General features: G+C 40.8%; 3 protein-coding genes and 2 long non-coding RNA genes across 8 annotated transcripts in view; 2 read left to right on the forward strand and 3 right to left on the reverse strand.

Annotated features, from left to right (window-relative positions):
* Positions 1-71,143: 71,143 nt before the first annotated feature.
* Gm34790 lies at positions 71,144-105,134 on the reverse strand. The gene is made up of 3 exons (XR_382937.4): positions 104,844-105,134; positions 75,040-75,149; positions 71,144-71,502 (listed from the first exon to the last, which is right to left on the reverse strand). It is a non-coding gene; the product is annotated as a predicted gene, 34790 (long non-coding RNA).
* Mocs2 (molybdenum cofactor synthesis 2) lies at positions 105,070-116,330 on the forward strand. Of its 4 annotated transcripts, none has more exons than XM_030247178.1 (7): positions 105,070-105,233; positions 106,246-106,367; positions 107,712-107,856; positions 111,477-111,604; positions 112,121-112,271; positions 113,068-113,191; positions 115,199-115,918. In XM_030247178.1, exons 3-7 carry the CDS (start codon positions 107,759-107,761, stop codon positions 115,265-115,267), a joined length of 570 nt encoding a protein of 189 aa, XP_030103038.1. In that variant the 5' UTR covers positions 105,070-105,233; positions 106,246-106,367; positions 107,712-107,758; the 3' UTR covers positions 115,268-115,918. The 4 variants fall into 4 exon arrangements, with proteins under 4 accessions (XP_030103038.1, NP_038854.2, NP_001106845.1 ...); NM_013826.3 differs by having other exon boundaries at positions 105,147-105,233; positions 115,199-116,330; NM_001113374.1 differs by lacking the exon at positions 106,246-106,367 and having other exon boundaries at positions 105,147-105,233; positions 115,199-116,330.
* A 3,660-nt stretch (positions 116,331-119,990) lies between these two features.
* Itga2 (integrin alpha 2) lies at positions 119,991-219,010 on the reverse strand. The gene is made up of 30 exons (NM_008396.3): positions 218,786-219,010; positions 187,325-187,442; positions 173,490-173,599; positions 171,346-171,437; positions 167,841-167,955; positions 167,459-167,586; positions 164,531-164,679; positions 162,369-162,519; positions 161,968-162,133; positions 160,164-160,240; positions 157,398-157,536; positions 156,104-156,249; positions 155,112-155,255; positions 153,066-153,269; positions 152,221-152,357; positions 149,184-149,323; positions 146,438-146,589; positions 144,189-144,299; positions 143,568-143,650; positions 143,041-143,182; positions 141,330-141,422; positions 140,782-140,858; positions 140,612-140,695; positions 136,229-136,331; positions 134,854-134,964; positions 132,743-132,847; positions 130,325-130,438; positions 126,406-126,495; positions 124,003-124,119; positions 119,991-123,475 (listed from the first exon to the last, which is right to left on the reverse strand). Exons 1-30 carry the CDS (start codon positions 218,841-218,843, stop codon positions 123,395-123,397), a joined length of 3,537 nt encoding a protein of 1,178 aa, NP_032422.2. The 5' UTR covers positions 218,844-219,010; the 3' UTR covers positions 119,991-123,394.
* Gm34845 lies at positions 210,666-214,668 on the forward strand. The gene is made up of 2 exons (XR_382938.3): positions 210,666-212,965; positions 213,344-214,668. It is a non-coding gene; the product is annotated as a predicted gene, 34845 (long non-coding RNA).
* A 25,978-nt stretch (positions 219,011-244,988) lies between the features above and the next one.
* Itga1 (integrin alpha 1) overlaps positions 244,989-288,358 on the reverse strand; it is a 143,886-nt gene continuing 100,516 nt past the window's right edge. Inside the window, exons 12-29 of the mRNA NM_001033228.3 lie at positions 283,831-283,973; positions 280,704-280,847; positions 279,177-279,434; positions 276,970-277,100; positions 274,513-274,679; positions 273,040-273,176; positions 271,982-272,092; positions 269,642-269,851; positions 267,683-267,763; positions 264,510-264,586; positions 262,508-262,597; positions 261,003-261,105; positions 257,389-257,502; positions 255,367-255,471; positions 255,114-255,218; positions 253,426-253,518; positions 252,508-252,624; positions 244,989-247,044 (exon numbers count right to left, since the gene is read on the reverse strand). Of these exons, the coding sequence (NP_001028400.2) occupies positions 247,000-247,044; positions 252,508-252,624; positions 253,426-253,518; positions 255,114-255,218; positions 255,367-255,471; positions 257,389-257,502; positions 261,003-261,105; positions 262,508-262,597; positions 264,510-264,586; positions 267,683-267,763; positions 269,642-269,851; positions 271,982-272,092; positions 273,040-273,176; positions 274,513-274,679; positions 276,970-277,100; positions 279,177-279,434; positions 280,704-280,847; positions 283,831-283,973 (2,231 nt within the window). The 3' untranslated portion in view covers positions 244,989-246,999. The remainder of the gene's footprint in view (positions 247,045-252,507; positions 252,625-253,425; positions 253,519-255,113; positions 255,219-255,366; positions 255,472-257,388; positions 257,503-261,002; positions 261,106-262,507; positions 262,598-264,509; positions 264,587-267,682; positions 267,764-269,641; positions 269,852-271,981; positions 272,093-273,039; positions 273,177-274,512; positions 274,680-276,969; positions 277,101-279,176; positions 279,435-280,703; positions 280,848-283,830; positions 283,974-288,358) is intronic.

Consider the following 288,358-nt stretch of genomic DNA (forward strand, 5'->3'; position numbering starts at 1 on the left):
CTCCAAACTCACAGAACTGCTACATTCTTCTAGGAATTTGAAATGGAAAGTGAGTAATTGCCATTAAGCTGGGCTAGTTGTTTAATCGGAGGAGAAATAAATTGGGGGGACTTTGATGGCCAAGTTGGGTGTAAAGGAAGATGCTCAGAAAGCAAAAAGCAAAGTGAGAGATAGAAAGTGCTACTCTGAACTACATGGGTCCCCAGGACCTGGCTGTGGGAGGCTGGCTTTGATGGAATGGTGCTGATGATGATCAGATGATGAGGTTAAAATGTGTTTTTTCTCAGACTTTGATACAGACTTCTGTCATTTGTAACTAAGACACTTAACCAAGGCACTATAGATATGCTGTGAGGATCAAATTATATATTGCTTGGGAAACTTTGAAACTCGCAGAACAATGTAAATACTTCCTGTGATTACTATCACAAAGTGGTCTAGTCTAAGAAGGATAATGCCAGTTATTATAGTATGATAGGTCCTGGGGGCAGGAGGCACTTGCATTCTTGGTTAGAATATCTTCAGTGTATACTCTGCTTACAATAGTCCATTTGATTTAGTCTAGTGATTGGATGAGAAATAAAAATGAGTTTGTCCTTACATGGACAAATAAAATTTTGGGGAATGTTAAGATGTTAAAACCTAGCTCAACGTTTTTAAGCCAAGTATTTCATGTTATCTAAATATCTTTCAAAAAATTTATAGAAATTCCAAAGCAAAAGATGAAAGACTTAGCAAAGCACCCAGTTCATTGTATGTTAAAGCAAACTGACTAATAGAAATGAAATCAGTGATTAACATATAGGAACAGCATTGTAACTGACAAAGAGGCTTTAAATTACTTTGCTTATCCCCAATATCTGTGCTTTATGTCAGTGGCCTCATGTTAAGAATGATTTTCCTAAATTCCTGGAAGGGTGGAGTGGATTTAAAGGAAAAAAAGTCCTTAAATGCATACTTACATCAGGCATTATTCATTGATTCAATAAATATTTTATATAAAACAGAAGATATCTTACTCATTTTCACATGATCTCCAATTTGAATTTCACAACTAGGCTATAGATGAATGCATGTTATGAATAATTATCTGAATTAGTAACATGTGCAACTTCACATAGCTGATTACTTGCACGTCTGACTTGTACTCATAGAATGTGAACCCCGAACATGATTACTGTGAAGGGACAAGATGACCATAGTGACTCAGAAACATTTAATTGGGGTTGGCTTACAGTTCAGGGGCTTACAGTTCAGGGGCTTACAGTTCAGGGTCTTAGTTATCCATTGTTATCATGGTGAGAAGCATGGCAGCATGCAGGCAGGCAACAAAAGAAGACTGTGTGCCACACTGGGCAGAGCTTGAGCATAAGAGATTTCAATGCTTGCCCGCACAGTGACACACTTCCTTCTACAAAGTCACATCTTCTCCTACAAGGCCACACTTCCTTATAGTGCCACTCCCTATAGGCAAAACATTCAAACACTTGAGTGTATGGGGACCATACCTATTAAACCCCCCAAATTTATTACTTCCACCACAGATTTTTTGTTGATAATCCTCAAAGATTACTGATATTGTGATTCGTTTTCGTATTTGTAGGTATTAACTTTTTATAAAGAATAATAAAATTCAATTATTTACCAGCATGTTATTTTGTTATGATGAGTAAATGTACAATACAGTGACTGTCTTATGAGGGCCTGTCCTAGTTTAGGTTCCCTAAGCATTAGATCTTGTCACAAAGATTAAAGAGTTTAGGCTTTGTTTTAATGTAGAGATCCATGACAGCAAGAGCAAGAAGGAGAAACAATGCAGGTTTGGGAAGCTGGCCCTCTGTCTGGGCAGGTAATTCATCTATTGATCTATCTCACTATGGAGCTAATGGAAAACATTTAGAAAAAGAACTGCCTGAGCTAAATATGCAAAAATACTTTTTCTCATTATTCCCTAAACAATACAGTACATCATTCATGTAGTATTTATAATACATTAGCTATTATACATAATCTAGGGATAATTTAAGATAATGAGAGGATTGTGTAGGTTATGTACATACACAATATCACATGATGTAAGGAACTTGAGCTCATCTTCAGACTTTCACATCTCCTGGGTTTGGAGCTAACCCTCTGAGATAGGATACTGGACTGAACATTTCTAAGCTGGTCATAGCTTAAAATATACACAGGTTTACACACGCACACACACAGACACACACACAGACACACACACACACACACACACACACACACACACACACACTTCTGAAGGAGCTTCTTTTAGCCCTTCTCTGGTAAAATGAAGTCTCTTCACTTCATTCTAGAAGACATATGGAAAACCAGATTCTCAGAAGGTCAGGTTTGACCAATTCACATCTGATGTGTGTTGAAAATAGCAAGGTATGGGAGAGACACAATTTTCCGTTTTCACCCACCTCTTTGTGTCAATCCTCACCAATACCCAGAGTCACTCTCTACCTGGAAACCTGCTGGCCATGCTGGCCCAAGAATCAAGTAGGTGATTTACTTCCTGTTCTCCATTTAAAATCTTGTCTTATCCTCAGCTCTGTGGCAGACCACTTTCAGGGACTCATTTTTCCTATCTGCCTTTACTCCCTACCGACTTGGTCAAACCTTGTGGTAGACCCAGCTTTCCTCCTTCTTATGGACCCTTGTAGAACTTCTCTTCTAGCCCATTCCCATTCCTTTGTATCAGATTCCAATACCCTTAAAACAAGTTTATTCAATACTCCAGTGGACGCAAGTAGCAGGAACTTAGACACACTCCCTACCAGGTAACCTACAGCCAATACACATTTCTAAAATCCAGAGAAGGCAACACAAACCAAACCAAAGAACAGAATACTTTTACAACAAAGACAAGACCAGATATCAACACAAGAATCACAATCATCCCAAACCCAGAAAAAAAATGCAAGCATTAACATCTAAGACAATATGCTGCCACCCGTACCCAGCAACTCTACTACAGTAACCCCTGAGAAGTACAATATAGCTGAAGTATAAGACAAGGACTTCAAAATACGGATTATGAATATGCTCAAGGAACTAAAAAAAATTAGTAAATCCATTAATGGAGTCTGTGAAAATGCAAACAAATAGAAGAATGAAGTAATGAAAACTGTTTAAGAAAGTAGATTATAGGATCACTAAATAAAACCCAAACAGGAAGTGAAAATTTTAGGAATTCAATTTAAAAAAAATCTCTGACATAGCCTCATGGAAGATGCAATAAAGGAAATAGATACCATAGTCAAAAAAAAATGTTAAATCTAAATAAAATAAAGTAAAAATAAAAATATCCTGGCACAAAACATCAAAATATCCAGGAGGAAATCTGGGACACTATAAAAAGACCAAAACTACAAATAGTAGGAATAGAAGGAGAAGAAACCCAGGCCAAAGACAGAGCAAATATTTTCAACAAAATCATAAGTAAATTACCCTAACCTAAAGAAAGTATCTGCTTATCAAAATTCAAGAAGCACACAGAATTCCAAATAAACTAGAGCAGAAAAGAAAATTCCCTAAGTATATAATAATCAAAATACTGAGTGTAAAGAAGAAAAGAAAGCATATTAAAAGCTCCAAGGGAACAAGATCAAATGACATACAAAGACAAACCTATTAGAATAATACTTGACTTCTCCATGGAGACTCTAAAACCATGAAGGCCTGGACAGATGCTCTATAAACTCCAAGAGATCACAGATACAAGCCTAGACTACTAGATACAGCAAAACTTTCAATCACAATATTTGGAAATAGTTGGAAAAGCAAAGACATCCCAAGATAAAATTAAATTCAAGTAGTATTTTTCTGTAAATCCGGCCCTACAGAAGACACTAGAAGGAAAACTTCAACATTAAGTGATTAACCACACCCAAGAGAACACAAGAAATAAATAACAGTAGATCATCAAATCAAAATATGGGGGGAAAAGTCCCACACCACAATAAAATAACAGGAATTAGCAAACACTGCCCATTGATAACTTTCAACAATGTAACTTTCAATATCTTAATTCCCCAATAAAAAGACACAGAATAACAGAACTCCATCTTTCTGGTGTATCCAAGAAACACATTTCACCATCAAGGATAGACACTACCTCAGGGTAAGTGGTTGGAAAGTATATTTCAAGAAAATGGACAAGATGACCAAGCCTGTATAGCCATTTTAATATCTGACAGAATTGACTTCAAACTAAAACTAACCAGAAAAGACAGAGAAGGACACTACATAGTAGTCAAGAGGAAAATCCACCAAGAGGAAATTGCAAGTATTAACATCTATGAAGCAGATGTAAGGGTACCCAAGTTCATAAAAGAAACACTGTTATAGCTAGAATCACATATTGATACTCACAGGGTGATTGTGGATGACTCCCGTGTGTACACAGTTCACCCAGACAGAAATTCAACAGAGAAATACTGGATCTGAGTGATGACATAAATCAAATAGCCCTAACATTAGATATTTACAGAATGTTTCATCCAAACACAAAAGCACATACCTTCTCAGCAGCTCCTGTACTTTCTCCACAATTGGCCACAGGGCTAAGGCAGATAGGATCCTAGCAATGAGAGTGGAAATGGACACAACTCCCATCCCTAACCCAAGCTCACAAAAGAAAAGTTAGTTTTCTTCAAAAAAGTCTTACTGGACACACATCTACTATTAACAGCAGATGCCATGCCCAGCAATCGATGGCCAACACAAACTCAATAGTATTTGGGGAGATGCTTTTTGTTTTTTGTTTGTTTGTAGTTTTTTTTTCCTCACAATACTTTGTCTAGGTATATTCCCCCTAGCTTATTGGTCTTTTTTCTTATTTAGTGATTTCTTAATGCAATTTCTGGGTTTTTAAATGTGTGTCTCTGTATATATATGTGTTTCTTGTATTTTTTTTCCTTTGGATCTTTTTTTCTGGTTGGTTTTTCTAATATGATTTGCTTGTTTCCATATTATATTAAATATATTATTTAGATGCCTGTTTATTTTCTAATGAGAGAAAGAAAGGGTGTGTAGGTGGAGAGGGAGGAAGAGCTGAGAGGACTTGGGGAGGGAACCATAACCAGAATATATTGTATGAAAAATGTCTATTTTCATAAATAAATAAATAATAAAGCAAGTAGGTTGGCTACATGTGATACTGGAATCCAGTTATCATCTCCCTAGGATTCTGAGACAAGCCACAGCATTAATATGTGAGACACAAGTATCAGCTACCTAGGGTGCTCCATTGAGCAAATAGTAGAAGCCTACAAGGCAAAGCAAACTGAAGAACTTAGGTCCAACCATCAGCTTGCTATGGGATGGAGAATCTCAGTTTTGTTTGGAGCTGTGAAGAATTGACTCCAATGAAAGCATTAGAACTTCACAGAAACAGTTGCCTCATTCACTGGTAAATAGCTAATATCTGCTGTTTGTGCAGGTGAGATGGCTCAGCAAATGAAGGTTCTTGCTACCAAGGTAAAAGACTTGAGTTCTATTTCTGGCCCTACGTGGTTGAAGGAGAGAACTGACTCCAATAGGTTGTCTTCTGACCACCTCATGCAGCTGTGGCATGCATGTGTGCATTTGCATGTACTCTCATGCACACATGTGAATGTACAAGTATAGTATAGGAACATTTTTAAAATGCTTTTTTAAAAAAAAATATTATTACTTTAATTCTTTTTTACAGTCCAGTAGTTACTCTCCTCTTGGTTCTCCCTCCCACAGTTCTTCATCCCATTCCTCCTTCCCACTGTCTCCAATAGGATGTCCCCCTCCTGATAGGCTTCTCTAATTCCTGGGGCCTCAAGTCTCTTGAGGGCTAGGTGTGTCTTTTCCCACTGAGGCCAAACTAGACAGTCCTCTGCTGTCGGAGGCCTCCAATCATCTCGTGTATGCTGCATGGTCGGTGGTTCAGTGTCTGAGAGATCTCAGGGGTCCAGGTTGAGAATGCTGGTCTTCCTATGGGCTCTCCTCCTCAGCTTCTTCCAACCTTTCCCTAATGCAACTACAGGGGTCCCTGTCTGCAGTCCAATGGTTGGGTGTAAGTATCTATGTCTGTCTCAGTCAGCTGATTGTTGGGCCTCTTGGAGGGCAGCCATGCTATACTTCTGTCTATAAGCACACCATAGCATCAGTAATAATGTCAGGCCTTAGAGCCTCCTCTTGAGATGGATCCCAAGTTGGGCCTGTTACTGGACATCCTTTCCCTCAGGCTCTCCTCCAGTTTTGTCCCTACAGTTCTTTTAGACAGGAACAATTCTGGGTCAGAGTTTGTGACTGTAGGATGGCAACCTGATCCCTCCACTTGATGCCCTGTCTTTCTACTGGAGATGGACTCTATGAGTTCCCTCTCCCTACTGTCAGGCATTTCATCTAAGGTCCCTCCCTTTGAGTCCTGAGAGTCTTTCATCTCCCAGGTCTCTGGTACTTTCTCGAGCATCCCCCTCAAACCCACCACCGAGGTTGCATATTTCCATTCATTAAAATGCCTTGTGAATGGGATTAACTTCATTTCATTTTACATGAGACCTCCAAGCACCAATCTTAAACTTTTACAGATAATATGAGTCAGAACCCCTTAAAATAATAGAAGTGGATTAGAAATATTATGTGGCACAAAAGTGAACTTGCATCATTCATAAATGTCTAGGGCTTGTCTCCATTTAGGAATGATGTTTGCTATTTTTAAATCCTTCCAGAGATGGACTTTGCCTTTCTCTCTCTCTGGAGGCAGTGCCTTTCATGACACAGTGCCCCAAACACTGCTGGATGAAATAAACACAGAGAAGAACTCAGTTCCCCGGACCGCATCTGACCATTCTTCAGTTGTTGTTGGATGAGGCCTGTGGCTGGACTGACCTTTCAAGTCGATGCATTCTTAACAGCTCATGGCTCGAGGTGCTGGGATGTCAGCCAACTTGAAGGAAACATAATCCTAGAACACAGTGTATTGTTAATTTTTTTCTCCCTTTCAATAGATTTTCAAAAAGAGATTAGCAATGAGAAAGTGGACTAGAGAAGGAGCCAAGAGGAGGAGAAAAGAGAGTAGAAGACATTGTTCACAATCTCATGTTGTGGGGTTGCTACTGCGGGGATCAACAGGGACTACAGCTGCTTAATGCCCAGCCTTAAATTTGCATAGCACAGTAAACTCAGGTAGAGAACCAATGGCAATTCAATGTGTTTTATCTGCCCAAGGGGGCAAATGTAACAGAGATCCCACATTTATAAGAATCTAGCTTGCTCTTTCCACCCCCCCTAAACCGAGATCTTGTTCCTACTTAAAACCTGCTACAGAACAGTATTGATGGAAGTATTTTTCACATTAAGTGCCCCTCAAAACTTCACCAAAGTTTGTAATTGGAAGACTATCTGTTAACTGTAATTGTAATTTGCTATGGAGTTGGCCACGACTCACTGGCTAAAAAGACGAAACTTTAAAAACTAAAGGTCAAAATAGAATTATATAAGGGTGGGCAAGTAGTCTTGAATTTGGCTCAAGCTTTCATGTTAGTCTTTTATGGCCCCAGATTTGAGAAATTTTTGGAAGTGAGTAGTAGAATAGTTTTTGAAAATCTTCAAGGAGAAAAATAAAATTAATTCCAAAGATTCTGTGTGACATGCCAAATCACAGAAAATTTTACTCTATTACTAAGCTACTTCCCCAGCCTTTTCTGTTTGAGTTTTGAAACCAGATATCACTAAGTTGCCTAGACTTGTCTCTACCTTATGATCTCCTTCATTACGCTACTAACAACTGAGATTTCAGGATCGCACCTCAATGCCTGGCCACAGAATTATTTTGGTGAAAGCCTTTAATAGAAACGAGGGTAATGTGTTACATCCTCCTGAAGGTTTCTAGTCTGAGTTATACTCTTTTTTTTTTTTAAGATTTTACTTCCTATGTATTCATTAATAATTGAGATGCCAAAGAACACAGAAATGGTCAGAATGAACATGGGTAGAGAAAATGACTAAAATCCAATTACTGATTGGTTTCTGACAAAAACTAAGGTGTAGAAATAGCACAGGCTAAGGTTTTAGAATTTTATGTAAATTTCGAAACTCTTCCTTTCACTCACTGAACCTCCTGGTTCTTTTTCTTCTCCCTCTCCCTTCCCCCCTTTCCCTCCATTTCCCTCACCTTTTCTTTTCTCCTCACTCCTCACCCTACCCCTTTCTTTCTCCTCCTTTTTCTCTCTTCCCCATCCTTCTTTCCTTCCACTCTTTTTAAAAAAATTTTAATGTAATTTACTTTTCTAACTCACTTTACATCCTGCTCACTGCCCCTCTCCCGGTCACCCTCTCCCACAATCCTTCTCCCTCCCCCTCTCCTTCTCCTGTGAGTGGGTGGCATCCTTTCCTCCCCTACCCCCAGAGGTATGTTTCCACCCTGGTGGCACTTCAAGTCTCTGTGAAGGAGTTACTTCTCCCACTGAGGCTGACAAGGCAACCCAACTAGAAGAACATTTCCCACAGACAGGCAACAGCTTTTGGAATAGCCCCATTCCAGTTGTCTGGGACCATGGTGCACACCAAGACCAAGCTGCTACATATGTGTCGGGAGTCCTAGGTCCAGCCATCTATGCTTTTTGTTGGTGGTTCAGACTCTGAGAGCGTCTAAGGATCCAGGTTAGTTAACTCTGTTGGTCTTCCTGTGGAGTGCCCATCCCTTTCAGGTCCACAATCCTTCCTCCTATTCTTCCAGAAGAGTCTCCAAGCTCCATCCACTGTTTGGCTGTGGGTGTCTGCATCTGTCTGGGTCAGCTGCTGGGTGGAGCCTCTCAGAGGACAAATTGCTTCTGTCTATATAGTTCAGAGTCTGATCGAGGTGGAGAGGTAGCAGGAGAATGAAGGTCTCCCTGGGAGAACACGATGCTCAGGGCCACTTTCTCTTAAAGTGATGCCTAGCCAGTAACAGGAAAAGAGACATACAACTATACTATTGTCCTCAAGTCAAGACACACACACACACACACACACACACACACACACACACACACTCATCCCTATGGAGACTCGTCAGATTTATTGATTGACACTATATAGCACTGACTCACTTGGTATTCACTGTGTAGTCCAGGCTGGCCTTCACCTAACAGCAATCTGCCCACCCCCCTGCTTCAATCCTCTATGTGCTTGATACTATAGGAATGCACCCAATACCTAGTTCTAACTTTATTATAATGGACACTAAAGCAGGAAACGTATAAGTGAGTCTGGGATATACTAGTCACAGCACACTGAGGACACTACCTGGAAACATTGAATTTCTAAGCACTACTGTTTTCAACTCTAGATAGTGATGTGAAGTACTCATCTCTTTTATGGTATCCAGGTAATAGGCACATATGCGAATCAACAGGAGCCTTAAGGAGAGAAGGACGAAAGCTTTAGGCCAAAGAGATGATCCGTCACTTTCAAGAATAAAAGACCACAAAAATGAGATTTTCATAATCCCTCTATCAGGAACTGTACAGGTATGGGCCTCAAAGCCTTAAGAATTCTTTGGTGGGCTGGAGAGATGGCTCAGACATTAAAGGCTAGGCTCACAACCAAAAATATAAGAATTCTTTGTTTTGCCCTCAAAAATATCTTATCATAGTGGGCAAAGAATCAACTGTCTTCCTTGTAAGAGGAGTGTTCAAATCTGAAACAAACAAACAAACAAACAAACAAAAAACAAACCTTGCTCATAGAGAGCAAATATGTAACTCACTGAGACCACATGAACAGCTCACAATGTTGGCACCAACACACACACTGAACCTGACTTTGTGGTTTGTGTTACAGCGTTGGCACTAACAACCCACTGCACAATATTTTATGGTCCATGTTACAACATTGGCACCAGCACACACACCACAGGGTATTTTATGGTTCCTGTACAATGTTGGCACCAACAAACACCCTCAACAGTATTTTTTGTCCATGTTACTTTAGAGTTTAGATGCAAAAAATAAAACTCAGGGGGGCTGAGTCCACTGACCATCAAGCCATGGTTTATATCACATCAGCCAAATATACAAGGTTAGACAGACCTATTTTTGCCTTTGTGTATGTGTGCATGTGTGTATATACATGCCTAAAAATTTATGTGTTCACATTGTGTGAACACAGTCACATACATGCCACATATGTGGAGATCAGAAAACAACTTCTGGCGTCACTTCTTGCCTTTCACCTTCTTTGACGCAGGGTCTCTCATTGCTCACCGCTGTATTCTCATTGTTTATCCATCGTATTCTGGGTCCTCTGGGCTCCAATGCCCATCTTGCAGTGGGTGGGAGAGCTGCAGTTACAGACACACACTATGTCTAGCTTTATATGAATTCTAGAAGTCAATTATAACTTGGGTCCTTACAATTACATGGAAAGTGCTTAGCCTCACTGATCCATGTCCGCAGCAGCAACAAAGGCATTTCTCATTATCTACCTTCCTCTCCTTCTCCCCACTAAGAGGCAGTAGAGGGGCCTACCAGAAGATCCAGCAATACCTCTTCTGGGCATATATCCAGAAGATGCCCCAACCGGTAAGAAGGACACATGCTCCACTATGTTCATAGCAGCCTTATTTATAATAGCCAGGAGCTGGAAAGAACCCAGATGCCCCTCAACAGAGGAATGGATACAGAAAATGTGGTACATTTACACAATGGAGTACTACTCAGCTATTAAAAAGAATGAATTTATGAAATTCCTAGCCAAATGGATGGGCCTGGAGGGCATCATCCTGAGTGAGGTAACCCAATCACAAAGGAACTTTCACAATATGTACTCACTGATAAGTGGATATTAGCCCAGAAACTTAGGATGCCCAAGATATAAGATACAATTTGCTAAACACATTAAACTCAAGAGAACGAAGACCAAAGTGTGGACACTTTACCCCTTCTTAGAATAGGAAACAAAACACCCATGGAAGGAGTTACAGAGACAAAATTTGAAAGTGTGACGAAAGGATGGACCATCTAGTGATTGCCATATCCAGAGATCCATCCCATGATCAGCTTCCAAACGCTGACACCATTGCATACACTAGCAAGATTTTGCTGAAAGGACCCAGATATAGCTGTCTCTTGTGAGACTATGCCAGGGTCTAGCAAACACAGAAGTGGATGCTCACAGTCAGCTATTGAATGGACCACAGGGCCCCCAATGGAGGAACTAGAGAAAGAACCCAAGGAGCTAAAGGGAACTGCAACCCTATAGGTGGAACAACAATATGAACTAACCAGTACCCCGGAGCTCTTGACTCTAGCTGCATATGTATCAAAAGATGGCCTAGTTCGGCCATCACTGCAAAGAGAGGCCCATTGGACTTGCAAACTTTATATGCCCCAGTACAGGGGAACGCCAGGGCCAAAAAGGGGGAGTGGGTGGGTAGGGGAGTGGGGGGTGAGTATGGGGGACTTTTGGTATAGCATTGGAAATGTAAATGAGCTAAATACCTAATAAAAAATGGAAAAAAAAAGAATTAGAGAAGAGCTGTGTGAAGCTAGGTGCTATCTCCTAAGCCTAAATGACCGTGAGACCAGATCCTAAAATATGGAGATAGATCAGATAGCTGGAAGTGTAGGCAGGACAGGCTCTGCTTCCAACAGAGGGGTATTCTCTACAGATCTCAAAATCAAAATTATACAAACATGCTCTTCCTGCAGACAGCTGTTTGCCTCACAAGTAACCTTCTGACTGGAAGATCTCAGCAGTATTTCTGGTGTAGATGAAGAGTTCGCGGATCCCTGAGGAGAACCGCGCTCACTGGAGAACCCTAACTGAGCCTAACTGACAGCCCCGGTTTTGCTTGCATTGAGGCAACCTCCAGGAATGGAATTCCTCAACGGATAGTTGAGGATAAGCTGCAAGGTTTGACTGGATTTGCTGGAATACCAAATATAAAAAAAAAAAAATTGGAAAAAATATATGTTACTTGGCTTCTGTTTCTGTGACAAATAGCTGAGATAAATCAAGTTACAGTATGAAAAGTTTTGGAGCTTTTGATCTGTGGCCCTTTGGCCCTTTTGTTTGTGCAGCTTAGAGCAGAGCATCATAGAGAGAGAGCATGGTTGAGGAAGCTTCTTGATTACCTGTGAAGAAAAGGAGCAAGAGTTCCCTTAATCCCTTCCAAGAATACATCCTGACTACCTAAACCCTTTGATTAGGTTCTTCACCACCCATTTAACACACAGGCTAGAAGCAAGCATTTGAGTCAGGACCTTTGTACTTATCCAAGCAACAGCACCAGAAAGCAGCAACACACAGGCTGTTGGCATATATTAAGAATAAAGCTGTGTAATCAAAGCTTTGGATAAAGTAATTACTATTAAGAAAGTATCGAGAACCCTTAATTCACCAAATCTTCATGAGTTACTTCCTTGGCTTAGAGCATTAAACATGTCCAGGACCATCTTCTTGGACCATGCAACCTAGAACCCATTGGTGTTGGACTCGAACAGGTCTTCAAACCAGGAAGGATGCTACAAAGCAACTGGAGCCTCAGTTACCGAAGAGCAGGCAGCTCTAAGTGACTTCTGAATATAACTATCCCAAAGCTGATATGAATACCTTAATATCTTTAGAGAGTACCCTGCTGGGAAAGTATTGATTAGCATGGGCCATTGTGCTGGCAATATTTCATCTTGCTTTCTATTTCCTTTACTTATTTACTAGCGAAAGGTAAAAGGGTGTAGAGAAAGCCTGTCATTGTTAGCATGCTAGTGGGATGATTGTGATCGCTGAGCCATTCTTAGTAAAACCGTAACAACTGGTGATTGACTACTTTAAAACTTACCAATAATTGAGATTAAAATTACACAGTAGAAGAATATAGGCAGGTATGAGCATAACTGTTCCTTCTCTGGGTGGAGAGCTAATGAATACACACAGTCATTCATTTATGTGCTATTACTAAAATAGGAAGTCAGAATGGTTGGGAGTAAATCTCTCTCTCTTTATTAGATATTTTCTTTATTTACATTTCAAATGTTATCCCCTATCCTAGTTCCCCCTCCGAAAATCCCCTATCCTCTCCCCTTCCCCCTGCTCCCCAACCCAACCTCTCCCAGTTCACAGCCCAGGCATTACCCTATACTGGGGCATAGAACCTTCACAGGACCAAGAGTCTCTCCTCCCATTGATGACTGACTAGGCAATCCTCAGCTACATATGCAGCTAGAGCCATGTGTTTTCTTTGATTGGTGGTTTAGTCCCAGGGAGCTTTGAGGGTACTGGTTAGTTCATATTGTTGTTCCTCCTAGGGAGCTGCAGACCCCTTCAGCTCCTTGGGTACTTTCTCTAGCTCCTCCATTGGGGACCCTGTGCTCTGTCTAATGGATGACTGTGAGCATCCACTTCTGTATTAGTCAGGCACTGGCAGAGTCTCTTAGGAGACAGCTATGTCAGTGGGAGTAAATATCACTAGGTAAATTGTGTTGCATGAGTGAAATTAGTTTAAATTGAAAGTAGTGATCCCCCAAATTAGGGATATTGAATTATATGTTTAAATTTCTCAAATCTCTTAGCAAATATAAATGAATAATAATTATACTATATGATGTAGTATCTCACATATTAGGGTTACAAATGCAAGGTTTCACATAAGTGTTGTGACTTGAGACAGAAAATATATCCTTTGAGATTATGTATCAATAATAAATACTGTCTTTATCCCCACAAGGAAATGCAAACATTTCCTATTTGTAGATACTCTATTGCATAAAATGGGTATAAATTCTAGATCTACAAGCTTTTGTTAAAATATACATTTTCCCCTATGTATTTGTAAAGGGCAAGAAGCGGTCTAACAGTTGAGGTGCAGAGTTGGACAAAGGCATTTCTCCTTTGAGCAGTCATCCCAGGCGCTCCTGTTTCCAAATGCCAGCAGAATGACTAACCTTTTGGTCACTACCTGCCCTCCCTTCCACATTCTTTCTTTCTTAAAATACCGTTTTTCTCACGGACTACAGGAAGCTTGAATTCTTATAGCCATGTAACATACTTCCAGGCATGGAGGCATGCTAGCAATGGTTTCACTGCCAAGTTTTTGGTTTTTCTCTATCCTGTCCAGGTGAATTATGTATGTCAGCATATTTCTGTTTAAAGGCAACATAATTTGGGAACAGAAACTGTCCAGTCACCTTAGTTTTAAAGCATGGACTTAATTTACACCAGAGCAGTTTTCCTCCAAATTATTCTCACATAAGCAGAGTTCCTATTTCCAGAGTCCTCACTGTACCAGCCACATTCAAGCACATAATTACATTTACCTGTTCGTTCTCAGACACATGGAGGACAGGTTTGAAAGGTCAGCCTACAGAGGCTCATATGTTCCAACCCTTGGTCCCCAGTTGGTAGACTTGCCTGGAGAGAATTAGGTGTGGCCTTGTTGGAGAAGGTTTGTTCCTAGGGGTGGGCGTTGAGATTTCAAAAGAAGCACTCCATTCCCATGCACTCTCCGAGTCCTGCTTTGCCCCTCAAGATGCGAGCTCTCAGCCTCGGCTCCAGGCACCTGCGTGCGACCACCACTCAGACATCAAGTACTCTATCTGAAACCATTAATTAAATTCTTTCGTCTATAACTTTCCTTGGTTATGCTAATAACAGCAATCGAGAAGTAACCAAGACAAGCTGTTTGGTTAAAGTCATACTCATAGACTCTTCCTTCATCGTTATGGTGTTATTTCATGGTATTATTACATTGAGAATAAAAATATGAGAAACATGTCACACAGTAAACTGTGGTTGGTTTGGATGGTTGACTGCTTCCACAAACTACTCATATATAGCATTCTCTCTCTGTGTCTCTGTGTCTCTGCTCTGTCTCTGTCTCTCCCTCCTCCTCCCCTCCTCCTTCTCCTCCTTTACCTCCTCTTTTCCTCCTCTCCCTCCTCTTCCCCCTCTTCCCCCTCCTTTCCCTCCTCCTCCTTGTCCTTCTCCTCCCCCTCTCCCTCCTCCTCCCCTCCTCCTTCACCTTCTGGTTTTCCAAGTCAGGGTTTCTCTGGACAACAGAGTCCTGGCTGTCCTGGACTCCTTTTTTCCCATTAACTTATTTATTCACTTTACATCTCAGATCACAGACTCCTCCTTCCTCTCTTCCCAGTCCCGCCCTTATAGATCCATCTGCCATTACTCCCTTCCCTTCTCCTGAGAAAAGAGAAAGACAGCCCCCCCCCCCCCCCGTACCACCCCACCCTAGAACATCAAGTTGCTTTTAAGACCAGGCTGACCTCAAACTCATGGAGATCTGTCTGTGCCACCATGCCTGGTCTCATTACTACTTTTAATCTTACAAATTCTTGTAATTGAGTCCAATCCTCATGGTACCTCAGTAACCAAGTGTGGAGGCTTCTGGACTCAGTGCGGAATGGATTCACTTTCTTCTAGATAATTCACTCCTTATTATTTATTTTTTTTACAGTATCTGTGTCATAGGATGTAATTGTCCTAATGGAGTCCCATGGAACTTCTCAGAGTACACTCCTTTAAAAACAATATATTGCTTAACAATTAAAAGACAACTCAATTAAAAAATTGGCAATGCATTTGGATAAACATTTCTCCAAAGACGATGTGTAAATTACTAGTAGGCACATGAGAAAATTTTCTGTATTAGTAGTCATTAGGAAATTCAAATCAAAACCACAATATGGCAACACTCACACCCATCAGGACACTACAATAAAATAGACAGGAACATGTGCCAGGGAGGATGTGAACAAATTGGAACTCTCCTATACTGCTGGTGCCACAAAATGCTGTAAATGTTGCAATCCATTTAGAAAAGAGATCCACAGTTTCTCAAAACGCTAAACATGGTGTCACCATGTGACCTAGCAATTGTATGTAACTAGTTATATGTGAGAGGGGAGCAAGTACCATGTCTACTCAAAAGTGTGTACACAACCAGTCACAGGCTCAAAGTGAAAATAATCCAATGCATAGCAGTGGATGCGTCCGTGAACACTGTGGCACAGTGCTGTCCGTACAGCAGAATGCTCTTCAGACAAAAGAACAAAACAATGTACAATCCATTCCTAACATACAGGTCAATCTTTAAATAGTCTAATCAAAAGTTCTGAAAGGACAAATGAGGCACAATTTAATTTGTATAAAATACCCATATATCCAGAACAAACAAGTTTATAGACAAGAAGTAGATTACTTGTTTTCAGGACCTAAGAAAGGGAGAAATGAGGGGTAACTGCTTAAACACATGGGTTGGTATGGGATAATAAAAGCACTGTGGAATGAGATAGTTAGCTGTATTACTCCAGATATACTAAAAATATGATTTAAAAAGTAGATTCTATAGTTATGTGAACTATATGACAATTTTAAATGACTTTATGCTACTGAAAAGACATTGGACAATTAATTTAACTTAATATTGATAAATTGATGTTAATGAATTTTGGGGGTTAGTGTAACATCCAGAATAAGGTAAGAGACATGTCGCACATAAGGGAGACTTTGGTTAATTGAGTGCTTGCCTTTGCTGTTCCTACTAGTAACCACACATACACACACATACATGCACTACATATTACATCCAATACTAGCTGCCACTCCATCCCACCACACACACATACACACATCATACACACTCAAACACAACCCATCTAAACCAAACATACATGTACACACCCATACCACATATCACACATGCTACACATATATACCAATACCTCCATATACATGTATACACTGTGAACCAACACACAGGTATGGACACACCACAATACCACCACCACCACCACACACAGAGACACACATACATGTGCACATGCACACACACACATACACACACACACACACACACATAATTATGCACATAACAAACATATCTTATGTCATACTTAACCACATTACAATGTGATCGCTTCTTTTCAGATTAGTGCCCAAATTTCCTTTTTTTTTTTTTAATCTTATAAAGCAGGGCATTCTTTAACGGTTTCCATTAACATTTTTAAAAAGTTCTTTTTTTCTTAAAATACTATGATAATCAAAACCCCTGATTTGGGTGATAACTTAAGAAACATTTGACAAAATGTTTATTATTACATCAGGGCTCTGGAAGGCATTTGGCCTATTTAGCAGAATATTTTGTGAAAGAAAGGAAGAAAGAAAGAAAGAAAGAAAGAAAGAAAGAAAGAAAGAAAGAAAGAAAGGGAGAGAGAGAGAAAGATAAAGAAAGAAAAAAGAAAGACAAACATTCGGAATTTATAGCTTCTCTTGGAAATTGCAGCATATCACCAGGACAGGCGTTTCACCATGCTCATAGCAGCCTTATTCATAGCAGCCAGAAGCTGGAAACAACCCAGATGTCCCTCAGTCAAAGAATGGATACAGAAAATGTGGTACATTTACACACTGGAATACAATTCAGCTTTTTATTTTGGTGTTTCGAGACAGGGTTTCTCTGTGTAGCCCTGGCTGCCCTGGAACTCTCTGTAGCCCAGGCTGGCCTTGAACTCAGAAATCTGCCTGCCTCTGCCTCCCAAGTGTTGGGATTAAAGACCTATTCAGCTTTTAGAAACAAAGACATCATGAATTTGGCAGGCATATGGACAGAACTAGAAAATATCATCCTGAGTGAGGTAACCCAGACCCAAAAGAACATGCATGGTATGTACTCACTGATAAGTGGATATTAGCCATAAAATACAGGATACCCATGCTACATTCAACAGACCCAAAGAAGTTAAAGTAGAAGGAAGGCTCAAATGAGGATGCTTGGATCTTAATTAGAAGGGGGAATAAAATAGTCATAGGAGGCAGAGGGAGGGAAGGACCAGAGTTGGAGAAGGGAGGGAAGGAGAAATGAGGGGCAGGATCAGGTGTGGGGGAGACAGGAGAGAAGCCCAGCCGGTCAGGAGAATGAATGGAAATATGCAGCTGCAGGGGTTGGGGATGGGGAAAACCTGTAGAAAGTCCCAGACAGCATGGATGTGAGAGGATCCCAGGATTCAATGGAGAAATGCCCAACAGTGGGGAGATGGAACCTGAAGAGACCACCTCTAGCAGATAGACAGGATTCCCAGTGGAGGGGTGGAGTCACCAACCTACCTTCAAAATTTTTGACCCAGAATTGTTCCTGTCTAAAAGAAATGCTGGGACAAAAAAATGGAGCAGAGACTGAAAGAAAGGCCATCCAGTGTCTGGCCCAACTTGAGATCCATCCTATGGGTGGGCACCAAACCCTTACATTATTCCAGATGCTATGTTGTGCTTGCAGACAGGAGCCTAGCATGGCTGACTGAGACAGATGCAGATACTCACAGTCAAGCATTGGACTGAGGTCAAGGACCTCCATGGCAATGTTAGGGGAGGACTGAAGGAGCTGAAGGGGATGGTGACCCCATAGGAGGCCCAAAAGTGTCAACTAACCCGGACCCCTTAGAGCTCCCAGAGACTAAGCCACCAACAGAAGAGTATAGTGGGCTGATCTATGGCCCCCAGCACTTATGTAACAGAGGACTGCCTTGTCTGGCCTCAGTGGGAGAGGATGTACCTAATCTTGTAGAGACTTCATGCCCCAGGAAAGGGGGATGCAGGATGGGCGGGTGGATGAGAGTGGGGATGGGGCAGGGAGGAGAGCACCCTCTCAGAGGCAAAGGGGGAGGGGAATGAGGTGAAGAACTCTGGGAAGGGGATGAGGACAGAAAAGTGGGGGGCAACGTTTGGAATGTAAATAAATAAAACAATTTAAAAAAATAAAATGGACTTCGTAGGAAGTTTTTTTTGTTTTTTTTTTTTTGTTTGTTTGTTTGTTTTTCAAGACAGGGTTTCTCTGTGTAGCCCTGTCTGTCCTGGAACTCACTCTGTAAACCAGGCTGGCCCGGAACTCAGAAATCCACCTGCCTCTGCCTCCCAAGCCAGCGCCACCAAGCCCGGCCGGAAGTTTTATAAAAACAAAAAAATTGCAATCAGAACCTGACAAAGCAAATTTTATTTAATTCCCAGAAAACAGGTAGATAAGGGTGAGATGTGTCTGTTATATTTGGCTCGGAGAAGGACAGTCTTTGCCTACTTTCTCCTTCTTTCTCTCCTCCCGGTACACAAAGTTTTGCTATTTAATTAGCTTAATCCGAGAACAGTTGATTTAAGCGCATTGATGCCTTTCTTTTTCCTGTCAGTGTAGTCTATTTGGATAAGCTGTGTATATAGAAAGCGTCCAGCAGGTTCTCCACGGTGATTGGGACGATCCTCCCTTCCTTTGTAGTATAGTATCAACTCTCTATAAGCTGCATTATAATGGTACTATAAAAGCACTTCCATTTCCTCTCCCACTTGAACTGTATCAATCATTGTAATGGCTCTCCGTCACATTCTCCCAGCAGAAGCTCGGGGTAGAGATTCTAAGAGCCGGGAGTGACCAATGACTCTAAGCACTCTAGATCGTTTTCATAATTAGATGGTTGGCCCTGTACTTATGACCTATGGGTTTCACATTGTATACTGTATTAACACAAAGGGCACCAATACTTGAATCTAAGAGGATCGTGTACTCAGTTTTATGGAAGGAGACTGGGACTGAATTCAGTGTGCGGGATGCTGGCTGAGGAAAGCGAGGGAACCAACTCCCCCTTCTATGGGTGGCACACAGGTGGCTGTGGCTGTCCCCACTGGGGCTCTGGAGCCCCAGATGTCTTTTCAGAGTTGTTTGTAAGATGGTCAAGGTGGCCAGCGGACTTCATATTCCTGAAGTAGTAAGCCATTCATTAGCTCACAGCTGCCTCAATAAAAGGTGTGACTCCACCGGGTGTGGTGGCACACGCCTTTAATCCCAGCACTCGGGAGGCAGAGGCAGGTGGATTTCTGAGTTTGAGGCCAGCTTGGTCTACAAAGTAAGTTCCAGGACAGCCAGGGCTACACAGAGAAACCCTGTCTCGAAAAAAAAAAAAAAAAAAAAAAAAAAAAAAAAGTGTGACTCCGCGGGAGGAGACCTTCTGCAGGTGATACAGAGCCTGAAGAAAATGGCAGCTGTTGTTATCCATGATCCTTCCTTAAAGAAGCAAGTGTGTGGTCCAGAAGAGTCACCACCACAATCCTGCCATGAAAGCTAGCTCGCTCTCTCTCTCTCTCTCTCTCTCGCTCTCGCTCTCGCTCTCTCGCTCTCTCGCTCTTGCTTTTGCTCTTACCTCACTGTCTCTCTTTCTCTATCTCTGTCTCTCTGTCTCTGTCTCTCTGTCTCTCTCCGTGTGTGTGTGTGTGTGTGTGTGTGTGTTTCTGTCTCAGTCAGTCAACCTCCGACATCCTCCTGCCTCTCTTTGGCTTTGTCTCTTTTAAGCTGGGGATGGAAAGTAAAACCAAGTCAGTTTGGAATGCCAACCAACAACATGTACGTCAACTTTTAGGAAATCGTAATTAGCCAGTCCAGGAATCCTCTCACTCAAATACCAACACCCTTATTAAGTCTGGGCAGGAAAACAAAAGGAAGCCAATAAAAGCTGCGCAGGGACTATCCCTGATCTGGATACGCACGCGCATTTCAGCCTTTGTCTTAGTCCTGAGACACCTGCTTTAGGGCTCCAGGAATTGGGCCTGTGCGACTCTGGGTGATGTTGAGCATAGCAATGGCTTTCCTCAGCCCGCTCTGGGCTCCTGAAGCACACCACCGCCTCCATGACTTGGTTGAATGATGACCAATGATTTCTTTGTTCCTTTTAACATTGTTTCTCCCTATTTCCATTCACCATGATTTTTCTCCATTAATACATTCTACTATTTATTCTTGTTGAACTTGAAAATTCAATTAACTTAAAACTTTTTTATTTGTATAATCTTGTGTGTGTGTTCTTTTATTTTCCTTAGAAAATAACAAACTAAACAGTTCTCCTTCTTCCCTCCTTTTTCCTTCACTTGAAATCTATGATACAGAGTTTTCTTAAGTAATAAATATGTTATTTTATTTCAAAATTGTTTCTCAGTGCATGGACTGTCTCTGCAAATGTCTTTTACATGGAGATGCTTCCTGTTGTATAAACTCTAAATGTGTACTCATGAATCAAAATTATGTTACAATGTGAAGTATTATTATGCTTTCTAAAAGTTTATTTTAAACATAACCTGGATATTAATAAGTTCAAAATGTATATAGTCATTTAAAGTAGCCCCCAACATAGATTTAAAATCAAGTTTAAAACTCAAAAGCAGAGTAAAACCTTAGACTATGAATTTAAGCCATATAGTATATACCTTACGTCCTGATCTTGAGCCCTCAGGTCCTTGCACATCACTAAATATGGATTTCATGAGTTTCCTTTTCTAATTCCAGTGCCTCTAATAGTTTTGAAAAGAATCTCTTAACAAGTTCTATTACTCTCCAATAGAAGTCCTTCCCCACACATTCCTTTAAACATGTTACCTTAGCGGTCCAAAGTTCTTATGGATTTCCATTGCTCTACAGTCTGTTCTTTGTTAAAAGATCTCAAAATTTTAAAATAGTGAGTCAGTTTAGACTACGCCTTCACCTTTGTTCTCGAAACATTTTAAATATTGACAGAGTATAATGGGAAACACTTTTGTTCACTATAAACATCCTTTCGTTCATATGGCTAGAATTCATAGTGTGTGTCATTTATGAATGAGCAGGAGAAAAGAAAAGGCAGTATTAATTAAGTACAGATAAAAATGCCAATGGAAGCTAGCATGCTATAGGGTATTTGGAGGCAGCTCGTATTTAAATTTTGCCTGAGGTTGATGAGTGGGCTGATCTGTTATGGGGACACGTTGTGTAAGGGAAGTTGAAAGGATGTTAGAAAATAGTTTAGGAATAGGGGAGCCAAATGACAAATAGAAATTGTTCCTCTATTAAGCTTTGTCATGCTCAAAGGGCAACATTTTAAAACATGTTCGTTTTATTACATCCGCTAAACTAGAATAGCTTACTTTGCCGCTCACTCCACCACTGCAGTACCGTAGTTGAGTCTTTCCTCATCTTATGTTCAGGGAAATTCCAGTCAAATTAGGAGAACTGAGATCCTATCTTCTATAATCACTGTTCTTGGAGGGAATAAAAAGAGAAGAAGATTTATTGATGACCATAATTTCCTCTACGTAATCGCTGAGAAAATGTCTCATTTCCAGGAACACTGACACAAAGAGAGAGAGCTCATACATTGCGGATGAGTCAGGGTTGGGCGAGGAAGCCTACAAAGACCTTTTCCTGTAGTGAGTCATGTGGCCATGGCATGTTCGGTGGCAGGTCTTCTAATTGCTTTTCGTAATCAGCAGTTCCAGTGGGCAGCTCACACTTTGCAGACATGAGACACAGAAAAATGTTTGTGCTGTTACATAACAGTTAGAATTTGCTTCCCCTCTTCTCAAACCTCAGGGCCTTCCTGTCGTCTCTGTATTAGAAATGAACTTTTAAAACAACCACTACTTCTGTTGCATTTTGTTCTCTGCTTCTAATTATAAACCTGTGTAACTGTTTCGTTGTAGTTTATCTCAAACAATAAGTTTAGAATGCTCTGAAGTTCTTAAGTACTTTGTAAATAGGACCCACCTACTTCCATGTACTAGGAATGGTTCTCTAGAGGAATAAAATCAATAGCATGGACATTCACTATAAAAGGACCCATATTGGACTGGCCTACACAGTAGGGCTAGGGATTTCAGCAATGACCATCTGCATCTTGGAGAGGCAGAGAATTCAGTAGCTGCTTCGTCCATGAGACTGGATTTTTAAAAAACTCTCCTTTCCCTCAAAAGTCCCTCAAAGTCCAAGGAACCTCACCAGGTGCTTGTTCACTTCAGGGAACTCATCTTTCCTCGTCTGCATCACCCTGACCTAATTTCTCAGCAGTTTTTATTGAATACGGATCTTAAAGAGGGAAAGGGCCAATCCTGGGCCATGTCTAGAAAGCAAGCCTTCAACTCCCCACAGGTAAAATGTTTCCAATGGAGCAGAGAGCTAGATTGCTGACTTTAGAAGGAGGAGGTGCAGAGCCACCCGTACCTGTTTCAGAATTTTTTGTTTTTCACAACCTCAATGAGAACTGATAGCTCTCTGGGCCAGCTGGCGTATGGTACAGAGACATACTCACATGAGAAGTGTGCTTCTTCCAAAATCCAAGTAGTCCCATTGAATGTGGCAGTGGTTGGTGGTTCTGACAAGGGGCCAAGTTCAATGAGTCATTTCGCATACGCCACACCAATGGAACTCTTGTACATTTTATTATGAGTTATCATTCTCCACTCCTAGAATTTTTACTGATGTGTAGAGCTGTTGAATTTTTGGGTTAGATTTATTTCCCATGCTCTGATGTGCAAATGCTTAACCAGCAAGGCCAGAGTGAAAGCTTCCTACTGTTCAGTGGGTCCATTCATTGGAATGTCATCTATGTAGTGGATGCCTTGTAGACGAGATAGACAATCACAATCCCTGAAAATGAAGTTATGGCACAGGGGTGTATAATTCATCAGCCCTGAGGTAGAATAATAAAAGGTATATTGCTGGCCTTAATAGCTTAAAGAAATTATTTCTGGTAGGCCTTGTGGACAGGTATGAAGAAAAGATTGTTTGCTGAATGGAAAGCTGAATATCAGAAGTACCTGGTGGGTTAATGTGCCAGGGTAAGAAACTACATCTGGTACAATAGCTGCAGTTGGGGTCATCACTTGATTAAGTTTATGGTAATCACCTCCATGTACCTTCTGCAAAGGCCAAATAAGAAAGTTCAAAGCTATGCATTGGGAACTACCACCATTGGTTTCTTCTAGCCTTTAAAGGTGCATTATTTATGCAAGTCCTTCATGGGTGCAATGTTAGTTTGATTCACTGTTTTTTCAGGTAGATGCAGTGCTAATGGTTTCTATTTGGCCTTTAAACCATACTAGCCCTAATAAAAAGATCTGTCAATCAAATTCTTGCCAGGCATCGTCTTTTTGGAAGGTTACTGCAGTTGCCACAGATATTAATTGCTTCAGTCAAGGGTGGAAATTCCAATACTGTGGGGATTGAAGGTGAAGGTAGGGACCCATCTGCTACTGTAGATGGAGATGCTACTTCCTAAGGCCAAAATAAACTCATCAAAATCTGGGAGTTCAATGCTGTAGACCTCACCAGGGTCCTCCCACATATCTTCATCTCTGGTTACACTATCCAACTCTTTTCTAGTCAATACCCCCAATTTAATGACAACGTACTTCAGCCAAACAAACAAAGAGACTTGTACTGTAAGCCAATTGATTATATAAGGAGTGCTTGAATTTGATCACATAAAGAGAGCTTGAGTTTGATTTTTGACAGCTTTAGGCCTATGATCCCTGGAGAAAAGATACTCTACCAAGACACTTAGACCACTGGGCCATTCCAGAAATCACCAGATTAATTATACAAAATTAATTATACAAAATTATCTTTATAATTTTGTTTCCCTAGAGCCATTCTTGGTGCCAAAGGCTGCATTAATTAGGCTACTCTAGAGAAACATAATGAATAGCATATATATGAATCACACACACACACACACACACACACACACACGCGCGCGCGCACACACGTGCGCGCATCCCTATGCAATGGAAAGGGATAATTCAACAGTGTCTGCTGCATATTGTAGTGACAGAGAATCACATAGCTCAGCCTATGCCTCTGAGACCCCTTCTAAAGTGTCATAGCTCCTGTGACTTGTATTGTGTGTAAGCAATGAGCAGACTTTTCAAATGCACATTAATGGGTTATCTACCATGTCTTGAAAGTATAGGTTCCGAGCTTCTGTGCTAATATAAACTTATCAGTGAGTGCATATCATGTGTGTTCTTTTGTGATTGGGTTACCTCACTTAGGATGATATCCTCCAGATCCATCCATTTGCCTAAGAATTTTATAAATTCATTATTTTTAATAGCTGAGTAGTACTTCCGTGTGTAAATGTACCACATTTCCTGTATCCATGCCTCTGTTGAGGAACATCTGGGTTCTTTCCAGCTTCTGGCTATTATAAATAGGGCTGCTATGAACATAGTGGAGCATGTGTCCTTATTACATGTTGAAGCATCTTCTGGGTATATGTCCAGGAGTGGTATTGCTGGATCTTCTGTTAGTACTATGTCCAATTTTCTGAGGAACCACCAAACTGATTTCCAGAGTCCTTGTACCAGCTTGCAATCCAACTAGCAATAGAGTAGTGTTTCTCTTTCTCCACATCTTCGCCAGCATCTGCTGTCACCTGAGTTTTTTATCTTAGCCATTCTTACTCAGAATATCCAAGATCAAATTCACAAACCACATGAGACTCAAGAAGAAGGAAGAACAAAGTGTGGTTATTTTGATTCTTCTTACAAGGGAGAACAAAATACCCATGGAAGGAGTTACAGAGACAAAGTTTGGAGCAGAGATTGAAGGAATGATCATCCAGAGACTGCCCCACATGGGGATCCATCCCATAAACAACCACCAAACTCAGATACTATTGTGGATGACAACAAGATCTTGCTGACAGGAACCTGATAAAGTTGACTCCTGAAAGACTGCCAGTGCCTGACAAATACAGAAGTGGATGCTCACAGTCATCCATTGGACGGAACACAGGGTCCCCAATGAAGGAGCTAGAGAAAGTACCGAAGGAGCTGAAGGGGTTTGCAGCCCCCTAGGAGGAACAACAATATGAACTAACCAGTACCCCAGAGCTCCCTGGGACTAAACCAACAATCAAAGAAAACACATAGTGGGACTCATGGTTTTAGCTGCATGTGTAGCAGAGGATGACCTAGTCAGTCATCAATGGGAGGAGAGGCCCTTGGTCCTGTGAAGGTTCTATGCTCCAGTATAGGGGAATTCCAGGGTCAGGAACTTGGAGAGGATGGGTTGGGGAACGGGGGAGGGGGAGAGGATAGGGGATTTTGGGAGGGGAAACTAGGAAAGGGAATAACATTTGAAATGTAAGTAAAGAAAATATCTAATAAAAAAGAGAGAAAAAAGGAAATGAAGTGGGAAAAAAAACCAAGACAGAAAGAAAGTGTAGGTTCAGTATTGATGCAATTAAATCCAAAAAATCAAGAACTATTTTGGACATAGTGCTAAATATTTGAGATCATCTACTCAAATTATCTCCAAGAAACTACTTTTCACATCATCTTCGTTTTACATCTAGGGAAACTGGACTTTAGAAGAGTTCAATACGTTCCTAAAGATTACTAGTTAGTAAATGGCAGCATCTACATTCAAAGTGATGCAGGGACCATAGCCATTGGCTACTGTCTTCCAGATCTGCTCCTTCAAATCTTACCCTTTCCAGGGTGCTGATTAGATCATAGGCTAAACAGTTCCAGAAGAAAAATGGAAGGATCATGTTAGGATTTAGGTTAAAATGTTACTATTAGCAATAAGGCAAAAATACAAACATTAACCAGCCATGCATTTATTTCTGCTATAAAAACTAAACTAGATGATGTTGTGCCTTGTTATATAAGATAGAACTACATACTATGTCCTTGGAAGTGATATTTTTCAAACCAAGCAAAAAGTGACATTCATAAGAGCAACTCATGCTTGTGAAAGCTCTTTGAACCTTCGTGATTCTCTTTGAGCACTGATGTTTTTTTACATTAGTATCTATCTTATGTCGTTTTTTATACCTATTGTCCACCAGTGCCCCATTACTAAGGCATAGATGAGGGTTAGGCAGAAATGAAGTATCAATTCTATTATCTGGGAAACATACAAGATTGAGTGAGACGTGATACTCAGGCTAGACAGGAGTTTCTTCGGCCTCAGGTTGAGGCTTTCAGAGAATTTAGTCTATAGTCTCCTGGCCTTGCTTGGTTGGAGCTATGGTGGTACAGTATGTAACCATGGGGACACATGGTGGAGGAGACATGTTCATTTTTTCATTTAAGAGACAGGGAGAGACAGAGGCAAACAGAGAAAAGGGGTAGAAAGGCAGGGAGAAGAGCAGAGAGAGGCATGTCCAGGATTCCAGTATTTATTTCAAATGTTTCCTCCAGTAACCCAATTTCCCTCTGCTTCACGTCTCAGGGTTCTACTACTATCCCTGGGAATCCCAACTGATACAGGTTGCATTGTTGGGGCATGGAATCATCTAGAATACCTTCTTGATTGTTAAGTATTTGGAGAGGGCTAAGGAGGTCAAGGAGCCCATTATAGACTTTCATCATCCTTCCACAGTTATTGGCAGGATGAGCCATGTGGCCTTGCCTAGCTCTAGAGTGGACTGAAAGATCCAGGAGAACAGATAGAATTGGGAGGGGCCCTGTTACCTTTGTCTAGGCAAGACATTTCTGAGATATTTTTATGCATTTATATCAGCAAAGGGCATATTGCCCAATACATGGAAAATTCCCAGTTAACTCACGTCCATTCCATTGACTTTGTTGAGCAGTTGGATTCAATCATTTTGCTTGTGTTGTGCATACTGTTCGACAGCTTCAAGGGGCAAACCTGTCTTTTCGGGTGCCGGGTTTTTTCTGAACAACTGAGCCTTTATGAACTAGGAACAAATGTTTTGAAACTGAAAACAAAGTTGAGGGAAGGGTGGTAACTGACTCTCAACGTGAAATTCCGCCACTCGTCAACATATGGGGGCTCCCCCTTCTGCCAGAACAGCTGTTTGCTCTTGTGTCGACATGACATCTCCATTGTGATCTCCACTCAAAAGGGTGTCATTACATATTGATCCATACTGAAGGGTACATGTGGAATCTTGTGAGACTTACTGATGGCTCTCACTGGGAGGTAACGCGTCTGAAAAATCCTCATTTCTGGAAGAAGGCTCGTGAGTGGAAACACAGATTTACTCTAGGCGCAAAGACAGCTTTCTCACCAGACCGGTACAGGAGGAACCTAGTTCTTCAGATTGATAGGAGCTCATCTTTGACTGCCTCTGAGTAGTATTGGAAAGGAATTGAGAAAGAAAGGATTGTCGACACTGTTCACAGCCCCTCTGCTTGGAATGTCAGTTCTGTTCTCTCACATTCTTCTGTGATCCCGTTTCTATTCTGACTTCTCTAACCATTTAAATTGCATTTTATTCCCTGGCTCTCCATCCTCAAGCTGTGAACTTAATGAACAAAGTCTCCACATCTGACCTATCTCAATGACTTCATGTGTTACCTCTCCATACATACTGTCTGTAAACAACAAATGAAATATCCCCCTTGTGCACTATCTAGAATGCACTAGTATAAATCTCAAAGGGTACAAGTCTGGTTCTGGTTCGGGTGTTATCTCCTGATGTGGTCATGGGATAATTTAACCTCTCTGATCTTCGTTTTCCTTTCATTTAAGTGGAAATAATGGAATTTGCCCTGGTTGATCTTACAGAGCTGTTGTGAGGTTAAATGGTGATAATGGTAAGAAAACAATTTACTGTACAACACCATAAAACTTACTCTGAATAGAGCAAGAAACAAGTATAAAGTCACCACTCTGGCTGGACTCCTCAGCTATCAGTCCTAAATGTCCCCCTGTTTGCAGGGCATCTAGCCTTCACGCACATACAAGTCAATTCAATATTCTCAACAGGAAAGTCTACGTCTCTTTCCCCATGTTGTTAACCTCCCCATCCTCTTTCTTCTGCACATCCTCTGTTCATGTACGGCATGATTATCCATGTGCTTTCCTCACTGGGGACCTCAGAGGTATCTGCAGTTTATCTCTCTACTGCATCATCCCTATGCAGTAAGTTTTCACATCTTACTTTTTCTGCAAATTGCTTCTTCATTACACTAATCATTGTGTTCAGACTGGTGCTGTTCTGTCCTCTCCAGATCCATGTCTGTTTTCTTCTTTGGGTCCATTATGAGCTCCTTAGCTCTAAAGCAATTGTGGCTCATGAGAGAATATCCGTGGACATCCCGGGGTCTGTGTCTTCAGGACCATCTCAGGAGAGAGTCTGTGTAAATAAGACAGACCAGGTAGTTCATTCCCTTCTGACAAGACTGCATGCTTCATTATTTTGAGTAACAACAACCCTTTCTGGATAAAGTACAGACCTATTTTTAGGCTCTTGGTACAAGGTTTCAGAGCATGTTAGACAGGAAGAATATTCCTGTCACTGCAATCAACATTTTATCTGTAACTAAGAGAGCAACCATTACAAAGCTGCAAAACCTTACCGACAAACTTGCTTCCGAGTCACTAAGGACCATGAGCTGCAAATGGCAGTTTTGTCCACTTAAGATCAAGCAATGGGCATTAGGTCTTAAGCTGTCCATCTGTTTTTCCCAAAGCATTCAGCATTGAAAAACAATCTTACATTTGCTCTCTGAGAACAGAAACAGAGAATGGTGAGACACACGAGGTAGCTGCAGAGCTCAAGTGTGTTATTCTTTCCTCTGAGCATCTTCCACAAAGCCTTTGTTTCCACTTATTATGTAAAAACTTGTGAAGCAATTAAAAACATTAGGTCTCGGGCAGGCAAACGAAGGAGGACTTTCTTCTCCACGTGTTTTAAATTAATCCAATTTGCTCATCAGTGGAAAACAAAGCAGTAGACTGAATTCCTGGCAGGGTGTAATCTAGAAAATATCAAAGTATTGAAAGATTAATACAGTGTTAAGACAGAGGCCATAAGCTTGCCTTTATTTGCCAAATGTTAAACTATATCACCATGGAAAGACTCAAGTGGAATTCCAACTAGTGCCCGTCAGCGTTCCTGACATGGTAAGATTTCCTGCTTGGGGTCTGAATGTACGAATGTGCAGGCACTGACCTTTCCAGTTTTGAAATGGTTGTGGTTATGTAACCATGGTGAAGGTTAAATCCATCTGCCTGAGAATGGTTCTGTTTTCTATGGGATGACAAGATTATAACAATTCATTATGGCTTTAGAAGCTCTTCCATCCTTTACCTATGTGTGTACTTTATTTTTTCTTTTCTTTTCTTTTCTTTCTTTTTTTAAAAAAAGTTTTATGTATACTCATTTTTTTTTAGTTTTATATATACTATTTTTTCTTTTTTATTAGATATTTTCTTTACTTACATGTCAAATGTTATCCTCTTACCTGGTTTCCCCTCTGAAAACCTCCCTGTCCCCTGCTCACCTGCCCACCCAGTCCCACTTCCTGGCTCTGGCACTCCCCTAAACCTGGGAATAGAACCTTCACAGGACCAAGGGCCTCTCCTCCCATTGATGACCGACTAGGCCATCCTCTGCTACATATGCAGCTAGAACCAGGAGTCCCACCATGAGTTTTCTTTGATTGGCAGTTTAGTCCCAGGGAGATCTGGGGGGGGGGGTCCTTTCTTTTTTACAATTTATTTATTTATTATATGTAAGTACGCTTTAGCTGTCTTCAGACACTCCAGAAGAAGGAGTCAGATCTCATTACAGATGGTTGTGAGCCACCATGTGGTTCCTGTGATTTGGACTCAGGACCTTCGGAAGAGCAGTCAGTGCTCTTAAGTCCTGAGACATCTCTCCAGCCCACCTGTGTACTTTCAAATCTCCCCTTTACAAGTTAAAGTTACAGTAACTCTGTAAGTGGACTCTGTTATACTCATGTATATGAAGCAAAGGCAATGAGACCATGGAGAAACCCTTCTGTGCACACACTGTGTTCAAACATAAAACTTCAAAGATGCTTAACCTCTTCATTCTTATATCTTACCATTTGTTCATATAACTTAATTTATTCATTCGACAAATATTTAGGTGAGGATGGTTAGGCAAATGGCTCGGTACCTGAGTTTGGGTTCCCAGCACACATACTAAAGTTGGATACAGTGTGCTTTTCTAACCTCATTGCTGTGTGGAGGGTAATGGGTGAAGAAGGAGACAGAACTTGACAGTCAGCCAGACAATGAGGGTAAGACCATCTTAGGAGATAAAAGATTGGAAGATACCTAAAATTTTCCCTGACTACACATGCAAGTAGTACATGCCCATCCAGTCACACAACGCCACCCCCCCATACAGACATACATGCCCACCCACAGTCACATATGCATGCCCACTCATAGTTACACAAGCACACACAGACACCCCATACACAGAGAGATTATATAACAAACCAGGTAGGTCTAGAGAGCAGAGGAAGGCCCATCTTGGTTGCAGAAGAGCCCATGCTCCAGTAAGGAGAGCGATGGACCAGAGCAAAGTGAGAGGGGGAAGGAGTCAAGGAAGAAGGTAGAACAGGGAATGTGGCAGAGCAGGGGAGTGGAGAGACAGGGGAAGGAACAGAAACGAGCCTCTCTGGCAGTAGCACAGGCCGTGATAAAGCTCTGGGTGTTGGGAAGTCAGCTGAGAAAATGGTTTTTGTATCGATTCCTTATTTGCCAGATATTTTGTGTGAGCCTTAATTTCCTTACCTATAAAATAGAGGTGATAGCTACATCAGAGGGTTCTCACAAAAACTGAGGGAGACAGAGTATGTGTACTGGGTTCCTGTGGCTGCTGTACGAACAGATCATAATTGTGTCTTGCCATAGCAGAAATTATTATTTCTTTTAAATAGCAATGGAATAAAAGTCTGAAATTAGTATCGCTGACTTAAAAGCAAGGTGTCTTCAAGAACTGCCAATCCTTTCAGGAGGCTTTGGGAGAGAAGCTATTCTGCTCCTGTTGTCTTCCATCTCTTGGAGCTTGCTAACATTCTTTGGTTTGGGAACTCGGTGCTTGAATCTCTGTCTGCACAACCCCCCTTTCTTTGGCTGCTCTCATGCAAACTCACCTGTGACTGTTGACACAAGCCACCTGGACAATGAATGATCATTTCCCTTTCTCAAGACTCATCAGCTAGCATCCCTTCCCATATACGGTAATGCCGAGTGCAGGGAGTAGGATCTAATATTTTGGGTGGTAGAGGGATAGAGGTGGTATTCTTCAGCCTACTGCAATGCATAAAGGATCTTGTTACATCAGAGGTCTTTAGTACATGCTAATTGTCACCATTTCTGCATTGTGCTTTTGTTGGGCCATCAGAAGGGCTTTTATCTCAATCGTCAGGATGTTGTATCCATTCCCTTTTCTTTCCGTTTCTAAGCAAGAGGTAGACGTCTTTAGTCTTCCAGACAAGTCTGTCCCTATAAAAACTTTTTACAAAAAGGATCCACAAAGATAAATAGCGCTGTGTTAATGCAGGAAATAATTTTTGTTTTGCTAAGGCAGCCTAACCCATTAAGATGATTGTGTTGAGGGCCCTTTCAAGGAGGACTTCTTTCTCACGAGTCATCTGGCAGACAGAGCAATGGGCTTTGTGCACAGTTTAGAGTAGTTATGTATTGATCTCTTCTCTTTCCCTCTAAGTGTTGCTGGTTCTCCTTTGCCCATCAGCACTTGGGAAGAGTCATAACTGCAGAGGTCAAGTAGCACTTAGGAGCCATTTGAGAATCAAAGCACCAGGCTGCAAGTCATTACTGCTTAACCCTACACAGACTCACCAACCTTCACATTTATTTTGACAGAGATAAATACTTTCATAACCTGCTGATCCTAAGTCAATAGGGCAAGTCCCAGGGTGGGACACAAAATGTTTATTGCTCAGAATAAGTGAAGACTGGGATTCACCTAGAAAGTTTTTGTTAATTGGACTAATGAGCAATCATATTTCCAAAATAACTAATGACTAAGGGAAAATAAAAGGTTAAGAGTGTGACAAACTGGAGCTTCCGATGTTTGGTTGACTTGAGTGTCTTTGGTCATTTGATACTCATAATCACTTGTCTCCTCCAAGAACTGTATCTAGTACTCATGTCTATCAAATATAAGATATTTGTTTGGCATTTTTACTACACCCATTTCTTTTTAATAAAATTATATCCATAAATATATCCTTTGTACCCTTGCTGTTCAAGAATCGGTAAACTTACTAACAACAAACTCTTAACCCATCTGAATGGAATCTCTCCCAGAATGGAGAAGCTGAGGTAAAAGGCTTGAGATCAGTAGTGTGTTTGGGCAACTGATTGCAAAGAGCCAGGGTGGGAAGTTGAGAAATTAAAACAGGAACTGAAGAACAGCCAATCCAAGGGTGGGGACCACACTATAGGCAACTTGAATACCATTTCTGTGAAGACCCACTGAGAACTTGTAAAGAAGACAAGGGCCTGGGACTCTCCGGCTCAGGAGACAGTGCAGGGGACTGTTTATCCATTGGCTTTTGTTCTCCACTGGACAGGGACCTCTCATACTTTCAGGATTACCCATGCTTCTGAATGCCTAGTACTGCAAGCTATGTTGACAGAGAGGCTCCAGAGCAGAAAAAAAGGTACACACAGGGTAGGCCATCTGATCTTAGGCGTAACTGATTGCCCACTGGAATCTGAACTGAGAAGATGGTCCGCAAGGTGAGGCTGCATGGGAAACCTTTTTGGTTCCTTTATGTTACTGTGACAAAATGGCAAACCAGAAGTGGCTTATGGACCAAAGAATTTATTTTGGCTTATGACTGCAGTGGTTAAAGCTGAAAAGGGCAAGGATCCATGGCAGCAGGTCTGGAGCAGGGAGTGGAGAGATCGTATCTCCAACAGCAAACACCAGGACCAGAGATCAAACTGGAAATGGGGCAAAGCTATGAACTCTCAAAGAGTAGATATGCAATACATGTCTTTCTTTTCTCATCACCTTTTTTCTCCCTCCCTTTAGAATCCTTCCTTCTTTTGATCTCTTTCCCATTATCATATCTTTCATATAAATATAGACATACTCCATATGTAAGAGGAAGCATGCACTACTAGTCTTTCATCATCTGGCTTTATTTTGCTTAACATGCTCTCTAATTTTATCAGTTTTCGTCCCGATGCTAAGGTTCCCTTCCTCTTTATGGCTGAGCAAAATGTCATTGTGGATATATGGCACATTTTCTTTCTTTCTTTGTTGGCAGCTGCTTAGGATGCGAATAGTGCAGCAATACACACGGATGTGCATATATCTCTGTGGTATGCTGACATAGATTCTGTGACTATTAACATTAATTGTCAACTTGACATAATTAGAATCACCTGGAAAGAGGGAATCGGCAAGGGATTGTCCAGAGCAGGTTGGCCTATGGGCATCTTAGTGTGAACTATCTATCTCGAGTTAATTGGCATGGGAAGACTGAGCTCGATGTGGGCAGGACCATTCCTTAGACAGAGTGTTCTGGGCTATATAGGGGTGGAACTTTTGAGCTGAGTCCAAGCAAGCAGCATTCAGGAATTCATTCTCTCTGCTCCCGACTGTGGTTGTGGTGTAGCATCAATCAAGCTCCGGCTGTTGACTTCCTTGCAGAGATGAACTGATTCCTATAAGTGTGAGCTAAAACGAGCCCTTTCTTCCTAACTTGCTTTCTGACAGGTATTTTTAACATAGCCACAGAAATTAAACTAGTATATAGAGTTAATCAATTATATGTTGAGGACTAGTCTAACTGGCTCATACCATGTCACCTATGTCTTGGTTTCAAGGAGCCTTCGTATTGGTTTCTATAGTGGTTATATAAGTTTATACACTTACCATCAGTAAATAAGGATTTATCTTTCTCCATGCTGTCACCAGTGCTTGTCATTCTTTTTCTTGATGACAATCATTCAGCTGAGGGAGGTATTAAATTCTAATGTAATTTTGATTTGCATTTCCTGGGTGACTAAGAATGTTGAACATTTTTCATATCTTTATGAGAATTCGTATTTCTTTGGTGGGGGGAATATCTAAACAGTAACTTGTTCCACAGGATGCACCTATGTTGTACTGGTGAATTTATTGCCAAAAGACTCAAAGAAAGAGTGCAGATATTTGAGGATGGAGTGGGGAGTGCATCAGAAGTAGATGTTCAGAAGAAAGAGTGAGGCAGGAAAGGTGGGTTCGATCTAGACTTGGGGCAGAAGCAATGTAGTAGACATGAATCCTGTTTGTTACTTGATATCTCTCTGCATTTTGGGTAAGATCAGAATTCTCTCTAGACAATGACTCTTGTCCTCTCGGCCTATGTGCTGTGGCTTTCCAAAGCTTGTGTCATTCGCCTAGAGAAGCTGAAGCTTGGTGCTCACGGCCACTAGCACTGACGCATGACTTATGAAGAATTGCCGTAATGAAGTGGACCTTTGGCTGAAATGCCTAGAAAAGAGTGTCTCCCTTAAGTCTGAATTTACAGCAAAGTGGTGGGAAAATAGAACGCTGTAGAAGTCACACTGATCCTTCTAAGTCTGATGTTGCCCAGGGAGATGAAGTTGAAAATGGAAACAAAGGAACTAAAACTCAGAGAATTCCGAATCTCTACATTGCTTAGTGTTAGGAGTCAGCATTCACTGGTCTCCTCCAATATACAAGCCAGTAATTTCTTTTCTATGTTTATGCCAGTTTGGGTGGGTTCTCAGTGTCCTCCATGATCAAAACAGCAACACATTTTGTAACTTAGCTAACTTTCGGGTAGCTTTCCCCCACCCCTTTTGGTTCTCTCTCTAATTCATTCTGTTTTCCTTAGTCTATTTTTAATGATCTCAGCATTTGATTTCTTAGTTCTTTTTCCACTGAAGAATAAATAGAGAAGAATGACTATAAGATAACACAAAGACTCAAAATAGAACAGGGCAAGAACTTACCCCCATGTGCTACACTGAGTGGGGTGTAAAGGGAAAAAGAGAGGATATGAAGTTGGGAGAGGGATTGGGGGGCAAATATGATCAAAATTAAACAGTAGATAAGCAAAATAAAAATTTAAAAGACAGGACAATAAAGTTCACCCTGACACTTGTCTGTTGAATTGTAGCAGGTAGATTTGTGTGGATGTCATTCTTATGTTTTCTGCCAGCATTATCATGTAGTTGAGTGGTTCACAGGCTGTGTAATTCTTCCTTGTCGTTGCTAGAGTTATTCTTATAGATAATTGATCTTATATGCAAACTGTGAAGGTTAAAACACTGACCTAATGCAGGCCATCTTTGACAGATCTACCATTCCAAGTAGAATACAAAGAAAGTGAATCTGAGTTTGCAGAAGAAGAAAAAAAAAAAACATTTAGCTTGCATTCCAGAAAACCACCAAGTCAATCATAGGTCAAGGGTATATCTATCAGTTACACCTTCTAGACATAGTTGTGTATAAATATCTAGCTGTGTCTTACATTATTATATAATGGGGTATGGTCTATATTAGTTACTTTCTTCACTGATATGACAAAATACTGCGCCAAGGCAATTTAATCAAGGAAGGATTTGTTTTTCTCTCACTATTTGAAGGGAAGTCATATGGAAAGGATATCTATCATGATGAGAAGGCTTGACAACAAGAGTGTGAATCCTGGTCAGGCACACGCAGAGGTTTGTCTCCCAGGTGATTCTAGAGCCTGTCAAATTGACAATCCTGTCAAGTTAGCCACCACATCACCTATGATAAAGATAACAAGAACACCAGGGAAGCAAAGAGCTTTTCAAATAAAGCCAAGCAGAGCCAAAGGCCCCAGAGAGAAAACTGCAGAGAGCAAGGCTGACGGAAGGTGCTGAGGGCAAGAGGCCACCTCACTAACCTCAACTCAATCCCACTTTGGATTCTGAGGATGAACTCAGCATTGTGCTGCTTTGCATTCCGCCACTGTTTTTATGCTCAGTTGTCAAAGCTCCACAGAAGTTCTGGGATGCTCTATACAGTCTTGGCATTTCCCTGCAGTAGTGGGTTTCACTCTGGACCTATTATGGGTGTTTGAAACCCTATAAACAGCCACGTGTGCTGATCACATCTTATCAAAATATACTTACAGGGTGGGCATTACCTTGGCCTGAGATGGCATGAAAATGCAAGCATTATATTAGTTTAAATACAGAGTTTGAGTTAAACTGGAAGGATGGGCTGGAATCTTTGGTTCACAACCTTGGGACACCTGGTCTAGAAAGAGTTGTCTAAATCCCTTCCTGTTCACCATCTTCCTCCCTGCCTCAGGTCTTCACCAATACTAAGAGATCGCTACATGCTTTTCAGGTAGCTAAATGGAGTGCTGTGAGCTTGCTTTCTGTAGTCGAGGTTGACATCATGTCCTAACATTTTCAATACTTTATTCCTATTTTATTTTAAAATTAGATGGAAGAGATATTTTAGAAAAAATATATGTATTTTTTTTACTCTTTGTCCCAACATACACATACTTAATATAACTCAGTTATTCCAAAATAAGAAAGAGTTTTGACAATAACTTGCAAAACCTTCAAAAAGAGAATGTGGTGGAACACTTAGGCTGGAACTATAAGGTCAGGACATCAAATAGAAAATCTCCCTCTAGCTGTTGTTCTAAACTATCCAGGAGGTGGCCTGGTTAAACATAATGAATTAGATTTATTTAGGTCCTCAAACATACTATGTTGACATAGGGAATCATTTTGAAAATTATTTGGGCATTCAAAATTGCTCAGTGAATTACTTTAATCCCTTCTGATGGGAGATTTCACGACATCTGAGAGAAGCTTGATTTTTGTTGAACTCTTGGTCTGTGCTTGGCCACATCAACCTGAGTGTGTGATTAGCGTGGAGAGAGCGCCTCTGTAGACAATGTCACTTTCCTACTGAACCATAGCTGCAGTTCCTCATTTGTTTCTGGATCACATCTGTTTACTGACAGTGGTCCACCCAATGTCCTCATTCCCTCACATGCAACCCCAATGTGGGCTGTGCGTATGTTCTCACAGTACATCTTGGCCCCAAAATACAAGTGGAGCTCCTAGAATACTGCTAGGCAATTGGCCTGGATTTTATCCTCTCTGTCATAAAAGCAACTCTCATCTCAGTTATTATGCCGAGGGCTTTACCTCCTGTGGGGCAGAAGAAACAAATAAACGGTCACAATTTGATCTCCAGATCTCAAGTAGGTCTATTTTAGGTTAGCCGGGATGATGAAGTTTATCTTTCTAGTGAAGTAAGCTAATTTTGTGGGGAAGTTGTGATCTACAGGGTAGAGTGAAATATTTCCCCCAAAATGTATGACAATACAGATTTATGTTCCACTCTCAGCACCCATGTAGGTTTGTTTTTTAAATAGAAGGTTTGTTTTTTACAGTTTCCAGAAACAAAAGTGTGATATGTTGAACAGTTTTACTTTTTTATATACTAATTTCTCAGAAAGTTATGAAGTTAAGGCTGAGTACCATATTGGCACGTCCTTATAGTGGGAAGCCACTCAGGGGTGGTTACTTAGTACTTATTTTGTCCCATGCGTTGTGTTAAGAGATGAGCCTAGAGTAGTTGTATTGGTGACTTTTATACTTGCTGTGACTGAAATTTTTGACAAGAAATGGCTTAAGAGGGCAATGGTTTATTGCTTACAGCTCAAGAGTACAGTTCATTATTGGAAGAAGTCATCGTCATAAGTGCTTGGTGCTCTTGGTTCCATTACATCCACAGTGGGGAAGCAGAGAATGCTGGGTGCTGATACTCATCTACCTTTCTCCTTTTAATCCCTTAGTCATGTCAGCCTAAGGAATGGTGGTCATCCTATCTCAATTTACCTAGTCATGATAATCTCACTGGGGTCCTAGAGGTGTCCTCATACATGGCCCTAGATCCTGTTAAGTTGACCATCAATACTAAGCACTAGAAGAACGAATGAAGGAATTTAGGAAGATGGGGTTCCTACCACAGGCAATAAGAATGGACTATAATTCATGAATTTGAAAGGAGTAAAGCATGGTCAATTAATTCTCTTCTATTTGGAGTCTGACTATTGGAAACAGATGTTTTGTGGTTTGTCTTTAACAATGAGATCTTAGGGACTGTTTATTTCCTTGTTGGTCTGTTTAAATACCTTGACCAAAGCAACTTAAAAGGAAATGGTTTACTTGGGCTCACAGTTCAAGGTACAGTCTATCCTGGTAGAGAAGCCGCAGGAGCAGGAGCTCGAAGGAGCTGGTGATGCTGCATCTACTGTCAGGGAGAAATGAATGAGTTGATGCTACTGTTCACCTCCCCTTCCACAATTACACAGTTCAGGCCAGGGAGCTGGATGCCCATAGTTAATGTGGGCCTTCCAACACTGAGTAAAACAATCAAGATAATCCAGCATAGAATGACTAGAGGTCTGTCTCACAGGTAATTTTCTAGATTCTGTCAAGTTGATAACCAAGACTAACATCTTAGGGGCTCTCATCTGAAAGACAAGATGGATGCTGCTTGCCTAATATTTGAATCAAGAAGATTACTAAATCAAGAACAGAGCATTAGTATCCCCACACCAAAGCTTTCTTTCTTCATACATTTTCCTTGTTTTTTAGATTTTATTTTAATTAGGTATTTTCTTCATTTACATTTCCAATGCTATCCCAAAAGTTCCCCATACCCCCCCCACTCCCCTACCCACCCACTCCCACTTCTTGGCCCTGGCGTTCCCCTATACTGAGGCATATAAAGTTTGCACGACCAAGGGGCCTCTCTTCCCAATGATGGCCGACTAGGCCATCTTCTGATACATATGCAGCTAGAGACATGAGCTCCGGGGGTACTGGTTAGTTCATACTGTTGTTCCCTATAGGGTTGCAGTTTCCTTTAGCTCCTTGGGTACTTTCTCTAGCTCCTCCATTGGGGGACCTGTGATCCATCCAATAGCTAACTGTGAGCATCCACTTCTGTGTTTGCTAGGCCTCGGCATAGCCTCACAAGAGACAGCTATATCAGGGTCCTTTCAGCAAAATCTTGCTAGTGTATGCAATGGTGTCAGCGTTTGGAGGCTGATTATGGGATGGATCCCTGGGTATGGCAGTCTCTAGATGGTCCATCCTTTTATCTCAGCTCCAAACTTTGTCTCTGTAACTCCTTCCATGGGTGTTTTGTTCCCAATTCTAAGAAGGGGCAAAGTATCCACACTTTGGTCTTTGTTCTTCTTGAGTTTCATCGCTAACAATAAAAGCAATACTTTGAACGTCTGCATTCCTAAACCTATTCCATACCTGTTTCTACTTTTAGGAGACTCTATGATTAGTGGATATTTGATGCAGTCAAATGCTTTCTGCACCTATGGAGATAAATGTGTAGTTCTTCTTATTAGAATATGAACATAGGGACAGGAGAAATGATTCAGCAGTTAAGGAACTTGGTTCTCTTTCAGAAAATCAGAGTTCAGGACTTATATAGGGTGGCTCATAACTTCCTGTAACTCCAGTGCCAGGATTCAGGCACTCTCTTCTGGCTTCCACTGGTACTCACATTCATTTATACATGCACACAAACATACACACTCATTTAAAAACAAATATTTTTAAAAGAACACAGATATTGTGAATAATATTGATTTTTATAAAACTTAAGCAATCTTATGTTCCTGAAATAAACTTTGTTTTAATCATACTATATATAGTAAGACTTGGTTTGCTAATATTTTGCAGAATTTTTGTTTATATGTACATGGAGGATGTTAAGCTTTTGTTATCAGAGTAACATTGGCCTCACAAAACATAGGAAGGTTTCCCTTTTTATGTTATGAAATACTTTTTCTAAAATAAGTATTATTTCCTTCTTAAATGTTTAGCAAAATTTACCAAAAAGGGAGGACATTTTACATTATTAACTTGACTTATACATTTTGCATAACATTATTTAGATTATATTTCTGTTAAGATAATTTGAAGATTTTTGCCCTTTTGTGAACTCACCCACTTCCCCCACACCACAGACTTATAATATAGCAAATTCTACAATAATATAGTAAACATACAGATTTAGTGGAAATGTAGAAGTGGAAGGTAGTTGCTTATTATTCTTGAGATGTCTTAAGAATCTACCGTGATGAATTCTTCATCCCTTATAGTTATAACTCATCATTCCTGTCTTCTTTCCCTGCAGTATTTTAAGGATAACACTCTCATATCCTCTGGCTTGTATAGTTGTTGAAAAGTAGTCAGCTGTGGTTCTTGTCTCATTTCTTTGACATAGTGAATATGCTTTTTATTCTGAATGCCCTTAAGGTGGCCCCTTCATCTGTGGTTGGCAGCAGTTTGTCTAAGGTGTACCATTTGTATTGGACTTCCCTTTGTACACTTCCTTCAAAGGCTTCTCTGAAATACTTGGGGTCCCTAACTTGATGGGTTCCACGAATTTGGAGGAAATGCTGCCTGTTACTAATAACTTATTATGGTCAGGACACAATTTTGAAAGAGAAGGACAAAAACTGAAGAAATCATGCTGTGTGATTTTAATATGTATTACATATCTAGAGTAACCAAATAATGTAATACTTATTTGGGCGAAGAACAAACTACAGATCTTAAATCAGAACCCAAATTTGTAAAAGATTCCCAGATAGTTCCTGTGCATACTTTTAAATTTTGAGAAGCAATGAGCTAGAATAGGAAGCATCCATACTAGACATCTTCTAACATAGAATGGGTTCCATTATACTTCACAGCTCTTAAAGTGCCCTCACCATTTATTTTCTGGTTCCTTTTTGGTACAAACTTAAGCGTTATCCTTGGTTCTTCATTCCATCTCCATCTCCTTCAAGATAACATCTACTAGCACATCTTGTTGGTTCATATTTCCCAGTTAGATATCAATTCAAGATGGCACTTTTCTCTTACCTAATCTACTCTAAGATGCTATTTTAGTTTAGTTCCTATAAGCTATTTTTGCTATGGAGTCCTGGTTCCTTGGCATTTCTCTGTTCCCCACAGACAATTCATAAAACATCTATAGTGATCTTAGAACTTTTTATCTTGATGGTGAGGACAAAGTAAATGCATTGCAATAACCATTACCAATTGTGATAAATGTGGTAAAGGAAATCAACACAGTGATGTGAAAACTGGGAAGGAGGCCACACACATCCTGTCAATGAGGAGCATCTGATGAGGGCGCCTCAGCAAAGGCACAAAACTCATGGCTTAAGCAACATTCACTTTCTCGTAGCCATGGAGGGTACCAGGCCAAAATCCACAAGTCATAGGAGTTGGTTCCTGGTTCTTCTTGCTGTGTTTTCCCATGACTTTACTTACATCTTTCATCAAAAGAAGAGGAGAGGGGAAAGGAGAGGAGAGGAGAGGGGGAGAGAAAGAGAGAAGAGGTGTTAAGAGACAATTTGAGTTACTTCCTGTAAGGATACCTTCTAAATTAGGGCCCTACCAATTATGTCTTCCCTTAATGGTAAATAATTCCTTAAAGATCTTATCTCTTAACACAGTTGCATTTGGGGTTAGGACCTTGGATTTTAGGGAGAATATGAGTCCTCCTGTAATAGGGAGGTTGGGGAGGCTTTTAAAATAGACACCACACATAAGATCTGGGACCTGAGTGAAGTAGCTTATTGAAGAATGAGAAGATGCAAGGCTCTTTCACATCATGGGTTTTGGTTGTCATTAGAAAAGCAAATAAATAAACCTAGCTCTTTCTTTATTAATGGTAAGAGTTTTGTTTGTAATCAGTTCTATCATCTTCAGATATTTAGCCAAACTAGCATTTAGGTAACGTTGGAAACTTTACAAGGAAATTGATCAGAATTGAAGTTTTGCTTCCAATCCAAAGCTAACAGTCCTCTTAGAAACTGGTTCATTTGTACTGTGAAGGATACGTTCTTGGGAAGTCTTAAGAAGTGGCCATATGCCTGCTCCAGTAGTGGCGATTTAAGAACATTTCCTAAAGCTACTATGAAAGAAAAAAATTCCCAGAATGTCCTAACAGTCTCCTTCACTGATAGGCATGGAGATTCTTAATCTCAGCGTCAGTGAACTGAAAAGGAGAACTGAGATCACATGTAGGTAGAATCTCTGTATGGGCTGCCAATAGAGGCTTTCCGAGGTAGCTTTCCGCTGTTTACCCAAGGAACAACACCAGACAGATATGGTTGAGACGTGCTCTGAGGCAGGAATGAGCAGTGTAAAACACTGAAATCCTTCCACAAGCACCAACCACACCCCATTTTCATTATCTTCAAGCAGGGAGGTGAACAGGGAGGACGTCTAAGTACAATAGGCATGGTTTCTGCTTGATTCACTCTTTCCTACCTCAGACAGTCATTATCACATGCAGCAGAGAACATCGTGCCCAGCTCAAATCCAACAATCGTTTCCCTTTACCCAGAGGGTTTAGGGATTGATAACTGTCTCCTTTTCTCTGTGCCATCACACAGTGTCTATGGGAACATTCATTCTAGCCCTCACCTGATCAAGAAATCTATTTTGAAAATTTTATCAAAGTCCATAGCTGTCTGTTAAAAAGGTACACAGGGAAAATAATACATGCTGTATATGCTGCCTCCCAGGAACATGTGTTCTTGTAGGATGGATTGTCTCTGACACACATCCCTGGCATACAACACTACTGGGTGGTTTTCTCAAGTAATGGCCAAGGGAAACTGATATTTAACTTCATTTACATTGCATTCTGCACTGACTGCAATTCTGCAAACATAGAACTAATTAAACATGAGGCATATCTGCTTTTCTATGGATTAACTTGTACACATAGCTTAATTTCCCTCAATGGATAAAATAGTAAAAGCTTTAAAAAATTTCTATGAAAATCTATGTGATTGTAATTATTGCAGTAATAGGGGAAAAAGAATTAATTATACATTTCCCTTTGTATGCCATGTAAAAATGTCTGTAGATACACAAAATATTTTTTACAATTTAAGTATGTATGTTTAAAGCACATATACTGTCCTTCCCACCCAGTTGTGTGTGTGTGTGTGTGTAAGCTATAATTTCTGACGATTAAAATCATTAAGAATTGTTAAAGCAATATTTAGTGGTCTCTCAATGCCAATGACTTAGGTAAACTATCTGCGTCTTGTAAACGTTTCCAAGAAACCCTGTGAACCCTCCGTCATTTGCTCCAAGGACTCACTTTAGGAACATTTGGTTTTCAGTTGGTGCTAATAATCTTTTCCCCCTTACAAATAATTCCACGTTTACTTAAGTACAGATGGTATCTGTCTGTGGCCAGAAAAACACTTTCTAAGATGCACCCTAGCTCAAGTAACTAAAAAGCATCTTCAGCATAAACACACAGTCACAAGAGAGAGGCACCAAACACGAATCCCCCAAGAGCATCGTCACTGGCTTTCTCCAACTTACAGGTCTGAGTAGGTTAATGTTTAAATGTCAAATCTAGAAGACAAGTGTGTCAGAGATTGAAAACTGACCAAATGGTTCTACACATAACTCAGTGGGAACGGTAACTTAGCAGCTCCCCCAACTCCCAATTCCATGTTGAAAACAAGATCATGTCTATATCCCAAAACCCTGCCAGATAGAAAGGATCACAGCTTTTAAATGAGCTTAGAGACCAAGTATGGTAATATGAGTCCCAGACACTTGATGGAAAAGACTGGTGAATTCATTTCTCATAATTTAAATATTCCCCTTAAATCCCTATTGGCATAGAATTAGCTTTTAAAACTTGAATGCCAGAGAATGAGGAGATATTGGTAATACAATAGTGATGATAGCTATATCTGTACCTATGGGCTCTGCAGTAATTGACTAAAATACATAAACATCTGGAAGCTAGTTTAGTTCTTGTTCATCTCTCATCAATTACATGGCCAATGAGCTGTTGTTGTTGTTTTTTTTTCTAAAAGAGACTATTATTAGAATTTATGAAAAGAACTTCAAGTTCCTTTTTGGAACTATTGTTAGCTGGTACTGGGAGGGTTGTTCTGAACATGTACTGCCACCCAATGGAGAGCTGTCCAAATGACACTAGCAATAAGGTGCCAACAGCCTATGTCTTCCTCAGGAGTTCTCTCAAAGTGCCTTTCAGTGTGGTGACTAGGGTCTAGTTTGGCTGGTGTGCTCTGGGTCATGGCACAGAGAAGGGATCTTCACCTAAAACATATTTCTATAAGTCCTAACCAATCAGCTTCATCCAAAATGTGATCAAAGGTGACTGTAGTAAGATTAAATGTGAGCAACTGAAGCAACGCCAAGTAGGAAGAACCTCTTCAGGGCAAGGTAAAGCTGACCTACCCAGGTCATGGAGAAATTGTGTCACAAGGAGGTGAATCTGGGAAAAACAAACAACACTGGAACAAAGCACAGATTCCCTTGTCAGCAGTGTGCAATTTTTGGCCCTAGTTTCATTTCCCCAGGTTGATATATCGAGGTCAAGGTTGCTTGAAAGGATAATTAACTAGAATTCTCCATAAGATCCCTTTTGGGTCCTCACTTATTATAGTATCCATAGCACTATTTGAGTTTACAATGACAACAGAAGTATTTTAAAATGAAGGAAAGATGATTAAACTTATTTTTTTTTGAATTTCTCATAAGAGAGGTCTATTCTGCAAGGTTTGGGAGGGCCCTGATACTTCTTGCATCTTCATTCAGAGCTTGAGAGCATTAAAATTTTGTTCTATAATAAATTTGAGGGAGGGAGAGAGAGGGGGAGGGAAGGGGGGGAGAAGAGGAGAGGAGAGGAGAGGAGAGGAGAGGAGAGGAGAGGAGAGGAGAGGAGAGGAGAGGAGAGGAGAGGGAGAGGAGAGAGAGGAGATAGGTGAAGGAGAGGAAAGAGGAAGGGAGGAAGAGAGAGGGGGAGAGGAGAAGAGAAGGGAGGAGAGGAGAGGAGAGGAGAGGAGAGGAGAGGAGAGGAGAGGAGAGGAGAGGAGAGGAGAGGAGAGGAGAGGAGAGGAGAGGGAGAAGAAAAAGAGAGGAGAAAAGGGAGGGAAGAGGAGAGAGAAAAGAGAGAGAGAGAGAGAGAGGAGAGAGAGAGGAGAGGAGAGGGAGGAGAGGAGAGGAGAAAGAGGAGAGGGAGGAGAAGAGAGGAGAAAGAGGAGAGGGAGGAGAGGAGAGGAGAAAGAGGAGAGGGAGAGGAGAGAGAAGAGATAGGTGAAGGAGAGGAAAGAGGGAGGGAGGGAGAGAGAGAGGGGGAGAGGAGAAGAGAGGAGAGGAGAGGAGAGGAGAGGGAGAGGAGAGGAGAAAGAGAGGAGAAAGAGGAGAGGGAGAGGGAGAGGGAGAGGGAGGGAGGGAGAGAGAGAGAGAGAGAGAGAGAGAGAGAGAGAGAGAGAGAGAGAGAGAGAGAGAGAGAGAGACCTGTTGACAGAGGCTTCCTTTATGTAGAAAGTCATCATCAAGAAATACAAAAGGTGAATTGCTAATTCACTGAAATCCTGGTATACAACACTTCTTTCATTTGAAGCATCACTTCATGTTCTAGAAGTAACAGAGGGAATCCAAGGCCTGGGTGGGACTCATACCCACAGGAACCAGAGGTCTTAAAAAAACAAAAACAAAACAACAACAACAACAAAAACAGTGAGAGTTGTCAAGAAGACCTAAGTTTAGCAAGATTGAGAATGCTTTAAAAAAGAAATCTTCCAAATAGCAACTATCTTTCTGAATTTAGCATTTTTATCATCTTAACACACAATTCCAAAGGGAATAATTACCTAATAATATGTCATGTGACAAACTCCAGTTATAAAGTATGACAAGCAAGATTAAATTGATGTAATAAAAACGTGGTAATAATTTGTTTAACAAGCATCTCTGGTGCTCTGTGCTGATAACGTGTTGTGGAGTGTGTATTTTTAAAAAAGATGAATAAAAAGTCAGAAAGTCCACCAGCTCAAGGAGAAATACTACTTTGGCTCCACCAGCACGGGCTGAGTTAAAGTCTAAGATAGAAGTTACTTTAAGTTATGAATTCCATCTTCTTAGATGCAAGAGTAGTGTGCTGTTACACTATCAGATCACCACATGACTTTGCACATTGTCACTACAGAAAGACATCAGTGTCCTGCACTGAAAAAGCACTCTTAAAATGTTAACAAAAATGGTGACAAGGACAGCATCCCTTTTGACAAAAAAAGTTCACTTGGCCAGACTAGACCAGCAGTAATAAAGCACTCTGCTAAAAAGTCATAAAAATTGTACACATGTAAGATACACGGTGAACTCTGCTAACAAATTAAACACATGGGAACACAATTTCTCTGCTGGATCCTCATTAATAAATTTGTCTCTAAGAAAGTTGCTAGAGCATTTCAGGAGGGGGGTGGGGGGTGGGGTGGAACTCAAGATGCTGATCAGGACAAAACTCTTCCAAGCTTCACTTGGAATTCACAGGCACTGTGAGTAAGTGGGGAAGGGTGTGGACAGTCCGATCTTGCCCAAATCACAGAAAGATCTCTCCTGTCCCCTGTTTGTCTCACACTTGACCAGATTCTCCAAGTGACTCCCTTTGAGTCATTCTCTTCTTAATTTTTACAAACTCCACAGGGTATCAGTTATCAATTCCACTCTCACATTAAAAGCTTTCAAACAACTTGGGAGTTGAAAAACCTCCAAAAAGGCCCAGCCATCTTCCAGGGAATAATTTGCAGCTAGAAAGTCATGATTTTAATCTGCGTAGGACTCACTTTATAGACCATAAGGTGAGTTGATTAATAAACATCTTCACAAACTATTTATATTTTGTATATTTATCTACAGGGATAGGGTCAAGTTCAATTTGCCTAATTTCATTCTGTTATCTATCACTTTGTTATCTGTCATTAATAACCACAGCTACACATTATTTGTAGAGACCTCTGTCATCTTTCTAGTTTTCTAAACCCTTTTAAGGGAGATATTTTATTTTATTTTGTCAAAATTTATTTCTGCTTTTCTCGTCTCCAGTGGAGTGAGAAAACAAAGTGTTCTGTGGAAGAGAGGTATTTACTGTGCAGAGTCTGTCCTGTGACCTCAGCTGGACCCTTTAATTTGAATAGTATACAATAAAAGATTTGATTGTTTGGGCTGATAAAAACAACAGTGCTTAAAATAATGATTTTTTTTTGATAAATCAGTGCTTTATGAATGGGGAAAACAAATCCCAGAAGTACTTAAGAAAGGTGGCAGTTGTTCAAAAACATGTGGTACTTCACCCATACTTTAAGAACACAAAGAAAGCAAACATTTTAAGCATCTAAGATTCCTCCAAAACTCGCATCTTCCACATCACTCTTAAAAATCCCCTTTCTTTTTTTTCTGACTTTGAAACCTTTCCTGTATCTTTAAGACCATGCAATATTTCTTGTTTGTCTGTTCTTTCCCATGGTCATTGCCCAATGACACCAGGGCCAGCCAACTTCCATCCGCAAGGGTCTGAGTTTGCCCACAGCTATGTCTCCAACTGTCCTTGATTTCTGTTCTCTTCTGTTCTGTGTCCTCAGCTGCAGCTTGTCCCTGGAACTATTCCCAGTTTTAGGAAATAGTTGGGATAAGTTGACCCACAATACAGGAGGACTAGGAGAAAGATTTCTCCAGCCTTTTCTGACTCTTTGGACACGTGTGGAGTGGCGGGAGGAGTCAAGACCCAACCATGCCTTTCTGCTTGCTCCTTGAATCTTCTTCACTATAATCCCAAGCAGCAGATAATCCCTTTTACAGAGAAGGGAAATGAAATGCCAGTAAGTTAAATCACATACCCACAAGAATACAACCAGTGAGACTCAAAGCCAAGATTGGAATCCAGGCATGCCTGGCCCCTAGAACCCTGCTCTTTGATCTTGGCAGGGCATTGCATTGTAGACATCAAATGCTTACACATTAGAAGACAAATTAAGTGAAAGCCAAATAACTAATCAGTTGTATTTTACCTAACATAAGTAAACAAATTGCCTTGTAAATCCATTGTAGCTACTATCTTTTAAATAGCTGTATGCCAGGTATTGGTCTATGTACTTGATCTCAAAAATATGATGTATAAAAAGCTAGACATATTATTATTATTATTATTATTATTATCATCATCATCATCATCATCATCATCATCAAAAACTAGAGACAGGAGTACAGAATTATTAAGTATTTTACTCAGGTTCAGAGATCTGAGAGAAGGCATGGAAGTGAAGTTCCTCACACCCATTGCACTTTGGTTTTAGCTGGCTCTACTGTTGGTACATTCTAAAGTTTGCATTGTGGAAAGAATTGTTTGTGCACTATTCACTAAGCTTTCCTATCAGCTTTGAGAGGAAGACTGTTCCCTATTTTTTTATAGCTGAAGAATTTTTTTAAAATGCCCCCAAATAACTATTCAGGATGACTGGATAGGGTATTAATAACACCCCCGAAACAAACAAACAAAACCAAAAAAACCCTAAAACCCAAAAACAAAACCCTTCTCTTCCTTCTGGCAAGAACATTCATCTCTGGTTCCTCCTGAGCCTCCACATCCCTTCTGCAGTATTTAATCATTGGAGGAAAGGTATTTATTGCACTGAGTTCTGACTCTTGGTCACAGTTAAGTATTTGTGGTATTCACATTTATTTCTAGCTTCTCTTTGAAGGATTAAGAAAACCATTTTAATGCTTTGCATTTTAATTGCACACAAGTTGACTGTCATAGACAGACCATTAAAATGTCTGTCAGCAGCCACCTACTCCATCTTCCTGGAGTACGAAAATGTTTCTAATGTGACTGGTTTCCAGTAACCTAAGGCTATCTGGTCAACCTGAATAGTGCGCCTCTGCTGGCTCCCCTGGAAGTGCTACAGGCTCCGTCTGTGGTAGAATTGGAGGCACTCGCATGACTTTGAACCTGCTGTACTCTGTTGTCTGTTTAGTCCTCACTCCATACCCTGGCTCAAATGCTCTTTGTCCACAGGTTGTCTGATCTCTTCTCTTAGAAATGCCATATCCTGTTTGGGAATGAGCAGTCTCGAGATTTTTTGTTCTTTTCTCTTTCCCCACCCCCTCTCCATTTCAGGCCAGATTTTTGGACAATTTCCCTGTTTCATATTATAATTCCCAATTGTAACGGCATTCATATTTCCAAGTTGAACCTCGCTTTGTGTTTTTATGCCATATTTCTAGCCTCTCTTTTCCATGGTGCAGTACATTTTTCTATTGTTGTAGTTTTTAAACAGCTGCCAACTTGATACATTTATCATACTAGCAGGGGATACTGATACTATCCATCCCTCACCCTTTACCAGAACAGAGATGAAGATATTAAATTAACCTGGTTCCACTCCAATACCATTGAGACCTTACTGGACACCTTCCCTGCTCCAGGGATAGCCATTTATCACTGCTTTTGGTTGTCATATCTTGGCTTGGTTTGGGCCTGTGTGACAGGGCTCCATAAGAATTAATCTACTTCAAGGGAGATTGTTTTTTTGTGTTGCAATGTATTAGCTGTGATATTAAAGGTTGGCCTTTTTTAGGTCTACTGAATTCTTTCCTTCACACTAATTTTGGTAATTCATTCAAAAGAGGGATTAAGTGTGCCTGGCATTATGCACACACTGTATTTTGTTTAGAGTTCCATTATCCCAGATGTTCAGAATAAGCAGCTGTGGGCATTTTCATGAGGAAAATAAAATATTCCCAGGCACCCCATTAGGTTAATAAATTTTAGAACTGGCGGATGACTATAAAACACATATTTTTGCATGTGCACATACACATAGTGATATGTCACTTAAGTACAAGAATATATTCTAAGAAATGTGTCATTAGGAAATTTAACCTTGGTGTGAACATTGTAGAATATAGCTATAGTAGCAAAGATGACTCCAATGTCTCTAGCCAATATCTTATTGGATCAGCATGCGTGTCATCTGTTATTGAGAAAACTGCCATATGCAATGTGTGCTTATGTTTATGCTGTGTCAGGAACATAGTGATGCATCAAGCTGAACTAACTATAGGCCAGGAGACCCTAAATACCATGCCCAGGGATGGGCTTCTAACCTAAGGTAAGACTACCAATCAATATAGCTGTCAACCCAATTTAACACAACCAATCCCATAGAGCCTTGTATATGAAGTACCTAGATGAGTAAAATTATTTCTAAAATGTATCATCTAGCATCTGGTTTAAATATTCTTCTTTTAATAATTTTCTTTCTTTCTTTCTCTCTTTTTTTCTTTCTCTCTTTCTCTCTTTCTTTCTTTCTTTCTTCCTTTCTTTCTTTCCTTTTTTTAAAATGTGTGAATAATGTTTTGAGATTGACTCAATAAATTCATGTGCTGTATCTGATTCTGTGTCTCCCTTGAAGCCACAGAATGGGGAACTCAGGCTTCCTTTGACCAGAGGATATTTTATTCCAGAATCAAACCACACATTGTTTGAGGATGAGGAGCTGTGATACTAAGCCTGGACTGAGAAGTTCACCCACCCTTCAGGTTGAACCTTAGGATCTAAGGGTCCTTAGAGTAGAACGAAGCTTGCTTGCCTTTTCAAATTATCTGCCTTATAGATTCAAATAATTTTAGATATAAGAAGAGACATGAAGGTCTATGCACTATGCCCCTTGATTTAGAAGACCCCACCCATTTAACTTGAAGGGCAGAGCTATCCTTCATAAGGGAGGGAGGAAGGGACAGGAAGGCACAGCAGGAAAGTGGTTCTTATCTTCCAGTGTTGGCCACAGTGGGAGCTGAGAACCTTCCCTACAGACTGAAGCAAGCACAAGGTACAGATGCATGTTTGGAGACCCTCCACCCCTCAAGGGAGTAGGGAAACATGGCAAGGCCAAGCCAAGTCTCTCTCCCCTACTTCTCCCTCCAAACTACAGAAAGGGAATTTGTCTCTCATCTTGGTCTTTTGTCCTAGGGTTTTCACCAGGTCATAATCTATAATTCAGCAGTAAGACAAATGTTCATGGCCTCCACTCTTGGTGTTTTTCTTTGAGTTTAGAGTGCAGTGAAAGCAAAGAGGAGGGCAGCATGGAGAACTAAGGGATCATGCCTGCCTCCAAAGCACCAAAGAGTTGCACCAAAGAAAAGGGTGCACGGTATCAACCAAAAGGCATGCCATTTGAAAATTGTTTCCCAGGACAAATTACATCCATTTCTATTACCAATAAATTTCTCTGTCCTTTAATTAAGACATCTGCAATTCACAAAGTAATGAGACATCGAATATTGTGAAAATTATGTAAACTCCCTGCAATCCTAGGTTCTAAAAAGTAATCAAGTGCTTGTGCGTTTTAATAAAATAATAATTTTATGTAATTTTATGTAATTTAATAATCCTGATTTTCAGAAATGTTACAACTGTGTAAACTGAGGCTAAAAAGGAGCTTGAATGTTATTTAGTAGGAAAGCCCGGTTGTTTAAAGGAAACAAATACAGAATATCATCTATAAGATGACTATGAAGTTCTTCTTCTTCTTTTGTTTTGTTTTGTTTGTTTGTTTGGCTTGGTTTGGTTTTTCGAGACAGGGTTTCTCTTTGTAGCCCTGGCTGTCCTGGAACTCACTTTGTAGACCAGGCTGGCCTCCGACTCAGAAATCCGCCTGTCTCTGCCTCCCAAGTGCTGGGATTAAAGGTGTGTGCCACCACTGCCCGGCCTATGTAGTTCTTATTGTACCTATATTTTAATTTTAAAAAACATTTTGTGTAATATTGTATGCATGGACACACACTTTGGCAGTATGTGGAAGTCAGAGAACAACTTGTGTGAAGGCAACGTGGGTCTGTCCTACCGTGAGGTTCTTAGAGAACCGTAGGTTGCTCATCTTGGCGGCAAACTCCTTTACCCTTTGCCATCTGAATGGCGATGATTCCCTTTTTAATTGTGGCAAAATATACATAGTATAAAACAAACCATCTTAACCAGTTTGAAATTCAGTGGTATTAAACAGTTGTTAAGTTGGAGAAGCCATCATACACAGTTATTCTGAAACTATTTTCATCTTGTAACAGTGAGAAGTTATACCCACTGAAAACTACTGTTGTAGATTTTGTTTAATGCTTATATTGTGTTGTGTTCCCCAAATTGCACTAGAATCCCACTTATAATACACTGAGGGTCCCTGCCCCCAGTTGGTTTTGATTGGTAAAAAAAGTTCTCAGAAGCCAGTGGCTGGGCAGGGAGACAGAGGCAGGACTTTAGGATTCACAGACAAGGGGACTAAAAGAGGAAGGAGGATTTAGAACCACCATGCCCAGAAGGCAGAAAGATGAGGCCTAAGAAGTACAGGGGATTGGGGTTGTAAGAGCCAGGAAAGTGTGGCCCCAGTCCCTGTCCTCCAACCCCCGCTGGGTTCAGGGTGGCCAGGATGGAATATAGGTTTTAGTAAGTAATAATTCAGGAATATTGGAGGGGAGAGTGTATTAGCCACATGGATGTTTGGAGTGGCTCAGCCATTGTGCTGATTAAGACATTAAATATAAGGCTGCACATGTGTATGTTTCATTCAGAAATCCAGAACATTGGGGCAGGTAGTGAGAAACTCACAGTTGTCTACTACTGCAAACTACAACCCCCCTTGTCCCACTATTTTATCTGCTACCTTTATGATTCTCACTGTATATTTCATATATGCACTATCACATAGTGTTTCTCAGTGTTCACCCGTGCTGTGGCAGATTCCAGAAATTCCTCCTTTTATTACAATTGAATAATATATTCTTTATGAATTCCATATTTGTTTTTTCCATTTACTTGTGGATGAACATTTGGGTCGGCACCATGTGGGCCAGTAATGCTATCATCATAGCTGTAATGATTAGTGTTGTTAGCTTGGCAAGAATTTAGAATCACTTGGGAGACAAACCATCAGGAAGAATTGTGAGGGGACATTTAACCTCTGGGCAAGTCTGTGAGGGAGTGTGTCGATTGGAATAATTATTACATAATATTTATTAAATAATTGGAGACCCACCCTGAAGGTTTTTTTGGGTTTGGGTCCCGGATGTGTAATAAAGAGGAAGCTACCGGAACACAGGCATTCGTTGCACACCCTGTTTTCTGATTGTGATATAATACGGTCAGATGCTTCAAGCTCCTGCTGCTTTGCATTCCCAACCATGATGGACTCTACCCTTCTATCCTTGACCTGTGGGCTAGAGTGAAGCCTCTCTCTTAAGCTGCTCTTGTTAGGAAAAGAGACTGAGACAGTGGACAAGCTCCCTTTTCAGACTCTGCTTTTTATTCTTTTGAGTTAAGGGAAAGAATTGCTGGATTACATAGTAATTCTACTTTTTCTTTGGGTTCATTGACTAGTTTTGTTTGTTTGTTTGTTTGTTGTTTCTTTTTGGAAGAACCGCTATACCATTCTCTAGAGTGACTATACCTTTTTACAATCTCACAAACAATGCAAGGGTTCCAATATATACACACTCTTAATGTGTTTATTAATAGTATCCCTCCTAATGAATGTAACACAGTATTATGTGGCTTTGATTCATATTTCTGCAGGGGTGATGTATTTATCTTATACATTTGTGGATTTCTTGATCATTTGCATTTATTTGAAAAAATAAACCATATAAGTCTGCCCATTTTAAATCGAGTTTACGTGGTTGAATTTCAGGATTTAATATATGAATGTAGTAAATTATATCTTGTACGTTATCAAGTACATGCTTTGCAAATATTCGATGTTCTACTGAGTTGACTTTATGTCTGCTGATAGTGACTGTCTTCTGGTATGTATAAAATTTTACTTTTCATTTAGCACAATTGATATTTTTTATTTTGTGATCTGTGTCTTTTGGTCATATCCCAATATCACTTTAAATCAAATTCTATGAAGCCTCCCTTGTTTTCCTCAAGAACTTTTATAGTTTCAGAGGTTTTGATCAAATTCAGTTTTGTTTATAATGTTAAGTACCCAACTTTGGCATTTTAGTTCATTTTAGTTTTTGTTTGTCTGTTGTTTGTTTGTTGTTTGGTTTTGGTGTTTTGGTTTTTTTGGTTTGTTTTTTGTTTGTTTGGCTGGTTGGTTGGATTTTTTGTACACAGCATTAGGAACATAGCTTTGATCTTTTATACATGGGTATTCAGCTTTTTCGGCAGCATTGTTGAAAATGCCATTTTTTTCCTATTGAATGGTCTTAAACTCCCCTTTTTTGAGGATTTTTTGATTGAATATTTTCTTTATTTACATTTCAAATGTTATCCCCCTTTCCCATTTCCCCTCTTCCAGGAAATCCCCTATCCCATGCCACCTCCCGCTGCTTCTATGAGAGTTTTTACCCATCCACTCACTCCCACCTCCCCCACGTCAATTCCCTACACTGGGGCATCTATAGAGACTTCATAGGATCAAGGACCTCTCCTCCCATTGATGCCTTGCAAAACCATCCTCTGCTACATATGCAGCTGGAGCCATGTGTACTCCTTGGTTGGTGGCTTAGTGCCTGGGAGCTATGGGGGATCTGGTTGGTTGATATTGTTGTTCTTCCTATGGGATTGTAAATCCCTTCAGCTCCTTCAGCCCTTTCTCTAATTTCTCCATTGGGGACCCCATGCTCAGTCCAATGCTTGGCTGCAAGCATCTGCCTCTGTATTTGTAAGGTTCTGGCAAGGCCTCTCAGGAGACAGCTATATCAGGCTCCTTTCAGCAAGAATTTCTTGGCATCCACAATAATGTTGGGTTTTGGTGACTGAATATGGGATGAACCCCCAGGTGGGACAATTTCTGGATCGCCTTTCCTTCAGTCTCTGCTCTACACTTTGTCTCCATATTTGCTCCCATGAGTATTTTGTTCCCCTTTCTAGGAAGGACCAAAGCACCCACACTTTGGTCTTCCTTCTTCTTGAGCTTCATGTGGTCTGTGAATTAAGAACCATTTGTACATGTGAGTTTATGTCTAGCCTTTCTATTCTATTCATTGGTTGATATACTTGTCTTTATGCTAGTTACACACAATTTTTGTTCTCCTTGTATTTGGTTTTGAAGTTAGGTAGTATGAGTTCTCCAGTTTTGCTCTTTTCAAAGACTGTTCTGGCTATTGGGAGTCCCCTGGGACTTTCCTATTACCAGCACTCTGTAAAAAAAAAAAAAGTCACTGACTCTATCATTGCTTTGAGTAGTACCAACATCTAAGCAAAATTAAGCTTTCTTATCCATGAATATATGTTGATTATTCTTCTTCCTCTTTATATTTCTTAGTAATGTTTTATAGTTTTCATTATGTAATGCTTTTGCCTCATTGTCTATGATGACTTCTGAGTATTTTGTTCTTTTGATGCTAATTTAAATAGAGGTTTCATTTCTCTTTAAAGATTGGTCACTGTTAACTTATAGAAATGCAACTGAGTTTTCCTATGTTGATTTTGATTCCTGGTAACTTTGCTAATTCTAGGTTGTTTTTTTTTTTGTGGAATCTTGAGACTTTTCAACATAGATAATTATACCATCTGTGAAAAAGTAATTTTTGATGTCTAAACATTATTCACAATTTCAGAAAATCATGCTGCCACAAAACCATTCTTGATGTTTTTGTTCTCAGAGTGTTTGCCTGTGTCAGTCAGCATATGTAACTGTCACATGTATGATTCAACATACATCTATGAGCATCTGGCTACTTTATTATGCCTTCTATTGTTTCAGGCATTTACTAATGGTACCTACAGTATTTTATTATAAACTATTTTCTTTTCATTTTTCTTTCATCACATACTAGAAAAAAATTCTCCTTTTGTCTTTTACTTATATAAAGATCATACCTACCTATGAATTTTATTAATACAAACATTGCAAAATATTTTTTAATTTTTGAAATTTAAACATTTATTTTTTTATAAAAAATAGAGTTGACAGCTACTACTAGCCAAACGATAATGTTACTGAAGTGATTTCTTTGTATTACTCAACACTTATAATTCTTTCTTTCCCTGTGAGTTCAGATATCAGCAAGCCCCCCTTTCTATCCACTTGCAACTCATTAGTACAACTGAAATTTATTGAGTAAGTGGGGCAACGGCACTAGATGTCTCAATGACTTTACTACTGAGTAAATTATAAATAATAAAAATGTACTTGACTAGCAGGTATGATCGTGAGGAAGCATGCATGAGACCTAGATGAAGTGAAGGGGCCACACAAAGTTGAGCAGCTCTGATATCATACTTATCTACTCCCGAAAGCTCAGGCTGTGACCTTAAAGGCACATCTTTTAATATGGTTGCAATGGCAATCGAATTTTAACAAGAATTTGGGAAAAGACCTCCAAACTATAGAAATTTTGGTGATGAACTGTTCATCATGCCATTTATAGTCTCAGTAAATTATATGATTAACTGTTTATCAAAAAAAAAATCTTTTGATTGCATTGCTGTTGCTATTCTTTCATTTTGTTTCCAAACAGGGTTTGTGTGTATAACCCTAGCTGTCCTAGAATGATATTTCTCTCTCTCTCTCTCTCTCTCTCCTCTCTCTCTCTCTCTCTCTCTCTCTCTCTCTCTCTCTCTCTCTCTCTTTACCAGGCTACTCTCAAATTTAGAAATCTACCTGCCTCTGCCTCCAGAGTGCTGAGATTAAAGGCACATGCCAGTATACCTGGACAATTTGTAATTCATATAAAGCCCACAAAGAATTCCCTTTTAAAAGATTTTTAAAATTCTATTTGCTTATTTATCTGTGTGGGTATGAGCATGGATATGTGAGGGCATGCATATACCACAGGCACTATGTGGAGGTCAGAGGATAACTTATATGGAAATTCATGCTCTACTTCCACGGTGTGAGTCTTGATCATCAAGCTAGGCAGCAATCTGCTTTACTCAGTTAACCATCTCTCCAGCCTGCTGGTCATATTCATTGAACCGATAGAAATTTCCCTAAGTTCTTAAATCATATGGACTGCAATTCAAAAAACAAAACAAAAACAAAAACAAAACAAAACAAAACAAAAAAGACTGCATTTGATTTTGAAAAGGTAATGATAAATGGGTAGCTCTGAAGACCTGCCTAGTTTAGTGTCAGTATGCTTTTACACAATGTGGTAGAGGCTGCAATGTACAGTTGAGATTCCATTTCAAGACATAGAACTTATTACACAGGCACCTGAGCATGCTATTGGAGATAGCCTTCAGGTGTCAGTCTTCCTACCTTCCTCATGTGGCAGCCAACACTCAATTCAGGGGAATATAAACACGTCACTCCTTACCAATTTTAGATGTCTAGAAAGGAATAGTCCCTCTTCAGAATCACTCATGAGGTTGGCTGAGGCTTCCGTTAAGGCTATAGTGAAGTTCAACTACTTCTTCTGGCTGAGTCTGCTTCTTCCCTTTCCTTTCCTTTCCAAAGACCTTGATCTCAGGAATCGTAATTTTAGTCTCAAAGCTTGTTCCCCAAAGAACAAAGCCTTGATAGTTGGTGTCAGGTGTGTGCTGAGAAGGTGGATATTGTGATATGATGTTGAGATATGATTCTGGACCACTCACCACCATCCTGGTGACAATGGGACTTTGCCCTCCGAGAACTGCAAGATTAGGAAGCTTCCCATCCATATGGTGTGGGGAGGGTATGTGCCAGTCTGGATTCCGACACTATACTTTAAGAAAGGAGAGGCCACCTATTTGAGCTCATGCTGTAGAGCTCATGCTGTAGACACAGAATTTCACCCGCCGGATGTGGTACATATTAGTTATAGGAGTGATGCCTAAGAACATAGGAAAAGTGATGGTCCACACTAAGAGAGACAGAAGTAACAAAGTTATCATGTTTGATACTGAAAAAAAAAGATATTGAGAGATGTAATAGTTGCAGTTTTAGACTGTAAATTTTATATCATTATAGCTTGGCTCAAACATATCTTTATTGATTTTTTTAAAACCATACAAACTCATTTTGCCAATGGAAAATAAGTTTGTTTATTCATTTTCACTGAAACCTACACTTGGATTCAGCGACTCTTCAAGCTATTGAATGTATATTGCTCCACCCTAAGATATTGTTCCTCTTAATATAGTAAGTGACATCAAAGACTGATAGATTTGAAAGAGATCCAGAATAAGATGTCTTTGTATCAGTTCTAAGTCTCAGTGCTAACAGATCTATTTATTTCATGATATGATCTTAAGATATTCTATCATTAGATGTACAGTTGGTAGGAAAAGCCACTTGCAGTGTGAAGCTATATGGTTTTCAAATGTCAATTTAAGAGGGTTCTGTGGAATCCAGTGGAACATCTGATCATGAGATTTCAAATATTATCCTACCAGATCTACCATGAATCCTGTCAAATCAACCAGACTCTAAAGAGAAGTAGGTTTAACATGAATCAATGCTAACATTATGATGCTGTCTTAGGGGTTTGCTGCTGTGAACAGACTCCATGATCAAGGCAACTTTTATAAGGACAACATCTCATTGGGTCTGGATCCTGGGTTCAAAGGTTCTATTCATTATCATCAAGGTGGGAGCAGGTCAGCATTTAGGCAGGCATGGTACAGGAGGGAGCTGAGAGTTCTACATCTTTATCTGAAGGCTGCTAGGAGAAGACTGTCACCCACTTGTCTAGAAGGAAGGTCTTAATGCCCACACCCACAGTAACCTACTTCCTCCATTAAGGCCACACTTCCTAATAGTTCCACTCCCTGGATCAAGCATGTACAAACCATCACAGATGCTTTCATGATATTAATATAAGTGGTGCCTCTAGGACAAAGCACAGATAGGATCTTCATGAGGAATGCAAGTGCCCAGACCTGGTAGTCTAGACTATCTACTACTTATTGTACTACTAGTATGAGGGCATCTTAATAATGAACAGAGATTTAGATTATAGACCCAGTTCTCCACCTTGTGTAGGAAGAGAAATATCCTGAATATAAGCATTCACAATATACTTGTACTTACTCTCAGTACTTATTTGCTTTGGCCTTTGGAAACCCAGAGGTGATAATGTTTTAAGTTGGAGGTGAGTGGATTCATGAGGCAAGAGGTAAAGTGTGAGACTATGCCAATGCCTGTCATAGGGCATCTTTTGTGAGAGATGCTAAATGATCAGGTAATCAAAATGCCCTGGCAAGCAATATCAGTCAGATTACAACACTGACTTCTTCTTGGTGGTTACAGTGAACCCAGGAATAATGATTCCAATTTGGAAAAAGCACGATATAAATCTCAAGCATAGGTTCTCCTTGAAAGTAAACCTCTGCTAGAAAGAATGAATATATATGGAACCTGGGAACAAAGGATAGCCTGATGATAAAGAATTGGTACTTATGGATATATAGATAACACGGTATACCTGGTGAATATGAGAACAATGAATGGTGAATCCAGTGAATAGCAAAGAAAGGCAAGAGAGAGGATGCTGACAGTGAAGAAGAAGACATTTAGTCAACAGAGGAAAACTTCATAGAGGTCTATGAAAAAGCAGTAATTCGGGAATTAGAAATTTTTTATTCAATAGAAAGGATCCTGTAGTCTTATCTAGAGCAGTGTCAATGGCCCATAAAGCACAAGAGAGTTGAAATGTGACTGAGAATTGAAGAAAGGAATCCATTGAGCATAGACTGAGAGAGAATACATCATGCATTGTAGGTGAAGAATAGATGCTTTGTAAAGCAGAAAGTAGCTATGGAGCTAGTTTAAGTGGAAAAGGCAGCCAGCCATGGGCATAAACACAGCTCATCGAACAGTGCTAAAGGAAGCCAAGGGTGAATTCCACACATTTGCATTGGCAGCAATCAGTGAGAGTTATATGGTTTTTTGGCTTTGTGGGGAGTGGGGCAAGGGTTCTTGGGTTGGTTAAGAACCAACCCAAGGTTTCCTGGCAGTCGTGTGTGCATGTCATGTCAATTAGCACGGTTCTTATCATCAGGAGCCTCACTTCTGCTTTCTTCTTCCAAGCTTCACAGCTGGTAAGAAGAAAGCACCGTCCCAAGAGTGATTGCCAACTCCCCAGGTAGCTTTTGCTGCCCCAGCTCCGTCTAACTCTGAGCTCTCACTTGTCACCTTATCCTGCATTATAGTGACTCTGGAGTGAAACTTGGCTCTTTAATGTTTTCACCGAGAGATCACCTGTAAAACAGAGCAAGTTAATCCCTGTTTTTATAGAGTCAAAACTCACAGATGATTCATGGAAAATCAGAACAGTTTATAGAATGTGTTTGCGGGAGAAGGAAGCCATGGTCTCAGTACAGGTGTACTTGACAGACTCTAAGATGTCTACCTAGACATAATGAGATCCAAGTTGGTTAATATTTTTCACAGGTACCTAACAATGCAAATACAATTATTCTCTACCCTTAGGAACCCTCTACCAATTCAACTTGTGAATTGAATTATAAGAATGTGGGTAAGGAACCAAGAGTAATAAGTAGGTTTTTGTTGACAAACCAACAGATACAAAATTTCCTACTCATGTTTACGTGAGATTATTTTTATGGAGAGGATATTTTTCTGTACAGTCCTCCACTATTCTCTTATCTAGCCTGAAGAAACTGAAAAAGGCTAGACTGTCAGTACCATGTACGGCACTCTACAACACTGTTATAGGAACAAAAGAACTTCGAAAAGTTTACAACCTTTATCCCATGAAGAACTGGGAGAGAGAAAAAGGAAAAGATGTGACATCTGATTCTTCTAGTTCTATTACAGGGGATGATTACAGGGACTACATTTTGCAGGCACAATTGAGAGTTTGCCTAGTGAAATAAAGTGTTCTGTCATTTATCAGGATGGAGAAGCACACAAGGGAGTCTGTACTGAGAAAATCTATCTATTAAGCAAGTGCGCATTACTTTCAACTTCTACCCCAATAATCAGATTCCTCATAAACGAATCAGTGGTGCCTTTATTAGTTTACGTAGATGAATACTATTTTGGCGAATTATGAAACAGTTTGTTACACTTTTCAAAAAGCTAATAATACAACATCTGATTCTTCTTAACAAGACGTTTCTTCCTTTGACTACTTTCATTATTTTTTTTGTCTGCGGATTATAACCAGTTTGTTATTTCCACTGAATAACCCAACTTTCCCAGTTTCTGGCTCCACCTAGCTGGGACCCAATAACCTTAATTACATTTAAAAAAGATTGGAGTTAAGTGGTTGAGCTCTGCCTTTGCTTGAGACTGAATGTAACTGTGTCTTGATACGCATTAGCTGCCCCGTCACTTCACTGGCTGCATACTGTAGGAGACCTCATCTGGGTGTTCTCGTGAAAAGTAACTGGGTAGGGTCCAGAAGAATACCCAACAGATTTCCAAAGCATTAATCTTTGGATTAGGCCTTTACTTTGGCAACATGTGTACAAATAAACAGACATGGCTGAAAGTAATTGATTGCATTCAAGAGACATCTGTAATTCTGCAGTTACTCTGGACGAAAGAATTAAACAATTTCATCTTTGACCATTTCTCTTATTTTTCAGCTAAACAAACCCACCTTCCAATATTACTCACATTGTCTCTTCCAGCTGATAGGAAAACAAAGGGCCTTATAATGGGCGTTTGCATTTAAGGACATATAAAACCAAGATGACCAAAACAAAAACAAAACAAAACAAAAAAAAACATATAAGCCCATTATAGAGAGGAATTCAAAACTTATGCTTTCATCCTGAAGTGGATCTTTCTTGTTATGCCAACATTGCCAGCACAAGCCAGGAGTCAGATCCACAAGCCAGGGGACAGAAGTTTGACCTCTGGTCTATGGAGACTGATGGCATCTCATCCCTGTAGCAGCTCATGAGCCTGTGCAGTTAAATTCAACACAGCTTCATTTCAAATTTCCTTAATCTTTTAAATTTTAAGAAGAGTGAAACCATGACAGGAGAAACGTGAGACAGTATGGCGGCACCGTCAGTCTTTTTGAGACTCAGCAAAGCTCCAGAGCTGGCTGGTGCCAGTACCAGCTTCTTTAGGTCCATGAAGAATAACCAAAGGCCATAGGGTATCTAAAAGAAATGATGAGTCACATTCTTAATTGTATAACTACCCAGCCTAATGTTTAGGGGTATTATGGTGGACTCAGAAAGACTGAGACTTCTTTCAAGTCAGTCTGGTGACCGGAATGAAAAAGGTCCCCACAGGCTTATATATTTGAATGTTTGGTCCCTATTTGATGTTTGAGAAAGAATAGGAAGTGTGACCTTTTTAAAAGAGGTGTGTCACTGAGGGTGAGCTTCAAAGAACAACAACAACAAAACCACTTAGCTGTCTCACTGCCTCCTGCTTGTGGGTGAAGACACAAGCTCTGAGCTACTGATGTGGCACCAACCCTGCCTGCATGCTGCCATGCTCCCCATCTGGTAGTCATGGATTCATGCTCTGAAACTGTAAGTCCCCAATCAAGTCTTTCCTCAGTCATGGTTTCTTCATAGCCATAGAAACCTAAGTAAACAAGTCGGCAAAAATATTTAATTCCAAATGACTATGGGGAAAATGTTTATGGTTCTCACATATGGTTACTAGAAGGCCTTTAGGAAGAAGGGGAAAGAAGTGAAAGGAAGAATGTTCACCCAAATAGTAGAAGAATAGAAGAAGAGAGGAAGCCATTCTATCATGAGAACTGTATCGGCAAAGGGAATGAAGACCAGTAGCCTCAGAAACTCAGACTGTTCAAGAGGTTTGCATGGCCAAATATTATCATTGATTTTCTTATTCTGGCTGGAATGGACATTCACAGATGGAAAGATATTTTAAAGGATTTTTTTCTGTTTCTACACAAGAATCATTTCGTGCTATTTGGTACTTTCTTCAGAGTATGGGAAGAATAAAATAACTAGGACAGTATTCAATCCTGAATACCTATGATATACTTGTCCTTTCAACAACCAGATGTCTTAATATCTGGATTTTATAGACAAGAAACTAAATATTCGATAAGTGAATGTCAAGAAATTTCCTCAAGTTTGGTAAGAAAATAAAAGACCCACACTTGGTCTTGAGTTTGGCTCAAAATCCTTATTAGTGTACTGTGTTTCTTCCTCCAGTCACAAAAATCGTCCCCAGACATGAAGCAAATGTGTCTCATTGCTCAAAGTAATTAGCATTTTTGAGAAAAAATATTTAATTATATGCACTTTGCCATATTCCTGAAGATCAAAACATGTCTGACCCAAAGAATTTCATTGTCTAGATTCATTGAGGAAAACCCAGTGGTGTAGAGAATGAACAGAGCAGAAAACTAATAGTGTGGAATCATTTGGATAGTTGCATGACTCTATTTGCATTTTAATTTATTTTGTCTTCTATTAAGCTTATACCACTAAAGAAAATGTGAGTTTATATTGACTTACAGAGTTAAAAAAACAATTTGTAAACCATTCTAGAGAAGACATCAAGAATCATAGCTAGCTAAGTGTTTCCATGCTCACAAATCTCTCTTTACCAGACTCTCCGATCCTTTGGACCAAAAGCTGTTCCCCATCATTACCCAGCGGTGCTTGGTATGGTAGACAGCCAAGATCCATTGAATTCATTCCTGCTGACATTTTTTGGTGGAATATATAAATGAGAAAAGCTTCTCCAGAAAAGAACCCGATGGAAGGTCTCACAAAAGAAATAGAATGTTTTAGCATTGTTTTAAATGCCATGATTCAAATGTAATTCTTTTAATGAATTAGAAAACAGCCCTGTTGAATCTTCGTGTATTAATAAGTCTCCTCGGAGAGAAAACACTGCTACATTGTAAATGGCTTTTATCTTATTTTCCTGGATCAGCAATAGTTTTTGTGTTACTGTTCTAACAGTTATGAGTCTGCACTTTTCGAAGATGCACTGAGAGCGAACACAGAGGGCTATCTGTAAGGTGTGTGTTCTTTGATCCATCAGAAATGATGTGGGGGTGACTCTTGATCTCTATGTGTTTTGGCCAGTTGTCCGTTGAATGCTCTTATTAATTCTTTAAGAACAGAAGATTAAGTCACAGGTTGGGTTTATTCTCAATGTAGATCCTATGGTGTGAGCACTATAACATTCAAGGGACAATTACAATTCCACACCAGCTACATTAGCTGTGTCCGCACAAGGTAGATTGAAGATTAGCAATGACGGCTTAAGGGATAATCTTTATAAACACGTCTTGTAGTCTCAGTTCTGTAAGTCACTTGCTAGCTGTTCATTTTACTTTACATTAACCTTAAAGTGTGCGTAAAATGTGCTTAAAGTGTGCAGTTGTACTGTGTTGTGGACTTCAAAAATAATTTAGAATCTATTTAATTCTAGAAAGGATTACAAGGATGTGGCTTGAGTCACAGTTAGCTTTTTACTTATTAACTACATAGTTATAATTTTAAAATTCTATTGACCTATAGATGAATTGCAATTGTACTGCTTTTCCATGCATCAGCTTTAGCATCTGAAAAATGAGGTGCTTTCATGAAACTGTGTGGTATGAGTTAATTCATCCCTCTGTCCATCTGCCAGAGTGACAAGTTACCTGCATTTGTGGAAGGTAGAGGAACTTGGAATACAGCTTCCTCTATCCTGTTTTTCTTAACCAGAGGCTAAACTCAGGGTAAATTAGATTAAGAACTTGTGTGCACTTTTATAAATATTCTTCATCCTACAGCTGTCTAGGCTGAGTTGGGAGGGAATGGAGAGTGAGTTCTTTTTGGTGCATCATTTCTCTAAAGAGAGAAAGAGTTTCCGAAAAATCTCTGCTCATCCACAGTATTAAAGTAACTCTTTAAAGGCTCTGTAAAGCTATCAACAAGGGGAGGAGGTAACCAGCACCCAGTAAAGTCCATCTGAACGCATGCGCTAGGCCACAGAGAAGCAAACTTTGGAGAAACTTGAATCTTTGTTGGGTTCCCTTCCAAATGACCTTCTCAGCAAGTTCTTCAACAAAACATAGCTGTCATTTTTCGGAATGGTACAGGATAGTAGGTCATATGACTGCCAATTGTAATATACGAGCTGTGAGTCTGAAAATCACTTCTAAAAGATTGTTGGTAACAACCTGTCATTATAAAGAACAAACTTACCCTGAGACAATGATTGGAATGGATATCTAGCATCATGATTCTGTATGTCTATGTGTGGAGTAGATGGGGGGGGCATAGAAAAATTACCTTATAAGCATTCCATATAATACAATACAATACTTGTCACACACCACCTTCCTTTTCAGATGAACAATGTAAGATTTCTTTTTCTTTCTTCTAAGTCTTCACTCTCCTTACAATAGTGATGCTTGATCAGTGAGACATTTGTTCAAGAAATAAAAGTGTATTATAAAAGCCAGGCAGGACTTAGCAGCTCACACTACCCAGGGTACCAGAAAATATATTTCAGGTTTTCTATGACTCTCGAGCACACTGTGGTTGTCCTTCTGGCGACAGCTAGCTAGCATTTTTCATACACCACGCCAATATACGCAGATACCTTTATCGACTTACAGAAAAGTTTCTGGGTAGCCACTGAGTTAGCCAATTGAACAGAAAAGTTTTCTGTTTCTTCTGTCAGCTGACAGTAAAATGTTTGTTGATTAGTGTGGTCCCTGATGCTAATTAACTCTAGAAAATATATTCCAAATATATCTGTGTCTTTTATAGAAATCAGTATTGCAAAGAGTCGGTGTGTTTAGAGTCGGTGTGTTCTCCCATTCACAATGTGAGAGTGGAAATTTGGAATTAAAACTTAAGTATTTAAGAGAAAAATACAGATAGTTTTGATAAATGTCCCATGGACAACTGAATATGTGGTTGTTTCTATCATGTAAATATAATTCTGTTGTAGTCTTTCTAATAACCTGATCCGGCACTTCTTGGTGTTGCCAAAAGAGGACTAAGCATGCTATACTGGCCAGTTTTGTGTCAACTTGACACAGGCTGGAGTTATCACAGAGGAAGGAGCTTCAGTTGAGGAAATGCCTCCATGAGATCCAGCTGTGGGGCATTTTTTTTCAATTAGTGATCAAGGGGGTAAGGCCCCTTGTGGGTGGTGCCATCCCTGGGCTGGTGGTCTTGGGTTCTATAAGAGAGCAGGCTGAGCAAGCCAGGAGAAGCAAGTCAGTAAGAAACATCCCTCCATGGCTTCTGCGTCAGCTCCTGCTTCTTGACCTGCTTGAGTTGCAGTTCTGACTTCCTTTGATGATGAACATCAATGTGGAAGTGTAAGCTGAATAAACCCTTTCCTTCTCAACTTGCTTCTTGGTCATGATGTTTTGTCCAAGAATAGAAACCCTGACTAAGACACGTATCTACAGAGGGGACTTCCTATACTGGAAGCCTGATTTTTGGAAGATTTTGTTCTCAAAGGTTATATACAATTCTGGCAGTCTGTCTCATGATGAGGGTAAGACCTTTGCAGTCTCTCAAAGACAAACAAACCAAGGAGCACTATCCAAAATTTGGTCACCAAGAAATTTGCAACCTCAAGGGGCTGAAGTGCAATTAGGACTGATGAGTTATTGGTATTAAGCCCAGCAAGAAGTCTGATCTTGGCCCAGGAGCAGGGTGGTCAGCATACACGTATATCAGAACATGGATGAAAACAGTGATGTATGATAGAGCAAATAAGCAGGTGGAGAAATGTGGCTAGGTTGTACTTAGCAGAAATTGTTTATGATATCGATTAAGTGAACCATAATGAGAAATAGTTATTTTTATAAACATTCTTCCCAACTAAGCTTTACTTTCTCTATCTCTACAAGAAGAATAGGTATTCAGGACACTCTCAGGGCCTCATCAGGGGCAGATGCTGGAAATATTTTACGGCTCAGTGAAACTGGCAACAACTCTTGCCCTAGGGACTCTGCTTGTCTCTGCAGAAAAGTGTCCAGGCTTGGTTGGTACCCACAGCCATCAGATTAAACTTAGCTTGTAACTGCTGGTTCAAGCCAAGAATGGCTCCTTCTGTTCACAGTGATATTATTGTAGGTAGAGTAAAAGTATGGTTCAAGGTTAAGTTGTATGCATCTGCTTTGTATAAATGCTTTGTTTCACTAGAAAAACATTCAAATGTTCAAGAGAGTTTTTTTTTCTTTTCTTTTTTAAACTGTTATAGTCAGACAAAGGATGCTTTGGGTCTTTGATAGATAATAAGGAAGTGTTTAGGTTTTTCAGGGATAATTTTAAAATGTCCCTTTTATTTATAGAAGATGTGGTTATTGTAGAGGGCACATTTTGTTTGCTTTCTTCCTACTTGGAGCCAATATACATATCACTCTGATTTCCTGAAGTTTCTTCCTCCTCCTTTTGCCAAATTTCATCCTAGTAGCCTTGTAGAACTATATTTGAAGTCCACGTGCTTCAGGGAGCTCTCTGGACTGACCCTACCATCCTCTACATACTCAATATTCCTGTTGGATTTTCCTTTTATTTTTAAGACTTGTTGGCTCATTTAACATGTGGGTCAATCATAGGCGTGGCACTTTATATACATACACACACACACACACACACACACACACACATATATATATATATATGTATATAAAGCTACACCCATCCAATTAATTTAAAAAGTATGAGGAAAAGGCTAATGTTATGCCAGGAGTTGATGTTAAAATTTTAATCCCAGCAACTGCGAAGTAGCAACAGGTGGATCTCTATAAATTCAAGGCCAGCTTAGCTTTTATAATGAATTCCAGACCAGCCACAGTAATCAAATGAGGTTACTTTTATAGACTGGGATCCTTGAGTTGTAGGGATTTTGACTTCCAATTGCCTTTAGACCTGAGCAGTAATATCAGCCCTGCCCTGCATCCTCAGATTCCCCATGTCTCTAGTGAGCCTTGAAGAACTTGAACTCTGTAGCCCTCACAATATTGTGAGGCAAGCTACAGAACAAACAATCAATCAACAAACATATTACTTGATGCATCTAGACACAAAGATGCATCTAAACACTCAGATATGCATCCTATTGTTAATTGGCTTTGATTCTCCGAGGAACCCTGACTACACAGAGAACCATACCTTGTAATAGTGATGGGGGTGAGGAGGTGGGGAGCATCTCCAGGAGGAGATAGAGACCTGGGATAAGGGAGGCACCCAAGAATCAATGGAGGTGACACTAGCTGTAACTCACCACATTGGGGATCTGAACTTGAAGAAGCCACCTCCTGTATCCAAGCAGGAACCCCAGTGAATCGATAGAGACACCAACCCACCCACAAAACTTTCTACCCAAAATTTATCTGTTTACAAGAATTGTAGTCGGGTGTGGTTGCGCACGCCTTTAATCCCAGCACTCAGGAGGCAGAGGCAGAGGCAGAGGCAGAGGCAGAGGCAGAGGCAGAGGCAGAGGCAGAGGCAGAGGCAGAGGCAGAGGCAGAGGCAGAGGCAGAGGCAGAGGCAGAGGCAGAGGCAGAGGCAGAGGCAGAGGCAGAGGCAGAGGCAGAGGCAGAGGCAGAGGCAGAGGCAGAGGCAGAGGCAGAGGCAGAGGCAGAGGCAGAGGCAGAGGCAGAGGCAGAGGCAGAGGCAGAGGCAGAGGAGGCAGAGGCAGAGGCAGAGGCAGAGGCAGAGGCAGAGGCAGAGGCAGAGGCAGAGGCAGAGGCAGAGGCAGAGGCAGAGGCAGAGGCAGAGGCAGAGGCAGGGGAATTTCTGAGTTTGAGGTCAGCATGGTCTACAAAGTGAGTTCCAGCACAGCCAGCCAGGGCTATACAGAGAAACCCTGTCCCGGAAAACCAAAAAAATAAAAATAAAAAAATAAAAAAATAAAAAACCAAAAAAACCAAAACAAAAACAAAACAACAACAACAAAAAAAAAACTGTAGACATGTGGGATAGAGCATTGACTGAGGGAATGGCCAATCAATACCGGCCCAACTTGAGACCCATTCCATGGGCAAGCACCAATCCTTAACACTATTAATGATACTCTGTTATGCTTGCAGACAAGAGCAAGTTGTCCTCTGAGAGCAGCTGACTAACAAAGATAGAGAGAGCCACAGCCAAACAGTGAATGGAACTTATGGGCTGCACTGGCTAATTTTGTGTGTCAACCAACTTGACACAGGCTGGAGTTATCATAGAGAAAGGAGCTTCAGTTGGGGAAGTGCCTCTATGAGATCCATCTGTGGGGCATTTTCTCAATTAGTGATCAAGGGGGAGGGCCCCTTGTAGGTGCGGTCATCCCTGGACTGGTCGTCTTGGGTTCTATAAGAGAGCAAGCTGAGAAAGCCAGGGGAAGCAAGCCAGTATGAAACATCCCTCCATGGCCTCTGCATCAGCTCCTGATTCCTGACCTGCTTGAGTTCCAGTCCTGAGTTCCTTTAGTGATAAACATCAATGTGGAAGTGTAAGCTGAATAAACCCTTTCCTCCCCAACTTGCTTCTTGGTTCATAATGTCTGTGCAGGAATAGAAACCCTGCCTAAGACATGGGCTCTTATGGAAAAATAGGAGGAAGGATTGTGGGTCCTGAAGGGGATAGGAGCTCCATGGGAAGACAGAGTCAGCTAACCTGGACTCTTGAGGCTTTCAGAGTCTGAACTGCCAAACCAAAGAACATCCATGGGCTGAACCTATGCCTCCCTGCTCACATGTAGCAGAAGTGCAGCTTGACCATGATGTGGGTCCTGAACAACTAGAGTGGGTGCTATCCCAAAGGCTGTTGCCTGTCTGTGGTATATGTTCTTTTTGCTAGGCTGCTTTGTCTTGCCTTAGTGGGAGAGGAGGCATCTAGCCTTGCAGAGACTTGATGTACCAGTGTTTTTGTTTGTGTTTTTTTTTTATGGGGGGAGGTTACCCAGGGAGTTCCCCACCCACTCAGAGGTTAAGGGGATGGGGGAATGGGGAAGGATTGTCAGAGGGGGTTACTGGGAGGGGGCAGTGAGCAGGGTGTAAAGAGAATGTTACAAAAATGAATTCAAATTTAAAAATCGTGAACATAATAACTAGGTACAAATGAGGGGATGTGAGGAGGTGATAGGTGTGAAACAGCACATAACTGAGCAGGCAAACAGGAGACTGGAATTGTTGATGGGAAACCGGTGGTTCTGCACACGAAGGAAAAGTTTCGAGAGACAGTGTGGTCTGATGAATGATCAGAAGACACTGGGAGCAGCAATGAGCATTTCAGGCAGTGCCACTAACAGAGGCAGTGGTCCTGAGGCAAGACCGTGCTCCATGTGTCCCAGAAACAGCAAGAGAGCTGGAGCGGCTGGGGTGGCAAGCACAGAGCACTGAGTCGATGGGATTACGGGAAGAACAGAGATGTGAAGTCACCCCTTTAGAGATGTCCGAGAGTTTACACTGTTGGGGGATTGATGATGTGATTGTTACTGTGTTTTCGGAAAGTGGCCTCTGTCTTCTGCACTGAGGATAGATGAGTCTACCCAGGTAATCCAGAGAGATGTGTCAGGAGGTTGTGTCCACTAGCTTTGCTGAGTTACAAAGCATCTCAAATTTTAGCTGCTGAAAGCAAGAAGCCCTATTTAGCTCACAATTGTATGGACTGGAAAATTCATCTGGATTCCAACAGGCAGCTCTTCTGGTCTTTGACAGTGAGTAGTTTTATCAGGAATTCAAACCTGACATGTCTAGAACCTGGTTTCTTTCTTCCTTCCTCCCCTCCTCTCCCCTCCTCTCCTCTCCCCTCCCCTTCCCTCCCCTCCCCTCCCCTCCCTCCCTCCCTCCCTCCCTCCTTCCCTCCCTCCCTTCCTTCCTTCCCCCATTTTCTCAGTTCCCCAGATCGATTCTGTATACCACTTATTACTCATATTAAAGCCTTACTTCTGTACCATTTCTCCATTGTAAACATCCAGTAAACGCTGCTTTCCAGCAACATCCATTTGATCCCCAGTCAGTGTGGGCAGGTTGGCTAGCACGGGCAACAGCATTTCCAGTTTTCCCCGTTGACATCCTCACTGCAAAGGCTGGAAAGGATGCAGCTTTCTTTCCCTCTACTTCAGTCCATTGACTCAGCTTTGGACACTGTGATGTAAGACTACTGGAGGACTGCAAGGAAGCCTTTGTTCTTCTCTTCAAGGAATACAAGTCATTGCCTCTCTCCCATCCTAAATGTAGGCATGCTGCCTGGAGCTCCTATCCTACAACCAAAAGGAGACACAAGAGAACATCCTTGAAAATGGCACAGGACAAGTAGAAAGCTTCAGTCCATTAGGATTCTGTTGACTTGCTGACACAATTCTGAGGTTGCCTAATTCTGGATATTTCTTTTTTACAATTAAAACAAACAAACAAAAATACCCCCAAAATCATTTTTTTGTGCTTTAATCAGGTTTCTGTTTCTTGAAGATGATATTACTCCTAATTAATTCAGCCTGCTAATCAAATACCTACACTACCTTTTTCAATACTTCCTTTCCACACACATCTACCTTTACCCTGATCCATGTTCAGACTCTTCCGTGGTTTCCATTCCTGCTCGCTTTCTCATTGAACCTCAGGCTACTGCTTCTCCAGGAATTCTTCTATCTTCCACCAATATCATCTACCTTCTGTGTCTATAGTTTGCTTTCAAGCCCTCAATGTCCAATGAACATCAACCTCACCTCCTCCTGAAAACTTTCCAGATCTTTCCAGAGGTGATACCTTAAACAAATGACAAAGGTGGAATTCTTAGAAGCATTTGGCCTTATGTGATAGAGACAAAAAGAAAGCAAAGAACAATTTGTCAGGCTGGAGAGATGGCTCAGTGGATAAGAGCACTGACTGCTCTACCAGAGGTCCTGAGTTCAATTCCCAGGAACCACATGGTGGCTCACAACCATCTGTAATGGGATTGGATGCCCTCTTCTGGTGTGTCTGATGACAGTAACAGTGTACTCACATAATACATACATACATGCATACATACTACATAATTTTTTTAAAAAAGAACAATATATCTGAGCAACCTCATTTAACAAATTTTAATTCTTGATTGAAATTTGATATTTCTGCTTTTCCCTTGGGAAGGGATGGAAATGCTACATCCACCTCTGCTTTTCTCCTAAATGAGCCAATGAATGAATAAGGATAAAGACAATATGTGTCTTAAATGTAAAGTTAGGCTAGAAGCAACAGAATCAAGAAATGGTAAAATCCACAGGATTCTATAGACAGAGTCAAAGAACAGAGTATTCAGTTACTATCAAGAGGTCAGGGAAAGTTCCACAGAGGTAAAGGACAGCCTAATTGACATTAAGGTCAATGGCACAGAGTGAAATAGCTCTTTGGTCTCAAGTCACATTTTGCTGTATGTGGTGAGCTTTTGTGCATTGTTCCCATTAGTATTAATGGGAATTGGGTACATAATTCTATATATTGTACAAGGAAAACCAGACCATAAAATATTCTAATTAAAAATGGTATCCTTTGCTGTTTCATTCACATGTTTTCTTTGTATTATAACCTAATACGCTTGCTTAAGAAAACACATTTCATTGTTTTTGAGTCATTTCCCCATCTTGAGTTTATTAAACTTGAATTAAAATAAATTATCCTAAAAAACAAAGCTTTTTTTTTTTTTTTTTGCACTGGCACTTGAAAAACCTTTGAAACTAAATAAAGTTAAATTTTAAAATATAATTTAAGTTTTAAAAATGGTAAGTTCTTGCACATCACAAATATAGACATTCATTGTGGTCACATAAGAGTCACCTTTCTCTCCCAGTCTTTTTTAGTTAAGGCTGTTTGATTAACATGATGTTAAATAGCTAATATTAGATGATAAGTTACTTCATCCTATGTCTAGCCTCTTCCACCCATTCCTAGCCTCATCGGGTAGATAAGAAGAAAGGAAGAAAGGAAGAAAGGAAGAAAGAAAGAAAGAAAGAAAGAAAGGAAGGAAGGAAGGAAGGAAGGAAGAAAGAAAGAAAGAAAGAAAGAAAGAAAGAAAGAAAGAAAGAAAGAAAGAAATAATAGATGTGTGCTTCAACATGTTGTTTATCTTAAAGAGAAAGAGAAAAAAATAGCTTTGGGAGAAATACCTCAAATGTTTCTCTCTCTCTCTCTCTCTCTCTCTCTCTCTCTCTCTCTCTCTCTCTCTCTCTCTCATGTTTTATAAATATGTATTACAGAAGAAAAGAATTCTCAGCAAATTAGGCAAGCCCACTAGGAATCCCCAAAGACTGTTGTCAATACTAGATTCCGATGACAGGCAGCATTCTGAAGAAATATATCTAAATTGTGGGATTTTTTTTTCTGCTGAAAGTTAAGAAATACAGAAAAGTCATAGGTTCTGATTGCAGATTCTGGCACAATCTCAGCAGGCTTGTAGACATCATGTCCTCTCTGTTGTAAACCCACATATGGGCCCCTCTCTAGCCAAGTTTTCATGCAAGCCTGGAATCCTACCTACTCCTTTCTGATCTTTCAACAGTTTCAAGGAGTCAGCCTTCCTCCTTTCCAGAAAGCAGCCACCCACCCTTTCAACCTTGTGTCACTAATATTACTCATCACCAGAGGGGAATAGACTACACGATTATGTTTTTAAGCATTGGGAACACACCAATGTTTTAAATCTCTCTGAATATTTGCCTAAGTACTTCCCCGGTCTCTGTTAATTTACTCAGATGTCACTCAATGTTTCCTTAATTTGCTCTTCCATTCACTTCTTCACTCAACACATATTTATCAAGCACCTACTATAGGCCAGGCTGTAGGATTAGGGGACAGAGCAGTAGATAAAACCCTAAATGAGGTATGCGGTCTCTTGGGGGGATAAATGGTTATATGAATAGATAAATACAAAGAAAATCTGCCAGGTCCTGGTAAATGATTTGGGAGCCACAATCATACTGATATGGAGCAAGGCAGGATGCTGAGCTGCTGATAGGCACTGAGAGGTTCAGAAGAGGCTAATCTGAGCAAGATTGAAAAAAAATAAACTGAAGAAATCCAGTGGGTGGATGTTGGGGAGGTGGAGAAGACAGAAAGGGGATGTTGGACACGTTCAGGAATGGCTGAGAGGGCAGCATGTCTGGCTCTAGCAGATGAGTAAGATGGTTAGGGATGAAGCAGATGACACCAAATAAGGAAATCGAGAACAGATAGGGGACCTTGACCTTTTAAAGGCTCTGGGATTGGTTTTTAGATGAAAAGTGATCCCTGGAAGTTTATAGCAGAGACAGTGATATAATCAGACTTAAGTCTCTAAAGTATGGCTTTGGTCTTGTGTTCAGAACTAAACTGTAGAGGTCAAGTTCAAATTCATGGAGAATAATTAGGAGGCAACTGAGCAATGCCAACGCCAGATGAGTGTTCTCTTGGAAATACACAGATCCCTAGATGGAAAGCTACAGGGAACTATTGGCTGCTGAGAGAGGGAAACTCAGTCTTCCTCGGGAACCAGCCCCATAGTTGGTTATTCAGTACTCAGAACTCGGTTCTAAAATAAAATAAAGTAAGCAACAGTATACAGACTTATTAGCTTACACTTGTGTATTAATATCTATGTGCATGGCAAAATACTTTGATAGGGAGGTCACAAAGTGGAGCAGAGAAGACTTGGAAGGAGTTGGAAAGAGGTGAAGGAAGAGAAGAAAGACTGTAAATACAGTACTCATTAAAATTCCCCCAAAATATTAAAACTAAGAAATGCACAGATCCAACTCAGTTTGATGTCCAAACATGATGCTCACCTCCTGGTCGGTTTCTCCGAGTAGCATTTTCTTAGAACCACACGTAGTCGACTCTGATCTCATTTCTGTAAGTGGGCCAGCTCTTGTCCAGTCCACCTCCACCCAAAACACTGTCCAAGGAGAGGAAGACATTTGGCCTTTTGGCTCTAAACGATTTTTCTCTGTGCTTAAGAAAAGTTGCATTTGTAATGTTTTCCTCGCCCAAGGTAACCCTGACACTGGAGGCTTTCATGAAATTCTGTCTTCTGCCTGGATTTATCTTTTCACTTTGCATCCTCTTGGTCTTCACTGAGGTAGACCCGGATTGGTAACATGCACCTCACCAAAGCAGATGCTTCAGCTGGCGCTTGGTCTCCCTGCCCATCCCAGGGATGGATGCCTGAAAGAGTTATTCTTGCAGCTTACATGTGGTGAGTTACATCATCCTGGGAGTACCAGTACCCCATTCCTCAGCATTAGTAAAATTTGACTGGCTTCTCCTAGTTTTCAGACCTCCTACAACGTTCTCATTTCCAGCCCGGGAGTCATCCAGAGCCCATTTAGCAGCAATAATGATCAACAATCCTGGAGCCTTCATCCCATATTTCAGTTCTGACCACCTTCTCCCATTACCTATGCCAGAGGTTGCTGGCAACCCACCAGCCATATCAGCCCACAGATGTGCTTTGTTTGGCTGTGATAGTACTTGAAATGTTTTGAGTAGTTGCCAATGCTTAAAAATAATAAAATTTATATGAAAAAGTAAAATTTTCATTTATCTTGAGAAATTGGAAGACTTGGCTAAACCAGGTGTGGTGTTCACATGGCAACAGTCAGCAGGAACGGAGTAGCAGCTGCATCTTTTGACAGGCACTCTGGAGTTCTCTGCAGCCCACCCACATCTTCTACATTCTGTCAGGATCCCAACTAGCTAAAAACTCCCTACATATTTCAATGAAACACCTATGGCTTCTTCTCTTATTGGGCCTTATCACATCACCCTTTCCAGAATTATCCCATAGTTCAGTGATCCTAAGAAAAATCACGAGGGATAAAGAGCATAACATTTTTAGAATTAGACTTTAAATTTTAAAAAATAATGTCTCCTAACATGCAGAAAAGAACAAGAGACATAAATTACATGCAGGAAAAGTAGATTGTTTTCTCACGTCTTCTCAAAATGAAGGTCTGTATTGATTCTTGGTTAATGCATCCTAAGCAAGCATTAGACATACACTGTAATCTCTCTGTGGCCCTCTCTCAACCAGATGTCTCAGAAGACAACCAAGGCAGTGCGGCTATGGATGGGAAGGTACCGGTGCCACACTCACTATGGCTGCTTCTAATCTGCTAAAGTTTTTGATCATTGGACCATTTTCTGCTGCCGGAATGAAGAAGGAGATGTTCTCCAGTATCCCCACAGAGCTGATGAACAGTTCGCTCAGTGTGGTATAAATACATAAAGGATTTATTTCTTCCAGTCACTGCCTTCAACCATGCCTAATCCATTCTTCATTTCTTGTCACTTAATACCATCTGGGATAGATCCCATAAATTTCCAGTCACTTTGAGCCACTAAAACTCATTACACTTACTTTAAAGCATCAATCTCAATTTTTATTTTAATCCCTTCCCTCCCTTGGGAATCTTTCTTGTGTGGTCTTCATACAAGTCAAGTCTCTGGGTGGGTTCAGGAGGACCCTTCTACTCTGTGGTTGTCTGTCCAGGAGATCCAGCTCTTAACTATATGTCTTCTACTTTCACCCCTCATTGCCTAGTGCCACAAACCTATAGCTTCTTATTACCAGAATTTTGTTTGGAACAGTTACCGCCATGAACAAGGGCAAGAGATTTGAAAGCTGGCCACTTTTTGTAATACCTACTTGGACTACAGTCAGCTCAGTTGTCTTTGCCACAAGTGATGGTAGAGACGAACTACCTCTTTGTTTGTCCCCCGTCCCTCTTCCTCTCCTTGCCCACCCCATTTCTCTTCGGTGGTACTGGGAATTGAACACAGTACATGTAACTTACCTATAGGTAGGTGCTCTACCATTGAAGTATATTCTCAGCCTTCTTTTTACATTTTATTTTGAGATAGCTCTCCCTAAACTACCTAGACTAGTTTTAAACTCACTTTGTATCCCAGGGCAGACTTTGAACTTGTGACCTTCCTGCCTCAGCCTCTTGAGAAGCTTGGATTACAGGCCTGTATCACAGATCTAGCCCCGTTGACTGTCTTTGGCTGTTTATTTCCCAACCCAGACAGAAACATGTGCACGTTAAATAGTAGGGCTCACTCAGGCTTCTAGCCAGGAACTCTATCTTCTTCAAGAGTAAGAATCTGCAGGCTCCAGGCTCTGAGCCCTTCTTTTGAACCTTCTTGTTTTTGTCTCAGTGGAAGAGTACCTTCTTGTTCTCCCTGGATAGAAGAGATGAGTTATTTCTGATCCCAAACCATAAAGTTTCCTCAAAGATAAGGAGTCCATTGAGCCCCACCCTTTCCTCTCAGTACCCTTAGTTTGTAAAGACTAAACAAGTAGTTGCTTCAGTTCTTCAGCCTTTATTTATATCCTGATCAATTGAGTGATGCGATTGACCGATTGTTGACCACTCTCCCTAGAGTCATGTCTGAGAAAGCACTGCTCAATAACTTCATAGATTGTTCCATTTGGTAAATGAACTAGGGCACTTTTCACTAGGAGGGACAGAAAATCTGATCAAATATACTCTAGTAGTGAGGAAATGCGTTTATTGCCTCACCTATCTTACAAGTCTAAGCAGAAAAATGAACTTCATGCCACAATGATTCCCATCTCCTAAACCCCTCCTTACATCTTTCTGTAGATGAAGAAATAGTTGATCAAAGAATCACAGGGCTTTTGTGGAGGCCCCCAAGACTCACAGCATCAAGCGATACCTGTGTTCTTACAAATACCCTGGAATGTGACCTGGCTTTTGTACATGTCACTGACCACACTGCAGTGCTCAAAAATAAATTATGCTACCTCGAGAGTGAGTTGAAGTTTGGAAATTGCTTTCCTCCATCCTTTCCATCAAAGAAGGTCAAGCATCTTCCACATCCAACCATGCCCAAACATATTCACCTAGACACATACACAGACAGCAATGCATTTAGCAGAATTTGGACACAAAACGGAGGCACTTAGTGCTCTTGTTTTGTTTTTGTGTTTAAAGCAATACTGTATTTGTCCATTTTTTTAATTTAAACACATTCTAATATTGATAATGATGTTAATTCATATTTTTAACCTATATGCCCCACAGCAGCAGCAGCAGCAGGCTGGCCTGAAACTCACTCTGCAGCCAAAACTGGTTTCTAATCTTCCTGCCTCAGCCACCCAAGTGTTGGTGTTACAGGTGTGCACTGTCATGGCCTGTTTAACATTTACCTTTTAAATGAGATAATGCCACATTTAAATTTCATTTTAAGCAATCCGAAATGTTACTTTGGAGGAGAGAATAGTAACAAAGTTAACCTTCCCAAGCAACTATGTGTGTGCATTGAATATTTTGCATTACAGCATAGATACAGTAACAATTCACTATATCAAATTAATATTCTGATGATAAGATATCAACTAGCTCCCTCTGGTGGCACTGATGATTTAAGCTGTTGGAGAAGAAAGATGTATAAAACAGTAGTGAGGCTGTCATTTTTTTTTTTGGAAATACTTTTGATGTCTTTGAATTAATTACATAGGTGTTTTAATGCAAAAAGTCTAGAAAAGGAGTTAACAAAGGAGGAAGAATGTCTGCACAGATTTATACTCTAAGCCTTTTTCTTCTTTTCATCTGGCATTATTTGACTGTCTTAATTCAAATTAGAGCTTGTTTAACTAAGTACACTTATATTTCATCTCGAAGTTGAACTAGATTATGTTCATTACAATATAAGTGGAATGCTTTATGAATCCTATGGTAGAGATCCCATGGGGTCTTCATCTCAATTGTTCTCCTATAGCATCTGACCTATCGAAGATTCTCTTAATGCCCTTTTCCCTAGCGAACGGTTCTCACCGAGGGCTGAAGGAGTTCTCAGCAAGTGGGCAATCCTTCAGCAATGTCAGCAGCCACATCCACCTCCAGCTTCTTGGTATAGAAAGAACAATCCTACTTGCTCAAAACCGAACGTAATTTTTTGACTGTAGAATTGTCTGGCATTCAAGATACTTGGTCAGATGCCCAACCAATACTTTGGAGAATATATTCAAGTTCAGTCAGTTAGTTAGATTAGATAATCTTTCCTGTTTCAGATGATTCCCAACCTTGCCTTTTTAACCTAGCATCTAACATTTGGGTGAAGCAATGTCTGTTGACCTTTCTTTAGTCCTAACATGGTTAAGATGTTTCAAATCATACAACACAAATCTGTACCTTTGTCTGAAATTATCCCTCTAAGAAAACCCTTGGAATCTTGAAAGAGACATTTCTAGTGTACCCTGACGGCCAGTGGACCGTGGTAGTGATGGAAGATCCTTTCACCATAATTTTTAAGTGGTTGTACTTCAATGAGGTGTATATTGGCTAGTCCTCGCAGCAAGGTTCCCGGTATGGATAAGGGTGGCATTTTAATTCAGACTGATACATGGGCAATATGAAAGGTAGAAGCACACTCATTCCAGGGCCACATGGGAACATCCTGGGGTTAAGGGTAAGTGCTGTACCTGAAGCACAAATAGACCTGTGCTTTGTTCTTGTTAGACGAGAGGCCTTGAGTGTTTGCCTTCTCTTCTTTGCTTATAACATGTAAGCATGATCATCTCACCAGGCGTTTGTGAAATATAAATATTACTGAAAATTGGCTGCACAGAGTACGGAGTCTGACATTTAAAAAAAAAAGACTCTTTAAGGCTCTTTCTTCTCTTAGAGAAGGGAAGGAACAGTTTTAAAAGTGGGGTCATGGCAGGAAGTACTTGCTCTGTCTAAGACAAGGAAGGCAGATGACACGCTAAACACAAATTTCTTGTATATGATTAGATTGTGTCCACGCATTTTCCCTGATAGTATTATCTTGTGAGTAAAAGGATAATTCCTCCATCTTTCACGCTATTTTGTAATATTCTGCGCTGGCTTTACTGTTTGGGACACTCTTTCATCTATCAGGTTTGGCTTGGCACAGTGGAAGATCCTTAACTGCCCTGAAATTTCCATCTGTCTGAACAGAATCCCATGTTTTGTACCTACCTTCCTTTGCTCTGAGAACAGCATCGAAAGACAGTAGCAAAATCTGTCAGGAAACCTCAGCTTCCAACTTATCCTCGTGATTTATCTATGACGATCTAGTGGTATTCAAAAGATGCATAATTAAAGTCAAGTTTTAGAGGCTAGTGTTTGCAATTGTTCATTGAAATGGTGCCATCATGTGGTGTGAGTAGGAACAACATGCATCCAGCAAGCCAGTACTGCAGATAGCAAGTTGCTTTTAGTTTTTTTTATATATTTAATTTCATGTGGAAAACAAATGATAAAATGAACCCCTGAACCAAGTGATTAGCTATCAAGAATCCTGGACGATGTTCACAAAGCACTGTGCTGCTTTGGACTGTTTAGTAATTTGATTTTCTTCCTTTTCTTTTTATAGTTTATTGAGTGTCTTTATTTATTTATTTTTACTTATTTACTTTACATCCTACTCACAGCCCCTCTTCCCAGTCAGTCCCTCCCACAATACTTCCTCCTCTTCCTTTCTCCTCTGAGTGGGTGGGGGCCCCCTGGGTATCCCTTACACCTTGGCACATGACTCAGACAAGGCATCCCATCTAGAAGAACATATCTCATGTATAAGCAACAGCCTTTGGGATAGTCCCCCTCCAATTGTTCAGGACCCACCGGAAGACCAGGCTATACATCTGCTACATATGAGCGGGGAGGCCTAGGTCCAGCCTGTGTATATTCTTTGGTTGGTGGTCTAGACTCTGAGAGCCCTAAGGGTCCAGGTTAGTTGACTGTTGTTCTTCCTGTGGAGTTCCTATCCCTCTGGTGGTCGCAATCCTTCCTCCTGTTCTTTCATAAGAGTGCCCAAGATCCATCCACTGTTTGTTTTAATAGTTTTACATTTTTAAATCAAAAGATAATTAAATCATTTGACCCTTCTCTTTTCTCCTTCAGATCCCTCCTACTGGTCCCTGACTTCCTTTCAGATTCATTGCCTTTCAGATTCATTGGTTATTTCTGTTACATTTACATAGGCATAAATATGCAAATACAACCCACTGAGTCCATGTAGTACTGCAGCACTCAGAGAGGAGCATCGCAGAAAATGACAGCTTGTGAAAATACAGGAACAATTGATCGTGGGTGCCCTAACAGGTACATCTACAACACAACTCCTGTACCTAAAGCTAAGGGGCAGAAAGGTTGTAAGGGCCAGAGAACCAGGAAGTCTGCTGTGAAATTGTGTCTCCTAGGAATTGCATGGAAGTTACACTCATAATCCTGTAACAATAGGGCTACCTAAGTAAGACCCTAACAATATCATCACTAATAGACATGCTAACATGGAAGTGGGAAATGTCAAGTGACCCAATCCCTTCACAGAGAACTATGGCAAATGAAGGACTGTGGAAAGACAAGGAGTTAAGAGCGCTCGTCCCTGAAACAATATATCTAAAAACAAATGTATTAATAATTAACATAGTTGACCAACATTAAACACATAAGTGTTCTGTGGTCTACATGGTAGATTGACCATATCTTAATTTAAATGGCAATGAAGAAATTAAAACATATAAAGGGGAAACCCCCTGGCAATGGGCAAGGAGAAACACCTGTTGTTGGTAGTGTTCTTATAGCAGTCAAGGGCAGAGCAGATGGCAGTCCCTTGTTCATCCTAGTCTGATGCCTGCTTTGGTGACCAAAGCTGTTTTATGCCTGAGACTCATAAATATCAAGTTGAAGAAAATAAAATCTAACATACACAGGCAGCTCAGTGAGGGAAAAGGAAGAGAGACAGAGACCTGTTGACCACCATGGCACCCACAGACCTGCCCTCCTGAGTCTGGCACAGGACACCACTTACCACCACACCACAAAACGTGGATGGGGGTGTTGTTACCCAGGGGCTTGGAGCAGGAACCACCACAGTGTGCAAGTATGCTGCAGTCAGATGGAAGAGGAAGAGAAGAAACTTGAACATTATGAAGAGAGATGGAACTGGAGACTTGAGAATGGAATGAAGTAGCCTGTTGTGAGTGGACAGCCCTGCCACCTCGGGCCATGGTGAGGTCCCAGCCGAAGCTGCCTCCAAGGGCCATGTCTGAGTCCATGGCTATGCAGTGCCAGGGGTCAGTGTTGATATCTGTGGCTCACATTACCATAAAGCTTCTTACAAGGTCATGAGCTTGGAAGAGCTATCCTTGCCCTTCATCAGCTGCAGGACTTGGGGGAGCAGGCTCTGCACCTCACCTGGGTAGCACAAAAGGGCTGGCCATGGTCAAGGGGGCATGTGTGAGCCAGCTCCAAGGGTGAGAGCATGGGAGAGTTGATCCTGCCACCCATCTGCTGTGAGGTGGCCTGTGTGTGTGCGTGGGTGATGCCCTCTTGCCCCTTATCACCTGCTGCAGTTGGGAGAGCTGACCCTGGGGTCATGAGAGCAGATGAGCTGGCCCTGTCCCTCACCCACTACAACACTAGGAAGAGCAAGTCCTGCATCTTGCCTGGGCAATCCAGTGAGTCAGACCCAAGGGTGTGAGTGGGTGAGATATCCCATGCCCTTTCTGCCTGTAGCACTCGGAAGAGTGGGTTCTCGAGTCTTGACTGGGCATCCTAGCAGAGCTGGCTTTGGAGGTGCGGGCACAGGTGAGCTGGCTCCAAGGGCATGAGGGCTGGAGAGCTGACCCTGCCTTCTGCAGATGGTGGCACTGGGTAGCCTAGCTGGAGCAGGTAAGGGAAAGCCTGAGTACTGACCAGCTCAGCTGCCACCCAGGCTGAGATTCAGGGCTCTGAGTTGGCCCATCCCAAAATCTGCATCATCTTCAAATGGTTGGGACTCGTGAAAGGGCTGGTTCTGCTGTTCCAAAGCTTCGGGATCTCCATGACACAGGGCAACAACAACAGGATTGTTGTGAGGACTCCCAGTGAGGATCTGTGATGGTTTGTATATGCTTGGTAGAAGATCCCAGCACCATGGGATAATCAACAAGAACGGCAGTGGCAATGGAGTGGATCAGCTTGAGCTTAGAGTGCTACAGAGGGCAGAGCTAAGTGACACCAGCCCTTTGGAGGAGCCCAGAAAATCATGTGTGGATCTCAGACATTGGAACAAGAAGCTGTAACGTTGATATCTGCTGAGGAAAGATGCTAACAGGGAATGAAACCAGAGCAGGAGAGAGAAGTTTGTTGCAGTCATCAAAGATGAAAAAGGAGTTGGAGATCTAACGACCACTTTGACATTAGAAGGGAGATGAAGAGTTTGGAGTTTGCCCTGCTGGTTTCTTGTCTTGCTTTGGGAATTATAGTTAAGTGATTGGATGAATCTCAGAAGAGACTTTGAACTTTGGACTTTTAACATTGTTGAGACTGCTAGAGACTATGGGGACTTTGGAAGTTGGACTAAATATATTTTTGCATTATGCTATGTTTAGGTATGCCTCCCCCAATAGACTCAAATGTTTAACAAGCCTATGGGGCCAGGGAGTAGAATGTGATGGTTTGTATATGCTTGGTTCAGGGAGTGGCACTATTAGGAAGTGTGGCCCTGTTAGAGTAGGTGTGTCATTGTGGGTGTAGGCTATAAGACCCTCACCCTAGCTGCCTGGAAGTCAGTCTTTCACTAGCCGCCTTCAGATGAAGCTTTAGACTCTCAGCTCTGCCTGCACCATGCCTGCCTAGATGCCACCATGCTCCTGCCTTGATAATAATGGGCTAAACCTCTGAACCTGTAAGTCAGCCCCAAATATATGTTGTCCTTTATAAGATTTGCCTTGGTCATGGTGTCTGTTCACAGCAGTAAAACCCTAACTAAGACAGGATCCAATATTCATGTTGTCACAGAAGCCAGAGATATTGAACCAGACCAATGATTCAACGCAATGAACATTTGCAAATGAAAATGTGTGATCAGAGAAGTATACTATGGGACACATGGGACACACTACAGCTTCCATGATGAAATATTTTCTATACTTTGGGTTGTTTTGTTGTTGTTGTTTGTTGTTGTAGTTGTTTGTGTGTGTGTTGTGTTTGGGGGGAGTAGGTTGTAAGGGTGAAGGATGTATATGAGGGGAGATGAGCAGGGGATTGGGTGCATGATGTGAAACTCATAACGAATAATAAAAAGTGTTAAACAAAATAAAGAGGTGGGAGAGAAGGGAGAGACAGAGGGAGAAGTAGAGGAGTGATGGGGGAGGAGAGAGAGTAAACAGGAGTAAGAATAAATGCTAGATGGGACATGGGACACGGAGGAATAGGATACAGTAGGTTGTGGCACAGTCTTGAGTATTTAAAGAGACAGATACACTGATAGGGTTTTAATTAGGCCTCAGAAACCCAAAGCTACAGATTAATGTGCAGCTGTGTAGGTTAAAAATGTAGTGACATCAAACATAGAGAAAGTGTAGATAGTGCCTAATAGAAGTCTTACCACTAACAGCTAGTGTTCATGGTTCAAGGTATTCTGTGTGCTACTGGAGGAAAAAAGGCAATCCTATCCCCCAGGTACAAACTCTGACCTGCCTGTGTACGCTGGTGTAATAGTGGTACACGTGTTATAGGAGTTATCCACTTTCACATTGGACGTAAGCCACATTCTATGAGATGGAAGCCGTACTTGACACTGCTACAGTGTCAAAGAACTGAGACTAGATAGGTGATGGGCCCAGGGAAAACTTAATTCTGTTATTCTGCTAAAACAATATGGCAATAAAATGGCTCCTAATTACATACTGCTGTCTCATAGATCAGTGTCTTGCTCAACCACCATCAGAGAAGCTTCTTCTTGCAGTAGATGGGAATGAGAAGAGATTCACAAAGAAAGTGAGAGACCTTGGAGCACTCAGCCTTAAATAGGATATCTTCGTCAAAGCTATCTGCTCAAGGCTCGGGGATCTATACGGAGGAGGAGGCTGAAAGACTGATTGTAAGACCACAGATGACGGCTTATGTCCAAGGAAACAGTGTACTTCAGACCGACAAGACTGATGCACATATGTACTCACAGAGACTGTGGCAGAGCGCACAAGACCTGCACGGGTTCAAGGCAGATGGAGTCCTGGCACTGAGTTGGGGAAGTGGACACCAGCTCCACCAAGAAGCTGTATGCAACTGGTACTCAATAGCAAAGGAAAGATCGGTTTTCTCCAATAAAGTCTCACTGAATATATTAACCAAGCATCAGCCAAGGTCTAGTTGGCCAACACAACACAAGCTCGGTGGTAACTTGGAGGCATTTGGTTTCATTTTATTTTGTTTGGGTATATTTTTGTTTTACCGGTCTTTGGATTGTTTATTTCGATTTCCTTTGTGTGTGTGTGTTTGTGGGGGTTTTCTTTGTGTGTGTGTGTTTATTGTTTTTGTTTGTCTTGTTGTTTTGTGCTTAAAAAGAGTAATAAGGAACATAAAGTTGAGTAGGTAAAGGAGGAGGCAGGAATTGGGGAAGGGGAAAAACATGTTTAAAATATATTGTATAAAAAAGCAGGGGTTTTGCTGTTTGTCTGTTTCTTTGTTTTGAGAGAGAAAGGCTCCCATTGGCTCATATGTTTAAGTACTTAGTCTCAAGGTGGTCAAACTGGGAACAATTAGGAAGTATAGCCTCATTGAAGGAGATATGTTACTGGGGGTGAGATTTGAATTTGCAAAATTCCATGCCATTAGTAGATCTATCTATCTATCTATCTATCTATCTATCTATCTATCTACCTACCTACCTACCTATCTCTGTCTATCCACCTCTCTCTCTCTCTCTCTCCTGAACTAGTTTTTTGAGAATTTTATATAAAGTATTTCAATCATATTCACTCATTCTCGAATACCTCCCTGATCCAAACCTCACCCAACTGCCTGGTTTTGAGTCTTCCTCTCCCCCACCAAGTGTAATTTGTGTGGCTTGTATACAAAGGTGTGTGGCCTTACACCAGAGCTGGGATGGTCTCCCAGAGGGTCACACCCTGTGACTCTCCATCTCCAAGAAGCCACTCACTGCCAATAGGGCCTTAGGTACCGGTGAGACTTCATGCCTGCATCCCCATCCCCACTTTTGTCCAGCCTGAGTTTGCAAAGCTCTTGTGCAGGCTGTCACTTCTGCTGTTAGTTCATATGTGCAACTCTTGCTGCATCTGGAAAGCACTGGTTCCTTGTAGTTATGGGGGAACCTCTGGCTTTTGCAATCTTTTTTTTTTAAATATTTTTTATTACGTATTTTCCTCAATTACATTTCCAATGCTATCCCAAAAGTCCCCCATTCCCTCCCCCCACACTCCCCCCCCCCATTCCCACTTTTTGGCCCTGGCATTCCCCTGTACTGGGGCATATAAAGTTTGTGTGTCCAATGGGCCTCTCTTTCCAGTGATGGCCGACTAGGCCATCTTTTGATACATATGCAGCTAGAGTCAAGAGCTCTGGGGTACTGGTTAGTTCATAATGTTGTTGCACCTACAGGGTTGCAGATCTCTTTAGCTCCTTGGATATTTTCTCTAGCTCCTCCATTGGGGGCCCTGTGATCCATCCAATAGCTGACTGTGAGCATCCACTTCTGTGTTTGCTAGGCCCCAGCCTAGTCTTACAAGAGACAGCTATATCAAGGAACTCCACATAAAACCAGAGACACTGAAACTTATAGAGGAGAAAGTGGGGAAAAGCCTCGAAGATATGGGCACAGGGGAAAAATTCCTGAATAGAACAGCAATGGCTTGTGCTATAAGATTGAGAATTGACAAATGGGACCTCATGAAACTGCAAAGCTTCTTGCAAGGCAAAAGACACCGTCAATAAGACAAAAAGGCCACTAACAGATTGGGAAAGGATCTTTACCTACCCTAAATCAGATAGGGGACTAATATCCAATATATATAAAGAACTCAAGAAGGTGGACTCCAGAAAATCAAATAACCCCATTAAAAATGGGGCTCAGAGCTAAACAAAGAATTCTCACCTGAGGAATACCGAATGGCTGAGAAGCACCTGAAAAAATGTTCAGCATCCTTAACCATCAGCGAAATGCAAATCAAAACAACCCTGAGATTCCATCTCACACCAGTCAGAATGGCTAAGATCAAAAATTCAGGTGACAGCAGATGCTGGCGAGGATGTGGAGAAAGAGGAACACTCCTCCATTGCTGGTGAGATTGCAAGCCTGTACAATCACTCTGGAAATCAGTCTGGTGGTTCCTCAGAAAATTGGACATAGTACTATTGGAAGATCGAGCAATACCTCTCCTGGGCATATATCCAGAAGATGTTCCAACTGGTAATAAGAACACATGCTCCACTATGTTCATAGCAGCCTTATTTATAATAGCCAGAAGCTGGAAAGAACCCAGATGCCCCTCAACAGAGGAATGGATACAAAAAATGTAGTACATTTACACAATGGAGTACTACTCAGCTATTAAAAGGAATGAATTATGAAATTCCTAGGCAAATGGTTGGACCTGGAGGGCATCATCCTGAGTGAGGTAACACAATCACAAAAGAACTCAAATGATATGTACTCACTGATAAGTGGATATTAGCCTAGAAACTTAGTATACCCGAGATTTAAGATACAATTTGCAAAACACATGAAACTGAAGAAGAGCGAAGACCAAAGTGTGGACACTTTGCCCCTTCTTAGAATTGGAAACAATCACCCATGGAAGGAGTTACAGAGACAAAGTTTGGAGCTGAGACAAAAGGATGGACCATCTAGAGACTGCCATATCCAGGGATCCATCCCATAATTAGCCTCCAAACGATGACACCATTGCATATACTAGCAAGTGTTGGCTTTTGCAATCTTTCTTCTCCCTTCTCCCACAGTGATCACTGAGGACTGAGGGAGGAGGGGTTTTGAAATGTCCCATTTGGGGCTGAGCATTCTGCAACTGCTATTCTCAGCATCTTGGCCAGCCGTGTGTCTCTGCTAATCACTGCTTACTACAAAGAGAAGCTTCTTTTTGAGAGATGCAGTAATATGTGGATATGATGTCATTAGGAGTCTTGTTTAATGCTGTACCAATTTGGCAAAATAATAGCAGTAGGTTTTCCTTTAAGGCATATGACTTGTCTAGCCACAGATTCTTGGTGGTTTGAGTAAGAATGGCCCCCATAGGCTCAAATATTTGAATGCTGGTCACCAGGGAGTGGCACTATTAGGAGGTGTGGCTTTGTTGGAATAGGTGTGGCCTTGGAGGAAGAAGGTCACTGGTGAGCTTTGAGGTTTCAAATGCTTAAGCCAGGTCTAGTTGGTTCTGTCTCTGCCTGCCTGCCTGCCTGCCTGCCTGTCTGTCTTGTCTGTCTGTCGTCCCTGTCTCTGTGTGTCTCTCTTCTTTTTTCTGTCTGTCTGTTTGTCGTCCCTGTCTCTCTGTGTGTCTCTTTCTTCTGTCTGTCTGTCTGTTATCCCTGTCTGTCATCCCTGTCTCTCTGTGTGTCTCTCTTTCTTCTGTCTGTCTGTCTGTCTGTCTGTCTGTCTGTCTGTCTGTCTATCTGCCTGCCTGCCTGTCGTCTCTGTCTCTCTGTGTGTGTCTTTCTTCTAGTGCCTGCAGATCCACTCGCAGAACTTTCAGCTACTTCTCCAGCAGGTGGTACCTATGTTCTACCATTCTACCCCCCAGGCTGGTAACGGAGTAAAGCCCTGAACCTGTCTGTAAGCAAGCCCTAATTAAATGTGCTCCTTTATAAGAGTTGCTGTGGTCCTATTGTATCTTCTCAGCAATAGAACACTGACTAAGACAGAAGTCGGTAGTAGGACAGGGTATTGCTCTGAAAGGCCTGACCATGCTTTTTTGTTGGTGGAATGTGGACTTTGGTACTTTGGACTAGGAAAGCAGTTGAACCTTTAAGAAGAGCCTAATAGGTCATACTAGTAGAAGCTTGGTACTAAGAGTGATTTGATCCGTGGGGGCCAGAGAAGAATGACTATTAGTGAGTAGCCTAGAGACCATTCTTGTGATATTTTGGCAAAGATTGTGGCAGCTTTTTGCCCTTGTCTGAAAAGTCTGCCTGAGGCTAAATAAAAGAGTTTTTGGATTTAATTGCATTGGCAGAGATTTCAAAACAGGTTAGTATTGACTGTGTTGCTTAGTTATCAGTGGCCTGTCTTATGCAGATCTATAATAAAAAGAAGGTAAGCGAGGAAAAATACAAAATGTACAGTCTGAGGAGCAAAAGGGCACCACAGAGCTAAATCCTGTGCTCATGGAGATAAACAGATTAAAGAAAAGCCCAGTGCTAAATGAAATAATGGCAGAGGTGACCTGGGGACCAGACTCCAGCCAGCTAAGCTTCCAACTTGAAAAAAAAAAAAAGAAATTAAAGAAAAGTTTATGGCTGGGTAGAGTGGCACACACCTTTAATCCCAGCACTCTGGAGGGAAAGGCAGACAGATCTCTGTGTTCAAGGCCAACCTGGTCTACAGACCAAGTTCTAGGACAGCCAAGCTTGGACAGTGAAGGAAACTGTCAAAAACAGAAAACTAGTGAAAATGTATTTGAATGATGGGGCCATGTTTAAGCCTCAGCAAGCAGCAGAACTTGGTAGCTTTGTTGCATGGTTTAGCTTTAGAGTGAAGTATACCAGAAAGGCATTATGGAATCTCCCTCTGTTGCCAAAGAAAGCCACCAAGTATGTCAGGCGTGTCCCTGTACAGAGGCAATCCTGGATCTCCTTGGAGATCCCCAGATGTTAGGCATGCTAGAGTCGTGAGGGACCTGCCGAGGAAAGCTGCTAACAGGGAGTGGAATCAGACCAAGAGAGAGAAGTGTGTTGCAGTCAACAAAGCTGAAAGGAGTTAGAGATCTGAAGAGTCCTCTTGGCATTAGGCATGGAGATAGAGAGTTTGGAGTTTGCCCTGCTGGGCTTTGATCTTGTTTTGGTCTATTATTTCCTCATTGTGCTCACCCTCCTCCCCTTCAGGATGGTAATGTGTATCCTGTCCATTGTGTGTATATGGTTTGCTTGCTTATGTTAATTTTACACAGGAAGATATAGTTAACAGAAGAGACTTTGAACTCTGAACTTTCAAACTGTGTTGAGACTAATAGAGTACGGAGACTTATGAAGCTGGACTGAATACACTTTTGCATTATGATATGGCTACAAGATTATGGGGGCCAGGGAATGGAATGTGGTGGTTTGAATAAGAATGGCCCCACAAGCTCATAGATTTGAATGCTTGGTCACCAGGACATGGCACTCTCAGGTGGTGTGACTTTGTTGGAATAGATGTGACCTTGTTGGGGGTGGGTTTTGAAGTGTCAAAAGCCCAAGCTAGGCCCAGTGGCTCTCTCTTTCTTCTGTTGCCTGCAGGTCCAGATGCAGAACTTTTGGCTAAGTTTCCACTACCATGTCTGCCTGTGTGCCATCAATCTATCTGTCATGCCGATAACAGACTAAACTTCTAAACCTAAAGGTAAGCCCCAAAGAAGTCTTTTCCTTTATAAGAGTTGCTGTAGTCATCATTTAGCAATAGACCATTAACTAAAACACCACCTATGGGTCTCAACTTAAGGAGTAGGTTTTAAATTGAATCTGAAAGTGGTGAGTTCTTACCATGCTACTTGTAACTATTGTGTAAGTGTTCATGTCTTGGCGGGTTGGTCATTATTGTAGCTCACGGGGCTCAAAGCTGGCTAAGACAGATGATTGCCTTTCTCCCCTGGAAGCTTACTTAGCACTTAAAGTACTATGAAAGCTACCCAGTATGATTGAAGTTTCCAGGTCAGCAATAATTTCTCCATGTTATATGACACAGGTATGTGGTGCCTTCAGCAATAAGGTCTTGCACTGAATGTTTTGCTAGTCTGTGGTGTCTATTAGGGACTTGTTGCTCCATTCTAGGGTAATTGAAATTCTTCTGGTGTATGTGTATGTATAGGATGTGTATATTTAGGAGGTATCTAAAGTAGTAGCTTTGCTTATGAGTTCTTCAAAAGTTCTTTAGTGTAATCTCTCTCTGTATTTCTTCTTCCATACTGTTCTTCCATCTCCTACCCCATTTAACACTACCTACTCCACTATTCACCTTTAATTCTTTGTACCATTGTGTTGTTATCTACCTTCTACATAAACTCACTTCCATGAACCCTTAATTTCTTGGCCTCTATGAATATTTTAAATGAATGACACATCTATGAAGATTCAAAGCTAACATCCACAGATGAGAGAAAAATATGTGATATCTTTTTACTTGGAGTAATTATTTCCAGGACCATCCATTTACCTGAGATTTCATAATTTTATTTTACTTTACTCAACAGCTAAATAATATTCCAACAATAAATATAGCAATTTTTTGGCAGAACAAAGTTGCAATGAACATGGATGAATAGGTATCTTTATAGTAGAATATAGAGTCCCTTGTGTATTTACCTGCAAGTGGTATGGCTGAATTACATGGGAGACCTATTTCTGTCTTTTACAAGCACCCCTATTCTGATTTCCAAAGCAGCTTCACTAGTTTCATTCTCATCAGCAATGAGTAAGTAAGAAACTTGTCTCAGGCACTCACATCTTTTCATACACAGAGTTCCACATAGCTTCATGCCTTAAGAAACAGGACAGAATGTATCTCTTTCAATCTAAATGTCACAGGAAAGGGCTCCTTCTGGCCAGTGTAGGGTAACATGGTCCAGCTCTAGCCTTCCAAAGAAACAGCTAGAAAGCTAGTCAAAGTCTTTGAGCCATTGTTTCTTAGGATATCAAACATCAGGCAATCAGGACTAGTCTATCATGAAAATTGAGAAGCCATTAAGGAGTACACTAGGACGGAGCCTCTCAGAACTTTGGTAGACCTTCTATATCAAAGCAAAGAAGGAGAAATCATGGCAGAAATCAATGATCTTCTTGGGTTAGAGAAGATTAGCAAGCTAGATACTGGGATCCTATAGCATTGAACCCAGGCAAAGAAAGAGTCCTGAAGACCCACTCTGTTAAGCATTCCGTTGGATATTGATCAGTGTGTGTGTGTGTGTGTGTGTGTGTGTGTGTGTGTGTGATATGTGTATGATTCTCTAACCATATAGAGAATCACTATAGAAGGTTAAAAGAAAAGATGCTCAGAGCCAGGGTGAGTATCTATTATACCTAGGCTACTGGGAAATTTAAAATTGATTGGACAGAGAAACCCAAACAAAATATGAACATATTCTTTCCTAACAATGCTTTAACTTGCCCAAAGTTAACATCTTTCCAATAATCTTACCTTGTTCCAGGAAAAAAAAAATTAAGGAGTATTTGTAGAAATACAAAAACACAACCTCATCCAAAAAAGTAAAATTCACTATCTGGCACCTAATAATAATTTTCAGATGTACTGGTGATTTTTACATTAGAGTAACTAAAATGTTTCTCAGAAACTACTTAAGGGAGGAAATATTTAGTTTTGCTTGTAATTCAGCGGATCCCAGTCCACTGTACAGGAAGCAGTAAGGCAGATCGAATCTGGACCTGAGCTACCATCTCCAGGGCTGTCTCCAGTGCCTCATAAGCCAACTAGGCCCCACCTTCTCAAGGTTCCACGGCCTCTCATAACAGCTCCACCACCCCAAACACAAGCCTATGGAAGACATTCCAGATTTAAACCATATCAGCAGGCTTCCAAAAAGATGTATATGGCAGGGGAAATATAATTAGGGAAAAATAAATCTATCAAATTAGCAGAAAGGACTGAGGTGACAAATTTGACAAAAGAAAATCTCAAAGATGAAAAGTCAAATATTTGAAATGAAAAATAAACTGGAATATATTAATTATAAATTGATATTTAAAAATACAAAAAATAGTGAACTTGAAGTATTAGTAATGGATACTGTTGAAAAGGGGGACAATTAAAGGTGAAAAAGAAAACAGGAAGGAAATGAGGAAGGAAGGAAGGAAGGAAGGAAGGAAGGAAGGAAGGAAGGAAAGAAGGAAACTAAGTGAACAGAATAACAGTGGGCACAGGGGAAGCTTTACGTATAAATAAGTCTTTTTATCTAATTATAGTCTACACAGGAGGAGGGGACAGGACATGAGGAGAGAGAAATTATTTTTCATAAAAAATTTCTAGAATGTCTAAAATCTAAATGCGACCAAAACTTCAAACCCAATTTCAATGAAGCCCAGTGAAACACGGGGACAAAAACAAAAGTGTAGAGAAAGTATCTTGTGTATTGTACGGATGCATCAAGTTTGAATTTAAAAACAACAAACAAACAAACAAAAACTATGGCCTACAGAAAAGGGTAGAATAGAAGGTGGGACATCCAAGAGGCAGAAAGAATTCTAGGATAGATCCAGACATGGGAGATTCACCAGGGAAGATGTGACAAGATGGACCCATGGTACCTGAGCGCAGGTAAAAAGCCACGTGGCAGAATGTAGATTAGAGTAAATGAGATTTTTTAAGTTATATCTCGTCAAAAAATGAGTCTAGCTAGATAGTCAAGGTATTTGTCAATCTATTTTGAGTCTGAGTCTTATTTATGGAGGCATGGGGCTAGAAGGAAGAATAAGACCTAACATCTATAAATGGCGCCCAGCTTGTAGCAATTAGAACCCAAGCTTGCAGCCTAAAAACACCCAGGTGAAAAGCAGGTGGTGGTGGTGGTGGTGATGGTGAGGTATTGTCAGGCTTGCCAGTCAAGAGGCCTGGTCTATTTAAAAAATAATGGAATCAGACCAAAGCCAAAGCTTCCCAGAACAACACAAGACTAGCGCTGGGAAGGAGGTTTCTTAGACAAGGAGCAGGAACCTACAAAGAGATAGTATGGAAGGTGGAAAAAAAGCCCCTACTGAATTTAAAAACAACCCAGAATGGGGCTTCTCCCAAGGGCAGAGCACAGTGGTGGCTGGGGGGTGGGGGGCAAGAGGACCAGGCTCTGGGTTACAAATGGGCTGAATGCCACAGACACAGTGGCAGATGACAGACTCATGGAGACTTCCTGGAGACCACATTTGACACATAAGCCACTTCAGGTTTTCCCTGCTGGTCATCCCAGTCCTGTCTTATGGAAATTAATGCTCAGGACTCATGGTGAGCAGAAATGTAGCCCTAGGTTGGCTGCTATAGCCAACGTCAGTGGAAGGCCTCTCCCTATAAACGTTTCCCTGTAAACAAGGTGACAGGAGTATGGCTAGGCGCAGAACAACAGCCTCTGAGCTAAAATACAGCAGACACAAGAGACAGAGACAGACAGATCTCTAAATTCTAGACCAGCCTGACCTACAAAATAAAGTTAGAGGGTAACCCTCTGCTGATAGGTAAAGCCACTTACAAACGACAGTCTAAAATGAAAAATGACACGTTTTTCCTTAAAGATACTATATAGGTTTTTGCTTAATAATAAAAATAAATAGGAATGTTCATACTTATTTAAAAAATAAATACACATCAACCTTAGATTTATATAAAAAGAACCGGGGATATAGGTATATTTATCCACGTACGGTGTCTATAATCTCAGCTGGAAAGCTAATGCTTTTTCTGTTGCCAGAAAAGCATTTTTCCCAAGTGAAGATCTAGTCTGCTAGTCAGTGTAAGGACCCAGAGTCAGGGCTCAGACAGGGTTGTTTGCTTTTATCTTTTCAGAAGGAAAGCGTCCAACTAAGGCATCCAGAGACTCCTGGACAAGAGAAACATCTAAAGAATAATACTGTTAAGTTTATTAGCTGTGTGGCATGTTAATTATCAGATTGGCAATACAGAATGCAAATGCCTTTTGTCAGAGGAGATAAATACATCAAATAAACACGCCAGTCATAGAGACAATGTGATATTGTTTTACACTATGCTTGGGGGTATGCTTGGGCACTAAGAAGGAACGGAATTTAAATAAAGTTGAATATGGGAAAGAATGTTAAATTAAGAGGGGAGGAAAAGAAGGATAAATAAATCCACATAAAAAGCAAATCTCCAAAAAAGGGAGAAAGAGATAAAATCGACATAAATGTTTTCAATAGTACAGAGATACTAAATAAATAAACTCATGACTCATATCCAATCCTGGGCAAACAAAGATGGAGATGGATAGGTTTCTTGTGAGTTCAAGGCCAACCTGATCTACAGAACAAATCCAGGACAGCCTGGGCTACACAGAGAAGCCCTGTCTTAATAAATAATAAAAATATATTTAATTTTAGGGGATATATGGACTCCACACAATCTTGTTTTGAATCATCAAAGTATCAAAATGAAAATGGTTGTATGTTCAATGGTAGGTAATATTGTACCTCTCTTTGAGAGAGGTTTACACAGGGCAGATTGATTGGATCAGTCTATACGTATAATAACTCCAAACTGCTGGACCACATATATATATATGTTATGTGAGGAGTGAGGCTTTTTGTTTCAGTCAACAAAAAAGGAAAAAAAAAGTTTTGGGTGCCCTCCAAAATAATAAGAATCAGATTTGGTAGAGGGAGACCTCCTGAAAATTTTGGCTTCAGAAAAAAAGGAGAGGAAAGAACATGGAGGTAGAGGAGGTCACCATGAGTGGAGATGGACCAGGGGCACAGCCAGGATTTGGGGTAAACCGCTGGGGAAGTAGACAAGCAAGCATCTAGAAAAGTAGATTTAGGGGTTATACCCCTCCCCAGTAATTGTCCAAGCCAAATAAAATAAGCATAGTCTGAGCCTTATTCATTTGTAAGCTAGACGGGGAAAAGTTTATGTTGGTTCAACCACACAAAGGAAAACCACACTGAAACATGTTATAACTGAGTTGCTTGAACAAGCAACAGGGGAAACCTTTTAAAAAGTATACAGAAGGGAGATGAAGCATTTTATGCAAATACATAAAGTGGAATGAAGGTGGTTTATAAAAGAACTAATGAGAAAGCACACTGGAACGTCTCTAAAGCACCCAAAAGGGTGGATATCATTAACCAGAAACTATGTAGTTGTTGGAAAAGATATTTGTCAATTACATCAAGTAAGTTGCTAAGTCAGACCTGTATGCCGACTGGGTTTTGGCTCTCAGCTAAATTGTTGCAGTTCTACCTTTCCTCTTTGTTGCTGTGATGAAACACTATGATCAAAAGCAACTCAGGGGAGGAAGGACTTTCTTGGCTAATACTCCCAGGTCACAGTCCATCACTGAGGGGTATCTGGGCAGGAACTTCAGCAGACACCACAAAGAAATGCTGCTCTCTAACATGCTTGCTGGCACTCTCCGAGCTTCATGCTTACATAGCTTCTTATTTAGTCCAGAATCATCAGCCCAAGGAATGGCGCCACCCACAGACCAACATGAGCTGGAAGATTCCTCTCAGAGACTGAGGCTTCTCCTTTCTGATGAGTTCTTGAACATATTCCCCACTATCCATGATGGATACATTTCAAGACCTCCAATGAATGCCTCAAAATATATAGTATCATATGTATATATGTTATATATTATATATATTGACAATTTACCTTTATATATATTGATAATATCAACTAACAATAAAACAAAAAAAGTTTTAACTGTAAATTGTAATAAAAGTTTCATGAATATAGTCTCTCCCTGTCACAACTGTTCTGTAGTGACTTGCAAGTGATGAAGCAGCACTGCGATATCCCGACAGTCACTCTGATAACCAGAAAGGCTACTATGTGACTAATGGGCAAGTGGATATCCTGGCTGAGGGACAGTTTATGATTCATAGCTCCGGGAAAATGAAAAGATGACAAAGATTTCATCAAACTATTAAAAATTATGTACAAAGCAAAAAAAAAAAAACCTGGAATCTCCTCCTATGTAATATTTTTGGACTGCACGTACTGAGATTAAAAAGTGAGATCATGAAGAAAGGTAACCATGGTGACCTCTCACTGTAAACACACTGAGGACTTTCCCCTGGGAAGAGGCTTGCTATCATCCCTGCCACACCCCCATCTACTATTCGAATGCTGAAAATTTGCAAGTGTTTATTTTACTTATCATGGGCTGCAATAGGTTTTTCCCTTGTTAGGCTAGTTCACATTTTATGTTTCTTATGTTATGCGAACTAGCTGAAAAACTTACCCTCGCCTACTTATTCTAATTTCAAGTTCTTCCCAAGCAGCTCCTTTTCTTTTTTTTTTTTTTTTTTTTTTTTTCCATTTTTTATTAGGTATTTAGCTCATTTACATTTCCAATGCTATACCAGAAGTCCCCCTTACCCACCCACCCCCACTCCCCTACCCACCCACTCCCCCCCTTTGGCCCTGGCGTTCCCCTGTACCGGGGCACACAAAGTCTGCGTGTCCAATGGGCCTCTCTTTCCAGTGATGGCCGACTAGGCCATCTTTTGATACATATGCAGCTAGAGTCAAGAGCTCAGGGGTACTGGTTAGTTCATAATGTTGTTCCACCTATAGGGTTGAAGATCCCTTTAGCTCCTTGGGTACTTTCTCTAGCTCCTCCATTGGGAGCCCTGTGATCCATCCATTAGCTGACTGTGAGCATCCACTTCTGTGTTTGCTAGGCCCCGGCATAGTCTCACAAGAGACAGCTACATCTGGGTCCTTTCAGTAAAATCTTGCTAGTGTATGCAATGGTGTCAGCATTTGGAAGGTGATTATGGGGTGGATCCCTGGATATGGCAGTCTCTACATGGTCCATCCTTTCATCTCAGCTCCATACTTTGTTTCTGTAACTCCTTCCATGGGTGTTTTGTTCCCACTTCTAAGGAGGGGCATAGTGTCCACACTTCAGTCTTCATTTTTCTTGAGTTTCATGTGTTTAGGAAATTGTATCTTATATCGTGGGTATCCTAGGTTTTGGGCTAGTATCCACTTATCAGTGAGTACATATTGTGTGAGTTCCTTTGTGATTGTGTTACCTCACTCAGGATGATGCTCTCCAGGTCCATCCATTTGGCTAGGAATTTCATAAATTCATTCTTTTTAATAGCTGAGTAGTACTCCATTGTGTAGATGTACCACATTTTCTGTATCCATTCCTCTGTTGAGGGGCATCTGGGTTCTTTCCAGTTTCTGGCTATTATAAATAAGGCTGCTATGAACATAGTGGAGCATGTGTCCTTCTTACCAGTTGGGGCTTCTTCTGGATATATGCCCAGGAGAGGTATTGCTGGATCCTCCGGTAGTACTATGTCCAATTTTCTGAGGAACCGCCAGACTGATTTCCAGAGTGGTTGTACAAGCCTACAATCCCACCAACAATGGAGGAGTGTTCCTCTTTCTCCACATCCTCGCCAGCATCTGCTGTCACCTGAATTTTTGATCTTAGCCATTCTGACTGGTGTGAGGTGGAATCTCAGGGTTGTTTTGATTTGCATTTCCCTGATGATTAAGGATGTTGAACATTTTTTCAGGTGCTTCTCTGCCATTCGGTATTCCTCAGGTGAGAATTCTTTGTTCAGTTCTGAGCCCCATTTTTTAATGGGGTTATTTGATTTTCTGAAGTCCACCTTCTTGAGTTCTTTATATATGTTGGATATTAGTCCCCTATCTGATTTAGGATAGGTAAAGATCCTTTCCCAATCTGTTGGTGGTCTTTTTGTCTTATAGACAGTGTCTTTTGCCTTGCAGAAACTTTGGAGTTTCATTAGGTCCCATTTGTCAATTCTCGATCTTACAGCACAAGCCATTGCTGTTCTGTTCAGGAATTTTTCCCCTGTGCCCATATCTTCAAGGCTTTTCCCCACTTTCTCCTCTATAAGTTTCAGTGTCTCTGGTTTTATGTGAAGTTCCTTGATCCACTTAGATTTGACCTTAGTACAAGGAGATAAGTATGGATCGATTCGCATTCTTCTACATGATAACAACCAGTTGTGCCAGCACCAATTGTTGAAAATGCTGTCTTTCTTCCACTGGATGGTTTTGGCTCCCTTGTCGAAGATCAAGTGACCATAGGTGTGTGGGTTCATTTCTGGGTCTTCAATTCTATTCCATTGGTCCACTTGTCTGTCTCTATACCAGTACCATGCAGTTTTTATCACAATTGCTCTGTAGTAAAGCTTTAGGTCAGGCATGGTGATTCCACCAGAGGTTCTTTTATCCTTGAGAAGAGTTTTTGCTATCCTCGGTTTTTTGTTATTCCAGATGAATTTGCAAATTGCTCCTTCTAATTCGTTGAAGAATTGAGTTGGAATTTTAATGGGGATTGCATTGAATCTGTAGATTGCTTTTGGCAAGATAGCCATTTTTACAATGTTGGTCCTACCAATCCATGAGCATGGGAGATCTTTCCATCTTCTGAGATCTTCTTTAATTTCTTTCTTCAGGGACTTGAAGTTTTTATCATACAGATCTTTCACTTCCTTCGTTAGAGTCACGCCGAGATATTTTATATTATTTGTGGCTATTGAGAAGGGTGTTGTTTCCCTAATTTCTTTCTCAGCCTGTTTATTCTTTGTGTAGAGAAAGGCCATTGACTTGTTTGAGTTAATTTTATATCCAGCTACTTCACCGAAGCTGTTTATCAGGTTTAGGAGTTCTCTGTTGGAATTTTTAGGGTCACTTATATATACTATCATATCATCTGCAAAAAGTGATATTTTGACTTCCTCTTTTCCAATTTGTATCCCCTTGATCTCCTTTTGTTGTCGAATTGCTCTGGCTATCCTTTTCTTTTTCTTCGTATTTTATGAGCTATTCTGAAAAGGTTATCAAAAATAGTCTTTGGGTCAAGTGAACTCCTCTTTGGTTTGTAACTGCGCTGAAAAGGCTATGCCTGTTTGCTCCCCTTATGGGCACTGGCTGTTCTCAGACTGTAATAGCAGAACTGGGGTTGAGGAGACAGATCATGCGGCTTGGGAAGGTTAAATCCGTATGGTCTTATGCTTTACAGGAAGGTCTGCTGACCCCTAAAGTACAGGGAAGAGACACACCCACCTGAAATCTAAGAGCAGAGCGAGGGTAGGGTTGGAGAAACCACCTCAGCATATTGGCTTCACGGTGTTTGTCCCAGACTTTAAAGGATATTTAGTTCCTCTGCCACACAGTGTGCAGTTGCCCTTAGTATCTGTGGAGGTGAGGAGCTGAGCTGCTGGTCCTAGAATCCTCCAAAGCTGCACAAAGCTGTACAAGCTCAATTCCCTTATATAAATAGCATAGTATTTGCATATGATTTATACCAGCCTGAGTACAAGGCTGACTATATTATAGCACTGTTGGCTTATGAACAAAGGAAATTTTCTCACAGTTCTAGAGGCCAGAAGTCTGAGGTCTAGGTTCTATTGTTGGGAGCCGCCCCCACATTCGCCGTCACAAGATGGCGCTGACAGCTGTGTTCTAAGTGGTAAACAAATAATCTGCGCATGTGCCAAAGGTATTTCTCTACCCCATGTACTCTGCCTTCCCCGTGGCAACAACTCGGCCATGGGCTGCAGCCAATCAGGGAGTGATGCGTCCTAGGCGAAGGATAATTCTCCTTAAAAGGGGACGGGGTTTCCGCCATTCTCTCTCTTGCTCTGCGCTCTGGCGCTCTGGCGCGCTGGCGCTCTGGCTCCTAAAGATGTAAGCGGGGGGCTTTCGTTTTTGGGGCTTGGGGCTTGCGCTCCTGGCTCCTGAAGATGTAAGCAATAAAGTTTTGCCGCAGAAGATTCTGGTTTGTTGTGTTCTTCCTGGCCGGTCGTGAGAACGCATTTAAGATTCTATCAAGGGTCTTCTTCATGTTGTAGACTGACATCTTCTTGCTGTATCTTCCCATGATAGAAAGAAACATCTGTTTCTGTAGGCTCCTGCCTAACCCCTTTAACAGGTTCCACTCTTGTATGATCTATTTATCTTCCATACACCTACCCCAAACGTCATCATCTAACTGGATGCCAGGGGTGGGGTTTCAATGTAATGCATCTTGAGAGGATGCAGGCATGTAGTGCACAATGGTGGGCCTACGCTCTTTGAGTCCTGAGAGAAACCTGGGCTTCGGATGATATCCAAACTCTATACCTATTTCAATCTTTTGAGGTTTTTACCACATTTAAGGAGAGACATCCAGCTTGTGTTCTTTTCCTGTATTCCAGAATCAGTCACTGCTACTGACAAAGGCTGAGATGTGTGCAAAAGGTGAGATTGGCTTCCTTATGGAGCTGTTTGAAGACTAGGACTTGACATGAGCTATTCACCAAGACCAGACATAGCCTGTACCCTCCCCAGAAATGGCTCCCAATCCTGTTCTCTTTTTTATCTTCTAAGAGAGTTGGTCTGCTATTTTTTGGCTCATTGCTTTTGAGTTTTCTTTTCCTCAACTCTCCCTCCTAATGCTTCTAAAAAGTCATTGGTTGGAGCTTTCTAGAATCCATACTATGGTCCTTAAAGATTTGGTTTTCATTGGCTAACAACTCTTTGACCAACCTCCTCTCTCCCCTCCTTTCCTCCCTCTCCACCCTCTCTTCCTTCCCCCCTCCCTTCCTCCCCTCCACCCTCTCTTCCTCCCCCCCTTCTCTCTCTTCTTCCCCCTTTCCTTACTTGTGCCTCTTGCATATCTCTATGTGCAAATCTTAGATTTTCACACAACAAAAATTTGAGATCCAGACTTCTGTTGCCACCTTCAACTGGAAGATTGCATATTGGTTTTCAAAAAAAATGTTTTTAAAAATGATCACAGGTGTCTTTAAGAGCTAGCTCCCTACTTTTTGAGGTGAAAGATTTGTAATAGAAATGACTAGCCCCAAAGGCATGCTTCTTTTGACCTTACTCCTTGAATAAACTAACAAGGATATGGAGTTTATGTGGGGTTTATTCTTTACAAATTACTAATGAATAAAACAAGAAGTATAGCATAATTTCAAACACTCATTTGATCACAAAGCCAACTTGATAATATGTATACACCTACAAGGTGTGGTGCGTAAGGCATTGTGAAGTGTGTTCAATAATACATGCCTTGCGCTGGGCATGCTTCTTATAGCAGGCCTTAATAATAAATCTGTTTTCATAAGTCATTTGTGTAGATTGGTGTTGGAAATTTTGGGTCACCTGTAAAGATGCATAATTTCATGTGGGTTTATGTAAAGCTAGTATTTCAAAACATAATTACCATGTTATCAGTTTTTTTTAAAATGGCATTTGAAATTCTTCAAAGATATTAGTCCAGTGTCTCTTTATCTTATACCAGCTCCCGATCATCTTCAGAAATATTTCTGCTGAGCATAAATTCTATTATACTCAAAGAATTGCATAAAGACTGAAATTTCAAGATCTATTATATATATATTTTTTCATATAGCATATGATCATAGGCTCCATGTTTTCCAATCTGTGAAACCAAGTCACATTCCAAGAGGGGTCCTTGACAATGAGCAGTAGGTACCTAGGGGCTCTTAGATTTAAATTAATAACTAAAAACAGGTCACAGAAAATGTTTAGACAAGAATAGAGATAGGCTGTGATGAAGGTGAATACACAAGACATCCAGATTGTTTGCTTGATTGTTTTAAACCCCTGAAGTAGGCAGATAAATTGCCTTGTTTGTTTTAGAAACAGAAAAAAAATTTTTTTTCACTTCAGGCTCAGTTCAAGTAGAGACTAAGCTGTTTTTCTTGTTATGAAAAAACACCCTGACCAAAAGCAACTTAGGGGAGAAAGGGTTTATTTGGCTTGTGGTTCCAGGTTACAGAGAGAGTCATAGCAGCAATAAGCTGACAACTGGTCACTTCACATTCTCAGTCAAGAGCAGAAGAAATGTGTGCACCATGCCGCCTGCTTGCTTGCTTCTGGCTTTCTCCAGACTTATAAAATTCAAGGCCCAGACCAGGGGACGTCACCATGCCAAGGATGGCCAATTACCAATCAAGGCTTTCCCACAGACATGTCCACAGAGCCTGATCTATATTATTTTTAGATTGGAGCTCCTTTTCCAGTTTATTCAAGGGTGTGACCGGTGGACATTTAAACTAACCTGCACAGCAGTAATGTGCAGTAGTAATGGTGGGAAGTATTTACACAATATTAATCAGACAGGAAATGATGTTACCTGTGCATTCAAAATTTGTTTAGCAAATCTAATGAACATAGACCCTGACAGACATTTCTTGGAAAACATTTTGGAAAAGGGAATGAACATTTTTGGAAATACAGTCATTCCTGAGATATCTTCCTCAAATAAATAGATCCTTTTGTGAGGAGCCAAAATGTTCTACATTTCTAATATCAGAGTTTAGATTCTTTTTTTAAATCTAGAAATAAGGCGGAAATGTCTTTATCTAAATTTATGTCTGTATTTTTAACTAAATGGCATCTCATTTAGTACAGACTGAGAAAATAGTGACTAGATTTTTTTTATAATAAATTGTAACTTAAGCAAAACAATAACCTTGCTACTAAAGAGGTTAGGCTATTCCTAGTAATTTATTATGTTCCATTCTAATTACCCACTTATGTAATTAATGAGTTTGTAACTAAAATAACATTAAAGTCTTCAGCATAACATGAAAATATCCTGGTATTAGTCTGGTTTGCAATCAGAACTTAAGATAGGGCTGTATTTTTTTTTTTTATTATTTGAGTAATGAAGAAAAAAATGAATAGAAACTGGAAGTACTAGAGGCCAAAAACCTTGAAAAGACTCACTCCACTAATAACTCAGAAAGGAGACAGCGTGTTTCCCCAACAAGATTTGGAATAGGCTGACAAAGAATTTTTTTTCTTTTTAACTAAGCTATTAAGTTAAATCCATCAACAGAAAAACCGCAGGAAAATGTGTGCCATTTGAAAACATTATTTCTTTTAACTTGTAAAAGAATTTTAAAAATTTTTACTGTTCAGTGCTGTGGATTGTGACTTTACACTAAGCAACATCTCAGCCCTAAGAATCTTGTAGAATAAAGAGGATATTTTCAAAATGAATGGCATTATCCTGATGTCATGGTCTCATAATTGGATTTTTAATATTTGAATAGAGTAAAACATTATTGAGCTTTGTCTTTGTCCTTGTTAAGATTTTATTTCTTATGTGTGTGGGTGTTTTGCCTGTATGAGTGTCTGAGCACCGCCTATGTGGATGCTGGGAATTGAACCTGCGTCCTCTGGCAGAGCAGCCTAGCACAGGCTTAACCCTGTCTCATCTCTGAGTCCACCAAAGGAAGTTTTTAGGAAGAGCTCTTAGGCAATTTTTGAGGTCCCACCTGCCCTCTCCGCCCCCAAGCAGGAATGATAGGCTCTAGCCTTTATATGCACCAGTTTGTTTGCAAAACCACATTGAACTATGCATTGTTTCTTAGCCTATTGAAGATATTGCTCATTGCTGTCACTGGAAACGACCCAGGAGCCCAGAGTGACTGTCAGTTTCCTCGTTTACCTAACAGCATGTGGACATAAATATTTAACCTTAATGTTTAGCAACCTTATCAAAATAAATGTTGATGCAAATCATAATCGGGCTTATTACTCCCCTCTGCCCACCCTTCCCCTTCTGCATTTCTATTTCTTCCTTGAACTGAGTACACCCATCTTGCCAACTATTTTCCTTCTGGAAATTTATTACCCAATTTTTACGTTCCCATAGCTTGACACAGAACGTGAAATGTCCTTTCCTTCCGTATTTGTTACTATTTTGGCAAATGTATTTGGCACAAGAATCTCCTCGGTGAGACTTCCTACAGCAGGTGACCCAGCCACGCCCCCCGCCACTCTCAACTGAAAGGTAAGGTTTTTACTAAGATTACAGTTGGAACACAGTTACGGTTAACCCGGACTGAGCGCCCAGCGAGGGCCACTTAAATCCACGTACCCACGCGACAACTAAGGCAGAGATGTGTACCTAGGAAGTCTGGATGGGGTCGCTGGCTCAGAAACTCCTGAGCGCCTAAAACACTGAAGTGACAGTCAGATACCGTCTCCACGCTGCGAATAAGAACCCGGATCCCACACTGGATGGAGGGGCCGCATAGGTTAGCCTGGGGAAGGCCACCCTGCCGGGTCACACAAGAGGTCGCAGCACTGGGATCCAAAAGCAGAGTAAACTTTTGTGGGTGCAGGAGGCGTGGCGGGGCGGAGCGAAGTGTACGCAGGCGCAGTGTCCACACGCCCGGGGTTGAGCACCACCCAGAAGGTGGAGCATCCGGCTGCGCATGCGCTCTGAGTCACCGGCGCCTCTAGGGGTTGGAGAACTGGCTTCGCGGTGTGTAGCGGGATGGTTCCTAGGTGCCAGGTAAGAGTTGGTTCGCGCGGCTGGGGCGCCCCTTCCTCTCTAACTCCTCCCGGGTTCCGGGTCTTGCGCCTGCTGCTCGCTGAATGTCAAGTTCTGTCCCCGAACTCTGGTGTCCAGGTCATGGCCTTCACGACCGATTACCTAGACGGTTTTTTTCCCTACCATTCCGGATGATTTATTTTGACACTTTTTAAAATTAAAACGCTCCTAGTTAGGAATTATTGTGAGGAAATGCGCATCACCCAATGATTGACAGGCTCAGGATAGTTTGCAGCAGCCGTGATTATTGTGGAGAGACCGAGTTGTACTGAGTGACAGGTGAGACCTTGTGCACAGTCAGGTCCCTTAGTTCCCAGGCTGATTACACGGGTTTGGCCTAGAAACTACCAGTTGATCCTGTAATTCAAGCCCATTTGCTTTGCTGCATGTCAAATGTTCTGTGTTTTGTAACTCAATCGTAATGTAGGACGGAATCAAAGGTCATTTGACCACTGTGAAATGAAAGCTAGGCCTTTGCTGACTGGGTTATTTAATTTACTTGTGTAATCCACCCCCTGACTCAGACCTCTGTCTCTGCTTCGCGGCTGATGGAAGAATCGATTCCGTGTCAAGTCAGACTTAGCATGTTTTCTAAGGAAATTTAGTAGGATTTTAATGCTGCCACACAAGCTTGAGATTGTGAGAGGTCTGAACAGTAGGCAGAAATCAGAAGTGATTTTAAAGCGTTTGTCTCAAATATGAATCTATAGATATATGGAAGTGTTTTGTTTGTTTGTTTATGTTTTTCGAGACAGGGTTTCTCTGTGTAGTCCTGGCTCTCCAGAACTACACTCTGGTAGACCAGGCTTGTCTTGAACTCACATAGATCTGACTGCTTCTGCCTCCCCAGTTCTGGGTTTAAAGACATGTGTCACCACCACCAGGCCAATACTGAAGTTTTGTGAGCCATTGCATTTGGGGAGCGAGGAGCCTTCTTGGTGCGGGTTATTTAGACTATCCTCTCTCCTTTCAGATTGACGTGTTGTATTTTGCAAAAAGTGCTGAAATAGCCGGAGTTCGCTCGGAGACCATTTCTGTGCCACAGGAAATCAAAGCGTCAGAGCTGTGGAAGGAGCTAGAGAGTCTCCATCCTGGGTAGCTAACGTTATAGAGTGCATATGATGAACATGTAAAGGTTTCTAAAATGTGTAAATTACGTGTGAGTGTGCGTATGTGTGTTCTCACACAAGAGTACTAGTTCTTTTAAAATTCTTGAAAATTTAAAACTCTGGTATTTAGAAACATCCAAGTACCACAAGGAACACCATAGATAATTTACTAGAAAAGCAGTCAAGTGGATGCCCCCTAGATATGTTTATGTAATTTACAATCATTTTTCTAATTTCTAAGACAGAAAAATGCAAGTTCTGCCTTTTATAGCCTAAGATGAAAAATTGAAAGATGCTGTTAAAAAGATACATTATAAACCTTTCTGTCCTTTTCTCTCTTTTAAAATACTCAAAAGTTTCTGAGATTGAAAGAAAAATGAAGTATAACAGACCCTACATGCTTCTGAGCTTGGGTTTTATAATATTTGAAAATTTCTCACTGGCCCCTGAAAATCTGAAATGAAACTTATTATTTTTCCCTGAAGCCCTGTCGGGATGAGCTATAGAATGGCTGGACACTGTCCCAGGAACACGAGTGGTGCTGCTTCAGCCTGCGGAGAGAGGTTTCCCCCAGAGCTCTGCTCTGTGCGGAAGGTGCTATACCAGTAGCTCCCAACCTGTCGGTGGCGACCCCCCCCCCAAGGGGTCGAATGACCTTTACACAAGGGTCACCTATTAGATAGCATATCAGATATTTTCATTACGATTCATAACGGCGGCAAAAATGACAGTTATGAAGTAGCAATGAAGTAATTGTGTGGCTGGGGGTCACCACGATGTGAGGAACTGTATTAAAAAGGGTGGCGCCGTTCGGAAGGTTGTGCCACACTGTGTGCTCAGAAGGGCTGCATGCTTCTCCCTGGCTAGGAACCACTCAAGTCACCTTTTCCCTCTGTGAAAGGTTGGCAAGCCCTTTGTGCTGTTTCACCTACCTGTAAGCCAGCAGCCGGCTTCATACGAAAAGGCTGTGTTCTCGTTGGGAAGTTTTTGTTTTGATTTTTTTTTTCTTCTTTTCTCCAAAGTTTTGAATATAGGTCTGTAAACTTTTCTGTCCTTTTCTCTTCTTTAGAATACTCAAAAGGTTTCTGAGGTTAAAGGAAAAGCGGACGGAGAATAACAAACCCCACGCACTGCTGAGCTTGGGTTTTATGATAGTTCCTATCTTCCCACTGGCCTTAGCTTTAGAGTAACCTCACATATCTTTGGGGTCAAGTGTGTTCTACGTAGTGAGAGTTAGGTCAGTACCTTCGTGAATGAAGTATTACTTAATGCAGCTGAGGAGGTGTGAGGAGCAGTTCACAGGGTCTAACCAGGGCCGTTTCTCCTTCAGGTTGGCTGATGTTAGAAACCAGGTGATATTTGCTGTTCGTCAAGAGTATGTCGAGCTTGGAGATCAGCAACTCCTGCTTCAGCCCGGAGATGAGGTTGCCATCATCCCGCCAATCAGTGGAGGATAATGCATCTGAGCCATCTGGGTATGTGGTGAAGGACCAGCCTCAGGATACCTTGCGCATGGTTTGCTCTTACTGTCTATTCTGTGTGAGGCTGACTGCACCAGTCCTTTACCGAGGCAGCAGCAACTGGGATTTCTATACTGATGCTAGGTTGTGATGAATACTGTCTACCGTCTCCCATGACCCCTAGAGTAAGCAGTTTGATGTGTTCATTATATTCATTTAACATTTCTCATTGAGATCTTATGATGCATGTGTTTTGATGGTGGGAAAACAAACTCAGAGAAATTTTAAAATACCTTGTCTTTAGGGACTGGGCAGGTGCCTCCCTTTGTGAAGTGCTTGTATGAATGAGCATGAGGCCTTATTAGGGACCTAGAACCTCTGTAGAAGCCAGATGTGGCAACACATTATTTTAGCCCCAGCCCTGGAAGGCAGAGACAGATGGATCCCTAAGGATGTGCAGGCCAGTGAAGTCCAGATTAACTGAGAGACTCTTGTTTCAAAACATAAGATGGAAAGCAATTGAGGAAGACACCAGTGTTGCCATTTGGCCTCCGCCTAAATGTGCACAGTGTTCAGGTTCATGAACACACACACACACACACACATACATGCACATACAAACGAAAGCTTGTTTTGGCCACGTGTGGCCACACATGGCCTTTCCTCACAGTGGCAGGACCAAAATTTGAATTTACCTTTGTAGTATGACCTTGTTTACTTTTTAACAAATGTGGTTGCTTATACCTGATAATAGCTTCCCTGGATGTAAACTGTATAAGTAGGAAGTTAAAAGGATTGTCCCTGAAGAGACAGTCAACTACTGTCCAGCACAGAGGAGCAGCTTCTCAGCTGTGTGGTCGTGGGACTCTCGGGTCAACTTAGTCCATGGAAGAGTGGGATGCGTATAAACATTCTTCAGGGTAGTGTGGGAGCGCCCGGCTAAGGACTGAGTCAGAATAGCTTGTTTTATTGTCAACTGAAGAATAAATACACTGCAAGGTAAACTGTTTTTGAATAAGAACTCTTTAAGGTATAGATAAAAAAAAAAAGAGATAGGAAAGAAAAAAGATCTCCCGAAAGCAACAGTAAATATCCTTCACAGAAGCAAAGGTTCAGCCCCATTAAAGACAAGCCAGAGATGTCTGTTTTCTCTGCCTCCCTTTCCTGGAAAGCTGTGTAGCAGGTGCCAGCATGTTCACACTTAGGGAACTTTCTCAGGCCTGCTGTCTGGACACTCTAGGATTCCCTGTGGAAGATATATCTTAGTTTCGTGATCACATTCTGATCAGCCTATTTCAGAGTTAATTCAGAGAGCAAGCATACTGCTTTTAAAAGCCCACGCGTGTGACTGCAGCAATTCAGAAAGGTGAGAGCGATTGTTAATAGGATTGTACAATGTTTGAGTGAGCTCAAACTTTGAGTCAGCCTGAGTTATCTTGGTTGGTGTTAGAACCCACAAGCCATGTTTGAGTTGTCTTTACAGTCAGAGGTGCGGGAACTCAGTATGGTTGGAAACACGATTTGGGTTTGGTGTTTTCAGAAAGAAAAAAAAATGATGTGTCAAGCAACGGTTCTTGGCCCCTTTGGGATCAAACAACCCTTTCCCAAGGGCTGCATATCAGATGTCCTGCATGTCAGATATTTACAATTTTTAACAGCAGTAAAGTTAGTGATGAAGTAGCAACAAAGTGATGTTATGGTTGGGGTCGCCACAGCATGAGGACCTGTACTGAAGAGTTAGGAAGGTTGAGAGCCACGGTGTGACCTGTACTGAAGAGTTAGGAAGGTTGAGAGCCACGGTGTGAAGGGTGTAAGTTCCTCAGGTGGCACACAGAGAAGGTGAGAAATCCGGGTGCCACGTGCTGGTTTGCTTTTTGTTTTTGTTTTGTTTTATTTTTGTTTTTTGTTTTTGTTCTTTTTTTTAGCTGGAGATAGAGAAACAAACACTGAGTTAAGACTTCTTGAATTCTCAGCACTTTGCCCAGGTCTCTGATAACTTCTCTTTCATTTTTTTCTATTCATATGAACTTTCACAGGACTTCTAATTATACATCTCATGGCATGTAGCACAAGGTCCCCTTTCTTGGCCAGCCTCAAGCTAGCCTCTCTCCTTTACTCCTGAGCACATCATATTTTTTATTGCCCCATAATCTTGAAATTTGCCGCTCCCTTTCATGGCCTGCACCCTGTCCCTTTTTCTCCGTGTCACTTCTTATTGCTCAGATCTCAACTTTGAACATTACCTCTTCAGAAAGACCTTTGGGGTCCCCTTTATCTATAGTAGTCCCTAAGACCTATCACAGATGTTTACTTATTTCCATTAAGTTATCTCAGTGTGGTAGGGGTGTGTGTGTGTGTGTAAATGTACACATGCCACAGGGTGTATATGAAAGTTAAAGGACAGCTTATGGGAGTCGATTTTTTTCCTTTCACCATTTTATGTGGATGAAGCTTGGTAGTTAGCCTTGGTGACAAGGACCTTTACCTACTCAGCAACTTTCCTGGACCTGTGGCTCTTCATTGGTTTGCTTATCCTATTCAAAGACAAGCGCTCTGAGGTCAGGAGCCTGGGCTTTTGGGTACCTGCAGATCAGTGCCTAGGGTACTTCTGGCTCGTAGTCATTTGTCGTAGTTAGGATTTCTATTCCTGTGATGAAACACTGTGCCCCAAAGCAAGTTGGAAACTAAGGAGTTTGTGTCTGTTTACCACTCTGGGTCACACGCCATCACTGAGGGAAACCAAGGCTGGACCTGGAGCAGAAGTCCTGTTGGAATACTGCTTACTCCTTGGTCCTCATGGCTTACTCATTATGGTTTGCTTCATCTGCTTTCTTGTAGCACCCAGAACCACTAACCTAGGGCTGGCACACCCCACACTGAGCTGGGTCCTCCCACCTCAATCATCAATAAAGAAAATGCCCCACAGACTTCCTTACCTACAGACCAGTCTTTTGGCAGCCTGTGGTTCCCTCATCCCAGCTTGTGTCAAGTTGGCATAAAACTACCCACCATAGTATAAGCAGATGGCGTGGGAATGCTGTTTAGTGAATAAATGTAAAACTCCAAAAGACTTCATACCGTACCTGGAGGGTAGGTGCACAGTTACCTTTTTCCTCTGTCACTTACTTGGTTTGAGCTAGGTTGTGAAGGGCTCATTGTTCCCGTAGAATTATCATCTCTTCCCTTTTCCGTCTCTCGCTTGAAGGAAAAGGCCATTCTGTGTGTACGACAGGCTTACAAAGTGGTTAGTGATGTTCTGGGTGTGGGGCTCCCTTACACAGTGGTTAGTGGTGTTCCAGGTGTGGTTACACAGTCATTAGTGATGACATACTTAGAGCTATAAGTGGTGGTACTTTGTGTCGTGCTGAGAGATGAGCAGCAGTTACATTCTTTGGTTAGATTGGCCTATCCTGTGGACACGTGTGAGTGATGATGCTTAAGTAGAGTTCCTGTAGATTCCCGAGGGAGTGTAATAATTGTTTTAGTTTATTCAAACCTTGGACTTAATTTTTATCACTCAAGTCAAATCCTCGTCTTCCCACCTAATGTAGAAAAAGTGGACATGGAAACAATGTGTAAGTCGAACGTCTTACTTCTGCCACTCTTGCTAAGGGTTGTTGACATCTTATTTCTAGGAAAGATGTGGACGATGTCCAGGAGAAACCTAAAGACATAATACAGTTCACTGCCGAGAAGCTCTCTGTGGGGGAAGTGTCACAGTTGGTGGTGTCCCCTCTGTGTGGTGCAGTGTCTCTCTTTGTAGGTGAGTTTGTGATTTCTGAACTTCTATAGAGTAGAAGCCAGTGAGTGCTCTCTATGTTGGATGTACAATACTGAGTGACAAGCCAAAACTGCCCACGGAGGGGACAGAAACTTCCCAGTTTTAGTTTTATCTTAGTTATTTTTTTTATTAACAAGCCATATTAAATTACAGGGATGACAAAGCATGATAAAAATCAACACTAAGAGAGAAATTTTGTACATTCCAAATGTTGAGATAAAATATACATTTATAGATATAACAAATGTTTTCCTTTTAAGTGTGAAGTGCTGCTGGTGAGAAGCCAAGTACAGCTTGTCTGTCCTACGATGCTGTCAGGAAGCTTGCTTAGTTATTGTTATTATCATCTTGGAGCAATTCTTGTTTGCTCTCCTAGTCAAGTTTCTTTGTAAGTTAGAAATAATTCTTTTAAAAAAATATGTAAATGAAGTATTTCTGTTGTAGGGGAAATCTTATTCTCATTGTGTGATTTTTTTGTTTGTTTGTTTTGTTTTTTAGGGACTACAAGAAATAACTTTGAAGGCAAGAAAGTCATTAGCTTAGAATATGAAGCGTATGTACCGATGGCAGAAAATGAAATCAGAAAAATTTGTAATGACATTAGACAGAAATGGCCCGTGAGACACATAGCAGTATTCCATCGGCTTGGGTAGGATCTTTTTATCTTTTGAATGGTGAATATGGTTTTCCCTGAGGGCAGTGGAGAGTGCGTCCAGCATTCACCTTGATTGCTGTGGGATTGCAGCTTCAGGTGCCCTCGCCACCTCTTCTGCTATAACGAAATGTGCCAAGACCTTCAGGTCCCAGCCTGAAGTGCCTGTGGGAATGTCTGCCTAAATCCTTGACCATAGACAGTTGTTCTGGGCTCTTAGCTCAGAGTATGGTGAGAGTTGGCTCCAGATCTGAAGCCATTAAAAACAGTTGGCTTGTCATCCCACCAAAAAGAGTGGCGTTCCAGGATTTCAAAAGAAGCCATCAATTAAGACATCTGTCATTGTTATTAGCCATAATTTTATTACTAACCGCTAATGCTACTGGGTGTTGCCAGTCCTGTTGCTTAAGATTCATTGGTATATAATGTTTTTAATGCGGCATTAAGTATATGTGGTCCCTGTGTAGTCTGTTTTAGACAGCATCTCATGCTGTGCCTTGTTTGAGTCAGGTTTATTGAATTATAGAGAAGACCTTTTTGTCTTCATCCCCATCAAAGAGTTTTTAATGTATAGATGCTAATTTCCACTGAATATAACTGAGATAAATTATCATTTTCTAGTTAAACTAGATATTTAAATACAATAGAATTACTATATATAGTAATTAGGTACATATATATATATGCACATATATATACATACATATAATATATAGTGTTTTTAACATTTTTAGGGTTTCTTTGATGTATGAGTCAGGAGATAATGGTAATTTTTTTTGCCATCTTGTTAAAGTTTGGTTCCAGTGTCAGAAGCAAGCACAGTTATTGCTGTGTCTTCAGCTCACAGAGCCGCGTCCCTCGAAGCCGTGAGCTACGCCATTGATTCTTTAAAAGCCAAGGTGCCCATATGGAAAAAGGTGAGTGAGGAAAATACCTCATTTTGTCACGGGGAGATGATTTTATTCTTAGATAAAAGAGTGTTCAGAATTTGGCTTCATATGCCTTGCTTACCTATAGAATCCTGTTCTTCTCAGCTGTAAAATAGCACATTTATGTAGTGACCGTTTTCCAAGTTTAACCATATATAATATAATATATATATATATATATATATATATATATATATATATATATATATATATATGTTACATAACCATATATATATATTTGTACCCCAAGGAGCACATGGTATAGAGCAGGCCTCCACAAGGGCTGGTGGTTAGAATCTCTAATCCACACTTTCTGTGGCTCCAAGGGTAAATTTCCCTTCAGTTAGGATTTTATTCAACTAGAGGTCTTTCTTTGGAAAGTAAGAATAATGTTGGTTTCTTAGTCTCTGGCCAAAAAGCAATCCCTCAGGGCAAAAGAGCATTTGCCTAGTGGTTTTCTTTTCAGAGGAGACTGTGTCTGAGAAAATGCTTAATGGATGGATTAGAAAACGAATAGGTACCAGGCACGGTGTCTCTCATCCACATTCCCGGCACTGTAGGAAGACCACAAGTTTAATCTGCCATAGGCTCGTAGATCCCATCTCAGAAACATACATAAAAATTGAAAGCATCACTAGGACATGCTGAGGCCTTTTCTGCCTTTACGTCAAGTCAAACAAGAGCAAGTCGCTCTGGTTAAATGGGCATTTTGCATGGCCAGCCTCTGCTCCCCACCGTAGGGTAGCAGCATTGGGGGACAGTTCTGCACATGCGAATGTGTACTTATGCATCTGAGTCTAAGAGCCCAAGTGGCCCTCAGCAGTGTGGCTGTTCCAAAGCCAAGAAACTAATGGCAGCTCCAAGGTTGGAAGAAGCTCACACAGGGCCAGGACCATGCTGAAAGCAGTGGCTGCCTCAGTCAGTGGGAAAGATGAGCAAGCAGGACCATGGTCTGTGAAATTTAGTGGGCATCGTATTTTCTGAGTAAAACCTGATCCTCTCTGTGGGCTAAAGACTTTAGGAACTACATTGGAATTACAAGGTAGGGTATGTGTCCATGGAGCTCGTGTTCTGAGAGAATGTGAGGCAAGCCCAGGCAAGGGGAAGGGGTTGAGACTGCTCCAATCAAGGTTCCAGCCAGATGGCAACAATAGCTGTCTTTTCTGCAGAGGAGAGGATAACAGGGAGAACCTCAGAGGAGGCTCTGCCCTGAAGTGAGAGCAGGCAGTGAGTGGGCACACACTCTCACTTTATGCCTGGAGGGCTGGGCCAGTGCGGGTGCTCAGAGGCAGGCAGACAGAGCAGGGAACCCGGACCTTGTCTGGGAACAAACAGGACACTGGTGACCTACCCCATGAGGTGCAGCGCAGACCCGACACACCAAAGATTTCAATAGCTGCTGTGAGGAAACCCAGAAAGAAATTCAGCAGTTTAGCACTTGGGTTTATCCCACTGCAGGAATGAGATCGAGCCAAGAGGTGTTGGCTTTCTACTTCCTGTTCAGAGCTCAGGTCGGATTCTTTGCCTAGCCCACATGTGAAGATCATCTGAGACACAGGAAAAGGGGCTGTAGGCAGGTTAGGGCACTGCACAGAGGTCCTACCAGACTGAAGCACAGGCCTCTCTAATCACTTCCCTGTGCTCATGTAGCTTCATGACTGATGGGAATCCAGTCCACCCTTTCTCTTAGTGATGTTCAAGTCGGTGCGTTTGCGAAGAAGTACAGTTTAAAGCTAAAGGCATTCCGCTTATCCTCTTCTGTAACTGCATCATGTCTTGTGACAGCTTCTGGTCTGTCACCTCCTGATTGGAGTTAGAGGAGCCTGCATAGGGGACATGTATTTATGTCCGTGTTCTCTGTGCCTCATGTCCCTTATGTTGTTAGAAAGAGTGCACATCTACATATAGATGTGCTATTTACTGGGCTCATTTGTTCAGAGTATTTTATTCTCATTAACATGCATTTTGAATACCTGCTCTCGTTCTGGTTTTTAGGAAATATATGAAGAATCAACCTCATCTTGGAAAAGAAACAAAGAGTGCTTCTGGGCAGCTGGTGACTAGTCAAGTGTGGTGCGCTAAGTCTAAAATTTGATAATCTCATAGCTAACACAAACGGAGAATAGCCAAGTGCATGAGTGTGTGGGATGAGGGGCTGCCTAGGACTTAAAGATGGGGAGAAAGGGCTTGACTTAAACCTGTGATAAGATGTCTGCAATAGACTCAGCCTTCTGTGACTAACTCCTAACTAACCAGCTCGCAGTGCGCTGCAGCCTTCCTTTTACCTTCAGCTGTCTCAGGAAGACCTTGCTGTCCCAGAGTGTACTGAGAGCATCACTATCAGGCATGTGTTACCAAAAAACTGGCAGAATCAGAAACTCATTTACATAATGTAAAAGTGAATCTAAATAAATCATGATTTAAACAGTCTAAAAATAGATCCTGTCTCCTTTTTAGTCAATGATAATAACCTAAGGGATTAGTTGTCAATATTCTCATCACTGTACAAATTAGCATAAAATTGTTATAAAACTAACTAGCAACAAGGTGGTTTATGTTAAAATGATGTATGTTTAAAAGTTGGCCCACAATTGCTTGAGGAGATTGTGCAGTTATTTGTTAAAGTAGTTTAGATAGTTTTCATAATGTTTATGTAACAATAGCCTGTGTGAAGTTAAGACTAAACAAATTAAATTTTCTGCAAGATATTTATACTAAGCATCCAGTTTTTGATTGGTGAATTTATCATGGCAGGTTTGAATATACAAATCTCGTACACTTTGTGTTTCCAGCTTTATTGACATATATTTGACAAGTGAAATACACTTAGGTTCTATAATGTGGTGTCGTGATGCTTGTGTTGTGGTGAGATCGTCACAACCCAGACGATTAACATGTCCATCACCTCAGACAGGTTCACTGGGAAGACTGAAGGTACATTCTAAGCTCAGAAAGAACTAAAATACTAGCAGGGCTAGAGAGATGGCTCAGCAGTTAAGAGCACTGGCTGCTCTTCCAGAGGACCCAGGTTCAATTCCCAGCACTCACTTGGCAGATCACACTAGTCTGTAAGTCCAGTTCCAGGGTTGCTGAGGCATTTATATATATATAATAAATATATAATATCAAAATATGTGATAAATTGTGTGAATATATATACACATACACACACACATATTCATTGTCATAGAATTATCCTTGCTCACAATGAGAATAAAAACTACTTTTAAACACTTAGATTGAAAGGATTTTCTCTTGTTTTGAAAGGTTATTCCTGTGATATCCAGGAAAAACACATTTTTACCTAATTAGCGCATATATTCAAGGACTGTTTTCAGACTGCCTATGCTCTGACAACCCTGCCCTCCACCTTTACTGTCATGGGAAGATCATCTGTCCTGAGTGGCTGTGAGTGACAGGACAGTTGTGCAGCTTCAGGAATCTCCTGGTTACTTGTCTGTGTTCTTGGTTCATCCCTAGGGGTTGGGTACATAGGACACTGAGAAGGAAGAAAGAGCCCTATTCCCCTCCCGTAGTGATCGATGGCCATCTGTCTGCCTCAGCCTTCTCTCAGTCTAGAACCTTCCTGATCTTCCTCCGAGCCTTGCTCTTTATGTGGGGGATCAAGGGCTTCGGGGTAGAGTCACTTCCTCTACACCTGAAAACAGATAAAGTTAGTAGACCTGTGTATATTATTAGGACTTCACAGCTGTGGCATTGATATGTTGCTTTTAATGTTCACATAAGGTACTTTTAATTTTTAAGCTACCTCTACTAGAACTGGGAATGGTAGTGCATGCCTTTAGTATTAGCATTAGAGATGATCTCAGAGTGTGAAGCCATCATAGTCTACATAGCTAGTCCCAGAACAACAGGGTTACACAGAGAAACCCTGTCTCAAAACAAAACAAAACAAAACAAAACAAAGACAAACCAATCAACAACAAACAGATTGTCCTATTCAAATGTTCTTTAAAAGGACCTTATTGAAGATCATGTTTTTAAAGAACATAGAGCAGTTAGAAATGGTTTTAAAGAATTGTTCTATCATTAAGTAGGCTTTATACAGTGTGGGACCCAGCCTGTGCTTTTAAGTCTCTGGCACGCAGATGTAGGATGTGACCTGAGACGTGCTGGAAGAACCGGAATAGAACCTCGTTGAAAGTTTGCAGGGCCCAGCACTGGAATCCAACAGATGATCCACTATTCCTTACCGTAGCAGGAGTGGCAGAGCGAACTGGTTCCTGAGAGATGAAGGGGCTGACGTCATCCTGACACGCAGTAGTTGCCAGTTTGCTCTTAAAGCAGGTAGAGGAATAGTTTTAAAAAGGAGCAGCGTCTTTTACAGATTGCTCCCTTTGGACTGTGGCTGTGGTTCTGAGGAGACTTCCCGCAGGAAACACGACCATCGTGAGCTCATGTGTATGCTCATGTGTATGCTCCAGATGCCTTGAGTGGTAGAGAATGGACAGGCTCTTGTCTGCACACGAGACAGTAGCAGATGTCCACTCATTGACGGCATCTAGAGCCTCTAGATTTTTATCCTTTGAGTAAGGTCATGCAAGGTCACAATATGGCTTCAGAATGTTTTGAGAGAAGTGGTTACAGAGCCGTCATTTGGGTCCTGGTTTTGACAGTTTGAGTGTGAATGCCTGGGCTAACAGGATGTCTGGGTGAGGCTTGAATCTCGTTTCTTTACTCCCCCTTCATAGTCCAGGCCTCGTGGATTACAGGCATCACCTAATGGCCACGCTGCCTCTGCCTCTACCACTTCCAGCCTAACACATCTTCCTAGTGAGAGCTTCTCACAGGTACTGGGACCCCAGGTCCCAGAGTTACCTCTGCGATCCAACAGAGTAGCCTTCCTCCCAGCTCCCATTCTGCTCCAGGCTTGCTGCTTTGCTGAGGCTGGTGTGGGCAGGCTACACCTACCTTTCCTAGGTTAGTCTTCCCTCTGAGATGTATGTGCCCTGCTTCTCTTTCTTCTAGTCTCTGAATGTTATCTCTAAAGAGAGCCTTCACAGACTGCCCTGCATGAAAGTGGAATCCCGTCCATCTCCTCTGTCTCATATTTGCTACGGTACCTAATGCTACCTGAAGTACTGCATGCAGTAGCTTATCACCTCCGTTAGCCTCAGCTGCACGAGGTTCACCAAGGTGCCTAACCAGTGCATGAGGTTATAGTATGTTCTCAAATACTTACCGAATGAATACTTGTGCTGTTGGCTTCACATACTGTGTCTCAAATGGAACACACTTGACATGGAAGTGGTACCACATACAGATGTGAACCAGCATCTGATTAAATTTAATTGGGCAAGCAATTCTAGACTACTGTGTGTTGTAATTAGTTGGATCATCCAACAGAGGGCAGTAGATGCAGGGCTATAATTGTGACTGACTTAAATCCTGTATTGACTTGAATCAAAAAGTTTAGTTTATTGTAGCCATTCTATAAGGCTGGAGTGGTCTTTAAGTGAGACCTAATGTCTGATCTTTAATTGCTATCTTATTAAAAAATGAAAAGTTACAATAGCACCCTATTAGGGAGAGACTGTTAAGGAATAATAATAATAATAATAGCACCCTAATAGGGAGAGACTGTTAAGGAAGTGTTTATACTTTTTAATACTAATATAGAATTAATAAATATATAAAATAATAAATAAATATATAATATATAATATGTTATATAATTATTTATATAAAATTATATAATATAATATAGAATTAATTAATTAATTATATAATATAATATAGAATTAATAATAAAAATAGTAATAATAAAATAATAATAAAAATAATAAAAAGTGTTTATAATTTTTAATACTAATATGGAATTAATTTATAATTAATTAATTTAATACTAATATAGAATTAATAAGAGGAGTCACTTACCTTTTACACATGAATAAATATAAAATTATACAGCGACCTGTCTGGGACAGATGATGGCTTTGATAAGGTTTAAATACCAGCATTGAGAAGCAGACCACCCTGACCAACTAACTGTTTGCAATTGACATCTGTTGGGACATTAATGGACATTAATGGAGTGTCACTCAGTTTATCAACCACCCTCCAGGGCAGACCCTGTGGTGGTCAACACAGTGGATTCCATGCTTTTTTGTGCTACTTTTGTTTGTTTTATTTTATTTTATTTTATTTTATTTTTGAGAGAGAGAGATAGAAAAACACAGATAAGTAGGGAGGTGAGGAGAATCTGGGAAGAGTTGAGTAAGGGGAAAGAATATCTTGAAAATACTTTGTATGCAACTTTTTAAATACCAGAAAACTAAAACCAAAACAACCTTTTTCTTCCCTCCAACATTGTATCTTAAACACAGTTTCAGTGTTTGGTTTGGTTTTGTTTGGTTCAGGTAGAAGGCCACATGAAAGAATGCCTGATACCTAATTGGGAGCTATTTTATCATTGAGAGGAGGGGCAACACCCTCAAACTTTTCCTGAATTTTGCAGCAGTCTGCCATGCACACAGTGATGGCAGTCTGTAACTGTGTCCAGCTTTAATCTGCAGTGTGCTCATTTCAGTGTGTTGAAGTTTTGAAGCACTTAAGCCCCTCCCCCACTTAATATTCAAATGTTTTAATTGTGCTTTGCAGGTTGCAGCACATCAGGTGCTTTCATTTTCTGTGAGAACAGAAACTTAGGCAGCTGACAGCTCGAGTTGCCTAGAATTAAACTTTGAATGTGTGCTGAAGCGAAAGCAGTCCCTAAGACGTACTGATATGTGTAGTGTTGCAGTAAGAACCCAAGGAGAGAGCAGCGTACTGTCAAAACACTTTTAATGATACTTAACAACAGGGTATGAAAAGGATGATTTACAGTTAAATAAAACGTTTCTGTCTGGCTCTTGGGCTTTTCTTTATGTCAATTACTACAGTTTGATTGTTTTTAAGAAGTCAGATAAATTCACTAAGTTGATACACAAGGAAATACATCCATCTTATATACTTTTGGTGGAGAGAAAAATGACAAGACACATTTAATTAAAACCAGCAAATATTACATCTTACCAGGAGTACTTATCAGTTGAGAAATAGGACAGTTTCCTCTTTAAAAAATAGACAATTCTAATACAGCTGTGCAATATATACATTTACGTCTCGGCTTCCTTTGCCAAAATCAAGTACAAACAATACAATCTATATATTTACACAATGGCTATGTCTTTATACTTTAAAGTAGTAAATATTGTACTTCCAACTTTCCCCCCATGTTTATCTTTTGCCTCTGGATGTTTTTCCTGCTGATGGCTCCGCCCTTCCTGAAAGTACATGAAGGGTGAGTCCCTTTTGTGTGTAGAGTTGTTCTCTGTGTGCATGGAGATAGATGAGGGAGCTCAGCTGAGAATCCTGCCTTCTGTTCAATGAAATCTTAGTGAGATTTTCACATGTCGGGTTCAGCTATGTATCAGGAATAATCACTGAGGTGACTAGAGTAAATTGGCCTAGTTGTCTTTATTCTTCACAGTTAAAGAGGCAAGTTTCACTGTCGTGTAAAAATAACACTGCTAACTAGAAAGGCATCTGCCCAGTTAGACGGTCATAGCTTGCTGCTACAATGAGTGCTGTGTGACTTTTAAGTGAGTCCCATTTCTTTATTAGACTGTGTCACTGTGTTGCTGTCGTGTGGTGGCCATGCAAGAAGCCACTCAGGTTCTTAAGATCACATTTTGTGATCTACCATTTATGAGATGTATATTTTACCCTGACAACTTTGAGTCCTATAAAGCAAAGCTGTGGTTGAATGGACCACATAATTTCCTCTCAAATACAATCTACCTGACCCCCAATAATTTCTTAGAAACATCTTTGCTTAAAATTCCTTGAAAAATACAGGAGTCATTTAGTAAGACCTGGGGATATTTGTTATTGTCAAAATCATGGGAGAAGGAGTCAGTAGAGGCCAGGGATGGCTGCTTAAAACCTTGCAAGGTGTGAGGTAGCCCTTTCTCTCCTAAAACTGTCTGCTTCAAAATGGCAATACTACAATACTGCTAAGCTCAAAGCGCTGAGGGTGGGTTGAGAAATGGCTGACAGGACTGTGTCTGAGTCTTAGTTGTAACCAGGCTAACACACACACACACACACACACACACATACACACGAGTGTGCAATAAATTAACATGCTGTGTGAAATATTCTCTAGCAACCTAATGACTGGTTTCTGCACCCTTTAAAATTTTGGTTAGAATGACACAGCCGTTAAAAGAATCTGGATCACGTAACTAAAAGAGTACCAAGCTGTTTTTGCTGTACCTCTCTGACATTTACAGCTAATATTTTTTTTCCTTGTTTATTTGGCTTTATCAAGGCTGGAGTGAGCCATTAAGTGGTCCAAGTAGCTCTGGACTGCCACCCAGGGGCTTGGCACGAAGGCAGTCAGAGCCATCCATCCACACGTGGACAAGTTGTTTTTTTCTCTGACATCTCTAGGTCTTATTTTTGGAGGATGTAGAAATTCTTAAGGGTGGCTTTTAAGATTGAGTCACTGGCTAGCCCTAACCCTGACTTCCTCTTTCATAAGGAGAACAATGAAGTTCCTAGAGACCAGGCCAAAGCTTTTTGCATAAAGTGTGTGACAAAGTGAGTTTTACAGCTGTCCCTGAACCCCCCTGTTCCCACTCTCTTCTAGAGAATGTCTAGTCTGGGAAATGAGGGGCAAACGGTAGGAAAGGACCACTCCTCCCTGGAGTGAGTCTGTTTACATCACAAGGCCTGAGAGGTTGTCAAAATGTAGGCTGTTGGCCCTTCTGTCAACCCAGAGTTTCAAGAGTTAGGGCTGAAGAGTTGTGCCCACCTGAACCCAGTACAGAGGATGTTCCTGCCAAGGTAGTGATTTCTGCTGCTGCTCCAGCTTACAACCCCTCCCGAGCCTTTCCATTTATGTATTATTTTTATATATAACAGGTAACAGCTACAAATTCAGGTGTAGTTTAATTACTTGTTTAGCAGCAAATGAAACTAGCTCCCTAAAGTTTAGGGGTGTATAATCACACAGGTGTGGGAGATAAACAGAGGACTTTCTCAGCTCAACACCTGGAATTGTGTGTGTGTGTGTGTGTGTGTGTGTGTGTGTGTGTGTGTGTAGGGGTGGCGTTGGGTTGGTATCCATGCTGTAGGAGATGTAGGCGGTGGATAGAGGAAAGTGGATAACTGCCGGGGAGAAAGGCAGGCTGCAGGGGTTTCTGTCACAGAGGCAGCAGGAAAGGGGAGCAGGTTAGTTAAATAAAAGGGTTCTCTTGGTTATCCGAGCATTTCAAGCATGCTCATAGTAAGAAAGCATACCTTTTATCTACTTCATTTCTTTTAAGATGCCACTAAACAAGAACTCTACCATTAAGCTAAGTCCCAGGGGTCATTTCTTCCTTTGCTTTTAGACAGGGTCTCCTTAAATCCTCCAGGATAGCCTTGAACTCATGCTACAGCTCAGGGAGACCTCAGACTCCAGGTCCTGTCTCAGCTTCCTGAGTGGTAGCTGAGATTACTGTCTTTTTTTTTTTAAACTTAGTTAATAAATAAGATTATCAATTAAAGATATCTATCTCTGTGGCATCCTTTGAGGAGCAGCATAAATTGAAAAACAATCTATGCTGGTTGTCTCTCTTGTCAACAAACATTCATTTTTTCATTACAATATTATTATATGTCTGTAGAAAGTACTCAGTATATTTATACATATACATATATACATACATATAAATATATAACCTATTATCATTTATGTCAATTATATATGTTTAATATATATGTTATATTGATAATATATAACATATATATTATGTATAATATACACACCAGGTACTTTCCACTTTAATTGTTACTGATAAGCAAATTAAAAAGAACATTCCCTATGCACTTTTCCACCCCCAAATCTGAAAAACATTTCCATTTTCTTGAAGGTTTGTCATGTCTAGAAGTATCCCATCGCCCTGTTAGAAGGTAAACGCTGGACTAGCCAGTCTGAAGATAACTTTTCCCCTTTCTATATGATGTCTTTGGTCTTTCTACCCCTAACCACACCACCCACAATTTTACCATCCCCAACTGAGCAGGCTAGTTTACCTATTAAATTGTTTAAAGGTGGACTTTAATAGAAGTCCATTCACCACACCAGCGAGCCCTGGCAGGGATGCCGCTAGCCCCCACACCGTGCTGTCCGCCGATGGTTTAGCTGTTGAGTTCTGTGGTCTCATCCATCTCATCTGGATTTTGGCCCATTTTCTTATATTGTCTTTTGAAGAAGCCGAGCTGTAAGATGATGACATCACCTGTTACCAACCTGTAACTAGTTATGTTGACAGGATCATTACCTAACACACACATGCATCCACACCATACTGTTTCCAGAAAATACCCACAATTAAAGGAATGACATTACCACCCCTGGCTCATTCGGCAGGCTGGTGCCTTTGACCTGTTTTGCTGCCCACTTCTCTGCAGCCCCTGTGGAGTGCCTGGAGGTTTGGGGGACATGCACAGGTATTGACTAATGTCTTCACACCCGTGTGTTGGTGAACTTCATATCCAGAGAGGTTTTGTTTTGTGTGAAATTGAATTTCTGTCATTCTATTTATTGGCAGCTGAAAAAAATCTTCAGGGTGCTGAAAAACAATGCCTCTAATTGGTTTTCAAAGACTTGAGTAAGAAAGTACATACAATCTTGCATTTCCTTTCTCAATGGTAAGAGGTACTATGCCGTGTTCAGGTTGGTATTTTGTAGGGAATTCAAAACAGGAGCCTTCGGGAGTGCCACATTAGCCATGATGTTTTCTTACCTTCCACAAACCTGCAGTCATAGCCAACAGCAAAAGGATTCCCGCAATTATGCTGCCTATGATAACCCCTGTCGGTACTTCTGCTTTCTCCGTGGGTTTCATTATCATGAGGGGAATCTGCGAATGAACACATGCTCCAAACTGAGTTATCTACTTAGCAGAAAAACAAAAGTGCCTAGTGTAACTCAGTAATTGATAAGTACGATCCGCAGTGGTAGAGGGGAGCCGTCACTTCTGATGGTATCCACCCCTCAGGCATCATACAGAACACATTGTAGAGACAATCTGAAAACCCAGGGAAGCACAGCCTTTCTACCCTCTCTTCCTCAGCCATATTAGTGTCTCAGGGCTATGCTGAGCTGAAGGCACTCTGTTTAAAGCAGGCACCTCAGTTTCTGGTGCACATTTCTGTGATCCAAGGAAATTAAAGCGCCCTAAGAGTGGGGCAAAGCACGCTCTCTTTCAGCCCTCCCTCCTCTCATCCAGTAACACTGCATTGGCTTGTACAGTACTGATTCCAGTCTCATTCGAGATTGATATAAAACACTGGAAAAGTAGAATGGATATCTCAGGGGTGAGGTTGACATTTTCAGTGGTCACATTGTCCTGGAATGTATTTATGACTCTATGCCCATGTCCCTTGTTGATCATTGTGGCAATTAGCATGCAAATGGCAGTCCCAGGGACTTGAACAGTGAGTGACCCTTCACATTCTTTTTCTTGATCTGAGAAACGGATCTTCACAATATAGTCTAAGGGATTACAGAGCAAAGGGGGCAATAGTTAATTTACTTACTTGATAATATGTTAAATGTCAGTGACAAAAGAGCTGATTTTTAATAAGCTATGGAGCAAATAAAAAGCTCTGTTTCTCCTTGCTTGTATTGACAAGCTAAAATGTTCTGAATAAAATTACTATAAATTCCATATAGTTCACTGCTCTGTAGTAGCGCAGTCCCAAGGCCATATTTCAGAGCTCACAGACTGGCTCTTGGGTTCTCCCTGCACCCTTGAGCACGATATACTTCATGTATCAGGTTTCGAAGAGGGCCTGGATATCTTCATATACAGCTGTGCCAATATAGGATTTGGATTCCAAGTATTCCTCACAATGTTATCCAAATTATTGTTTGGATTACAGAATAATTTTGCAGACACACGTAGAAGTCAGCTTCTGGTACTAATTAGTATTGCCCACAGAGAAACCAAGAAAAGAAAAATTTGATAAATTCATGAAAATAAAGCTTTGGATTCTCAATGACTATGTTCAAAGGCTGCTCTCATGAAAGAAAGACTTTAGCAGAGTTCACATATCGCTCGGATGTGCATTTTCCTCAACAGAGCTTTGAAAGCAGGTATATTGCTTTCTCCCATGACTGGGTTCACGGCAGTTCCAGTTTAGAGTCTGCTCTTTCTTTGGCTCCATTTCTGGCTTTCCATGCCCAGCCTCTGCAGAGAGGGTGTAGGCTTTTGCCAAGGTTCCCAATCCAGAGGCAGAAAAGCAGCCTCTATTGTGTGGATCATTTTTCCTGGGGCAAAAGTGGGACAGCAGTGTTGTGAACTCAACACAGGCATTGAGAAAGGACCAGAGTTCACAGGGCCCTCGGCTTTCTAGCCGTTCTGTAGGATGGAGCACTGGACGGAGGCCAACTGTCCAGCTGGCCTTGGGGGCAGAGTCATGAACTGGCTTCCAGTTCTTAAACAAAAGGCTAGGGAGGAAAATGCTCAGGGCTCTGCCAGCAGATTCGCTGGGTATGGAAATTCTGTTGTATCTAAAAATGGCACATGCTAACCAGAGGCTCACTGCGAAGGAAGGCTGCCTGTGCCAGCCTGTGGAACAGAGAGCCTTTGTCTTCTGTAAAGGGACACTTCTCTATAGTGCCCCCTTCCCTTAAATGAAGGGTTCATTTGTGGTTCCCTAGAATGCAAGGCAGTGAATGGACATGTCGCTGTCTGGTTATAAGAAGCACTTTTAAAAAGTTTTAAAAGATGCCTTATTTATATATATGTTTACGGTGTTCTAGATCCAATTCAGGATTTTAGTCACAATGATGGAGGACTTATGCCTCAGGTCCTGACGGTTTCTCACAGCACAGGAAGGGGTGGTCCTGCTTTAGGCATGACACATCACCATGGTATTCAAACACAGAGCCCCTCTGTTTGTTCCTTCTTGGGGGGATCCTCACTTATAGAAAGCCGGCTTTGCAACATGAGAGGCTGGGAAGAAGGCAAGCACATCTGGACTTTCTGAGTGTCAGACACCCTTACCAGATCTCAACCCAAGAAAGCCCAGGCCTTGAGCATTGCAGTTAGAGCTCTCTCTGTGCACACAGATGAGAAGAATGACGGTTCGTGTTTCACGTACTAGAATGTCTGTCCCGGGGAGGGACGCCACACACTCACCGTGACAGCATTTTCCTCAATCACGAAGAGCTGAGGGTTATGTGTATCGATCTCTGCCGCTGCTGTCAGCTGCACAGTCTGGAAAGTCGACTGGAACACAGAAAACCAACATTTTACCCTCCCAGCAGCAAGCACGGAAAACCTGCGATGTTTAAGATTATTTAGTTCCTGATGGAAAGTCACAAGAAGAAAACCCAGGCCTGAAGATTTAGTCTTTTGCATGCTTGAACTTGCCACAAAGACCCATGAGAAGTTGCTGAGCAGCCTTTGGAATATTCAATGGTTGGAGCCTGTCTCTGAGCATTAAGCCAAATTTAGGGTGACACCCAGACAGGAGCCTTGGAAACACATCCTTACATTTTTTTCAAATTTGAAAATGATCCAAACTGAAGGCTTATAAGACCTGGTTTTAAATGGAAAAGCTGGTCACCCAGACTTTTTTTTTTCTTAAACTAAATGAAGCTTGATGCATAAAAGAAAATTGCACACAATACTCTTTTACCTGGCTCTGATCAAACACATAAAGAAATGGGAAAGCAGCATTTGAGTTTCCTCTTGGGTGCACAAACTCTCACTACCTAAGAGCATCCCTGAACTTGACAGCACACGTTGGCAGCAGAAACCTTCAGCCGTATGACATGTGACATCATCACATTAGGAATGATTCTTAGATTGGGACATGTGGAATCGTTCTGATCAGATGGTACTGTCTGTGCAGAAGATGTATAGGAGGGACATATATGTTTGCTGGTGCCGTGAGTAAGAATATAAAGTAAGTTTCCATGTCACCATCAATGTCTTTACAGAAAAACAGTCTGCTCAATGGGAACATGATTGGCTCGCATGTCTTGCTATACAACACAAACTGTGAGCATCGTAATTATGTGAGGCAGAACCCAGCACTGAGATATTAGAGCCATTCATATGTTCTGGCTATTAGACTCTGTTGTTCTGGTTACCAGGGTACAACATCTTCATGGAGTAATTTGCTGACTATACACAGGAGCCAGCTAGAGAGAATATATTTCCAAAAAGTGAGCGATTTGTTTCCTTTCTGCTGGCCCAGTCTCTGGTTCTTCTTAATTTTCTCGAGAAGGAAGATTGGGTCATCCATTACCCTAAACTCTGATCTTTTAAACATTATTAGAGGTGAGACATCGAGAGTATTTACATGGGATGTGTGTTTGGAGAGATGGCTCAGCCGGTTAGAGTCCTTACTGCTCTTGTGCAAGACTTGAGCTCAATTCCCTCCTGCACCTCCAATTACAGAAATTCCAGTTCCCTTTTCTGACCTTCAAGGGCACCTACATGCATGTATTACATACATACAAATTCATGCAGGCACCTCACACAAATTAATACATCTTTTTAAAGTTTTGATAATGGTAGAAATTTAAATGGAAAGTGGCAGTGACATTACCATGCTAGGCCGTATCCCCTGTAGACTGTGCGATGAAATAATTGCTCTTACAAAGCTAATCTGGCTGCCCATACAGAGCTGGCTGGTCTTACACATACCGAATGTCCTACAATGTTAATCAATAGAAGCAGGTGTGCTTCACAGAGCCAGGAGAACAAAGCAGCACCCTTGCTAGCATTCACCAAGGCTTTCCATACAAAAGGCAGCCAATGCTGTTATGAAGTCTGAGCAGTCAGTATGAGGTCAGTCCTAGGCTCACCACATCACAAGAAGGAATAAGAGGAGGCACTGCATCGTGGGCCGCATACTGGAAATGAGACCTGAATCTCGAACGGGATCATCTATTTGGCTGTTAAAGTAAATGAAAGTAAGTCTCAGGGGTCAGGAAGGTCTGCTGGCTTGACACCCAGTAACGCTGAGCAGTGCTTTCTCGGTTTACCAACTGTAACTATTGTGAAAAAGTAAATTCTCTCCTGCTTAACAACTTGGCTTCAAGAAAAGAAAGGCTGCCTCTGAACCCGTTGAGGGGGCGCTTTCCACAAAGCCTGATGGTTAAACTGGTGTAGCTTCAAGAAAACTCCAGAAGACCCAAATACTTTTCACAGAGCTGGAGAGACGATACTTTCATGTGCAAAAGTCAGTTTTCCTTCCCACTTGGCAAAGATCGTAATGAAAATATTTGCTCCTCAGATCTAAGGAGCCAGGAACCAATCGGTAAGACTGAACACTAAGCTGCAGCAGCAGCTGGTGGGGGGGGGAGGGGGGGGAGTTGCATCCAACACAGTGTGTCACATCTTAGGACACAGAGCTGTCCCAGAGGCTCCAGCGCCAAAGCAATTGACCAGCAAACAAAAGAAGAGAAGGTTTTCTTTTTTTTTTTTTTCAGCTTTCATTATTATTTGTTTATTTGTGGTATGCGTGCTCTGTCTACATGCACACCTCCATGCCAAGAGAAGGCATCAGATACCTTTGTAGTTGGTCATAAGCCACCAAGTGGTTGCTGGAAATTGAACTCAGGATCTCTGTAAGAGTAGCCAATGCTTAAGAGCTGGACTATCTCACCAGCCCCTAGCACTTTGTTATTTCTGGAGCATGTACTTGAAAATTTCTTTTTTTTTCCATTTTTTATTAGGTATTTAGCTCATTTACATTTCCAATGCTATCCCAAAAGTCCCCCATACCCTCCCCCCCCCACTTCCCTACCCACCCACTCCCCTTTTTTGGCCCTGGCGTTCCCCTGTTCTGGGGCATATAAAGTTTGCGTGTCCAATGGGCCTCTCTTTCCAGTGATGGCCGACTAGGCCATCTTTTGATACATATGCAGCTAGAGTCAAGAGCTCCGGGGTACTGGTTAGTTCATAATGTTGTTCCACCTATAGGGTTGCAGATCCCTTTAGCTTCTTGGGTACTTTCTCTAGCTCCTTCCTTGGGGGCCATGTGATCCATCCAATAGCCGACTGTGAGCATCCACTTCTATGTTTGCTAGGCCCAGGCATACTCTGACAAGAGACAGCTATATCAGGGTCCTTTCAGCATAATCTTGCTAGTGTATGCAATGGTGTCAGCATTTGGAAGCTGATTATGGGATGGATCCCCGGACAAAAGGAACCCCAATGCCTGTCTCCCCAACTGCCCAGTTCTGTAATCTTTCCCTAAACTTTCTGTTTTCATATTATATCTTGCCTCAACCTGACTGCGTTTTGACTCCGGGGCCAGTTAGGAGGGCACTCTCTAATCAACACAGAGAATGGAGATTATTGATGACTGTGAAACGGTGAAAAATGGAAGGAACAGAGTATAAAAAGAAAGATCCACCGAGAGCCATACAGAGCCCGGGAGGGAGATTCAGACCAAGATATTTTGTCAACAATCAGAGCCGACATTGGAGGAAAGAGTCGCTAGTCATTCAGGCAGCCAGGATCACAGAGGCTGAGGCCTGCCCCTTCTTATGTTGTCCCTCTTTACATTGTTCCTGCCAGACCGAAACACTGGCTTCTCAATCCGCATTCAATTGTACTATGGTAGGCTCACACTTGCTGTCCAGAGACACCATGCTAATTTTTGGGGTACTTTCGTTTTCAATGAGATTGAAATAGCCTAAGAGCCGTAGACTTTCTGGATTTACTCATCAAATTAAAGCTAAACCAAGACAGTAGAGTACCTGCCTGTTTTCATAGAGGGAGACAGACCCTCCTGATGGATTTATCTTCTGCATGGTTTAAGATCAATAATACACTTAGCTAAGAACCCAAGGATAGAGACAGGGGCATGGCCATCTTGATTCAGCTGTAACTGCAAATAGAGAACTGTGGAGACATTGGGTGGGAGACCAAGAAGATGCTGTTTATGGCAAGGACAGCAAAGGCATCTTTGACACTATTCATGGAGATGCCGTGGCTGGAGTGGCATCTAAGAGACAGACCTCTGGATGAGCTCTCCAGATGATCCTGAGGCAAAGCCAGGAGAAGTATGTGAACTTACTATCTGGCTTGTACTTACAGCAGCAAAGGTCCTGTTCCAAACTCTGGTTGTCACATTGATGAAGTACTCTGCTTTCATGTGAAGGTCTTTCAGCCAGCAGGTGATGTTACTGCAGGAAGTGGTTCTGCAGTCCTTTCAGATTAGAGTCAACAGGAGAAGGGAGAGGGGAAGAGAGGAGGGGAGAGACCGGTGTTACTAATGCTAAAACTTTACAAAAAGATAAGATACAGCTCAGTGCTAGGAAGGACCCTGGATACAGGCACTGCTGGGCTCTGTTGCAGTGGTGTGCAAGCTTCCTAATGCTGCAATCCTTTAATACAGTTCTCCATGTTGTGCTGACTCCAGACCATAAATTTATTTTATAACTATAACTAATTTTGCCTCTATTTTGAATCAATGTAAATGTCTGTGCTTTCCAATGTTCTTAGGTAACCTCCATGAAAGGGTCATTCAACCCCAAAGGGGTCACAACCTGCAGGTGGGGAATCTCTGATGTATTACTACTTATAACTCTTCTTCAAGAGATTTTGGTATCATGTTTCAGAATGTAAAGTGAGTTGGCAGGTCCCCCACCCCCACCCCAGCTATTTCCTGTTCATACGGATACCTTTGGAGATAACAGAAATACGTGAAAAGAAGGGCTCACCTGTTCGTTCTACTATTTATGACCATACAGGCAAAACACAGTAACTAACTCATGTTATTGGCAGTGTGTTGCTAACATGTAAAGGCAAGCAAATTATTGAACAGAAAGAACAGGTAGTATACTTTAATTATTAAACTTAATATGCATTTCTTAGATTAAGATATGTTAGTAAACGAATCAGTAGTTATCAGGTGTTAGGGGAGAGAAGGAGATGTGACTACACAGAGCATAACAGATTTTTAGGGTCGTTAAGCTCCCCATGCGGTGCCATAATTAACAAAAACAGGTTGTTATACGTTTTCAAACCCCATAGTGTGAACACTGGAGCCCCAGTATAAAATGGTTTCAGGCAAGCACATGTTAGTGCAGCTCTGTCACTTGTCACACTTGTGACACATGTACTACTCTATCATGGATTTCAACGGTGGACGAATCCATGAATATGTGTCAACAGGAGGTATATAGGAAAGTCTTCTACATTCCACATGATTTCATGATGAATTGATTTACAAACTAAAGCTTCTTTAAAAGGAGTCCATGGGAGCCAGGAAGCTAGCACAGTGGGTAAGAGCATTTGCAAGCAGTAGGACCAGAGTTCAAGTCCTCAGCAGCCACATAAAAAGCCTCATATGGCTTGTGTGCCTGTAGTCCAGTGCTGGGGAGACAGTGCAGGGACAAGTGGATCCTGAGAGCTCTCTGGCAATCTAGCCTGGGCAAAATGGTGAGCATCCAGTGCAGCAAGAGACCTTGTCTCAGGATAACACAATGGAGAGCAATCGTGTAGTGCCCCAGCCTGTGCATCATTCACAGCCGAGCAAGTCCTTATACTTGTTGTGTACCATACAGCCACATATGGACACACAGACACACATGCATGCACATACATCTCTCTCTTCCTCTCTCTCTCTCTCCCTCCCTCTCTCTCCCTCTCTCTCTCCCTCCCTCTCTCTCCTTCCCTCTCTCTCTCTCTCTCTCTCTCTCTCTCTCTCTCTCTCCCTCCCTCTCTCCCTCCCTCCCTCTCTCTCTCTCTCTCTCTCTCTCACCACACATACACACACACACACACACACACACACACACACACACTCCACATGCAGGGATGGCAGAGAGCTTGCTTAGAGTTTATTGCTCACTTACCCCGTGACTGAGTCTGTACCAAGAACCATGCTAGGTGCTACACTAACTCTTCCCCCGAGGGCAGGCAGAGAGATGGGGATCAGGGTCAGTCATCATACAGAGCTCGGCTTTAAAGGTTAGCGGAGCAGGCGTTGGTTCTGCTGATCCTGCTTTGCTCACCATCCCCTGACCCTGTGCACCCTCCACCTTCTCTAGGCCCCCTTTCACCTCCATAGTAACCGCATGTGTCCTGTTGATGCTGCAGCAAACTGCCGGCCTAAGCTTGAAAACATATTTGCTGTATCCTACTTCACACTTGCCGTTAAAGCCAGAAGAATACTCTCTCTAGGGCAGTGGTTCTCAACCTTCCTAATACTGTGACCCTTTAATACAGTTTCTCATGTTGTGGTAACCCCCAACTCTAAAATTAGTTTTTGTTATTACCTCATAACTGTAACTTTCTTACTGTTATGAATCATAATGTAAATACCTGATGTTTCTGATGGTCTTAGGCGACCCCCATGAAAGGATCATTTGAGCCCAAATAGATTGCAACCCACAGGTTGAGAACCCCTGCCCTAGGGTATCAGCTGCTGGGGTAAAGTAAGAGTCACGATTCCAACAAACACCAGATCCCTAAAGGCAAGCTTGGTGTAACATCGCTCTCTCCTCACCAATTCTTTCGTATGCCGGAAGTTTTCATTCTTGAAAGATACAGAAGGGGCGGTGTGTGGTAGCTTGAGTGGATTTATTTCTGCTGTGCAGCTGATGTCGCCAGCCTACAGAGAAGAACACCACATCAGAATTGGAAAGCAAAGCGGTAGTTGTCAGTGTTTTCAGCCTGCCAGGAAATCCTGCTGACATGTGGGGTGCAGGGTGGGGCCCTTAGGCTCCTTTCTCAGAGGCCCAGTGGCCAAATCTTTTGTTCTTTCAGTAAAGGCTCAACTGTTGCAGTGAGCTGATGTGACCTGATAAGGCAGGCCAGCTTCTCACAACCTGTCATGATTTCAATGTGGTTTGTACTTCATAGTTCACCACATTAAAAGAGTAGTCCTACCCCATCCCCCCAGAGCCTAGCTAAATCACCATCAAAGAGACCAGAGAGTCTTCATCCATCAGTTGATGGAACAGATGCAGAGAACCATGGACAAACATTGAGGAACTCTGGGAGTCTTGCTGAGGAGGCAGAGGAAGGATTGGAGAAATCAGAGGTGTTAGGGACATCACAAGAATATGGTCCACAGAACCACCTGACAGGGACTCATGGCGGTTGCAGGAATCAGAGAGCCTGTAGGGGTCTGACCTAGGTTCTCTGCATATATGTTATAGCTGAGTAGATATGGGAATTCTAATAGTGAGAGCAGAGGCTGTCCTTGACTTTATTTCTGGGACTCTTCTCTGCCTACAGGATTGCCCTGTCCAGCCTTGATGTGATTGCATGTGCCTGGTCTTATTGTAGCTCATTATGCTATGTTTGGTTGATGTTGTTGAGCGGTCTGTTATTTTCTGAGGGGGGCGGAGCGAGATTTAGGGCATGGGTCTGAAGGAGAGGGGAGACAGGAGGGGGAGAGTGGGGGGAGGTAGGGAACAGAAACTACAATTGGGGTATAATATATGAGAGAGGAATAAAAAGAAAAACTGTGGTCCCTAAAGTGGCAGTGTGGAGAGAGGATGAGACCTTTAAGAGTTGCTGGGTGGCAGAGGCAGGCAGATTTCTGAGTTCAAGGCCAGCCTGGTCTACAGGAAAAAAAAAAAGAGTTGGGTCCCAGTAGAACATCTACCAGCTAATTAACTGGAAGGATGTCCTAAAAAGGGGGGTGGAGAATTCTCTCCAGTTTCCTACTTGGCAATGAACTTCCGTTTCCTCTTTCTTTCTTATACCAACTACCATGAGACACTCACCAGAGATGAAATAATGCTGGCAGCTATCTCTGAATCTCAGGAACTAGGGGTTAAATAAACCTCTTTATCTGTAAAGTTTGACTAACCTTGGGCATTTTATTGTAGCGATGCAAAATGAACTAATACTTTGCTCGTATGACATTAGATAAATTTGTAGTAAAGATAGATAGATAGATAGATAGATAGATAGATAGATAGATAGATAGATAGATAGATGGATGGATGGATGGATGGATGGATGGATGGATGGATTAATAGATGTAAACATCATGAATGATTTAGTATTCTTTTCTCTGGAACTATTTAGGACTTTAACTCCTTTAGGTTTACTATGCACATTACAGAAACAACACTACTGTAAGACCAGCTAGGTGCCTAACTTAAGGTGAGCCAATGTTAGGAGGTTTGGCTATGACACACACTATCTCTTGGTCCAGGCTGCTTGGTCTGGCCTTCTATTTAGATTCAGATTTCATTGCCTTGATGTTTCTCTTTAAAAAGTAATTGGGGTGGTTTAAATGGATAACTAGGCCTGAGTACTACTGGTCTTCAAGCATCTTCCTGGAAGACCAGCTATTAATTGCAGCTTTCTAGACCTACTGTGTGCCCATAGTAACCCAAACCTCTCACGTCTTGGTTTTCTCTCCTAGGAGGGTTCTGACCAACTTGAATCACCTCCTACCAAAAACAGAATAATTGCAACCACCTCTGACCACTTAAAGCAGGTTGTCGATTTTCTTAGGACATATGAAGTTTGATGTTAGTTTGTTGGCATCTGGGATGCATATATTGTCTCTCTTGTTTTTCAGCTTTCAGGTGCAGACACACTCATCCTTAAGCCTTGGGTCACTTCTATTTGTGTGGCCAGGTGTATTGTCCTTACCTGGTCTGTTTGTATCCCAGTCAGATACAGGAGTGGGTTCTTTTCCTTGGTGTACTGAGGAATGTGGATAGTCACCAATGCCATGCTCACTGGGGCACTTCCGGCTGTTACCTAAGCAGACAATAACATGAGATGCAAATGCTGTCAGAAAAACCATCCGTGATGCTCTCAGTGACGCTGTCCATGGCGAGGGGAATGGAGAATAGCAGTGCAGCTTGGGCAGGAACTGAACCTCACTAAAGATCACGTTTTCACCCGAAAATTAAAGACCATCAAAAAGTCAGTGGCCATGCACTCCCAAGCTGTCTGTTCCCACTGGTGGGAATTAAGTTGGTAGTGTGGAAGACACTTGATACAATGGCTCACACTTATGCTCTTAATACTGTTATTTATTTTGTTTAATTTTTTAAAATGTGAATTGATTAAAAATCGTATGAAGTATGCGGTTGCCTTCCTCACTTTCTGAAATACAAAATCTGGATAACCAATCAAGATTCTTTACTCATTTAAAGACATGAAGCTGAACTTCAGGGCTGAAGCTGTTTCTGGACTAGTGGAAATGCAGAGATGGAGTGGCGATTGGCCCAGGGAGACAGGCGTGTTCCTATTTACATTCCAAAGATTTTCTAGCGTTCTTTTCTCGATTAGCTATTCTTTCATAACTCAAATTTTCTCTTTCTTAGTCATGCTCTGTGGTCCTCACTGGCTTTAAAATTACACCGATCTCACCTCAGCTTCCCAAGTTCCGGGATTACAGTGTGTTTCTGTGAATTTCTCTAAATACCTAATCTCGATCTTTAGATTAATAGTTGCTTATCCTTACAGTTATGTTATAGTGAATCCACTCAGAGCATTTTAGATACTAACTAGCATGACCATACAAAAGCCCTATTTGTACCATATTGATGACCTTTGCAAACAGGCCTGGTCTCCAGGCGTAGAGTAGTGTAACGGACACTCCCCCCTCAGTAACACCGTTGTAATGATGCCTTGTTAGGTAATTATATTTGCTTTGAAAATATATCATTTCTCCTTTACCTAGAACACACAACTAAACACAAATCCCTCAACTTATCTGTCATCTACCTCAAGTTCTCAGCATCCTTCTCACTGCCTGTGCTGCAGCATCTGCAACATTGTGTGAACAGCTCAGAAGCTCACATCCTGGCTCACCACAGCCCTTCTGTGTCAGACAATCCGGGCTGAGGCTCAGCTGTGTGTGCATGTTAACAAGCTCTCTCGGTGGTGTTACTGCACACTCAGGACTGACAGCCACCAGTGCATTGAGACCTTACTCCACTTCTTCCTCAGCCTCGACTTCTTTGTTTCTCTCTTCCTCTTCCTGGATTGTCATCCTTATGACAAGCTTACCAACCTTGAGGGAGAAGATGAATTTAGGACCAATATCTTCGACACTCTTGATGACAGAAGGAGCGTTCTCATCCGAAGAGATCTCATAGAAGTTGATGTTGGTGGATCTGTTGGGTGACAGTGGTAAAGCTGATTATTTCGGTTCTTCTGTTTCTCTTGAAGCAGCATATTTATTTTACTTAAGTGTCTCCTAGCTTGTATGATCACCAAAACAGCTCACTGTTACTATAGAAACACTGAATGAGTATTCTACGTTCTCATCAGCATTTTAAGATTCCACATGAGAGACTATGAATCTGTTTTTCTGCTTGACTGGTGTCGGGGGAAGCTAGAAATAGCAATGCTACCTATCCTAAATATTAGTGGTATACATCATCTTTATGTCAAGCCCCATAAATGTGTAGAATTATTAATATTGTCATAATACAAAAGTTACTAAATAAATCAATATAAAAGTTTTGAAAAATACTAAAATTACTTAAAAGTACTTCCTTTCAAGACATACCCCTTCACTCTCTTTCTGAGGAAAGTCTATGTGCTTATCGGTAGCCAAGTTTATCCAACATAGGTATAAAAGTATTATTATCTTAGAACTGACAATTGTGTTAGTCTCCAGACTGCTGTTACACCGGCAAGTATGTTAATAAAGGTAGACACTCCAGCGTTGGTGGTTGGATTGGATTTGTGAGCTCAGATTTTTCACTTGTGGATGTAGTAGAATGATGTGTAACCAGCTACTGGCTCCTGCAGTGTGCATAACTAAGTGCCTTTCAAACGGGGCATGGGCTGATTTTATGAATCTTTCTCTTGTTTTAGACAAATTCTAATAGTTGACAATAAGTTGAGGGTTGGTCGAATTTGTTTCCAACATTGCAGGTCCACTCTTTTGTTTGTTTGTTTGTTTGTTTTTGCTTTTTTTGTTTTTCAAGACAGGGTTTCTCTGTGTAGCCCTGGCTGTCCTGGAACTCACTTTGTAGACCAGGTTCGCCTCGAACTCAGAAATCTGCCTGACTCTGCCTCCCAAGTGCTGGGATTAAAGGTGTGCGCCACCACCGCCCGGCTTCACAGGACCACTCTTAAAACCCAAAACTTTTATTATGATTGACCACACAATTTAGGGTTCCTGACTAGTGCCTGCAGGCACAGACATGCCCAGGCCAGAGGATTCCCCAATGTGCAACGTGATGAGTGTGAAGGAGCTGATAGCCAGAGTAGGATTTTGAAAAGCACTCTGCATTGCTTTCCATACATTTCCAGGGGACATCTATAATTTATCTAAATTAAAGGATATTCAGTTTATTTCCCAAAAGAATGGACTAGAGATTTTTCTGAGACAGAATATTTTTTTATCTTCTGGGAACCCCCTTCTCTCCATCTCTCCATTCTCCCCTCTCTGACTGCCCCATCTCTCTCCCTCTTTTAAGAATGTTCTTCCAGACTTTCAGAAGGAAAACCTGTCACATAAGAGTCAAAACTATGTGGGTATTTGTCACGGTTTTGCGTGAGAGGAAACAGTGATGTGTTAGCTTTGTATGGAAAATGGGAAAACACGAGGATTTAAAACAGAAAACCCAGCTATGATATTTTCTTCACTTTCCAGAAGTTTATGTAATCCCCTAAACAGAGCCAGCTCCTAAATTGATGGATATGGTCTGCTTTTTCTTTTCTTTCTTTCTCTCTCTCTTTCTTTCTTTCTTTCTTTCTTTCTTTCTTTCTTTCTTTCTTTCTTTCTTTTTGTATTTTAAGGAGATCTGACATTTTTCTACTTCACATAAGTTTTCTCGACATTACTTATGGGTTACAGTATTAGTGATCTAAACTGAAGAGGGTCCTGTTCAAAATAATTCTATTTGTATTTATTATATGCATAGACTGTAGCTGTATTTATACAGTATTCCAGTAGCTGCTAAGGGTAATGCTTTCCTCAGAAGTTTATAAAATATTAAAGCTTTTTTTTACAGTATTGGTTTTTATGGTTGTACAAACAAAAAATGTAAACCAACCAAATATCTAATTAATACTGGAGTGGGTACATGAACTATGACTCATCCAGACATAGAATATATTAGATATGTATATCCTGATATGAAAACAACATGAAGATAGGAAATAATATTTTAGCACTGCATATGAGTAAGAAAAATGAGGACATGTGTGTATGTATGTGTATAACCTGCAGATGAATGAACTACGTGTGTGGAAAATGCTCTAAAATAGCCTTGTTAGTCATTTGTGGGGGCTGTCACTAAGGTGGTGGAGAATGCTAAACTCATTTTTCATTTTGAGTCTTACTGTAATGTTTGTATTTTCCAAATACACAAATGTAATGCTTTTACAAACGAGTCTCATGGGAACCTATCTGGGTGTAGGATCAGAAGTCCTTAGTTTAAATTTCTCCATCATGAAAACTTTGACTATATACCTTAACGTTGTAAGCACATACTATAGATGCTAGTCCTAGACTACATTAGAATAAAATTGCAATCAAGAACATACATAGCTAAGATGCCAGTACAGGGGAATTCGAGGGCCAGGAAGCAGGAGTGGGTGGGTTGGGGAGCAACGTGGGGAGAGGGTATAGGGGTTTTTCAGGATAGCATTTGAAATGTAAATGAAGAAAATACCTAATAAAATTGTTTTTTTTTTAAATAAAAGTCTTATTTTAATCCTCTATTTCCTGTTAACATATGTGAAAACACATAGACTTTCACCAAATGTGTTTAAGAGAATACGGAATCCTAAACATTAGAAAAAGTTCCAGAGAAATGGCGATTCACATCATGGTAGCTTTGTCATCAATCACTTGTTTGTTTGTTTGTTTTAGCAAAGAGACTTTTTCTTTTTCTTCTCTCTCTCTCTCTCTCTCTCTCTCTCTCTCTCTCTCTCTCTCCCTCCCTCCCTTACTCCCTCCCTCCCTCCCTTCCTTCTTTCCTTCTTTCCTTTCTTTCTTCCTTTCTTTTCTTTTTTCTTTTTATTTTTTTGAAACTGTAGCTACTGTGTGGCTCAGGGCTAGACAACATGGGTGTGTTTTGTTTCGACTTGTGTCTTTGTGACTCACTTGGTACAATGTGTTGTTTTTACCTTTGCTCAAGTGTCTCCAGCTTCAGACAGGATAGCACACACTCCTTTTCAGGTTTGTTTTGTGATTTATTACACAAGCTGTATGCTCCATGCTTCCCTGGACTGGGCTGGAAAGGCCCAGTCAAAGAATGTAGTTACCCATAGAATTATTGGGAAATCAGTATTGTGCTTTTTCAGGGGTCTTTGGTTTCCAAGAGGAAGTGGCCTTAGTTCTCAGAGTGAACTCAGATGGGATTTGTCTGTAGCCCTTGTTGGTTTTGTATACCATGCATTTCCCAAGACACCTGCTCCTTGCAACAAGTCAAGCTAATTTGTGTCTACTAGTTACATTTTAACCACTGTCCTCCTGTTGACCTGTGTTTGGAAGACAAGAAAAGGGAAGAAAGCCTTTCCTCGTGGATGCCTTCCTTTGGAAAATCCCCCATTTCTTCCTGGTTGGAAGAAATCCACCATCAGTCATGTCTGGGGTTTTCCATTTAAGGAGTGAGACTTAGGCCAGTTTCCACATCAGCTTATTCCGCCTGTGACTCTGTTTTATATTGTTTGTGCTCTGTCTAAGATGTGGTGCTGGGGACTTCCGTGCCCAAGAACAGGTATATGGCTCGACATCCAGGATGCATTTAATGATCAGGGCAGTGAGAAATACAGGCAATTGTCAAAGCCCCAAGGGTATGATTCGGTGTCTAAGGATCAAGGGGATATTATTGCTGTTTGATTTTTGTTTTTTGTTTGTTTGTTTTATTGTTTTTTTTTGATACAGCTCAGGCATCTCACCACCTTTAGTGGATGTTGACATACGTTACAATCATAAACATATACATTAGAAAAAGTTGCAGTGAGATGGTGATTCACATCATGGTAGCTTGACCTACGTAACATATGTTGACATATGTGGCAAAAACATTTTTCCTCTGTTATCCTGGTGCTATTCTGAGTCAATAAACCTCAAAGGTCAAAGTGTCCCTTGGCATCAGTTTATCTGCATATTTGACATCTAGTTGACTGGTGGGAAATAATGTCATAATCTAAGACTGAATAAACAGAGGATTGTCTGTGGTAATGAGCTCAATGATTTATGTACCAAGGGGTAAAAAAGATACCCACCCAAGCTGTCAGGGGTAAAAAGCTACCCACCCAAGCTTTCAGGGGTAAAAAGCTACCCACCCAAGCTTTCAGGGGTAAAAAGCTACCCACCCAAGCTTTCAGGGGTAAAAAGCTACCCACCCAAGCTTTCAGGGGTAAAAAGCTACCCACCCAAGCTGTCAGGGGTAAAAAGCTACCCACCCAAGTAGCAGCCTTCACCTACCGGGTTAAGTGAAGTTCGGCATCATACAGGAGAGGAATCGTGAGACTGACCGAATTGTCTGCTTTGTTTGTTTCTTGGCTCTCACTATTGAAACAAATATTAGACAGCACTTAAAGAGAAATCTCATAAAAAGCTCCCAACCAGGAGTTTATGATTCCATTGCATCTTACCTGAAGGCTTGGAAATTGATGGCCGCCTGGTTCTGGAGGTTTTGAAGATTAAAGTCGAAGTTAATGGTAAAAGTCACCTACACAGGACATTGAAATCCATCAGTCCACGATGCTCTATGCCAGGAAAATGTTCTCTAGCAAGATCAACCCATTCTTGCGGAATTCTTAATATTGTCTTAAGATGTTGAGTGGCTTTAGCTTGTTGATCTGAGAACAGAGCTTAGCTTCTCTCAGATACACGCACTGTGGAGCTACGTTTGTCAGAACTGCCAAGTTTTGTGCTGACCTGAAAACATCACTTCTAGCACTTTGACAAATATTGGCCAACATAGCCACACAAAAGAACATTCTGTGTTGTATGTGCACGTGGGAAAAGGTACATGTAGGAAATGCGACCTTTGCTAGCCATTTAAACAAAGCAACCTCAGCGAGGGAACCCTGTCCAGGTATGTAGCTGCTTTGTGGTGTCTGTTAAATGGTGTCCAGGAAGGACAGTGCTCTCAATACAATACATGTGGAGAGCATGGACTGGAGCATGCACACTGTACCTGCTGTTCACTCTTTAAGGCAGGGTATCCCACATCACAGGTAACAGATTTCTGCGATGAACCAACCTCACATGTTACTTCTGTTCCATCGACCTGAACAGGACCAAAGAAATAACAATTAAGTGTGTGGTGTGTGTATGTGTGTGTAGTGTGTATGATGTTGTGTGTATATGTGTATATATGTGTGGTGTGTATATGTGTGGTATGTATATGTGCAGTGTGTATATGTGTGTATATATGTGTGTGGTATGTGTATGCATGTGTGTATATATGTGTGTGTATATATGTATGTATGTGTGTGCATACCCACACTGAAATGTATACAAGGACATCTTAGTGGTGATATTGTTTTTTATTTAAATATTTTATTGTTCTCAAAGACTTGAATATCTTGTAGTATCCAAACGGTTAGCATGCATTTGTATTGCCAACTCTAAAGGTGTACTCGAGAAGCCAAAGGATTGGCAAAATGCACACTAAGAAGGAGATCACCTTTTGTCGTTCAGGAGCACAAATATCTTTAATATAACAACCAGAAGGCTTATCTTTAGTAATACCTTCTCCTTAATATTTTTGAAAAGCATATTTTCAAATGAAGGAAGAGAAATACACATTGGCATTTGTAGTATATATATATATGTATATATACATACATACATACATATATATATATATATATATATATATATATATATATATATATATATATATATACATACATATATATATATATATATTTTTTTTTTTCTGAGACAGTGTTTCTCTATGTAGCCCTGGCTGTCTCAGAACTCACACTGTAGACTAGGCTGGACTGGAACTCAGAGATCCACCTGCCTCTCTCTCCTGAGTGCTGGGATTAAAGTGTGTGCCTCCACTGCCCAGTGGTATTTGAATTATAAATATCTAGCAGATTTTGCCAGTTTCCTTACTTCATTTTGTGTTTAATGTAAGAGGTGTTATGTGATCAGGCCATTGAAGCATGGGGTCAGTATAAGTTTGGATTTCTAAATCTATAAAAGTTGACATTAACTTAAGATAGGAAGAAACTTTTTTTATAACATTTAATCAAGCAGTCTAATTGGAAAATAGCTTTTCCTGGTTTTCTTTTTTTTCTCTTCTCTCTTCACGCGTTGAGAGCAGAGGAACTAGGGCTCTCTTGGTGAAACTTATTCCTGGTTTAGTGATCAGGTCAGCTTGATAGAATGGCTTTGCAGGAACATGTCATCTTGGCAGCGGAGTCCGCAGCAGCATCTGCAAATCTAGGACTAAGCTGCAGGACTCACAATGGCCCTGAGCAAGTGCATCGCGTCTGTCTAGCACCGGGACAGGCGGCCTCCTCACACAGATGGCTGGAAAAGCTATGAGCTGCTGCCGCCAAGGCCTGGGGTAAAGGAAAAAGTGACCCTCACTGGAATCAGAGCCGCCCTAGATTCTAGTCGTAGCCAGGCTGCGTTCTCTGGAGGCTTAACTAACTGGAAGCCACGTGGTGGCTCTGAGCATGCCCCGGGTCATCGCAGTTTTTTTTTTTTGTTTGTTTGTTTGTTTTTTTTTTTCCCAGACAACTTTGAGGAAATAGAGGGATGAGTATCAGGGACAGTGATTGTCAGGGAGGAAGGAGGGAAGAAATGCTGTGCTGGCTTGGGGGGTGGGGTGGGGCATGAGCATGTGTGTGTGTGTGTGTGTGTGTAGGGGCAGGGTTGTCCTCACATACCGGCATGGAGAAAGAAGCAAAAAACAAGTTCTCAGAAAACTCGGCCAGGACCACAGTGTTGTATGCACTTTCCCCTCTGTTTTTCAGGATGACTGAAAATGTTAACCTCTTGTTTTGGTTACTGACAATAAAGGATTGAGTTCTGTGAAAACAAGAAAAGAAAGATAAAGCCACTGAGGTTAAGGCGACCCCACTGTTGAAAAAAAATGTCGTCGATTCTAAAATTCTTTGCATTTACTTGAAGATTGCTTAATAATGAGGAGGCAAGTAAGCAAACGCTGCTGGCTTGCGTTCTTTGTCGCTTCTGACTACACTGCAGGGACAAGAGCTCCGCAAACCCAGCCAGTTAGCATTTCTCATTGCTTTGCTCTTAGGGGAGTGGCAGAAGCTGAAATTCAGTTTTGCAATGTTTTAACTACATTCACAATACTTCTTCTTTAAAGAAATCCAAATTTTTATTCTGAGTGGGGAGATGTCATGGGCCTTTTATTTCTATATTTTACACGGAAATGTAAAGTCAAACATACTGAATGGCTGGCAGCTGTTGGACATCCAGGATCAGGTCAGAGATGCAAATTCCATCGCTGCCACACTCCTTATAGAAAGGGATCTATACAACCAAGGAAAAATGCGTCATCCTCTTGGGTGTGCTTAGGTTCAAAACAGAGAGATTATATACACTACTATTATTCCATTTACATAAAGGCCAAAGCTATGGGGAGCTGAACAAAGTTTTAGGAGCTTGTACATGGTTACATAATCCTAAAGAAAAATTACTGAAAAAAATACAAAATTCAAGGTAATAGTTTGTTTACGGAGACCTAAATTAAACTAGGCATAGTAGAGAGAGATGAACAACTTCACAGGTATCTGATATTTTTTTCTCAAGTGGATGGTGAGTACAAGCAATTTGGCCTGTTTTATTATTTATTTCTTCAAGATGCATTTTTTGAACTCCCTTGGATACTTGGCACTGCTCTTGGGCCCAGAAGCAGAGTGGAGAGGAAGCCATCTCTGCTTGTAGAATTGATATGCCAGTGACCTGTGTGTATCCTTACATTCAGGCTGCATCCTTAACATCTTTCCCATCATACTGACTATGGAAGCTGTTGGCCAACCTCTGTTTGGGAAGGGCAAGCCCCACTCACACTGAAGACTTTGACAGTTTCAGAATAGGCTTCGAGGGCAGGGCTAGTGCCTGGGTTTTCCAAACTGATGTCCACACGCAGATCCAAAGGGTTGACAACATCAGAGGGCTTCTAAATACAGGAGAGAGATTGACTGATTACTTAGTCATGGTAACTTGTAAACAAAGCCCATCCACAATTGCTTGTAATTAATTCTCTCTGACTGATGAAGACTTCCTCTTTGGTCCCAATTCTGCTGTTAGCCTCAACATTAAAAGAGACCTAAGATGACTCAATTACAGTAAAAATCTGAAGCAGCAATTCCTACTGGGATGGTAAATAATCTCATTGTTTACACACAAGCAATTGTAAATATTTAGATAATATATCCAGTTTTGTTTTGTTTTTTTCAACGGATGGGAGCTATATCAGTGCCCAGCTCTTGGGTGGCCTCACTTCTCATCCCTAGCTTCATCATTCCAGTGATGATCCCACAGAAATCTGTAATTCCATGGGTAATTTGATCCCCTCTAGACAAAGTCAGGGAAGAATGGAAGCTAAGTTTCCTCACTGCCTCCTCTTCTCCTTCCTCCCTCCATTCTTATCCTGTACTTCAGTTCCCGTTCCCCTTCTCTTTCCTTCCTTACGTTTGGTGTGTGTATGTGCGTGTGTGTGTATCGTGTATGAGTGTTGTATGTGTTTTGTGTGTGTTGTGTGTATGCATGCGTGCACATATGTGTATGTTGTGTGTATATGTTGTGTGTGTTGTATGTGTATGTGTATGTTGTGTGTATATGTTGTGTGTGTTGTATGTGTATGTGCATGTGTGTGCATGTTGTATGTGAGTGTTGTGTGTGTATTGTATGTACTTTGTGTGTATGTTATGTGTGTTGTGTGTGCACGCACATGTGTATATTGTATGTATGTTGTATGTATGTATGTTGTGTGTGGATGTTGTGTGTGTGCACACAAGTGTATGGGTATGGTGTGTGTATATATATGTGTGTATACATATAAGGTATATATGTATGTGTGTATTTGTGTGTGTGTACACGTGCATGTATATATGTTCCTGTGTGGAGACCCGAGTTCTACTCTGAGTATCTTCTCCTATCAGGTTTTATTCACAGTTGCTAAGGAAGGAGGAGATGTTTCATATAACTTAAAATAACTTTCTGGCTAGAAAATTTCTCCCAAGAAGCGTTTTTCATTAAAGATTTCCGAAGTCTATGAGAACTCTAGCAGTTACGGCCTAATGTTAGAACAAGCAATCTTTGCGCCACCATCTACCAACATTCACCTAGGATAGCAGTTCTCAACCTTAGCCATCACCCCTGGGAGGTCACACACCAGATATCTGCACTACAATTCACAATTAGCAAAATTGTAGTTATGAAGTAGCAATGACATAATCTCATAGTCGGGGGTCACCACAACATGAGGAACTATATTAAAGGGTCACAACATTAGGAAGGTTGAGAATCACTGACCTGCTGTAAAGCAATACTAGAACCCAAAATTGAGATTTTCATTCTCAGGAGCTTAAAATGGATACAACTTTTACCTGACTGAAAAGATGTCAAAATAAACTTGTCAGTGTTAATTTCACCCTGTTAGTCATTTAGAAACACTGTTTTTCACTTTAAAAAATAATTAATCTACTTATCTTCTTTTGTGTGTGTGTGTGTGTGTGTGTGTATTCACCTGCACACATACATGTGTGTGCTGTATGTGTACATATGTGTGGAGGCCAGAGAAGAAAATCAGGTCTTCTGCTTCGTCATATTCAACATTTTTCCCGTTGAGACAGAGTATATAGATGATCGTTGACTAAGTCTGGCATCCAGCAGGCCAGCCCCAGAAACCATCTTGCCTGCTGTTCAGAGTGCTGAGGTTGTAGGCACACGTATAGCCACACTTGGCTCTTTTACATCAGTATTGGGGATTTGAACTCAGGTCGAACTGCTTATGCTGCAGGTGCTCTTATCTGCTCGGCCATCCCTCTGGCTCCAAGCCTTCCCTTTCTTTAACAATCTTTTAGGCCCTTTGGTTGCAATTCCTAATAAAATGTCATGTCACCAACACATATAAAATCTGAATGTGACCGTAAGTATTAGTATAGAAGAAATGTGCTTTGTGTTCACAGAGTTAGGCAAGACCTAAGGTCATTAGAAAGACAAGCATCTTCTAACAGATAGATTCCATTTTAGACTTCCTGTACTCATTCCTCTTTTAAAAGAAAAGCAGGGTTGGGAACCCAGAGCCCTCACCTGTATGCTAATGTGGTGCTCAGAACACTTCTGCACTTCGTTTACCACCATATTCTTCTGCAAGAATCGCTCACTGTTTTCTCTGAACACCCCCCTGGAGGTTACCCTGGATGAATGTCCGTCCGCATCAAGCGTCATGTTAAACAGGATGGCTGTGATAAAACCACAAACAAATCATGTCAAGTATGCTCCGAAGACGAAAACAGCCTTGTTTCCATTGGATCCGATTGAAGGAAGCCCCTGATATCAAGAAGATGGGAAGACTATCTTTATATTGGTGGTTTATGTACAAGGAAAGACTATATGGCATTTGTAATTTCATGGGATTTGGTCTAAGTGACTGTGAACACACCACACCACACACACACACACACACACACACACACACACACACACACACAAGCTAGCCAGAGAAACATGTCTTGTAACAATTAAACCCAACATCTATTGGGCTATTAGGCTTGTCCTGGGAAATCTATTGGATAAACTTTGGCAAATTTGTCCCTTTCCTGTGTATCAGTTTCATCTTCCATAATGTAGGGCACACGCAGGGAGCACACACAGGATGAGTAGTTAAATGGAGAAATTCCAGTTGACCACATCCTCATATGCTAAGATCTCTACAAAACACCTGGACACTGGATACTCTGATGCTATTTTTGAGATAATGAACTAGATGAAATGAGGCAGAATAATTGGCATGAGTTCACCCAGCTTGGACAAGGTCAGAAATAAAACTTAAGGAAATTTGTAATGAAAGTTCATGTCCTTTCTAATTCCATGCCATTACAAGAACTAAGTGTTACTATAAGAATGAAGTGTGACCATCGAAAAGAACATGTACTCTGCCTGACACAGTCTAGATGCTTACGTGGAAAATGGCATGCGGCATTGCAGCACCAAGCTTTGAGTCAGACATTCTTAGACTGGGCGGTCATTTCACAGTCTATGTCTTCTTTGACTTGAGGACTCTTCCTACCCTCTTTGGATCTCTGTTTCATTGGCAGTCAGAAAATTTTAATAACAACTCAGGGGAGTAGAAATGAAAAACTACCGTGTGATGAAAAATGATGACAGTAACTGAAGTCCAAATAATCAGGCCAGCTTCCTTTGAAAGAATCCATTGGCCACTCAGAAATTCAGAGCTCACCCTACTGCTTAGGGCAGTTGCCTTATGGGGAATTACTTTATCAGATTTATTCAGGATTTGAAAGTTGAATACACTTCCTAAGACAATATATCTGTTACTTTTAATGTATCTATTAAAGAAACTGGAATTTCTGTATTTCAGTGACTTAATGAGACCAATAAACATATCAAAAACATGAAAAAGATTGAATGGACAGAATAAAAGTAACTGATAAAAAAACACATAAAGGGAAAACTAGTAGTGGGGACTCGGTAGCTATAAAAAGGATGAAGTCGGTAAACAGCACATATTTTTCAAGTAGCTTGAAATAGATGTGTAGTTTCATAGATTATCCAGTTTTAAAGATGAGATTTATTTCTTATGTGCTGTTATTGCCAAGCAACGAAGTGAAAAGTTATGACCATCTCATCAGGGTGGATTTGGACACAGCAGGAGAGAGTCAAAGGGACAGGTTCCCAGTGGCAAGAAAGGCTCCCACATCCTCACCAGACAATCAGCGGGAATGGAATTCTCTGGAAGTCCAGGTTTTTCAGTGTTCGCCAACATAATATATGAAGAACATTCAAAAGGTGGAAGATCCACCAGGCATATTCATGCTTTAGGGCCAAGATAGCTGGGCAGCCAGCCATGTCTGCCAGAGAACTACATTTTCCATTTTAATCTTTTATGCAGACTAAAAATGTTTATATGGTGATGGTTTTCGACTTAATTGTGATAGCTCCTCAGGTGGACGTGTGCCTCAAGGCACACACAAGTGTCATCCAAACAGTCGACCTAATTGTTTTCAGCCTTTAAGCTAATTTTCTTGCAATTAACTGAAGCACCACTAGGAACTAAGAATTCTGAAATATAGAGCCAGAACCTTATGAAGGAGAGATTAGAATCCATTGACCAGGAACAAGGGGAAATATGCAGGTTTTAATGAAGCATTGCTTGGATTGCTGTCTGCAGAGGATGCTGAGATACCAGAGGAGATGGTTAGTTAGAAATGGCATCAAAGAGGATGCAGCATCTCAGCCAGGTCCCACAAGATAGTCTGGTCTCTTGGGAGACAGAGGATGACAGTTTCTGCTGACATTTGCCGACAGTCCTACCTGGGCTTTCTCCCATCTGATGGGACACACTAAGACTCATAGGCAGAAATGGCAACGCAATGGAACAGATTATATGTTCTTTTCTGTTTTTCTCACTTCTTCTTCGGGAATAACATTTAGTGCTTTACTAGGGACACCTATACAGGGAATGGCTTAGACAGTAGGTAACACACTCACTTAGAGCTCGCAGCAGAGCAATAAAATCTGTGTATGCTAAGCATCTCCAGAAAGGATCTGTGGGTAAGAGAGTCTCAACAACAGAGCTCATGATTACACTACAGTGACTAAAGTGTTCTCCAGCAGAATGCCAGAATCTAGACCTGAGCAAGGATGCTTGCAGCAACCTCCCATGCCTAAAGAATAACTCTTGGATACTGCATGTGTGCAATTTAAGCATGTCCTGTAAAGATCCAGTTTTTCTTTTTGGTCTGCAAACCAAAAGTTCTAGCTAAAGCTATCAAGGCAAACCCATCAGTGTACAGGTTACTTTAGGTCTACCTACCTACTTGATTGTTTTGCCCAGCAGGTCTAAACTCTGCTCTGAAGCAGAGCTTTAGGGTTATCTTAGCATCCTTGTTGAGCAAAGTGATTTTGTCTGGAGTGAACAAAGCTTCTATGGCCACGTCAGCAATGCTTTGTGACCTGAAAGACAAATGCAAACAGGGAAACAGATGCAAATTATTGCCCAGAATACATATACACTTTACATAGAGGACTTGGGGTCAATATTGTTGACCTTTCTCTCCATTGTCTTAGAATTTGAGAGCATTATTTCCTATTTGAAAGCAAACGATGGCAGTGAGGTGAATGGATTTTTGGTTGATAACTGTATAGCCCACAGAATGAATGACTCTATCTATCTATCTATCTATCTATCTATCTATCTATCTATCTATCTATCATCTATCTATCTATCTATCTATCTATCTATCTATCTATCTATCTATCTATCTATCTATCTACCTATCTACCTACCTACCTGTCTTCATAACACTTGAACCTGCATAAAATAGAAGCATGAAGCCTCTATGCAGACAATATGTAAAGTCATGACCCCTCTATGTCTTCCCAACTTGGGTCAGTGTTACTCTCAGTCCTTGAAATGGCAGGAGAGAGAAGGAAAGAAGTTGGAGGTGGCAGAGCTGAGGAATATTGCCATGACCTGTGACGTGCTATCCCATGGTTGGCATCACTGGTCCATGATGGTGGGAACTAGCATGATGGATGAGGAGTCCATCACAGGGTACCAGAGTTTCTACCTTGGTGTGGTCCTTTGTATATCTAAGCCACAGTTTTATTTGCTCCTTCAGCATTGGCGTAAAAAGACTTATTAATGAAAATATCTGAGACATGGGTACTCGGAGGCTTACCACTTCACTGGGTACTTATCAGTGAGGAAATGGAACCTACGGTCTGAGTCCCTCCATTACTAGAACTTGAACTTCAGTACAGTGACCCCCGTGTAACCTTCCCCCATCTCTAAGGCAGCAAGCAGTAACTACAGATTTCACCATTTTGAAAAGTACCATAAACAGATCCAAAAAGCATGCCTTTTTATTTTCTGGCAAGACAATTTTAAAAGTTGCTATACATCTGGATTTCTCTTAATAACCAACCATGACACGAAAAATGTAACACGGCTCCAGGTTTACAACCATTTATCATGATTCAGTGAATTTTAGGCCAGTTATCTGAGGGACCGAGGATCGTTCCGAATCAGGTGACATTGATTTGCATATTTTGTAAATGTATTAGACATTTTTTCTCAGAGTTATCCAGAAAGAGCAGTTCAGCACGTTGTAGGAATGTGACCACAGAATATTAGCTGAGTGGGAGCAGTCATCTCAGCACATTCATTTGGTCCCAAGTTGTTGACTTTTCTGAAGAATGAAATCCACCTTTGAAAACAGCAGCTTGGTCAGGCCACTGACTAAACTATATCATAGTACAGTAAATGTCGAGGCGCTGCGTGGGAAGCCTCCTGAGGCGTACATGGCTCTCTTTACTGTCAGGTCTCTTGTTTTCTTACATTATTTTAAATGAAGCCGAATAACTAGGTAACATTCCAAGTATGCCATTCTTGAATTATTTTAACCAACTTTACCCAGTAAATGTGTTTTCCAGTTTCTCAGTCTTAAAGCTATCCTTGGTTTTCCACATAACAGTTTCATTTGTCAAAAAACTCATTTTACTACTGAAAAGCATAATTCAGTTATAATAATAATATATGTATAGAGTAATAATATGTATAATAATAATATATATGTATAGAGTAGCATCAAACTCAGGAATCATAAAACATCAAAGGACTGTGTTTCTGTCCCCAGTATGTTTGGACAGTTAAGGCATATATTTTCAATAGAGAAGGATGAATGCATGAGTATTCTTGATTGAATAATCAATTAATTTTTAATTCCAGTAGCTCACTAGATCACACACCTAAATGTTTGTGTGTATGTATCTGTATGGGGGGGTGCATATTTATGTATGCATGTGTACCAGGATACCAGTGGTCAACCTTGAGTGTTCAGGCACCCTGTTGCTTAAGGCATGGTATTTGCATCCCTGTAACTTGATATTTAGTCAAGGCTAGCTAGCTAGTGAGCTACAGATATTTTCTCTGCCTCACCATATCTGGGACTATATGTATGTGCCACTATGCTTAGTTTTTTGTTTGTTTATTTAAGTGATCTAAACATATAGCTACAGCTGATCTGGAATACTCTATGTTTGAGGCTGGCCTCCAACTCACAGATATCTACCTCTGTCAGCCTTCCAAGTTCTTGGATTAAAGGCATGAGCTATCTCACCTGGGTATGTCTGGCTTTTAATATGGGCTCTGGAGACTGGACTCAAGTCCTTACGCTAACACAGCAGGCCCTCTAAATAACTGAGGTATCTTTTCAAGGCCTTCATAGACCTGGCTTTTCAAAGCTTGAACCATATTATCTTGGAATCCTTTCTTGTTCCCTCATCTTTGATGCCTATGGAGGTTAGTGAAGAGGTCAGCTAAGCCAAAATAATGGTTCTCATTCATGACTTAGGATTTTAATGTGTGTCTTTTAAGCACACAGGAAGTTTTACTTTGTGTTTTGTGAGTGTTTTCTCATAAGGTTTCCTAACTGGAAGCTGAAATGAGGCTGTGTATAAGAAGATAACATTCAGAAATATGCAGGATATCACTTAGGGTACTTTTTCTGCACACTGAATCTTTTCACATAAGGAGAAGAAAAACTTGACTCTAATGACAAGGATCTCTCTCTAAGTATTTGTATATGTGTGTGTGTGTGTGTTTCAAAGATACATGCTTATCAATACCTATATCTATCTCTATCTCTATCTATATCCATACCCATATCTATCTATATCTAATCTATATCTCTCTATCTCTATGAAAACCATGAATATCCCTTTCTTTATGTGAACAGTAATAAATACATTTCCTACAGCCTTATAGAAAACATTGGACATGATACACACTACACAATAAAGCAAGCCGTTTTAGTTAACTAGTCTGAGTCTCACACTTACTGACTCACCAGAGTTGAATCACTTGCCCCAAAGCACCAATGGATACATCAGTGATGGAATCCCCATTTAAATCACCATAGCCATCCAGGGACCTTCCAAAGAACTGGAGATGTCTCCTAAAGGCTCCATTGGACCCAAGGATTTTCTGAAAGAGCGGAATTAATGTGGCATTGTAGTAGACACAGCGGGATCACAGAACAGTAGCCTTTTTCTTGCACCTTACATTCCCTGTGGTCATTTTTCAGGTTGTCTGGTCCAGGAAACTCCATCCCTTTCTTCAACCACATTCTATATGATTTCTGTATTATTATTACTTTTTTTAACAATGATTCCTTCATCAAGGAAATAACATGGACTTTTTAGTTCATAACCACGAAGCAGCACAAAATGGTGAGAAGTCCATGGGCAGGGAATGAGCTAAGACAAGTTCAGGTCTTGTTTCCTGCCCTAGCTAGCTTTCCTCAAAATGAACACAAAATTGCCTAATAGTAAGAAATCCTCAATCATTCTTCAGTTGTCTGATACCCTTCATCCATGAAGTTTAACCTTAGTCGAGTTTTATGGTCTTAGGTTTGATTCTTGACAATTGTTATTATCTATACCACTGCAATTTATTTCCTTTTTCATATGTCCTCTATTGGAATATAAGGTCAACAAAAAAGAATTTTGTTTGTCTTGTTCTGTATAGCATTATCAGCGTTATCTAGAATAATGTTTGACATATCATAAGGCTTCACTAAGTATTTTTTTTTCTTGATGGAAAGAAGGTGGATATAAGAGGCATGGATTGGATGATGCGGTCTAGCTCCAGCATTTATGTACACAATACATCATCATGTTGTGCATGGGTTACCTGGGAGTACTTGGTGCGAATGGTACCCTGGTGACCATTGTAAATGTACACAGCTCCAGAGTTCTCATTCTCTACAGGTGAACCGACAATCACATCATTAAAGCCATCCATGTTGATGTCTGACAGGGCTGCAATTGCTGAACCAAACCGAGCATTTCCAGTGCCTTCTGGCCCTTCAAGAAACTGGTGCTGATTCAAGATGCCCTGGCAAAGGGGAGAGGGACCGTGACAGTGAAACTCTCAATGTGTATCATTAAAATTCAAAGCAGCTATGTCTAGACAAGATTTCAAAATGTGGATAGGGTTTTAATATTAGTATTGATGATTCTCCACGTGTAGTGAAAGTTATAAATAAAGATTTTATTAATTAGGGTCATGAGATATCTGCTCCTAAACGAGGATGAAAGGAGACAATAATTTTTTTATTGAATGAAAAAAAAAACCTACATAAATCAACCCTATCTCTACTTTCTCTCAGTATGAGGATCATCATCTATTTCCAAATCTTTGACTTAAAAGTTTTCTGGTAGGAGTCTAGTAACATGGATGAAATTAGGATAGATAACAAAACTCAATGAAACTTGATAATCTAGATCTTACTTAAAAACTGCTGCACTGTGACATAATTATATTGGGGTAAGAGGTGGAAAAAGAAGGCACTAGCATTCCATAACAGGAAACACTAAATGACTCTCTGCAAAGGAAAAGACATTTCCTTATAAAACACAGCTTTTCCTTCTGAGTTTGTGCTCTAGTATGAAAATATTTAATGGCTTTGCAAGAAAGTGAAGTGTCTCAACCAGGAAACTAGGTCATTGTTGATTCTTTCTACTTTATAGTAATTTATGAAGATTTTTTTTTACTGTATTAGAAAAAGCATTAAGAGAGAATGTTACTGGGGCTGGAAAGTTGGCTCCATGATTAAGAGAACTTCTTGTTCTTGCAGTGGACCTGGGTTCATTTCTAAGCATCCACATGGTAACTCACAACCATTACTACCTCCAGTTCTAGGGATCCAACACCCTCTTCTGGTCTCCTTGGTCATACAAAATGTACATATGGTAAACATATAATCATGCAGGCAAAACAGTCATACAGTTAAGAAAATAAAACAATCAAAACAAAATTTAAACAGCTATGTTCATCAACAATTAACGATAGTTCAGAATAGTTTGCAAACAAGAAATTCAAAAGAAACTAGAGATTAAAAAAAACTCTTAAGAAGGAACTATATAATTCTATCTGCATGTGCTTTTACATTGTTTATATAAAATTGCAATTAATTTAACTACTTGTGTTAGACAGTCCGTTTTTACATTAACATGTAGTAAGCATCCAGCATATAAAATGCCCTAACAACTAGACAGAACTTTGCCTGCACAGACTTCTCTTCCCCTGCACCTGCCTGGTGTTTCATGTCAGACACTGACTTTCATTTGCTTTTCTTCCTGTTCTCATTGAGCTCGAGTCCTAAGGAAATGAATGCAGAGTTTCGTCTACATATTGGAAAACCCGTGCCTTGTCTTTTTGAGTGAGCTCAGTTTTATGGCAAGGATCTGACATTCCATGAGTTGGACGTGCACTTAAATGTGACACTAACAGCTGGAATTTTCTGACAAACTAATGTAGAAAGCACTCTAGGTCATCTGGGGGTTGTGGGAGTTGCTGGGACAATTATTTTTACTGTGAAATGGGAGGTCAGAATGCCCAGTGACTACTATCATTTCACAGAATGATAATAACTAATATTTGTATGTACATGCATGCCATTCATTATTTGTGCTTACACTGGCTTTATTTGCATAGGAACATATATCCAAAGACCTCTCATGGAAAATGGGATATACTATATATTAAACTCCATGCCTTTTAATACATTTAAAAATGATAATGATGGTGATGTCTTGAATCTGATTGAACATATGCCACACTATGCATGAAAATAAGTGTCTTTCAAATTTCAGGTTAATTTGCTTAACAGTACTAGAATCAACTTATTTATCAGTACTTAAAGTACTAAGCTGTTTTCTTAATGTTTATTTTTACCTTTGTGATGGTAAATAGGTAGACTTTTCCCTCTTCTTTCTTGAGGTCGTTCATGTATGTAGGAGCACCTACCAGGAGCACGTCTGTAATGGTGTCTTTATCTACATCAACTGAGCACAGCACACTGCCAAAATAGGAGCCAATCTAGAGGAGCAAAGCAAATTAATTTGAAGAGTTATATATAGTCACGTATGTGTTTTAGGTATTTCTGATGCCAGTGAGCCAGAGCTTATGAGAGGAACCCTTATAAGCTATGTGAGCTCTGATTTAGAGAAAGACAAGAAGGATCAGGCCAGCTAAGGACAGAGAGTAGACATGTTACCATGGAAAACAAAACAAAACAAAACAAAACAAAACAAAACAAAACAAAACAAAACAAAATGTTGTAACAGACACTTTATCAGAGTGTAGGGAGCAGGTAGAAGGCTCAGGGAGAGAAGTATAGCATCTTCAAGACAAGTTTAAATAACATCTTAAAGACAAAAGGATTGTTCTAGGTGGAGAGAAACGTGGATAACTAATGCCAGTGTCATGGTCCAACACAGGTGATGTTGCTGCATAGAAAAGATAAGAGAACTAGGTAGAGATGAAGTCAATTAGAAGGGCTGAGGCTCTGAATGCCATCCCATTCAGCAATGTTCAGTGAGTGTTGGTGTAACATCTATTAAGGATTTAAAAATTAGTAAGGGATTTCTTCTGTAACGCTCATTGTTTTTCTCTCAGAATAGATACCCCATTCTTTATACTACTAAAAAGAAGGCAAAAGTATGGTATGAATGTTAGTTTGTGGTCTCCTTACCCCTAGAAAAATCAATGGCAATAGCAGGATCAGACTTAAGCCCAGTGAACCTTCCTCCATTAGGGTTTGACAGATATGAGTAAATTGAGATGACTTACACAAACATGTTGGAGCCACTCAGTAAACACGTTTCTACTTCGCTTGGCCTGGTTATCCATAAAATGAATTTCACTTACTTAGTAATGATATTTACCTGGTCCCCTCTGTGAGACTGAATCACGGTCACATTGCCTTGCTTGTTAACGCTGTACAACACTATCTGGCCAGTATAATTTGCTCGAGGAGCACCAGCAACAAAATGGACACCGTCTTCAGTAGAAATTGCAGCCACAGAGTAACCTAGGAGAGAAGTAGTTCTAGATAGAACATCACTGTCTCAGTCAGAGAGAATTTTCAAAGGTAACAGAGATGCTCAGAAATCTTAATGTTAGATGTTATGTCTACTCATGCTCCTGAAATGAATTTTTCTGCCCTTCATTTATAGTTCTAGGTAGCATAGACAGGACTTATAAAGCTGCCTCTCGGTTCTGGGATACTCTCTTTAGCTACTTACTTACAAGCCTTGCTAATTGTTCATATTAGTGGTCAACTTGACATAATCTATTATTACTTGGGAAGAGAGTCTCAGTTAGGGGTTGTTTAGATTAGGTGTGCTCACGGATATATCTATGAGGAATTAAGTTGATTGCATTAATTGAGTAATTGGGATGGGACGCCCACTGTGGGTGGCATCATTCCTTAGGCAGGGGATCCTGAACTGAGTAAGAGTAGAGGAACTGAGCTAAGAGCAAGCACGCATCCATTAAACCACTTCTCTCAGCTTCTGACTGTGTATATTATGTGAATAGTTGCTTCAAGTTCCTGTTGCCTTGATTTACCTGCAGTGATGGACTGCAACCTAGAATTGTGAGCCAAATAAACCCTTTTTCCTTTGAGTTGCCTTTGTCTCCATATCTTATTATAGCAACAGGAAACAAAACAAAGATACTGTCCTTTAGTTTAATGAATCAGCAAATGAAATTAAGTGGTGTTGCTATTTAATGGAAAGAATACAGGCCCTGGAGTTAGAGGCCTGGGTTTGAATTCTGGACTAGTCATTTGCTAGGTTGTTGAAGTTAATAAACATTAAAGTCACTGGCTCTGAAATGATTTTCAAATCCTTACTTATAGAATATAAGTAATCTCCCTCAGGTAGTGAACATCACTGGATGCTCATCATATGTGTACCAACAATAACAAACACCCTAAGAACTCCAAAACAACAGGAGGCTACTGCTCAGTGTATTATGTTTTAGGAACAAATTCTGTTTTGGAGACCCAACTGGCCAAGAGGTAACTACTGGATTAAAACCACATTAATGAGAGAGGAGAGCTCACTGTCTGAGCTGAACTGAGAGTTCAAAGAGGGAAAAACAAAAACAAAAGCAAAACAAAAAAACAACCAACCAAACCCTGAGTTTTCTGAGCCAACTATTGCTGTGCCTCACCTAAAAACGAACTGTGGTTTCTATCCTGCAGAACCTGGTCAAAGGCTTGTTTAGGAAAGATCACGGGCTTGTGAGATGTCTCCTGGACAAGAGTTCCACTCCAGTCAAAAGCCCCCACTGCACCTAACATCAGAATATCCTGAAAAGATTGAAGAAATGAAGATTAAGACAAATCACCTTTAAGGCAAAGGAATTCAGGTGAGTCAAACACCGAAAGAAACTAACAGAATTTAAGGAAATTTGCATACTAAATTAAATATATATCTTGGAATTGTTTTGTTTTTCAAGCTTACCATGAGCTGTGGCATCCATTCTCAATCTGTAGATCATGACCCCTTCAGGGTCCAATGACTTTTTCACAGGGGTCACCTAAGATCATTCTGCCTATCAGATATTTAAACTACAATTTGTAATGGTAGCAAAGTTACCACAATGAAGTAGCAATGAAAAATAATTTTATGGTGGGGCCATCACCACAACACGAGGAACGATATTGAAGGGTCTTAGCTTTAGGAAGGCTGAGTGACACTTGAGCTATGCTCTCTTGGAAGAACTTACTATAATTCATTATGCAGAAATCTTTGCAATTGGCCATGGTACAGGATGGATGCATAGTCACTTTCAATTTGAAGGCAAGCATTTGCAAGTGCTGAACCTTTCAGAACTTACAGATGAATCAGACGAGAGTTTCTCCTCCCACATATTTATAGGAAATGCTCGGGATGAATATGAGGCACGCTAAAGCAACAGAAAGTGCTGACCCCAGAGGAGTGAGGTAGGGCAGCGCTTCCCTACCTAGCATGTCTTGGGAGACCTTCTTCTGACTGGCTGTATTTTCAACTCTCTTCCTCGTATATTTGTGGTGTGTGTTTTATGCTGGAATGTGCAGGCTTGCGCACACAGAGGCCAGAGGTGCTCTGCTCCGACACTCTCTGCCTCATTTCCTTGCTGTGGGGGTCTCTCACTGAAACTGAAGCGAAGGTGGCAGCCAGAAAACTCTAGTGATCTTCCTGTGGCTGCACTCTCCACAGTGCTAGGGTTACAGGTACTTGGGCAACCATCTATCCCTTTCCATACTGTGGGTGCTGGGATCTGAACTCAGATTCTCTTGTCACAAGCTCTCTGAGGTATTGCTTTAGCCCTACAGTTCATCATTCTTTTTTTTTTTCTGTTCCTTTCAAACATTCTGGCATCTATATCCCCTAATCCCATGTGTTAAATCATAGCACAGCTACAAAACTCACCTGTAGCTGTGACAGTCGACATAGGGGGTGGAAAGTTGGCCTAATTCAGAGATGGATGGGGAGGCCCAAGCTCTGCATGCTCTTGTGCATTGGCTCAAACTCAATCTAAATATCAAAGGCTTCAAGTCCTTAGGCACACAGGCTTGGTCAGGATGAAAGATGTTATTGTTAAGGGTTTTTTTTTCCCCTTATATATAAGGAAACAAGGATATGATGTGGGATTAAAATAAAAAATAGGAAAGAAAATCCTATTCTGTGTAAAAAATATTAAAAATTTGAGAATGGCATAATTAACATAAGCACAGACTTTAAGCTGAGGATATAGAAGTGGCCTCCAGGGGACGGCAGTAACCTCACAGACTTGTGCAACAATAATTCAGTAATGTTGTCGTTTTATCTTTTCCTATGGGAAAGGTTTTTAACTTTTGTCAACATCTCTAAGGGTTGTTGAGTCAGAAAAGTTAGCATCTTTTAGTCTAGACTAATGGTTCTCAACCTGTGGGTCGAGACCCCTTTGGGCGTTGAATGATTCCTTTACAGGGGTCTCATGACAAAGAGCCTGAATATAAGGTATTTACATTATAGTTCATAACATTAGCAAAATCACAGTTATAAAGTAGTAACAAAAATAAGCTGATGACTGGGGGGGGGTGTCACCACAACACGAGGACCTGTTAGAGGGTCACAGCGTTGGGAAGGGTAAGAACCCCTGCTCTACACTTTCTGATCCTTAGCTCTGTGTATCGCCCCCTCTGATTTCAAATTAATCCCTAAATATTTCACAGAATCTGGTCTCCTTTGGTTTTGCATCCTCCCATGTCCTGGGGAAGAGTTAGAGACCAGACCTAGAGATTGTTCCCAAGAGCCCCGATGGACTGAACCCCTGAGCTAGGGGGACCGGGGACCACAGACACCCTTCAGATTTCATGAATATCTCATTTCCAACAATTTTCTGTCTCTGTAGTGAACAGTATACTATGAAAATGTAGTCTGTGACTCTGTCAGGGATACAATGGTCTTGTTTCTCTGACAGATGTTTCAAGTCAAGTAGTTAATTGATTGCCATGAAATTCTTATACAGACGGTGCCTGGAGTTAGTATAGCGTCTTTCCCTTGGAAGATCAATCAAAGTCTTTATTGCAAATGATATTTTTCTGTTACATAAGAAAAGAAAATTGTAATCGTTTTTATTTATTTATTTTAATTAATTAATTAATTAATTAATTAATTAATTAATTTCAAGACAGAGTTTCTCTGTGTAGCCTTGGCTGTCCTGGAACTCACTCTGCAGATCAGGCTGGCCTTGAACTCAAAATTCGCCTGCCTCTGCCTCCCAAGTGCTGGGATTAAAGGTGTGTGCCACCACGCCTGGCTATTTTATTTTTAAATTTAGTAGCTGGGCCCAGGAATCTGAATCATTTCTCAGTGGATATCTGCTTTTCCTTCTTTATGTCTAAGCTGCTGTGTCTGTGTGTATTCTGGCAAGTGATAGTATTGACTTCAACTTATCTGATGTACACACATTTTGAGGAGCGTAATCTGCACTGAATCCAACTTGTGCCATTTCCATCTGGAAGTTGTCTCCTCCTTGAACAGTGCCTGTAGAGTACCATTTTCAAAAACGATATTATTGTCAGCAATCAAAATTTCAAATATGGACACATTGAAAAACACCTTTCCTCCAGCATACACACACATACACACATGTGTGCACACACACAAATGTTCTTATATCAATGTAAAACTATAGCTTGGAGTATTCTAGGAAGAGGAAACCCCAAAACAAGTCACCAAGTAGTGTTCAATATTGGCTTTGATCCCCACTAAACATTAATTAATTTAATGAAGTATTTATGCTATTCCTGATATCAAATTAGCCTCAGCAAAATGAGAAGATTAGTTAAGGTGGAAATTGAGATGAGAGCATTGTTTTAAATTCATAGTTATTGGCCAAGGAACAATTTGGATTTTGCCTTTAAATATTGGCACTGCTAATGCACAAATACTTCACATGCAATGGAAGAGCATGCAATTACTTTGCACCATAGACTGGACAGAAGGGAACCTGTGCTAGCCAACAGACACCAGTACTCAAGGCTAAAGAGGCTAGAAAGTTGCTTTAACTGTACTTAAGTATCTGTCGCTGTCTAACACCACAGAGTTTTATTGGTAGAGATGTTATTTTCAGCATGGTCAGAATGGTTTCAATAATGTTCATAAAAAGCAAGCCAAATTCCTACATAGACACTGTAATACAATAACAAGCTGTACCACTGTGACATACACTCTTCCTTAGAAGATATAATTCACACAGGCTGTATGCAGACAATTTAGGGGAGAAATAGTGTTATGCTCCTTGAAAGTCTTCAACAAAATGAACTGTCTGAGATAATTTCAAGGAATCCCTAAATTACATTGCACCTATTCTTACTCATGGCCTTCAAGCAAATTTTCTAGTACAGACGTGTTAGTAGTTTCCAATCATTGCAGGAGGCTTTAGTTTTGGGTGATGACTTGAATAACTCAGAAACACTATACTTGAGCAATTACATTTGCAGCAGGATAGAAATTTCTCTGGTACCACCAGAAGATCGAGGCTGAACTACAAAATCCAGGTTCTAAGACAGTGTCTGATATGTAGGTGAACAACTAAACCCCAGCTTTACTGCTAAGAGTTACTTGGATTAAGCACCTGGAACCAGAATTGGATCTCCTGTTACTTTTTTTTAACCAACTGGGAAAAGTACTCCAATTCTTCGGTCCTTAGTGTCTGCTTGGATGACAGTTCTGCCCGGAGGGTGTTCCCAGGCTATGAAAGTACATCACGAGAGCTGTTGTAAGGAAAACCTTTCCTGCAGTAGAACTTCTGGACATCATCAGTGTATTGTCACCATTTTAAAGGCATATACAGTAATTATAAACAAATTCGAGAGTTTCTGTTATTATGTAATTTATAGAGAAAAAAGAGTGGTATGTTCTCTCAAAAACTGTAAAAAAATTATCATCATATCAAACATGTATGAGCTTCTCTGCACCTCGGAGGTTTCTGGAAAATCAAACCATACTGATGTCTCATCAACCGTACTGATGTCTCATCTTTTGGGCAAAACACAAAAGTGGTTGGATTCCTTGTTTTCTCCTGCTTGCTAATGCCTTACATTTTCCCTTATAAGCTATGTAAGCGTATGCTTTGTCTATCTTTCTTGGCAACATAACCTGAGCTGGTTTCTCTGAATGGTTTATGAATTCATATCCATATGGCAAATTATACAAAGTTACAAATTCTCCAAAAAACTGGCATTTGAAAGAAAGTGCTGCCTTCTTACCTTCAATGCTGAATATTTGCTCCCCTAGAGTTCCAGCCTTCTCCAGAAGAGCCGCTTCGTCGGCCACATTGAAAAAGTATCTCTCGGTTGGAGTACTAGCAATTGCTTTTATTTCTTTGATTAAATTTTTAGTATCAAGAGCATTTCTGTTTAAATACCCAAGAACCTCGAGAAAAGAGAGAGCAGGGGGCAAAGGTCATGCTTAGTCTGTGTAACTTCCCCCATCTGTTCATTTCATCGTAAACTTTCTTGCAAACGTTTCTGCAGCCATTTATTTAGTTGGCACGACTGAAAATCAGCAGGAAGCAGAGAGACAGTACAAACTGCAGACCTGGAAAGTGTCAGCATGTAGGGATGTGTAGCCATCAACTGCCAGACAAATCCAAACAGAAGTCACTTACTGCTATGCCGAACCTCAGTATCTCGTCATCATTGCATTGCTGGATCACAGTTTTCAGCTTCGACCCATCATGGGACTCGCCATCGGTCACAACTACCATGACTTTTGTAGCACCCGGGCGCCCGCCAGAAGTCTGTGAATAAGCGTAGTCTCTGCGATGGATACAATTACTCATGGTTAACAGAAGCTAACAGATAGACCCCTGCTTTGAAATAAAAATGTGAAATTAGCATCTTTAAGCACATGAAACATGAATGATGTTTTATTTTTTTATGTCAGTGTTCTTCTGTGCTAATGCCAGTGGCCCATTTAAGAGCATTCCTCTATCTGTAGCTTCCTCCGAGAAATATAAATTATAATTCATGTTTAACAGTAATTTCAGTAATTTCATGGTGTGTATGTGTTGTGTATGCATGCATGCACGTGTGTGTTTCTGTCTGCGTTTGTGTGTCTGTGTATTCTGGGTTGTGCTGCTTAGAATTTGGGTGAATTCTAATTCTTGTTCATTTGGAAATTATAGTGGTAAAGGAAAAATTCAGGCCTTTAAAAAGGTACTAAAAGCCAGACAATCCACACCTAAACAAACAGTGACCAGGCCCTATTTTGGAACACTTGCCAGGACCCCAAGTTTTTTCCCTTGGGGATAGGCCCCAGCTACATTCTCTGCTGAAGGCAGGCATCCTCCAAGGTTATTTTGACAACATTCTTTCCTCAATCTGGGTTACTGGACTGGAAATGGCTCTCCACTTAATGACAAGTGACTCATGTTTATGGCCTTCAGTTTATGACATGGTCCAGCCACCAAAGAGACAGAGACAGGAAGGATGAAGCCAGTCACATCTTCTCTTATGGATACTCTCTTTTGAGACATTTGAAGAAAATCTTACCAGTCAATGAAAGCTTCTACTTCAGTACACAGAAAATGAAGGGTCCGATAAGACAGGGAATGGTGAGACAGACATGGCAAGTGTGGGCCAGATATGTATCTTAGAGGGAGTGGGAAGATGACACAATGAGTGTTTTGTTCACGTGATGACTGGGTAAACAGACACCAGCATCATAAGCAGTGTGGGAAAGGAATGGGGCTGGTTCAGGACTTACTGAATGTGCTAAGTGAGTTGGTACTTGCCCAATAGAGATGCTCATCTTCAGGGAGAGTTGACTGATGACTTTGGAAAGAGAGTTAAGTGATGATATAAAGCAATGGGTAGCCCACACAGGGCTGGAACTCACAGCAAGGGAGGGACATTATTCCTAACGGAGCGGACAGTGGAGCAGAAGAGAGAGGGCTTTGTTCAGTGAAGAAAAACCAGAAGATGGAGTCAGTGAAGAGAGCAGAGCTGTTGAGAAAACATTGGTGGGGATCGCAGAAGTCTGTGGTGTTCAGTGAAGACTGAGTTCATAGCAGCGTGTCTGTCTGTCCTTATCAAATGTTCAGAGGAGCTCAGGACAGTGGGGCTCGACGGGGAAGTGCTAGGATAGCTGATGGAGACACCATGTTCACTTAGTGGCAGAGCTACAACGTTCAAGGAAGAAGAGGCAAGAAGATGGCGGCAACTTGTTTTAATGGTGTTTGAAGGAACAGAACCAGGAGATGGACAAGGCTGGGATCGGGTGTAAGGGCAAGCACATTTGTTCTCATCTTAAAAAAAAAAATGACAGGCGAACATTTAGTAAAGTGTCTATTAAAGCTTACAGAATTGAAAAGGAGAAACTGAGGTAAGAAAGGGATGGAAGCCATGCAGCTGTGAAGGTCACACTCCATGTGGGTTGCAGCAGACATGATAGATAATCTCAGCATTCAGATTCTTGTGTGTATTATCCCATGAGCTTCATTAGTATGTATAGAATACCATACTAGCTTAATTTGTTTGCCGTTAATACGAACAGTGGTAGATTGTTTCATCTATAGTATTTTAATCTATAGCCTTTGCAAAATTGTGCAATTCATGTCAAAAAATCATATAAAACCATTCCATCTCTGGCAGTCCCATGACTGTGGTGTGTAGCCTGATTTCCTCTGGGTCCTGTCAAGGGGAGCCGATCAGAAAGCTCAGACTTGGTTCCACCCTTGTCACTCTTCTTTTGCCCTTTCCGTTTTCTTTTCTTTCTATTTGTCCTTCCACGTTGTCAAAGCTTTTACCTGATAGCAGCAAAACTTACCTTGCGAATTCGATAGCTCTGAAGGTGTTTGTGAGGTCCCCACCATGTTGGCGCGTCTCAGATGTGGCCTGGACCATATCCTCTTTGGTTTCGAAATCGTTCAAGTTAAATATAATTCTCGGCTCATTGGCATATTGAATTAACGCCACCTGGAAAAGAGCAGAAGTTTATGACTGTAATTAGCTTATAAACATCTCATACTTAACCAATATAATAAGAACTCAAGGTGAGTTTCGATGTGAGCCAATAGCTTAAAGGAACTCATTTCAATTCTGAGCTTGACAATTATTCCTCTTTCTGTGGAATGAGCTTTGTTCAAGGCCATGAGTGTGTGACAGGAGCATGACTACCAAGCAAGATAATCTGTTACAGTTTACACTTTTGGTTCAAAAGTAACTATAGATTCTTAAAGCACTTCCTTAGTGTACTTAATGCAAATGAATATTAGGCTCAGGTTTCTAACACAAATATTAAAACATATACAAATAAATAAGATCTCTCGTTATCAATGGGTAGAACCTTGAAGACAGCTATAAGTAATCGGAGGTGGAGACTAGCACCTCCTTAGTTGAGAGTAGTTATGTAACAGAGTCGGAGTTGAATTGAAGAGAACCTCACACACCCCTAAGCAATGTACTCTATTTGATTGATGATGGTTGGAGTTCCCTTACTGTGGGTTTGAGCATTGTCAGAGCAAGGGTGTTGGATGCACATATGGGGCAAGGAACTTCTGACCTTTAGAGGATCCAGCATCAGAAAGAAACTTACTTGAGAGAGCTAACAGAAAGATAAACTTCTGAGCAGGATGTTTGGGGGAGGAGCATAGTCTAATCCTTTAGTTTAAGAAACGTACATATTTCTATCAATAAGCCTGTTCCTGAGCATTGAAAGTATTCTCCCAGCCTAGGAGATGTGTAACCAGGAAATAGGAATGAGGGGCAAGAGGCTCTCTAAGAGACACAAGAGTCTCTGAGGTAAGGATATCAGGGCGTGGAAGGACAGCCCTTGATTGTTGAGTCCAGTCTGTAGCATTGCCTGGGAGGTGGTATGACAGCCACGGGGGGGGGGGGGGGGACGGAGACATGAGAAACACGCTGATCATCCTGGGCATCTTTCTTTAAGAGAAGATGTGCAAGCAATTCAAAAGTGACTGATGATGTCAGCCGCATGTGATCCTCAGGACGCAGCCGAGGCCTGAGTGTCAGGAGAGGAGGGTTTATGACGTATGTGCTTGAGTGGAGAGACAACTCAGCTTCCTCTAGGCAAGGGGACAATGGAGGGTGGCAGGAAGATGAATCTGAGAATAGTCCTGAAACCTGGCGACTGTCGAATCAGCTGTGACAGGTGTGATAACTGACTCATAGGCAGAAGAAACAGACAAGCGTGAAAGCTCTGTACTTCAGGAGATCTAAAGGCGCTGTTCTCCAGAAACCAGTGTGATATGTAGTCTTCATAACTAGAAGTTTCTAGTGAAACTAGTGGAATTTCCATGGTCTCCGAAAGCAGTTTGCTCACTCCCCTGGCATAGAAAAGCAATGCCCTTTTTAAAAATAATACCTTAAAGGGAACCAGAAAAGTGAATTTTCACTAAAGATATCTTCAAAGAATAAGGAAAACTGTTGCAATAGCTGTGACTAGGTGTGAGGTTTCAGCCTATCAGATGCCAGTGAACTGCTCTCCGGGGATGCTGCTGCTCGGCCAGAAGGACCTATGAGTAGTAGATTGAGTCAGACACCGGAAAAAGAGAAGAGGATGGTGATGGTGATGGTGGTGGTGATGGTGGTGGTGATGATGATGATGATAGTGAAGAAAAAACAACTCAAGATATCTAGGAATTACCCCTCTCTGTTCTCTCTCCTTCCCTCCCCTACACTCTCCTTCCTTCTAGGTTTCGCTCTGTTGTCCAGGCCAGTTTCAGAATCTTGGGCTCCAGAAATGCTCCTGCATTTATTTAGTGAGTAGCTGTTATTTTTTTTTAAAGTGTGTACTATTTAGTCTTGGGAAATTATGAAACTTTTGTGCCTGAGTTTTAGGTCCATACATCAAGAAGATATAATAGCATCCAATTAGAGACTTCTGAAAACATATAAAACAGTTTCAAATTATTGAAAATACTTGCTCCTATGTTAAAATACAAAGCAAATTAGCCTAGATTATAAACTAAAGGCTATAAACTAATGTTAGAATTATGTTTACTGAATTATTGTTAAATTTCACACAATTCACGTAATTTTTTTTTACCAGAAAGGTGTAAATAAGAATTCACTATTGGTCAAAATAGGTATTAAGAAAAAATATGTGTCCAATTTAAAAAGTTATTATTTTTTATTTATTTGTGTATATATATATATATATGTGTGTGTGTGTGTGTGTGTATGTGTGTGTGTATATATATGTATATATGTATATATATATATATATATATATATATATATATATATATATATTCACATGTATGTGAGTTTATGTGCACCATGTATGCACAGGTGTCAGTGGAGGACAAAGGACCTTGAACCTCCTGGGACTGGAACTGTAGTCTGGGAACTAAACCTGGTTCCTTTGCAAGAGCAGGATGTATTCTTAACCTCCAAGTCATCTCTCTATTCCCTTAAAATGTATTATTAATTACCTCATGGGTTAAAAAATTTTAAAAAGCAGTTTTGAAAGAGACTTAAATGCTATACACCATTTTTAATGCCTCTGTCAAAAATAAAACTATAAAATTAACAACATTGAACCAAGTCATATAGGTAGAATACTGACCTTAGAAATATATAGTTCAATTAATTTTCCAGGTTACCATTACATTCATTTAATATGAATATTTTGCCAAATGAAAATTTAAAACTTCATATCTAACATTATTTTCTCCAAAAGCAAGCTGTGAGCTTGTTTGTTTGTTTGTTTGTTTGTTTTTGATGTCCTTACCTGTGTCTTTTTAGGTCCTATATCCAGGCCTGTCACAAACTTTACCAAAAAGTTCTTTACTGCTTCCCAAGGATAAATACTGTTTGATTCATCACATACAACTACAACATCCACGAGGGAAGGGCAAGCTGTGCAGAAAGAGATGACAAAAACACATTGTTTTCAAAGATAAGTCAAATGTCACAATCACATAAACTTCAGACTCACAGAGAGGTTGAGTGGGACTCCCCCTTTGACTCTAACCCCTCTCCCTTTGACTGTAACCCCTCGCACTTTGACTGGAACTCCTCCCCCTTTGACTGTAATCCCTCCCCTTTGACTGTAGCCCCTCCCTCTTTGACTCTAAGACATTGCTCAGATCTCTTTGACATTCATGACTTACCCTGAACTGCAGGTGAAAAGCTGGTCAAGAACTGAAAGTCTGGACTAACATCAGAACAGATCCCAGTTGCATAATACTGATTTCCACACTGATGTGCCCAGAGAGGACCACAGGTCTTCAAAGAAAGGAGAAAATAATATACACACAGGCAATGTAACTTTCTACCTCTACTTTTATGGAATTAAGACACCATACTTTCCCAAGATTCACCAAATATATAAGTGTGTGTGTGTGTGTGTGTGTGCATTTGACCTGTATACACTTTTGTCTATTACTTTTGTGCCCAGTGCCTTGGAGGCCTGAAGACAATGTTGGGTGCTGGGAATTGGGCCCAGGTCCTCTGAAAAGGCAGCCAGTGATCTTCACTGATGAGACATCTCTCTAGCACCTGATTTGTCAACTGTTAAAACTAGTGAGTCAAAAATGCATTTGAATGACTGGAAAGATGGCTCAGTGGTTAAGAGCGCTGGCTGTCTTTCTAGAGGACCTAGCTTCAATTCCTATTCCCCACGTTGTAGCTCACAACTGTCTATAACTCCAGTCTTAGGACATCTGACACCTTCTTTTGGGTTCTATGGGCACTACTGGCATGCACCTGGTGAGCAGACATACACATTCTTGTGGTTGAAACAACAACAACAACAAAAAACCCTCTCCTCTCAAAAAAAATCTTCTTAAAATGCTTTTGAAGGAGCATCTTCTGGGAAGGCTGAGAGGACAGGAGAGGGCATCAGCTGTGCTCCCACGTGATGGGACCATTGAGGGTAACTTTCAATGGACAGAGAGACCATGGGGTCCCTCACCAAACTACGTCTAGAAATGCCTCTCAAGGAGAGTGAACGCAGAGTGGGCATTTTGTCTCTTAGATATGTGGGTCTTACACGGCTCATTTATAAAATGAAGGTGATCGTGCTGTTTTTGCTTGTAAGCTTGTTGTGATTATCGATGTTTGAAGATCATAACCATAAAATACTCAGAAGTCAGGAGAAGAGCAAGTGTTGTGCCTGCACGTCACCAGGCTTGTTTGAGCATCAAGTGTCCTCTTGACCACTCGTTTTTTAACAGGAACCCAAACCCCAGCAACCTCTAAGGACAAACATCCTCAAGCCTGCCTGAGCTGTGTATAGACAGCATGGCAAACAAAGAACACACTTCTTGCATTCAGGGGTGGGCCACTGTGTCCCTGCTCACCCAGTGTTTCAAAACCATTTCCCCCTGAGATTATAAAGGCAAACTTTGAGTAAAACCCTGTGCTTGTAAAGTATATTAACACACTAAACAACACCAGTGAGGTTGTGCACTGCTGCCTTTTAGCCTTGCTATCAGCTATTTCTTCACTTTGAGCTCCAAGGTCCCTTATTTCCACTTTCTATTTATTAAGCTAGCAAAGGAGGCTGGTATTTATTTCCTTGCTCAAAACGTACCTATTCTAACTCTTAACCTCGCCATAAAGACAGCACCAATTCTCTCCTCGGCAGCTCTCTGATAAATGAGATCTGCTGGTTCAGTCATGACTCAAGCACATAGGAGACATTAGACTCTCTAATATTAAGTTTTCTGGATGAAACGAGGGAGCTTAAGAGAAAGACAGAGACAGAGACAGAGACAGAGACAGAGACAGAGACAGAGACAGAGACAGAGAAGGGATAGGTCAAGTCTAAGGATGATATAAGTTACCTGAAGAATTGCACGTGACTTAAAACAGTGATCATAGAGCATTGAACTTATTAAAACTGAATAGAGATGCATGGAAGTCATGGAAAAACAAAAGGGATTTGTGTGACCCATTTTAACTGTTAGTGGCTTACTCCTAGCAGCTGTGCTCATATTTCGTGATCAGTGAGCAAGCCTGGTTTTCCTCCCATAAAACCAGAACACTTTGCCAATCAGGAAAAAGTCATTGTTGCTTCTGGCTAGTACACACACACACACACACACACACACACACACACACACTCACAATAACAATCTTTGATGCCCATGTCTGCACCTTCAGTTGTTTTATCACCACAGAAAACAGCTCATCAAGTGTTAGAGAATTGAGGTTCTTTTTCAGAAGAATTGGAAAAGAGCATTTAAGAAGCTGAAGTTACAATACGCCAATTGCTAATGCCAAAACATTCTTGCTTTAAGCCCAGAACTTAAGAAGGTTCAGAAATATGTGATGAGCGCCAGTCTTTTCCACATAATTCTTCAGAGGAGCTCAAGACTCTGACCTTTTGAATGTTTAAAGAAAGTCTGATCTCTCCTCTCAGATCCCTCCCAGGGACTACTAATTCTCTTATAGATTCTTCTTACATCTAGAATTAAGATCAAACAATTTAAAGTACAGCTATAGTCCATAACTTTCAAGATATTCTTCTGACCTAAGCAGCTGCAAAAATAAGCAAAAACCATGAAATCAACCCTATTATAAAGATCGCCAAGTATATATAACCAAGTACAGAAACTCCTTTCCATAGTCATTTATGCCGTGATAGGACAGACATGATAACCAGTATTTCATTTGCTTAGTGGTAATTAGGTTGTAAGAATGTAAATATCTGTTATTCTAAATGGAAATGATATTAGCTACATGTTTTTTTAAATCCAGTTTTAAAAAAGCAAAACTTCAGGTTAGTCTGTCAGTAGCAAAGACAAACTAGGCTTTTGAGGGCAATGCTTTTTTTGCAGAGCTGTCAAATCTTCCGAATACTGTGACCCTTTAATACAGTTCCGCCCAACCATAAAACTGTTTTTGTTGCTAAAACTGTAATTTTGCTGCTATTATCAATTACAATGTAAATATCTGATATGCAGGATGTCTGATATATGACCCCTGTGAAAAGGGTCGTTCAACCTTTAAGAGGTCACAACCCCACAGTTTGAGAACCTCTGAGCTAGACTATTCTTATATGATGAGCCAGGGGAAATTTAAAATATGATTTTTTTTTACTGATATTCTAACTTTGGGGGCTTGGCATGTGATTTTTTCTCACTGTTTATATAGTCAAATATTTTAAATAATTTCCTATATTAAATCTAAGCTCAGAAATTCTTTTCTTTAGAAAATTTCCTTTCATAACACATTAGGAAATAAGTGAGAGGACCGGCAGATGTATGACATAAGAGACAGTTTCTCACTTCACATAGGATCAGATTAGCCAGAGCTTTGCTTTGAGCCCTGCCCGTGGAACGGAAGGGCCTCGCGCATGCTCCTTGAGGAAGCAAAAAACAAGCTGCGAGGTTTTGATGGTTTCCACACCTACTCAGCACACTTTCCAAGGGCTAAAGACTTCTTCTTACTCTTCCCATCTCATTCAAAACATTCATGGTTTTCGCGAATAATCAAGAAGGCTCTATGCAAACACTGCTGTTTTTCCTTGGATGTCCAAATAGCATAGTTGGTCCACAGGCAACCTTCAGTGATTAAATTTCCCGATTGTATTTGATAAGAAGGATGGCAGGAGGACACTGACCACAAATTCTCTCCTGAGGAGTGAGGATCTGAGAGGACAACACTCACTAGAAAGCCTCCGGTCCCCGGATTCCTGGTGAGGGTCAATCCCAGGCTCATGTTGGTCTTTATCTCGGTAACATTTGAGATGCTTGCTGAATCTTTTGGAGAGAAAGAGATGTTATAAAGTGTCAAATATTTACCATTTACTGAAGGCTATAATAAAGGATCCAGGCACACTCGTGGTTTTACACAGGTTGGAGTATACTATAGCATATCCCGGAACAAGCATTATATAATGCAGAGTGGAGATGTGGATCCTTCAGCCATTCAAGGCTCGAGTTGGTGTGTGAGGCCTTCAGGGCATTTAAATATGTATTTTTAAAAGAACAATGTTCTGATTAAATAAAAATTACATGAGGACACAGGTGTTTTGTCACCTTTCCTCGTGGTTTTGTTTTTTGTTTGTTTTTTAAATCAGGAAAGCAAAACAAAACAAAAAAAAAAAACAAAAAAACAAAAAAACCTCTTAATGATCACCATTTGATAGACTCCGGCTCAAAGGAATAGGAGAATTAAAAATAAAAATTAAAAAAAAAGGACTAGTCAGGTAAAATAATAAATCAATCTGCACCTGCAAACTAAGACACCAACTACTACCTATTTCCTCTCCTTTCTCCTTGGTATTCACTTTACTCTTGTTCTCTAGACTCAGGCAAGCGGTCTGCGCCCGCCACCGCCACTTTCATTATTCCTTAGCTGGGTTGCTTCCCTCACTTCCCCGGGGCAACAGCTCTAAAACTTGTCTCCTTCGACCTTCAATGGAACCCTCATCCTGTCAGTGTCCTGGAGAAGCTGCACACTGTGGTGAGGGCTCACACTCTTTGTGACCTTGGCTCCTCAGCACGATGAGGGTCACTGCTGGAACACTTCCCTCCCTGCTTCCTTTCTGTCTTAGGGAAGGAGACTTCTCTGAAGATTCGCTCTCCCAGGCGCCAGGGAAGCTGCTCTGAGTAGCTTAATGCCGCACTCTCATTGTCTAATACCCATTTCCTCCTTGCCACCATTTGATACTCCGTCGTTTCCTGGAAAGAGTTCTTAATCTCGCTGCCCAATAGAGCTGTTCTCCCACTTCCTGTATTACCTAACTTCTAGAAATGGAGGCCGAATCTCAATGCTCATACTCCTTTCTTTCTGAATTACTTCTTCTTCTTTTGTTTTACCCCCTCACACCCCACTGGACTTAGAACGGTGTTAGTTACAGATGGTTTGGAAGAGTACAGAAAGAAAATAATGGGACTTCTATGTTTATGCTCTTATTTTTATGTAAGAACCTTGTTACTAAGGCAATGTGCCAGGCATGCGTTAGCTTAAAATTAAATATGTGTGTGTGTCTTCTTATCTCCCATGTTTTATTCAAAATACTCTGACTGTTTTGCTCAATATCCAGGTACACATCAACACTGTTGTTTTTCCTCTGCTATCTATACAATATAATTGACCCCAAAGCAAACTCCAATGTTGACATCTCCAGGTTTTCTTTGATAAGAGGAGTGGCGGAAAGACAGCAACCACAATTTCTCTCCAGAGAAATGAGGTTCGGAGAAGAAACTTTACTAGAAAGCTGCTACCTACAATGGGTTGAGATGATACAATAAAAATTGTGGTTAATTTTTTTCCCTGTAGAGCTGAAGATTAAACCCAGGCTCTCACATATTTTGGAATCTACCATTCCGTTATCTCCCCAATTGTTATAGTAAAAATTTTGAATATCAGTTCCATATATGGTGGGTGTCTAGGACTCTGATTAACCACATCCCTTTTATGTCAACTGAAAACTTTTACTTCACACTTCAGTCTCTAGCATTTGCTGTCACTGACCACATGACTCACTCCAAATATGCTTTTTAAGCACCTACTGTGAGCCAGATATGGTGTTACAAATTTCTCATACAGAGATATACAAGGGCACTCCTGCTCTTTCTTTCTAACAGGGGTGTGCCTACACTTGTTCCCATGCATGTATGTTTGTGTTTGTTCAAACGTATTGAAACATTTGGATGCGATCTGGTATCCACATGGTTAAATAAACAAAGACATAAAGCTATCTGCATTTCTTAAGACAAAAATCAGGTTTTGGTTGTTATTGTCTGAGTTTATGACAAACGATATTTTGCTATTTGTAAAGAATCCCGTTGCTAAGTACAACTCACTTTGCAGATTCAGCTTTTCACAGGTGGCAGTGGGTAGGTCCACAGGGCACTTGTACACATCTCCCATTCGGTTCTCAGGGAAGCCACTCCACGGTGAACCAACCAGTAGCCTAGAAGCAGGATGTTCTCATGAGTCACAGCATGGTGTGGACGACTTATTAAAGAGAAAACTGGCAAAGCTTGGCAAGATTCATCCCACTTCATGTTAATTTTATATAAATTCATAGTTCATATGCATTCATTTAAAAGTTGACTTGCTTCCTGTCATCATAGCTGACCAGGACACTTTATGAATGTCTGTGGTATGACTACTTATAGAAAACCCCTAGATGTCTCATTACAGCAGTCAGAGAAGCATAATGCATACCACAGTATGAGCCATACAAGAAATTTCAGGTTTTTACTAGTCAGTCATATTAATACAATAAAAGTGACAGGAAAAATTGATTTTAATAATGTGTTTTTAACTTCACATGATAGAAACTAACATGTAGTCAGCATAAAAATATTCAATAAACTATCTTTAATTTCCCCCTCCAAAGTCTTTAAAATTCAGTGTATATTTTATATTGAGAACCCATATCAACGTGCAAGCAACATTTAAGGACCCACAGGGCTCATGTGGCTACAGACTACGCTATGTGTGGGCACACTGCTGGAGAATGACATCATATTCACTGACACCCAAGAGTGACAACTGACATTTTTAGAGTTCTTTTTATGCCTTTAGTGCTGTCACAGGCTATGTCATGTAGGCAGCAGGTGAGTTATCCAGGTGGCTTTATAGAGAGGATATTTAGCAGAAATATTGAAAACATGCATGCATCTTGCAGATCTCCTTACTGAGATCAATAGTGGGTGTGTATCTCAAATACAGGATGAGTCTGGTATTGACATCCTTCCTCTGGTCAGTTTCGTTTCCTTCTAGAGCCTTTGCTTCTTCTTCCAACCCAAAGACTCATGAGATGTTTATGCTCATCGGGTAGTGAACAGAAAGAGACCATGTGTTCAATCATTTTTCTCTTATGCATGTGTGCTCATATGTGTGCAGATGCATGCATATGCGCACGTGAGTGTGCATGTGGAGACCAGAGGATGACCAGTTTTGAGACAGGGTCTCTTATTGGCAAGGAGGCCCTCTATGAGGCTATGCTGGCTGAGGGAGGCCAGGGAGGCCCTATGTATTCACATTCTCTGCCTTCCTAGCACTGGTAACAAATGGGTTGCCATGGCGAGCATTTTTGCATGGGAGCTGGGACTCAAGGCAATGAGAGAAACATGTTACCAACTTAGCTGTTGCCCAACCCCACCATCTTGATCTTCAGAGGTTGTAGTAGGTTACTGATTGCGTAGCATCCGGTTGCTAAGGAAGTGCATTTGTTTTATCATCAGTTGAGAAGATTATCTATGAAATGTTCCATACCGCTTCTCTGCTAAGTATTTGTCATTATCAATTACACTTGTGCTCCAAGCTAACGTAACGTACTAGATAAAAGTCTAAGACAGATTACTGTCTACTAAACCCAGCATACCTGTTTAACATATATAACCAACAAAACACTTACATGAGAGAGATGAAAGACAAGAATTAATCTCTTCTGTGAAACAAATATTAAAATCGTCAAGGATGCAAAAATAGACAGGAAGGATGAAACAGTTTGTAGTAAAATCATTCTTAGAGAACATTCTGAATATTTTAATTCAATTATGTCTTATTAAGGTCACAACTAAAACTTTTTTGTCCACTTATAAACATATAATTTAGTATCACTTATTAAAATGTTACTTGTACTCAGTGTTTCAATCATATTAAGCACATAGATTAAGGTACTTGAACAGTCAGAAATCTGCATGATGGGTCTAATGTTGTTCCCATATTCACTTTAATGGTGGAGACTGCAGGGAGCATTTGACATGCATGTTTGAGCATATCTTGTGTTCCTCATGACCACTCAGAGGGAAGTAGGAATCTCCTTTGTGAAAACTGTCTCACAATGGCTCAGCCTTCTCCATCTCTAGTAGCCTCTAGTATTCCCTTACAGGGGGTCCACATGCCATTCTTCTAATTTGGGTACACAGACACATCTTAAGGAAGCAGGTAATATGGCCTCTAATTTCCTGTCTAGCCCTATCGCATCCCTGTATTTTCCTGGGATTGAAGAGTCCAGTCTTATGGAACTCAGTTCTCCAGACCAGAGTCTCTTCTGCATCCAGACCTTCATATATGTGACACCAATCCACCAAAGGCAGGTTCTATTAAACAGCTACATAGCCTGGTGGATCATCCTCTTCCTCTCCAAACTCTGAGGACGAAACCCTCCAGTACATATGAAGGTCGATGAAAACATCCTGTGCTTGTAGATCTAAATATTTCTTAAACAAATTAATGGAAAAAATAATAATTTTAATTATTGATCAGAAGAACTGTCTTGGTAAAGGAAAGGTTAATTAATGGTCTATAATTATCTTTTAGCCAAAGAACATATTTTTCTTGTCTAAGTAAAGGTACAATTAAAGATCTTTTCTATACATACACACACACACACACACACACACACACACACACACACATATATATACATATATACATACATATACATATATAAATGTGTATGTGTGTAGATAGATACAATATATGTGTGTGTATGAACTCTATATACATATATATGATATATATACACATATATATATAATATATATATATACATATGTTATATGTATATACATATATCCAGAGCCAAGAGAAAGGAATACATTGTGACTGTTCTGTCAGATATTTCTGATTCAGCGTCTACATCCTACTGTATATTAAAATTATACTTGTAAAAGCATATACATAATGTATTAAATCTAGTATTTGAAAATTTCACGCACATATACAATGTGTGTCTTTACAATATGTCTTGATCTTAACCACCTCCCACTCACTCCCAAGCCAACTCCCTTACTCCCAGTCCATCCTCTCAACTTCCCTTTTCAAATAACCTACTGAGTCCAATTAGAGCTACCCATAAGTACATGGGGGTAGGATCCTTCACTTAGGTTTTGACAAACCTACCAGTAGCCACACCCCTGAAGAATATACTTTTACTTCCCCAACAGCTGTCAGTTTCCCATAACTCTTGACCAAGGCATGAGTTGTCATCTGCCCTTTCTCCATCTATGATGGACTGTTTACTGCCTTGATCTTGTGCAGATAATATGGAGATAGAACACAGCTGCTGGGAGTTGATGTGATCAATAACCATGCAACCCGGGAAGTCGTCATTTCCCAGCTGAACTTCCCCTCCAGTGACTGTTACATTCCATTGCCTCCTCCCCATTCTCCATGGTTTCTTAAGCCTTAGATAGTGAGAAGCTGATATCGATGACCCATGCAAAGCTCAGCGCTCAGTGTGACTTACACTTGGCACTTTCACAAGTCATGAGTCTCCGTCCAAAGAGAAGCTTCCTTGCTCAAGGTTTAAAGCACAAAGAGAACGTCACCCTGGTAAATCTTCGGAGTCACACTTGATTGGACTTAGAATCAATGTGGAATCACACCTCTGGCTTTGTCTGCACAGGTTATTTCCCAGAGGGTTGGCTTGAAAAAGGAAGACCCACCCTAAATGTGGGCATCATAACCCATGGCTAGGGGCTTTGATCCCACAGAAAGGAGAAATGTAGGTGAGTTCTAGAGGTCATGACTCTCTGCTTCTTGACCATAGATGAAATGTGACCAGCTGCCTCATGTTCCTGTCCCCATGCCTTCTTCCCACTGTGAACTAAAGTGAACCATTGTTCCTTAAGATATTCTTGCCAGGGTCACAATATGGAGAACAGTAACTGCTAGAAATATCTTAAGATATCGGTCATAGGATGTGTGCCCCTGGACTTCAGCATTCTGGGAACTCCTGTTAATTCTAATAAATATTATAGTTTAGAGTGGGTGTAAGGTTTCCCAAAAGTTTTCTTACTTGATCTGCAAAACAAATCTGAGATTACACAATTGTCATCTTACAAATGGAAGCACCAAGACAGAGAGATGAGCAAGTCACTTCTTATCAAATGGCCGGTCAGTGTCAACTGTGCCCTCTTTGAAGGCATGGCTTTTACTCTTCAGGCCATCCTCTTTCTTCTTCAGTGCAGGTGGCAATGCAATGTAACAGTCAGTGGAGTGGGGAGTTCAGCTGGGAAGTGATGACTTCTTGGGTTGCATGGTTATTGAACACATCAACTCACAGCAGCTGTGTTCTATCACCACATGATCTGCACAAGATCAAGGCAGTCAACAGTCCATCATGCATGAAGAAAGGGCACATGAAAACCCAGGATGAGGCTGGGAAAACCCTGCCTAAGAGATGGTGTAAGTTCTACAAACCAGATTGAGTAGAAACTGGAAGCAGAGGGCCAGCTCACACTTACTGGGACTGGGTGATGACTGTGTTGTATTAAAGGGAGCCAGGATTGTGACACCTGACGTGGTCATCCCTGTGGAACACATGCACACAGCAGGGGCGAGGCCATGTTGTTTGCAATGACTGTCCAGGACAGAGGATGATCAGTAAATACCAGATTAATTCATACAGGTGACTTCTATTAATTTATGTTTCTACACCTCTTCACCAAAGCCTATGAGAGATAGACTGGGAAATTAAAATTTAGCATTACTGAGCTAAAGTATTCTGTTTCTCAGAAACAAGGCACCAGCTCTGTGCTTATCTCCATGAGAAGAAACAAGAGGAACTTGCTGCTTTCTGTCCCACTGGGAACTTTGATGGGCAGCTCGCTCACCTCTCCTCTCTTCTAAGAATTCATAATTAGATACTCTTGAAATTAGAGAGGACTTAAGATGTCATTGTCACCATTGCTACTGGGAAGGTGGCTCTTCTAAGGCAAGCAGACACAAAGAAGGAGAGGCATACTCTCCCTCTATGTGTCCCACTCAATAAGGAGTACATAAAAGCACTAAAAGGTTAAAAAAAAAACCCATAAGCTTATTTTCTTCATCTTTTCTCTTAAAATCCTAACACAACACAGGAGAAAACAATGAGAAACCTCCCATTTGAGGGACACTTGACAAAACACACAGACTCATTCTATAAATATTATAGCACATCAGGTATCCACCTCCAGGCCAACAATCCCAGGGAAACGTCTAGAGCACTGCCACGGCCTTTACTGGTAACATTTTCCCTCTCTGCAGCAGACATCTCTTCACACCAATGGGCTTTCATGGAATCCTGTTCCTGACAGCTCACCCTCACGAGAGGAAGCCGTGAAGTCACCAGAGGCCACTCCTCGGGAATCATGACCTTACACTAACCAGACAGGAAGTTAAGGAGACTGTCACAGTCAACAGTCAACTGTTATGGACATATAGCTGTAACAGGGAGAGGTTCACCAGGACAATTGCTCCAAAGGGAGGGATGTCTTCCACAGGTGAGAAAGCGATGTTGAAATATGGCAGGAGTTCTTTGTAGCTATAGATTTCATTCGCTCTCAATAAGAAAAGAAAAATAAAGTTGTGTGAATAGCCACGAGTGCTGATTATCCAAACTTCACAAAAGCCATGATATAAACTTCTCCTTCCCTACAGTGAAACTGGGAATTCTTCCAAGACTATCTTAACTAACACTTACTGTTCAATTATCTTGTGGGAAAATAGTGATTATGCAGACTCCCGAAACGTAGCCAATTTGCCCACCTCCAGTGGAATTCAAAGTGCTTTGTTTAGTTAGTAAACAGTATTTATGGTGGTGTAGGTCAGACAATTTTAAACCCACAATCCAGGAGCTGCTAAAAATACCCGCCTTTGGTCCCTGGATCTCGACGCTCTCTGGGCTTTCTTCAAGAACAGTAGGGGATTTTTATAGCAATTGACAGTAGACTTGCAGTTAAAACAACATAGTATCAAGAAGTGTTTAATGAATGCATATGGAATGGACATGTTCCACAACTCCAGGAATCACCATTCTTATGTAAACTGTGTGCCCTGGCCTTGTACAGTAGACCACCTGGAAGGTTGTGTATGGTGACAAGACCTACTTTGTTAGTTAGGGGTACTATTGTTGTGATATCATACCATGACCAAAAGCAAGCTGGAAAGGGTTTATTTGGCTTCCACTTCCACTTCCTCACTGGAGGAAGTCAGGATAGGAACTCACACAGGGCAGGAACCTAGAGGCAGGAGCTGATGCAGAGGACATGGAGGGATGCTGCTTCCTGGTTTGCCCCACATTGCTTTCTCAGCCTACGTTTATAGAACCCAGGACCACCAGGCCAGGGATGGCCCTTCATATAATGAGCTGGGCCCTCCCCCATCAATAACTGATTAAGAGAATGCCCTACAGGTTTGCCTACAGCTTGATTTGAAGGAGGCATTTTCTGAGTTGAGGAGCTCTCCTCTGATGACTCTAGCATGTGCCAAGTTGACATGATACGAGCCTTTACACCTATGATGGACCATACGCCATCCTAGGATACCTTAGTGAATAAGTCGCTAAAGAAATACCACTCTCAGATTTTATGTTCTAGGGAGGATATAGATAATAAATCTAGCAAGTGAACCCGAAGATGAGTGAAAGAAAGCTAGGGATGTGAGGTGGAGTGTAAGAAATCTTTATTTGAATGGTTTGAGAAGGGGACACACACACACACACACACACACACACACACACACACACACACACGGTGATATTCAAGACTAAAAGAAAAACAGTCAGGAGATTGGAGATTGGTGAAAGAGTAGCCTGGGGAAGGTGAGGAAAACACAAGTTCAGGGGCTGAGGGAAATGGCAGGGGGTGGAATCAGTTTGGCAAGGGGACCCGATCACTGATAGAATTGTGTTCAATTAGAAAATCCCTGGCTTGTTTGTTTGTTTGTTTGTTTGTTTGTTTGTTTGTTTTTCTTTAAGTAAGAAAGGCCCCCGGGGTTGTTGAGTAGAGTAATTATAATGTGATATGTTTTGGGAACTGTGACAGAAGCTTCATCGAAATGTTTGCATTGGAGCCACGGGGAAGTAGGTCATGTGTTTGGAAGGAGCTTGCAGTCTCCTAGGTAAAAGGGAGCAGAGGCTCATAAAGGCTCAGAGAACAGCAGGTGGTGAACACTGGTCTTATTTAACATAGTTTGTCAAGGTAGGGCCAGCAGGATTTCTTTAGGTTGGCTTTCACAGAAAAATTAAACGGAGGAAGGATGAAAGAGGGAAAGAGGGACCAGAGGGAGGAAGAGAACTAGGAATGACCCTACAAGCTGAGAAGTTAAGTACAATGAACATCATGAAGGTTGCTGTCAGTAGAGGAAGATTCTACAATAAAGAATAGCTCAATAACTGTGTGCAGACACCTTGAGTTGGAGATGTCTTTTAGACCCCAAAGGGGATACCTTAGTTGTGACCAGAAGCCTACTCTATGTAATATCTAAATTAACATTAGGTATGTCAAAGCCCACACTGCATGAATAAGACTATCCTTCTCACCCTAGGCTATTGATAATACAGAGATTCTGGCAAGTTCTAAATAGATCCTTGCTTCTTGCTAGTGAGTGGGAAAGGTGTTTGTGAATAAAGGAAGTCGCCCATGAAATGTTGCCCCTTAGGGAAGGGGTCCAGTATTGCTTTTCCAAGCTCAGTAGTCAAACACCTTGGCCTAAGTTAAAGCAATGTTGTCATGTCAGCCTCCTTATGTGACCACAGACTCTCCAGCTTCCAGACTGTTTCCTGAAGTGGTTAGGTGGAAAAGCTTGCAAGGTCTTTCAATGTCACAGCATCGTCCACCAACCTCACTATTGCTAAGGCATCTTAACACCTGTTCTGTTTCAGAAAATCCTTGGAAATTAATTTTTCATCCTGGAAATAAGAGAGCGAATAGACACGGATTATTGCCTCAACTCATCCTCCATGAAGTTTTCCTGAAGTTAAAACCAAAAGCTGAGATATTCACCATAAAGCATTACGATGCCGCAGATCTCCTCACTTTTACCCATCCAATATGATTTCTAGGATTGCTACACTTCAAATGTCAAATCCCAGTTCTCTCCTGGGTGCTTTGGCAATGTTTTCTTTTTAATTCAGAGATAAACACTGGAATAGCAACAGTATTGTAAACCTACATTATGGTTTATAAAGGATTCATATGCATTTTTTCATGTGGTCCTTATCATTTCCTGTGAAGTATTAGACCTAGTCCTGCTTTTGTAAAAAGACACTAGTTCTAAGTGTCTGTGCTGGTTTGAGTGAGATGCACCCTCTTCACATCCAACTCAGGCATGTAAACAGTTGGTCCACAGTTGGTGGTATTCTTTGGGGGAAATTTAGGATGTGTGGCCTGATTAGAGAAAATATGTCACCAGAGGCAGGCTTGGAGAGTGTATATCCTCACCCTACTTCCTGTTTGCTTTCTCTTCTCTCTGATTCTGATTGTGATATGACCTCTTAGCTTGCTGCCCCTTTTGCTTTGCTGCCCTGTTTTCTCATCATAGACTCTAGCCAGAGCAAACCCTCCATTCCATAGATTGCCTTGGTCATGGTATTTTACCACAGCAACAGAGAAGTAACCAGTTTCTATGACAATCTCTTTTCCTTCCAAATGCCCAATTCTATCATGCTGGGTCCATTTAGAACTCTTTTAGACAAGAACTCAACACTGGCTTATGATAGGGTACCTAAAAATGTGAACAACTACCTCTCGTCTATGCCACTTGGCCCTTCTTACATCTATGTTCTGATGGAGGGAAATGTTTGGATGACTGGGTACCAGAAAGGGATATGTGTAAAAGCTCTTTGCTCTTGTAAATAAACTTTGTTCTGGAGCCAGTAATCAGTATTATCATGGAGGAACCTCTGACAGGAGGTCTTGGGATCATGGATGATTTCCCAAGATATGTTCCAAACACTCTAGAATAGCAGGCATCTTCCAAATATGAGTCACAAATGTGGTATGCATGTGTGTGTGTGTGTGTGTGTGTGTGTGTGTGTGTGTGTGTGTGTATCACAGATTCATGTCCAGAACAGATGATGGAAAAAGCGATTTAAAGCATAGGAAATTCAATAACACACCCGTTTAATGTCTGTTACAAAATTGAATCCCACTTATATAGACCTTTCTATTTAAATTTCTTCCACAGAGACATTTATGGGGGGGGGCTATCACACTTATAGTAAATAAAGACCTTTAATAAGATTTATCTTAACCAAAAAATTAGAATAATAATGTGCCCATACATCAGATGCAGCAGATTTTCTCTCTGATGCTATATTCATTCATAGTTCTTCTCTCTTTATAAGGAAGTAAAACGTACCAGTCCTTGACAAAAGAAGAAAATACATTTCCATGACTGGAAATACTCCTCGTTCTTAGTTAGTCTTCATCTAACCAGTGATTTTAGTTACAGTGCTTCTGAGTCATAGAATGAACTCAGATTGTTCTTGGGGCAAGCCTTCAGATTACACAAAGAAATAGTGCAAATCACAACTAGTTCCAGGAAATGATCTTAAACATGTCTCCGGCCCTTGCAGATTGTTTGTGATAAGGATTGCATCATCTACACTGAACATCCGGTGTAGGAAATTCAGGCTGGAGGCAGGCTGGCTCGCCTCTGCTGCGCTGAAGGAGGAGACGTTACTCTTACCCAGAGGGCTGCACGGCAGCTCTTCTTGGAGGTCACCTTGCTTTTGAAAGGATGCAGCTCATAGGAGACAGTGGGAAAAACTCAAGAAGTAATAAAGAGATGTCATGAGATCATTAAAGTAGGAGTCTAGAGTGTAATAAAAAAAATCCAATAAACAAAACTACTAAAATAGCCAAGATTGCTTCATTGAAATCTAGTAGATCTGGAAGTAAAACATGCCTATATTCTTGGAAATGCAAGACACACCGGACAGCTCAAACTGGACTCTAAAATAACAGTTTAAGAGCACTCGGACTAGAACCTTGAGTGTGTTAGAAGAAAAGAGATGGAGTCACGTGTAAAACAGATCATAAAGAAAGTTCAACTAAGTGGAGGGAAACGGTGGCAAAACCTGCTTCGGCATAAGCAGTGAAAGAGCCATGAGCTAAAGGACGTGCGTGCGTGCGTGCGTGCGTGCGTGCGTGTGTGCGTGTGTGCGTGCGTGCGTACGTGCGTGCACGTGTGCGTGCGCGTGTGATGTGCAGACTCAAGAACAAACACTCACAATTTATTGAAGGAATTCCTAGCAAAAGTTAACTTCATTAGTATCAGAAGGAAAGTTAATGTTGAAACGGTTTGCCCACATCTGCTACTTCCATAACGTCTGGGCAATTGTCATAAATTACAAGTGGAGAAGGGCACAGCGCCAATTGTCAAAACAAACAGGCAGCTCTGGAGCCCAGGGCTCGCGCTTCATTTTTCCTCCTTGGTGTGAAGGCCACTGACCGAGGACTGCCTAGCATTGGCTTGCTGTCCCCTGGGAGACTGACTGGGTCAGGCCAATGACGTAGGCCATGAGGAAATCTTCTATCACTATTGTCCCTGACCTTGGAAAGGAAAGTTGTTCCCTTACTGTTGAGTTAATAGCGGTAGAGGCAGGGAAGCAACAAAAGCACCAGCGATTTAAGGCCTGGCACTGAATGAGCCCTCTTATCTGAGCATTCCCAATCTGCAGATCTTCCTCCTAGACTGTTCCACACTCCAGAGGGCAGGGCCCATGCTCTGGATTTTCTGCACCCCACGTAGGCACAGTGGCCAGTCCATGGTGGATTAGATAATTTTGTCCATGGCTTAGTCTGTTCCATGTCTTTTCTTGGTAGGATTGAGACAGTGAGAGGATTCAGACAGGCTGACAAGCCCACAGTCCTCTCTTCCCTTCTGCTTTTTACCTTCCTAGATTCAGCCCCTTAGACAGACAGGAATCCTCTCTTTTCCTCCCTCTGCTGCAGTATGCCTGTGCAGGCTGATGGGTTTAGATACTGGTTAAAGGGAAAAAAGTGAGATCCTTAGCTAAAAGCTGCACCTTACCAGAAAGGTCCATACTGGTATCCAAGGCACTAACCTAGCCAATTATAGAGCAGAGCCTTGTTTCCCAATAGCCGTTGTCTCCTGCTTACAAGAAATGTTATAGGAAGGCTAAGGCAGGATTTAGATATCTGATTATCTGATATCCCTGGTTTTGACGTCATCAGATCAGCTCAAGAGTATCAATGTAATCTGCTTGTAAAAATACCTTTTAACAGTGTCTTGAATTTGTATATACTGAGAGAAGCCACGGGGATGACTCTCTTTCCCAGGATCCTACTTGTTCTGTCCCTGTCAGTTCTTTATTATTTTAGTCTTATTCAAGGTCCAACTGCCACATAGCCAGTGGATGTGTTCCTCTCCAAACAGCCTTACCATCCCTAATAAAGTCTATTATAGATGGCGGCTTTTTCTCTTAGACATATTTTGCCTCAGAAAAGTTGAAACTGAGTACAAAACAGAACACCCACCTTGAACTCAATGCCACACTGTTATTTGCTAGGCTGTGCCTTTCCAGTAGACAACTGGCATTCCTGAGGAGCTCTGCATTAGCCCCTACATCTCAAGGTTGTCTCAAATAGTTAACTTCATAGGCTAACTGTGGTGAATCACTTGTAAGTAGGCCTTTCACTAAGTCATTCAACAAATGGTTATTCTTTTAAATTTTTTAAGATGTATTTAGCTATGTGTTTATATCTGTGTGCAAATATATGTATATGAATGGAGGTGTCAGATACCCCTGGAGTCGAAATTATATGCCATTGATAATCATCTTATATGGGTACTGGAAACAAAACTCTTCTTCAAGAGCAGTATGCACTCTTAACTTTGGAGGCATTTCTCCATCCCCTCCCCGCCAAATAGTTACAGATTCCTTTGGAAGCATACCCAATCTTGCTGCCTATCAACAACATATCCTATGAACTATATCTCAAAGTCAAAAGTCAGCCTGTATCACCTTTATAGCTTGCTTTCTTCTCTACTATAATCAAAGAAAAGAGTGATCATGGGCAGGACTTCAGTTCTCTCCTGTACTCCAGATGATTACAGTAAGTGCTAGGCTGTGTACTTCTAGCCTGACTCTTCTCCTCTCTCAGACTGACAGACTATTTCAACTGTTGTCTGGAGCTCCTTGCAGCAAAGTTGTCCAGGTTCTTCTCCAGCCCACCAGTCTCCATCACTTAAATCCCAGCTCAATTTTGCCTCCTCTAAGTGCCTTCTGCTATGAGCAATGATAGCAACATTTTGTTTCCTCGTCAGTGAGATAAACAGGTCCCAGTGTAGGAACTACATGGACTTAACATAGTTTTTTTTTTAATTCAATAGATTAGAGAATTAAACATAAGTTCCCAACATGAAGGTTATACATAGTAGTCCCCATGTGAGAAAGTCACATGGAGCCCATGTTATTGTTTAAAAGTATCAAGAAGGTAAGGGTCAGGACCTAAAGCTCCAGGCTGAGCGGACGGAGCTTAAGTCTTTGTGCCACAACAGAGGTGTGGTCCCCAGGGGCTGTCCACACACGGGCATCAGACTGGACGGAGGTGGGACTTTCTTCCCTCAACATGATTTTCCAAGTCATCTGATTCTCTTGAGTTTTTCTATTACTTTTACAGGAAACTCACATTATCAATGAATTGATATCTATATCTATATTTATCTATATATCCAAGCAAAATATATATATATATCCCTGTTTATCCCTGTTTATCAAAAGTAGTCACTTTTCACAAGAGAATAAAGCTCTGGTATGTAAATGTAATCCTTTATATTAAAAGCCTTCAGTATTGTTCTGGCACAGACAGTAAAGCACTGTTTTATGTCAACTTGACACAAGCTAAAGTTATCTGAAAGAAGGGAACCACCATTGAGGAAATGCCTACATAAGATCTAGTTGCAGGGCATTTTCTTAATTGGTGATTGATGGGGAAGGAAGGGTCTAGCCTATTGTGGGTGGTGCCATCCCTGGACTGGTGGTTCTGGGTTCTATAACAAAGCAGGCTAAGCAAGCCATCATGAGCAAGCCAGTAAGCAGTACCCCTTCCTGGCCTTTGCATCACCCTCTGCTTCAGGTTCCTGCCCTGCTTAAATTCCTGCCTGGATTTCCTTTGATGATGAAGTGAGATGTGAAAATAAAAGCTGAGTAAGCCTTCCCTTCCCAGCTTGCTTTTGGTCATGGTGTTTTATCACAGCAATAGTAATCATAACTAAGACAAACACTTCATGGCAGAACACAGCGCTGAAGGAAGGCAATTTTGTATGTTTTCTATGGATAGATCTGACTCTTGCTACCTGGGACACTGAAAGCTGACTCAGAGCAGAGTGGGCAAAGCCCTGCAGAAAGACGATATTTAGGAAGTTGTTCTGCCTTCCAGAAAGGACATCAAAGTAAGGTCAGTGAGACAATTACTTTTAAAGCTTAAGGAAGATTAGTTCAAAGCTTAAGGAATGAAGGCAAAATTCATCTGTCTATTTTTTAATCTACCATGCTAATTATCAACACTGGTAGTAGAATTTTTGGAGAAAATTTTCTATCTGGGCTTTCTCCCTACAAAAAAGTATTACTATGGTATTCCATTAATTATCAGTCCACAGTTATCACTAGTCAAAGGAAATGATTTTAAAAAGAGGAAAAGCAAACAAAAGAACAAAAGAACCAAGTGCACTTTAAGTCCACCCAACACATCTTGGAGAGAGAGGCAAGTAGATACCTAAGGGTTCTGGGCCAGCCAGACTTACCCAGTGAGACTGTCTAAGAACGATTTTAAAGCACTATCTATTAACAGTATATTCATTCACCTGTTTGTATAAACAAATGGATTCGAATATTCCATTTTACACAATATTTTAATTGAAACAGTGAAGAGGAGAACAGTCTTACCAGTTGCCTTGTGGGTTCGTAAGCTGCTGTACTGAATACCCAAACTGTTCACTTGAAGGCCCGGAAAATATTTTCGCTCCTGGGAGGCCAACATTATACGCCAGACAATTCAAAATACCTATTCAAGAATTAAAAACATAGTCCATATTTACAGGTTTTAATGTAAGGGCATAATATATCTGTTAAAGATGAGTTTTTAAAGGCCAACCTTGTTTGACATGATAACTAATCTCTTTATCAGTGATGATAAGAAATAATAGGGACTCCATCTAAAGTACTTATGTGTGCCCTGGCACTGGTCTAGATACTCACATGCACAATTCATTGCCTTCATCTTCCTCAAAGCAACCCCTGGAGACTGTCACCAATGGTACCTTCACTTCACAGAGATTTTTCAGGCTCCAGGCAGGTAGGTCTCTCATGTTGAGTTGTAAGGGAAGGCTCTGGATTTGGTCACGATGCTGGGCTTTTACCTAGTTACTATCTTATAGAGTGGCTTAAATTCTATTTGTCTTTGCTTACAGAGTAAGATTCTAAGCTACTCATGCACGTGGTTTGAAGGGTGCCCTGTTCTTGGCATGGTTTCCATGTGAAATGTGTGCTAAAAACTCCGTGACGAGGAGGGAGGGAAGTCATAGCCCAGGAAATCAGTATCATTTTTCCTTTCAGAAAACGATGCTTTGTAGGACAAAAGGTTAAGGGGATGGTGCATCATTGCTTTAAAAAAAATTCTAGACGAAACTGCCCAAGCCACTTTTGCATTTTGATTTTTCTTCCTTCATGATCAATAAATGCCAACCATGAAAAATAGAACAAAGACCCAAGAAGACAACAGCTTGTGGGCTTTTTTGCTTGTTTGTTTGTTGTTTCTGTTGGCAATGGGGAGAAAATAAATTCTTCTGCACCTACAGCACTAATGCTGGAGGAGTCCTTCACTCTATGGAAGCAGGGCTTTGTAGATTCGGTATGGCTTTACTGTTTATCTTTGCAGAGCCTAGACTCTAAACTTTTCTCACAGCACCTGTACCCTGTGCTTTCACAATTTTACTTTGTGGGCACCCTGCTTCAGCATGGTGATTTAGAAGTCTGTTGTTCTAGGCACAGGGCGTCTGGATGAAATGGCTTGTTTTTATCATTGTGCTTCTGAACTTATGGGAGGGGACTCTACAGTCTTCTCCCAAGGAAAAGTGAAGTCAGCGACAAAGCTTTGGGAACTTGAAGTAGTCAATGTGCCTTTTCAAGTGCCAAAAATACTCTACTGGGCGTTTGCTCACTCAAAAAGGGGGGAAAAAAACAGCCCAGCTCATTATTTCTTAGAAATATAAGCTTGCCAGGACAAAAAGGGCAAATATTAATTTTGAAATACTCTGTGACATAATCTGCAGAGCTCAGCGTTTGCAAAGTTGACCTGTAACTTCTGTCTCTTCATAGCAACCTCTGTTCCTCTTTACTGATGAAATTCAATGCCAAAGAAAATAATAGCAATTTAAGCAGAATACCAAACCTGGCATTCAGGATGCTGGTGTTTCTAATCCATACTTCATCTTCACCCCATGGTGCAGAACTTAGCAAATACTGTTGGAACAGTTATCAGTTTTTATATTATTTAAAGTTTGAAGAGGTAGTGTCAAACTACTGTCACTTCAACATATCCAACACTGGAAAGAATGCATGTGGATATACGATAATGCAACTCCCTCCCACTACTAAACTAAATTTGGCAAATCACGTATTTAAATTAACATGTATTTCTAAGTGACAACTTTGAGTATAAAACAAAAACAAAACAAAACAAAACAAAAAACCTAGGGGAGAGATAGGACAATCTTGAGTACCATTCCTCACATGTAAGTGCAATAGTTTTTTAAATATTTCCTCCCAATATTTTTCTCTTTATAGTATAAGTCATAGACATATCCTGCTATCCACTATCCCACTGGCCATTAGCAGCCATAAAAGCCAGCTACGCATCAATATTCATATCCAGGGAAGGTACAGCAATGACCAAGGCACAAGGACACTATGAGCAAACATTTTCATTTCTAGGAGAACAGTGTTCAAGGTTCAGTGGGATACTCTGTTTTCACAGACTGCAAACTCAGTGCCTAGGCACCCACACTCCCTTGTGTTATATGACTGAACCACAGGAAATGGCTTTTGTATTTTATATTATTTCTTAGGTGATGTAGGCAAACATACTTTGCAAATGTTAAGCGTTTTAATGATTTCTACCCATCTAAAGATTCCTTTTTAGTAAGTGTAGTTAAAGGGGCTAAAGAAATGTCTTAAGCTTTATAAACACTTGCTATTCTTGCAGAGACCTGGATTTTTTTCCAACACTCACATATTGTGCCTGAAAACCACCTATAACTCCAGTCCCAGGAGATCTGACATATTTTTTCTGTCCTCTACAGGAACACACAGCTACCAACCTGCACCCCAATCCACACATGCTTAGGCACACACATTACTGAAATTTTAAAAAAAAATCATCATCAAAACTAAAGTGTCCAAAATGTCCAAAATAAAGGGTTTGAGAATGTAAACTTTAGCACATTAAGTAATGGATTTTGACACTGCTGTTTCAAAACAGAAATCATGAAGACGATAGGATAGAGTGGAAATGTTCAGTGAAAAATAGTTTAAAATGTTCAATGAAAAGTGTCTTAAAAGTCTACAAAATATTAATATAGCAGGTAATAGAACTGTGAACTAAGTTGCCTGTCTTCTAAGTGGGCTGCAGTGCATTCTAATGTTTTTTGAAATAAGTAAGGGTAAGGTTAAAAACAAGACAGTTATTTCCCTTCCTGCTCTATACCAGCAAAATCACACACATGAAGGGTTTTCCTCAACCTTCACTGTCTCATCTGATCATTGCGCTATTGTACATATCATAGATAAAATGTAAAGGACAACTCTATGCCACTGAATGACATTGATTCTTCATTCATATCTTAAAAGCCTATGACAACTCTTCAATTCTTTGGAAATCTATGTGATCCTACTCTATGAAAACTTAGTCATATGACTTACTCTAGTCACATCTGTTCACAATACAAAACTGATGGGTTTATTAACACAAATGCTTACAAGAAGACTTCATTATCTCATTTGAACAAGCTTCCTATTTAGCCAACAAACATTTCTCAAAGGTTTACTACACAGTTCATAGCACTCTTAGTATAAGATGGTGTCTTGGTTATTTTTCTATTGCAGTGAAGAGACACTGCGACTAAAGCAACTTATAAAAGGAAGCATTTGATTTTGGGCTTGCATCCACTCTTAAAGGGTGAATCCATGACCATCACATAGGGAAACATGGTGGTGGACAGGCAGGCATGGTGCTGGAGCCATAGCTAAGAACTTACATCTGATCCACACCTCTTAATACTTCTTCCAACAGTCCCACCTACGAAGCCATAAGCCTTCAAATACATGAGCTATTCTCATTTAAACTGCCACAGATGAAGACTGTAAAATACCATCTCTTTTCTAAGTTACTTACAGAAGGGCTGTGCCCTGGACATAAACAACATCCCAAGGGATGCTATGCACACGTGACTCCTCTCTGCTCCTGAAACAGAGCTGCAGCTTTTGCCAACCAGAGCTCTCAGGAGTGTAGAGCTGGGCTTAACCTTCCTAAAACAGTGGTATTCTGCACCCATAGACCTGGAAATCAGGCCTGGCAGCCTGCATATTGTTGGTCCTTCTTTGCAAGAATGGATTAGAGTGAATCTGATAACTCAGTGGTCAGCCCAGAATGTTGTTCTGAGTTATATTTCAAAACTTAGGTAATTGTAGATGAGTCATATAAAGGAACACAGACAGTACTGGGAGTAAGAAAAACAGACTTAACATCTGCTGTGCTGTGTAGTGGCAAGTCTCTTACCTTCTTATAGGCTCATAGTTTTCATCTCTGGACATAGAGACATAGTCTAAGACTTCTTCCAAGTATAGAAATGCTACTAATTGTACTTCCTCATAATACAATGTAATTGGGGATGCTTAATATATGTGAATTGTCTTGTTTGATGTTTTGTGACTCTTGGATAATTGCCTTCTTATTTATATGATTAAATATATTTCAAAGCTGAATTAGCTTAAAGCAAATTTTTGAAAGCTTTTACAGAACAACTTCATTGATTTCCGATATTTTCATGGTTAGTGTTAATTTTCAGCTCAACAGGCTCTGGAGTCGCCTAGGAGAAAGGCGAAGGATTGTTTATTCTCTGGGCATGCCTGTGAGGGGCCATCACGTTTAGATTAATATGGGGAATTGATTAGTTAATGTGGGAAGATTCATTTTAATTGTGGGGGTGGGACTGTTCACTATGCAGTGGGCCCAGACTGTATAGAAAGGAGACAGGGAGTTAGGCACAAGCATTTATCAGTTTCTATTTCCTGAACGTAGATCTGATGTGACCAAGTGCTTCTAGCTCCTGCCACCATGATTAACTGTACCCGCAAACTGGTAACTGGAATAAAGTCGTCCATTCCTTAGTTGTTTCTGTCAGGGTATGGTATGGCAGGAAGAAGAAAAAGAAGTAAGAAGTTAATCCCTAAAGAATAGAGTCATTTTAAACATAGTTTCATGTTTTCCTTTTTATAGATTTAAAAAAAATTGTGTATGTGCATGGAGATCAGAAAAGGCCATTGGATCCCTTGGGGCTGGAGTAATAGGTGGTCATGAACCACCAGACATAGATATTGGTAATGGAACTTCTGCCTTCTACAAGAGCAGCACATGTTATTATATACCATATTAATTTATTTCAGTTACCAGTATACATATGTATATATGTATGTATATATACTGGTAACTGAAATAAAGTCTTCTTTTTTAAGTTGTATTGGGGAAAGAAAATAAGCAGTTAGTCTCTCAAGAATAGAGTCAATTTCAAATAAAGTTTAATGTTTTCTTTCTTAAGGATTTTATAGATAGATATAATTATATATATTTATATTATATATTTTCTTTATATATTTTATATATTTACATTATATATTTTTTACTTAGATTTTTATTAGGTATTTTCTTCATTTACATTTCCAATGCTATTCCAAAAGTCCCCCCATACCCTCTACCCCCACTCCCACTTCTTGTCCCTGGCGTTCCCCTGTACTGAGGCATAAAAAGTTTGCAAGACCGATGGGCCTCTCTTTCCAATGATGGCCGACTAGGCCATCTTCTGATACATATGCAGCTAGAAACACGAGCTCTGGGGGTACTGGTTAGTTCATATTGTTGTTCCACCTATAGGGTTGCAGACCCCTTTAGCACCTTGGGTACTTTCTCTAGCTCCTCCATTGGGGGCCCTATGATCCGACTGTGAGCATCCACTTCTGTGTTTGCTAGGCCCCGGCATAGCCTCACAAGAAACAGCTATATCTGCATCCTTTCAGCAAAATCTTGCTAGTGTATGCAATGGTGTCAGCGTTTGGAAGCTGATTATGGGATGGATCCCCAGGTATGGCAGTCTCTAGATGATCCATCCTTTTGTCTCAGCTCCAAACTTTGTCTCTGTAACTCCTTCCATGGGTGTTTTGCTCCCAGTTCTAAGAAGGGGCACAGTGTAATGCTCAGCATCCTTAATCATCAGGGAAATGCAAATCAAAACAACCCTGAGATTCCACCTCACACCAGTCAGAATGGCTAAGATCAAAAACTCAGGTGACAGCAGATGCTGGCGAGGATGTAGAGAAAGAGGAACACTCTTCCATTTTTGGTGGGATTGCAAGCTTGTACAACCACTCTGGAAATCAGTCTGGAGGTTCCTCAGAAAATTGGACATAGTACTACCGGAGGATCCAGCAATACCTCTCCTGGGCATATATCCAGAAGATGTCCCAACCGGTAAGAAGGTCACATGCTCCACTATGTTCATAGCAGCCTTATTTATAATAGCCAGAAGCTGGAAAGAACCCAGATGCCCCTCAACAGAGGAATGGATGCAGAATATGTAGTATATTTACACAATGGAGTACTACTCAGCTATTAAAAAGAATGAATTTATGAAATTCCTAGGCAAATGGATGGACCTGGAGGGCATCATCCTGAGTGAGGTAACCCAATCACAAAGAACTCACATGATATGTACTCACTGATAAGTGGATATTAGCCCAGAAACTTAGAATACCCAAGATACAAGATACAATCTGCAAAACACATGAAACTCAAGAAGAACAAAGACCAAAATGTGGATACATTATATATTTTATCATATAGATTTTACATAATATATTTATATTTATATACTTACATATTTTAGATGTTACATGTAAATTATACATTTATATATTTATATGTAATATGCAAACTACACACATTACAAATAAATTATTATATATAAATATAAAATGACATATAAGTAAATATATTATATGTAATATATAACATAATATGATATACAAATAATATAATAAACAACCCTTTATTGTTCAAGTACTCTAAAAAATTATTCCATTATATTTTGTTTGTACTCCACTGACAATTTTGTTCAACTCAGAGATGACATTTGGAAATTCTGCTCTTTGACTTTGCATCCAAACTCCCGAGACTGTGTTCTCAGCCTTGGAGACCCTGCCATCTAGAACTGAGTAGGTTGTGTTCCAAGATTCTTCCTTCTCCTGGCTTGCTGGGTTGTGGGCACATCCTCCCTTCCTCCATTACATACCTTGCTCATCTCCCCTTCATGTACGCACCACCACCGCTTTCAATCTTAAAGTTATTTTAAACAATATCATATGTGATATATGTTTTTAAACGTCAGTGCTGGGGATGAAGGGATTCTCTGAGGTTAAGAATTACTATTCTTGCAGAAGACCCAAATTCAGTTCCTGGCATCCATGATAACAACTCACAAACCCCTGCATCTATTGTTCCTGGAAACCTGAGGCCCCTTTCTTGTCTCTGAGGATGCCGGCATGCACATGGTATGCATAAACAGACAAACACATCAACACAGATAAAAACTGTAACATGTCAATGCTATGACTAATTGCTATTTGATGGAGGAACGCTTATATAGCTTATGGAAGAACTATCTTTGTTTAGGAGACTTCCTGATTAACTGCTGAAGAAACAGAAGTTGTAGAATAGTGACAACAGAAGCAGAGCTAGTGGGGAGACAGCCACAGGAGTGTGGAGCCAGTGAGACAGATGCGGAAGAAAGAGAAAGAGCGGCAATGGAGGGAAATGACGGAAATCATATAGGAAGATGGATGTCATACACTGGAGCTCAATGCCATTGCCATTGGCCTGCCTTTTGCCTTACCTGTCTACACACAAAGATCCATGTGAGAGACTGCCTGAGAGGTCAAAGGACTCAAGATTTTAGTCAAGATAAAGCAACTAGCATAGGACTAGTATTGGAGGAGACAGTCTGTCTGGGTCTCTTGTCCTTATGTGCATAGCCTGTGGATATATTCGTTTCCTGTGGCCACAGCAGAAGGTTAACACAAAGCCAGTGGCTTCAAACAACAGAAACGTGTTACATAAAAAGTTGACAGCCAGGGTGTGAGCAGCCTGTGAGCCTTCTTGGGGACTCTGAAGAAAAATCTATTATTTCCTGCCTCTTTAGCTTCTGGGGACTAACTGCACCCTTTGACTGTTGCCTGAATTGTTCTAATCTGCCATAATGTTGCTTAAACTCCTTATTTCTATTGTATCTGCCTTTGCGCCACTTACTGTTGGGCCTGGGCCCTTCCAAGTAAGAAAGGATGCTTTATTTTAAGAGCCATCACTTAATTGCATATGCAGAAGCCTTTTACCAAATAAGGTAGGACTCACTAGTTCTCGTGGTTAGAACTTTGACACATTTATTTTTTTTCAGAAATGACCATTTAGTCTATTACGCTCTCTTGCTTGCCTCCTTGCCAAGTCACACCCATGCTTCATGCAAAAACACCTCACATTTCTCGAAAAAGTTCTCACCCACTCTACACTAACTATAGGCCCCAGATCTCACCTATTACCAACCCATAGTCCCAAATTTATCATCCAAATCAGATATGAGTGATGTTTCCTTGCTCATCCTAATGGTAGCATTTCTACTGGCACAACATCCTTAAAAGCCTTGTAAGCCTGTGATACTCATCACAGCCATCCGTGCCAATAGATAAACAATCATTAAGAGTTCTTTCCTGGGTATCATCTTTTGTGCTGGATAATCTGACTGGAGAGATGGTGGAGGGCTCATGAATTCTACCCTAGTCTGTCTCAGCAAAACTATGTCTAGCCAAACATTGGCCTTCTTGCTAGGCATGCTTTTGTAATGGTGAAATTCATAATATTGCTTTGCTTGGACTGCTATTTCCAAGCCTGGGAGCTCATGCCTCATAGTTCTGAAGGCTGGAAGTCTGACATGGGGGATGGGGGCTGGCATGGCTAGGTTACAGCAAGAGCCCTCTTCTAGCTTTTAGATCGCTGAGTTCTTGTTCTTTCTGGTTCACTGCAGAAAGAGAACAAGCTAGTTGTCTAATCTCTGTGTAAGGATATCAGTTCCTTACATGAGGCCTCCTCCTTATATATATAGGTTATATTATATAACCTATATATCTCCCATAGGCTCACCTTACACCATGCACACCACACCATACACACACACACACACACACACACACACACACACACACACACACACACACACAATCACACATACACATACACATGCACAATCATACACGCATAGTATTTCAATACACAAAACTCAGAGGGACAGAACCACTCTGAAGGTTTTGTTTTGCGATCTGCTGAGGCTCAGGATTCCCTGGCTCATCAAGGATGATGGTTCTCGGTCCTTCTTCAGCTTGTTTCTTCTTTTCGCAGTCGCTACGGTTAGCAAGGACAAGACATTCAACATTTTCCTTAAGAGACAATACAAAGAGCCTCTTGTCAATTAAGACATTTGTCTTAGGTTTTCTATTGTTGTGACAAAACAATTGTCTTAGGATTTTTGTTGCTGGAATAGCCAAAAGCAATTTGGGGAGGAAAGGGTTCATTTTGCTTTTACTCCCATGTCATAGTTCATATGTAAAGGCCGTCAGAACAGAAAACTGGAAGCAGAAGCTAAGTGGGGACTTATTTTTGAGGAGTTTCCATTCAACTTAATAAAATTGGTCCAGTGAGAATATAACACCTTTGGTCTTGTTTTTCACAGGGTGGGGCTTATAGTGAACCCATTGGTAGATACATATATCCCCTCAGGTCAGTGAATAGGCTTGCAAACCCTCATGGTAAAAAAAACATCTTCACAAGTTCATTGCCTCTTTCCTGTAGACAGTGCACTATACACGCAGATGTTCACCTAGCTGCTATGAGACTAGTGGTAGTGGGTGAGGGGAGCCGATGTCAGCGCAGTCAGGCTACTTGCTAACCTCTAAGTGGAAGCATCTTTTCTCTCTGGTTCATAAATATTTGTTTTCAGCGAATGCATAATGTATTGCGCAATTACACTATGATCTCATGAGGGAAATAGCATCACTCTCATGATCAGAAATGAACATCTAAATATATTATCCAAGCTCAGGAAGTGCTATGGGTTTCACTCAATAGTCCTGCAGGGAACCTTTAGCTTCCAATGCGAGTACAATTAAAGACTGACAGGGACTGTCAGGAAGTGGCTCAAATTGAAAGGGGCCATCACAGTGGAACTCTAATTCAGCATGACCAGCGTGACCAGCATCCTCCCAAGATAGAAGATACCAGAGATATCTCTCTCAGTGTGCTTACCTGTGCGTGCGTGTGCATGGGCACACACACACACACACACACACACACACACACACAACACACAAGGGAAGGGCCATGACAAGACAAGAGGAGAGGATGGCCATCTGCAAGAGCCCCACCCACTACAGTACTTGTCCCCAAAGCATTTAGACTGCTGGCCTCTGAACCTATTAGAAAATACATTTCTGTCATTTAAGCCACTTTGTCTTCAGTGTTTGTTAGGTTGTGCTTGCAGATTAGTGAAAGGAAACTAATTCTATCGGAAAATTTCAGTGTTATTGCTCTAGGTTTCAAAGATTCTACCCACATAGGCACACATATAAATATGAAGAAAGATATAAATGTATACCAGATGTTTTACATCATGTCCATTTTTTAAAAACATTCAAAGTGGTGTGTGGGGTGTGTATGTGCACGTGTGAGTGACACTGTGTGTGTGTGTATGTGTGAGTGTGTGTGTTGTGTGTGTGAGTGTGTGTGTGTGAGTGTGTGTATGTGTGTGAGTGTTTGTATGCGTGTGTGTGTGTATGTGTATGTGTGTGAGTGTATGTGAGTGTGTGTATGCGTGTGTGTATGTGTGTGTGTGTGTGAGTGTGTGTATGCGTGTGTGCGTGTATGTGTGTGTGTGTGTGTGTGTGTGTGTGTGTGAGTGACAGTGTGTGTGTGTGTGTGTGTGTTTAGGGGATTAGAGGAGTAGCAAGGAACGAGAAAAGGAGAAGAGAAACTGCATCAAGTCGCAGAGCATGGCTGCATGTGCTAAGGGCTTTTCAAAGCCTTTTCACATTTCAGCAATTCGATTTTGAAAGCAAGAACCATCTCAAAAGTCGTTCTGTAATTGTTTTGTGCATCCATTTACTGTGACTTGGTGCCGTCTAGCAAATCTGATAGATTTTCTTCATTTTCAAAAGGGATGCAGGAGGGCGAGCTACATTTGGCAGACTCTCTGTCTCCTGACAGTTGTGTTGGAGACAGTGGAACAGTCTTATTGTCCTGAGGGTTGCTGGGAGATATCCTTCAAATTCCTTCCTCCAAGTTTGATGTTTGTTTCGACTTCTCCTTAAATGCCTTCTGTGTGGAAGAGAGACCCCTTTCCAGTCTGGTCTCTCTTCTACATCTCTCTACCTCGCGCCCTCATGGCATTAGCCAGATGGGCTTTTACTGAACTTGGTCATTGCAAAGTGCATTTCCCACATCTGCAGGCAGTACATGATGAACTGATCATAATTAAAATGAGCACTACGTGTTAAGTTGCTGTCCACGGGGCACTGCTCTAAAGTCTTTTTAAAAATAATTTTTCATACAATATATTTGATCCTACTTTCCTCTTCCAGTCCTCCTCCCAGGCCCTCCTCACTTCCCCTCCTTCCTAATTCCACACCCTTTCTTTCTCTATAGTCTTTTTTATTTAATTATGTTAAGATCATACTATAATTACATTTCTTTCTCCCCTCTCCTGCAAACCCTGCTATATACCCTTCCTGTTCTTTTTCAAGTTCATGGTCTCTATTTTCCACTAATCTTTATTGCATCAACATATGTATATATATATATATATATATATATATATATATGTGTGTGTGTATATGCATATATATGTGTATATGAATATATGTGTTTATAAGTATAAATACATATTATACATACATACACATACATATTCCTAAAATATCTTCTTCAGTCTGTATAATGTTACACACACTGTGTGTATGAATGTGTGTGTGTGGTGTGTATGTGTATTGTGTGTGTATAGAGTGTGTGTATGTGAGTATGTGGTGTGGTATGATATATGCGTGTGGTATGTGTGTGTATGACTGTGTGAGTGTGTGTGTGTGTGTGTGAGTGTATGTGCATATGTGTGTGTATGACTGTGTTTATGGTGTGTGTGTATGACTGTGAGTGAGTGTGTGTGTGTGTGTGTGTTTTCAGGGCTGACTCTTTGGCACTGGGCAATCAATTGGTGTGCTCTTCTCTGGGAAACCAGTTCTTGCTCTCCCAGCTTCAGTCGCCCATGATTCTTTGTGTGGTTTTGAGGCCTGGTGGACTTCTCTCCATCCACCTTCACCTGCCCATTGCTGTCATCCTTGTTGAGATCACAGTTTGCATGCCAACGATCTGAGCCTTCCTTCACACACCTTTTAGTAACCCCTTCATGAGTCCTCAGTCTCCAATATCATCCCGTGAAGCAGTTCGTTTCCCAGCTGCATGCATACCCATTCTCTACCCCCGGGACAGTGGTTCTCAACCTTCCTGATGTCACGACTCTCTAAACAGTTGCTCATGTTGTGGTAACCCCAAACCATAAGCTTATTTTTATTGATACTTCATAACTGTAATTTTGCTACTACCAGGAATAGAATCGTAAATATCTATATTTCCTGATGGTCTTGGGTGACCCCTGTGAAAGGGTCATTTGACCTCAAAGGGGTCGCAACTCCCAGGTTGAGGACTGGTGCTCTGGGACCTCTCCTCCCACTGACCTCAAGCTCACACAGCTGAGAGCCTGGCTCCCTCACACACCTGGGCTCAAGCTGCTCCCTTGCCTTCTGGGAGCTTTTTCCACAGAGCCGTGTCTTCGCATTCGTTGCCTCTCCACCATTTTCACACACCAACCTGGCAGAGTTTCTCCCCCCATCACCTGTGGTAGACAGACTGTAGTGTTCCCTCTAGTGATCCCCCATCTCCTGAGAAACATGCCTTCAGGTCAAGGTGGGACCTTCAGCTTCACACATATGAAGATTAATAGCAAAAATAGAAGCAGATGTCACAGTTAATACCTGCCATCAATATGAGGAGCAGAAAGGCAATTATTCTTCAGGCAGGCAATCAAGTGAGATCTATCTCTACCCAACACCATGATTACAGCCTTCTACAAAAGTCTGAAAAAGCCCCGGCAAAGCCATGTCCAGACTCTGGCCCTCAGAATCTCAGTAAAGTGCATAATATTGTGGTAATTATCATACCATAGAATAAGTAATACAGAATCTATTCACAACATATTGTCCCATTTGTAGGAAATATTCTCTGCCTTCTTCATTACATTCTATTTATTTATTCATAATCAAGTAAAATTTCTGTGTCATATGCCTTTATTGTCTAACCCATGGAAATGGGAGACACGATGTTTTGCAGGGATAGAAGCTTCTAAAATTTAAGGAAGGGAAGTTCTTCAAGAAAACAAAATAATTTTCCTAGAAAAAAGAATTATAGATAAAACATTTATTTGAAATGAGAAAAGCAACACTAGGGATTTTTTTTTCCACTAACAACAAAATCAACTTGGTCTACAGTAATCTTTTCCCGCAGTTTATGGCTGCACATTTTTTATCATGTCTTCAAATGACAGTTTATATAATAATTGTTTAGAGGCAACAGCATGACTTTTTTTTAAAAGCAGGGTAAAATTATACCATTCAAGTATGTCCCTTCCCTCTGTACATTTTTTAAAAATGTCACATAAAGGTCCAGAATAGTTTCCCAATGGCATAAGAGTTAGGACATTTCAAGACATTTAACGTTTTCTTTTATAGGAATTAATCCATAATTCTGCATCATAAAACTTAACTATCCCCTGGTGGTTGATGTTTTTGTTGTTGAAATATGTTGGAAGGGAGATCATAATTTAACTTTTTTCATATTTAATAAAAATATCAGGCTGTGTGAATGTGTGGGACAGGGTCTGTACAGATATCTCTAAAATTGAAGCTCTGTGTATTTTATACTTAGTCTTCTTTGTTTATAAAAATAAGGACTATGTTTAACTTATTAACTGCCATATGGCCCAATACTTAGAGTAGTCCTCAATCAGTTGTAATTTTTAAATGAAAAAAAAAAGCCAATTATTTTGCCTTTCCTCCAAACAATAAATTGCTTACATAATAGTGGATGGACAAGAAAGACCTTTTTAATTAAAAATGACTCAGCGTTCTGGCTGGTTCAAAACAAGGGCTGGGCATGCAGGGTGCTCAGCTGATTTATAGATAGAGAGATTCATTAACGAGTATGTGCTGCGTACTATTCTGTATAAATAAAATCTAGAAATGCATGCATTAGAAGTATAAACTTCATATCATATGTCCATGCAAATATACATAAGTTTGTTTTCTATTTAGAATTCTATGGAACAGTGGTTCTCAACCTTCCTAAAGCTGTGACCCTTTAATAATCATGGTGTTGTGACCCCCCCAACCATAAAATTATTTTGTTGCTACTTCATAACTATAGCTGTGCTACTGTTATGAATTGTGACATAAATATCTGATGGGCAGACTATCTGATATGCAACCCCCAAAGCGGTAGTGACCCGCAGGTTAAGAATATGCTGTAGCATATCTAACTTTTCTTCTTATGTAGTTTCAGAAGACCCCCCCCAAAAGAAGATTGTTCACATTTGATGGTGGTAGCATGGCAGAATTATGCCATAGGTAAAAGTTAATTTTTTTAAAGTGAAAAATAAAATCCACTAATGGAGCAAAGATGATGGTACACTATGGGATCCAGGAGCTGTGCCTGTGGGGTTTGAGCAGCCTTGTGATCAAGCTTTTTAGCCTATGACAGCTGCTGCTTTCTCACTGTAAACTGGGTCAACACGTGAGTCTCCTGTACATCAGATAATGCACAAGGAACTCTCAACTAAGTGCCTAACGTGTGATACACACCTAGGAAAGCAAGCCAGTTTCTCACTGTTTTTACTCTTGGTATCACTGCGCACGCAGAGGCTAGCACACACTTCTTGGGAAATTTCACAAACCATACTCCTTGGTTGGACACACTCACTTCCCCCCAAGGACAGAAGAGCATATCCTGAACTAATTTGCATTTAATTTTCTAGAACTGCTGCCTCATGAGTGGCCAGATGATATGTGGCTGATATTTTGCTGACACACAGAAGAAGAATACCATAAAACCCAGGAAAATAGTGTCATTCTGTGAACCTTCTCAGGAAGCCACACTGGCAGGAAGTGGGTGATGCAGACCCTACTATGGAATTGAGCAAACAGACTTCAATTCCAAGTGCAGGTAATCATTATCCAGAGTACACATAGCTATCATCGGTAAAGGTCATAGGTCACATAAGATCTACACACACACAACGGCAGGAAGTCCGGTTTTCAGTTGCATTGTCTTCAGGATGAGAAGGGTCACAAGGCAGGTAGACAGTACACTTTCTTCTCACAAACGCAACCAAGTTAAGTTACAGTCTATTGGAGATGAGCATGGGGCATGGACAACTAAGATGTGGAATGCTTGTACAATGCACACACAAAAAGAATACAAGTTACAAGTGGGAAATTATTCCTTCAACTGCTCATGAATGTAGCAGTATAACCTGTTCTTGGCTTTCATCAAGAAAGAAAAATGCACCGGGAGAGTGTCACATCCAATAATCTTAGCATATGAGAGGGAGAGACTGCCTCCGCTCTTCCAGCTCCCCAGTGTTGGACACTCAAGTGAAATATGATAAGCCTACCATTATTTTAATGTTCCCCTACTAAGTAAATGAATGATAATAAAAACTAATGAACAAATAATTCAATAAATAAATTAAGAATAACAGCAACAATAATAATGAATGCCCAGCTATGGATTCACAATATACAAAATATTCACCCCTTTATAAAAATTACACTCAATCCTCCTTGTGAATGAACAACACACAAGACAATGTGCTTGTGATTGATCTAAAGCCACCTACAGTGACAGCCTGGAACTTACTCTTCACAGCTCAGTTCTGTGTGGCCATGACCAGGAAATGCTCTCACCGCAGGCTTCTCTTCTTCAGTGGCTTCCCCTCGGGGGACATTTGGTAACGTCTGATATATTTTTGATTGTCACACTGGGGCTGCTCTATCTAGTGGGTGGAGGCCAGGCACACTACACAGTATCCTGCACTTCTCATTCCCCCCACTCCCACCCCAAGCCCCACCCCCACCCCCAGCCTAGAAGAATCATCAGGCCCCAAATGCCAGCAAAGCTGGTGTCTGAACTGTAGTCTAAACAGTGAGTGAGGTCTCGTAAGCAACGTTAAGTTGTTTACGTTTCATCGGTGAAATATTTTGATACTCATTCATGGGGGGGGGGGGGCAGAGTCTCATCCTCCTTCCCCTGGTGTGAAATGGCACTTGCTCGTTGCTTGGATGAATAGAGGCAGTGGTGTGGTTTCCAAGTCAAAGGCAGTGAAGGCCACAAATTGCTCGCAGCATCTCTTAAAGTCTCTATTACTTTAAATTGTGTGGATACGTGTGCCTCTGTGTAGCTTTATACACATCAGTGAAGGTGTCCTTGGAGGTCAGAGGTATCTGGTGTCCTTGGATTGGGTCTCCAGAGTTACATCTGGTTATGAGCCTGTGAGTCACCCTATGTGGTGGCTGGGAGCCGAATTCAGACCCTCTCTGTGAGCAGAATGTTCTCCACACCACCGACCCATGTCTCCCAACTTCCTTCCCAGTATGTTTCTGAGAGAAGTCACCACACATAAAGGCAGGTTACTTAGTAGGTGCTTTGCCGTAGAGACAAATGGATGCCCCACAGGAAGAGAAAGCTGCTTGTCTTCTGACAGCAGCAAATGGCCAGAATCTCCAGTCAAGACACCCCTTAAAATCCCAAGCCAAGAACTATGAGATAATAAATGATCGTTAAGCTGATAGGACCCTGGCTTTGGGTGACTCTGCACAGTATGGCAAACCAGTGCAACCTATAGACTGTTCACCATAGTGAATCACTGCGGCGAACAGAATCTCTTCCCTCCCTGCTCAAGGTTTCTAAGCCACAAAAGTGTGATGTATCCTCTTTGAGTGACAGCTGTTGGGACTGTGTGTGCCAAAATAGAAGTTTTACTTTCAAGGAAAATTTCAGAGGGCAATCAAGAGGCATCTTGAAAACACATAGAGAACATTGCAGGTTGGACTCCTGTGCGTGTGTGTGTGTGTGTGTGTGTGTGTGTGTGTGTGTGAACTAGATGAGCTTTTGAGATTTCTTTTGGGCCCACATCAGAGGACACTAGCTCTAAGTTCTTTGACCTGAATATATATATATATATATATATATATATATATATATATATATATACATTTTTTTTCACAAAATACACTTCCAAGACTGTAACATAGAGGCAGTGACTCTGTGTGAGTAAAGAGGATGAAGGGACCACTCCATATCTAACCAATTACAAAAGAAGATGAAAAAGATAATGTTGGGGAAGCTGATACATTTCTACATCGCAGATGGCTATGCTGCTGAAAATGGGACAAGAGCTAACACACATACACAGAGACACAGGGAGACACCCTCCCCCCCCCCCATTTCATACCCACATACCACACACATTTCATTACATACATACCACATACACATCCCATACACACACCCTACATACACATACACACACACACACACACCACTGTACACATACATAGATACATCAACACACCACACACACAAACTCACAGATACAGACACGCATATAGACACACATACACACACCACACACACACACACACACACAACACACATGAACAAACACACACCACCTTTGGCAATGTACTGCTGCTTTGGGAAATCATCCAAGAGGAAACAGGAGGAAAAAATGTGTATAATGACTTTATAACTCCATTATACACAGCAGGTTTGAAGGAATTTCCACAGGAAGCAACCTAAATATCCAACAAAGGGACAATAGCTAGCCTGGAGAAGGCAGGATATACTGATTCATAACTGAAGGAAGAATGCTTAACATACAGATTTTTTTTCCTTAAGATGTAGCATTAACTCTTTCACACTTAGCCTTCAATAAAACTTCAGCACTGCGTCTGGAGGCAGTGGTAAAACAGCAAAGTCAGCTAAAAGCCAAAGATACACACACACACACACACACACACACACACACACACACACACACACACACACAGAGGTATGTGTGTGTATGTGTACATTTGTGTATATGTATATATATATACATATATACACATATGCATATTACATATGAAAGAATAGTGTGTACTGTGTATGCTAGGAGAGCTGAGACAAAAAGGCAGAATGCTTCCCTGCTGACTCAGTTGGGAAAATTGCCTGGGGAAACCCAATGTTTTGCTTCCATGTTCCTGTCCTCCTCTACTATTGATTTGGGGGTTCTAAATATAGCAGCTCACCCTCTTCTGTAGTTTCTCTTTCACAGTTTCACATTCCCAATGGGAATTTTTAGAAACAGCGTGTGATTCTTAACTTGCATGCTAGTCTAAGTAGCTCAATGAGTTCTCCTCCTCTGTGCTCCAAAAATATAAATTATCCCTCTCCCCAGCATAGACAAGCTACTTGCCTGCTAGCCACTCTGTTGCCATCTCGTTCGTGTCTTTCATGGTCTTGCAGAGGCTGTGTTCAGGTCACCCTGCAGCCAGATGCCATATCACAGTCTGTTTATTAGTCATCTCACATTGCCCATCACATAGACCTTGCATCATGTCAAAGGAAAAGGTGTAGAGATGCTATAAGATATTTGGGAGACCACGTTCATGCAACCTTAGTATAGCACTGTTATAAAAGTTCCTTTCTATTATTAGGTACTGATCTTAAAGTATTAGTATTTTCTGTGCTCATTTCTTCTCTGTTTGCAAGAAGATATTATTGTCTCAATACATCATGTAGAGGGTGACTTGGAACTCTCTCTCTCTTCCTAAGTGTTGGAGATTTCAGGTGTATACCACCATAGTGGTGCTTAATTTATAAATAAAACCACCATACATATGTATATAGAAGAGAAAACAATACACAAAAGGTTTTGTAATAGCTGTAGTTTCAGATGTCCCTGAGAGGTATTGAAATATGGATGGCAGAAGACACTTTAAAGGAACATCTGGCAAGTTTGCAAATAAAAGATTGTGAGAAACGGAACATCAATTTTATGTGTGGTGACTGATGTCAAAGAAAGAGAGAATGAAAGAAAATGGGGCTGAAGAAATATTTTAATTTCATGAGGAAAAAATAAGGAAAACTATGAAAACGAGACCTCAAGTTAATGAAATGCACGTAAATATAACATGGAAATAGTAAGTGAAACAGAACATTTCTTCTTTGACATAATTTGACATAGCTATAAATTTTATAATCTCCTGATGGGACTGATCAGGAAGAAGAGCAGCAATGAGTAGATACGGCAGATATTACACTAATTAAAAGCCGAGGTGATGAAAGTCATTCCTGTCCACTTAAAAGTTTATGTGAACAAGTTTATAAATAGGAGCAACTTGTAAATATAAGGAGAATAAAATATTTATCCAGCTGGATTTGGCTCTACAGCTCAGCTCTGTGGCCTCCACATTCTGTACCTCACTTCTACAGGTCAACTCAACCCTAGCATTTGATTCAAACCTGTGACCCTGAAGCTTGGTTCTGCAGCAACCTCTTCAGCACTTCTCCAAAAGGGTTCACTACCTAATTGTCTTGGTTAGGGTTTTACTGCTGTGAACAGACACCATGACCAAGGCAAGTCTTATAAAAAACATTTCATTGGGGCTGGCTTACAGGTTCAGAGGTTCAGTCCATTATCATCAAGGTGGGAGCATGGCAGTATCCAGGCAGGCATGGCACTGGCAGAGCTGAGAGTTCTATGTCTTCATCCACAGGCTACTAGTGGAAGACTGACTTCCAGGCAACTAGGGTGAGGATCTTAAGCCCACACCCACAGTGACACACCTACTCCAACCAGGTCACACCTATTCCAACAAGGCCACACCACTCCCTGGCCCAAGAATATACAAACCATCACACTAACCTCCCACGAAGATCCTATGTGTGTATTTGCCAGCGCTTTGTCTCTGACTTCTGTAAGGCATCTTGAATTCTGATGAAGCATCTTTAGCCATACTCTGTAAATTATATGGATATAATTTTCTGTGTAGTATGAAATGTTGTGGAGGTTTAAATGAGACTGGCTCCCATAGGTTCATATATTTGAATGCTTGGTCCTGAGTTGATGGAACTGTTTGGGAAGGATTTGGAGGTGTGGCCTTGTTGCAGAAGGTGTGCCATTGGTGGCGGATTTTGAGGTTTCAAAAGAACATGTAATTCCCAGTGATCTCTCTCATCCTCTCTACTTTGTGCTTGTGGATGAAGATGTAAGCTCTCAGCTATTGCTCTGCTGCCATGCCTGCCTGCCTACAGGTCGCCATGTGCCCTGTCATAACGGTCATACACTCACTGTAAACCCTCAACAAACTCTTCTGTAAGTTGCCTTGGCCGTGGAGTTTTGTCATAGCAAAAGAAAAGTAACTAAGACATTTGAGAGTTGAAGTCAATAATTAAGATTGGAATAATAATAATAATAATGACAACCTTCTTTTTGCTAATAACCAACTAGCCAAACTCCTTATCAAATGACAACCAACAAAATTAACATACTTTATGAATTTATTTTTACTTAAAGTCTGACATAGTGGAAAGAAAAAAAATTATATGGCAAAAGGTAGATAAATATTAAACGTTCTAAAACTAGTTCTAATATCTACATTGTTATTTAAATTTACACACTAAAAATGTAAAGAGAAACAATTTTCCCAGAGCTTCTTATCAAGACGATTAAAAGGTGGCTTGTGTCATGGCTCCACAGTTAAGAACACTTGCTGCTCTTCCAGAGAACCTGAACTCAGTTCCCAGGCTATAAGGTGGATCACAACCCTGGCCTTCAGGGTGTACACACACACACACACACACACACACACACACACACACATTTTAAAAAGAATATGAGAAAAATAAGCTAAATTTACACAACTTTTTTTTTATAGAATTGTGGTCTATGTGCACTTGTCCATGTGTGTCTGCATGCACATGTGTCAGGACACAGTAGGAATGTGGGAGTTGAGGACAACATTCAGAAGTTGGTTTTCTCCTTTCCCCTGAAGACACAGGATCTACCTTGTTGTTTCTGTTGCTCTCTCTATTCCAAGCTAGCCAGCCTTAGAGCTTCCAGAACATTCTGTTTCCCACTTACAATGTCCCAATAGGAGTGCTTGAAGTTACAGCTGCAAGTCACCACATATGGCTTTCTGTGGGTGCTGGGGATGGAACTCAAGATCCTTGGGCAGCAAGTGAGCCATCTTATAAACTCACAGAATTTTATTTTTGAGAGATTCAAAACAGAGGAAATGGATTCCAGTTTATGGCAATAGTTCAGTCTTGACATCAAAATCCGAAAGAGGAGTGCATAAAAATCTAATAGAAGACTAATCTCAATCATGAGCTGTAATCCAAAAACACATTAACAATGCTGATCAGGATGGAGACAGTTCACTAATACAAGGCTTTCCTCATATCTAAAAAGCAAACGGTCTAAATTGCCATGTTAATGGATTTTAGAAGGAAATTTATATTATCACCAAGATGCAGAAATATATTTATAAAATCAAATCATTTGTCAATTTAAATAACTACCTTGGCAAAGTAGCAGGGAAAAAGAATCCAATGATGAAAGAATATGTGTGAATAGCCCACAGTAAACATCACCCTGGACTCTGAGAGGCTGAAATCCTCTCATAGTAAGCAATCTTCTCTTCCCTTTTCTTTTTAATATTTAACACAGTATTTGTAACTTAGTATTTGTTACTGTATTAGAGGCCATGCTTGGCTCAGTATGGCAAGAAAAGGATGATAAAAGGAAAACAAAAACAAGCAAAAAATCCAAACCAACCAACCAACCAACCAAACAAACAAACAAAAAACATTTGGGAATGGAATAATCCATACCTGAACAACTAAAACTAAAGAGAATTACAGGGTGCTAGAATGAAGGAATAAATACACAATAATTTTAGTATATATGTGTATGTGTCTGTGTGTTTGTGTATGTGTTTCTGTGTGTGAGAGAATGTGTGAGCTTGTGTGTGCATGCAGAATGAATAAATGTGGCTAAGACTATTGCTTGCTTGTTTGTTTGTTTTTTTAAACTCCTATTTCATGTACTACAGGAAAATGTAAGTCTATATGAAAATACCAAATAAATATTGTTTAACAGAATGCAGGAGAGTATCTTTATGACCATGAATTAAGGGACCTTCTTCGAAGTTATATTTAAAATAAAATGAAAGCAATCGACACCAAGAATGTCACCAGAACACATAATACACCACTAAGTTCACACCAAGAATGTCACCAGTACACATCACTGAGAATAAAATCCACCAAGTGGAAGACTGTCTTTGGATCACACGTAACTGGGTGATGACATCCTGTACATCAACACAAAGATAGTCAGCTCTACAGTGGTTCTTATATTCATTTGTGTTTCACAAACAGGATGTCAACAAGGCCAGCAGCAATGTCCGCAGGCTAAGACTCTTGGTGCCAAGCCTGGCAACCTGAGTTCCGCACTCAGAACCCACGTGGTGGAAGGAGGGAACTGAACTGACTCCCACAACTCCCCTCTGATTCACTGGTGCCTTGTCATTGGAAAGCTTACAGGTTATCAGCGCTAACAGGGATCAGATGTATCACGTGACAGCAACTGGAAGAATCTACGTGAGACGTGGCACTAAATTACATGAGGGATGGCAATGTGTCCTGAGTACTTCAGTGAAAGAGAATTAGATGAATTGCAAAACAGGAGTCTAGAGCTTGAGGACATCTGAATAGCAGGTGGGGGAAAGGGAGGGGAGGGGAGGAGGGAGGGGAGGGAGGGAGGGAGAGAGAGAGAGAGAGAGAGAGACACGGAGGGAGGAAGGGAGGAACGAAGGGAGGGAGGAAGGAAGGAAGGAAGGAAGGAAGGAAGGAAGGAAGGAAGGAAGGAAGGAAGGAAGGAAAAGAAAGAAAGAGGGAAAGCAAGCAAGCAATCATAGGACTGTATGGCACTAATAGTGTCTTAAGTCCTCAACCCTTTCCCAAACAATACTGTTAAATAATATCCCAATGATACTGTTATAGCCTGATCATTTGGGGACAAACATTAAGCATTGTAGTAATAAAGGAATTCCTATAGTTTAATTACTATGATATTTCCATAGATCTTTTTCAATCCTGTACTATGTTTTCATCAGGACTATATACTACTTTTTTATTCTAAAAGTAAAAAAAAAATCAGGTAAGTCTTATAATTTCCAGGCTAAACTTTTCTTTTGCCTTCATCCCTGCCAGGGAACTACACTAACAAACACCTAGAAAACTGAATCAATTAATGTAAAATATCTGCATCATGCACCAAGCCCTCACAGCGAGATTTAGAAAGGGCTACAAAATTCAAAACAGTCTTTATTCCACCGAGCATCCAAGACGCTCTGGCTTAAAGGACCTGAATGTGACTGGGAAAGAGTCGGATAGAGCTGTCTGGCTGCTCTGGCTAGACTCCAGCTACAGTTCAATCTGCATGGCTACATGGTATCCATGGAAATGTGCTCAGGTCTGCACAAAGACAAACAAAGGCCACCTCTCGGTGAATGACAGCTGCCAGTGTCCAAGGTGGCCACTGGGGCACTGGCTTTCCTCATGCTTTTGAACAAACAACGAAATAATCTCAGACGCTGACAGCACAGCCTCTAATGTGCTTTTATTCGCCTCGCTCTGTTTAAACATTAACTTCATTTTTACACAGACAGCTTCAGGAGTTAAAACTGTCCCCATTCATTGTGAACTAACAGAAGCAAAAAAAGAAAATTGCAGTTGTAGGTTTAGAACATGGTATGATAAGGCAGGAGTCTGCCTACAGCTTCTTTTAACTATTTGGGCCATGCAAGCAGACCAATCTCCAGAGAAAGCTGCAATATACTTAAAATGATTGGCAGCCACAGTATTCTCTGAACTGAAAAGGCTGGAAGAGACTTCAGGTTAAGTGTGTACATCATAGGGGACATACCATTTCTGTGCAGGAACCATCAGGCATAGAATAAACCTTGAATATATGCAATCTGCAGAAATTATAACTCTCACAATACTAACAACAGGGCAGAGGAGATGGCTCTATAGATAAAGTGCAGGGCAGGGGAGATGGCTCTACAGATAAAGTGCCTGCTTCATAAGACAAGGACCTTATTCTGAGTTCCCAGAATACATGTAAAGGGAGCTGGGCATGGTGGTGGACATCTCTATATCCATAACTTAGGTGGAAATGGGAAACAGAGACAGGCAGGCCCCGGGCGGTTGCTGGCTAGGTGCTCTGGTTGAAACAGGAAGCTCCAGATGCGGGAGAGACCTTGTTCAAAAGGTTTCAGGCGGAAAACAATAGCAAAAGACACACAACGCACACGCCAGTCCTCCACACGCATGCCCATAGGCAAGAGCACACATACTTGTCATGTACACACATACGCAAATCACACACACACACACACACACATGTTAAAAAGAAATACCACTTTCCCCTGTCTTCCTCCTTTCCTACCTCTAAGATCCTTTTATAGACACTAAAGCTGTTCCCATTCACTCTTTGGTTCTGGATGTCTGAAACCCACAGATGCCAAAACATGATTTTGGAAAAATTGTACATGTACTCTGCAGGATTCTGAACATAAATTTTGAGATCCAGTTGTCATAGTTTATATCCAAGTGTTTCCATCTTTGCTTAGATCAGTAGATCTCACCCTGTGGGTCATGACCCCTTTGGCAAACCTCTATGTGTAAAAATATTTACAAGTCACAATGGTAGCAAAGTTACAGTGATGAAGTAGCAATGGGAATGATTTTATGGTTGGGGTCACCACAACATGAGGGACTGTACTAAAGGGTCACAGCACTAGGAAGGTTGAGACCCACTGGTTTAGATGCTGAAAGGAACGTTTCCTGTCTTACCACTCTCTCTGTTCTTCTTCCCTTTTCTGCCAAGTGTTCCTCACTGTCTACAGGACATCCAGACACTTACTCCTCACTTCCACTTATCCACTGCAGAGACTGGAGACTGCCATTACCCAGGCAGCCACACTCATGTGACTTCTGCAAAGTTGTCTCCTTTTCCAAGTCCTTCTGTGGTGTCTCACTTCCTACAGATTAGATTTTCTGCTGTGTTTCCAAGTGGCATCATTCTCTCTCTCTCTCTCTCTCTCTCTCTCTCTCTCTCTCTCTCTCTCTCTCTCTCTCTCTCTCTCTCTCTCTCATTTGTTTCTCATTTAACCCTTCAAGGTACTTCCCAAGTCATTGCTCGAGACCTATTCTTCTCTCCTTGCTTAACTCAGCAACACCACGTGCCCGGCTGGGCTGCCTCCAGTTGTGGTACCTCTCATCTCTGTGCACACCTCACTCACTGGACTGATCGCAAGGCCACAACACAACACTGTGGACTAACTAGAGGGTACCCCTAGATGTCATCACCTCAGTTGCACCAAACTGATAATCTCTTTCCTACAACTTGCTTCTTTTAGCACTCCTTGCCTCAATAAATGACTATACATTGCATTCATTTTACGTAACAGAAATCTAAACATCTGCTTTATCCCCCCTCCCCTGAGTGACAAAATTAAGTCCATTACCAAATCCTGTCTTCTTTTCTTCCTTCATAGCATTTACATTTACATTTACATTTCATCTCTCTCTCTCCTGGTGTGGTAAACTAGCACTTAACCTGATTCTCTCCTAGATGCACATGGTGCTGTCTGCCTGGTCTCTATCCCTCTATCCTCCTCCTTGTCCTATGGTGATATGGCAGTGAGCAATTCTGAGCTTATCACTTCCCTGCTTGGATAGCTTCAGGGCCTTCCCCACCCTCAAGGTAAGACACTGAGTCCGCCATAGTTGGAAAGCCTTAAAGCCAGAGGATGGCTTACCTCTCACCTTTCATTCTCTGTCAACACCATGAGCTTGAATGTTCTGTGTCAGTGTTCCTTTGTGATCTAGGAATTAGACATAGGTCCTCCATTGGCAGAAGCTGTGTGTTACCTCTGGGAACAGTGCATCTAGGAACCTTGCTGCATGCTGTATGTTGCCATAATACTGCTTCCATCCAGGTAAAATGTTGGACTAGACTCCATGACCTGCACAGTCCTCCATGGAAGAGCTAAACTCTAATGACCCCTGTCTTCCTGGAGACTTGATTTTTACTGTCCCCATGATATTTCCTTCTCCAAACTCAACATTTTTGTTTGGTAACATTCATGAACCATATGCAAACATGATATTTATCATGCCATAGGAAGACTTTATAATTCTCAACTATATAAAACATAACTAAGTTTTAAATTATATAAACATTTTTAAAGAAATTGAGAGGAAGGTTAGTATTTCCTTTGGATAATTTAGAAACTCAAAGATGATTCCAGGCGCTAATTTTCTCTCCATCTTTCTTCGGTGCTACCTATGGTTTACCTGTTTTTATCTTTCAGTAGCTGGTTGGCATCATGCTTACAAGACTGCTCGGCCTCTCTGAACCTGGTTCCAAATGTGACAAAATCATATTGTCTGAAAAATGAAGATTCTTTTCCTGGAAGCCTCCTAGTAGATTGCCCCATATGCATAATCTCCTCATACCCTCAATCTCCAGCTTGTGCAGAAGAGGGCACTAATTTGATAAATATAAGAGGAATGATGGGTTGAAGCCAGGTATATATATTTTAGGGCCAAGGGAACTTCCTTTCTCCATGTTTGGACTCATATACAGATAGACCTCTCTGTATCATGTGTCATGCTTTCTCTGACTTGATACTGTGTCTGCCACACGCCTTTAGCAAAGGAATCTCTGGTCACATGTTGGCTCATGGAATTTACTGTATGCTGCCGGATTGGCAGAGCTTCTGTGCGTCATCAAAGAGGGACTGGGAATCACTGTCATCTGCAAAATCTATTTTCTCTGGACTTATGGCATCTGTCAGACTCTTAACTATTGTGAGCCATTTTTTTCTCTGCTTGCATGGGAAGGCTTACTCTAGTCATGATAACAACTGGAAGAAACAGACAGCAACTCTTCACAACTCTTCGATTTGCAATTAACAGGAAAACATCCCACGGTTCGTCATCTTTTGCATTGTCCTGAGTCTAAGTATTAAGCTAAGCAGTCTTGGTGGTAAAGACTGAAGCTTGTGACACTGGTGGTTATATTGATATGATGCTGAGATATTTTCAGCCTCTAACATTTCCCCATTATCTCTGAAAGTTTTCAGTTTTTGTATCTTGGCATGTATTATTCTTTTGCTGAGTGTCTAGAATCCCACCGGGAGGAGCTCATCTGTACACAAGCACGCTTCTCCCTCTTCATCTGCCCAGGATGTTAGCACATGAAGGAAGAGAGCATTTGCCACTTAGAAGGAATGTATTGAAACTGATGTGGTCATTGGCTGCCTATCTTGGCAGTCATTTCATAAGACAGGCAACATTGAAATTTTGGAGAATGGGAGGAGACAATGATAGTGTTAATGCACTAGCTTATAAACCCGAATGAACATCTGAGATGCATAAAGATTTCCTTTTTTAATATGGAGTCCTGAGACCAAATCCACACATCTCAAACAGGCTCAGGAGCCAGCACAGAGTCCTATTGAGATGGGTCAGGTGGTACCGCTCAGCAATGGAGGAAGAAAGCTAATTTGTCAAAGGGTAACCTGAAACCACTGAGAAACTGAAGTAAAGAGGAGCCTGGATTGGTTCATAGAATTTAAAGATTACCCCATGCTTTCTTCTTGGGCTACGGAATAAAAACTGTTCTAGTTTATAATTATGTTTGGGGTTGACTCTTCTAGGATTGGAGAACTAGCAGATCACAAAAAGATGAGAGAAAGGGAAGAAAAGTAACAGCCTAGTGAGGCTAGCCAGAAGATAGTCTGGGAACAGTTTAATATAAACTTTGTCCATTGTGCTTAGACATAGGATGGTGCATGTGTGTGTCTAGAAGGTTTGAAACGTGTACATCCCATGCATGTATGGAGTTCCTGTGTGTACTTGTATGTAGGATTGAACAGTAGGGTGGAACGGTTGGTAGAGAAAGCACAGCCAGACAGGAGAGGACTTTTATGAATGCCTAGAAATGTGGACTTTACCCTATATTAGATGTGGCAGGAAACAGCAAGTGTTTGAAGTAAGAGTGTGGATTGATAACGCAGATTACTGCTTTAGGAAGGTAGCAATAACAGGGTCCCTTCAGCAAAATCTTTCTGGCATATGCAATAATGTCTGGGTTTGGTGGCTGATTATGGGACAGATCCCTGGGTGGTGTAGTCTCTGGATACTCCATCCTTTCGTCTTAGCTCCAAACTTTGTCTCTGTAACTCCTTTCATGGGTATTTTGTTCCCTATTCTAAGGAGGAATGAAGTATCCACCCATTGCTCTTCCTTCTTCTTGATTTTCTTGTGTTTTGAAAATTGTATCTTGGGTGTTCTATGTTTCTGGGCTAATATCCACTTATTAGTGAGGGCATATCTAATGACTTCTTTTGTGATTGGGTTACCTCACTCAGGATGATGCCCTCCAGATACATCCACTTGCCCAAGAATTTCATAAATTCATTGTTTTTAATAGCTGACTAGTACTCCATTGTGTAAATGTACCACATTTTCTGTATCCATTCTTCTGTTGAGGGACATATGGGTTCTTTCCAGCTTCTGGCTATTATAAATAAGGCTGCTACGAACAAGTGGATGCTAACTGTCATCTATAGGATGGAACACAGAGCCCCCAATGGAGAAGCTAGAGAAAGCACCCAAGGAGCTGAAGGGGTCTGCAACCCTATAGGTGGAACAACAATATGAACTAACCAGAACCTCCAGAGCTCGTGTCTCTAGCTGCATATGTAGCAGAAGATGGCCTAGTCGGCCATTGCTGGGAAGAGAGGTCCCTTGGTATTGCAAACTTTATATGCCCCAGTACAGGGGAATGCCAGGGCCAAAAAGTGGGAGTGAGTGTGTATGGGAGCAGGGCAGAGGGAGGGTATAGGGAAATTTCGGGATAGCATTTGAAATGTATATAAAGAAAATATCTAATAAATAAATAAATAAATAAATAAATAAATAATAAAAAGAAAGGTAGCAATAAGAACAATCAACTAGAAAGACAAGAAACAAAATGGGAAGGCCAGGTTCAAAGTTACAGGTGTTCTGATAGGAGAGAATGAGGGATTGACCTGGGTGGTGGCAGACGTTGCATAGATGGGTAGGAAAAACTGGCAGAACCGTAAGTGTGAGGGTGAGACTGAAAACTTGGACAGAACTTTGCCAACACTATTTATTAATTAATAGGTAGACAAGGAGCCTCTGAGATGGAGAGATGGCAAAGAGGAGAGAGAAAGAGAACACAAACCAGGGGAGTGGGGTTTTATAAAGGAAAGCAAAAGTCAAAAGGAAGACATTTACCACGAGCGGAATCTACTGATTAGTTTACAGATGAAGGAGGCTATTACGAGGAAGAGGGTCGACCTCTCAGAGGGCAGTTAAGAAGCTCTGATTGAGAATCCTCATGGAGAATTCCTTGGCCCATGAGCCAGCTGGAGAGTGTGTGACTCCATCCATGTTAAGGGTACAGTTGGTTTCTTCTCTGTATGTGCACTTAACTTACATATTTCCTAGGTGTCACATGATCTCTGTTCTCCACCCTTGGCCTGCCCGTGAACAATGAAAAGGGATATGTATGGAACAAAACTGAGTGCTTGTTCCTCTTATCCACTCGTGAGGGGATTATGGGAAAAAGAGATTTGAATCTAAGTGCTAAAATAAGATCCAAAATGAGTTTGCGTCTAGTGTTGTCTGCCCGTGTGCTGTGGAGAATGTAAGGTGTAGAGACACACATTTATGCTTGCCTTTACATTTTAACTTCTGTATATATTTGCATCACAATTGTGCATGTCTGTGATCTATAAATAATAATAAGTGTGTCTGTTTAGTGCTATGTTCAAAATGTTCATATAGGGAGGATAAAATGAAAGTTTAAAGTACCAGGGACCTAGAACTTTCAGCTGCATCTCAACCTTAGATACCCAAAATATCCAAAATTATGTTGCCCACTTATGAATCTCCACTGCTCTCTTAAATGGCAAAACTTGATTGTATGATTTTATTTAATTAGATGATTAAAATAAAGAGAAAATGTGGTCCTTAGATATACAAACAACTGAACCAGAAAGAGAGAAATAAACACGTGGAGTCATTTTATACAGGTGTCATATAAATCCTGTCTGCTTTCTGACATTGAATCATCCCAATTAACTAACTGCAGAAGAAAACTGGGTACCTGACTTCATGCCTTTCGGCAACACATTCCACCCAGGTCCTTCTCAAGGGCTCCTCCCAGAACAAGCCTCAACATTTCAAAGATCAGAAAATGGTGCTGTGCTTCGATGGCTCCTTTTAATAATACCGACAATTAAAAAGAGATGAAAAGCCAGGGTTTGGGTTTCTAGTTCCTCTTAGGAGAGAGAGAGTTCCAGAGTCTGAAGGTCAGAATCCAATCCAACTGTCTTAAACCCCTAGATTAGACCCGATGGCCCCTCAGATCAACTGTGTTTCTCTAGGGCAGAACATGTGTGAGGCATGGGGGCACAGGTTAGCGTCCCAACAATTAGCAGTGCTCTGTGTCTGCGACAGAATCGGGATAGGGACATATTTCTCTCTTCTCCAACAGACAAAAAATTCCACAAGGCGAACCTGGACTAGTTTTCCTCAACCTTAAAGAAAGATGAACCTCAGAGAAGCACAGATTAAGGAATGCTTTCTGCTGGGGCGTGGTGGCGCACACCTTTAATCCCAGCACTTGGGGGGCAAAGGCAGGCGGATTTCTGAGTTCGAGGCCAGCCTGGTCTACAAAGTGAGTTCCAGGACAACCAGGGCTAGACAGAGAAACCCTGTCTAGAAAAAAAAAAAAAAAAAAAAGGAATACTTTCCTTCTTTGTAAAAATTAAGTGACATCCAGTGACCACTTTGCTATTTTGTTAGCTGTTTAATGCAATCCCCCCCACACACACACCGTCCCCTCCCATCTCCCCTCAACTACCTTAAAATCCTTCATCTTGGGCATGACCAGGCTGTGGATAAAGGTGGAGAGAAAGTTCTCCTGAGCCTCTCAGCAGCCTGCCTTCCCCACTCTCCTTCCTTACTTAATGCAAAGGAAGTCAGGTCAGGCAGCCTGGCACCAGTCTCAGCTAATCCCCTTGCCTTGTGGATCAAGAGAGTGGAGAGAACCAGCCTAAATTTACTTTCTTTGAAGGACATTACAACAATAAAAGGAAGGCAGGAGGGAAGGAAGAGTGCCCCCTCTGCCTAGTTGATTGGCTTTTCTTCCTCCTATGGAAAGAAACACCAGTGCTCCTTCCTGAAATAAGAATAGGGGGCATTGTGCGCGCGGGGTGAAAAATACACATCAAAGTTTCCTGCAAAGCCACCCTTTGAGAGCTGCATGCTGCAGCCCAGAGCTGGATCCCCGGTTCCTGGTTCAGAGCTAGTTCAGCACCTGCTGGGGATCCGCGGGAAGCTGGGAGGCTGGATGCGTGGTCTGCTGGCCACCCACAAACGCTCCAAATCTGTGGGTGTGAGAACATCTCTAAACCCAAACCTCTTAGAAAGATGACTTTGAAGGATGCTTGATCGGGTGAAACACGTCTTAATGAGGATGTGGGGTGTGTGTGTGTGTGTGTGTGTGTGTGTGTGTGTGTGTGTGTGTCTGTGTGTCTGTGTCTGTCTGTCTGTCCTGTTTGTTCAAGTGGCTCCACGAAGCCTGGATCCCGAGTCCACATAGATGCAGAGCAGACATCGCCAGCTCCAGAGCAGCACTCGATCCCTCCCTGGTCTTCTAGGACCAAAGCGGGTCTCTCCAGCCTCGGACGCGGACGCGCAGTGGAGTTCAGACTTACCTTGAACTAGCATTAGCAGCCGCAGCAGGAGCGCGCCCCCTGCCTGTCCCGGTCCCATCTTGGGTCTGCGCTGGGGAATCTAAAGTGCTCTGGGGGTGCACACAGTATCCTCGATCCAGGGCTCCCAGAGGCTAGACTTTCCAGAAACTGTACGGAGGAGTTCTCTCCAGCCTGAATGAGAGCAAGGAAAAGTTGCTTGCAGCTTCTGAGCTAGGAACCGCCCCTGCCTGCCCCTCCAGCCTGGGCAAACTCCGGATCTGTCCTGCCACGCCCCACGGAGCCCAGCCCCTCAGCGTCTGTGGCTCCTCCAGCGCTCTGAAAAAGGAGTCAAGATCCATGGACGCCCACGGAGCCCTCGGCATCTTACAGACAGTGCGGACGCGACTCCAGCCCGGTGGCTTTTTCCTACCTGTACCAAACTGTTCTAGCTCACCAGACCCAAGAGCTCAGGATCCACCCACAACCAACATCTCTTCGTCCTCTGTCCACAGGAAACTAACTCCTAGGCAGTTCCCTCCACCCCCCAACGCAGTTGTATCAAGCCATAGCCCTCAATAACTCAGAAGAAGAGCCAGGGGACCTGAACAGTGTGTGCCCTTCTCTGCTTTTCCTGAGTGGGTGGAGAAAGGGACAGAAATAAGCTCGGAATGACCAGGTTCGACACTAAGTCATCAGAAAGAGCTGCTCTCAAGCTATGATTATCCCTGAGGTACTATTTTTGCACCACAGAGGGGTGTGAGGGAGAGAGAGGGGGGTGGGGATTGTTCATTTCTGAGACGATGAGGAGTTGGATCACTGAGTTTACCTGATTTATTTCAGGACAGGTGAGAAGAGTTGACAGGGGCTCAAATGCAGTGGGTCTCAACCTTTCTAGTGCCGCGACCCTTCAACACAGTTCTTTATGTTGTGGTGACCTCAACATTATTATCGTTTAAAATTATTATCGTTGCTACTTCTCTGATTCTGAATTGTTATGTAACATCTGTGTTTCCCAATATCTTAGGGTACACCGATGGAAGGGGGGTCGCAACCCACGGGTTGAGAATCTCTCCTCCTGAGCTCGTGCCTTGCCATTTCCCAAACTTTCCGATTCTGGAAAGACAGCATTCATCTGGGTCTTTCACTTTTGAATCCAAGAAATAGAACATGCACTTTTAATCGTCTTTAAACCCAATATCCGTAGAAGCTCAGCCGCAGGTTCCTGCCCATTGATGAGGCTAGAATTATTCCAGTGCCTACTTTCTGAAGCACTCAAAAGGTTTTGTAAAATAAAGAATTGCTTGTCTAATGGCTATTGCTCATTCAAAATCTCTTGGGAGCAGGCCTCTGAGCAAGAAGGGACTCCCCAGGTCCATAGAGCAAGCGAGCAACTTCCAGGTGGGACAGACGTAGCCACTTGGGAAAAGCCAAACGCTTTAAACCTATTTATAAAACGGTAGGTAGAACTGGAACCTCTACTTCTTTGTGTGTGTGCATATGTGTGCAGGTTTATGTGTGCTGATGTGTGTGTTTGTGTAGACACACATGTATGCCCGCCAGGGGACAAACCTAAGTGTTATTCCCTACAACCATCCACCTTTTGTGTTGCGATAGTCTATCACCGGATTGGATCTTGCCAAATAGGCTAGACTGGATGACCAGCTAGACTCATGACGGTACCAAGTTGGAGCTCACCGGCCGCTAGAACTTATGATTAATGTCCTATATTCAGCACCCTCGAACCTCATAGCCCCCAGGCTGCCTCACTCACCCACTATTTCTTTACTTATACACCCTAAAAGACACTTCTGACCTTCGGTGCTCTGAGTGCTTAGTAAGACCAGAGAGCTCTGAGGTGACTGCTCACTAACCCTGACACACAGCCGGGCAGCTCAGACTCCTGGTAGGAAGCCTGCCAGGTTTCAAGGAGATGACTATCTGCCTGTTCCCTTCTGACTCACTGAAATGTGAGTTCTGTTTGCAGCAGACTCTTGTTTGGGAAGCAGGGTGGCTCTTCGTAATGTGTTTTGACTGAGTTGGTGAGAAGGAAGCATATCTTTTGGGGGCGTGTTGCTCTTAGAACAGGATAAATGAGCACCATACTGCTATTGGACACAGGTCAGATAAGGGGCTGTAGAGTTTCTTTCAGAGCAGGCAAAAATGTTAGGAAACAAAGAGCAAATTTGTGGGTTACAATATTTAACTAGCATGAAGGAGCTGAAAGAAAATAATTTTGGCAGTCTTACCTAACACATACCTTGCCTGGGTTAGTTAGTTTGGAAACCACATCCCCGTCAGGAAATAGGCAAGGGCTGGGCTTTCCCACTGTAGCCTCAGGTCCTTTTTATGCCATTCAAACTATTAAAGAACTTTTAAAAATTACATTTACCATATAAAATATTAAAACAGAGAATTTTCAGATATTTGTGTATTAATTTTTAATACCAGAAACTATTACATATTTGCAGAAATGTCATATATTTAAGAAAATATTTTTTCATTGTAAATCAAAAGAATGGCATTGCTCTATATTTTTGTTAATTATTCTAATATCTGTCTTTTTAAAAAGACATGTTAATTCTCATATCTGGCTCAGCATGTGACCCTGTTGTTGCATGTCCTTTGAGTTAAATCATAAGGCTTAATGTATTGTAACACAGAACTATATAGTCTCTAAACCTGTGATGATTTTACATAATCCTCTAAAATTGTATAAAAATTTAATAAGCAGTATTTTCCCCCCAATGGTCCTTAGTTCTTGACTTCTTGCTAACTCATACACTATCACTTGGTTCCTGGTTTGTTGGAGCAGTTAAACAGAGAATGCTTGCCACAGTAACGTCTGTCAATGTGGACGGCCATAAAAACCCCAGCTCCACACTCATCAAAGGATGCTCTTGATAAAGGTGATCATGTTTGCCATTTTCGTCCATTCTCCAGCATTTCAGTTTACCCCTCTTTGTCTGCTGCTTATTCTTCCTAGGACTGGTGTAAGACTCAGGAAATCTCAGCACAGAATGCAGGGTGAGTTCCTTTTGAGTGCAGTCTGATGTACACCCATCTCCCAGCTGGTTACCAGCAAAGACCAGCCTTTGCTCATCAGGGGGGATCCCTTCCATATCCTGGATCTTGCCCTTTCCATATTGTGTAGTGTCAGAGACTTCAGTCTTGAGACCAACGATCTTCCCAGTAAAAGGTTTTGTGTGAAATCTTCATCTTGGCAGGGAGGTTCCATTGCGGATGGAGGATTAGAAAAAGGAAACTCAGTTTCTTTAAAACTAGTTAAGAAATCTGAACACACATCAAGGCCTCTTCATATTCTGCAGCATTGAAGTTCACTGGTCCCTTGCTTCCCTCCACGCTGATTACCATCACTCAATATTTGTCTTATGATGTCAGTGGCAAAGGCGACTGACCGCTCAGTATTATTGTGAACGTAATTTTGCCGTCACTGAGCACTTGGACGGGTCTTTGGATCTGAAACTGATGGTGGATGGAAGAGGCTTTCCTAGGTCTTCTCTTCTCTCAAAGCTGGACCAGAATTTGTTGGATGAGGGAGAGAGGAGCCAGAAGCAGTTCCCCATGTTCCTTTCTGACATCCTTTCTCTTCTAAGTCACCTTGCTTATTTCATACAATACAACCACCATTCTAGAAACCTCTCTCCTTCTCTTCCTCAGGGCTACCACTAGGACACCTTATTACCAAACCAGCTCTGTACACCCTGTGCCATGAGCCCTGTTGCTTGTAAGATTTCTTATCAGATGACAGTTTGAATCAATATGGCCCCCACAGGCTCATATATCTGAGTGCTTAGTCACCAGGGAGTGGAAACTGTCTGAGGTTAGAAGGATTAGGAGGTGTTGCCTTGTTGGTGTGGGAAGTGTGTCATTGGGGTAGGCTTTCAGGTTTCAAAAGTCAAGTGTTTCTCTCTGTGTGTCTGCTGCCTCTTCAGGATGTAGCTCTTGACTACTGCTCCAACACAATGTCTTCCTGTCTACCTGCCATCCTGCTCCAGACCACGACAGTAATGGACTAAACCGCTGAACTATAAACAAGCTCCCAATTAAATGTTTTATTTTCTAAGTTGCTGTGGTCATAGTATCTCTTCACCCCAACAGGACAATACCTAAGACAACAGTCTTCTCATAATTTCTGTACTTCCTCCATTTTTGTCTTCTCTCTGCACTTTATACTTGCCATTACAATTGTCTTTCAGAGATGTGAGCTTGCTTGTTATAAAACTTTGGATATGAGCTCAGTAGGCAAACTCAAGGATATGAGGTTGGAGCTACAGCACCCACACACAAATAGAGTGTGGCAGCATAAATCTGTAAGTCCAGGGTTGGAAGGGAGACACAGGCAGATCCCAAGGGCTCAGTGGCCAGCCAGGCTAGTAAAAATGGTGAGCTTCAAATTCAGTGAGGAATCCTTTCTCAAGAACTAAGGTGGAACAGAAATAGACTCGAGTACAGAAATGACACGATCATCTTATTAGATTCAGAAAAGACCTTAAACAAAAATCCAAACTCCCTAATGATAAAAGCACAGGAGAATCTAGGGACACAGAGGATGTATCTTAATACAGAAAAGTCAATATACAATAACCCCACTGCTAAAATCATGGAAAATGAAGAAAAGCTCAAGGCATTTCCACCAAAATCAGAAATAGTTTCTCTACTCCTGTTCAATACAATGCTTGAATTATTACCTAAAGGAATCATGGGGGGGGGGGAAAGGAAATAAAGGGGATATAAATAAGAAAGAAAGAAGTCAAAATACTGTTATTTCTAAATGATATGATAAAAGATCCCAAGGAGTCTATTGGAATTCACATATAGCTGATAAACATACTCAGCAAAGTATCAGAATACAAAACCAGTAGCTTTCTTGTACGCAAACGACACACATACTGAGAAGTAAATCAGGGAAGCAATTCCATTCAAATAGTCCCAGGGGGAAAAGTCTTGTAATTAATTTAACAGAGAAAATGAAGGACTTGAACAATGAAAACTTTAAAACATGGAAGAAAGAAACTGAAAATTATACCAGAAGATGGGAAGTCCTACCATACTCATGTACTGGTAGAATTAATATCATGAAATTGACCATCTCACCAAAAGCAATGTATGGATTCAATGAAATCCCCACCAGAAATACAAGGTAATTATTCACAGAAATTGAAAAAATAACCTCAAAATTCATGTGAAAATAAAATGGCTGAGAATGGCCAAAATTATCCTGAATAATAAAAATGCTACTTATGGTCTCCCTATCCCTGAGTGCAAATTATACCACAGAGCTGTTGTAGTAAAAACAACATGAGACTAGCTTAAATACACTCATATTGATTGATTGATGGAATAGAATTGAGGGCCCACACATATGCCTGGAGTCTTATATCTGAGTTTTTGAAAAAGTGAATATATATATATATATATATATATATATATATATATATATATCCCTTTAAGTCTGTATAATGCTACCTGAAGGTATGTTTTAAGACAGACCGACTTGGCACTGGATAAGCAGTTGCTGTGGTCTTCCCTGGGGAAAGCCACCTCTCCCTTCCCAGCCTTCCCCAGTTGCCTACAGTTCTTTGTGTGGGGTGGAGGCCTCTGGGCTTTTCTCATACATTGTGGGATGTTCAGTAGTGTCACGATTATCCAGCTCATGTTTCAGCAATCATGTTGATGAGATTTTATGGCTGTTCCTTCTGATGTTACTAGGAGACCCAATCTCAGAGCAAACCCCTTGATCTTTTCCATCTTACAATCTTTCTGCTTCCTCTTCTGCAGTGTTCTCTGAGACTTAGGCTTGGGCGTGTTTCATAGATGTAACCATTGGGACTTGGCTCCACTACTGTGCATTTTGATTGGTTGTGATTCTCTATAGTGGTCTCCATGTGTGGCAAAGAGAAGTTTCCTTCCTGAGAGGTGAGGACCTTACTTATCTGTAGGTAAGAAGGCAAATGTTTATAGATTATCGTTAGGGAGTTATACTGGCCAGAACTGACTTGAATGCACTCTTCCTAAGGACTAAACTTCATGTTACCAGAAGGTGTCATACAAGTTTCCAAAAGAGGAGGGCAACCAACTGTCCTACCTAGCTATGATACCTATGAATTTCATCAATGACCAGCATGGTACAATAATCCTAAGGCTGAAGTCGTGACATACTCTGGTGCTAACCAACAGCTCTCCCAGTGAGCTTAAGACCTAGTCAACAAGAGAAATACCATGCTCGATACTGTAAACTTAGGTACCTACTCAATGCTAGTGGAAGTCATGTTACTGAAGGAAAGTCTTCAACCATTAATTTGCAAAAAGGATAATTATAGATGGCACACAGCTCTGGTGATCACAGAGAAGCACCGGAGAATCCAGCAATGTTAAACATACAGGCTTGTCTCTTTGGTGAAAGAGATGTATAACCTGTTTTCCACCCAAAGGCTGGGAATGGATGTAGTTAAAAACCTGATTACCTGTGCTATCTGTAGGACCAGGCCATATCTGACTCCATCAAACTCTTAAGTTTATCCTGACTCTTTCTCTGTAGCTCCTCCTTATCGTGAACAGTTTTTCAGTTGACAGAACCCATCCTATGGTAGATGTCACATGTACTTTACAAATGGAGCAGAGATGGTTGGCAGCCTCGTTGCCTCTGCTCTATTTGTATGGCTAGGCCACATCTGTCTTCCCCAGACTTTATATTTATCTCAATCATTTTTCCTAGACTCTTATTTTGAGGATTGTTTTTCAGTCAATAGAACCCATCTTTATGGAAATGGTCATATGAACCTTGAAAGGAGTTTCGGTCGAATCTTGTCTGGTTATAAACACAGGATTGAGTCAATTGTCATCAGGAAACTTTTTTTCCAAAATTGTGCTGTGCTTAAATGTGCCTAACATAAACTACCTGAGGTCAGACTCCAGAAATTTGAACCAACACTTGATATTTACTTACTGAGTCCTGTTGAACTGGATAGTCTTATAGCCTCTCAAGGCTCAAACTCTGCTGACCATGGTATTTGCAGAGATCCCCTACATGTAACTATTTAGCTTTTCTCCACACAATCTATTATAATCATATTTTGCCCTCCCCCATCTTCTCTCAAGTCTTCTCTACCTCATTATCCACCCGACTTCATTCTCTGCCTCCCTCTTCCACCCTTTCCATATCTCTCAACAAATAACAAACAAACAAACCAAAATTCAATAAGACAAAAATACTAAAACAAAACCCAGACACACACACAGGTGTGTACACACAAGCAATATGAAGTTCATTTGTGTTAACCAACTACTTGTGGGCATGGGGCTTTCCCTGTAATGTGGTTGCTATGATTGCTAAAGACATTTAAGTGGAGAAAAAGGATTTTTTTCCCCTCTCCATGCAGGTATCTGTTGCAAATAACTTCTTGGTTAGGAGTGGACTCTATGCCTACTTCCATTTCTGTGTTCTGGGATTTCTCTAGTTTGCACTAATTCAGTCAAGTTTTGTGCACGCTGTCACAATCTCGGTGAATTCGTGTGCATATCATCCCTGATGTGTTTGGAAGACACTGTTTAGTTGTGATGGTAACATTACTACAACCTCAGGCTCTTACAATCGCTCTGTCTATTCTTCTGCATGTAACTCAGATCCTTGAAGGGAGCAGATAATCAAGGCATAACATTTAGTTCTCCAAAGTCTCTCACTCTCTGCATCTTTTTCAGGAGTCTTTGTGTTAATCACCAAGTGCTGCAAGAAAGAGCAGTACTTATACTGCTGGTGAGAGTGGACCCTTGTATAGCCACAAAGAAACGCACCATAGAAACACCATTAAAAAAAAAGTCAGAATTAGATCTATCATGGGATCTATCCAGACCATGCCTGGGCCTATTCCCAAAATAGTCAATATTCATTGCTGTTCTATTCATAATAGCCAGGAATCCCAACAACCTAGATGTCCATAAATGATCAACGAGCAATGAAGATGAGCTTCATGACACAATGGAATATTATTCAGCTGTCAGTAAAAAAAAGAAAAATGACATTACAAAATTTTCCAGTAAATGGAAGGAGTTGGGAATTGAATTTTCAGCAAAGTAACCCAGATCCTGAAAGACAAATGATTTATGTTCTCTCTGACATGTGCATGTTGGCTTTGAATCTTTAGATATGTGTGCTTCCCTTGGAGTGCCCATGCAAGGCAGGAAACTGTGGGGAAGTAATGTCAGGGAAAAGGAAACAGAATGTAGGTGGTATAAAGAGAAAAGGAGGAAGAGACTACAAGGGTTCAATGGCATTTAAGATAGGAGGGCAAACAGAGGAGGGAGTGCTACATTAAGGATAATTAATGCTAAAGACCTGTGGGAAATGCCATGTGAAAAGCTACTGTAGAAGCTCACTAAAATGCATACATATACATTATAAATGGGACTTAAAAGGAAGTAACCTATGGTGACGATAAAGTGCCTCTCCACATATTGTAAGCTATCAATTGAAACACCTGTACTTATTTGAGTAGTTGTTCAATGGGATGCTGTAGACACTTCAAACATTACTGGCTACTGCTGTTCTTCTTGCTTATCTTCTACAACTTGATGGTAATACCATATGGCTGGAAACACCACTTATCTGAGTCACAGGACACGAAGATACCAAACTGGTATTGACCCGGAAGCATCATCCCCTGGAAGCTGGCACACTTTCATAGTGCTGAAAGGTTCTATGCATGTTGCTGGGGCCAGGAGAAGTTCATTAACAGCCTTAAAGATCTGTGAATACTGGAAAGTACAGTAGTGACTGGCCTGGTGAGATATGCCCACTGGTGCGTTAGTGGCATGGATGTTATGGGAGTGACCAATCTTTCTGATTGGATTTAAAGCCTGGTTAACAAGGAACAACTAGTATCTGGAGAGGAATAGAAAGCAGAAACAAAAACAAAAGCCATTGCTGGATAGATCTTAGATCTTGGGAGACCCTAACAACATTTGTTAGTGGACATGGAAATAAACTGCCCTCTAAGTTCTTTTCCTATACATGTCTTCATCTTTAAACCCTTATCATAGAAGTTTTCAAGAAGTTAAGTTTATTTTAAATTCCATATGTGTGTACTATATTTACATCACTCTCCCCACATCTCCCCCAGTACTACTTGACTCTTGGCTCTCCTGGGTTCTTCTGAGAGAAAGACAGAGATCGAGTCTGAGTTCTGTGTCTTCTATTTCCTTTTTTTTCCCCCAGCTATGTGGGAGATCCATGAAATGTGCCTGTGTCCTCTTAAGCCTTCTCATGAGGTGGTTTGAACAGGTTTCTATTCATTATGTTACATTATCAGTAACACAAATTTCACCCTCCTACGGGAAATCCCTAAATATAACGAACATATGTCATTAACTTCATTCATTCATAGTTCCTGAGATAGAGTCTGACACTGAATTAATGGGCAATAAATATTTGTTTTATTAATGAACAAATGCATTTGCTCAACTAATGACTGATACCTTTGAGTAATTAAAAGAAGAAGATAATGTCTAAAAGAATAAAGAGCCCAAGGAAAGGGAAGCATTGCTCATATACACTTTAGATTGTTTCTTTTTTTTTTTTCAGGATACCTGCTATATGATCAAGGAAACTTATGTCTATTTGCTATTCTGCTTTTTTTTCCCTTGGAAAATTTGATCTCAATGCCAGATGAGTTGCTATTCAAGAGGTGGAAAGTTCATTATTCTTAAAACTGTCAGCCAAAATGTAGCTACTTGAAAGTATCTAAAGAGAATCCAGACATAGAGCTGTCTGTGACAGCCTGATTGAGTAAGAAAAGCATGAACACAGTGTTTTCTGTGTAACTGTGTGAGTTCTCAGCTTTGTCTCGCTGGCTGCCCCATTCCCTTCTCTGTATGATGATTTCTGCCTCATTCAATCATTCTCTCTGTCTTCTAACTTTACCTTGAAAACACCTTTTGCTTTCCATAGCCTTTTTCAGCACTAAAAAACAGACCAGTAAGATCTATTTTAATCCAGTAAGGTGTCCTTTTTGGTTTAGCATGCTCCTAAAATGACTTAAAATGATGTTTTCCCCTTTAAGAATTGTATAGAGAATAAGCCACCTTTTATCTACTAGGTAGGTTTTTTTCCAAATGGAATAAATGGTTTATTCTGGAGCCAAATCTGACTTGACCAGGGTCAGAGAAACAGAGTCTCAGTCATTTCCTGTTCCATGTTTCAACATGGGAGCAGATTCATGGAGTTTTTATAGCAATGGAATGAGCAAGGTTATCAGTCAAGGCAATTTTCAAATATATTGGTGGAAACATAAGAAATGTGGTTCCAAAAGGAGGGAGAAATCTCTCCTACAATCCTAAGATGCTACATTCTTAGCTTTGGGATTGGTGGAAGCTAGTGGTCTGTTAAAATTAATGTACTATACAAGGTTTTTTATTTATTATTAATAAGATGTTAGCTCTTGTACGGATGTGCACAATTTTTGGCTATTTGAGGGGCTAAAGCTATCCCAGATAAAATAATTAGGCTCTAGATCTATAACTGTCCAACATTTCTATGTTGCTAAAGTTCTAATCAGTCAATCATTACTGGCAGATATAGCCTCTTTCAAGGTATTCTCATTCATACTGATATTTCAAAATTATTTTCAATTGGTTTAAATGCAAGGTTATTCTTCTGAATTAACTTATTAATTTATTATTCACATCCCAAATGTCACCCCCTTCCTTTCTTCCCTCCCTTCCCCCTCCCTTTGACTATGAGCAGATGTCCCCCCCATCAAGTCTCTACAGGATTTTGTGTATCCTCTTCCAGTCTCAGTCTTTTTTTTAAAGGTTATTGTTATTAATTCACTTTATAACTCCTCCCAGTCCTATTCATACATACCTCTCCCCCAACTACCCCTCCCCTTCTTTTCAGAGAATGGGAAGCCCAAATTTTTCCTGCCTACAAGATGGGCAGGGATAAAGATGGGGCAGAGAAGGAGGGAATGGCCAACCAATGACTGGCCCAACCTGAGACTCAACCATATAGGAGAGAGACAACCCCTGGGTCCTATTAATGATACTCTGCTATGCTTGCAGACAGAAGCCTAGCATAACTGTCTTCTGAGAGGCTTCATCCAGCAGCTGATGGGAACAGATGCAGAGACCCACGTTCTCAGTCTAAATCCTTCCTGCTTCTGGGACTCACTGTGCCATTTGGAAAGGTCGCTGCTCCTCTATCCAACTCAGACTTTTCTCCAGGTTTCCTTCAAAATTTTCTTGTAGGCTGTCATCTCTCCCACATGTGTTGTTTTCAGTGAATCACTTGGATTCAGGTAGGGAGTACCACTGTAATTAATTGTTCACATGTATAGTTATTTAGCATCTACCATGTACCAATTGATGGGATAAGTCCTGTAGTCAGAACCAATATTGTTTACATTCAATTGCTGTTGGCAATGCTCTTAGAATCTTATTACCAAATCCTACTTTTGGGTAACTGTTGTAGCTGAAATTATTCTGCATATGAGAAAGAATGTGGAGGCTCCACCTCTTTGTGATATTCAGTGCAATGAAGGAACATCCAGATACAGTTTCTTTATACTTGTTATGAATCTTTATAAAAATAATCATATGAAAGGTGGCTTGTACTAGTGTGTGTGTGTGTGTGTGTGTGTGTGTGTGTGTGTGTGTGTGAGAGAGAGAGAGAGAGAGAGAGAGAGAGAGAGAGAGAGAGAGAGAGAGAGAGAGAGAGAGAGAGAGAGAGAGAGGGAGATGACCCAAGGAGGTCAGAGAACAATCTTGGGTGTCCCCCACCTTGCTTGAGGCAGGGACTCTTAGTAATGGTCCCTCTGCTTTATACGCCAGGGTCACTGGCCTGCGAACTCCAGGGATTCTCTTTATTGTCTGCACACTCCCTGGATTTCTTCTCTTTCCCTTCCATCTTGACTTACAAGCCCCAGGATTACAGATGCACAGTTCTGTGCCTGGCTTTATATGGGCTCTGGGGCCTCAAATTCAGCTTCTCCAGCTTTGTTGCAAATGATTTACTTACTGACTGATCTCCTAAGCCTGGCTTACACTACTTAATATCTAAGTCTGTAGATAAAGAAGGGATACACATCAAGATAGCTACAAATATGGCCTAGCAAGGAATTGTAAGCCTATTTTATTTTACTTATTTTAACTTGGCTATCAAGTATGAGCTTTGCAAATGACTGTGGTATATTCCAAGGTAAAAAACAAAAAAGTTGAATTTCTTTAATTTAAAGCTTATATTGCACAAAACTGGCAGTTTTAAGGCCCTTAGATTGTCACATGAAATGCTGCTATAACATCATGCATTTCATATGGTTTATGAAGTATATATGGGGGTAGTAATTTCATAGTTGACAAAGCTGTCTCTGTGCGTAAATGAGGCTCAATTTGTAAAATGCCCAAATGTCTTCCTTTGGGATGTTTCCAGTCTGTGTACAGGGCTTTCCTATGCTATTTTTCATCTTTCGTTTTCCTTTATTTTTTTATGTGTATATGTGTGTGGTGGCTTAAATATGCTTGGCCCAGGGATTGGCACTATTAAGAAGTGTGGCCTTGTTGGATTAAATGTGGTCTTATTGGAAGGCGTGTGTCACTGTCAGGGTAGGCTTTGTGACCCTACCCATAGCTGTCTGGAAGACAGCAGTTTTCTCCTGTTTGTCTTTGGAACAGAACTCTCAGCTCCTCCAGTGCCATGCCTGCCTGGTGCTGCCACGCTTCCTGCCTTGATGATATTGGACTGAGCTTCTGAACCTGTAAGACAGCCCTAATTAAATGTTGTTCTTCATAAGAGTTGTATGTGTTGGACAGAGTTTAGAGGTCAGAGGACAACCACAACTTTCATTTGAGATAAGGTCTCTCTCTCTCTCTCTCTCTCTCTCTCTCTCTCTCTCTCTCTCTCTCTCTCTCTCTCTCTCTCTCACACTGACCTGGCTCTTTTCCTTGTAGACCTAGATAGCTGTGCCACATTTCCAGGGATCCAGCTCTTTGCCTCCCACGGCCCCTAACGTCCACCATGGGGAATACAGGCATGTGTCATTGCACTTGGACTGTGATGTGGGTTTTGGAGACCTGAACTCAAGTTCTCACGAGTTACTATTGGGCTTCATTGCTTGAGGTTCGTGTAGGATTAAAGTATGGAGTTATCTTTCCATATCCATGGTCTATGGTGGCACCAGACTTCATAATCCTAGATCTACTTGCAAGTCTGGCTTACAATGAAGCTAAGCCTTCTTTCAGACTGACATCTTAAGGAGACTTGCTTATACCTGGATGTATACACACAGCTCTGTGAGACTCACCTTTCACCATTTCCTATCCCAGGTTCACACATATGAAGGCATCTACATACATAACTCTTAAAACTTAGAAAATTATGAATGGAAGCACAATTTTCTCTTTCTTGTCTTGCCTCTTGTCTAGCTCAGAATTTTTCTACCAGATTTATTTGCAATTTGACCTCTCTGTTCTTTTCCATTCATAACCTCCCCTTTCTAACTGCCTAATCCTACATGATTCATATGCTTTAATGCCGGCTCTGGTACTAACAAGACTCCTGTTTTGAGTAAATAATTTTAATAGATGTTATTTTTTCTTTGACATTCATTGAACTTTAATAAACACACAATAGTTACTCATGCTTAATTTGCACAGTGTGGCTCACTTTGGTATTACATATTTTGGTATTACATTATTTGCCTAAAGTAAATGATATTAAATATTTTAAAAACACTCATACATAACTATGTACTATTGAGGTGGGAGGCATGTGTGTTCAGGTACGTTGGCATGTGTAATAGTGGGGGCATTCACAGGAAGCAAGGTAGCTAGAGGGTTCAGACAGTCTGCATGTCTATGGAGACCATGCATCTATCTGAGGTGTGAATCACTCTGGGAAGGGCTAAAGTGTGAAATAATGACTCAATGGACAAGAAATCTTCAAGAAGCAGGACTAATTTGAGTAACAAGGTCTAATCTCTAAATCATAAGAGAGAAAAAGAACCACCTCACAGAATAAATATTGCAAGAGGAAAAAAAATACAGGAAATTGGTAACAACTGTAGAATCATCCAGGGATAGTTACAATGAAGTGAAGCACTTGGATCAGGATATGATGTGTTAAGTAGGTGCTTTCCTCATGCAGTCTCATATATTACTAGATGATGAGTCAGAAGAGGGACTGGCTCCAAGTGAGAGATCACAAGCCCAGCAGAGACGTAGAAGGAAGGGTCTATCTAGCTCTTAGGGAGTAGCTGAACCAGAGAAATCTTGTTCTAATATTACCCTGTACCTCCAGCATGCCTCTATCTGAGACTCCAAGGCTTACTGGAGCCTTCTGGCTATTACATATGGTTGCTTACCCAAGACTATTGACTACTATATATGGTTGCATATCCAAGCCTATTGGCTATTATATATTGTAGGGCAGTGGACCTTGTCAGGAAACTTGCTAAGGAAGAGCCAGTCTGAGTCCTTGGCACCTCGGCATTCACCTTATGTGAAAGGCGGCTCTCTGCTCCCTGCCAGCGTCATGGCCTAGAAAATGTGCCACACTCCCCTTGTCGGTCACACAGTACAAAACAGAGTTCTCAATGCTTAGGAGGTACCTAGAGGCCCTGAGCCAATATGCTCCCTTTCCCAGACATTCCTTCCCACAAAAGGTATTTAATCACTGGTCCACCCTGAGAAGTTGATATGCATCCGTTTTCCACAATGAACTATCAATAAACAGTTTGGAACCAAGGACTGTCTCTTTCATCAAAAACCACCATGGGGAGCATTGAGAAGACCTACGACTACTAAATCTCCTGTAGAATGCCTCTCTGTGCTTTTAGACAACCACACCCAAGCTAAGGACATTCACCGATGAGCTAAGCCAGAGCTCCCATTTCTCCTAGCCCCAGGTTAGTTGCCATCCTCTTCCCCTGATTCTCCTCCCAACTCCACACAACTCAGTGATGCCTGAATGTCAAGGAGTTTGGAGGTACCTTGAGCACCCCGCCCCCTTCTTAGACTGCATCTTCCCACTCAGAGCAGTGTCTGGTGTCTTGGTACTTCCCTAAAGTCTAGCACCTGACACAGTCGAGCACTCCCCATGTTCCCCCCACAAAGGCCATGTCCAGCAGCTGGGCGAACATGGACCCATGATATATGGTTGCATATCATTTGCTTTTTATGGTTCGCATATCATTTTGTTCAGAGTCTATTTTTTCTAATTAGGGTTTCCTGATAAGCAACTCTTACTATTTTTGTCAAAAGCAACAGCACTTCTGTAATATCTGGTTGTGAGTTGCAGACATGAACATGATGGCAGAGGTAAAGAGAGGTGACTAGTACCAATGGCCAAGAGTCAGGTCAGTTAATTCCATCTAAGAACTAATGTACACGGTTTAGTTTGAACCTAAATGATAGCTTGTTGTTTCTATGTAGTTATAAATATAGAAGTGTTTACTATAAATTGTGACTAAAGGAAACTGTGCACACTTTTGACTAAAACTAATAATACTCATTAATTCTTATAGTTTTGGTTGTGTCCTAGCCTTTAATGGCTGAGTCATCTCTCCAGCCCCTCATTAATTCTTACTGCAATGATAGCTATAGCGAGCTGGTTAGATTTTGTTTCTATGACATGAGTTACTAGAACCCAAATAACTTTTGGGTTGCCTGGAATTGTTATAGAATTAAAAGAAAACTACATCCCGGACTAGCAAGTTAGTTCAAGGGATAGAAATGCCTGCTGCCAGTGCTAATAGTCTGAGTTTGATCCTTACCCACATAATGAAGGAGGGAAGCAAATCCATTAGCTGTCCTGTGACGTTCACATGTGGAATGTGCATGTCCTCATGTACAAAATAAATAAAACATAAAAAAAATCCCCTATATATACTGAACAGCCTAGTCTGTACGGAGTTGAGGATAGGGTACTGAGAAACATAGTTGACTTGGAGGCTGACATATCTGTCTGTTGCTATTTTAAACTCACTTTATTCTGGCTTCTCATAACGACCTTATGTGGCAAGCATTACAAGTTCCATTGTAGGAGTGAGGAAGCTCTGTGTAGGAGAGATGGATTCCAGCAACAGGTCTAAGCATGAGAGCAACCTATAAATGGCAGGGCAAGGACTCGGGCCAAGTCTCCAAGTCTCATTTACTTCCTATTACATTATAGAGCCTAGTTATACTATGAGATACAAAATTCCAGATTATTCTTTTCAAAACTACTTTATTTAGAAAACAGCCATGCGAATGCAGTAAGACATAATGTAGTACATCTGAGGGAGTTTCCGCCTGGGCCGTTAAAGGCCTGTCAGTATGTTCAGTCCTAGACTGGACTCTCTCTAGGACCATATTGCTTCACAGAAAATACAAGATGAAAAGTCCACAATTTTCCGAATCTGTAACAAGTGTCTTTTCATCCATTATACACACAAGTATTACAGACAGGAAAACAAACAAAATATATCTATGAGATGAAATACTACTCAACAGCACAAATGAATGAGCAATTGAAAACTATAGGCCCAGAATGAGTTGCAAACCTCACAAACTCATTAGCATGGCATATTTTAAGGGGCAAAGCTGAAGACACAGAACTCACATGAATTGAGCAGGCTGGAGATGGGAGAGAAACTGCAAACTTTCAAAGGTGATAGACTGATAGGGATGCACATTTTCTAAACTTATAGAACTTTGGAATTGGAAAAAAATACATTTTGCTATGTAATCCCAGCTTCCAAATTTAAGAAATTCAATTTAAAGGGAAATATAAATCTACAGAAAAGAAGGTAAGTCTGGACTGCAGCAAAGCCATCTGGGTGGACCTGACAAGTCAGTTTAAGGAAACAAAATGCTGATATTTTCATGCCACAGTGTCTAGGAAGGGAAAGAAGAGAGACTCATTCTTCATATTTAATCACTTACTTAAAAGGCATTTTCAATCTATATAAGCATATTTTCCTGCCTTGAGTAGAAACTGATAAAAGAGAATGAATGTTCCTTTTTATCACCAGTGGAAACAATATTGAAGCATAAAACAAATGCCTGCCGGGAGAGCTAAATAACCTCTAGAGATCTGAAGCCACACCTCCTTCCTGCATTATTTCTGTCCAAGGATGCCTGCCCGACAGTAATATCAAAGGCAAGTCAATCAATATTTCCTGGGGAGATTTGGCACTCACTCTCATTTTTGACAGTGCCAACTTCAGAAAGAGAGAGCAGCAGAGTGGTACAGGTTGTAGTACAGAGGCAGGAGGACTCCATGCATTGAGACATAGCCATTTCTTCTCACTTCCTGCTCCAACCTATAAGGTATCTAGGGACTCTTGCTGTCACCACTGCACATAAGGTAGGGTGAGGATGAGGCAGGACTGCAATGCATCCTGCCATCAGTTTCAAGCTAAGACACACCCACACAGTAAGAGTGACTCAGTAATTATAACTAGTAAGCCCTTTGATTTTTGCCTAAGCTGTTTGATGCCCCGGCATGGCAATATTGGCTCTCCTGTACTTTTAACAGTATGATGGTCAACTCAGATGCTATTCCTTGCTTATGAGGTAGAAGCATTTCTGTTCAGAATGTGATTCTAGGCTATGGTATAGAAATGACTTTGTTTCATACACATTCAGTTGGATGATACTACCATTCAAAGAAGAAAAAGCAGCAGACCAAATTGCAAACATAAGAGCAAACCTTTATCTCTTATCAATTCAAGCCAGTACTTTTCAGGCAAACACTAGACCCGTTTTAAAAATATTAATCACTTTTAATTAATCACGGTGGACTGCAGTTTCCCCTTTCTCCTCTCCTCCCAATCCTTCTCTCCCCCGATCCAGTCCTCTGCGTTTCTTTAGAAAAGGGGAGGTCTCCCTTGGATAGCAACCAGCCCTGACATATCAAGTTGCAGTTAGACTACTTTGGATAAATGAGGTTCTCCGGGAGGAGAAAAGGATCCTAAGGGCAGGCAACAGTGTCAGAGACCGTCTCTGCTCCCACATGAAGCCTACACAACTGTACTGTGTGTGGAAGGCCTAGGTCAGTCCAAAGCAGGATCCCTGGTTGACATTCAGTCTCCATGAGTTCCGATGGAGCAAGCATAGTTGATTCTGTGGGTTTTCTTGTAGTGTCATTGACTCCTCTGGCTCCTACTCTCTTCCCTCCTGTCTGCCTAATGTTTGGCTGTGGGTCTCTGCATCTGTTTTCATCAGCTGCTAGGTTAATCCTCTTTGATGACAATTATACTAAGGTTTCTGCCTGCAAGAATAGAATGTCATTAGCCTATCAATGGTGGGCTCCCTCTCATGGCATGGGTCTCAAGCTAGACCAGTCATTGCTTGGCCACTCCCTCAGTTTCTGCTCCATCTTTATCTTAACCTAGATGTTCCTCACCTGAAGAATGGATAAAGATAATGTGGTACATTTGCACAGTGGAGTATTACTCGGTTATTAAAAAACGATGACATCGTGAAATTTGCAGACAAACGGATGTAACTAGAAAAGGTCACCCTGAGGTAACCCAGACCCAGAAAGACAAACATAGTATGTTCTCACTTATAAGTGGATAGCAGCCATAGAGTACAGGATAATCATGCTACAAACCACAGACCCAAAGAAGCTAAGTAACAAGGAGGGCTCAAGGAGAGGAGGGGGGACCTCATACATGGCATTGAGAAGGGAAAATATAATAAACATCAGATGTATGGGGGAGGGGACTAGGGAGGGGTGGGGTGGGGGTGGGGATGAGAACCAGAGGGATCTAGTCTGGGGAGGACAGAGGGAGAGAGTACTAGGAGAGACAACTGAAATTGGGTGGGGGAAGGGCATCTCTGGACAAGCTAGAAACCTAATGCCAGGAAAACTCCCAGGAATCTAAGAGGGTGGCCCTAGTTAAGACTCCTAGCCATGGGAGATAGACAGCCTGAACCAGCCATCTCCTGTAACCAGGCAAACCTTCCAGTGGAGGGATTGGACACCAGCCCAGCCATAAAACCTTTGACCTACAATCTGCCTTCACAATTTGTGAAGGTTTGGGGTCCTTGTATACACCATGCTCCAGAATTGGTTAGTCCCATAGATTCTGCTCTAATTCAAGTTTTGTTTCCAAGTCTTAATGGGGCCAGTAAGGCATAAATGTCTACACAAGCAAGAACCTAAGATTTTAATGAGATTAGGGTTGACTGAGCAATCTCAGTGGTACTGAACCCATCTTAAAGTTTACCTTATTTGCTGTCAATAGATCCACTCCAGTTCTCTTAGAGTTTGCACATCCGATGCTTTGTCCACCGTCTGCATTCAAAATACTAGCTTCTTCTCATCTGAACTTCAGCTCCTTTAGAAAGTGTATTGCTGAACTCCTTTTTAAAAAAAGTCTGAAAAATATCTTTTTATATTGGGGTTTGTATCACTCATCATTTTATAATTACTAATGTGGTCAGAAGCACATATGCCATGTGACTGGCTGTTCTTTGTTTGTCTCCTGTCTCATTTCTTCTTTGTTTCTGTCATTGTCTTCTTCTTGGTGCTTATAATACAATGACCCCAGTCTTTTCTTTATGGCAACGGTCCTTTCATTATGACTGCTAATACAACAAGAGTTGGTATTATGTGATAACTGGGATTGTGTTTGCTAGACTCTCAGTGAGATTATCTTTTGCCTTGCACCATTTGCTCTCTCCCTTATTCCACTTCTTGAAGAAGTAGGTGAATAAATAACTCTTCAAGATGTGTGGCTTGTGGAGAAATCTAGAATAGTATGTGTATATGTGTAAAGCAGTTACTGCCACACACAGAGAGAATGGAGGTGACATTATTGTCATTTCTTTATCTAGGGAAAGTGTTTGCTTATTATTTATTTACACTAAAGAAAATTTAAATATAATATTTAAGCCTTTAAAATAAAGACTTGAAGTAATTCTGATACTTCCATGTTGGTTGCTTATAAACTATTTATTGTGTTTAAAATTTTTCTATCCTAAATGATTTTTCCACTTTGCGAGGCAGAGTACCTGGTCAGTAAAGTTCACTGTGTAAACACAAGAAACTGAATTTGTATCCCCAGTATCCACATATAGATCTGGTAACAGAGGCCTTGAGCCTGATAGCCTAGAGTTGTGGAGGCAAAAACAAGAAAATTCTTGGAGCTACCTGGCTACTTAATCTTGACAAATTGGTGAACTCTAGGTCCACGAAGAGACTCTGTGTCACAAAAAGCATATAGAGTTATAGAAGACATCTGAAGTTGATATCTGATCTCTCATCCATGTATGTTGTGTTTGTACATCCCTACATAAACACGCACACACACACACAGCAGAGAACAAAAATTAAAAGTTAAAAACCTATGCTTATTCTTCAACAATTCAAACATATCTCTAGAAATTATTCCTCTTCAGAGAGTTCATACTTCATAATGAGGAAGAAGGAATGCTAAAAAAATTTAGACAGCCCTGTTGTATTTCCCAATCTACCTGATTAGTAATCATGCTATGCAGAGAAGTCTCTGTAATTTCCCACAGGACAAAGCCCAGAAAGCTAGACAAATGGAGGTTCTTGCCGGGTGAAGTGCCCAGAGAGACGTGGAAGCTGTGCATGCCTTCTCCCATACCTTGTACTCAGTATGCCTTCACCTGTGTCTTGTGAAATATTCTTTATAACAAGCCAGATAATATGAATGTTTCTCATATTATGTGAACATCTTGAATGCAAGGAAGAGACTGTGGGAATCATAACTCAAAAGCTGCTTGTTAGAAGCACTGGTTAAAAACGCTGGTGTTGTGACTACATCAATCCAAGAACAGTCTTGACCTGCCATTACCTCCAGGTAGATAATGGAGGTCCTGCACTGAATTGGAAGATGCTCAGTTGTGGCTGCTGTCTACCCCAGAACCGATTGCCTCTGTGTGGAGGCAGATCCCTACATTTCAAGGTCACAGAAGTGATATGTGATTAGATTGTGTTGGAAACACTGTGACTCGTTCTATTTCCTCAGTGGTCTAACCTTTTATACAGTAAAGGATTTATTATTAAAACATCCCATTAGGAGAAATCATGCAGTCGTATAGATTCTGTGGCTTTTGTCTTAAGTTTGCAAGACAATTCCGTTGCGTCTTGTACAGGAAACACTACAGACAAGCTTAATTAGCTCTTTGTTTCTTCCTTGAAGAGCATCAAAGTAAAGGCTGTTATGGAGCTTTAAAAAAAAAAAAGTTGATAATTTGGAAGAAGCCACACTCATTTTGGAGAAAATCTGTATTTCAAATAACAGTAATCACATTTTTTTCTTTGAGACATCTTTTTTTTTTTATTTAAGACATAAAACAGGATGTTCATTTACCTTGACGTAAATCACACAGTGGGTGTACAAGATAAGAAGGAATTATACAAAAATATCAAACCTTTGACCTCAGGACAGTGTGCAGGATATGGCGTACACAGCGCATTCAAAAGACTCTTTCACACACTCAGCTAATTCTAATTATACCTCTCAAATGCTGTCCCCTGGCAGCCAATCCTAGGAATTTCTATGGGAAGGGTTGTGCTTCTTTGTTCTTGAATGTCAACAGAGCATTTTTTTCTTTCACCTAATCATTTTCTACTAAGTCTACGCACATACCCTTACGTCGTCCCTTTGATGAGCTTGAGGTAAGTTAGCAAAATGAGCAATATGATACCTTCATTTAGGCGATGCGGAATGGGGAGCCGGAAGTGAAACCGATGCTCCAGGGAAGTAATTCCTAAATGCAATGTACTTCTTCTTTTTTTTTTTTTTTTTTTTTTTCAAAAAATGGATACGGAGTGCACACTGCCTATTAACAATCAGGACAGCTTCACAGTAGTAACACACAGCAGAACATCCCTGCATGTTTCCTGCAGCCAGGACCTGCTGCTTCCTGAGTGAGGGCAGCTGGCTTCTCAGATCCAAAGGCTGACCACCAGGATCTCCTTTGTGGACCGGCTCTAGAATTCAGAATCTCCAAAGTGTTTCAGACACTGGTTTTCATATAAGGCTGGGGTGTGTTAAGCCCAGACACTTAGCCTGGGGTAGCTCATAAGTAAGAGCTACTTTTGCTCCACAGTGCCAAGTACATTTGGGACTGCTGTGGGTGGAACACAGGTGGTCTCAGGAGGCTTTGGCCATTTTCATAGATTACGCTGTTAGAAATCAGATAGGAGTTTTGAGTCCTTGTCTACCCCAGATTCTTGTATATGTATCAAAGCTTAAGTTATCATGTTACATTGAATCTACGTGTGATGGCTTCCCTTGCTGTGGTTGCTCTAAGGAGGAAGAGAAGAACAATACTCCTGTCCCCTCTCCTCTGCTCTCTCAACTCCATCTCTCTCTGCCTCTTAGAATACAGAGGTGGGGATAGACAGTATCTCCAGGGATTACTCATGAACACAGTGGGTTTTCACTCTGATGCCTTCGGAATTTTTTTTTTTTTAAGATTTTTGTTCTTAGTTTATATGCATAGGTCAAACACATGAAAGATCAGATATCCAGCCTCCAACGGTGGTATAAGAGCCTCTAAACCCCACACTCCTTTCTTTAGACCTGGACCTTAAAACACAAACGCCAAATGTAGTCACAGTGCTGAGTGTCCTTGGCCCCTGCTTTATAGTCATGATTCCCTTCCTGGGATAAGTGAGGGATTTCTGAGTCTTTGGTCACAAACTATAAGGGGACACTAGCCTAATCAGCCACAAGAGGCATGTGGCATGGGACAACCCTGCTGAGGAAGCCCCAGATCAAAGCATCTCCTGGTGGAAGAAGGGAGGAGGGCTGCAAACAGACTCTGGTCCCTGTCATCTTCTACCACCCCAATCCTGCAGGCCATGCACAGAGGGAAAAAAAGGAAGTCTTGTCTCATGGGGTGGGGGTGGAGTTTGCAGTATGCAAGCAACAATGTAAACAAACAGAGCTGTTCTCAAAACCAACAGTGATAAGTGAGCCTCAGCCTTGCACATCTTTGGTGCAGTAAAAAATTCACCAAGAAATGCTCCTTAAGTGTGGCTGAGGTGGGGGAACTGAGCCTTGGCTGTGGCAGGCCAGTGGAGGCTCTGAACTTGAGCTCATACCCTTGGTCATGTTAGATGATCTATTTCCATAGGTTAGGGGTCCTGTATTCCCTAGGTCAGATGAGTTAGGGCTCCAGGGTTGGGACATGCCTGACTCACCAAGCTACTCTGTATCTTCCTCAAGGTTTGTGGTTAAATCTCTTACTCTGAACTTCTACATTCAAGTGCAGTTTTAATACGAAGATGAAAGACGCCCGTTAGCAAACAAGACACAATGCTGTAGTTTAATGCCATTGCTTTTTCTCCTAAGATTTCAAAGGAAATTTGTGTATTTTTTTTAAAAATAGTGTTGTATCAGAGTACTTCCATTTGAGAAATGGTGGCATGATCAGGCTCTTTCGCCTTATGCGGTGCTTGAGCTGAAACCTAGGGCCTTGCATGAGTTCGCTCTGCACTCAGCCACTGGGCTACACCCAGCCTTGCATGTGGCCTTTTGCAATGGGCTCTGACTTTCCTTTCAGTACAGAATGAATGGGTAGTGGTGGTTTCTGGATTCTGAGTAGATGGAGCTGTGGGGGCCACTGTCCAATTGGAAGTTGGAGCCCAGGGTACTCATTTTGAAGTTGTGTCTACATTTAAAGTCTTTTATATGCAATTAATTTGTAGGTCACAATTTTAAAGCAGCATCAGCTTGAGCAAAATGCCCTTCCTTCAGGTTTTAGAACTGGCCTTTGGCTGAGGATAGAGAATGTAGAATACTTAAGAGCAGTAGCCGAAGGTCTAACTCCCTCCCATTTCTTCCACAGAACTACAGAGAACAGTCACCCAAGTGGTTGTAAACGTCTTCAGGAAGGATGCTGCATCTCAGAAGTACAATATACTACACACCAACCCTTTGGAGTGTCATTATAGGAAACTGGGTTGGAAAACCTGAATGAATGATCTGTTCAGTGAAGTTGGCATTTGCAGCAAAAGGAGTACTTGTCTTAGTGACAGGGTACCAATGCAGTCTTCCTGAAACCTTTATTTGAGAAGAGCAATGGGGGAAGAGTGCTTGGGAGGTCTGGGCAATGAATGAGAAGTGCCTAAAATGCTATTTTAAACATCTAATTTTCCAGAAGCCACTTTATTGGGATGGGAACATGTCCCTGGTACATGAGACAGGTCTGAGCCTGGGACATGAGACAGGTCTGGGCCTGGGTCTTCTTCAGTTTGCTCATCACTGTGGCAGAACAGGATAGGAATTTCATGTGAAACTGGTGGTATGTTCGGTAGAGAAGTTGCTATGGAAAAACACAGTCCTTGGCAACCAATGGCTGCCATTCAGTGTGTTAACTGTGGACCTACTATGAGTTGACTCCTGGCTTTCCACACAGCCTCTACTGCAATGCAGTCCTACTCCATCACAGATCATGTTTTTTTTTTTTCCTTTTGGTACAAACTTGCTTTCCTAAAATTGAGCCTGTACCTTGGTTTATTAAAGAAAAAGCAAATGATTTCCTATAAAAATATATGCATATCATATATATCTATTTATAGATAAAATTATTCTGGCTGCCTAAGCATCAAATTCATAAAAATCTCTTTCTACAAGTTTTTTTCAAGTATCTTTATGACAAAGAAAATATTTAGGGTCTACATTGCCCATGATCCTAGTGCCTGGGAGCCTAGCCTGTCCTTCTGGTATTTGGGTTCATTTCCTTGTCTTCCCCAATTTTCTTCCACAGTGTATAGATCATTATTTTGCCATCATAAGAAAAGAGACCTGATTGTTGCTCAGTCAGAGTAATTTTGCCTGGCTAGGGCATGTTCCAGTCCTACAAGTGTAGAAGGGCACTTGTGAGCTGGCCTGCAGTGGAACGTCATTTGTTTGGCCCTGCATCCTGGGAAATAAGTCAACTGTTTTGTCCTGGGGGCAATAAAGGTTATTAAGTTAAAAAAAAAAGAAACCAGAAAAACAAAAAAGAAAACTAATTTAACTAATTTCATTGTTGATGTTTAAATTGGACCACAGATGTTAGAAATATTTGTCAAGGAAGATTTTCCCTCAGGCCACTTTCAGGCCTATGAGTTGGGTAAGGAAGTGGAACAGTGTGTGTGTGTGTGTGTGTGTGTGTGTGTGTGTGTGTGTGTGTGTGTGTTGTGTCTCTGAGTAGCTCTGGCTCTCAAGGAATGCAACCCCTCTGTATTTTCTTGCTTTTATTCCCTTCCTCCTTCAAGTTCATATTACTTTATTCATATTAAAGAATGATTAATTTTAGATATTAAAGCTAACATGTGACTAATCTTCAGCAATCTAACTTCTGGGGCTGACTTAGCCATTATATTCAGTACAAGTTGAAGTTTGATTGTAGCGTGTGCTCACGCGTGTTAACAGACTCTAAACACTGGTCTGCATCTCTACCCATCAATTATTCTAATATGTAGCTTATGTCAGGGGTCTGCTACAGTCTCTCAAACTAGTTAGTAAGGCCTGATGCACGTTTCTAGGAATTCTGTAAGCTGAATAGGGTCTTACTAGCTGCCTGAAAGTGGCTTTGAGGAGAATAAAAAAGCCACAAAAGTTATATATCGGGGTACCTTTTCCTCTTGAAGAACAAGTTGTTGAGTAATTTATTTGTGTTCCATTGTGTGTTTCCTCAGGAAAGAGAAGACATGCAAAGTTCAGTTGATAGTGGAAGCAACAGTGCTTTAAAAAAGTTTCAAAATATTTGGTGATTTAGTTTAATCGATGAGTTTGTAAATAGTCTAAAGTATCATTCAATTTTCTTATTGCCTTAAAATAACATTATAGCATTTAATATATTTTTAATTATTTATACGTTCTAGAATATTCCCATAAAGTTAATCTGGGACATCTGTTAACATTTTTAAGATCAAAGCCTCTGCATTTAGGTTTTTAGTTTATGGAAGAACAACTAAACTTAAATATTAATAGGAGTGAATATTGTATGAAAAGCAAAGGAAATAAATGTTCATCATTGGGGTAGCTTTGGTGTGATTTCTTTCTTTATGTTTTATAAATTCTACCTTTTGGTATTCTTCAATTGCTCTGGATTTAAATGGTATGCTTATGTGTGTACATACAACTACATACACATACACACAGACTCAATTATGTCTGCAGAGAAATGAGATGTCTGGTTCCTTATTTCCTACTAACCAGGAATAATTTATGCTAAAACCCGGCAGGCAAGTGGCTTTTAACATCTTTTTATCTGGCCAAACGGCTCTTCCTCTCCTTTCTTAAAAGTTCAAACTGTCTTGATTTCTGCTTCCGCACTGCTCAACAACATATTTAGCTTAAATACGCCCACTTTATAGCTCCATGTGCAAAGTTCAATGCCTTTAAGCCCCTTACATCAAAGATGAATCTACATGTATCCAATGAATTTCACTCCTAAAGGCATGGAGCTAGGAGTGGGGCTGCTGGGCAGGTATGTACTGGAGTTGGGCAGCATGGTAACTGAGCAAGAATCACCCGAGTTCTGTTGGGCAAAGAACAGGAGCAAAGTATGACTTCCAAAGCTGGCGAGAGAGTGAAAATGGAGCGCATCTTTCTTCTAGCTTCCAGTCCACCTCTCTTCCAGCCAGGGATGACTGTAGCATCATCCATCCTTTAGCCCTTAGGATCTGACATGTAAGGGTGGAAAGCCAAGAGGCTGAATCTGAGCCCTAAGATAATTCTCAGAAATATTTTTTTTTAAAAATATCAAACCGATAGCATCTAATTTCTCTGTTGGCTTGCTGAGTTTTGAGGAAAGCAGAGCCCAGCTCTTTCTGGATACTGACAGGTCTTACAGTGGGCAATCAAGTGGAGAGGTGGGTTTGGGGCAGGAGGATCAGCACATTTTACAGCAGTAGTTCACACACGATGATACCGTACATTCATTCATTGTAATTGAAATGGAGCAATCTGCAAGCTTATGTTACAGCAGAGTCCACGGGCCTCAGGGATTATTTCAGGAAAACAGAAGTGCAAACAAATGAGTTGTATGTCTCTGTTAGTATATGTTTTCAAGATATAAATTCTTTAAATTACCTGGTTTTCTATTTAAATACTGATACACCATGTTCGAAAGCAGTGATTTCTTGGTACAATATAACATTAGCCGGGGAGACTGCTTTTTTCAATAACAACATAAAATGTGTTTAGAAAATTGAAAAAAATTAAAATAAACAGTCATATTTTGTGGTTTTACATGATCCTTATACCAGAGTTGAGAAGCCCCCTACTTAATGAAACATCCCAGAAGCCCTAGCATTAAATAACTACTCAGGAAAGGTGACATCAGTTTTATTGGGTCATCTATGTATGCTCATGTTTCATTAAGAAACCCTCTGGGCATCACACACATGGTGTGGCTTTTCACTACTTATCATTGTTATGCTACACAGGCTGCTTCAACTTTATATATAATATATATATACGTATACATACATATTATATATATTATAAGAGTTTTTTGTTCTAGAGCTCAATATAAATTAAGCAGTTTTACTTTCTGTAAAAGTTTAAATTAATAGATTCAGTGCGCTCATGTTTAAATAAGGACTCCATCTTGACTGCCTATTCTACATAGAATTTAAGCTCAACTGCACTATTTTCCAATCACACTGGAAAATACTCTTTCCACCTTATGGGATCCACAAGGTCACCGAGTGTCACCCGTGATCTAATTCTATTTTCAGTCCATATTGTATATGAGCTTGGCTAAGGAAAGTTTTTCTCATTTGAACTGGGAGAACCTTTCACCCCATTCCCGTGTTGTCATTTACAAATGCTGAGTGTCACTCGGAAGATGTGACCAAGGAGAGATTCTTTATTTATGCTGTGCTGAGAGTAACTGCTTCACGGAACACGAAGCTCTTTTTGTGCATCCCTTAAGATACTCTGTGTGGCACGTAAACACATAAAGGTACTTATACGGACGATTCTTCTTTAAAACTCTTTGTCATTTCACTTACTCAGCAAAAATGAGTAATTATTAAAAATATTTCCCATTGCTTTCTACACTGTATCTTTGGGTAGCCTTTCTGGGTCACACTTGATCTGTCTCTTTCCAAGTAAGCAATCCTAGATGGATGATGGAGTACATGGAGCTATGTGACCACATCTTTGGCTATATTTCTGAATTTCTTCTCACATGATTGAGGCAAACCTGAGGATAGATTGTTGAATAGTTGTTATTGGTTTTTTTCCTTAAATATTTCATTTCTCCATTTTCTTCTTTAGTGGCCTTTTGAAGAATCCAATCTGTTGAGAAAATACAAATCATAACACAATTAATTACTTTGATTTAGGCAATAGATGCTAATCTATTTGGATATAATCTAATTTAATCATGAATTAGGAAATCTGGGCATATATTTAATTCAGAGAACTGATGTATATTTTAACTGACCGATTACTACTGTATGTAATATAGATGACATTCATCAAACCATTTACTTCATCTTTGGCTATATCACTACACTCAGTTAAGCATCTCTTCCAATAAAAACCCTGCATGTGTGGCATAAGCAGGCTTCTGAGGCACATTTTCTCATCATCAAATTTCTTAATAGACAGAAAATTTTCCATCCAATAAACAATGGTCACAAATTAAGATTCTTAGAGTTCACAGCTAGCTTGCTAGATGGCCACAGACAGGTATCAGGGAGATGTCTGAATTTCCTGAATTAATCTAAGCAGGTCAGAGTGCTGCACACAAGGTTGCCAGAAGTTTCTCAAAAGACCCCATGTCGTTTACTTATGAAAATAGAATCATTAGGCTCTGCCAGTGCCTGACAAATACAGAGATGGATGCTCACATCCAACCATTGGACTGAGCACAGGGTCCCCAATGTAGGAGCTAGAGAAAGGACCCAAGGAGCTGAAGAAGGGATTTGCAGCCCCATAGGAGGAACAACAATATGAACTAGCCAGTACCCCCACAGCTTCCAGGGACTAAACCACCAACCAAAGAGTATACAGGGTAGGACTCATGGCTCCTGCTGCATATGTAGCAGAGGATGGCCTAGTCGACCATCAATGGAAGGAGAGGCCCTTGGTCCTGTGAAGGTTCTATGTCCCAGTGTAGGGGAATGCCAGGGCCAGGAAGCGGGTGTGGGTGGGTTGGGAGGGGGGAGGAGATTGGGGGTTTTTGGAGGGGAAACCAGGAAAGGGGGATAACATTTGAAATGTAAATAAAGAAAATATCTAATAAAAAAACAAAAACAAAACAAAATAAAAAAGAAAATAGAACTATTGACTATAAGGGGGAAAATCATGTAGTGGTTAACGTAAGTCACATTTTATTGTTCTCTGTTATTGAACCATCAGCAAAAAACTTCTCAGTCTTATATTTATTTCAATTATAGAGAAAACAAAGACAATTGACACGAGATAAGCATTTGGAAGTTATCTAATCTTACTTTTTAATTTATTGAATAAGTTAAATCCCATTTAAATAATTTAATCTTCTTTAAAACCCAATGTTTAAATTAAAAACCAAGTCCCAGGGGAGCAGCTTTTAAAAATTGTGCGCCCTAACTTTTTAAAAAATTTGAGTGAGTTAATTATTTGCAAATGAATTATATCCTTATCACATGGATCTACAGGTCTGTACTGATGTGAATTCGCATGCTCCTGTGGATGTTTGAGGAGGGGTGGTGAAATCTGCTTGCAGGCAGAGGCCAGAAGTCACACTTGGGCATAGTTCCTTTTGCTTTTGCAGATGGCATTTTTTTCCATTGGCCTATTAGACTAGCCAGAAAAAGCCAGAGAGCCTGGGGGTGGGAGTGGGGAGACAGAGTGGGTGTAGGTGTGGGTGGGGACCTTCTGTCTCCACTTTCAGTGCTGGGACTATAAACACATAACAGCCACATGCCAATATGCATAACCTTTAAAAAAGATTCAATTTCTTCGTGTATAAAGGTATGTCTCTGTGTGTGTCTGTGTGTGGGACCACACACGTGAGAGCTAGTGCACTCAGAGGCCAGAAGTATGGGTACTGGAAACTGAACCAGGCATGTAGAATGCAGATGCTAAGCTATCTTTCACCAGTTCACAAGCCGAACTGGGTTTTGTGTGTCTTGGGCGGGCGGGCTCGTGGGGTGTTACTTGACTTGTAGCTGAGCACCTTACTAACCGAGTGATCTTCATAGTCGGGGACTACACACTTAATGACTGAGCACTAGAGGGCTTAAAGGAGCAAATGATGAAAAATATGCATTTCCATGTTAGGACGTTAGCCAGGGCTGTGGTCCGCCAGGACGTAGTTGCTAGAAGACGAGGTAAGGGGTGGTATGAACAAGTGATGGTGAAAGCTGCTGTGACTTTGTGTTTTCCTGAACACCAGTCATTTCCTGGGTGGCAACCACAGAAGCTCCGCACCTGCCCTGAGGTGAGAGTAAATCAGAGGCTTCTCCAGAGGGGAGCCAAGTATTTAAGATCCACCTTCTTCCGGTTCTCCCCAGCCGTTTGTCAATTGGCTCGCCTTCCTCTCAAAACCCGCCCCTTCCCAGCCAGCTGTCTTCTTTTTAAAAAATGTTTCTAAAAGTCTATCTTCCAGATGAAACTACCTTGATCGTAACTTTTCCACTCAAATTCTCCAAACATTAATTTTACTAAGGGAAGCAAACTTAAACAAAGACGATCTTAGCCAAGAATTGAAAAACGAAAAGTAAGTTTGTGACCCCCCTAGACCTTCTATAGGGTGTTGCTTTCCTGTTTTGATTTCTGAATTATAAATTCTCCTTTATAGAATTAACCTAGTTCAATACCCTGTGGCAAGAAGTAGGTGGTCAATGCATAATGTGGAATAAGTGTTGAATAAACAAATGAATACCGATTAATAAAAGATTAAAACGTAATGCTACACCAGTCCTCCTTATCCACAGGTCTGGGTGCCTGAAACATGGCAGTAATGAGTGACAGACACGAAGTTTTGTTTTATCCTATTTGTACATTTTGATGATGAAAGTGATATAAATTAGTAAGAAATTAACAATAATGACTAATAAAATAAGATTCTCATAACACTGTGTTATGATAAAAGTTAGGCAAGTGAATTTTTAAAAATTTCCCAGAGTATCTTATTATATATACTGCATTATATTTTGATGAGCAGTTGATGGATCCTGGAGTTTTCCAGAGAGAAACCAACTATGGGGAACTACCATATTCCCATCAATAAGTTATGCTGGGTGGGCGACAAAGCTGTAAGATGAAGACTCATCAGCAATGGGACTTGGACATCGTGTGAATCAAATAATAAAAGGCATGTCCTTGCTTCTCATGGTTTTTCTTCCAACTGTAGTATTTTGTTTTATATGTTCTCTGAATTTTTTTTCTAAGTCAAGTATTTTACATGTTTCAAAGGAATCATGATCCTATACCCTGTACTGTTCAGCCAAAGAATTTATTTTTAAAAAATGCAGAGGTTTTAGAAACAATGCTAGTTGTATCTAGTTGTTCGCTCCTTGATAATCTTGGGGTTGGGGTGGGGTGGGGTGGGCATGGTTCACTAAGTCTCCTTACCTTTGTTTTAACATTTACAGGTGTAAAATGCAGTTACAATGTATTGCTATAAAAGTTGTAAGGACCACAGAATGGAATCAGTTAATATCTACTCAAACTCTTATTCAGAATATTACTGTCTTTGCGGCCCTGAAAAACATGCAAACCTTGTCTGTAACTTCATTCCTCGTTTAGAGACTGAGGTGTTCAGCGAATATCTTGTGTCTGTATGGATGTGGCACCTGTCAATTAAAAGAAAACCCTATGGCCTATTGGAAAGGGTAGACTAGAAGGTGGGACATCCGGGAGGCAGAAAGAATTCTGGGATTTAATGTTAGGCAGATTTGCCCTGGGAAGATGTGAAGAGCTGGATGCATGGTATCTGAGCACAGGAAATCAGCCATGGGGCAAAGTCTAAGTTAAAATAAATGGGTTAAGTTATGATCTAGTCAGATATTATAAATATATTTTGAGAGTGGGTCTTATTTCTGGGAGGAAGAAGCAGACCCAACTTCTACACTAAGGGTCATAATAGCAAGGATGCTTGGAAGCAGGGTGCTTAACAGAGTTCCTGGGACATGGTAAGCACTTACTAAGAGCTAGCTCCTTCTGTCTGTCATAGAGTCAGAGTTGCGATTGTGCAGCCTTTCCGGAAGGCGTTTGAACTAACTAAACATACATGGCAAGACAGCCCAGAGTTTGTTAGCTGACCGTTTGTGGGTGGCAAAGACAATCGTAGAAGCTGTAAGTAGGTATCAACACAACACTTTCTGGAAATGTTTTTATTTTTCTATCTGGGCTTTTTCAAACTAAGGAATTAGAAACAGGTGGGTGAAAATTCCCTTTTGTTTGTTTGGTTTAAATAGAGGTATGAAGTCAGTGGAACTCATCCTAATATCAGCCTGACTGTCCTTGAGCCCTAACGTCATGCCATATGAGCTCAGTCAGCGCTCACACTAATTAGAAGGACATCATCACACTAACTAGGAGGCATCCTCAGGCACAGGGTGAATCAGAGGTGCTTCTAAGCCAGGAAACCAGTCTGTGCCAAGCACAATGTAGAAACCAGGCCTTGGGTACCACAGTGTGGCCAAGCCAGGTACTGCAGAGAACATTGGCCCCTAGGAACTTCAGAGGATGCTGCTGAGTGTGAACTGTGTCTTGGAGCTTTGATAGGGAAGGATCATAGAGTCTGTTTATGGAATCCAAAGCTGCTTGGGCATATTCTCCCTGGAGGAAATCTCCCAAAGAGGAAGTTTGTCATCACAGAAAACTCAGGAAGGGTGATAATAGTTGTAGCTCAGCAAGAAAAAAAATTTCGCTAGATAAAAATAATTCTACTGTTCATACAATAGAAAAATGAGTATGTAGTTACAGTTTTTAATTTTTGCATGCTTTATTTAAAGAGGCAGTAGGTAAAATGTTAATGCAAGAAAGAATTATAATTCCATATTTAATTGAAAAAATATTGAATTCAACTTTTCTCTGTTATTTTGTTTTCTGATAAATTCATCATAAAAGCTATCATCATGGCTTGTTTGAAAATAATATGTTCTTACATTTCTCACCCTAGACCATCTCAGTAAATATCTAAATTAACTTGAAAGAAAACAAATTACCACCTTGGTGTTCCCAAAGGATTTTGGTATAGGGGGTCTCTGAACCTTATGCTCTTCATTATACTATTTTACTATTGTATTGCATGTTCCTTATACAGCCACACAAAAGAAAATATGTTGTCTTTTCTGTTTATACACCAAAGAAGCATTTTATCTTTAAGACACACAGAGTGGCTAAAACAAGGTTCATCTCAATTATGAGTCTATTCCTCGTATGTCCTTCATTGATATAGGACTTCAGACTACTTTTGCCATAAAACTAGGTTTTTGTTTTCCTTTCTTTAAAAAGTAAGAGATAGACTTATTACAATTTTAGGTAAATGTTAAGTTAAATGGTCCTTAGTAATCTTCCCCTGTAAAAAGGATGCCCAGGGATTTTGGATATATGTATCCCCAATCGAGGCACATGGTTTTTCCTTTGTGAAAATGAGACTCTGTAAAAATGAGACTCAATGTATGAAAGTCATTTAAAAAAATCTCTCTTCTCACATGAAAGCTTGCACTTTATTATGTACGAGAGCATCAATAACTCCTAACTTATTTTGCTCATTGTCTCTTGGTGGTTGGAGTAAGCATGGGCAGTATCCATGGCGCTTACCTTCCACAGAGCTAATATAAGCAGCATTAACAGCAGGAGTCCCGCAAAGGCGCTCAGGAGGATAACCCACAGCGGCACTCGGCCTGGGAGCCCGTCTTTGGATATCTGAATAGCCAGCTGAAAATTATTAAACACGGTTGTTAACGCTGATAAACACCCATCAGAACTCCTGGAACACCGAGTCCGGGTGGGCTTTATTTTTCTACCAAACAGTGTAATTAATCTCATTACTGTATACAGAGAAAACATTTGGTTTACGTTTGAGAATGCCTTTCATTTACTCACAATGTCCCATAATATCAAATTTATTATGACGAAAATGTAGAGCAGTTCGAAACAGAGTTTTACAACTTAAATGGTACGGCTCACTCAGATGGGATTTCTAAATGTTCCCAGGACAGGATGAGAAAATCATGCTTTTGTCTAAAATAAGTCCTTCGGCTTAATTTTCTAAAAAGTCAAGGATAAAATACGTGTACTTTTACCAAGGACTCAGCTTGAATGACTTCATCTTTGTTTTGGATTTTCCAATGACTAAGTGAAGGAGTTTTAAAACAAATTGTGTGTGTGTGTGTGTGAGAACATACATACATATACAGTTCTAAATATATACACATATATTTAAATACACACACACACACACACAGGCATTTTCTGCAAATAGATTTTACAATGTCTTCTGAGGAGGAGACGATAAAGTCAAACATGGCTGGTGAGTTGTAAACATGACGGCTTTCCTAGCTTCTAAGGAATAAGACCAAGCCTGAAAATCACATTAGAAGCCGATGGAAATCAAATCCATGTCTGACATGAGCGTCCGTTCAATCGCTGCTTACACCCCTGTATACGATCATAAAACACCCTGGCCAAGTCTGCATTTAAATGCCGTAACGTTTCCAGACGCGCAGCCGCACTTACCTCTCGTTTCCGGTTGCTGCTGCTTAAAGTCAGCGATGAGTTTTCACTCTGAAGTTCTCCCCGTATGGTAAGATTTAAGCTGGAAAAATGTGCCTGAAAGGCAGGTGGGGTTCGTATTAATGCTCCGCGTTAACCAAGATGACGGTAGTCATGTCTGTGCGGCACAGTCACCACACCTTCTGCAGTCCCCCATGTAAGGTCGGGCAAGATCAACCCAGCTGAAATTCCAGTACGGACTGGGAGAGGCTCCCGAGGTCTCACCTCTAGCTAAGGAACTTAAGGGGTTGGGAAAGTCGCTTTTCTTTCTTTCTTTTTTAAAAAAATATATTTTAACATAAAAATATAGTTCCATCATTCCCTTGTGCTCCCCTCTTTCCAGCCCTTCCCATAAACCCCCATTCCCTTTCAAATTCATTATCTCTTATTCTTGATTGTTGTTATAGATGAAGAGATATAAAACACAGTCTGGTAAGTCTATTTAGTATGGCTATGCATGTGGCCAGTGGTGCCCCCCGCGCGCCCCTCCCCTCAACTAAGTAGATGACCTTACATCATGAATATGGCGTGCCACAATTGTATTTGGTGGATTAATAAATACAAATAAATAACAAGTTATAAAATGAAGACAGGATGTCTGGTGTAGCTCTTGTAGGGGCTGGAAGGGGAGTGAGGTGTAGATAGCATCAAGATCTATTGTGTACATGTGTGTAAGGTTTGAAAAAGAAAATAGAAGAAAACTGAGATTGTTCTGTGAGATTAATACACTTGTGACTGCGGATACCTCTTTCACTTCCCGCTGCCCCCATCAAACCGTCCCTTAGATCCTCTTTATAGAATGAGACCGAAAACTTCAATATAACTTCCATTCAGATTTTTCTCTAGAAAAGCGAACTTCGGACTTACCTGCATCTAGGTATGTATGGGATAGCTACATTCCAATAATGAGGACTATGCATAGGTACTTATTAAGGATTGTGCATGATACAATATTAAACCTTGATGACTTACATTGTCATCTTAATAGGGACAAACCTAAAATTCTTAGGCCTATATGATCAACTAAATATTTCTTTAAAGAAATGAACAGCCGGGCATTGGTGGTGCATGCCATTAATCCAGCACTTGGGAGGCGGAGGCAGGCAGGTTTCTGAGTTTGAGGCCAGCCTGGTCTACAGAGTGAGTTCCAGGACAGCCAGGGCTACACAGAGAAACCCTGTCTCGAAAAACCAAAATAAATAAGTAAAAATAAAAAAGAAATGAACAAAAGTTACAAAGTATAACAAACTATTTTAAAACGGCCTGCATTCGGCTGGATGTGGCTTTGTAAGGGATAAAAGAAATACTTGTATAGACCGTCCAAACACAAATCACCACTCTTCTTATTCAAGCTTTCTACTTTGTTAATCACACCAAGGAACGTCATTATATCATCCTCTGAATCCTAACTCGGTCCCAAACTACTAATAAGATAAGCACAGACCTCAATAACGGAGTACAGTGCAAAGGTTAGCGATGAGAGAGCCCAAGAGCTTTGCATCTGACGGGGAACTTTGGAGGAAACTTAATGATTGGCAGATGGGGAAGATGAGCCCCGCACAGTGTCACATTCTTGGACACTCCCAGCCTCCTGTTCTTTCCAGGGCAATGCTGTGACTTACCCAGCTACTGCATAGTGAACTAGCACTTACTTTTATGAAAGTTGGTTTCCACAAGATGAGTGAGACATTCACTTGACTCACATCCGAGGGAAGGAGATGACACGTGATGGTAGCAATCTTGCAGGTACTGCAGTCCTGTTGGATGGTTAGAGATACACGTTACAGTGCTTGCGGTCTGATCACAGGCTCTATATTAAAATGCTTCAGATATATATTTCTAGGTTGGCATGGGATAGGCTGCACTTGGAAAGCGTAAAGAAAAAATTAACAGAACTTAGTTTACCTGGATTGTGCCTCTTTTGAGAACCTCAGACTTTGATATTGTCATTTTCTTCCCAGAGTTGATACCCAAAGGGTCCTCAAGGCTTCGAGGTCTGCAGTTTACATTCTAAGAAAGGAAAGATTTCCTCATTAGACACTGCCCAAGGCAAGAGAACAAGATAAGTTGGTGCAGTAATATGAAGGATCTGTGAATGACCGCCATTAATATATATATATATATATATATACACACACATACATATACATACACATATATACATATGCATATACAAATACATATACATACACATATATACATATACATATGCATATACATATACATACACATATATACATATACATATATACATATACATATACATATACAGTCTATTTGTGAGTATGCAGCACAGGAGAGGCAGTAAGGCATCTTCCATGTATTCCTACCTCAGGTAATAATCACTGTCTTCATGGCCCTTGCAACTGCAACAGAGCTCACAATTATCAATTTTATAGTTTTTCAAAGAAAATCTGGTAAATTTACCACAATGTATATGTTCAATTATAGATACTGTATTATCTATGCGTTATATAGATATTCAAATTCATAGATATAAATATACAGAGACAATAACGTAATGTACATGCATACATTCTGCTGAGGAAAAGGAAAGCATTAGCAGATGGTGCTCGATGAGATGCCCGTCTTCTTGACCTCAAGGGAAATTCCAGAGGTTTCTTTTTTCCTTGCCCTTAGCAAAATAATTAAATGATTTCCACAGCAAATAATCCTGTTGTTATGTTTTTATTTTTAATTCTGAGAATGCTTTAGTGTTGAAAAACTGGGTGAAAAGAAGGCAGAATGTTAAATGTTGAACCCAGGCATTCACTCACTTATCACTGAGTGGCTTTCTGCGGTCTAGACACTAAACAGCGAATGACAATAACAACAACAATGATAAATACATAATAATAGTAATAAGCAGAAAAGGGTCTATTCAGTGTTATAAATACAATGGGGCCACCATGCTGGGACAATTTGGGGTTAAGTAAGTAGCAATCTGCTCTTTTGTGTAGAGCCATGTATGGTTAGACAAAAACCATGAGGCTTCTTTATTGAGTCGACTCCCTCAAATAAATTAAACAACAATGAACAATCAAGTATCCATCAGCAATCAGTTACCTAATATCTACTGGACTGCACCATGACTCGTAAAGGGCATTGCCTGAGTTCGAGCATCCTGAGCCTGTGACTACAATCTTAGCTGCAAGCTCAGTCTTTGTGGGTGTGATTAAATAGAAGTTTTCCAGGTAAGAACATCTCACATTTCAGGAAAATGCAAGTAGGGGTGCACAAAACCATCGGGGCAGAAATGAACACAGAATCACAGGAGGGATGGAGTCAAGGGATACACAGAGGTACCAGCAAACACTAGATGCTGGGAGGGCAAGCGTGGCCCAGAGGGCATCTCCGGCATCAGCACCTCGACACTGGACTGCTCTCCCTCAGCATTACTGAATAACAAACTAGCAGGTTTAGCTCCTCGCTTTCTGTAGGTTGTTACCAGAGCACTGGATATTGAGCTTATGCATTCTGTCATTGATGGGAGTAGTTATTAATTTTTACTTGCTTCTCCATGTTTTTCTTTAACAGAACCACACTCACAACAAGTGTCACACATAACCCAAGGCTTACATATCAGCTGAAGAGTGTAGCAGTGGGCTGCAGAGATGGGCTTGGCGGGTAAAAAGTGTTCACCGCTATCCCAGTGTCTTGAGTTCTGTCCCAGGGCCTCTGGTGAAAGGCACTTGCCGCCAAGCCTGATACCCTGAGTCAACAAACTGCAGGGCCCACGTGGTGGAAGGAGAAAACTGACTACTACGAGTTGCCCTCTGACGTCCTCTGTGTACCGTGGCCCATGCAAGCCAACCTCCTCATACAAAATAAATAAGTAAATGGAAATGTAATTTTTAACAGGAGTTTTGAAAAGAAAATTTGAAAAGAAACTGTAATGACAAAAATTGAAAACCATCCATAACTTACATCAGAAGATGACCATCCAGTTGGGTACAGTACAGGATAGCCATCTGACGTCAGATTGGGAAATGAAATTGCCAGCCGAAGTTCTGGCATTGGGAAATGCCCTCTTTTTCTAATCTGTAGGAAAACAAATACACATATAATCATTTTCGGCTATTTCCAAGGCGTCCTCTCCATTTTACATAGGACTTGGCTTCTTTTCTTGTTTGCATGTTTTTGTGCATGTGGTATATGTGTGTTTGTATGTGTATGTTCACATGCATACGTAAGTACATAGGCATGTTTGCGTGGGCAAATACTACCATGTACTATCTGAATGGTGCTTTCAGGATTGACACTGGACATTCATTTTATAGGTAGTTTCAGCCTATTTGCTCTTTCTAGCAAATGATTATCATAGCATTTTCATAAAGCATGCACTGCTCTGTGTCAGAAGCATGAAAAGTATATAACTTAGCATTATAGCTATATGTTAGTTAAGCTGTTTGTATGGAAAACCCAAGGCATGTAAGGTCAGTTATTACGTTGTTCTCTTATGGGCAGGTTAAACAAGCACACTGAATACCCACTAGGATAATACACTTCCCAGTGTATTATCAACCTGGGTTAAGCAGTCCAGTGAAATCATCAGTGGGAAATCAGTATTGAAAATTAACACTATTGTTAATCTCTTGCCACACCTTCTCTCTGTGTGTGTGTGTTGCATGTATATAAAAATGTAAGTCTGTTTGTCCCTGTGTATGCATGTGTAGGTCAGGAGAGGTCAGATGTCTTCCTCTATCACTCTGTGCCATTTCTTTTAGACATCATCTTTCACTGATCTAGACTTTCATCATTTAGGTTGGGCAGGCTAGCCAGCACACTCTCAGGATCCATATGTTTCTGCTCCCCAATGCTAGGGTAACAGGCACACACTAGATTTTCCTTTCTTTCTTCCTTCCTTCCTTCCTTCCTTCCTTCCTTCCTTCCTTCTTTCCTTCCTTCTTTTCTTCCTTCCTTCCTTTCTTTTTTTTTAACGTAAGTGCTTGAGATTGGAACTCAGGGCCGCGTGACTGCACAGCGAGAGCTCTTGCCCACCAAGGGTCTCCTAAGCCTCTATCCAGAGTTTCTGGAGGTAGAGATCATTTACTTGATCCACACAAGAAAAACTTAGCACATGTTTTGGTTGTTTTAACCTAGTTAACTGCAATGCCAGACGCCCTGAGTCATCTATCTCTAGCCTCAGCTACACGGGGGACCTGCCTGCCATCACTGGTTGGTAAGATAGGCATCCACTGTCTTCCTTTTGTCACTGTATCACAAGCTAGCGATACTGTACCCTGGTTACTGATGCCCCGGTCTGATGAGCTGAGTGACTTCCACCTCAGTTTCTATGCGTGTTTTACCCGCTAACTCTGAATCGGCAATCGATGTCCCTGAATCGGGACCACCAGATGCAGTGTACCCCCTGGATACCAGCATACAAGCATGATCTCCAGCTCCTACACATTAATGGCTCCTTAGTGATGTTTACTTAGCTGTATGGGAACTCTTTAATCATCACCAACAGATTCCAGGCCTGCCTAACTATAAAGCGTCCTCTGGGGAGAGTTGCTTAGATCTGCAATGGTCCTCCACAGTTACTGAAGGTTACATCATCCTTCAGCCATGGGACTGTGGAGATTCCTGTCTGCGCCTGGCCTCTTACATATGAACATGGTCCGCAACCATGGGAGTTGTAATCTACCCAGGGCTTGCCTGGCACAGCCATTCAGTTGCATGCTCTCTTCTTCTGACATTCAGTTGGGATCATTTATTCTGATTCATCATGGTTTTCTTACTAAGAAGAGATCTTTCTAAAAACACCGGAAAATGTTGAGAGCAAGCAGAAAACGGAAGCCTTCTACAACCCACCCACTTTAGTTGCATTTTACTGCATAAACTTATCTTTGTTATTTACACATATTATGTCATAACATTTATATATTATATATACAAAACCAAAACTCCATATGTTCATTAAATCTATTACGTTGTTTCTCAGTGACATACTGGTTAGTTGAGAATACGACCTCTAACAGCTAGATAACAAATATCTTTCAGCACCTGTCACCCGGGTGAAACTTGCTGTGCTAATCTGGTTTGCAGTTTTACCTTAGCTTTTAACTCTAGGAATTAGATTATCATCTCTGTTTTATTCCCAAGCATCAAAGGGAAAACAATAGAAAACCGAATAAGCTTGGAAAACTGATAACTAGCGAATGTAGCCAAGATATTATAATATATTGTCTTCCCATTGAATATATAACATTGTCTTTACCAAATGAATGACAGTTTATTTAAGTAATTTCATAGTGTTAAGAGTTAAAAATTTAAGTGCTTTATAAGAGTGTTATTAAAATTTTTAATCATTAGTAATTTCTTAGGGAAAATTACTGATAGTAAGTCACTAGGACTCACCTAAATATGTTGTTTTTATTTTTAGCCAGGTAATTTATTCTAGAGTTAATTTTAACAGTGGGGGTCTGTCTTGCCCAACCATTGATGGCAGGTCTCCAGTTAATTTAGTACAGCAAAGCTACAGGAGATACACTGTGCTATTATTCATGTGAACGTTATTTGTAAGAGGGAGCTCCTATCTCAAAGCCGGAGCCTGTGAGTTTCAATATCTGAAGAACTACAACACTGAAGTTTTTTCCCTTTTCACTCTTTTTGTTTGCTACGGTACAAAGAGTCTGAATTATAAAATCATATTCCAGAACTGAGCAGGGAGATTGTGTTCATGTCAATTTCCAGAATGGAGCTAGCTGGTCACAGTAATTCTAGCAAAGAACTCAGATTCGTCTCAAGAGCGTGCATTCATTCCCATTTTGTAAGAGAACTTCATTCTTCGTTGCTGACAACGCTCCCAAACTTTAAGGCTGCCTTCATTGATAAGGGTGTTGTATCACTTGATGGCATATATACATAAACCCTCCACTGGAATTGGATGCTCTTTTCTTCTTGAATAATACCAAGTCTATAAGGGTTACCCAGACTGAAGCTCCGTGACAGCCTTCTCTAAAGCTTAGGTAACGTTTCCAATAAAGAACTTAAAATGAACAACAACAACAAAAAGTAGTAGAAAATATCACTTACAGAAGTTGCTGTGCTAACGTTGGTAATTTACCACATAGTCCATATGAGAGCAACAGACAGACAAGAGACAGTGATTCACTGAATAAAGGAAAAGAGTCCCCAAAGGATTTTGAAATAATTCATCTGTGAAATTGTCAAGATTCTGTGAAACATGATTTTCTTGGCTATACTAAAACTAATATAAACTATATAAACCTTGCGTTTATAATAGCTACTTGATACCAGAGTGATTTTTTCCTAGGAAGTTATTCTAAGTTAATATGCCTTACTATAAGGAAATTGAGACTTTGGCTTTTAAAATTGACTTAAGGTATAATTACCAGTTTGCACTTAATCTTAGCCTGAAGGTCTAGAAGTGATTATCAATTTGACAAAATATTCTAACAGTTAAATTACAAAGAAAAATATGCTAGGATATGGATAGCAAATGTTGAAACACTTTCTTGTTTTCTTAATGCCAATAACTTATTCACAACATTGACTTAGAGGCGGTTTCTTACCGTGTAGAAGACATTAATTTCATCCCCAATGTCCTTGGTGGAATTAATCAGCTCAGGAACAGTCTCATTGGCAGCAACTGAAATGTGGTGTTCACTCGCAGAACTTAGAAGAAGGAATTGGAAAAATAAAAATAAAACACAGTAAAGTTAATTTATTTGACTTCATTCTTTTCTTTCCTTACCTCATAGGATTCCATAAAAATATTTGTAGACTTCAAAACAGAGAGTGATTCTTTTACACCCCCGCCCCCCCAAAAAAACCTCAGTTAAATATTTGAGGATGCTAAGAAGCACTTAATTCAATAGTCACTGTTGCTTACTTGATGCCAATATGTTAAATTATATGTAACTTTTAAAATATAATTTCATTGCTAGCAAATGAACAGTTTCTATGAATCCTCCAGCATTTAAATTTAGAGAAAAATCAGACCAAAATTTGATATATTTAGTATTGGTGAATTGAAATGAAACCAGTTTTTAAAAGAACGTTTACATTTACATAATTTTAAGGCACTGTGACTGCTAGATGGAAAACCCACTCTCCAGACAAAGGTCACAGTCCTTGGATGACCCTGGTAGAATTAAGACCGTCTCTCAAAGCAGCACTTCAGCCAAGAGAAGACAAATAAAAGATATTTATACATGCGTGCCAAAAATTGATTTAAATTAAGTGGAGAACTGTTGGGGAAATCTTTGTGCTGACAGAAGCGGATGCAGCAAGTCAGACAACAGACAGCAGACTTCCAAGGCAAGGACAAAATGAGTGAGTCTAAGTACCTAGCCTATGACCCTTGCTTTCTGATCGGTCATTGCCCAAGAAAAAATGCCAAAAGAAACAGAACAAGACAACGTTAGACTAGGCTGACCTTGGCATTGACTCACATATGTGTATATGCATTGCACAAATTTACATAGAAAAGCTTGCAATTCTGCATCAGGAAAGGAATTCATGAGCAAGGGACTTTGTGGAGTGGAAGTTTACAAACAGGACTGGTACTTGAATGGAAAATAAGGTCTGAATGGAAAGAATGGTTTTTGGATAGTAGAAACTAACGGCTGACCAGCGAGAAAAGCTTTAGCTGTGTGTGACAGAGTGGGCAGGTGGACCCCAGCCCACACGATGAGGAAGAACAGTGACCAGAAATATGCTGCTGACCTGTCAGAAAACACTGCAGTTTGTCAAGGATTTGGCTTGCTAAGCTCCTACTAAATAGGAGCTAAGCCCTGTCATTCGTACATTGTATTTCAATATTTAGTGCACACGGGTACTCAAATGTTGGGGTGCATGTGGATTATATGGGAGATATTTGATATGGATGCTGGGCTCCACACAAGAATTCTATGCTTGGCAGGTCTGAAGGGGCACTGGATTGCCTGCTCCTTTCAGCATCCAAGTATCTGCTCCTTTCAGCATTCGAGAGGTGATGCTGTCAGCCCTGGACCACGCTAGCGGAACCATTTGGTGATCAGAAAGCTGGCAATGAGTAAAGGTGGATTCAGCCTACCTGTAAAACTGCAGTCCGACTTCATATTTTACGGGGATGGAAATATTTACTTCATTATCGTAAAGAGATTCCAGGGGCTCTTCACTGTCACTGGAAAACAGCACAATCACACCAACCGTTACATTTGCTCACTCACCCACCATCTCCATGCACTTGGAAAAGATTATCTTGGCAACTTAATAGAATACAAAATCGTAGAATTCTTGGTTTGTTTTTACTGAGAGGAGAGGGGAGACTGGAGCTGGGCATTGCTAACGTTCCCAAGCTGTTGGTTTAGAATGGAAAATCACACTCATTTAAACTACGTTTATCTAAATTGTCTGAAATAATAAGAGCTTGCAGGCTTAATCATTAAAATGCTAAAACTGCTGGAATTCTGTGGCATAAAGGTTTGGACACAAATTACCTTAGTTTATCTATATCATATATGAAGCCCTTGTACAGAGACTCAACAAGGCTCAAACAGCTAATTGTGAATCTAACATCTTCTTATGTTGCCTTTAATAGTCTTTCCCAATTGAGTACTCAATATGCATGTTGTTTACATTTTAAAGTATTCTTTGATTTGGGTGTAATTATCATGATATTTGAAATTTATTTATATCTATACACACATATACACGAAACACAAATATGCCCCATATATTAATGAAGAATGGAGAAAAAATAAAATTTATATGGCCAGATAATGGGGAATGCAGTTGTTCTTGAACTTTACATTGAGTTATTTAAGTTTTCTCTGCCTTGGTTTTTCCATCTACAAAATGGATATTTTATTATTAAATTTTCTATAGTAGATAACAAAGAAATAGATGCTGAACTAAACTGAATTGATTCAATTAATTTATCCATTAACTCATCTTTTACTTGTTAACTTATTTTCCATCTCTATAGCAGTGATTATATGCAGGAAGCATGCTGGGTACTATAGCCACGCCACTTGACCTCACAGTATATGTTCTGGTGAAAATCTATCCCGAGCAGGAAGCTAAAATCCCCTTCCAGTTGCTACTTTAAAAAATATATGTAGTAGTCTTTATTTAACCAGGATGAACTGAACTTAGCTAACAAACAAGTAAATACTTTTGTTCAATATAACACCTAATTTTCTTTTTTAAAATTTATTTTCCCCTTTTATTGAAAATAGATGCATTGTGTGAAAGAAGCATAAGTTTAAGTAATATTTTTTTCTCACATAATATGTCATGATTGTGACTGTAGTTTCTCCTCCCTCTGCTTCTCTCAGTTCCTCCCTATCCCCATCCTGCCTGGATCTACTCTATCTGTCTGTCACTAGAAAAAGAGTTTTCTAAAGGATAATAACAAAGTATAATAAAATAAAAATGAACACATTAGAGCTTGGACAAGACAAGCAAACAGAAGGAGAAACCCAAGAGAAGGCACAAGAACCAGAGACCCACTCATTCCCACACTCAAGAGTCCCATAAAAACACTAAACTAGAAGCCAAGGTAAATCCACTGAGGACCTGTGCAGACCCATGCAGGCCCTGTGCATGCTGCCTCAGTTTCTCCCCATCTCGACTTTGCTCGTGTTGATTTAGGGCCTGTTTTCTTGCATGTGTTCTGGGATGCTGTTGAAAAGCTGTGAATGACTCAGATAAAATTTATTGAAGTATAAAAGGGTACCATGAAATTTGAAGACCATGTGATTATTCAGTTGACCTTGAAAGATGGCTAGGAAATGCTTAAAATTAGAAGATCCTGTCAACTATAAATACAGGTTGGCAGATATAAGTGATGTGTAGTTACAAGATAGTCTACAGCTAATATTACCAACGATTTTATTTGTTTTGAATAAGAATTCTTCTACTTTTGCTAATTACCCCCCCCCCCATGGTATTTTTTGTGGACTGGTAATTTCTGCTGATCTTATACAAGCTTCAAGAAGCTGCCAGTGACTCTATGAAGCAAAACAACCAAATTTTACATGAAAGGCATGTGATATGCATAAACACATATATGTTCACACACATATACCAACCTTGTTGCACTTAAATGAATAATTGCATTTTCTGAGAGATGTGATGTATTAAACTGGAATATTATTTTGAAGTTAACCTATGAAATGAAAATAGATATCTTAAGTAACAGATGAGGAATACATCCACTTTGAGTAAAATACAGTTTCTATAAAATCCTACTTAAACAGAAATTATTAAATTACTTAAGAAACATTGGCTTACAAAGTACAGCCTCATCATAAATACATAAAATAAAATATGAAATGCATATGCATTTATAAAGGTGAATATGTAATATGCTTTGCATATTATTATGGTATGAATGCTTTATTCATTCAAAGGTTATATGGCCAAGTTTAGTTACTAATGTTACAAAATGAGAGGGTCAGTCCTTTTGTTAGATATCAGGTCTTGAGCATACACACCAGTTGGATTAATGCCTTTGTGCAAGAGGTACCAGAGAGCTGCCTTTCCTGTTCCCAGGAAAGTGAACCAAGACACACGCCGCAGTGAACTTAAATGCCTTATCTAAGTCATAGTAACAGAAAGAATGTATGCAAACCACAAATCAAGAAGAACCATTCTACTTATTTGACGTCCACAACTTTCCAGGTAAGAGCAATGAACATACTTGCAGCAGGTTAATAATTAGAGTCTCTTTAATTCAGAAAGTCTACCATAATAAAACAAAGAAACGTATTTGATTTGTTAACTTGGTAGCATAATTTTTTTTTTTTGGACCACGACAGGATAATGTAAGAAGAAAATACAAAATGTCTCAGCTATTTTGAAAAAAAAATTGAGTTTTGTTTGTAAGACTCTGCATATGTAAAGCAATATTTAGAAACAACAGGGAGTGCTGCTGTACAAGCATCACCCACAGACAGCTCTCTTTTGAGAAGCTCTGACTACGTGCGGGCTGGATATGGATGCCAACAATTACTCTAAAGTGTAATTAAAAAAAATCAGAGATAATCTGCAGGTTCTTGTCCAATGATCTCATCACAATGCTTATGAAATTGCATTTCTCAGCCTCAAAACTAATTTCACTTTGTGCTAATCGAAATATTTAAAATTTGGGCCAGGAAAACTTTCCAGAAATAACTAATGGAAACCACCTAAAATAATATCTTTATGTTAAATGTCAAATAGAAAAGTTGTGACATTTACAGCTTGTGAACAATTGGTGCTGTTCACGGATGGGTTGGCAGGGACCTTAAGGGTCACAAGATTAGCATGGCTGTAACACAGCACATATGGAAATCATCGTTTGTTTTCTTCTCTCCCATACATAATCTTAGTTTAGACTGAAAAAATGGAATAAAGTTCTTTTAAGAAAGATTTTTTCCCCTTGCATTGGAGTACTGATCTCTAGTCTAGTACAGCAGTGATTCTCAGCCTTCCTAATGCTGTGACCCTTTAATATACTTCCTTATATTCTGGTGACCCCCAACCAAATTTATTTTTATTGCTATTCATAACTGTAATTTTGCTACTGTTTTGAATTGTAACATAAGTATCTGATAGGCAGGATATCTGATATATGTCCCATATGAAAGGACTATTCAACCCCCAAAGGAGTCGCCGCCCATTATTGGATAGAGTTTCCTATCTCTCCTTAACCTCCACAGTTAGCCTAGACACTTGAGTCTTGGTATTCTCCAGGTCTCTGTGTCTACAGGAAGATTCTGGCAGAGAAGCATGCCCAAGGGAGCTGCTGACTGTATATTCAAAGGATCCTGAAATACTTAAACTGAGAGTCTAGATCTAGAACCCAAGAATATTCTAAATGTGAAGCCTAAGTTGAAATTGCCTACAAATTCTTCCCATTCACCCTTTGTATAACCTAAGAGTTGTTTTGTTTTAAACTTTTATCCCAAGCAAAAGGAACTGCTGGAAGAGAAGGAACTATTTCATCCCAGTGCCTTCCTCAAATAGTGCAGAACAACTGAATATTCAGATGCAAGTGGGAGTTGGGCTCTGTTCAGTACACATAAGCTTGAAGTTTTCCACATAGATCAGAGACCTAGGTGTAAGAGCAAAAATCATAAAATTCTTGGAAAGAAACTAAAAGTCTTACAGGCTATTTGAAGGACTCCTACAACATAATAGTACAAATGACAGCCTAACTTAAATGCAGGTAGAGAATGGGATGTGGAATCCTGGAATTCCTAGCTCACACCTGGAATCCTAGCACTTAGGAGGCAGAGGCAGGGGGATTGCTGGGAGTTCTTGACATCATGGGCTATATCCTAAGTTTAGGGCTAGCCTGGGCTCAAAGTGAGACCCTGTATTAATTTTTAAAAAAGGATTGTAGCATATATTTTTCCAAAGACTGTGGTTTCACACATGTGTGCATGCGTGCATGTGTGCATATGTGCATGTGTGAAAAGTTACTCAAAACATCATTACTTCTTGCTGTTGGGGAAATACAAATTCAACTTACAGTAAAATATTGCTACGCATCCACCAGAGCAATAACAACAACAACAAACAACAACAACAATAAATCAGAGCTGTCATTTACTACCAGCAGGAATGTAAACTGTTTTTTGTTTGAATGTGACATACAAGTCACTTAGCTTTTGACTATGTCTTGTCTTCCTGAGGTTCTGTAACAAAATAACTTAGACTGTTAATTCATGGAATCCAGAAACAGCGGAGGGTTCCTCCTCACAGCTCTGGAGTCTGAGTGTTGTGGTCTCCTGCTCTCTGGAGACAGTGTGCATTGTATGATAGATGGGAAAAAGAAACCCTCTTGAGCCCCCTTTATGAAGCTACAAGTCCCAAAGGCACCACTTCCTAATGCTATCATATTGGGGATTAAATTCCAATCTTCAGATTTTTAGAGAGAGGCAAAAGTAGCAAACATAGGCTGGAAGCACTTTGTATTCAGTGCTTATCATCATAAATTACCCCTTAGAGCGCAGTTCTCAACCCTTGGGTTGAGACTCCTCTGGGGGTCAAATAACCCTTTCCATAGGCCTATTCTATGATATCCTGCATATCAGATATCTACATTAAATTCATAACGGTAGCAAAATTACAGTTATGAAGTAGCAACAAAGAAGACTTCTGTGATTGGGGGACACAACATAAGGAACTGTATTAAAATATCACAGTATTAGGGAGGTTGAGAACCATTGCCTTAGGGTTCACTCTGAGCACATCATTGGCAACGACTGCTCCTCACCACGTCTCCTGTCCTCAGGAAAGGATATCCAACTCTACACGTGATATTTTGATTGGATTCGCAGCTATCTTTTTGGATCTCCTAAAATGGAAAAAAAGAAAAAAGAAAAAAGAAACAGATTCAGAAAAGAAATGCAGGCGAAATATTTAAATTCATCCTTTTAGAATTTCCCTAGCTATGCCATTAGGAACTATGCTAAGACTCTTAAGAGTCACAGCACCTGGGGACTGCCTACTCCATAATTCACTGACATCTGAAATCAACACTAGAGGGCGATCTTGGGACAAAGCACACTCGACCTGCAGGAATAGACTTGGAGGGTGGGGGGAGGGGCTGGGGTGGGGGGAGGGTGCGGGGGGGGGGGAGCACTGACAGCACCATGCTCTGGAAGCTGCAGTGGTGGATGCTAACCCTCACATGGGCACCAGCAGAGCATCACACGGAAGCAGGAGTCTGGAGTCCTCGACAAGAACGAGGCTGTAACCTGTAGCCACTAGGACTCACCTCCTGATTCCACCGAGCACAAAATACAAGTCAAGAGAGGCCCCAACACTAGGACAAGGACCTCCTTGAATTACCAGCCGTGAGCTATGGGTATTCTTGCCCCTCTGCCAAGGCCAGAAAGCCAGCAGGAGAGAATACAGGCAGTATCTTTTAGCATAGTTTCCTTTCCAGAGACAATTCGGGTGAAAATTAATGTCTCTCCGCATTACTCTTACATTTTGCATTTCTACAATTATTTCATATTCATAATATCCTGAAAACAAAATGTGTTATAGTAACAAATGATCCTTATATGAGTCTATCTTGGTTAGCATGTGTCCAAATGATATTGGAACAAATAGAGTGAATTAACAGTAACAATTTAAATTTATGGAAACTAGACAACAATGCTTTAATACTATGTATTTGTGTGTGTGTGTGTGTGTGTGTGTGTGTGTGTGTGTATGTGTGTGTGTGGTATTTTACCCAGTGTCTCACACATACTAAGCAGTTTTCTATAATGTAACTATATTCCTACACCCAAAGGTGTTAGTTTTTAGTATAGATAAAAATATTCATATAAGCATTATTGATTTTAGCATGAATCAAAATACTTCAAATTTATTCATATAAATATACACAGGACTTTACCTTGGGGGATGCATTTGGGAATCAGAATCAAAAGCTAAGTTCAAATCTGGAAATATTGACAAATGATCCAGCATTCTATGCAGGGGATTATGGCCAAATTAATAAAATGTCTGATATACAGATGTTACTGCCAAATAGAACCCTTTTATTATAAATAAATAATACACCTTTCCTAACAGCAATCTCGGGCTAAAGTAAGGATTTTTTCATAGGAAGAAAAGGAATAGTATCTTGATTTTCTCAGTGGAGACTTTCAACACATAAACTCCTCTCTGTGTCTCTGTTAATGGGTTTTAGCTTTATTTTTTTTTTCCTGGCTGAATCTTAATTTCCGTGGCTTGATGACTCTGTGAAACACCACATTTTGTACTATCAGCTATCTTTCTGAAAATACAAAGTCTGAGAAGAGACCTGCCTCTCTAAAGAAAAAAAAAGCTTAAAAAAATCCAAAGCTTGGTGGGGGTGTGGGCTGGAGAGATGGCCCAGTGGCTAAGGGCACTGACCACTCTAGATTGTTCTTCCAGAAGAATCGAGTTCATTTCCAAGCACCCATGTGGCTGCTCACAATGGTCTGTAACTCTAGTCCATGCATCCAATGTCCTCTTTTGGCCTTTAGGTATAATACTGCTATGCATAAAATAAAATAACAAAAGTTTTTAAATATTTTAAAAACTTGCAACTACAACCACTTGTATGTCCTAATATTAACACAACAGCTCTCTACTCTACTCAAATCAATGCTATGAAATTAATTAGCTCAGAAGCACAGAAAAACAGATTCAATAAATAGTCATTAAGAGAATGAACGAGAAACACTATGTTTACCTCAATTCCTGAAAAAATCAGATTTGGAGAATACTGAACCACTGTCCGGGTGTTGTACGCACTGTCTCCCTTGTTTTTGACGGTGAGGCTGACATTGAACTTGTCATTCTGGGATCTGACAATCAGCAGGTTCTTTTCTGTTGTGGACACATCCAGGGTGAGGTCTGAAACGCATCTTTCCTTGTTCCCACAGTCTTTGGCAAAAGGAATCTGCAAGAGTACACGGGAACGTGGCATTCATAGCTCAGGTAAACATCACTGAGAGCTACCGAGTAATTTGTGTAACAGAAATGGAATGGCACCCGAGTAAGAGAGACAGCTCAATGGGGAAACTGATTGTACTGCTGAGACCTGAAGGGATGTTACATTTACTGCTGGCTTTATGGGGGGAAAGAATAAATGTCAACGTGTCGTCTTAATTTCCAAGTCCTTTAAAGGAGGTAGTTCTCACAGATGTTCTACACCACTATCTGCTTCCCAATGAAGGGCAGCTTCCAAAGCTCAAGTCAAGGACTCAAGCTCTGAGTCTACACCCTGCATTTCTATGATTTCCTAGTAAAAATAATGAGGTGTTGAGGAAGGCTGCCAAGAGGCAGGGAAATGATCCAGCCATGTATCTGGAAGCGTCACTCGGTTCTTTTTAAATTCAACCCTCCCCTTATTCAGTCTCTGGTCACACATACCCTTCCTGCCTATTCTCCGTATCTTCCAAGTTCCCTGTCACCTCTCCGTCCCTTCTATACGTTAAAGAAGCCCCTTTGCACTGGTGTTTAGCACCTGTGTTTCCTTCAGTTATTCATCCTCTTGTGGCAGATGTAGTCTTTAAGACAGCATCTGTCTGGTGCCCACTGAGCTAAGTGAAGTCAACAGCACCACATTGTCCTTTAGAACGTTTATAGTCTGGCTAGTGGCACCAGTCCCGGAAGACCTCACTCTGGTCTTTTGAGTCTGGCCATAATGCTGAATCAGCTTCATGTCTGCACGGCGGTTTCAACTGCAGTGCTGAGTTTTGTGTGGTTCTTCAATGGCTTAGCATCTTGACAGGCACCGTCACCCACCCACACTGTAAAGTCATCCATTCTTGCAGGGCTTGACTCAAGAGTCACAACTGCGTGCGGCTTTCTCTGACTCCCCAGACTAGATAGAACATATTGCAAAATCTGGAATTCTTCACAGCACCCACAGCATTTAATTACTGCTGAAGGCCCAATTCCTAGGTGAGACTGTGCTCCATGTTTGGTTCGTGTAAGATGATAGGTGTATTTGGAAGGCTGTGGGGATATGGGCAGATGGACGAATGAGAACACTGGGCTATGTGCCCCTATAGTTCTTCTCCACTGTGGCTGTCATTGTGACACCTCTTCCACTCTGTCCCCTCACTCACTCTCAGATATGTGTCGGTGAACGTGAGTTTGGGAACAGAGCAGCCCAGCTTAGTCCCTTCTCTCTTTTGTTCTTGGGATAACGTTGTGCCCACAGGAGGCACGCGTGCTGCTCTGCTCCTTCATGTTACAAGCTGTGCTGGCTTGAGCGAGAAGGGCTCCCATAGGCTCCCACTATTCAATGTCTGCTCCTCAGTTAGAGGAATTGTTTGTGACAGATCAGGAGGTGTGGCCTTGTTGAAGTATGTGTGGCCTTGCTGGAGGAAGTTTTTGTCACTTGGGGTGGGCTCTGAGGTTCCAAAAGCCCAAGCCAAGCCAGTGACTGTCTGTCTGTCTCCTCTATCCCTCCTCTCCCCCCTCCCCATCTTCTTTCCTTCTCCCTCCCCCTACCCCTCTTCCTTCTCCCTCCCTCCTCTCCCCCCCTCCCCAACTGCTCCCTGCACAGGTATGAAGCACTCTAGTATCAAGCCTGTCTGTTTCCCACCATGATGATCATGGACTAACCCTTGAACACTTTAAGAGAGTCCTCAATTAAATGCTTTCTTTTATAAGAGTCATCTTGGTCATGATGTCTCTTCACAGCAATAGGACAGTAACTGAGACACAAGCTTTATTATCACAGGCCTCTACATCTCAGGAACTGCTGACTAGTGGTTAGTTATATCCAGGTATGTGGTCCAGTCTAAGCACATCCATTATCCCTAAACTATGACTCATAACTTAGTGCCTGTTAGGATAAACATCTTTTCAGTTGTTCATTTACAGACTTCCTTAAACCCAAGGAAGAGGAAGTTAGAGGGGCCGAAGAAGTCTAGAGTGCTCTGATTATCTCTCTGTCTGTCTCTTGTCTCTCTCTCTCTCCTCTTTCTCTCTCTCACACAATTAGTTTAAATTATGTGTCTGTGTGATTTTAGTTTCCCTAATACATTCAAAAAGAGACATTGTAAATTCATCTTACATGTCCATGGACTGAGTTTGGCAGAGCGTCATCGAGCACGGGCCCATTTTCTGGATCAGTGAGGTTAAAATCCAAAGTCACTCTCACGGAGTCCTGAAAGTCGTGCTTATCCTACAAGGTGAAACAACACTTGTCACTGCTGTCATAGTCACCGGATGCTATGACTCTGTTGTGGCATCCCTCTGCTGCTGTGGCATACTGGAACATTCTCGTCGTGAACCTAACCTGACATCACCTTTCAGCCAGCCCTTGCTTCACTGAAGTGGTATACCATGTTTGACAGGTATACCTGTTTGACAAGGGTTATAGGGAAAGTGGAGGCACTAGACTATGACAGGGCACTCTCTCGAGCTCCAAAGAGGGACCTGATATTTCCCCTGCCTGGATATACCACCTGAGCTATGTGGCAAAAACGTTGATTCTCTTGAGACCTGGTGCCAATCATCAGTTTCCAATACTTCTGGGAAAGTGGCTCACTTTAAGAAGAGCAAACTCTTCAGATGAGTACTTTACTCATGTATATCTAAATCTACGGAATTTTCCAGTGCATAATAATATGGAAACGATGGGAATGTGATTAGTATTTTCCATTTCAGTAAGAACCATAATCTGTCATGTCAAAAACAATGCTGTGAACTGCCTCAGTAACCCTATGACAATTTTTATTTTATTCTGATCCTCTGAGACTAAATGAATTCTCCCCCCTCCCCCAGTAGTACAGAACCCAGGGACGCAGGGATACAAACTGTATCCCATTCAGCTCCAGACAAAATGTTCAAATAGCCAATATAAGGCAAAGAGATCTTGTAACATTTGAAACTAGGCGATTTCTTTTGTCATTGGTCCTTGGACAGAGCGGACATGCTGACCTTGTACACATGGCTGCAGTCACCATCAGCAGCCTGCAGCCAGATGTGTCTGATGCTCATCAAATTCTATACAAGTCCTAACTCGTCAGTTCTCAGTTCTTAATAACCAAAGAGAAGGAGTGACTTCCCATGAGTGCACGCAACACTCGCACGTTGGAGAAAGGCAGCTGTAACACAGGATTTACTTGCCAACATGTAGAAGGAGTGCCTGATGCATTCGGATTCTCGAACGGTGAGGTTTCTTTGAATCCTCCTTTCCTGAGTTCCAGAAAAAAAGCTCCGTGATATCTGCCTCAGCGAATCAAGGGTGACACGGTACTGCAGATCTACAAAGAGGAAAGGAAAACTGATAGACACTCACCTGATCTACTGTGTTGAACTAGCGAGCAAAAGTTCGAGCAAGTGAATCAGTAGGAGATCCTACACAAAGAAGACCTACATTGCTACGATAAAGAGATAGAAGCTCTCATGGGCATAACCTCAAGGGAGTCTATAGAATGGCTCTCAGACTTGACCATGCACTGAACATTTACGTTATAATTATGTGTAATATATGTATGCACACACACACTCACATAGGCATACATGTGAACTCTGATTTATTAACTAAGTCTTCATTTACTCAATTTCTGTTTTAAATAATTTTTATAGTTTAGAGATACTGGAAAACTGCCTGGAATACTGATTGACTTCAAATAAATTTCAATAGAAAAGAAAATAAACAATGACCATTTTTTTTACCATCTTGTAGAAATGCGTCAATTAGATTATGACCAAAACACTAGGAAAGTCCATAAAATAAGCAAGCCACAGTAAAGAATGTGAGTGAGTCCTTTTTCTTTATAAGAGGACAACAAATCTCCTTTATGTGCTTTATTAAAAAATATAAAATAGTGTTGCATATGAAAGCCTAAGTCTTTATGGCTATCTCTGCATTTCATTTGCCTTTGAGTCAAAAGACTATCAGAGAGGCACAACCAGAGAAACTTAAGACAGTTTAATCTTAAAGATTAGTGAGTTTCCTTATTGCCTTTGTATTTTGTTTGTGGAGTAAACCACAATTCTGTAGCCAATGGCCCTCACAGTTTGACCCCAATGTATTTCAACATCAATGAAGACTGTCTTAGAAAGCTCAGAACACCAGGCAGAGGGGACACACAGGTTGACACAATACATCCAGCGTCCCCCCCCCCCCGCCTCCGCCACCAAACTATAACCCCCCATATGTGGCTAAAAATAGAAGTCTGATCTCAGTGGGAAAAGAACAATGGGATCAGGGCTGGGGCTGGGGAGGTGGTGGGGCAGGGAGGGGTATTTGTCATTTGAAATCATCAGGTCATCTATAATACCAGCCTTTCCCAGGAGGGGGCAGTAGAAGGGAAATGATTCTTTTTTAAATGCTATCTGTGAGTGTTTATAAACATATGGGGAAGCACAGGAAAACATGGAATTTTGAGGTCATTGTGTTCAGATATCTCTTTTCTGCTGCGGAGTTGACTAGGCTCCCACTATTGTTCCTCCTGGAGCAGGAGTGGTTTCAAGGGTGGACGCACTCACTGGGCAAATGTCATGAGCAGTTTATTATGCTTGGGAGAGGCCATCATCCTGGAGCCAATGAAGTCTCCGCTGCCCCAAAGTGCACGCGACAACCATAATGCTTACCAGCCTCGTAAACTGAGTCTTCTTTAGACTTCAATTTCACATGAAAACACATTGTAGCATTTATGCATACTGTTTCTTTGCCCTCCACACGGCAGTTTTTCTTTTGAATATTCACTTTGTTGGGTTCAAAATTCATGGTCACTTTAACTACAGCCACATCTCTGGCCCTGCAAACACATAAACAGTGAGATGACTCGCACATTGTTGCATTTAACTTGCTAGGGTAATGTGGGTGCATCAGAGGACACTCTGCTTTGTATATTATATGTGCTTTCACGACTATTGTTCTGCAATGATTGTTTGACTGAGAAAAGATTTTATCTCCTGTCCTCGGAGACCCCTGCTGTTTAGAGCCATCTCAGATGTTTAGTTCAAAGACAGAAGACTTTGTACCAAGTGGCCGGGTGTGAGCTCGGAATCAAAATGGTATTTGGGGGATCTGTGAGTTAGTTTCCAATGAGGAAATGGTTCAAAGGCATCTAGAAAACTAGTTGTCCCTCCAGCACCTCCCCCCCCCCCCCCCCGGCTTTCCCTAAAACTCTAACACTTCTCTGTTCTCTGTTCTGTGACACGGCCTTGCTTTTGTTTCTTGGGAGAAGAATGATGTTTGAAACACTGAGAGTGTGTGCTGTTTCACGTAACTTCCAAGTTACTTTAAAACTCCAGGAAGAAAACAGTCATGTTTTCAATTATGTACTGTCTCAAGTAGCATGATCAAACCTTTAATGTTCCCGTCGTCTGCCTAGGGTGTGAATCATCTACTGTCTGAAGTGTCCAGCTTTACAGTTTAATACAACATCATTGTTGTATTTATTTTTTTTTTTTACATTTCTGTTTTTTTTCCCCCACTCCTTGTGTGTACGCATATGCACGCAGAGAGCAGCGGTTGATGTTAGGATCTTCCTTCATCGATCTCAGTTGCTCTGTGTCTGAAGACAGTCTTTCTTTGGATGGAGAGGTCACTGATTCAGCTAGGCTGCTTGGCCTGTGAACAGAGGGCTTCTTGTTCGCCCACCTCTCCTGCCCCGGGTACCAGGTGCATGCTGTCATGCCTTCTTTAACGTGGGCGGTGTGACTGAGAATCCCTGAAAAGAAGCTGTACCTGCAGAGGCTGTCTGACTGACGGGAGCTGCTCTGGTGTGGAAAAGCTGCCAACCTACAAGTCCACAGCCCGATTACCTTAACTTGGCCTAGTTTTAGCTCAACTCTGCTACACAGCTCATGTTCTGTAACTAAAAGACAAAACCCTTTCAGGAATCTATTAACTAAGAAGTCCGGTAGCTTCAAGCCGACCTAAAAGCTAAGAATGTCCTCAGATGATATCTGAGGCCTACAGGGGAGACTCTCCACTTTGCTGTAATTGCCAGTCTGAGATACCTGGATTTATGACTTTGTTCTCTTACTGTAAAATTCCACAAAACTGCTTCCACATGGAAACCCACTCTGTTAGGGAAGAGTTAAATGACTTGAATTCCCAAGACTCATATTTGCTTCAAAATAAACCAAAATAAGTCTTTAACTCCTCTGAAGTGAGAGCTTTTTCTTTCGTTGACAGTGGAAGGAATCCACACTTGGGCCCTCATGTGGTGGTGCAAGCCTTACCGCCTGAGCCATCTCCCCAGCTCCTCTCGTTATATTAGAAAATGGTTATTGCACACAGTGCTCTGGTGGGCCTAAAGATCATACTTTTAAAGGTGTATTTATTTCTGCGTTACTCCTTTAAATTGTTTTGGGAAGCCAAATGCTTTAAAAGCAAGGCGATCCCACGATTTTGAGATGCTTTTTGACACACCCTTGGCGAGTTTTAGATAGTTTACTCCTCACCAGCAATGTTGGGCATGTCTAGTTTCCTTTTGGGCAATATGGATTCTCCAGGTAGGACAGTGGTTTGACTAATGTCTACCCTATTTACTCTGTCTTTCCCAACTGTATCTTTATGGATGTATGGGTGTCTGTTTCATATCACTGGGCTCTTGCTAGCTGCTCGTTGGTTGTGTCTGCTCATCTATCTGCCTTCCGTTTCCTGTTGCAACTGCTCCTCCACAAATGCCAAAGCCTTGGCCCTTATGACCTGGACCATGAAAGGGCATAGATTCATTTCTGTGGTTCAGGTAAACTAACAAAATAAATTACCTCTAAAAACTTAAGCACAACTCAGAGGAATATTTTCTTATTTCTGTATATCTTCTAAAGATACCACCCATGCAAAACAGAATACCTGTTTTAGTTGCATGTACATAATTGAGAACCAAATGAAGACTTCATTCTATCCATTCCTATCTAGCTTCTTTGTTCTCAAGATTCACTGATGCCTCAATCTATTGAATTACTTACATCTTGCCAGGACTTTATGAGAGGAAATAGATATTTAATATGTCAAGGGTTCTAATCATATTGTGTGGTCTGGAATTATATGGAAAATAGTGCCAGTTTAACCAGATGTTCTAACATACATACCAGAAGAGGGCAGCTCCTCCAAGGCCTCCAATGGTCACGTCAGTCAGACCATCGCCATTTAAATCCATCTCTCCGTGGATAGACTGGCCAAAAAATTTCAGCGTCTTCCCATCCCCACCTGAGGGAATGCGCTGTGAAAATCCCAACAGACAGGTTGAATGTCAGAAAAATTCACTCAAACTAGTTCTGAATAAATCTGAAAATTTGGATTAGTGAATAAAGCGAAAAGAGAAGATCTTCTGGGAACTGAGAGGGCCATCAGTGGAAACACACACACACACGGTGTGTATATATATATATATATATATATATATATATATATATATATATATATATATAATGTCAGTATAATATATTGACAAATATATAATGTCTAATGCTCAAGAGAAATCTGAATAACAGGCTCTATTTCTGTTCCCTTTTTAATTCCAATAAGCAGATATGCATAAAGTACTGGAAACTTGGAAAACATCCCATAGATGCAAGAAGAACAGATGATTGCGTAGGCCAGTTCAAACCATTGTCCTAAAAGATCCATCTCCACTCACATTGAGGGCAGCCTTAATGTAAGAAGGCATAGTAAAGCTGGAGTTCTTGAGAGCTCACCTGTATACCTCTCCTTACATGGAAAGTGATCTTTCTGTGCTCCGTAGCTTACTGTTTGTCTGAGCAGATAATATCCTATAGAACCTGCTGGCAAGGACTGACAGACTAACAGGACTGACAGACTCTTCCTAAGCTCTGGGTATTCTCTGCCTCATTGATGCCATTTAAGTGGCACAGAGGAAAAAGTCAAATAAGGGAAAAGCGACATGCAAGTATTATGTGTCCCCTTGACTAATATCGCCATAATATCTCAGCAGGCAAATCGGAAGATATGAGCCTAGTTAGCCCTGATGGAGTTGATGCTGCTTGGTGCTGGGTCATGCTGCATTTCTGGAAATGGATAATTGCATCTTCATCTGTCCCTGGCAAAGCACACTCCACTAAGAAAACAACCTAACTCCAACACTGTCTTGTTCATTTCATTTAGAACTGCATCTTGACTTACCACTACTTTAAAAACTGCATCACTCATGACAATTTATTCCACTAAACAATTAAAAAATCTTTCTTTGCTTCAAATGCTATTTATTAAATGTGCAGGATTCATACTAGAAGAACAAAGCAACAAAATATAAGGAACCTCTCTGTGTGCCCTTTCTGGCTCACTAATGTGCCAATGGCTAATTCTCCTGCCATTAGTTAGGTTTATAATCCTACATAGACTTTTAACAGAAACAGATCATCTGTCAAACAGACAGGAGTGTTGTGACTTATAGAAGCCTGCTATTTTGTTCCCTATTAATGTCATTACAAAATTTTACATGAACAGGCTTTAAGAGTTCTGTTGACTACAGAAATAAAAGAGACTACTGAAATCTCAAAAGGGAAAGCTAATGTCTGTATTCTCCTCATGGTTTAGAGAGTGTTGAGGCAAGAGTTGAAATCTAAGATATTTATCCATAATAGCTCATTGCTTATGATTACCTAAAAACTCTCCACTATGACTTCTCTAAACTCTCTTGTGTTTATGGGGCATTAAATATTTATGTGAATGAATACTTTTCTCATGTTCTAAGAAATTAAATTTATAGATTAGTTCAATGAATGTGGAACTGCTAAATGCCAATAAATTTAAAACAAGAACAAAAGAAATCTTGGGCAGGTCAAATTAACAATTCACTTTTTTCCAAGAAAATCACAAGCCCCAGAAACCCATATTCATTTGATGGAAATACATAATATTAATTCATAATTATAAATTTAATGTAATTTTGCTTAATAACAATATGGACACTAACTACAAAAACCCACAATCTCCTTTATACACTAACTCACACTATTATCACCCTCTTACTCTTTAGGATTAAAAGCACTGTAGATGTCAACTCACCCCATTACCAGACATTATTTGTTTACTATTATTTTACCCCTTCAAGTGATATGGTCCAAAAAGGCAGAAAAATGGTCACAGAAAAGAAGCTAGAGAAGAGTCTAAACTGCGAGCTAATTCTTCTAAGAACGGACACAGGAGAAAAATCATAAGTAGTTTCCCAAAGGAGTCAGAATAGATTTAAAAAGTAGATTATAAGCTTTAAAGAGCAAGACAGGTGAGCCCACTTGGCATGGAAGGCTGAGGCCCTCAAGAAATCTTGGTGTCTTACTTGCGCATACTCTTTCCTTATGGTCTTGCCACTGCCATGATAAATGTACACAGCTCCTGCGTGGTCGTCTTCCAGGGGAGCTCCAATCACGACGTCATTAAAGCCATCCACGTTGAGGTCTTTTACAGCAGCAACTGCTGTTCCAAAACGGGCCCCACAGGGCTCATTCTTGTTTTCTTTTGTGCATGAATTATCCTTCAGGGATGAACAGCAGGTCTGCTTAATTGGTTCCAGGCTCATTTGATATTCAAACCTCGTCTAGAGAGAAGATAAACAGAATACTTAAAAGTTTCTCACACTGCTACGGGGCGGCGTAGGTTTGTTTTTTAAGTGCACGTCTCGCCAACCTTATGAAGTAACCATTTGCATACCAACAGCAGACCTGTAAGATACATGAAAAAAAAAAGTGGGAATGCCAAAGGAACCTCGGGAAGTAGACATGCTGAGAATTCCAACAGACTCTTCTTGATGAAGCTAAGGCTATAATTAGTTGCATGTTTTCTGACTTACTAAAGAAGCAAAAATTAAGTCCTCCATTGTGTGCCCAGGGCCCTGCTTCACCACAGCATGCTTCTTGGCTAAGAATCTTTGTTCATTCTCCACCTAAGGACAAAATTTACTCTGTTCAAACAGCAAAGGCTGCCTGGAGTGGAGGAAAACAGACACTGCTAAGAGAGAACATATTTTCTTGGAGAAAAGAGAGAGAGGGGGAGAGAGGGAGAGAGGGAGAGAGGGAGAGAGGGGGAGAGAGAGAGAGAGAGAGAGAGAGAGAGAGAGAGAGAGAGAGAGAAAGAGAGAGAGACATCACAGTTTCTTTCCTCAAATAATCGCACAGGAGAAAGCCAAGGAAAAGATAGGATGAAAGGTATGCAGTCTATGATTTAAAATAATTACCATACAAGAAAAAAATTAAACCAAAACAAACAAGCAAACAAAAACACAACACAAACCTGGCCACTGGCCTGTCTGTAAATTGCAAATATCCTTTTAATTAGTAAGGTAAAAATTACTTCACACAGCAAATGATGTCTAAAATTAGGACTGAAATACAAATCTCTCTCCACCTGGCTACCAGTTTCGAAACCCACTGTGTCTCCCAGGAAGGACCTGGTATCACTGCTACTAAGTTGATTCTGGCTATTGCCATGGTAACCGTGGATGTCCCTCAACCTATGCAGGCTGGAGCTCATAAATAGGTTATGAGTAGGATATTTACCACATGAGCGTTATTTGCATTTCTGTTACTTACCTTTCATATTCTGGTAAAATAAAAAGAACAAAACAAAACTCTATAGTAAGAACAGAAACAAAAAAACATATTTCATATGTTCAAGCAAAACAGAATTAAGGTCTGAAATTAGTTAACTTGGATTCTAAATGTTTCTTTTGAAACTGTGAAATCGAATGGGCCTAGCAAAACTTCTTAGATCTTTTTTTTTTTTTCTACCCGCAATGCATTCGAGCAGCATTAGTGGAACTAGGGGAAGGAAGGCATTTTCTGGATTCATCAACCTCAGATGTCATTACCTGATTCACAGCGTACACGTACACCTTGCCCTGTTCCTCTTTCTCTGTCCCCATATACATGGGAGCCCCGACGAGAAGCAGATCAGTGTAAGAATCTTTGTCGATGTCAATTGTGGTTAAGACGCTACCAAAGTAGGATCCGATCTAGAATACAAAACAAGCGGGCATGAGATCTCGGAAGCTCACCCGGAAGCGGAAGTCTGCGGGTCTAGAAGAGATTGCGAGAGCTGGTGTCAAAGGCAAAGCTGGTGTCTTATAAAACTAATTGTGCAAACCAAGTCTTCTCTAGGCTGAAGGATGAAGTGGTCCTGACTCTGAGAAGGACAAAGGGTGAAAGATTTTAGTCTAGAAGTTAGAGACCTGCCTACCTTTACGTCTATCGCTACTGTCTTTGCTTTTCCACATATCAGACCAGGACTACAGTGAAAAAGAAGAGATTGTCAAAGGTATTCTGGTATCATCAATGTGTAAATACGGTAACGTGGGAAGGTGCAATAAATGCGTGGAAGTAGCTAAGTCCTTCGGCAAAAGCGCAGAGTATGCTGCATCTTGGTCTCTAAAGAGTGCTTACTCTGAAGTGGCTACGTTGTGGTTCAACAGCTACGAGGGATAGAAAAATAGGAAAAGATTGCCTGGGCAATCCTCTTGAACAACATTTTTAAGAAAATGATTTCTTTTAGCAAAGAACTGGCATCACACTATCTAAATGCTTAAAGCTCTTTTCACGTATTGGCCTGCATTGAATACTTCACATTCTTCATGTTTCTCTTACAGATATTCCCGTGCAAGTGTATTTTTGTCGCTGCGCATATAATTCTGCATCTGTGCCACATATAACTTTTTTTGGTGGTCTGTGAGGGATTGAGACAAGGTCTTCCTCTGTAGCCCACGCTGTTCTTGGACTTGTGGCAAGTCTCCTGTCTCAACCTCAGACCACTAGGATTAGAGGTGTAAGCTACCATGCTCACCATAGACAGCACTAGTTTTCTATCCCTGAGAGCTCCTTTCTCTCCTCTCAACCCCTAAACAACGGCCTGTCCCACAGAGCAGACTGGTCCTTTCTTTGGGTTCTCCTCGGCTTGATGAAGATACTTCTGCCATGCTCTCACTACTTTGCTACTGCACACTGATTGTCTCTGGGCTCCAGGCTCCAGGCTAGACATAAATGTGAGGAGGGATTTTTTTTTTTAATGTTCTTTCAGTGATTCTCTAAGGTACCATTTCACAGACATTTGAAAGGCTTACAATTTTTTTAAAAAAATTTAAACTAGTTAATAATGATGATGATAATAATAATAACAATAATAAATGACTCTGTGCGTCCTCGCTCTGCTGGACATCCATCCCTAGTGTCAGAGGTGTTCTGGAGCTGAGTGTGAGCTCATGAGCTGCCCCGGTCCAGTTTCCCTCTTCTTCAATCTTAGCCCTGGCAGCTTCTGTCATTAGAATTTGTGTTGTCACAGGGAACAGGTCGAAAGATATAGTGTTCTTAAATCACCACAACTTCATGAATGATTGAGCTTCTAAACCTGGAGCAGCCTTTTTTTAATTTAATTTAATTTAATTTAATTTTATTGTCTTTTTTTTCTCTTCAGAATCTAAACAGTCTCAAAGAATTTATTGCTTAAAGCAAATGATCTGCATTCTCTTTTACTTGCATAAGAATGTTCACATGTTTTACATTCCCCTTTACTCACAGACGTCTTCAGAATGCTAACAGACTTGAGTTGTCAACAACAGGATATCATTTTTTCCTACTCTGCTTCTCTTACATTCATTGACTCCCATCTCTTTTTACCTCTTCTCTTTCAATTTCATAATATTAATTAACCATCTTAGGTTCTTTGTGTGTCACATTTGAGCTCTACCAGTGGTCTATTTTATTGTTGATGAGTTTATGAGATACAATGAGTTTAGTAAATACAAGTTAGTACATACGGCTAAATTAATAAGAATGCTTTAGCCTGAATATGAGAGACTACCTCTGACCCCTCTGAGATTCCTCTGGAGTCTGCTGAGAAGAGTCTCCCTGAGCTGCTGAGTGATGCTGATGTAGGTGAAAATAACTTCAATTAGAATGTGACATTCAGGCTGGGTGGAGTTAGAAATGAACTCTGTGTACTTAATGGGGCTTCTCAGACTGTGGTGGCCCCTGTGAGTTATGGCTGTACTCTCATAAAGGACACGGGTCCTCTGGGGCCCAAGCCTGTCGCAACAGGGCTGCCTGTAGACCTACTCAGTCTGACTCTCCTGATACCTGGGCTACAGGTTAGAATGGCTGCAGCCAGGATTCCCACAGAGGAGGAAGATCTTACTCAGCCTTGCCTACCAAAACCTGAGCAGATCCTGCCCACCACATCCTTGCAGATGGTGGGATGAAGTTAATGAATTCTCACTGTGGCATGCTTGGAAAACCCATGAAACTAAGGGGAAAAAAAAAAGACAAAAATCTATTTACTATTCAAAACTAACCGCTGAATAGCATAGTTAGACATTTTTCAGTCTAAAACACTATACGTATTGACATTTGCCTATTGTGTATAGAGTTTCCTAACTAATTTTAAATATTTAAGGGTATTTTAAAGAATTTTCCAGTTTTACATGGTGCATACAATTTCTCATTCCTTACAGCAAGATCTGGTGTTTTGAGATGGGTCTTTCAAATTTGAGCCAGTTTAGTCTTTCAAAGACTGAAGAAGTTCTTGTCTACATCCTTCCTCTCCTTTTCAGGTCAGCAATGCTCACCTCCTGTGACCTTCCTGGACCAATCCTAACCCAAAGCTTCTATTGTCTGCATGCACCACCAACACAGTTGGCAGTTTTATGCTTCTTGATGTTTTAGACCTTAATATTTCTTATATATATATTGAACATAACCCCATGAGACATCTGCTAGCTGTACGTATCTGCCTCTGCCTCCTGCCAGAAGAAATGCTTATGACATCAAAGATGCTGCCACTTCACACTCCTCCAAGGGATCAACTAGAAAGCCTTCTTCACAATGGATTTTGAATATTTGGGTTTAAAAAACAACAACAACAACAACAACAACAACAAAAACCAACAACTTTAGTGGAAAGTTACCCAGAGTACGCAGAGATGACAGAATGACTCACGTCCCGTTTACCTGCTCTCCACTGAGTGTCTGCAGAATGTTGACGTCCCCATCCTCCATCTTGTAGATGACGACCTGGCCGGTGTGATTGTACCGAGGCTGCCCAGCGATATAGAGCACATCTCCCGGGATGGTGGCAGAGTTCACTGTGTAACCTAACCAACGAGAAATTCCAGATGTGGACCTGGACTCATAATGGCCTATGTAATGTATTAGAATTACTTTAAGTGGTTGTGCTAATCATTTTTGTATTTATTTATTTATTTTTTTTTTGTATTGTGTTGGTGAAACGTCTTTCCTGTGCTGCCTCTTTCCACCACAACTGAACAATTCTGAAATGATAATTCAGAGATGACAGGAAGGGGGAAGAAGGAACCTACATGGACTCATGTACACTCATGTACACTCATGCCCGCCCCACAACCCTGCAGTCACCATTGTGGAGCAAACTAATTCTAACTTATTTAAATACAAGAGTCTGTACTATCAACACTAACAGGTTTTTGGTTGGTTGTTTGGTTGGTTTTGTGTTTTGTTTTTTTTTTTTAAGACAGGGTTTCTCTGTGGGTAGCTTGGCTCTCCTGGAATTCGCTCTGCTGAAGAGGCTGGCCTCAAACTCACAGAGATCCACCTGTGTGTGCCTCCTCAGTGCTGGGGTAAGAGATGTGCTCCGCCATGCCTGGCTAACACTAACAGTTATTTCCGGGTGACAGAAAACGTAATCCCCTCCCGTGCTGCTACCCAAGGTTTTAAGCTGCAGTTTTATATGGTTGAAGGTTGTTAGTCTGAGTGTCTCATAAAGGGGTTGCATTACTTCCTGGCTATTTATTGATAGAATAATAGAATTTAGGTGGGTTCCATCATTGTTTTGTTTGTTTTAGCAATTTTTTTTTTGGTACACTGTTTGAGATGTCAGAAGCAACTTTGAAGACTGTTTTTCTCCTTCCTTTGAATATTTTTGACAATAAACATCAAGCAATAGATTACTGGATCAATTTTGTCCTCTTTGTTACATTGTCAGGTAAGTTGCTGCTAGAATATTCATGCTAAGGTTATTCTATGAACAGCTGTTTGAGAGAGATTTGGTCCCATTAAACCTTTGCAAGCATTGTATGTGAGAACTATGATTTATATCTGCGTATGTTTTGATGGTTGGTAAGTTATCTAACAACAGTGGTTTGCTGTGATTTTGTCTTTTTTTTTTTTTTAATTCAAGCTGAGATTTTTTTTCTTACCTCTATCCTCCCGTGTTTTAGGCTCTGTGAAATCTTGTTTTCTTTTTGCCTACTTTACTTTCGTTAACGTGTATTTTATGTTGGCTTTTCTCATGAGCGGTGAGTTTTGTGGGGTTTTTTTTTTTTTTTTTTTTTTTTCTATTTCCCTTTTTTTTCCACACCACCTCCGCTTAAGGTTTAAGAGCACACCGTGTTCTCTGTCAGTCAGAATCACGGGTTATGACGAGAGCTCACGCATGGGTGGGTCTGATCATTTTTTTTTTTTTGTATTGTCTTTTGTTTTGTTTTGTTTTGTTGTTGTTTTTGTTTTCGAGACAGGGTTTCTCTGTGTAGCCCTGGCTGTCCTGGAACTCACTCTGTGGACCAGGCTGGCCTCGAACTCAGAAACCCGCCTGTCTCTGCCTCCCAAGTGCTGGGATTAAAGGCGTGCGCCACCACTGCCTGACGGGTGGGTCTGATCATGAGCCCTGTGCTTTCAGGCCTTCAGCGCTTGTGCCTCTGTTGATTTAGCTCCCTAACCAGGGAATACGTAGACAACTCCCAAGTCTGGCATTACCTTATATACTTTTACACATGTGCAGCTATATTTCTGCATCCTTGTTGGAAATCTACTCAGTTTCCAAGGCCTTGGGCACACCCACAAGTCCATCACTGCTGAGATAGAAGGATCTATTCTAGATAGAAGTCACCATTCGGATTTGTGGAGGGTTTTCAGATCCTCATATCCTTGAAGGACTGGGAAGTTTCTCAGATGTTATTAAGTGTTTTGAATATCTTGATATTCATGATATTGTGGGAAGTTCTAGCTCAAATGCACAGCCTACCATCTCCAGACATCAGTTCTGTATGTTAAGGAAAGAGCTTGTATCTGGCTTTCTTAGATTATTATTACTATTATTATTATTATTATTATTATTATTATTATAGATTTATGTATTTATTGTATGTAAGTACACTGATGCTCTCCTCTGACATACCAAAAGGGGGCATCAGATCCCATTACAGATGGTTGTGAGCCACCATGTGGGTGCTGGGAATTGAACTCAGGTCCTCTGGAAGAGCAGTCAGTGCTCTTAACTGCTGAGCCATCTCTCCAGCCCTTATTGTTATTTTTTTAAGGGAAAAGTTCTGTATTTTGCATCTGAAGTGAATGGAGGTAAATCAATGGGTAATTCTCACAACACGCAGGCTTAGACTCTGCAGAAGGAAGCAGTGCTCTAATTTCTAGGAGCAGCTTGTTAGTGCAGTAGAAGACAGAGAAGTGCAGGACATCACAGAGGACTAACTGGAAGAGATCATACTGTTAACTTAAGCAGTATTTTGCTATAAGGTAATAATTCTACTTTTATACAGATAGCATGCTTATATAAGAAAATCTGTGAGGCATGTTATCCTTTTATGAATGTTTCCAATAGTTTTCAGACCTTCATCTTTATAAAGGACGAGTATTGTCAAGTCTCTGAATGTCTTGGAAGAGTCATGAGCTTTGGTGGTGGAGTAAGAAATGTGTGACTTAGCTTCGTTTTGTGGCACTGCCTCACTTCATGTTTCTTTCAGCTTTTCAGGCATGATTGAGGTAGGCTATGGGTGATAAGGATGTGGGTGGATGACTCTATTCTGGGATGCCCCTGTTTCATTTCACACTTCCTCCTTCTCATCGATTAGCACAGGCATTTTCATAGTGCTGCTCTCTCACTTTGCCCTCTTAGAAGACTTAACATGGCCTCACTTGCTGCCTTCCACCCAGATTTCAGAACTGCAAGCTCAGTCTCTTCGCAATTTTATAATCACCACAATGACATATTGGAAAATAATATTTGGGGGTGGGTTAGGGGAAGCACATGAAAGACATCTTACATCTACTAGATGTCTGTTGGCAACTAGTTTACATCTTAACTCTTGACTAAGACAATGAAATGAACAGAAACTACATTAGTATACTATAGAGAGTATATGCAAATGTCTTCCTTTCCTGGGCATAGAGGGACCATAAATATGCACATCTATTTACATATATTTGTGTATATACATTGTCAAGTTGTAATTTTTCCAGTTTCATTGAATTGTAAATGATAAGAGGGGTCATATAAAGAAGTAAGGCTATGTTAGTGATTTCTCATGTAAAGTGCAGTCTTTAAATTTTAAATTATTTAAGTATGCTTTAATCAACAATCAATTCAAACTTTAAGGAGTAACAGATTTGGGACTTGGTTTGTTTAAAGAATTTGATCATAGACTCCTAACCCAGAACACCAAAAATACTGCCTTGTTAAAGTAATAATTCTAATAAGGGAATATGGAGAGAGTAGTGACCGTGTCAAGTACATGTGTGTTCTTCAGTCAGCCTTTAATCGTCTAAACACCTCGTAACAATAGAATCATTGTTAGCAATAGAAAGAATATTTAACTTACCTGTATCGGTTTTCTATTGATGCTATAAGAAAGTATTAAAATTTGACAGCTTATAGTATCTATAATATCCATTCCAAATGCCTTAATTTGCGATTCTGTAAGCTAGAAGGCCTCCTTAGCTCACCCTAGCCCATAGTGAGAAGCAGGCAGGGCTATGCTTCTGTCTGGAGACTGTGGAGAGATCACACTTCTTTGTCCTCTGTGATGGGGAAGATCTATGTTCCCACCTCCTTCTTCATTGGCAGCAGCACTGTATCTCTCTGACCAGCTATATACAGTACTATCTCCCTCTAAACCCATCTAGGGAAGATTTTTCTGATTACACCACTTGACTATATTGGACTATAGCAATATATCCAAGCATAATCTATCTCAGGATCCTTCATGTAGTTCCAAAAGTCCTTTTTGCCTTATAAGGTAACACACAATTAGGCTCAGGGATTAGGGTGTAGACATTAGGTTTTGGGGTCTTTTTTGTTGTTTTTTTAGGCTAAGGTGAATTTCTGAACATAGTGTGATCCTTTCTGTAGCTCTTTAAATCCACGATCACCTACCTTTCATAGGAATTATACAATGACATCTATTATATATGAAAGTAAATATCCTATAATTGGTCTATCTAGGACAGAAAGAAGGTTTAGGTAAAGCTGGTTCTTGATCCCAAGGTATTTTACATGTAGTGATCTCACAGAACCATAGGTTATGAGGAGCTTTCAAAACTGAGTGAACTCCCCCACTTCTGTCACTTCTGTCTTAGCCCATAGCCTTCTAAGAGAGATTGCTTATTTCTTCATTGTTTCTCATCTAAAACAATGCCCATTGTTCTGCCTCATCCATTTTGCTATTTTGAATTTGCTTAATGTATTTGGCACAACATAGGCACTCAGTATTTG

The sequence above is a fragment of the Mus musculus genome, chromosome 13, assembly GCF_000001635.26.
Source record: "Mus musculus strain C57BL/6J chromosome 13, GRCm38.p6 C57BL/6J".
NCBI lineage: Eukaryota > Metazoa > Chordata > Mammalia > Rodentia > Muridae > Mus > Mus musculus.

What these genes read in the sequence shown, in the direction of transcription:
- Mocs2 (XM_030247178.1), top strand. Translation starts at nt 107,759, where the DNA reads ATGTCGAGCTTGGAGATCAGCAACTCCTGCTTCAGCCCGGAGATGAGG. An exon ending in AATGCATCTGAGCCATCTGG is followed by an intron (nt 107,857 to 111,476) that starts GTATGTGGTGAA and finishes TCTTATTTCTAG; the next exon opens with GAAAGATGTGGACGATGTCC. An exon ending in GCAGTATTCCATCGGCTTGG is followed by an intron (nt 112,272 to 113,067) that starts GTAGGATCTTTT and finishes ATCTTGTTAAAG; the next exon opens with TTTGGTTCCAGTGTCAGAAG.
- Itga2 (NM_008396.3), bottom strand. Translation starts at nt 218,843, where the DNA reads ATGGGACCGGGACAGGCAGGGGGCGCGCTCCTGCTGCGGCTGCTAATG. An exon ending in TACTGAGGTTCGGCATAGCA is followed by an intron (nt 162,134 to 162,368) that starts GTAAGTGACTTC and finishes TCTTTTCTCGAG; the next exon opens with GTTCTTGGGTATTTAAACAG. An exon ending in TGACTGCAGGTTTGTGGAAG is followed by an intron (nt 123,476 to 124,002) that starts GTAAGAAAACAT and finishes ATCATCTTACAG; the next exon opens with CTCGGCTTCTTCAAAAGACA.